General features: G+C 42.8%; 1 protein-coding gene, 2 long non-coding RNA genes and 3 pseudogenes across 6 annotated transcripts; 5 read left to right on the forward strand and 1 right to left on the reverse strand.

Annotated features, from left to right (window-relative positions):
* Positions 1-6,035: 6,035 nt before the first annotated feature.
* Positions 6,036-11,199, forward strand: LOC128930016 (uncharacterized). Its single transcript, XR_008477484.2, has 2 exons — positions 6,036-6,175; positions 9,765-11,199. It is a non-coding gene; the product is annotated as an uncharacterized LOC128930016 (long non-coding RNA).
* Positions 11,200-27,230: 16,031 nt separating this feature from the next.
* LOC100394324 (large ribosomal subunit protein eL28 pseudogene) lies at positions 27,231-28,265 on the forward strand (annotated as a pseudogene). The gene has a single exon (XR_013528411.1). The product of XR_013528411.1 is annotated as a large ribosomal subunit protein eL28 pseudogene (transcript).
* Positions 28,266-28,396: 131 nt separating this feature from the next.
* Positions 28,397-29,486, forward strand: LOC100394684 (AP-2 complex subunit mu pseudogene; annotated as a pseudogene).
* A 66,988-nt stretch (positions 29,487-96,474) lies between these two features.
* Positions 96,475-224,771, forward strand: SLC7A14 (solute carrier family 7 member 14). 2 transcript variants are annotated; one of them, XM_035278633.3, is made up of 9 exons: positions 96,475-96,710; positions 154,682-154,894; positions 155,002-155,457; positions 183,354-183,590; positions 185,486-185,703; positions 198,342-198,488; positions 201,173-201,381; positions 203,499-204,376; positions 217,281-224,771. In XM_035278633.3, exons 3-9 carry the CDS (start codon positions 155,154-155,156, stop codon positions 217,601-217,603), a joined length of 2,316 nt encoding a protein of 771 aa, XP_035134524.1. In that variant the 5' UTR covers positions 96,475-96,710; positions 154,682-154,894; positions 155,002-155,153; the 3' UTR covers positions 217,604-224,771. The 2 variants fall into 2 exon arrangements, with proteins under 2 accessions (XP_035134524.1, XP_002759434.1); XM_002759388.7 differs by lacking the exon at positions 154,682-154,894.
* On the forward strand, positions 160,624-161,779 carry LOC100405834 (farnesyl pyrophosphate synthase pseudogene; annotated as a pseudogene). The gene has a single exon (XR_619578.5). The product of XR_619578.5 is annotated as a farnesyl pyrophosphate synthase pseudogene (transcript).
* On the reverse strand, positions 211,293-217,445 carry LOC103788714 (uncharacterized). Its single transcript, XR_001907770.4, has 4 exons — positions 217,367-217,445; positions 216,009-216,176; positions 214,123-214,291; positions 211,293-213,093 (listed from the first exon to the last, which is right to left on the reverse strand). It is a non-coding gene; the product is annotated as an uncharacterized LOC103788714 (long non-coding RNA).
* Positions 224,772-246,135: the final 21,364 nt, after the last annotated feature.

The following is a 246,135-nucleotide window of genomic DNA, read 5'->3' on the forward strand; positions in this document are numbered from 1 at the left end:
CACTCATAAGTGGGAGTTGAACAATGAGAACATATGGGCACAGGGAGGGGAGCATCACACGCTGGGACCTGTTAGGGGGTAGGGGCAAGGGGAAAGGATAGCATTAGGAGAAATACCTAATGTAGATGATGGGTTGATGGGTGCGGCAAACCACCGTGGCACATGTGTACCTATGTAACAAACCTGCACCTTCTGCACATGTATCCCAGAAATTACAGTATATTAAAAAAATGGAAAGAAAATGTAGAAAACTACCTTAGCAGTTTCTATCATGTCCATAAAAATATAGAAAATTTTAGGAACCACAACTGATTAGGAACCATAACTGATGAGGTTTGATGAATAACATGCTAAAAACATACATAGATGTTTATTTCTGTAAATCTTGCTTTATAAGAATAGTGTTCTCTAATGTTCTTATACCTGTTTTCAAAATGTCATATTTTACCAGATGATAGCTGGGTAGAAAAGCAGGGTTTTTTCCCCAGTTTACTTGCCTGATATGCAGATTCTCTGATCAAAACTCAAGTACGTCAAGTGACTTCAAGTCAGGATATACAAACAGCAGGAACACTCTGCAATGGGTTTGGGAAGAGCACACTCTTAAGTAGTGGATTTGCAGACTTAAATATAAAGCGGCAAAGGGCACTCCCATCAATGTCTATTTAAGCTTGAATAATAATGTGTCAAACTTACAGTGATCAAAACATCTTAATGATTGAACTTAAAGCACTGGGGGGAAAAAACCATTCTCATTGAGCTCTGAAGGCAGTAGACATGAATAAAAGTCTTGTCAAAAATTCTTTTGGAGGCCAAATGGTGGCTTCTATGGTATTAATTGTCAGAGTTGAAATCAGTCAAATTCACCTCTGAGAAAAGTGGAATCCCCCAACACCGAAAATGATAGTGTGATTTTTTTTCCTGAGGTATGTGTAGATAATTCAAAACTGTAAGCTGGGTTTATCCTTTGGACTCTCATATCTTAAAAGAGGCTAGATCGGGCTGGGCACGGTGGCTCAAGCCTGTAATCCCAGCACTTTGGGACACCGAGGTGGGTGGATCACGAGGTCAAGAGATCAAGACCATCCTGGTCGATATGGTGAAACCCCATCTCTACTAAAAATACAAAAAATTAGCTGGGCATAGTGGCGCGTGCCTGTAATCCCAGCTACTCAGGAGGCTGAGGCAGGAGAATTACCTGAACCCAAGAGGTGGAGGTTGCGGTGAACCGAGATCGTGCCATTGCACTCCGGCCTGGGTAACAAGAGCGAAAGTCCATCTCAAAAAAAAAAAAAAAAAAGAGGCTTGATCACAAGAAAGCCATTCACTGCTCTCTTGCCTTCATGGACACTGGCCTTTAGAACCCAACCACCACGCTGTGAGGAAGCCCAAACCAGCCAGGCAGAGAGACCACACTGGGAAGCCCCATATAGATGTTCTGGCCAACTGAGCCCAGCAGAGACCCTAATCTACAGTATCCACTACCAGGCGTGTTGAGTAGAGATACCTCCAGATGATTCCAGCACCAAGCTTTTGAATCTTTCCAAGTGAGGAACCCCAGACATGTGGAACAGAAATAAGCCGTCCTTGCCATGAACTGTCTGAATGACTCAGAGACTATGAGCATTGTTTAATGATTGTTCTATCCAGCTTAGTTCTGGGCATAGCAATAGTAACTGCAAAAATATCTTTAAGTCTCCCAGACCAGAGAAGCTCTGTTATAGTATCCTGACAACAAATCTCTAGTCTTAATCCATGACAGAGGAGAAGAAAATGCCAGCCATTTGGGCTCAGAATCTAACAACTTCTTTAATATACTTTCAGTGAAGCTTATCTTCTGCTAAATGTTTTCTCTCCTTTCCCTTCTGCCAGCTCAGGACTCCACTTCCTTGGCCTCTAAGGTCCCTCCTTTCGTTTCCCAGCTTCCGGGATTTTGTTGCTGTAGTCTTCTCTTCCATTTCTTTTTCCTAAGAGTTTATGCTTTTTAAAAAACCATCTTTGATATATTAATTGAATTTGTAGAGGAAATGGAATTAAATGCACATGTTCAATTTACTGTCTCCAATTAGAATTTTACCTAGAACTTTTATATCTTTTCTGGATGTTATGACTCTGTTTTCTTTTGTTTTTTAATGAAAATCAATTACTCAAGAGTACTGGATGCAAGAAGGCTTGTGCTTCATTGAAAACAGCAACAACAACAAAAACCTTTACACCCACTATCTTTGTTCAAGTCTTTTCGTTCTTTGAGATTTGTCTAAACACATGTGAGTGTGAAAGCTCCCCCTTTCTCTAATTCCAGTCATCACCAAAGAGCTTTTGTGTATGGTCTGTGTTGCATATTCATAAGAAGTTATAAAAACACAGACTCAATTCTGAAGGAGAAGACAACTTAAAGACAGAAAAGAATGTAGAGAAAACACAAAGACTGTTAAAGAGATGCCATCATTGTAAATAATAAGTAGATTAGATGATATATTTACAGATTGAATGAGCTAAGAGTTGAGTAGGTGGTGTAGGCCATGGAGTCAAGACAGTCTGAGGTTTTTTGCTGTGGTCACAGCTGTTACCACTTAACAGGACCACTGACATGTCCCTTTTCACCCTGGATGACGGCCTTGAAGCTGCTGTTTCTGCTGTTGGACTCTTCGGCAGTGGGAGACTTTTCCTCTCCTGTTTGCTCTGCCTTCGCAGAAAAGAGAAAACACTTCTTCCTGCGGTACAACCCTCCCAACCTCTCCGCTGAGTCAGACTTTCTGTTACTTGCTGCAGGCCTGCCTCAATGTCTCCGCTGGATGGCTGCAAAGGGCTACACAGAGAAACCATTCTCCACAGTTAACCGGCACCTCCATCCCCGACTTCTAGACCTGCTAGTAGTGGACAGTCACTCTGCTATTTCCCCACCACATTCCAACTCATTCCAAACTCTACTTCTGTGCTATGTGGGAGCCTGTCTTTCTCATTCTCTTTGGGAAAAAATAATCATACACACACACACACACACACACACACACTTTTTTTGTTTCAAAAGGGTCAGGTCGCCTGAAGTAGCTTTTTATGTGATAACCCTAGCCAATGAATGATCAAGCATCCTGTGATCATGTAAAAACCATGCCTATTAATTCACAAGTGTTTACCTTAACCGATATGAGGTTGATAGTCCTTAGAAAATTGTATGTGTTCAAGTATTTAGTTTTTTAATATAAGCTTGAAATTTCTTTAAGTATAACCTTAAACTAGTGTCATTTATTTTAAAATAGTATATAAAAGCATTTTTATGTACTAAATAAATAATATATAAAAGCATTTTTAAAGTTATATGCATCTGTGAGCATCTATCTATACAAATACTTTCATGCAGGTTAGGGTATTTATTTGTTTAATCAAAAGTCTAAATAGCTTAAGGAGTATGAAAATAGTGAAAACACCAAAGAAGAAATGCTGAAGTGAGAGGCAAATGGGCTGATAACCAAAATGAAACCCAAAGACTGTGACGACAAAGAAGGAAACACATCAGAAAACAGAAAGAGTGAAATGCCAAAAAAACTAATCAAATAGAAGCATCTAGTGAAATCACTGACAAACCATAGTGAAGAAAGAAGAGTGTGATAGGAACTCTGCTGACTTTCTGTAAACTTTCACACTGGCCTCACACCACACGTCTCTTGTTTCATCTGACACGACTGCACTTCCCAGAGGCAGACAAGGCAGTTCAGTACACGTTTCACACTTTTGCAGTCACCATCGACAAATTAAAGAAGTATATTTATGAAATAGAATCTGCTTATGTCTCTAAAACCTATTTTTATTCACAGTTATATGCTAACCTCAATAATTAAAACCCCTGTAATCCCAGTATTTTGGGAGGGTGAGGTGAGTGGATCACTTGAGGCTAGGCATTTGAGACCAGCCTGGACAACATAGCAAAACCCCATCTCTATAAACAATACAAAAATTATCCAGGCATGGTGGGGCATTCCTGTAATCCCAGCTGCTCAAGAGACTGAGACACGATAATCACTTGAACCCAGGAGGCAGAGGTTGCAATGAACCGAGATCACACCACTGCACTCCAGCCTGGGTGACAGAGGAAGACTCTGTCTTAAAAATAATAACCCCATTTAATACAGTGGCTAAGAAAACTGTAATTGTACAACATTATGTTCAAATGACAAATATAAGGGAATAATTACAATTTAATGATATTTTTCTTAATACGTTTAAAATCCTTTGGTTCAAGTTTGTTACTCCAAAGAAAATGTAACTATTTTCAAGTAAACCATGACAGTTCTTCTTAAACTCTTTTCTAATTCCCATTCCTTCTTTTCAGAGGCAACCACTGTTAGGTACTTAATTCATTATATAATCAGGCCTATGTACTTCGAGTCTTTTTTACGCATTTTGATATGGATTGGCTGTGTCCCCACCCAAATCTCATCTTGAATTGTAGTTTCCCACAGCTCTGTTCTTTGCCAATTATTTGCAGGTACCTCCTTCTCATCATCTCATCTCTGTATTTCTGACTTCTCTTTTGTTTCTGCCTCATTTGTCATGTCCCCAGAATTCCCAATGAGGAATTCTACATCACCTGGGAAGATGGACTCTGCATCACCAGAAACGGGCCTAAGCAGCACAGAAATGTTAGCGCTCTCATAATGTCTCCAGCATCACCATTTAGAGCAACGTGGATAAAGGCAGTTGCTCCACACAGACTCAAGCAAATCATCCTCTGGGCCCCACCAGCTGGGGTTTATTTAGGAGGCTGGTATTCCAAACAGAAGCTCCACTCACTTCATCTCTTCTTCAGGCTTCAGAGGATGCCAGACACAGGTGGCAGACACATACCCTATGCCATGGCTGAAGTCCTGAGTAAGCTTGTTAATCAAAGGTTCTCCAGCTTCCTCTAACAACAGGGGTGTGTTGAATAAAACTCCCAGTCAACTGTTGGCTCTGCCTCCTTGAAAGGAAAGCAGTGAAACAGGAAAGGCATCCAGCCGAGATAAAAGCTAAACTAACAAATGATAGCATTTCTAAAACAAATCATTGGACTTGAATGCACTGGAATGAAATAGAAGAGGAGGGAGTGTCAGAGAAGAGCACAGGACGAACCCAGACTTCTGGTCAACAGAAGGCAGCGGGCTGACAGAAGACCTTGATATAAGATGTAGGTCTTTCTGACAGTTTTCCCAGGAAGCTGCCCTGCCTATGTTATTCTACCCTTCCTGTTTGCTTCTTATTTCCTGTCTTCTTCACAAGGTGCAGGCTGAAAGGACATGTTAGGCTGTCATTCTAGGCTGATCATTATTTTCACTGCTCTGTTTAAGAAAACAGTCTATTGGGGAGAAACACGGCGTTGTTTGAGAAGAAATAGCCTCATCATTTTAGCATGGACAAGGGGTAGTCAGAAATGATGATCCAATGTGATGATGGAAAGCTTTGGGTGGTAGAGATAGGATCGTGCCCAGGCCTTTTAGGTCACAGTCTTGCTCCTACATCAAGGTGACCTCTGAGTTGCTGTGCTGTGTAAGTATTGATAGGCCACTGGAGAGTGCAGAAGAAAACCATCCCAGTGCCTGCTTTCTTAGTACCTTCTCTGTGCCAGGCATTACGGTATCTTGGAAGGGGCATAAAGATAAGCAAGACATCCTTGTTCCCCCAGGGGCACATTATTCAGCTGAAGTAATGGAAAATCAGGAGCATGTGACTCATTTGAAGAGTGTCAGCAGGATTTGGTGACTGTCTTCCTTAAAACTCTTTTGATTTCAAGGATGAGCTTTACCTAACATTTGGTTGGGGGAGAGTACTATTGGTGCTACATCATGGAAAAATTAAGTATTGTAAAGGGCAGTAATACAGTGGAGTCTCAGGGTCAATGGAAACCGAGAACTTGAATACTACCACGAACTCGTTTTTCATCTTAAGCAACTTCATCCTTCTTTATTCTTTCCCTGTTGATTATCCTCTATTTCTCTAGTAGAGCATTCAATAGAATTCAGCTATTAGAGAAATTATTATTGTCCTTTCTTTATTCCAAGTCTAAAAGTCCTAGGAGGAATCTCATTGATCCATCTTGATTTGTGTTCCCTCTGTGATCAACCCTCAGAAGTGAAGGAGCAGCTCCATGGAAGAGCACAGACGCTCTAGCAGGAACTTCGCAGCTACTCTCTTCAACATGGTAAATCGCTATACGCTTTGCCCCCCATAGTCACTTTAAGCTTTCTGATGTTTATCTGTTTTTTTTCTGCTTTTCTCATAGTCTTATGTCCATTCAGAATTCCCTTCCCTGCCTGGCTCTTTCAAAATAATAAGCAATTTGAATGATCTGTGTGGTTTGAACCTGCTCTGTGAACACTGGCCATAGGCTCATGATGTCTATTTAGCTTAGATTCCTAGATGCCAGGCACCCTTGCCTAGACAGTGAGATTATGATGTCCATCAGTGACCATGGAGTTAGCCAGAACGCTGTTTGAAATATGGGTCTGGAGCTCAAAAGAGCATTTTGATTGAAGGCCTTGATTTCGGGGAATCACATGCCTGGGAATGACGTGGAAGTTGTGGAAGCATATATATCATTACCAAAAAGAAAATGCTGTGTGAAAAAAGAAAAGAGCCAATGAGAACATGGAGTATCTTATGTATAGGCAGAGGAGAAGAAGACTTCATGGGGGGAAAAGAGCCAGAAGATGAAGAGAAGAAGGGAATTTGATTGACTTAGAGGACTGACTTGTATTATGCTGCAGGCAACCCTTAGCTATCCAGTGGTCAGAAGTGCTCGACCTAAAAGTTCAGGATTTCTCTCCATGTTTCTAGCCCTCTATTTCACTTCTTGGTAACATTACCTTTTGAGGCTGAGAAGTCAGATAAATCCATTTCATTTTGCTTCAAACACTAACCCTGATAAAAAAAGAACTGACTGGATAGGAAAATATCTAAGGTGCAATGTAAAGGTGTTTTATTTTCTTATTTATGGATTGGTATTCATCCTCCTAACAGGGCATTACAATTTTATTTCATTTTATAGTTTCTTGGGATTCTAAGAAACAAACTAGCTTCCAAGTTTAGAAGACCAAGGTGTGTCAGATTGCTTATTATTGCCTAGAAAGGCTTTTCACTGGAGGATACCTTTTTATGTCATCCTGTGGTCCTTTTATTTACACACTTGGCATATAAACCATGGCAGGAAATGGACAACCCTACTGAGGAAAATATATGTCTTCGTTTGTAATAACATTCATTGCCTAACTGCCTTGGCCAGTTTCCATGCTTGTGAGTATATTAATATATCTAAGCTGGCCTCGCCCAGAGACTGTGAAAGGATATAACCATCAATTAACATAGATGTTGGAGGTCATAAATGATTAAGTTCTTCTTTTCTCATTAGTGTTATAAAATCTTCCTCAAGGTTTTGAAAATCATATCCTGTGGGTCAGAATTATGGTGACTTGTCAGGCAAGGTGCATGTCCTGCGATGTGTTTTTAATAAATAACTCATACCAGTTTTCTGCAAAAGCCATTCATCATCAGCTTCTAAAATTAGTAATAAAAAAATTTTCCAGTGCCTTTTAAAAATTCCTTTCTTTTTATCCATTGAACAATGAACCAATTGAATAAAATCAGAAATCCTCCAAAGAAACAACAGACATTGAGATAAATGGAAGTAACAACCATAGAAGTCGTGGCCCCACCCTGGAGTATTAGACCAAGACAACACTCTGCTGGGCACTTCAAATATTTAGTGACAGGCTGTTGGGGGAAGCAGCAAAGGAGAAAGGACTTACGGAGTGCCTACATAAATTCATTATGAGTAACATAAAAACAAGGAACAACAAACTTCGGAAGGCTGCAGGAGGCCTCTGAGGAGGAAGGCTGCTCCATGCCTCATGTTCCAGTGCAGGGTGGCCTCGGCTCTGTTACCATCAACATTGTGCTCAAGGATGTAAAACCCCTTCGTAGCACTATGACGTAGCCAGACTTGTAGGCTCCTTGTAAGGTGCGTGTTCCACCAGCTGTACATAGATAATAAGGTAAAGATAACCACGTGTTCTTGTTTTGTGAAACTCCCAAACCACCACTGTTATCAGTCTTTAGAATGACACACCAGTTCCAGCTCACTGATTCACTTCCGGCTCACTGATTCACTCCACCATCACTCCACCCCACCCTATAGATCAAAAAGATTGTAATCAATAAATAGTGTGGATGAGCAGAGCTCGGGACCTTCACTGCCTCCTCCAAAGCAATAAAGTGATGGCCCCTGGTCCTACTGTCTCTTGTAATCCATCTTTTTCTCATTCCTTTGTTGCCACCAAACTCGGGGTACCCACGGGTGATGTAAGGCTGGCTCCCTACATTCTGGTGCCCAATGTGGGGCTCATGGATCCCTGCACTCTGGCACCCAATGTGTGGGGCTCATGGATTCCCTACAACAGGGACTGTGTTAACTCCTAGCACATTTGCACTGTACTTACTTTGGTACACACTGCCAGCCTCCTACATATTCCCATTCCCATTAAAATCACATTTCCAACATACTTTCTTCTTAGACATTCCCCTCCTGATCCACTGAAGGCCCCCTTTTAAGTGTGAGGCTTCAGCTGACCAGAGGACTCCAGATGTGGCCCAGCTAAAGCGGAGGGCAGCAGCAGGACTCACACTTCCTGTGCTCTAAATATCGCATTTGTTTTCTGAACGAACTGTGTATTAAAACAACTTTTTATTATTTTGTAGATATGAACTTTTTATTATATTTTGTAGAATGAATTGTGTACACTGTCTATACTGCATTGAGAAACATCTTAAAGAACAGGAGTTTCCAGGGCTGGGATAAATTTGAAAGAAATGTTTTTCTATCTGACAAGTTATGGCCAGAGAGAAAGGGTATGAGTGAGATACCTTACCACTCTTAAAAATCAAGAGTAAGCAAGAATGGATGAAGAAATAGAAAGAACTATGGTGAAGAAATTTGAAAGCAGCATGGTATCATGAGTGAGATATGGGCAGAGATGAGTAGAAGCAAACTCAAAGTCACAAAGAGATGGGGTTCTGGAGCACCTCCTTTTCATAACAGCCAGTGCACGTGTTGGGAGTAGGAAACATGGCCTGTAAGGGTAACATGGTAAATGTTCCCAACTGTATTAATCAGGGTTCCCCAGAGAAACAGAACCACTAAGAGACAGATCATCAGATGACAGAGACAGATAGATGAGAGGGATTCATTACGGAAACTGGCTGGCATGGTTATGGAGGCCAAGAGGTCCCATGATATGCCATCAGCAAGCTGGAGAACCAGAAAAGCTGGTGGTATGACTTAGCCCAAGTCTGAAGGCCTGAGAACCAGGAGCGCTGTTGCCTGAGGGCAGGAGAAAATGAAGGTCCCACCTCAAACAAAGGGAATGAATTCACTCTTTCTCTGCCTTTTTATTCTGTTCAGGCCTTCCAACTATTGGATGGTGCCCACACTGGTGAGGGCAGAGCCTCTTTACTTATCCACTGATTCAAATGCTAAGCTTTTCTGGAAACACCCTTAGAGATACTCCCAGAAACAGTGTTTTCCCTGCTACCTGGGCATCCCTTAACCCAGTCAAGTAGACAGATAACATTAATCATCATACTGAAGAAATCAGCTGAAGTATTTACAGGCGTCCTCTTCACTGATAGTTGCCAAATACCATGATGGTTTTGATGGGCTTCATATAAAACATTTGATCCTAAGTGATCCAGTCATTAGTGTTACTCAGAAATTATGTCTGGCTTTCATTTTCTAGACATCGAACTTCACTTCCCCCTTGGAAGCTAGATTCGGCCATGTGATTAGCTGCAACTAATGTTTGTGAGTGCAAGCCTTACAAATTGATGTGCAGATTGCTACATCCCCTCCCCACTGCCAAATGATGGTGAAAGCATTTGTCAAGATGATGCCTCTTGAGTCTCCATATCTTTCTTCTGACTTGCTCTGGACATATAGTATAATTGAGCAAACTAGACCATTTTGAGAGTAAAAGGGACAACAGGCACAATTTGAAAATGTATGGTTATCCTAGGGAAACGTTATGTTAAGCCACTGAGACCTGGGGGGTGTTTTTTTCTGCAGCATAACCCAGTCTATCCTGATTGATATATCAATGCATGTATAAAAATCCTCAAGAACCCATTCGTAGAAGTGCAACAAATGACTCATGTTGCACTCTAACTGTGTGAGCTTGATAAGAAAATGGACTCTACCATCTAGGCCTAAGGTGAGTCAGCTACATTGACGCTGACAAGTGAGTAACCTGCTGGGATCCAGAGCTCTTGGCTTCCAACTGAAAGCTTTTCTTCAGATCTTTCCAAGGAAATGTTACCAAGGAGCTACATTTAGGACAAAAGCTGCTGACGTGAGAAAAGGGTTAGTATCGCCCAGAAAGACTAGCCTCAGTCTTGTGTGTGTGACCCTATCTGCTTAAGAGTATGGCATCAAGTGTTCACCGCAGAGCAGCTCGAGGCAACCTACAGCGTTTGATTTGACCAGCAGAGTACTGTAGACCAAACATGAGCTTGCATGCCTTTCGATTGAGCAAGCACTCTCAGGTTGGCCATTGCCCTCTGTTTCTTCCTGTCATTTGCTCCTGCTCTTTTCCACTTCCTCACTTCAGTTACATTACCCGCCTGGCTTCTGAAGGCGTTTGAGTTTGGAACTCTGCAGAGAAGCATTGCGCCTGAAAAGGAAAGCACAGCAGCCTGTGTGGATGGAAACAGGACACTTCACCGCTGCAGTGTTCCTTCCGTAAGTCCATAACCCCAGTCTATTCGTGAGGATAATAATCAGACAAGTCTAGATTAGGAGACATCCTGCAGGATAACTGGATAGTATTCCTAAAGCCTATCAAGGTCATGAAAAGCCAGGAAAGACCGAAGACTGTCAGAGGCTAGAAGCAAATGGAGAGACATGACAACGAAATGCATGGTAGTGTCCTGGGTCAGACACTGGAATAGTAACAGGCCGTCAACAGGAACACTGGTGAAGTCTGAAGGATGTCTGGATTCACTTAACAGTTATGTACCAACAATGGGCTCTCCGTTCTGACAAAGGTACCATGGTAATGTAAGATGTTAACAATGCAAGGAACTGGGTGAGGGGTATACAGGAACTCTCTGTTGCTTACATGTGCAACTTTTCTGGAAATCTAAAATTATTCCAAAATAAAAATTGTTTAAATCCTTGTTTGTATAGTGATGAAAAAAGGAATAAGCCCATGGAGAGCCCATTTCTTCCCTTCTCACCACATTCCAGATAGTTGAGATGCAGTCATTCTTTGCTTACATGTCTCCAGACCTGCATGGGACTCCTCTAGGTCTCCATCTTCCAAATGGAGACCATGCCACCATTATAGTCCACCTAGGCCCTTGTGGTCACCAAAAGGAGGCTGTTTACAAGCTCATGTGGACAGGGCTTGGATAGGTAAGCTAGTGTGCCTATGTGCAGGAAGCTCCTTGTGGGGTCGGATGAAGCCAGGGAATGGGAAAAGAAGGCGGGTGAGCTACCAATGGGGATCCCTAGCTGTCCCAGGTCATCACATTCTGGGGAGAACTCAGAGAAGTCCAAGAAGGCTGCAGCTGATCCTAGCCTCTCATATCTTTACACAGACATATTTACGAAAGTAGGAGACAGAACATATTAATTCATCGGTCTTTTGGCTTGATGTAAAACTTTTAGGTATCCAGACATATGGTGCGTGGGCCTCCACTGGTATCTGAGTGAGAAGACACATGGGCCAGGTGCTGTGAATCTCTCTTCACACCTGCTAGAAGCGGTGCTCAGGGCTGTTGCCCTTCACCTTGCTTTGCAATGTGTATTTCTTAGTAGAAGTTGCAGAAGCCCAATCAAACAAGCAGAATATGGCACAGCAGCCTCAGGACGGAATTCACCATCCCTCTACCAGACACTGCATCCCAGAGCAGGAGATGTCACCCAAGTAGGGATAAAGGATATCGTAGCTTTCTTTACAAAAGATCCACATGTCAAAATACATGTGGTTGGCTTTAAACACAACGAGAAAGACACAAAAGGATCACAGTTGAAGTCTTATGGGAAAAATGACCAGAATCAATGCTGAAATTTTAGCAAGGAGCAGGCATAACCTTTGTTCTACTAGAACTGGGGAAGTATGTATATGTGTGTGTTGAAGAGATGAGGACCAGTCCATTCTGAGGTCAGATCTGCCCTGCATGCCAGGCTGCTGTGCTCCACATTTCAGAATAAGGCATCAGGCCCCACCCAGGGAACAGCATCTGGGGTCACTAGTGTGGCCTTCACCACAACAGACACCCTTTAAACAAACATAAGACATAAAGTTACAGAAAGCATATATTTATAAACAATAAGTATGTAAACATACTAAAATTTAAATAAATATGCATAAATAGAATACGTATTTTATAAAAAGGAAGCCTGGAGAAGGCACACAGCTTTCCTAACACACGTATTGCCCAGGCGGGCCAGGCATTTCCAGCTGCCTCCCGTACCCCACCACTGGGGGGAGTGGGCGTCCCTGCACTTCCTGTGGTGGTGGTGGTTATTCTCTAAGATGTTTTAAAGGCCCCACTTCATCCTCTTTATCATTTCTTCCCTGCTCCTGCCCACAGAGCCTAGAGCAAGGGGAAATGGAAACAATCAGAGAAGGCATCTTTTCTCCTAACAGTAGGTTCTCACTGAGGCATCACCCACCCCCACGGATTCTGATTCAGTTGGTCTAACTAGGATATAGTCTGGGCATCAGGAGTTTCAAAGTTCTTCACATTGTTCTGCTGTTCTAACACCCCCACTCCTGGGAAGAGGTTTTCTGTTTTAGGTTCCCAAATTGCCATGCCACTGAGACTTCATTCAGGAGAAATACATCCGTGGGCATCCTTTCAGCAGCACTGGGCTAATCCATGCCGTAAATGTAGACACAATAATGGTGAGCTTGGACTTCCATAGACACATAATACTCTCCCCCATTGCTTGCTGTTAACGCCATTTTTGGCACAGATAAAAATCAATATAAAAATAGCTTACTGCGAGGGCTGGAACTTAAATACATAAATGATTACGCTATTTTTTAAAAACACAGCTTTCAGCAATAATTTGTTTCAAGACCTTAAAATGTGCTAAGGAAATATTTTTAATTGTAAAATTATGATATTTATTCTCAATAACTATGAGTCTTTTCATTTGCACAGAGGTCCTTTGCATATGAATCTGAAGGTACCTAGCCTTTGTTTCCCCCCCGCCACCGAAAGGATGTAAGGAGTCTCGAAGGGTAGACTCAGCTCCTCAGAATCCTCTTCACTCATCACTTGTCCTGAGGCCAAAGCAGGCAAAGCCCCAGGAGCAGCTCCAGAACCTCTGTGAGAGCCTCAGTCCTAATGCTGATAGCCTGGTGGCACAGACCGCCTGCTAGGCCCATGTCTCCTGCCCCCACTGAACTTTACTTTTCCTCTTTGTTAAAAGAAAGAGAAATAATCCAGAAAATAATTTGAAAAAGGAAATGAACTGTCACTGGTAATAGTCTCTGCCTCTACATGGGGAACTAAGAGAGTTAATCTAATGGGTAAAAAAAAAACAAGGGATGGGTCTGAGTGCAGTGGCTCATGCCGCTAATCCCAGCACTTTTGGAGGCCAAGATGGGAGGATCACTTGAGCTCAGGAGTTGGAAATAAGCTGGACAACATAGAAAGACCTTGTCTCTACAAATAAAAAACTTAGCTGGGCGTGGTGGCACACTGCACACCTGTGGTCCGAGCTACTCAGGAGGCTGAAGTCGGAGGATCACTTGAGTCTCTTCACCGATCACTTGTCCTGAGGCCACTGCAGGTTGAGGCTGCAATGAGCTGTGATCGTGCCGCTGCACTCTAGCCTGGGTGACAGAGTGAGACCTTGTTTCAAAAAAAGGAGGGGAGGTAGCATGGTTTGGTAACAAGGAAGAGGTTAAGCGTCATTGCAATCATAGTATAAGACCATTCAATAGGCTGTTTTTCAGTTTATAATGTCATTTGCTCTTTGACTAACTAGTGATTGAGAAACAATCATTTTCTACTTCATTGGTGATAAGTCAATATTTTTATTACAAAAAGTGACTGCTTTCTTCTTCTTTATTTTGCCTAAATGAAATTCTTAATTGATTAGCATTTAACAATGTAAAGCATTCACACAGAAGTGTTAGGAAGACATCTCTCCCTCGGCTCAGAACCATATGTGCTTAAGAGGGTGTTGCCTCAGTGTGGAAGCCGTTCTACAGCACGGGCACTTTGCTGCTGCTGTCGGATCCTGTCATGTACCTGCTGCAGACAGCCACGCAGAGTCCTCAGAAACCTCTGGAGCGGGGGAGAGATGATCATTGTCAAACACTCTACATAAATCCTCAAAACAACTCTGGAGTTTGTCCAAAAACAAAATCTCAGCAAGTTTAGTTTAAAGGTATAATTGGTGGGAACACACTGTGAGGACAGAAATAAGTATAAAAATGGATTACCCATCATTCAAACAGAATTTTTTAAAAAGATATAGTTTGGCTTTTTTTTGCCAAATGTGGGTGAAGGGGAGAAGAAAAGCAAAGCACACTGCCATGTGTGTACCTACGCAACTGTCTTGCATGCTCTGCTCATGTACCCCAAAACCTATAATCCAATAAAAAATTTAAAAAAAAAAAAAAAGATATAGTTTGGCTTTTTTAGTCATTCATGAATCAGAAACAGCGTATCTCAAGATTTAGAAAGGTGCTCCAGTGAGCTGCGCAGAAGAGGTGGCCTTCATAGGCAGAAAAGACTGATGAAAGCAAAAACAAGGAACAGAAAGCAAACTGGGCATTACAAAGCTGCTTTCCTTATAGAATTAAGACAGTGGGGACCTCCTTATTATGCTGGCTCAGATAGACTGGGTCCCTGACTGGTTGATGTGAATCTCCCATTTTTGGGAAAACAGGCTCATTTTAAAGTGCAGTTTGATTATGTGGCACCTAGCACAAGTGACTGTGCTCTGCTTTGCTGGGGCCTGAAGCAAGAGTTCAGTCCAAAACAATGGCCTCCCAAAAATGTAACAAGTTATAACTGTTTCCATTTCACAGATTGGCATATCAGGCCAGTGAACAAAGGCAGAGAGAAAAATGAAGGGCAATAAATACAACATTCTGTCAGGGAAATAGATGGGTTAGGTTTTCAACAGAGCTTTCATCTATTTTAGTTTGAATTATAACTTCTGTGGAGAGCAGTTTGGCACTACCTATCAAAATCTAACTATGCATACCCATAACACGACAATTCCACAGACTAGGATTTAGCCCACAGATACACATGCACCTACAAGATGTGCATGTCTATCATATCCATCTTAGCAGTGTTGAAATAATAAATCTTGGAAGTCTGCTATCACCGAGTGCCAATAATAGACTGGTGAAATCCATTTAAGGCACATCCCAGCCATTAAAACTGAGGTCACTCTTTGGCCCTGTGATATTTTTATTGAGCCATCAATGAGTGGCACACAGGTTTTTCCTTTTTCTCTCCTCTGAGCACAGCTGGCAATTCCAAGTGATAGGTGCTCTGATGAGAAAGGACAAGAGGCCACAGGTCCATTGATGGCAGGATCTAAACCAAGGTCTAGAGGAGTTTAGGAAGTCTTCCAGGATTAAGTTAAGTCCAGGAAGTCTTCCAGGATGTGCTTCTTAAAGGGTTTAAAACTTTATGTAGAGGCCCGAAAACTGAGTAAGAGTTAGCCAGGCAAACAGAAAAAGGCAACATATTCTAATCAATGAGAACAGGGAAGGTAAAGGCCCAGAGTTGCAAGAGAGTCACCACGTTAGAAAAACTGATTGAAATTCAGTATGGCTGGATTTATGGAGTGCAAGGAGCTGGGGTATAATGAGAGAGAATGTATCTGGAGACAAGCAGATACCAGATCATGAAAGTCACGACTCTATTCCCAATTCCTTCTTCCATTCATTCATTCATACATCTACACACTGCATCCCTCTCATCATCCACCCACCCATCTATCATCTGTCACCCAGCCAACAAAAAATATAGTAGTTCTCTGCTTATTAGGGTTACATGAAGAACCTCGATATCTTAAAGTGCAGGCTGTATCCCAGACCAGTTAAATAAGAATCTCTCGGGGTGAGACCCAGGCATCAGTATTTTTCAAATCCCCCCAAGAGATTCTCACGTGTAGCCAATAACAAGTTACCTGATACACTCTCAGGTTAGCCTTGGTCTTGCAAGTAACTGCCCTACTTTCCCTTACTGCTCTGCGTCCTGGCTTCTCAATCCCAGGCCCATGAGTTTTATAGAACCGGTCATTTAATCCAGGCCATCAGTGGTTTATAGGACACCATTGTGCAAATTAGAACAAGTACTTCTTCCTCAAGACACATTGCTTCATTCTGTTTGAAATTGTCTTCATATTGTATATTGCTTATACTAGAACAAATCCGCCCATCTGTCATAAAACTGTTGTATTCCACACACAAATCAACAATGTCTGCTATACAAATAGAGACTCGTAGGTGCAGCCTGGTGCAGTGTACAACCTGCACAACTGTACATGGTAACCCTCCTTTAGTGGAGGGAGGTATGTGGTTTCAACTCCCCAGGTATTTTATTGATCCTAAGCCACTTATTCTTTGGCTCCTTTACAGTCAGGATGCTCTATAAATAAGGAGAATGTATGTCCAAAGTTCAAATGACTACTCTTGGTGCTGAGGAAGGTTTTTGTTTTATTGATTAGTGAATTTATTTAAATAAGAAGTCCTATTAAAGGCATAAAAGTTAAATCCCAGTTTTTTTAATGAGTCATCTTTATTTTTAAAACAATTATGTTGTATAAAATTGGAACTGTTCTGGAAAATCTGAGAAGGATGCCTGCGGAACTCTAACTTCCAATCTGAAATTCTCCAACCCAATCTTCAGCCACCATGATGGGACATTTCTGCCCCAGTCTGCTCTCTTTGCCTAGAGGGTTCCTTGCAATTTGGAGGCACTGGTGACTGTGATGTTTCCAGCTGGGACATGAGAGGTGCACAGGGCACTGTCCCTGTGGGCTATCCCTCCAATGCCTCTCATGCAGAGATGGCTGCTACAGAGGGAATGACTGTGTGGTCCAGTCTCTCTGTCTCTTACTAACCCTTTTAGGGACTGCCATGTACTGTTTCCCCTTACTGCTGTGCACCTGAGTTCACTGATGGCTGAGGAGGGACAAAACTGCCAAGAGTGGCAATGGTCCCCAAAAGCACATGGAGCATTTGTCCCACAGATGATCAGGAGGAAGGGAGATGCACCTTCAGATGAGGAGGAGCCGTGTTGAGCTGGAAAACACCGCTTGTAAACTGCAGCAGGGCATCTGCATCCCACCCGTGGAAGACAGAAGAAGGACTATCAGGAAACAGTAGTGAAAGCCATCTTTGTCCCCAGGGAACTATCATACAAAGTGAGGAAACATGAGGATGTGGCCAAGCACCCATCCATCATGAAATTATCTGCCTAAATAATCTAAGGGCGCAGTGATATGAGTCATGTTCTGAAAGATACGATTCTAGTTCCAGTCCAGATGCTAAGCGGCTGTTTAATTCAGGCAAGTCCTCTCATCACCTGGTACCTCTGAGTCCATATTATGGGATGAAGGTGAACTAAGTGACCTGCAAGCTCCCTTCCAGATCCAGAGGCAGCATGGCATAGAGAGAAGAGACTCTGGAGCCAGAAAAAACACCTGGGTGTACATCACGGCTCTGCCTCCTGAGAGCTGTGTGACCTTGAACAAGTGACTCATCCTCTCTGTGCTGAAGTAAAAATGGGGATTTAAAGGTTACCTACTTCACAGAGTTGCTGAGGGGATTCAATTACATCACATGTGTAAAGTGCTTAGAAGAGAGTCTGGCACATAGAGCATGGTTGATAACTGTTCTACTAGAATGGAGACCACATGCCGGCAAGGACCTATGTCCGTTTTGATTACTGATGTGCTTATTAAAGTGTTTCATAACAGTAGCTGGCACACAGCAGGCACTCAGTAAATATTTGTTGAAAGAATGAATGAGTGAATAAACATTCTGACTCTATGCCCTCATAATTAGAGTTTGCACTGATAGTACTTCTCTATCCTCTCTCTCCTTCCATTGAGGTTTCCCACCATCATTGTTAGTATAATGTGCAGGATCTTTAGGAAGTAAGAGAGAAGAACAAAATATGTACATTTCAAAAAACACCTTAGTTGTCATGACGAATTGCATTTTCCAAAAATGATTTTAACAGTATCAACCCACATGCTCTTACAGAAGAACCTTGCTAAACCCCCACCAAAACATGTTGGGAAGCTAGACATTCCTTCTATTTGAATATGGCCAGGCCTTTGCCTGACTTGGCTAAGAGAGTATGGTGGATGTGATATTGTATGAGCTTCCAAAGCCAAGTCATAAAATGTGATACAGCTTTGGCCAGACTCTCTGTCCTGAAATACTCAACTTGGGACACTGAGCTGCCATGTGAGAAGTCCAAGGCCGCCATGCTATAGGGAAGCCCAAGCTTGCTGGCCCTCATCAGGTTACTCTTCAGCTGGACTCCTGTGTTTTCTCTTTGCATCCAGTAACTGTTAGGCTCTCCAAAAACCATGTCACATGGCTCTTTCTTGAGAGGTTTAATATTTTCCTTTTCCCATCATTTGCCACCATTTTTCTCAAGTCTCAAGATGACAGTAACTCCAACATTTTCTTTTTGTCGTTAATGTTTGACTCATTATAAGAGGGAACACCTATAAATTTTACCTCCACCCTGGTAAGCATAATAGAGATTTGATTCCGGGGGGAAAGGCATATTGATATGATGAAGGAGGTATTATTTATCATATGGCAATTCAGGGTGCATATCTGCACACTCTTCAAAGGAACCATGCCTTGGGCATTTTTAAATAATAAAGTATTCAAGGAGCTATTCACAGAAATCTCCTTACCTGATAAATTCTGGGATGGCTGCTCCTCTGGAACAGAAAGGAAGTCAAAGAGAGAACAAGCTCGTGTCAGACATAAAATGTCTCAGATACCCAAAAGAGGTTTCCAGTGTCAAGAACAGAAAGTAAAAAAGCATAACTTCAAGGTTACCGTAGGAGACAACTGAGGTCTGACTTCGCAAAAACAGCTTATGGTGTGGTGGAGAGAGCCCAGAATCTGCAGTCAGAAACCCTCATTCATATTCCAGCTCTGTCACTTAGCAGCTATATAACTTAAACGAACAATATCTCCAAGAACTAAGTTCTTTTTTTAATTTCAATACCTTTGGGGGACAGGTGGTGTTTGGTTATGTGGATGTGTTTTTTGGTGGTAATGTCTGTGTCTGAGATTTTAGTGCACCTGTCACCCAAGCAGTGTACACTGTACTCAATATGTAGTCTTTTATCCCTCAACCCCCTCCGAACCTCCCTTCTTGAGTCCCCAAATTCCATTATATCACTCTTATGCCTTTGTGTTCTCATAGCTCAGCTCCCGCTTATAAAGTGAGAACATACAATATTTGGTTTGCCATTCCTGAGTTACTTCACTTAGAATAATGGCCTCAAGCTCCATCCAGGTTGCTGCAAAAGACATTATTTCATTTAGTTTTATAGCTGAGTAGTATTCCATGGTGTATATATAACATATTTTCTTCATCCATTCATCAGCAGATCTAATATATTGTCAAATAAGATCTGCTTTTAAAAGTATGTAAAAAAAAGAATTGAGAAAAATATATTCAAATAAAAGCTTACACACAAATACTCATAGAAGCACCATTCACAACAGCCAACAGGTGGAAACAACTCAAATGTCTATCAACCAATAAATGAATTAACAAAATGTGGTATATCCATAAAATGGAATATTATTTCATTGTAAAAAGGAATTAAGTGCCGACTCATGATACAACATGGATGAACCTTGAAAACATTATGCTAAGTGAAAGAAGCCAGACATAAAGACTACATATTGTATATTTCTATGTATATAAAATGACAAGAAGAGGCAAATCCATCAAGACGGAAAGCAGATTAGTGGCTGCCAGGGACTGGGAATAGAGGAAGTGACTTCTTCATAGGCACTGGATTTGCTTTTGAAATGAAGCAAATGTTTTTGAACTAGATAGTGGTAATAAATGTACAACATTGTGAATGTCCTAAATGCCACTTGATTGTACAATTTAAAGTTGTTAAAATGGTGAATTTGTTATGTATATTTTACCACCCCAACATCCAGCACAGTTTCTAGCACTTCACTGGAGTTCACTAAATAGCATTTCTTATTTCTCTTTGGTGATCTGTTGTTAAGTTTGCCTGCTCTAATCCCAAAGATGAGCACTCAGTGCATCTCATTGCCTCACTGGCAGAGCCCAGTTTGCACCCGGAACCCTGGTGGCCAGGGGGTCTAGGAAATGTCCAACTAAAGAAGATGTCAGCAAAGAGCTGAGAAATAACACCAAGCACAGAAAGGCGCCATGTTTTTCCTGTAAGGATGACATTCCCACAGAGTGTGCTCCTAGTGCAGTTGCATTTACCCCCTGATTGCCACATATTAATATAGTCCCATCCTTAAGACTTGTGATCCTGGGTCCCATCATCAGAGATTCTTCTTCAGGAGGTCTAGCATTGGGCTTAGCACTGGAACTTTTAAAATCTCTGGAAAACTCTGCACAGCCAGGACTGAAAGCCACAGCCTAGAGAGTGGGCCAGGACAAGAATATGAGGAGAGAAATAGAGAGGAAATGCTATGTACATTCAAAACAAGCCTGGAGAACTTCCAACTTCCAACTGGAGGGAGCATGGGGAAGGAGACTGAGAATGTTTCATGGAGGATGTGGCATCTGTAGCAGAGAGGATTGGAATATGAATTCACAGGGCAAAAGCCATTCCAGGTCAAGGAAATGGCAAACCCTGGCAGTAGGAGAGCCCAGGTCTTAAGTGAGGGTCAGCAGCTTGGTGTTATGGACTAAATGTTGTGTCTCTCCAGTATTCATATGTTGAAAGACTAACCTCCAGTATGACTGTGATCAGAGCAATAAAGGAAGTAATTAAGAGCAAGTGAGGTCATAAAGGTGGGGCCCTGATTTAATGGGATTAGTGTCCTAACAAGAAGAGACACCAGAGAACTATAATAAAGGAAAGGCCATGTGAGGACACCGTGTGGCTGCCTACAAGCGGAAAACAGAGCCCTCACCAGAAACTGGCTCTTTCATCTTGGGCTTTCAGCCTCTGGAACTGTGAGAAAACAAACTTCTGCTGGTTAAGCCACCCAGTCTATGTATTTTGTTATGGCAGCTCAAGATGGCTAGAGCATAGAAGCTCAAGATGGCAGCTCAAGATGGCTAGAGCATAGAAGGTTCAGTAGATAATGGCTTCATCTGGAAGGTAGGCTGGGGCTAGATCTTCGAAGACTTTGCAGGCCAGTCTTTGGGTAGATAATATTTTAGAAGAATTGCTGTTTTCATAATGAACTTCACCTAAGAAAGGCCCAGTGTGAAGATATGCTTGTTACTTCTGGGAAAATTCTTACTTGAAAATGAGCTGCTGCCCTCAAAACATCCCTGGGAAATTTGTACTGTTAAACTCCTGAGATATGTGGGCTTCAGGTGATTTGTTCTGAAGTCCAGGCTAGGTCACCGGGTGAGCAGAGGACCTGGCTTAATTAGGAGCCTTGGGTTTTCAACAGAGCCTCCTAAGGCCCTTCTCAATATTCACTGCTCCAGCAGGGCATAGGAGTCTCATTAAACAAACAGCTTTTTCTCCTGGAGAACAATGATTGCTGAAGAACAAAGGTGAAATCAATAACTTTGTCAATAAGAGAAGAGAAGGCCAGGTGATGGGAGCTTTTCTTCATAAGCTCTGGAGAGAGGGGCCACAGTGGTTGTTTATTTCTTGTTCTCCTCCAGTGAGGAGTGATCATTACCAGAAATCCCTGGTACACCAATGGTCTGGAACACACAACAATGCCCTTAGTACAGCTCTCGCTTCCTCCACATCTGTCAGATGCTGTGTGGAGTGTTTTACACATGACCTTCATTTAACCTTCATAACAATTCCATGAGTTAAATCGCCTTATTCAGGTTGGACACAGTGGCTCATGCCCGTAATTCCAGCACTTTGAGAGACTGAGGCAGGCAGATCGCTTGAGCCCAGGAGTTCAAGATCAGCCTGGGCAACATGGCAAAACCCCGTCTCTACAAAAAATACAAATATTACCCTGGTATGGCAGTGCGTGCCTGTAGTTCGAGCCTCCTGAGGTGGGAGAATCCCTTGAGCCCAGGAGTTCAAGACTGCAGTGACTAAAGACAGCACTACTGCACTCCAGCCTGGCAGACAGAGCGAGACCCTGTCTCAAAAAACAATAACTATGAATAAATTGGCTTACTCCACTTTACAGATGAGGATATTAAAGTCCAGAGAGGAACAAATGTGTTCTTTTTTGGAAAGGAGCCATGAAAGCAAATCCAAATACAATCTCAAGGCCACCCCTACTTCAACAGATCATGTGCCCTGTCTCCCCTTCCATATGCCACTAGACTGAAAGGAAACCAGCAACAGCTTGGAACACGTGGTCCCAACCACCCCATCATAAATGGAGATTCCCACTAGAAAGTCAATACAAGGGAAGGGACAATAGAGGTCAGAGATTCAGCTTCATTTGCCTTGTGTGCAACCGTGGCATGTGTTTTTGCAAAATCTCCCCTGGTGATTCTCACATGTGCCCAAGTTAGGGACCTCTGTACTAGATTAGGCAGCCTCCCATCAATGGGTCCTAGACAAAAACTCTGCTTCATACCAGGAGTTCTGTGAATCACCTGACTTCAAGTGAAGTTCTGCCCACCAAAGATACATAACTGACAAGATGTTCAATTCAGGAGCCTTTTTTAGAGGAGAGGAAAACCCCTTGGTGGCCCAACTAGATGGAACTACCCACCTCCAGTGAGCTGAATTACCATCAAAACAAAACTCTACCCTTGGCTTTGTCACTGTGAGAAACAGCCATAAAAGAACGCTTTCAATTATTTTTTGCAGAATTGCTATTAAATGCCTTGTAGAGTGTATTGAATACTGGCATCCAAAAATGATACCTCCAAGTCCTAACCCCTGATGCCTATGAATGTGTCCTCATTTACTTAGAAATAAGTCTTTTAGAAATTTACTTGGAAATAAGGTCTTTGCAAATGGAATTAAGCTAAGATCTCAAGATGAGATCATCTTGGATTTAAGCTGGGGCCTTGATCCAATGACTGGTGTCTTTATAAGAGGAAGAAGAGGGAGTTTTGAGACAGACACAGAAGAGAAAGCTATAGGAAGATGGAGGCTGAGATGGAAGTGATGTAATCCAGGGAATGCCAAGGCTTGCCTGCAGCCAGTAGGAGCTGAGAGTCATGGAATGGAGTCTCCCCCTTACAGCCTCCATAAGGAATGAACCCTGACAACACCTTGATTTTGGACCTCTGGCCTCCAGAAATGTGAAAAACTAAATTCTGTTGTTTTAAACCACCAAATTTGCTGTACATAGTTACAGTAGCCCTAGGAAGCTGATACATCTTATACATTACATCACAGTTCATATCAAGGACTAAACAACAAAGAATTCAGTATATGGAAGTACATCGGTCTCCTGATAAACACACAAAGAGCAATAGGATTGTAACTTGACAATATTACACTTTTTAATCAAAAAAATCAGACCAAAATTAGGGCTCAAGTTCAGTGATTTCTGATCTTGAATTCTTGTCATAAATGTCTCCTTGCTTTTCTGTTCCTTCATGTTGAATTTTATTTTTAGTTTGCTTACTGTGCATTAGGTTATATTGTAAATCACCTAAAATCCCCTTTTGAACAGAGATGGCTATAAAATTATAAATAATAGCAGAGTGGCTGAAAGAATGAGCTCAAGAATCAAACTTCCTAGGTTCAAATACCAGCTCCACAACTTAGGAGCTAGATGACTGTGTGGGCACTCCTTGCCTTAGTTTCCTCAGCTGTCACATGGGAATAATATCAGTATTGTTCTGGCATTGTTCTGTTACAAAGGATTAAATCAGTTAACAAATACATGCAAAGTGCTTAGAACAATGCCTGACATCTAAAAGGTATTCATTTCACAAATGTTAGCTATTACTATTGTCTGTGTTACTGCCTTAGTTACAATGCTCTCCTGAAGCTTCATTGCCTTCAGGATGAAGTTCAAGCTCCCCACCACAGTACATAAGGCTTTCCATGATGGCTGCCTGGGGGCTGCAACACATCTCTGCCAAGGGTGTCCTAGCTGACCCTCCAGCAATGCTGACCACACCTGCACACTTAGCTTCTCTGCTAGGGATCCCCTGGCTAACGCCTACTTACCGCTCAAGGTTCAGCCCTGGGGTTACCTGCTCCTGAAACCCAAGCCTCCCCTGGATTGTGGTAGACGTTCTTCATCCCAGCTCTCTGGGTGCTCTGGGCCTGTCTCCATGTCTAATGTCCACAATCTGTTAGAAGCACTTGTGTTATGTCTCTCTTGTCTAGGATGCATCCAACTCTCTTGATTTCAGTTGTGTTTGTTGGCAATGCTTTCATTCTTTCCAAAGAATTAAAGCACAGAAGCCCTTTGGAAGATGAGCCATCAGGCTGTAGTGGCGGAGGCTCCCTGTCTGAAGTCTGTATCCTGACTTAGGGTGGCCCTGGAAGGGTCAGATAGCATCGGACCACTTAAAGCTCCAGAAGGTCCTGCAAACCACATCTGGTCTGCTAATGTTTGGGATAAAAGTTGGCTTTTCTATTAAGGCCTTTGAACCTTAAGGCCAGTGTTACACAGTTGGTTAACTGTCATTCTGCATTTAGAGTCACTGACCCCTAATTTTGAGGGAGTTAAAGAATAACAGCCTCTGGGAGAAATAGTTTCCAGATAAATGACTTTGTTTGAGAACATTTGGAAGCACGACATTAAATCCTCTGAGAGGTTTGCCCTCATGCTCTTTTTGAAGACCTCAGCTCTGGGGCTTGGGGTGTGTGTGTGTGTGTGTGTGTGTGTGTGTGTATCTGAGCATGTGCACACATGGATATGCATGGGGAAAAGAATTGGTCAGGGCCCTGTGGTATCATGGGAACATCCTCACATTAGAATCAAAGGATAACAGGTTCATGGAAGAAACCTACCCATGGACTTGGGTTTAACTGGCCTTGTGTCCTACCCAACCCAGCTCTCCAGCTTCTCTCCACAAAGTTCCAGGCCTCCTCTCCTGGGATCCTTTATTCCCACTGAAAGCAGGATACGGAGTGTGAGGGCCCCAGACCTGGGGCCTGTGCATATCCTGTGATGGGAGCCTGAGCCTGCACCGGGGAAGAAGTGGAATAGCCAGGCTGCAGATTCCCAGACAACAAGGCCCCTGTGCTCTCCAGGGCCCTCCTGAGGCTGCACCTTTTGAGACTCTCCACCATTCAAGGGGCCCTTTGTGGGTATTCAGATGAAGGAAGATCAAGAAGTCTTCAGATGCAGAAAATGAGAGGTTAGGGGAGTGGAAAGGGAGCCAGGGTGATTTCTCCTCAGGTGGGCCTGCACCAGCAGCCAGTATGGAAGCAACGTGCAGCCTGGAGTCAGGCTGGCCTGGGCTAGAGCCAGGGGTGGGAGGAGGAGGGCAACTGGGAACATGCTACATCCAAGCTAGACTGTAAAGGCCTTTGGATGGGTAGCTGGTGCCAGGCACTCTTCCCTGTAACCGCCCATAAAGGCTGGCGCAGAGCTCATTTTCTTGCGCACAGAAATCCTTGTACCATCAGCCTGTACCCCATCCCAACTCCTCCATCCCCAATCCTAGCCTTCCTGGAGTGAAGGGGTAGGAATATTGATACTCCATCCTCATCATTCATATTATTTCTGACTTATGCCTAGGGGATTACAAATCAGAGAAAATAGTAAAAGTCTTCTTGAGTTTTATTCAGGACACTGGATCCTCCTCTTCTACCTCCTCAATCCTCCTCCTCTCCCCCTTCTTCTTCTTCTTTTGGGTGAGAAAGCCAGCTATTTCTTAGGGGCAGGGAGCTCAGGAGCTCTTGGCGGGGTGGATCTGCTTCCTCTTCACCATCGCAGGCTTCTGGCTGTGTAGGATGACGCTGGCCCTGCTGATGGGCAGCCATGCACAGGGTGGGGAAATAAAACTCAATGGTACTTACATCAAGATCAGACCTGCCTTGAGCCTGAGTTGCCTCAAGCAACTGAATGCCTCTCTGGCCTTTGGGCAGGTCCCAGATCATTTACATAGAAGCTGTAGAGGCCAAAAATCAAGTGCAACCAACAGGCAAGGCATGAAGTCAGATCATGTGCAGGACAACAAGTGCCCAGTGGAACAACCATTGGCCTGAGTCGTGGTCTAGAGCTAAGATCGGACACCACCAGCAGCAAGGAGGTAGCAGCCAGTCAACCAATAGGCTCTAGGTAGTGAGGACAGAGCAGGGAACAAAAGCACAGAAACCTTCTCCTCTTGGAACCTACATTTCTCACTGAAAAGAAAAGGCTGGAGGCCCAACCCAAGTCTGAAGGGCTCACTGTGGCACAACGAGGCCCTCAGGTTCTGTCTGGGTTTGATTCCTCTTTGCCTCTTACATCTAGTGACCTTACACAAGCCATGTACTTCTCTAGACTGTTTCCTCATCTGGAAAGTGGGATTAAAAAGGCCAGCAGCCTCAGTGGGCTGCTGTGAGGATTTTGTCAGTTAAGTAAAGCATTAAGAACAGCATGTCACTCACAACAAGCACAGTAAGAATTTCTTTCCTATTGTCCTGGGCACTGCCCTTATAAAAATGCCAGGAGTGTGCAATGTTTGCACTGCAGAGCATTTTAAAGAGACCACCCAGGGCCTGCCAGCTTGTGTTCCATCAGTGGTGACAAGTTGCTGCCTGGCCTCAGACAGGTCGCTAATTGTTCTCACCCTCCAGCCTTTCCCCAGTCCTGGGGTGGTAGAGGAGCAGATGATGCTGGCTACCTCAGGAGGTCCTAGGAGGCAATCTGAGGTCACCACCAGCAGAGTCAGGACAGGTGGCTCCAGGCTTGCCCTGGAAAGAGGTGGCAAGATGGCCTGATGGCAGAATAGGCACTCACGGCTTCATCTTGCAGGGTAAGCAGGAGCCCCAGGCTATAGAGATTAGGTATGAGCCTCTGAACGTCTTGCAGGGTGGCATCTGGAGTTGTTGTGTCATGATTGACTGAAATCTGGGCTCAAGTTAAATCAAGTTTGGAAAGCCTGATGAATGAACTCCTACCATTTTAAAAATATAGTCACTTCGTTTTGATGAAGTTGGGATAGGAACAAGCAGGAAGAGGATCCAGCTCATTCCACCTCTGGCCACCTCTGCGAGAGGAGCCACCTCCACTTCTGCACATCTGCAATGGATGGTCATGCGGAACTGCTCCGGTTTCCTGATCAAGAGGAATAAGCAGACCTACAGCAACGAGCCCAGTAACTGGAAGGCCCAAAACTCCTTCTGCTACAATGGGCTGATTCGCCGCAAGACTGTGGTCGTGGAGCCGGCAGCCAATGGCAAAGATGTCCTGGTGGTCACGAAGTGGAGATCGGGCCAGTGGACACCCGCTACCTCCTACGTGTGGACCACCATCAGCAAGAATGCTTGCGCTAAGCTCAGCAGCATCAGATGCAAGACCCGCAAGAACAAGTACCCGCCCCCCGACCAGTGCATGGCTGCCCATCAGCAGGGCCAGCGCCATCCTGCACAGCCAGAAGCCTGTGATGGTGAAGAGGAAGCAGATCCACCCCACCAAGAGCTCCTGAGCCCCCTAAGAAATAGCTGGCTTTCTCACCCAAAGGAAGAAGAAGGAGGGGGAGAGGAGGAGGATCGAGGAGGAAGAAGAAGAGGAGGATCCAGGGTCCTGAATAAAACTCAAGAAGACTTCTACTATTTGCTCTGATTTGTAATCCCCTAGGTGTAAGTCAGAAATAATATGAGTGTCCCGCCACCATGAAAGCCCTTTGCAGTGTTTAGAAAATCTGCGCTGTCCAATATGGCAGCCACAAGCCACATGTGCCTACTGAGCACTTGAAAATGGCTCGTTGAGAGCCGAGGCAGCAGGCAGAAGAGCAGGGGATGGGTGGACATCTTAAAATCCAGAGAGTTGGCCAGGCCGGCAGAGCAGAGGGCCACAGACATCAGGTCTGTTCTCAGAGCATGGGCCACGGAAACTGATCTGCCTCCACGATTGGAGGCTATTCATCTACAGTCACAAGGGGGAAGTGCTCATCTCCCCAGTCTACCAAGATGACATCCAGAGGAATGGAGTGGACGCCTTTTGGAGCAATGTGATCCCTGCCTGGCAGCAGGTGCACAGCCCCGTCACCAACATTGCTCACACCAGCTTCTTCCACGTCAAGCAATCCAACATCTGGCTGGCAGCCGTCACCAAGCAGAATGTCAACGCTGCCATGGTCTTTGAATAAGATCTGTGACATGATGGCTGCCTGCTTTAGCAAGATCAGCCAGGAAAACATCAAGAAAAATTTTGTGCTCATATATGAGCTGCTGGATGAGATTCTAGACTTTGGCTACCCGCAGAATTCTGAGACAGGTGTGCTGAAAACCTTCATCACCCAGCAGGGCATCAAGAGTCAGCATCAGACAAAAGAAGAGCAGTCACAGATCACCAACCAGGTGACTGGGCAGATCGGCTGGTGGCGAGAGGGTATCAAGTATCTCCGGAATGAGCTCTTCCTGGATGTGCTGGAGAGTGTGAACCTGCTCATGTCCCCACAAGGGCAGGAGCTGAGTGCCCATGTGTCGGGCCGGATGGTGATGAAGAGCAACCTGAGTGGGATACCTGAATGCAAGTTTGGGATGAATGACAACATCGTCACTGAAAAACAGGGCAAAGGCACAGCTGATGAAACAAGCAAGAGCGGGAAGCAATCAATTGCCATTGATGACTGCACCTTCCACCAGTGTGTGCAACTCAGCAAGTTTGACTGAACGCAGCATCAGCTTTATCCTGCCAGATGGAGCGTTGGAGCATATGAGGTATCACACAACCAAGGACATCATCCTTCCCTTCCGGGTCATCCCTCCCTCTAGTGTGAGAAGTGGGATGCACCAAACTGGAGGTCAAGGTGGTCATCAAGTTCAACCGTAAACCTGCACTGCTGGCTCAGAAGACTGAGGTGAGGATCCCAATCCCCCTGAACACAAGTGGGATGCAGGTGATCTGCATGAAGGGGAAGGCCAAGTACAAGGCCAGCAAGAATGCCATCGTATGGAAGGTCAAGCGCATGGCAGGTATGAAGGAATCACAGATCAGCGCAGAGATTGAGCTTCTTCTGCCCACCAATGACAAGAAGAAATGGGCTCAACCCCCATTTCCATGAACTTTGAGGTGCCATTTGCGTCCTCTGGCCTCAACATGTGCTACTTGAAGGTGTTTTAACTGAAGCTGAACTACAGTGACCATGATGTCATCAAATGGGCGCACTACATTGGCTGCAGTGGCATTTATGAAACTCGCTGCTAGGTGCCACTAGGCAGCTAGGACACCTCCCCACCCACGCTCTTCCACAGGTCCAGGTGCCGCTCCCTCCCCACCACCACACATCAGTGTCTCCTCCCTCCTGCTTTGCTGCCTTCCCTTTGCACCAGGCCCTGAGTCTAGGTCTGGGCCAAGCACATTGCAAGTGGGACTGGTGGAGCAGTCCCTGGGCTTCCTGGGCTCCCTGGACTCCCTGGGCAAAGTGGTTCTGAGGCTCCTGCCCTCCCAGCCACCTGTCTGTCATGGCCTAGCCAGGCTCTGAGTTCTGTGACCAAAGCCAGGTGGGTTCCTTTTCCTTCCCACCCCTGTGGCCACACCTCTGGATTGGAAGGGTTGGCTGCCCCTCACTCGGAGCTCCCCCAAAGACCAGTAATGGATCCCCAGCCCTCATTTCCTACTCTGCTTTGGGATAGTGTGTGCTTCATTTTGTCCATGTGTGACTCCATCCAGTTATAAACCCAATAAATTCTGTAGAGTGAAAAAAAAAAAGAAAAGAAAATGGCTCATTTGAGATATGCTGTATGTGTACACTCTGGATTCCAAGACTTAGCATGGAAAAAACAATGTAAATATCCATTAATAATTTTTATTAATTACATATTGAAATGCTAATATTTTTATATATTGGGCCAAAATAAAATGTATTACTAAAATTAATTTCACCCATTTCTTTTTCTTTTTCTCTTGTATGTGGCTACTAGAAAATCTACATATGTGACTTTCTATTGGGTGGTGGAGTTTAAACAGAGAATGGTATTCATGGGGTCTGCTTTTCCCAGCAGTGCCAGTTGAGTCATCACTGATTTCTTCTTGCTCAAACAGCAAACAGACTGCAGTGGAGAAAACACTGAGCCAGGAGTCTGCAGGTCCAATTCATCACTCCACCTCAGCCATCAAGTTGCTGCATGGCCTGGTAAGAGCAGTGATAGCAGCAAACACTTGCACAGGTTTTTAATGTATACATTTAAACAGGCCAGGTGCTGTTCTAAACATTTGACACATGTAAATTTCTCACTAAAACTCTATGAGATGATGGGAGCCATTATTAGCTTCATTTTCCGTATGTGGACACAGAGGTGTTAAGAGGTTAAATCACAAGCCCTAAGCTCACGACCGGAAATAGGTGGAGCCAGGAGTCAAAGCCAGGCGGTCTGCTTCCAAGTTCTGCATTGTGAACCGCCTCTTACCTCAAGTAATCCATACTTGCTTGGATTTGGTTTCTTTGTCTATCAAATAAAGTTAATAATATCCGTCTGTCTACCTTGCAGGATTGTATAAGACAACACGAGTGACCACAGCCTGTGCAGATGGAAGCTGGGAGAAGCTTAGGGAAGGAAATTGGTAGAACTAGGATTCAAAGCCAGGCTGTCGGTTCCAAGGCCTATGCTGCAAACCATCTCTTACCACAAGGAATCCAAAGTCGCTTGGATTCAGTTTCTTTGTCTAAGAAGCAAGGATCAGAAGACAACATGGGTGACCACAGACTATATAGACGTCAGCTGGTAGCAGCTTAGGAGAGGAAATTACACTGAAGGAGCTTCCCATCCACAAGGCTACTAAAACCCAAGCTCGTAGCTTACAATAATGTCTTCCCGAATGCCCCCAATTGGAATTAACGTTTTCTCTTCTTATGCTTCATAACGTTCTGACACATCACAGTCCTTCACACATCTCATCTTTCAGTGCACACACACGTGTGTGTATCCGTTTCCTTCATTACTGGTCAGATTTTTCAAAGGCAGACTGTCTTACAGATCAGTGCTTTTTAACTGGAGGTTAAGATATTGCTCCCAGAGGACATTTTGTAACGTCTGGAGAAAGTTTTGGTTAACACAACTTGTGAGGTTGGAGGTATGGCGATACTAACATCTAGTGGGTAAAGATCAGGGATGCTGCTAAGCATCTGACAACACACAGAACAGCCCCTACAACAAGGATTATCTGGGCCAAAATCTCCATACTGCCAAGAGTGAGAAACCCTGTAGATCATTAGATGATCCATTATGCCTAAACATGCATGAAACAATAGGCACTCCATAAGTGACAAAAGACTGATTGATTAATTGAAAGAAAAACAAACACATATTTACCCATCTGCATGGATATAACTTCCTTTTGGCTATGCTCTACAAATATGTATCCAGTGCCCACCATATGGCAGACACATTATCAGGCTGGGGGACAGGGGAATGCAAAGTTCCAAAGCACATGAGGCCCCTGTCCTCAGAATAGGACAGTCTCCTAGGAGAGCCAGAGTAAAGCAGTGTGTCAAACATAAGTGCCCTCATTCTTGCCAGCTCTGGTCAGAAGCATCACACAGAGACTTTGTAACAACAGATGACCCAGCCAATCCTGGAGATACTCATCATTTTTTCTCAATCTTTATTTTGAAAAATGTCAAATATATAGAAAAGGTAGAATAACAGTACAATACACATATTTATATACATTAGCAACATTTAGATAGATAGACGTAGAAATATAAATACACACACAATGCTTTGGGAAATAAGATGCAGACATCATGACCTCAGCCAAATACATCAGCATGCACAGGACAGACCTACTGATTTAATCAGTCTGGAGTGAGGACTTGGCATCAGTAGTTTAAAAAATTCCCCATTTGGGTAAGGGCCAAGATGGCCAAATAGGAACAGCTCCTGTCTGCAGCTCCCAGAGAGACCAATGAAGAAGGTGGGTGATTTCTGCATTTCCAACTGAGGTACCCAGTTCATCTCACTGGAACTGGTTAGGCAGTGGGTGCAACCCACAGAGAGCTAGCAGAAGCAGGGCAGGCATTGCTGCACCAGGGAAGTGCAAGGAGCCAGGGGCCTTCCTCCCTGAGCCAAGGGAAGCCATGAGGGACAGTGCTACCTGCTCCAGGTGCTATGGTTTGCCTACAGATTTTTGCAATCTGCAGATCCAAAATTTCCTTGTGAGCCCGCACCACCACAGTCCTGAGTTTCAGGCACAAAACTTGGTACCTGTTTGGGCAGGCACCAAGCTAGCTGCAGGAGTTTTTTTTTTTTTTTCATACCCCAGTGGCACCTGGAACCTCAGTGAGACAAGAGAACTGTCCACTTACCTGGAAAGGGGCCTGAAATCAGGGAACCAAGTGGTGTCACTCAGCAGGTCCTACTCCCACCAAGCCCAGCAAACTAAGAACCACTGGCTTGAAATTCTCACTGCCAGCACAGCAGTCTGGAGTTGACCCAATCAAGCTTGATGAGGCTTTAGTATGCCGTTTTCTCCTGACAGTGCTGAGACTGGGAGGTTTGGACTGGGTGGAATTCACCACAGTGCAGCGAAGTGACTGTGGTCAGACTCCTTCTCTAGATTCCTGTCACCGGGCAGGGCGTCTCTACAGGAAATGCAGCAGCCCCAGTCAGGGGCTTACAGATAATACTCTCATCTCCCTGGGACAGAGCACTTGGAGAGAGGGGCAGCTATGGGCACTGCTTCAGCTGACTTAATCTTTCCTGTCTGCTGGCTCTGAAGAGAGTAGCTGACCCTAACAAGGAAGATTCTCCCAGCATAGTGCACCAGCTCTGCCAAGGGACAGACTGCCTTCTCAAGTGGGTCCCTGATCCCCGTGCCTCCTGACTGGGAGAGACCTCGTCACAGGGGTTGACAGACACCTTATACAGGAAAGCCCCAGCTGGCATCTGGCAGATGCTCCTCTGAAATGAAGCTTCCAGAGAAAGAAGCAGGCAACAATCTTTGCTGTTCCACAGCCTCTACTGCTGATACCCAAGTGAAGAGGGTCTAGAGCAGAACTGCAGCAGAGGGGCCTGACTGTGAGAAAAAAATTAACTAACAAACAGAAAGCAACAACAACCACCACATCAACACAAAAGATCACCACATCAACACAAAAGATCCCCACACAAAAACCCCATCCAGAGATCATCAGCCTCAAAGATCAGAGGTAGATAAATCCAGGAAGATGAGGAAAGACCAGTACAAAACTCTGAAAATTCCAAAAGCCAGAATGCCTATTCTTTTCCAAATGATGGCAACTCCTTTCCAGCAAGGGCACAAAACTCAATGGAGAATTAGATTGATGAATTGACAGACGTTAGCTTCAGAAGGTGGGTAATAACAAACTCCTCTGAGCTAAAGGAGCATGTTCTAACCCAATGCAAGGAAGCTAAGAACCTTGATAAAAGGTTACAGGAACTGCTAACTAGAATAACCAGTTCAGAGAAGAACATAAATGACCTGATGGAGCTGAGAAACACAGCGCAAGAACTTCATGAAGCATACACAAGTATCAGTAGCTGAGTTGATCAAGTGTAAGAAAGGATATCAGAGATTGAAGTCCATCTTGCTGAAACAAGGCATGCTGATGAGATTAGAGAAAAAAGAATGAAAAGGAACAAACAAAGCCTCCAGGAAGTATGGGACTATGTGAAAAGACCAAATCTACGTTTGACTGGTGTACCTGAAAGTGACAGGGAGAATGGAACCAAGTTGGAAAACATACCTCAGGTTGTCATCCAGCAGAACTTCCCCAACCTAGCAAGACAGGCCAACATTCAAATTCAGGAAATACAGAGAACAACACTAAGATACTCCATGAGAAGATCAACCCCAAGTCACATAATCATCTGATTCTCCAAGGTAGAAACGAGGAAAAATTGTTAAAGGCAGCCAGAGAAAGGTCAGGTTATCTCCAAAGGGAAGCCCATTGGACTAACATTGAATCTCTCTGCAGAAACCTTACAAGCCAGAAGAGAGTGGGGGCCAATATTCAACATTCTTAAACAAAAGAATTTTCAACCCAGAATTTCATATCCACCCAAACCAAGCTTCACAAGTGAAGGAGAAATAAAATCCTTTACAGACAAGCAAATACTGAGGGATTTTGTCACCAGCAGGCCTGCCTTACAAGACCTCCTGATGGAAGCACTAAATGTGGAAAGAAACAACTGGTACTGGCCACTGTACAAACAGCAACAGCTAAAGCAGTGCTTAGAGGGAAATTTATAGCACTACATGCCCACAAGAAAAAGTTGGAAAGACATAAAAATCGACACCCTAAGATAATAATTAAAAGAACTAGAGAAGCAAGAGCAAACAAATTCAAAAGCTAGCAGAAGACGAGAAATAACTAAGATCAGAGCAAAACGGAAGGATAGAGGCACAAAAAACCCTTCAAAAAAATCAGTGAATCCAGGAGCTGGTTTTTTGAAAAATTAGCAAAATAGACTGCTAGCCAGACTAATAAAGAAGAAAAGAGAGAAGAATCAAATATACACAATAAAAAATGATTAGGAGATATCACCACTGATCATACAAAAATACAAACTACCATCAGAGAATACTATAAACACCTCTGTGCAAAGAAGCTAGAAAATCTAGAAGAAATGAATAAATTTCTGGACACATACACTCTCTGAAGACTAAACCAGGAAGAAGTTGAATTCCTGAATAGACCAATAATGTGTTCTGAAATTGAGGCAGTAATTAATAACCTACCAACCAAAAACAGCCCAGGACCAGATAGAGTCACAGCCGAATTCTACCAGAGGTACAAAGAGAAGCTGGTACCATTTTTTCTGAAACTATTCCAAACAATAGAAAAAGAGGGACTCCTCTCTAACTCATTTTATGCGACCAGCATCATCCTGATACTAAAACCTGGCAGAGACACAACAAAAATAGAAAATTTCAGGCCAATAATCCCTGATGAACATCAATGGGAAAATCCTCACTATAATACTGGCAAACTGAATCCAGCAGTACATCAAAAAGCTTATTTACCATGATCAAGTCTGCTTCATCCCTAGGATGCAAGATTGCTTTAACATATGCAAATCAATAGATGTAATCCATCACATAAACAGACCCAATTACAAAAAACACGTGATTATCTCAATAGATGCAGAAAAGGCATTGGACAAAATTTAACATCCTTTCATACTAAAAACTCACAACAAACTAGGTATTGATGAAACGTATCTCAAAGTAATAAGAATTATTTATGACAAACTCACAGCCAATATAATACTGAATGGGCAAAAACTGGAAGTATTCCCTTTGAAAACCAGCACAAGAAAAGGACGCCTTCTCTCACCACTCCTGTTCAACATAGTATTGGAAGTTTTGGCCAGGACAATCAGGCAAGAGAAAAAAACAAAGCATATTCAAATAAAAAGAGATGAAGCCAAATGATTTCCGTGGCAGATTACATGATTCTATATTTAGAAAGTCTCATCATCTCAGCTCCAAAACTCCTTAAGCTGATAAGCAACTTCAGCAAAATCTCAGAATATAAAATCAATGCAAAAATTACAAGAATTTCTATATACCAGCAATAGACAAGCAGAGAGCCAAATTATGAATGAATTCCTATTCACAATTGCTACAAAGACAATAAAATACCTAGGAATACAACTTACAAGGGACATGAAGGACCTCTTCAAGGAGAACTACAAACCACTGCTCAAGGAAATAAGAGAGAACACAAACAGATGGAGAAACATTCCATGCTTGTGTATAAGAAGAATCAATGAAAATGGCCATATTGCCCAAAGTAATTTACAGATTCAATGCTGTTCCCATCAAGCTATCCTTGACTTTTGTTGCAGAAAGAAAAAGAACTGCTTTAAATTTCATATGGAACCAAAAAAGAACCCGTATAGCCAAGACAGTCCTAAACAGAAAGAACAAAGCTGGAGGCATCACATTACCTGACTTCAAACTACTACAAGGCTACAGTAACCAGAACACCATGGTACTGGTACCAAAACAGATATAGACCAATGGAACAGAACAGAGACCTCAGAAATATCACCACACATCTACAACCATCTGATCTTTGACATACCTAACAAAAGCAAGCAATGGGGAAAGGATTCCCTATTTAATAAATGGTGCTGGGTAAACTGGCTGGTCATATGCAGAAAACTGAAACCAGACCCCTTCCTTACACCTTATACAAAAATTAACTCAAGATGGATTAAAGACTTAAATGTAAATCCCCAAATCATAAAAATCCTAGAAGAAAACCTAGACAATGCCATTCAGGTTACAGGCACGGGCAAAGATTTCATAACTAAAGCACCAAAGGCAATGGCAACAAAAGCCAATATTGACAAATGGGATCTAATTAAACTAAAGAGCTTCTGCACAGCAAAAGAAACTATCATCAGAGTGAACAGGCAACCCACAGAATGGGAGAAAAATTATACAATCTACCCATCTGACAAAGGTCTATTATCCAAAATCTACCAGAAACTTAAACAATTTTATAAGAAAAAATAAACAACCCCTTCAAACAGTGGGTGAAGGATATGAACAGCCATTTCACAAAATAAGACATTTATTTGTCCAACAAACATATGAAAAAAAAGCTCATCACCACTGATCATTAGAGAAATGCAAATCAAAACCACAATGAGATACCAACTCATTCCAGTTAGAATGGCAATTATTAAAAAGTCAGAAAACAACAGATGCTGGTGAGGCTATAGAGAAATAGGAATGCTCTCACACTGCTGGTGGGAGGGTAAATTAGTCCAGCCATTGTGGAAGACAGTGTGGTGATTCCTCAAGGATCTAGAACCGGAAATACCATTTGACCCAGCGACCCCATTACTGAGTATATATTCAAAGAATTATAAATCATAAAGATACATGCACATGTATGTTTATGGCAGCACTATTCACAAAGACATGGAACCAACCCAAATGCCCATCAATGATAGACTAGATAAAGAAAATGTGGCACATATACACCATGGAATACTACACAGCTATAAAAAGAATGAGATCATGTCCAAAAAGCCATCAATCTCAGCAAACTAACACAGGAACAGAAAACCAAATACTGCATGTTCTCACTCATAAACAGGAGTTGAACAATGAGAACACATGAACACAGGGAGCGGAACAACACACAGTGGGGCCTGTTGGGGGATGGCAGCAGGGGGAAGGAGAACATTAATGCAAATACCTAATGTATGTGAGACTTAAAACCCAAATGACAGATTGATAGGTGCAGCACACTAACATGATACACGTATATCTATGTGACAAACCTGCACATTCTGCACATGTATCCCGGAACTTAAAGAAAAAAGAAAAATTCTCCATTTGGACACATAACCAAAGTTAAGAGCTGGGATATAGGAACTGTAGGTACAGGCCTGTATTGGGAAAGAGAAGCAGCTTTCAGGAGGAGGTAAAGCTGATGCTGGGAGCCTACACAAGCACAGCAGTGAAACTGTAGAGGGAGGAGGGAAGGACTTGAGGGGAATTTATCAAAGAGGTAATTAGAACCACTTGGTGACTGGAGCCTGGCCTGGTTCCTGGTTCCCTTTTCCCCTCTCTGGCTGGCCTGTTTCCATTTACAGGCTTACTCTCCAAGTCTCTAGAACCAAGATTGGTTAATACAAGGAGGTACTGCCCAAAATCATATCACCCTCGCTTGGTTCCCAGTTCTGGCAGAAGCACTTCTCTGTCCCCATGGGGCGGTTCAGCCCTGGAATCTAAAATTTACCCCTGCCTGCCCTTGTGCCTGTGGTTATGTCTGTATTAGTCTGTTCTCATGCTGCTAATAAAGTCATACCCAAGACTGGGGGATTTACAGAGGAAAGAGGTTTAATTGACTCACAGTTCAGTATGGCTGGGGAAACCTCAGGAAACTTACAATTATGACAGAAAGGGAAGCAAACATGTCCTTCTTCACATGGCACCAGGAAGGAGAAGTGCCATGCAAAGGGGGAAAGGCCCCCCTTATAAAACCATCAGATCTCATGAGAATTCATTATCACAAGAACAGCATGAAGGTAACTGCCCCCATGATTGAGATTAAATTACCTCCCACTGATTCCCTTCCACATGTGGACACGTGGGGATTATGGAGACTACAATTCAAGATGAGATTTGGGTGGGGACTCAGCCAACCCATATCAATGACTCAGCAACCTGCCCAGAGACACATGGGCATTCTAAGATTGGAGCCCTCATTAATCCTACTCTGTTTATTAGAGCGTCCTTAAGCTTTTGCCTGATTTCTGAATCCTGCCTCCTCCTGGGCTTACAATTCGACTTTCTATGTACTTCTGGGCCTCACATGCATACCAGCTGTGCTACCGGGGAGTGCAGGCCTTTTGCAGTGCCTTCCAGATGCCTCTTTCACCTGCTTAATGCATGTCCCACTTCCCCACCTGCCCTGGGAGCTGGGTCTGTTTGCAGGGCCCCTTCCCTCGCACTCACCACAGCCCTGGGGCACTTCCCCACTTCTGGTTTCCATCTCCTTATCTGTACACAAGTGAAAGTCTTGCTCTAGTGATCCCTATGGCCTCTTTCAAGCCAGACATCCTATGATTCCCAAATCTGATCAATGATAACAGTGAGCATCAGAGTACATGCAGAAAATCCTTACATTGGCTGTGGTTACCTTAAAACTTAGCCTAGTAGCACACACGCTTAACAATCATAGAGGGCAAAACCATCAGACAGACTTGTTTTTAGTCAACGCCAAAACAAAACCTGCATGGTTGCTTGATTGCATTGTTGAATGATCTTCCGGTAAATTTCCTATTAATGTCCTCGTACCCCCAGCAATCTAGCTAATGCTTCACTCCACTCATCTTAAGTATATTTAGCTCATTCACTTTCCTCAGTTCTGTAAATTAAAGCAAAATACCTCCATGCTCCCTCTGATTTCCATAGAGCCTGCAAAAAGCAGCTACCTTTAAAGAGGTCAAAACAGAAGAGAGATGCCACTTGAGGACAAATGAGGTCAGGCCTGGCCCTTGGACTTGGCTCTTCAAGTTCTGCTCTGTTGGCTGTGTACAGAATAAATTTTGGCTCCCATCTGGCTGTGGTGGCCTGGACACAGGTACACTGTGTTTGTGGGCAGATCACAAGGGCCAGAGCAGTCATCATTGCCAAACTCCTCACAGGCGGGAGGTTCTGAATCCCAGGGACTTCCAAGGTGGAAAGGATCTGCAGGTCATTCAGGTTACCCGTCTCTGTTACAAATAAGAAAATGAGGCCCAGGCATGTCAAGTGCCTTCTCTGAGGTTGCACATCAAATTAGTATATGCTCATCAAGGCCATCTCTTTCATTCTGTCTGACCTGGAAATTCTACTTTGTGGACTTTATGCCACAGATCTGCTCACACACAGGCCCAGTGATGTATCACTGCAGCATAGTAAAACACTGGAAGCAGCTTCAGTATGCAACAGGAGAGGACCGATGTTCAATGCAACACTAAGCACCTGTAAGGAAGAATGAGGCAGCTCTCCAGGTGCTGATATGAGAAGATCTCTGAGATACCTTAGATGAAGAACACAAAGTGCTGAGCTGTGCCTGTGGTGTGCTACTGCTTGTGAAAATGGAGAAAAAGGCTGAGAGAGTGTGTGTGTGTGTTTGTGTGTATGTTGTCTGTGTGTGTCTGTGTGTGTATGTTGTCTGTGTGTGTGTTGTCTGTGTGTGTCTGTGTGTGTATGTTGTCTGTGTGTGTGTTGTCTGTGTGTGTCTGTGTATGTTTGTGTGTGTGTTGCCTGTGTGTGTTGTCTGTGTGTGTGTATGTTGTCTGTGTGTGTATGTTGTCTGTGTGTGTTGTCTGTGTGTGTTTGTGTGTGTGTGTCTGTGTGTGTTGTCTGTGTGTGTATGTTGTCTGTGTGTGTATGTTGTCTGTGTGTACATTGTGTGTGTATGTTTGTGTGTGTACATTCTGTGTGTGTATGTTGTCTGTGTGTGTATGTTGTCTGTGTGTACATTGTCTGTCTGTGTATGTTGTCTGTGTGTATGTTGTCTCTGTGTGTGTGTTGTCTGTGTGTGTATGTTGTGTGTCGGTGTGTCTGTGTGTGTGTTGTCTGTGTGTGTGTTGTCTGTGTGTGTGTGTGTGTATGTGTGTGTGTGTGTTTGCTTATAGCAGGTAGGACTATAATCTTGTTTGCCTATAGAGAGCGGAATTGTATGGCTGGGGATGAGAGGCAGAATTTGCACTATAAAACTTTTAACTGTTGGTGCCATATTATTACTCATTCAAAAGCTTAAGTAAACACATAGACCATGTGGCAAACTGGAGTCCAGGTGGCTTGTCCAGGGTGATTCGGCTGGCTAAGTGACAGAACTGCGCGTGGGTTCAAGTTCTCCTTATTCCTGACATGCACATACAAAAAAAGTTTTCCAAAATACTTGTTAAGGTCTACAAAGAGGGAAGTGGTCAATTCAGAAGAGGGAAATGGGGGACGGGGATAGAATAGCATTAGAGTGAAGACAGAAGACAAGACAAGGGGAAGAGGGAAAGGGAGGCAGGAATGGAAGAAGAGTGGGTGGGAGCAGGAGTCTGTAGGAGGGGATGTGAATTTGCATCTCAGGGACCTTTGCAGACTCAAAATGGCTCCAGTTCAACATGCACTTGTAGCCAAGATTTGTTTGCTAAGCAGCAATAGCAAGAGAGTCAGCCCAGGCAGCAGGTGGCTGAGTGCAGCCACAAGCTCTGTAGAGGGCCATGAGCTGTCCAGGCGCATCCACCTCCCCATGCTTCACCTGTGGTGACAGCGCACCTCAACTCAAACCCCACAGAATAAGCCTCTCTGGACAGTTGTGCTCTGCCGTGTGCATGAGCCACACCACAGCCTCCCCCGAGAAATCTGCACATTCATCTCTCCAGCCTCCTGAGAGAGTGATACCCTTTGTGTACATGGCACTTTGTTTCTCCACCAGAGGTCTGATAGAACTTTCTGGGGGCGTTGACTGGACACAGCCTTGGGCTGGTGCCAGTGTGGCTCTGGGGAGGGGTCCTGCTGAGTCAGCCATTGTCTCTTTTCCATTTTCTACGTATGCCCCTTACAGTTAAGAGGACTTGTCTTCCAGAGCATCATTTCAAGTACTCTCCCTCATCAGCCCTGACCTTTTTGGAGACAGGAGAAGAGAAAGGGCTTGGGGAGTCAGGCTGCAGGCCATCTCCACCCTCTCATGATAAGGAATGGAGCTAGTTTCCTAACAGCTAAGCACAGGCCCCAGTGCTGAGACTCTACCTTCTGGATTTGGGGGTCAAGTCTTTTTTGTTGTCTTTTTCTCATCTGTTAAGCACAGAAGCAATTTTCTTTCTGGATCTGTTAGACAAACTGGTGTAAACACCATGAGAAGCTTCGAGCTCTCTCTGCCGATAGGCCAGCTTCGTGTTGCACTCAAAGTCATGTCTAAGCAAGGAGACTGATGGGTACAAGGGGAGCCCCACCAGTACTGTGGGACCATCCGGAGGTCTCACTGTGGCCTGGCTTCTAAGGGCCTGGCTGCCCGACCCCCAGCCACAACTGGGTCACAGGCTCCAAGGCACATTGTCTCCCTGGAGGAGGTTTCAAATGGCTTGCCTCAGTCAACGTATTGTGAGAAGGGGGAGGGGAAGGCATCAAAGAAAGCGTTCATCTGACATAGGAAACCGCTCTGTGCAGAGGTGACACAGTGACGCCTCAATGAACACACAAAGCATCTTTCACTAAAATCAACCAGGCGTAAAGGGGAAGCTGTGGTCTCCAGGACTCTTCTGCTCCAGGTTGGTTGGTGCTGCAGCTGTGGAGGGAAGGCAGGGGTGTGGTCTCAGCACAGCTGTAAGCCCCCTACAGGTGGGCCATGTGTGTCGGAGAGGGAGAGCTCACAACGTTGTGGGCATTGGACTTGTGCAAAACCAGCCAAATTCAGAGTCCTTTGAATATGAAAACTTGCGCTTAGTCCCACAGCTTGCCTGGCTCAAGACCAGAGAGAGGCAGTCTGGGATGTCCTACCCTGGAGCCCTCTCCAAGTCTGCACACCTTATCAAAGGCATTCTCTTTGCCACACCTCAACCTTCATTCTACATGTAGTTGCAACATCAATCTTCCTGAGGAAGAGTTCTAATCACGTTACTCACCCATTAAAAAACTATGATGACTTCCTGTTTTTCCTATAGAATGATGTGCAAATTCCTTAGTAATTAACTTGCTTAAAACTATATGAAGTAGAAAAGATATTTCCCATTTTTTTATGGCAGTGAAGCTGAGACCTGGCCCTCTGACTGAGATGGAAGGTTTCTCCATTCCTGGTAAACTGCTCTGGGAACATATGTCTATTTCAAGCTACTTTTTAAGGCAATACATGGCGCCTTTAAGCCGGGGTTTCTTCTTACATGGCAATTACCATTACATGGTAGGACAGTCATGATCATCAGTTATGGGTATCTGATCAGACACAGTTACGAGAAAGGGAATTGATTGGTGGACACTGTTCCTAGTATTTGCCATTTATACATTATAGAATCAAGAAAAAAGTGTGTGTGTGTGTGCATACTCACAAACTATACAGAGTTCTCCTCATCACTAACCATCTGTTAATGTAGTCATTGCCAACAGAAACACATAGGTCCTAGTAGAGCAGTTGTCTCTGTTATAGCAGCCGAGAAAGAGAGAAGGAGACCCCATCACTGGGCCATGGTCAGGGAATCCATGTCTAAGTCTCATCCCTGTGACTATTATATCAGCTTCTGATCATGAAAATTTTTCTAGTAAATACTGTCCTTGGAATCTCCTGTGGTGAAATTTTATTCATCAATGAGTGAGAAAGAGAAGGAAGCATTGGCTGATAATACAATGGAGAGTTAATTGTGAAATGAATGGAGAGGGTGACATCTCAGAATCTTCAAGCCATGGCCTAAGCATGTTCTTGGCTGTAAAACTAATTGTATCACCCCACAACATTCCCATATTCTGGGTTTCACTCTCTCCTACAACAAAAGCCAATCTTGCCCCATGATTTCCAAGCCTCCATTGAGACTTACATCATTAGTACCTGGTCCAATACTGGTTCTAGGAGAATGGACTAGCATTGTTGGGTTCTGCATGCTGTGACCCAACCTCGGAAGACAAATTGGTTGTGGGAAAACCCTTATTTGCCTCCATCAACCACTCATGTTATCTAGGCTCAGCCACTTTCCCCAGGAAAATCTTTCTCTCCAGTTCAGACCCACTGCTTGGATATGGCCCACAATGAACCAGCCTGGGCCTCATGGTACTCCAAGTGGTTTCATTTTCCATAGAGCTTGGTGTCCAGTTAATATCCAGGCATTTCCACATTTCACCCCATTAAAACTGAAGGCCTTCTTGTGAAGACAGGAGGAAATTATAGTCACTAAACCAAGATCAAGTAGCCGTTAGACTCCACTGCATACCAGGGGCCAGCTTGCTGATAGTCATCTTATCTGAAGTCAAACCAGGACCTTAGGTCTTTAGGAGAAGGCCCAAATCTAATTTAGCAGAGGGATAAGATGCCAACTCATCAACACAGCATCTCCAAGTCTGTTATTTCTCTACGTAGACATCTGTTACGTTTGGCTTCAACTAATGTTGTCGGTCACTTGATAGCAATGAAGTTACTCCTGAGCTCCAATACGGGACAGATTTGTGCTTCTCCATTTCCCTTTCCTTCATTACAAATGGCCTTGATTATAATTAGTGTACTCCATGGAGTGCTATTGGGTTTAGAATCTTTAATTATCTACAGTAAATATATTTCCTTTTTGCACCAAAATACTTGATAAATTGGTGTTTAGTTGAAATGTGCTGTTAGCCTCATAAATAAATAACAGTTTGCACTCCAATGGTTGACCACATTCTGGACATCTCAGAGGGAAAGCCTGGAGGAAGGAGGGTGAGAGATATCCTGGCCTCTTCCTTTGTTGCACTGACTTGGGCGGTCTGGGCTTAGTAAAGAACCTCTAATCTTGGACTTACGTTTTCTCAAAGCAAGTGGAAAAGAATAATCAGCTCTCAGTTGAGGAGCTTTGGTCTGGGCTTTTGGTCATGAGCACAATTAAAGGGTTATGCAAATTTGATGGTAATTAATTCCTGGTAGCACATTTCCATTTAGTGTCCTGCATATGTTGTGTGGTAATCAATTTGGTCTCCAAGGAAGCCCTGGCTTCTTCTTCCAATGGTGTGGGCCTTGGACTTGTGCAAAGAGAGCTTAATTGAAAGTGCTTTGGAATATAAAAACTTTTGCTCAGTCCCACAGCTTGCCTAGACCAGACAGAGGCAGTCTGGGATGTCCTACCCTGGAGCACTCTCCAAGTCTGCACACCTTATCTAAGGAGTTCTCTTTGCCACACCTCAGCCATCCATCCTACATGTAGTTGCAACATCAATCTTCCCGAAAAACAGCTCTAATCATGTTACTTACCCATCAAAAAAAACTATGATGACTTTTGTTTTTACTACAGAATGATGTGCAGATCCCTTAGTAATTAACTTGGTAATTAAAACTGTATGTAGTAGGAGAGAAATTTCCAATTTTCTTATGGCAGTGAAGCTGAGACCTGGCCCTCTGATTGCAGATGGAAGGTTTCTCCATTCCTGGTAAACTGCTCTGGGGACATGTATCTATTTGGAGCTATTTTTTTTTTTTTTTTTTTTGAGGCAGAGTCTTGCTCTTATTACCCAGGCTGGAGTGCAATGGCGCGAAATCTTGGCTCACCGCAACCTCCGCTTCCTGGGTTCAGGCAATTCTCCTGCCTCAGCCTCCTGAGTAGCTGGGATTACAGGCACGCGCCACCATGCCCAGCTAATTTTTTGTATTTTTAGTAGAGATGGGGTTTCACCATGTTGACCAGGATGGTCTCGATCTCTTGACCTCGTGATCCACCCGCCTCGCCCTCCCAAAGTGCTGGGATTACAGGCTTGAGCCACCGCGCCCATCCTGGAGCTACTTTTTAAGGCAATACATGGCACCTTTAAGCCAGGGTTTCATCTTATATGGCAATTACCATTGCGTGGTAGGACAGTCATGATCATCAATTATGGGTCTCTGATCTGACATAGTTATGAGAAAGGGAATTGATTTATTGGTGGCAACTGTTCCTAGTATTTGCCATTCATACATTGTAGAATCAAGAAAAATTGTGTGTGTGTGTGTGTGTGTGTGTGTGTGTATACGTAATCACAAACTATACAGAGCTCTCCTCATCACTTACAGTCTATTAATCAGTGGGCCCCAAAAAATACATTAGCTGCCCCATAATTTCAAACAGCGTCTGAGGACTCAGGGCTAGCAGCTGGATGGGGATCACAGTGAAGACTGGGAATGCCTATTGGGAAGGTTCTCCAACCAATGAATTCAAGGGACCAGAGGTCAAGAAAGAGCAAAGGATCAAAACTGGGCCCCCTGCTGGGAGACTGAAGTCAGGCAAAACAAGATACAAGGAAGCGGGTAAGGGCAAGCTGAGCAATTATGTGAACAGCGGCAGACAACTGAAGAAAGCTGTCCCACGGCTTGCTCCATTTCACAGTACTCAAATGTCACCTTCCCAGAACGGCCCTCCCTAGTGCTCCTGGCTAAAAGAGCAGGTTCTGAGACTCTCCATCTCAAATTTGCTTTATTGTTGTTCATAGCCCTTTTCTCTGCCTAATAAAATATTAATTTTTCATTTTCTTATGCATTTATTATTTGTAACCCACAGCAGAGTGTAAAGTCACTGTAAGTGGAGACGTTTTCTCGTTCACTCTGGTGTCCCCAGTGCCTAAGACAGCTCCTAGGACATACTAGAGTTTCAGTAGATATCTGCTGTCTGCATGATGAACTCACTTAATGCAAGGTTCTTTGAACTGGCTGCACCATAGGACATACCCTAAGTTGAGCCATGGCGACCCCCGGCCCACAGGTACACTTCTGAATGGCCTCCCCGAGCCAGAAAGTGTGAAGTAAGAAGAATGGCTAGCTCCTGCAAAGCCCAATTAACCAACCTTGCAACATTATACCATTGTTCCTGCCTCAACTGTTCCTGCCTTAACTGATAACTCGACCTTGTGACACACCCCACCCTTGCCCAGCCCTGGCAATACCCCTGGCTTGCAAAAACTGCCCTGAACTGTAACTTCTGTAACTTTCCACCGCCTACCCCAAACCTATAAATCCAACTCCTATCCCACTGCCCTCCACTGACTCTCTTTTTGGACTCAGCCTGCCCGCACCCAGGTGAATAAACAGCCATGTTGCTCACACAAAGCCTGTGTAGGGGGTCTCTTCATTCAGAGCATGCTTAATATTTAACAGATGAGGAAACTGAGGTTCAAGATGAGGACTGGCTTACAGAGGTCAGGGGAGCTGTAAACATCCTACGATGCGCAGAATCCCCCTTCAGCCCATACAACTAAGACTTAGCCCAAAATGTCCGTAGTGCCCAGCTGAGAAACACTAGGTTACAGACAGGGTGGGAGGTTGGGAATGGAAGAGGAGGGTGTGGAGAGGACGTGTGTGGCCCAGACCTTGTATGATGGGAACATTTGCACATAAGGACATGAGCAAGATCTGGTAAAGGAGGAAATTAGATGCCTGCGAACACTCCCAGTGTGTGGCCTTCTGCATGTCATGCCTAGCACTCCCTCCCCAAAGTTGTGAGAACCAAAAATGTCTTCAGACATTGGCAAGTGTTCCCTGGAGGACAAAAGTGCCCCTGGTTGAGAACTGCAGGAGTCTAGCCAAAGTCAGCTCTTCCCTCTGCTTCCTCAGAACTGCCACCTCACTGTAGGAGACCCTTCTTAAAGACTTGGCACGGCTTAACTTGCTCGCTTTCTCTCCTGCTGGGTGATGAACTGTTCATCCTGACCCCGGAGGCATTTTTCTCACACGTGGGAGTAAGGGGCATCAGGGCATCCATTTCTAAAGCATTAGATAACCTTTTAAGGAGAAATGACCTAATTCAGAGCGTAACAGAAATAAGTCAAAACTCTAGAGATAGTCTGGGTATCCCTGGCTGCCAGGAAGTTGTGACGGTATTAAGCCATCCTGCTAGATTGATTTGTAAATGATGCTAACATAGCTCTGATATTGTAAGGAAGGCGTTTGAAATAAAAGACAAACAACTCTGTTTATCACTGCTGAACATTTGATTGAAAGCTGGGAAAGGAAAGAAGCACTGAGGGCAGAAATCCAAGTGACTTGATTGGCAGTTCAGACAATAGTCCCTGAGGGGCACCCTCAGGAGCTCAGGGCTACTGTATATAGCATTTAAAGATGTTGCTGTCTGTCCATTCAAAGGAAAAAAACAATGCTTTTTGTTTGGTTCTTTCTGGTTTAAGATTCAGCACGTCATCCAGTTGGATGAATTTCATCAAAATACTTGCCCCAAATGACCTACAGTTCCATTTTGTAATATGCTACCACCCACGTCAATAGCTTAGACATTGGCTATTGATATTCTGTAATTTTCACTGACTAGCTGAAGCTCTCCCATGTACTACACTAATCCAGCTGCTTGTTACAAGTAAAAATAAAGGGAGTCATTATTACGCTGGTGGAAAACTCAGTTGCAGCTCAAAGACTAAGTAACTATAAATTACGGAAGGATTAGGAATTCATGGTTGGGTAGAACAATTATAGGTCAGCAATTTCATGTTAAATTGCTTATTGCAGGATGAGCATGGAAGGTACTGACAAGCAAAATCAATTTACCTTGAAAATAATTGGTGAGATGCAAACACCTGGAAATGGGAGATTCATTTGAAATTAATTATTACTGCTCAAATCTAGCCAGTCTCTTTCAGCAGCAAGGACTGTCTGGAGGTTTCATCTCACTGAGTGCTGCTGAAAGGATCTGTTGGATTCTGATCTAAAATCAGCTTGACTTTAGCATTATAGCGGAAAACTCATGCTGTACCAAGAGCTAAATAGTCAGGATTAGATGAGTTTCTGAGTGCACAGGGAAGAGAACTATAGGAAGGAATATGTGAACTGAACAATCAAGACAGATTTAGAGGCCTTAGCCTGGTCTAGTAACCCAGGGAACCATCAATTATTTTTTGTGGATGAGGAAATATGAATGTCTCTTCTACTCACCATAAGCAACACACCCGCAGTCACTGAAGACATAAAAATTGAACAGAGTGACACATTGCATTTTCCATGTGCAGTTCGCAGCTTCCTGCTACTGGAGAGCGTTCGGAGTACCGAGGCAGAAGTTGTGAAGTCAGTTAAGATCATCAGCAATGGCTGGCAAGGAAACATGGACAATAAAGAAGCTGGGACTCTAAACACACTGCACAGGACTGGGTCTCACAACTTTGAAGGGAGGAGGAATGAGATAGAGCAGGTGGTTTCATTACACTGAGGTCTGCTTTGTCCTTTAGATTTGGTTCTATCATCTAAGCTAAAGACAGAAATGAAATCAGGTTCTGCAGAGATGCAGCTGGCCCTGTACTACACAGCACTCCAAGTGAGCTGAAGAGGGGCAGATCTGCAGGAAAACACAACCGAAAGAACAGCTAAAAACAGCCACAAATCATCGAATGACCAGAGGGACTGTTGTCTTCAGTTTGTGGTCTTTCTGCTTCTGTAGGATCAGCCAAAGTAGTCAGTCCTTGGAGAGCAATTGGTGCCCCCTTCGTTACTGCTTCTGTGGTTGCAGCTTGGAGAGAGATGACTGGCTCAGGCTGCAGGCAAAAGCCACATCTCACAGAGGGAGCGAAGAAGAGAAAATGAATCTCTCAGTTTTTTTAACTTAGTGCTTTCAACTTAAAGTTGAGGCTCATATACAGACATTCAGCCAATGTGGCACCGGCCTAAACTCTCCCGGATATGCAATAGCAAAAGGCACCTCGGCCTCTGGGGTACACAGCTTGTTGAGCAGATTGCAGGCTGAATTTTAGGGTGCAGTCATTAAACCAACATGAATATCTCTATCAGTGTCTGTGTCGGTCATGTTCTGGAAAGAAATAGATGGAACATTGAAATTAGGGGAATTCAAGGAGAGCATACATAATAAAGGGACATTTATGAAGGTGTGGGCAGAGCATGGGATAGGGCAGTACTCCTAGGATGAAGGTCAGAGTGTTCTCTGACCGGGAAAGAGAGGATCACTAGGAGAGTGTTTTCATGGCAGGAGCTGTGACCTCCAGAAAGCCCCACAGGAGGCCATTCCACAGGGAGGAAATCAAAAGAATGAATACCCCAGCCTCACTCTGCTCCTTCCCCCCAAACTCCTCTAGGACTCCTCATAGGCTGAAGTTACCTGAGAAGCCAGAGGTCAAGGTATCCCATTGATGTGGCCTATAGGGTCAGCCCAGGGCAGAGAGTAGCAGGTTGAGGGTAGAGAGTGGGTCTGGGGGCACACATGGGAAACATCCAGCTCACAGTTCATGACAAGGCTGCCCCACTCATATTCTTCCAAATGTGTGTTGAGAACCACCTCCTTGGTGCTAGACCTTTTCTGGGGCACGTTGATGTGTCCACGAATCCCTAAGCTCAAGAAGCTTTTTTCCAGTAGGGAAAATGATCGTTCTTCGGTTTTAGTTTGGCTTCTTGCCTGTGAATCTCCTGCCAAAGAATAAATTTGCAAATCTTGGGGAATGGAACTTCTTTATTTCCAGCCATGTGGCTTCAGCTTCCACCCTAGGTGACCAGAGGGGGCTGATATTATCCTGAAACGTCCTGACAACTTGTGTTTTATGAGTGCATCCGCTTTATAAAATATTAACCAGAAAAATATTAAAGTTCACAAGCACAATAACAGGCCCGGAGGCGTAATGTGATGATACCATTTTTTATATATTTTTTCAAAACATGAAAGACATTTCTGAAAATCGAAGGGGGAAAAAAAGACAGGTGTGTCTTTGTTCTCCTTTCAATGTAAGCAGAGTGGCAGAGTGGTATATGTTTGTTTTCTGTGGACAGTGCTGATTCACCAAGGATTCAATAATTACTAATGAGTTTTCTTCACTTCTCATTTACAAATGGAATACATTAAGAAATTACTCAGCCATACCTGGTGCGGTTTTTAATTGAAACCTACCTCTCTGAATGGATGAGTGGAATTTGTAATTCTCTGCACACAGTGGCTGGCTGACCTTTTCAGCTTTAGAGGGCCTGAAATGTGGTCAACACATTTCTTTTCACATGAGCAACCCCATGCTGTCTGTTAAAATCGAGTAACCAAATTGTCTAATTTCCACAGAACTCATTTCTCTCTACGCGAGCGCTTTCACTGTTCCCCACCTCCCATCCCCACCTTCTGAGGTAGAGAAAATACAGTAGATGACACCTTTATTAGCCCAACTTCTGCCCTTTATTTTCCCCTTTAGTGTCAGACCCACAGAAAATAATAAGCAAACCACACACTGGAAAGAATTATTAGCCCAAATGCAAATAGTGAATCGTAAATATCCTCTTGTATTCAAACACCAATATAATCCCAGCGCATTGGGAGGCTGAGGCAGGTGGATCACCTAAGGAGGTGTTTGAGACCAGCCTGGCCAATGTAGTGAAACCCCATCTCTACTAGATATACAAAAATTAGCCAGGCATGACGATGCATACCTGTAATCTCAGTTACTTGGGAAGCTGAAGCAGGAGAATTGCTTGAATCTGGGAGGCAGAGGTTGCAGTGAGCCAAGATCCTGGCACTGCACTCCAGCCTGGCCTGGGCAACAGAGTGAGACTGCATCTCGAAAAAGAGAGAGAGAGAGAGAGAGAAAAGAAAGAGAGAGAAGAGAAAGAAAGAAAAAAATAAATTACAGTTACTACACAAACATGGGGGGAATGTTCACCTTTATTTACTTCCTCATTAATCCATTCATTTGTTAAATACTTATTAAGTGCCCACTGTGTGCCAAGCACCAGAGAAGATCCTGGAAATATAGATTAATAGAACACAGACCTCATCCTCAAAGGATTCCCATTTTAGCAAGAGAGGACTGTCAACAAGATCTATGGACTAGGCTGTTGTGCTTAGGGAACGATAAGCAATTTAAAAAGCTAAAACAGTTAAGGTAGGAAGAGTGAACATGGCCACAAGAGAACTTGGCCATAAATGAAACAAGAACTCAAACAACTGCCATCTTCAATGAGGAAATGAGCATATATTTTTAATGTTAATGTTTAATGTTGTAGGGCTTGTTTGGCAGCAGATATATTGAACTGAGCTGACCATGTGGCAATTTTAGTAGTAAAAACCATGACTCTCTAATTCTACTTCTGAAGTTCCATATTAAGGGTAAAATCTATCAAAAAAACTGTATGTACTAAGATGTTTAGGTATCATACAACGTTGTTATGTATAATAACAAATAATTAGAATCATCTTAAATGCCCAACAACCACAGTTTCAATAAATTATAGCACATTAATTTGTAAGATTATTCTGGATCCATTAGAAATGCTTACACTGGGACTGGCTGGACAGTGGGTGTAGCCCAAGGAGGGCAGACCAAGACAGGGCGGGGCACTGCCTCATCCGGGAAGCACAACTGGCCAGAGGACGGGGGACTTTTCCCCTCCAGCACTCAGTTCAGACACTGCGTTTCTCCCACGGCCTTTGCAACCCACAAACCAGGAGATCCCCACAAAGCTAAAGAGCGCCACGAGTTACCAGCACAGATTTGAGCAGCACCTCCGGCCAGAGCCACGGGTTGTTGGCACGGATCTGGGCAGACATTTTGACTAGCACCACGAGTGCCTGCAGGATGGAGCTACCCACTCCCCAGAAAAAGGGGGAGCAGAAAGCAGAGAGATAGGTGATACGGCTTGGCAGGTCCCACCCCCACAAAGACCAGCAAACTGAACCCCTCTCACTTGACAGTTTTGCGGCCGGCACATCAGCTCAAGCTCAACCCGGGACAATCAAGCTTAATGTGGGGGAGGGCATCTGCCCTTTTGGAGACTGTTCTAATCTCACCTGTGTAAACAAAAGCCAGAGAGGAAGCTTCCACAGCAACTGGACTGAGTCTGTGGCAGCCCAGCAGTGCCTCTGCAGGCAGGCAAGGGACAGACTGCCTCCTCAAGCGGCTCCGTGACCCCTGTATAATCAAAAAGACGCCTCATACAGGAGAGCTCTGGCTGACACCTGTCAGGTACCCTTCTGGGACGAAGCTACCAGAGTAAAGATCAGGCAGCAAACCTCCTGTTCTGCAGCTCCCCGGGTGATTCCCAGGTAAGCAAGGTCTGGAATAGACCTCCAGCAGTCCTACAGCAGAGGGGCCTGACTGTTAGAAGGAAAACTAAAAAACAAAAAGAAATAGCTTCAGCATCAAAGGATCTAGAGATAGAAATTCCATTTGACCCGGCAATACCATTACTGGGTATATACCCAAAGGATTATCAATCATTCTATTATAAAGACACATGCACACGTATGTTCATTGCAGCACTGTTTACAATAGCAAAGACCTGGAACCAATACAAATGCCCATCAGTGATAGACTCGACAAAGAAAATGTGACACACATACACCGTAGAATACTATGCAGCCATAAAAAAGGACGGGTTAATGTCCTTTGTAGGGACATGGATGAACCTGGAAACCATCGTTCTCAACAAACTGACACAAGAACAAAAAACTAAACACTGCATGTTCTCACTCATAGGTGGGTGTTGAACAATGAGAACACATGGGCACAGGGAGGGGAACATCAACTGGGGTCTGTTGTGGGGTGGGGGCCTAGGGGAGGGACAGTAGCAGGTGGGGAGGTTGGGGAGAGATAACATTGGGAGGAATGCCTGATGTAGGTGACGGGGGGATGGAGACAGCAAACCACCATGGCGTGTATATACCTATGTAATAATCCTGCAAGATCTGCACATGTACCGCAGAACTTAAAGTACGATTTAAAAAAAAGAACAAAACTAAAAGAAAGAAATGCTTATATTAACAGAAAACATGATAATGAAGTATACACTAAATAGTCATCATGTTTATGCACAGAAAAGAAAATCTAAAAGGATTTTAGATGTTAAAATGCTAACAGCGATTGTATGCATGTTATTTTTTTCTTTTTCCTATTTGCAAACATTTTTATTTTATTATTATTATTTGTAGAGTCACGGTTTCTTCATGTTGCCCAGGCTGGTCTTGAACTCCTGGCCTCAAGCAACCCTCATAACTTAGCCTCCCAAAGTACTGGGATTACAGGCATAAGCTACTGTTTCTGGACACCCAACATTTTTAATATGATTAGATTTTTAGAATAAAGTTCAACCTCGTATGAAATGAACAGTTAACCAAAAAGCTAAAATTCCACGCCATCATATCAGTACCAGTTTTCTACAGCCTTGAATTCAAGCAGCGGGAAAAGCAGTGTTGCCGATCCTGCCTCAGTTCTGGATAGCAGGTTCATCTCTTTAATCACAGTGTAATTTTGGCCTGATCTCTTATCTCTCTCTTTTCATTTTCAGAAAATAAGAGAGATACCCTGAATTCTCTCAAAAGCTCTTCCTGACTCTAAAATCTATGAATCTTGACATTCTAGGAAAAAGAGTTTTTGCCTCAATTCACTGAAATCACTCACAGTGCATTGAAACACTTCTTCACATAAATCAGGTACAAAATGTCAGATGGAGAGGAGGCATAATCAGAAAATCGTGTGTATTTGTCTCATCATTTTTCAGAAAAGATTAAACAGTGTCTTTTTCCAGTGAATTCACAACATCCTCTAGTTCTTATCCTTAAAATCGATCTTAACAGAAGAGCAAGCTTTATCCATTATTTAACACATATTTCAGTCTATTGTTGTTTGGCCATGGGGACGCAGTGCCTTAAATGTAGAATTTGGGTTTCCTATGCCCATACAAAACCTGTAACCCTAATTTACGGGCCCTCCTGCCTTTTTTATGGTCATTCACAATATAGCATGTGCTGAGCCTTTACAGATGCAGTGTCTCAAACTAAAGGTCATCCTGGGAAATAAATCTACCTAATTTCTTCAGAGCAGAAAAAAGTGCAGCATTAGTAGTGTATTTCTGGGTATATGCATGCTTGGGGGCCTGGAAATATTCGTTCCTTTTTCCAATTTGAGAGATTTTAAACATTGGCTTACTTTCTTTTCCGAAACAAACATGTCACCTCTTGGATTGAATGAGACCCGATGGGCTTCTCTTATCAAACAACCACTTAAGGTGACAGCCTACATGGTCCCAGCATGAAAAACCTTTCCCACATTTCCCCTTCTTTTCTCTGTAAGAAGATTCCTAAGGGATAGATGATATCAGAACCAGGAGAGGTAGGCAGAGAGAAACTTAAAATACCTGAAAGAAAATAATTTCTCTGTATAGTTTCTCTGACCACTGAGGGGTTATTTATTAGTAAAAACATACACTGCAAATCTTCAGAGAGCTCGACTTTCCAGCAGTTAGGGATTTACTTCTGGTCATAATTGCATTTCTCTGGGAACTTACTGACTCGGTCTTGGGCTCCTTCTTTTCCCCAACTACATACTCTCCTTGAGTCTCATCCAGTCTTCGAGCTTTGAATATGGCCAGGCTGACAATATCGACTGAGACTCCTGTTATCTCACTGCCACGTGGATAACTCCATTCGGATGTCCCACAAGGCATCTCCAACTTAAATATCCGGGAGATACCTCTTGCTTTCCTGCCCCTCACTTCTAAATGTTGAGCTTGCCTGGAAACCTGGGAGTCGTGATTGGCAGCTTGCTTTTCTCTCATTCTTCACAGTCCTTTCAGCCAGCAGGTCTAGCCTCCATACCCGTGATTAGTGTCTACTTCCACTGCCACCACCACTCAGGTTCCAGCCATGGTCCCTTCTCGTGCAGCAACACCAGTGACTTTCTAATTATTCCTTCAACTTCCATTCTTACCCTCCTCCAATCTGTCATCCATCCACACAGTGACCAAAAGTTATTTTTAAAACATGATTTGACTTCCGCCATTCTTCTGCTTAAGACTTTTACCTGGCTTTGCATTGTACCTTGAATGAAATTCAGGCTTCCGCCATGGTGTCCTGGGCCACGCATGATGAGACCCATGCGCTCCTCTCCATCTCACCCAGGCCACATTTCCTGCTGCCCCTGCACCGCAGTCATCTCAAGCACATGCCATGCCTCAGAGCCTTTGCTCCTGCTAGCCCCTATTTCTCCTGCTCTTTGTATGGCTGACTCTTTCCTCTCCAGCAAGTTTCAGTGTCAACATGACTCACTCCTACAGAGAAACATTCACTCGTTAGCTACGTAAAGAATTTCCCATCTTCATTTCTATCTGTGATAGTGCCCTGATTCTTTCTTAATACTTACTAAAAGTTGTAATTATTTTATTTATTGCTTATTTCGTTACTATGCTATACCTTGTCTGGATTGTAAACTCTAAGGGAGGAGAGGTCTTGGTTTTGTTTTCCCAATGTATGTCACATCCAGCATATAATAAGTGCTCAATATATATTTGTTGATTAAGTTAATTGATTAAAGAAGGCCATTAGTTATTTATACCTTCAGCTAGTTGTTAGAAAAAATCGACCTGATTGACCTAATCTGATTAAGGCATGCTGCTGTGCTCCTTCTACCTCTGTGCAAGCAGAGTTTCAGCTGCAGGAATAGAAGAAAAGATTTTGCAAGCTCATTCCCTTAAAGGTGTTGAAAAGTCTATTTTCTGGACAGTTTCCTGTTCATAGCATCTCCCCTAGGAACTTTGGATTTCAGAGTATAGAGAATATTAGTTATAATTTTTATAGGCAATGCTCTCCATTTTATAGTTAATTATCATGTAGCTCAATAACATGTATCATTAAATATATGTCAGATTAATTTTCTTGTAATTTTTTTTTGAGATGAAGTTTTGCTCTGTCACCCAGGCTAGAGTGCAGTGACACAGTCTCGGCTGACTGCAGTCTCTGCCTCCCAGGTTCAAGTGATTCTCTTACCTCAGCCTCCCAAATAGCAGAGACTATAAGTGCATGCCGCCACGCCTGGCTAATTTTTGTATTTCTAGTAGAGACGGGGTTTCAACATGTCGTCCAGGTTGGTCTCGAACTCCTGACCTCAGGTGATCCACCCACCTCAGCCTCCTAAAGTGCTGGGATAATAAGTGAGCCACTGCACCCGGCCTCTTATAAGTTATTATTTTTAACTGTAGCTCAGATCATACAGTTTTTCTTTTTAAAAATTAGAGAAAACAATCCAGTGACTAGGTGAACTATTATGCAAGCACATAAAGTTATTAAGTAAACATAGTAACAAATAGCAATGTTTATGATTCACTTTAAGAGACAAAAGCAGAATTGTTCTGATTTGTAATTAAAATGATTAAAGTATGTATACAAGCAAGCAATAACTAATAGGGAACAAGAAAAAACACCTTGGTTTTTTAGTGTGGTAGATTTATGTCTGTTTCTTTTTTAGTTATTTCCATTTTCTCGGTGCAATAGTAATGCACAATAAATTTAGAGCGGAACTGGGCTGTGCATATGGCTGCTGGTGTGACTGCAGTTCGTATAGTGACTGGAAGCATAGGGGTCAATCGGAGAAATTCTCACTGCAATATTCCTGCTAATTTGGACTCAAAGTTGTGCCCTCTTGTTTAATGTTTTCAGCTTCATCATCTGGTTAAATTTGTCACTCAAATATTTCTATCAAGAAGTAGCCACAAGTATAAACCTCTTTATTGGTATTTGTATTTCCTGCTTGTTCTTCCATGGAGGTGCCTGTGGAGAACAAGCAGGAAACACAAATACCAGTAAAGAGGTTTATTCTCATTATGTGAAAGTGTGTGTGTTAGGGTGGAGGAAGCAGGGAGGACCACACACTTAAAATAAGCAAACCCAAATTTACAAAGAGCAATATGTGTTTCTATGTCTCATATGGAATAATTCCCAAGATATATTCTTAACTCTCTTTAAAAAGTAGAAACGTGCATACTATGCTGTCATAATTTAAAAACAGAATAAAACAAAAAAAGAAGATCAGAGAAGGAGATGCATATTTAAAGGTGCATATATAGAGAGATTTACATAAACTATATATTTGCATTGAAATATATATATTTGCTTTTTTAGACAGTCTCACTCTGTCACCCATGCTGGAGTACAGTGGCATGATCTCAGCTCACTGCAACCTCTGCCTCCCAGGTTCAGGAGATTCTTGTGCCTCAGCCTCCCAAGTAGCTGGCACATGCCACCATACCTGGCTAAGTTTTGTATTTTTAGGAGAGACGGGGTTTTGCTGTTTTGGCCAGGCTGGTGTCGAACTCCTGGCCCCAAGTGATCTGCCTGCCAGGGCCTCTCAAAGCACGGGGATTACAGACATGACCCACAGGGCCCAGACAAAATATGTTCTATAGCTATAATATAGATGCATATACTATACACGTGTACACACACACACATCTGTTTTTAAGCAAAGCTGTATCAGGAAAGATAGAAAATACGCTGGTAATAACGGTTACTGCTAGGGAAGGAAAGAGGAAACTGGGGGAGGCTGGCACTTGACCTTTCATCATATAATCTTTTGTACTCTCTAAAACTCTCTAAAATATTTACCAGGGACATGTAATACCATTCAAACAAACGATTAAATCATTAATAAAGACAGAGAGCTATTTGCCAACAAACCAAAATAAACATACAATGAAGTGAATTACACTTAGGTGGGTGGCTCATGCCTGTAATCCCAGCACTGTGGAAGGCCGAGGTGGGTGGATAACTTGAGGTCAGGAGGTCAAGACCAGCCAGGCCAACATGGTGAGACCCCATCTCTACTAAAATACAAAAATCAGCTGGGCATGTGGTATGTGCCTATAATTGCAGCTACTCGGGAGTCTGAGGCATGAGAATTGCTTGAACTCAGGAAGCAGAAGTTGCAGTGAGCTGAGATCATGCCACTGCACTCCAGCCTGGGCGACAGAAACTCTGTCATAATAAAAAAGAAGTAAATTACATTACCTATTGTCTCATGAATAGATTTTTTTAATACATAAAAGATAAATAAATGCAACTGATATCAAGTGTGGTCTAAGTTGTGTGTTGAGCATTCTGTAAAGCATGATGGGGTAAGGATATGTTGGAGAAGTATAAAATGTCATTATCTATATTCATCGGCAAGGGCTGCCATAACAAAGATACCACACACTGGGTGGCTTCCACAGTACATTTTATTTACTCCCAGTTCTGAAAGCTAGAAGTCTGAGGTCAAGACGTTGGCAGGTTTCTCCTGAGGGCTTTCTTCTTGGCTTGTGGATGGCTGCCTTCTTATGTTTTTGTTTTGTTTTGTTTAGATGGAGTCTTGCTGTCTCCCAGGCTGGAGTGCAATGGCGCAATCTCAGGTCACTGCAACCTCCACCTCCCAGGTTGAAGCAATTCTCCTGCCTGGGACTACAGGCATGTGCCACACTCAGCTAAGGTTTTTTGTATTTTAAGTAGAGATGGGGTTTCACCATGTTGATCAGGCTGATCTCAAGCTCCTGAACTCATGTGATCTTCCGCCTCAGCTTCCTGAAGTGCTGGGATTGCAGGTGTGAGCCCCCGCGTCTGGCCATTGGCTGCCTTCTTGCTGTGTCCTCACCTAGTCTTTCCTCTGTGTGTGTGCATCCCTGGTGTTTCTCTGTGTGTGATTTCCTCTCCTTATGAAGACAGATTGGATTATGGCCAACCCCAATGGTCTCATTTTAACTCAATTGCCTCCAAAGGCCCAATCTCCAGATACAGGCACATTCTGAAGAACCAGAGGTTAGAGCTTTGTATCAGTCCCTTCTAGCACTATAAAGAAATACCTGAGACAGGGTAATTTATAAAGAAAAGAGGTTTAATAATTGCCTCACAGTTCCACAGGCTGTACAGGTAGCATAGCTGGGGAGTTCTTAGGAAACTTACAATCATGGCAAAAGGTGAACAAGAAGCAGGCACCTCTTACATGGCAGAAGCAGAAGAGAGAGAAGTGGGAGGTGCTACACACTTTTAGACAACCAAATCTCATGAGAACTCATTCATTATCATGAGAACAGCAATGGGGAAATCTGCGCCTATGATCCAATCACCTCCCAACAGGCCCCTCCTCCAACACTGGGGATTACAATTTGACATGAGATTTGGGTGGGGACACAAATCCAAACCATTTTAAGCTTCAACATACAAATTTTGGAAGGGGTATCGGGGCAAGGACACAATTCAATCCATATTATTCTTGGGGAATTTTCAGTTTAGTCAGTGAGTTAAGCCATATATTCTTGAGTCAAAAAAAAAATCCCAGCAACATTAAACGTAGCAAACCAATGTCAACGTGAATAATAATACAGAAAGTAATGAGCTGAGACGTTCTAGGGCAGTGGCAATTTCCCAGGCACAATCTCCTACTAAAAAATAAAATGAGCGCATGAGGACAAAACCACTAGTTAGTTTTTGCCATAGTCACTGTTCATAGGGCAAGGGGCCTGTCTGCTTTTGGCTTGAGAAAACAATTAGTTCAGAAAATTATAATATAGTAGACATGACACTAAAGCAATCCATTAATCAATTTGGTGAAAAATCCTATTCCTAATGCTGTTTGAAATTGTCTAGGTGAGAGGAAATTAGATTGTTTGAATGTTTTATTTGTGGCCAATTATTTTTTGAAAAGGACGGGTGAGTGGGACCTATACATATAAAAACGCTAAAATTCCTCCATCCAGAAGGAAGCATTGTAAGTCATCTCTATCAATCAGTTAATGCAGCAAATTTTGAAGTGAGAGCTCCAATGATGTGCTTGGGCCATTTGTGGGCTTGAGATAGATCAAAAAAAAGGAACCACCTTGTCCACCTCCTGAAATACTCAGTCCAACCAATTGGAGCTTCCAGCTGTTAAATGTTTTACCTATTATTTTAACACAATGACCTGTCTTATTCTTTCCCAATTTCTCCTCCTCTTCTTTTTTCCCTCATTTTTGTCCCTTTCTGTACTTCATTTTATTTGTAAAAGAACACATGATCTACAACCACACCAAAGCAACTTCCACAAAAATGATGGTGAAACCATTCTATGACCCACTCTATACAGGGGCACCTAGTAATATTCTATTTGACCTACTCCATGGGAGTTGTGAGGGCTTCATTGTCAATGTATGTGAAAGCATTTTGGAGCAGTAAAGGCCTCTTTAAATGTTGGCTATTACTACAATAGAGAACTAAGCAAAGTAAAGATTTCAAAGGAAAGTAGGGTCCATTGAAGCTGGTCAGTTGGTCAACTCTACTGTAACTGTTAGGTATCTTGAAGCTAAGAAGATGATTTTGTACCCTCTGATGGTAAAATCAGGAGCCATGTTATGACAGAAACAAATACGTGTCATGGAAAAAGGGAATTTCTATATCCTCTTGCTTTTTTGTGAACTGTTTCTAAATCAGCATTCTCTTTTAATTTTCCTAATTGTGATAGATCTGTTCTGTAGGCCTCTCAAAAAGATTAATCATAAAACAGAACAAGACGGTACACTGAATTCCAGAACACAAGAAAGATACCCAAGAAAGTCAAGTGCCAATCAGCTACTCAAGTCCTGGTTCAAAGAGAGTTTAAAAACTAAACGAAATACGGACCTAGTGACCTGCAGGTCGACTGCAACAAATCCCCTTTCCCCACATTGAGTGGCAGTCACATTGCACCCACAGAATCAAGCTGTGCTGCACTCTGCCTGACACAGCTGTAGCTGCTACATGATCACCGAAGGCCCAGCAACAGATACCAGGACTGACTCCAGCATAATTCCCCAAGTCATTGACCTAGACTGGTACTCCCCTGCAACATAAAATCCTCGGGGAAAATCTAAAGAAAGAAAGGAATTGTCAGCTCCATCTTCTCAGCTTAAATCCACAGAGGAAAAACACCATGGATCTTTATTTTTCTTTTGGAGACAGACTTTCACGCAGTAGCCCAGGCTGAGGTGCAGCAGTGCAATCTCGGCTCACTGCAACCTCCACCTCCCAGGTTCGAGCGATTTTCCTGCCTCAGTCTCCTGAGTAGCTGGAATTCCAGGTGCTCACCACCATGCCTGGCTTTTTTTTTTTTTTTAACAAAAGCCACATCAGATGACTTTTTAGATTAAATGAGCTTCTTGCACAGGTTTGTTTGCTTGTTTTTCCAACTTAACCAGTCATTCTAAATAGCAAAATTGTATTTGGCCTCAAGGTCCAGCTTGCTTTTGACTCAAAGACCATCTATCTGGTTTTGAATGAGGAGCTCTTACACCTTTCCCCTTCCTACAAGGAAATGCCCACCTCCACTCTGGGTTCAGGCACCTCCCAGTTACTCCAGACATGGGGAGGACACTAGGTCTGGAAGGCTGGCCCACTACCCACAGTCTTCGTGTTTGTCTACCAGATGGCACCAGATCCTGCTAAGCTGAGCCAGAGGGCGCATCTGGAAAGCACTCGAGATGCATGGAACTCATCACTGTCATCACTGTGCTTCTCCCTCCCCTGTTTCAGTGCTTCTAAGAAGGGAGAGGCTGACATGAAGCCCGGGGAGTCATATCTGCTGTGCAGTTCACACAAACCCAGCATTCATGGTTAGTTAGGACTCCTCCGGGCTGACTATGCTCCCTAAAACTTTCTCAAGCTCTCACTGGCATATGTAAAACGTAGTAGGAGGGAGGAGGTACCACATGCTGCACGGACAGTATTTAAAGCCCTGTGTCTTTCCCACTGGAAGCTAGTGTGTTATGAGGGGAAAGGCCTGGGCTTCGGCATCAGAATCCTGTCTTTGCCACTGTATTAATCAGCTTAGGCTAGGGCATGATGTGGTGACGAACAACCCCACATCTCAGTGGCTTGGAATCACAAAGGTTTATTTCTCACTCAGGCTGCATATCAGCTGTACATCAGCTTCATCTGTCTTCCATGTGTTCATTATCTAGAGACCCAGATTAAAGGAGCAGCCAGTATCTGGGAAATTGATTTTGTGTAACAGAAAAACAGAAACAATGAAATCATATGTTGGCTTTTAAAGTTTCTGTTTGCATCATTTCCGTTCATATTTTATGGGCCAAACATATCACATGGCCAAGTCTGACCCCAACAAAGCAGGGATGTTTAACCCTCTCCCAAGGAGAAACAGCAAATAGCTTGAGCAATAATACAACTTACTACAGCCACTTACTAATTCTGTGTCCTGTGGCAAATTACGTGACGTAACGGTGATGATGTACACCTGGAGCTGGGGACAGAATAAGCAAATAAAATACAGATTTAAAATAGAGTGTTGTGCTCCCCTGGCCAGGAAAAGCCACGAGGGACCGTGCCGGGAGGGACTGATTCCTTCCACCCGGATGTTATACTTTTCCCAGGGTCGTCACAACCCACAGACCAGGCGATTCCTTCAGGTTCCTACACCACCAGGGCCCCAGTTTAAGCACAAAACTGGGCAGCTGTTTGGGCAGACACCAAGCTAGCCGCAGGAGATTTTTTTTCACACCTCAGTGGTGCCTGGAATGCCAGAGAGACGGAACCATTCACTCCCCTGGAAAGCGGGCTGAAGCCAGGGAGCTGAGTAGTCTTGCTCAGCAGATCCCACCCCCACGGAGCCCAGCAAGCCAAGATCCACTGGCTTGAAATTCTCACTGCCTGCACAGCAGTCTGAAGTCAAACTGGGACGCTGGAGCTCGGTGGGGGAGGGGTGTCCACCATTACGAAGACTTGAGTAGGCAGCTTTTTTCTCACAGCATAAACAAAGCTGACAGGAAGTTCTAACTGGGTGTGGGACCCACCGCAGCACAGCAAAGCTGCTCCAGCCAGACTGCCTCTCTAGATTCCTTCTCTCTGGGAAGGGCATCTCTCAAAGAAAGGCAGCAGCCCCAGTCAGGGGCTTATCCATCAAACTCCCATCTCCCTAGGACAGAGCACCTGGGAGAAGGGGCGGCTGCGGGCACAACTTCAGCAGACTTAAACATTCCTGCCTGCCGACTCTGAAGAGAGAAGCGGATCTTCCAGCACAGCACTCCAGCTCTGCTAAGGGACAGACTGCCTCCTTCAGTGGGTCCCTGGTCCCCAGGCCATCTGACAGGGAGACACCTCCCATCAGGAGTCAAAAGACACCTCATACAGGAGAGCTCTGGCTGGCATCTGGCAGGTGCCCCTCTGGGACAAAGCTTCCAGAGGAAGGAACAGGCACCAATCTTAGCTGTCCTGCAGCCTCTGCTGGTGATACCCAGGCAAACAGCATATGGAGTGGACCTCCAGCAAACTCCAGCAGACATGCAGAAGAGGGGCCTGTCCGAAGGAAAACTAACAAACAGAAAGCAATAGCATCAACATCAACAAAAAGTAGCCCCATGCAAAAACTCGATCTGAAGGCCACCAATATCAAAGACCAAAAGTAGATAAATCCACAAAGATGAGGAAAAACAAGCACAAAAAGGCTGAAAATTCCAAAATCAGAATGTCTCTTCTCCTCCAAAGGATCACGACTCCTCGCCAGCAAGGGAACAAAACTAGATGGAGAATTAGTTTGACAAATTAACAGAAGTAGGCTTCAGAAGGTGGGTAATAACAAACTCCTCCGAACTAAAGAAGCATGTTCTAACTCAATGCAAGGAAGCTAAGAACCTTGATAAAAGGTTACAGGATCTGCTAACTAGAGTAACCAGTTTAGAGAAGAATATAAATGACCTGATGGAGCTGAAAAACACAGCATGAGAACTTCAAGGAGCATACATAATTATCAATAGCTGAGTTGATCAAGTGTAAGAAAGGATATCAGAGATTGAAGTCCATCTTGCTGAAACAAGGCATGCTGATGAGATTAGAGAAAAAAGAATGAAAAGGAACAAACAAAGCCTCCAGGAAGTATGGGACTATGTGAAAAGACCAAACCTATGATTGATTGGTGTACCTGAAAGTGACAGGGAGAATGGAACCAAGTAGGAAAACGCACTTCAGGGTATCATCCAGCAGAACTTCCCCAACCTAGCAAGACTGGCCAACATTCAAATTCAGAAAATACAGAGAGCACCACAAACATACGCCTCAAGAAGAGCAACTCCAACACACAGAATCTCAGGTTCACCAAGGTTGAAATGAAGGAAAAAATGTTAAGGGCAGCCAGAGAGAAAGGTCGGATTACCCACAAAGGGAAGCCCATCAGACTAACAGCAGATATCTCTGCAGAAACTCTACAAGCAAGAAGAGAGTGGGGCCTGATATGCAATCTTCTTAAAGAAAAGAATTTTTCAACCCAGAATTTCCTATCCAGCCAAACTAAACTTAATAAGTGAAGGAGAAATAAAATCCTTTTCAGACAAGCAAATGCTGAGGGATTTTGTCACCATCAGGCCTGCCTTATAAGACATCCTGAAGGAAGCATTAAATATTGAAAGGAACAACCAGTATCAGCCACTGCAAAAACATACCAAAGTGTAAAGACCATCAACACTACAAAGAAACTGCATCAACTAATGTGCAAAATAACCAGCTAGCATCATAATAACAATATTAAACTCACAAGTAACAATATTAATTTTAAATGTAAATGGGTTAAATGCCCCAATTAAAAGACACAGACTGGCAAATTGGATGAACAGTCAAGATCCATTGGAGTGCTGTATTCAGGAGACCCATCTCACATGTGAAGATAAACATAGGCTCAAAATAAAGGGATGGAGGAATATTTACCAAGCAAATAGAAAGCCAATAAAAGCAAGGGTTGTAATGCTAGTCTCTGATAAAACCTATTTTAAACAAAGATCAAAAAAGACAAAGAAGGGCATTACAAAATGTCAAAGGGATCAAAACAACAAGAAGCACTAACTATTGCAAACATATATGCACCCATATTCATAAAGCAAGTTCTTAGTGACCTAAAAAGAGAGACTCCCATACAATAATAGTGGGAGACTTTAACACCCATTGTCAATATTAGATAGATCAATGAGACAGAAATTTAACAAGGATATTCAGGAGTTGAACTCAGCTCTGGACCAAGCAGACCTAATAGACATCTACAGCACTCTCCACCCCAAATCCGCAGAATATACATTCTTCCCAGCATCGCATAGCACTTATTCTAAAATTAACCACATAATTAGAAGTACAACACTCCTCAGCAAATGTGAAAGAAAAAAATTTAATGGACAGTCTCAGACCACAATAAAATCAAATTAGAATCAGGATTAAGAAATTCACTCAAAACTGCACAACTGCATGGAAACTGGACAACCTACCCCTCAATAATTACTGGGTAAATAACAAAATTAAGACAAAAATAAGTAAGATTTTTGAAACCAATGAAAACAAAGACACAGTGTACCAGAATCTCTGGGACACAGCTAAAGCAGTGTTTAGAGGGAAGTTTATAGCACTAAATGCCCATAGGAGAAAGCAAGAAAGATCTAAGATCAATACCCTAACATCACAGTTAAAAGAACTAGAGAAGCAAGAGCAAACAAATTCAAAACCTAGCAGAAGACAAGAAATAACTAAGATCAGAGCAAAACTGAAGGAGACAGAGATACAAAAAAACTCTTCCAAAAATCCATGAATCCAGGAGCTGGTTTTTTGAAAAGACTAACAAAATAGATAGACCACTAGCAAGACTAATAAAGAAGAAAAGAAGAATCAAATAGACACAATAAAAAAGGATAAAGGGGATATCACCACTGATTCCACAGAAATACAAACTACTACGAGGGAATACTAAAAAGACCTCTACACAAATAAACCAGATAATCTAGAAGAAATGGATAAATTCCTGGACACGTACACCCTCCCAAGACTAACCTAGAAAGAAGTTGAATCCTTGAATAGACTAATAGCAAGTTCTGAAATTGAGGCAGTAATTAATAGCCTACCAACTAAAAAAAAAAAACCCAGAACCAGATGGATTCACAGACTAATTCTACCAGAGGTACAAAGAGGAGCTGATACCATTCCTTCTGAAACTATTCCAAGCAATAGAAAACTAGGGACTTCTCCCTAACTCATTTTATGATGCCAGCATCATCCTGATACAAAAACCTGGTAGAGACAGAACAAAAATAGAAAATTTCAGGCCAATATCCCTGATGAACATCAATGTGAAAATCCTCAGTAAAACACTGGCAAATCAAATCCAGCAGCACATTAAAGAGCTTATTGGGCCAGGCACAGTGGCTCAGGCTTGTAATCCCAGTGCTTTGGGATACTGAGGTGGGCAGATCACGAGGTCAGGAGATTGAGGCCATCCTGGCAAACATGGTGAAACCCTGTCTCTACTAAAAATATGAAAATTAGTTGGGCGTGGCAGTGCACACCTGTAGTTCCACCTACTCAGGAGGCTGAGGCAGGAGAATTGCTTGAACCCGGGAGGTGCAGGCTGCAGTGAGCTGAGATTACACCACTGCACTCCAGCCTGGACGATAGAGTGATACTCTGTCTCAAATAAATAAATAAAGCTTATCAAGTCAGCTTCATCCCTGGGTGCAAGACTGGTTCAACATATGCAAATCAATAAATGTAATCCATCACATAAACAGAGCCAATGACAAAAACCACATGATTATCTCAATAGATGCAGAAAAGGTTTTTGATAAAATTCAGCAGCCCTTCATACTAAAAACACACAATAAACTAGGTATTGATGGAATGTATCACAAAATAATAAGAGCTATTTATGACAAACCCATAGCCAATATCATACTGAATGGACAAAAACTGGAAGCATTCCCTTTGAAAACCAGCTCAAGACAAGGATGTCCCCTCTTCATCATTCCTATTCAACATAGTATTAGAAGTTCTGGCAAGGGCAATCAGGCAAGAGAATGAAATAATGGGTATTCAAATAGGAAGAGACGAAGTCAAATTATCTCTTAACATGATTTGCAGATAACATGATTTTATATTTAGAAAACCCCATCATCTCAGCCCCAAAACTCTTTAAGCTGATATGTAACTTCAGTAAAGTCTCAGGATATGCAAAATCAATGTGCAAAAATAGCAAGCATTCCTATACACCAAATAATAGACAAACAGAGAGACAAATCATGAGTGGAATCCCATTCACAAATGCTATAAAATGCTATTAGCATTTTATTTTATGCTAATAAAATATCTAGGAATACAACTTACAAGGGATGTGAAAGACCTCTTCAAGGAGAACTACAAACGACTGGTCAAGGAAATAACAGAGGACATAAACAAATGGAAAAATATTTCATGCTCATGGATAGGAAGAATCAATATCATAAAAGTGGCCATACTGCCCAAAGTAATTTACAGGTTCAATGCTATTTCCATCAAGTTACCATTGGCTTCCTTCACGGGATTAGAAAAAACTACTTTAAATTTCACGTGGAACCAAAAAAGAGCCCATACAGCCAATACTATCCTAAGCAAAAAGAACAAAGCTAGAAGCATCATGCTATCTGACTTCAAACTATACTACAAGGCTACAATAATAAAAAGATAATGGTACTGTACCAAAACAGATATATAGACCAATGGAACCGAACAGAGGCCTCAGAAATAACACCATACATCTACAATCATCTGATCTTTGACAAACCTGACAAAAACAAGCAACAGAGAAAGGATTCCCTATTTAATAAATGTTGGAAAAACTGGCTAGCCATATGCAGAAAACTGAAACTGTACCCTTTCCTTACACCTTATATAAAAATTAACATAAGATGGATTAAAGACTTAAACATAAGACCTAAAACCATAAAATCCCTAGAAGAAAACTTAGGCAATATCATTCAGGACATAAGCATGTGCAAAGACTTCATGACTAAAACACCAAAAGCAATTGCAACAAAAGCCAAAATTGACAAATTAGTTCTAATTAAATGAAAGAGCTTCTGCACAGCAAAAGAAACTATCATCAGAGTGAACAGGCAACCTACAGAATGGGAGAAAATGTTTGCAATCTATCCATCTGACAAAGGACTAATATCTAGAATCTACAAAGAACTTAAACAAATTAACAAGAACAAAACAAAAAAAAAAAACATCAAAAAGTGGGCAAAGGACATGCTCAAAAGAAGACATTTATGTGGTCGAAAAACAGCTCATTATTACTGGCCATTAGAGAAATGCAAATCAAAACCATAATGAGATACCATCTCAGGCCAGTTAGAATGGCGATCATTAAACAGAAAACAACAGATGCTGGAGAGGATGTGGAGAAATGGGAAAGCTTTACACTGCTGGTGGGAGTGTAAATTAGTTCAACCATTGTGGAAGACAGTGTGGCGATTCCTCAAGGATCTGGAACTAGAAATACCATTTTACAGCAATGCATTACTGGGTATATACCCAATGAATTATAAATCATTCTATTATAAAGACACATGCACACATATGTTTACTGCAGAGCTATTTACAATAGCAAAGACTTGGAACCAACCCAAACATCTATTAATGATAGACTGGATAAAGAAAACATGGCACATATACACCATGGAATGTTATGAGGTCATTAAAAAAACATTATTTCATGTCCTTTGCAGGGACATGGATGAAGCTGGAAGCCATCATTCTCAGCAAACTAACACAGGAACAGAAAACCAAACACTGCATGTTCTCACTCATAAGTGGGAATTGAACAATGAGAACATAGCACACAGGTAGGGGCACCTCACACACCAGAGTCTGTTGGAGGGTGGGTGGCAATGGGAGGGATATCCTCAGGAGAAATAGCTAACGTAGAAAACGAGTTGATAAGAGCAGCAAACCACAATGGCACAGGTATACCCATGGAACAAACCTGTACATTCTGCACCTGTATCCCAGAACTTAAAGTAGAATAGAAACAAAACATTTCAGGTTAAGGAGGCATTACAGTAACTCCTTTCTGATAATAAACATGTCTTTTCTATATATATATAAATCGAGTTTTATATAATAAGAGCTAAATAAGTTAATTCTCACCCACACATTGTATACTAGACTTATCTGTCAAAGAAATTCTCATCCCTTCAGAACTAGCTATAATGATACTCTAAGAATATACACATGTGGCAAGGTTAATTACTTCTCTTGGGAAACACTTGCATTTTAACAATGGCCTTGCATGCTGTTTTAACCGAAAGGCTTAACTCTGATAGTGGGAATTTCAGACATGGGAAGGAGTTAATCTACTTGACTGCTTGCCTCCCTGCACCTGTGGCCCTCTAAGCTTTTCAGTTTGAACCATTTAAACTTGATGTGTGGATTCAGCCCTGGGCCAGGGCCTGGCACTATTTCTCTCTCTCACTAGAAAGGATTACATAACCCTAGCACAGTCACTTGGTGACTCAGTCCCAACACAACTTCAAAAATAGTTTATGCAGTCTTTTCCTGTGATTCTTACAGGTTCCAATGTCTGAGTCTGCGTCTTGGTTCCTGAACCTGCACCAGTTTCTTCTAAAGCCTGCCTTGCTATCCCACTGGTCCCCACCTCCTATAATTCAGAGACCTCCTGCTGACCCTCAGCCTGCAATTTCTTATTTCACAAGCTTCTTACATAAATTAAACAAAGCCACAGTCTTCCCACCTGCTGGGATACTCACCCTTTGCCTCCCACAGAACCTCTCTGATACCCACTGTCCACCCATCTGGGCCACCACCTGTTGCCAGCTAATGGTACCTTCTATGTCCTTACTGATGTGTTGGCCTCAGTGAACCATATCCTGTCGGTCCTAGCACCAAGCACAGTATAGCTCAACAGCAGAAAGGCGAGAGGCATTTTGTAGAGCTGTGAAATCACTGGTACAAAAGCCGGGCCTGGCTGATATCCCATAAATAGCTCTCCCAAGCTTCAAAGCTTAAGACATTTCTTCAGATACTGGAGTCATCACAACTCTCCCTCCATAAAATCTCAACACTATCATGCCAGTGGCAGGAAACAGAGGCAACTATAAACAACAGAAGCGGGGTCCATGTCTGTGGGTTTCTGCCTCCCTTGAGACTTTGTGATGATGATACTGAGGATCTGTAAACATGTTTTCAAAAATTCCTGAAATGTTTTCTATTGCCCTAGAATTGGTAGCCAGGTATCTTTACTTTCTAACAGTGCCATCTACCGTTGCGCCATGCACTGCACCCAGAGCACGCTAAGAGCTAAAAAACGTCCATACTACTCCCAAGCTTCACACCAGCCCAGTTTACACAAGAAGGCTGGAAGTTAGGAAAGCCCGTGTGATGTGTCCTATTGCAGGGAGGTCTGTGTTCACGGTGAGAGGCTTTCCCTCTCTTTACCAGCAGGAACGACAGGCACTTTCTTCTCACACGTCATATTTAGCGTAACATTAGCTGCTGTAATCAGTGAACCCAAAACTCCATTATAGCTCAAACACAATAGTTTATTTCTCACGCAACAGTTCAAAGCAGATGTTTTAGTTCCACCAAGGCCTTTCCTCTGTAAGTGATTCAGGGATTCTGAGTTTTTTCATCATGTGGTTTTGCCATCATTTTCTGGGTCCTCATCATCCACAACCGGCTGGTGGAAGTGGCAGGAGTGCGTGGAGTGAGCACATCTGCCTCCTAAATGCTTTGACCTGGAAGTGTCCCACCTCACTTCTGCTTACAACCCGTAGGTGAGAGCCAATCATGTGGGCACACCTGGAGTCAAAGGGACTGGGAATTGTAGGCCCTGACTGGAAACCTCTTTCTAAGAGACATGGGGAAGAGAGACAGCACAAATCCTAGTGGGTATCTACCTACAACTGCCACATTACCTAGTAATATCAAGAGATGGAGAGAAGGCTTCACGGGCATCACTTGTAGAGATGAAAGTCCCTGCAAGAAGTGGAGGCTACCACTCCACCTCCGGATGGATACTTATAGAGCCACACAATCTCAATCTTCTTCTGAAATCGCAGAGAGTGGTAACAGAATTGTTAGGCTATCTAGACATATGTCCACTGAAGGGACAGAAAAGATACTTCTGAACCAAGAGACTGGTGCTTGCTTTTTTGTCTGGATATTTCTAAAGAAGAGCTAGCAGAGTGAGAAATATCAATAATATATTATACCATGTAAGAAAATGATGGCTGGGACACCTCATCCCCGTCCCCCGTGACTCTCAGAAAGTGTGGAACATACCTCAATGATTTTGATAGCATCATGCAAAGGAGCATAGCAGCCATAGCAGGAGAGAGGAGATGTAAGGTTGTCAGGGCAGCCACAAACCAGGTGAGCTAATACCCTATCGGGAGAGAAGCGTAAGAACCTGGATTGCTAGCCAGGCTGAAAAAAAGATCCAATTGTCTCTCTCTGAGGGGACCTCAGTACCAAGGGTGGTGGCAGGATGGGAAACAGAATTTGACCCCACCCTCGAGGAAACCTTGAAGACTACCTGTGTAAAACTACCCCATCAACTACCTCTGTTTGACACACCAGCATTGAACAGAACCAGATCAAAACAGAGCTTGGCCAGAGACATCTCCCTACCACATATATGTGGCCAGTTATGTAAGATGACCCCTGCCTGCACCATCCCTCCTTTCTGACTCCTAGCACCCCAGAGGATGGAGACCTAGAAGAGGAGGAAAATTAGGGGTGTGTGCATCTTCATCCTCCTCTGCTTCCAACATCCAAAGGTCACTGCTCAGGTCTGTGCTGCAGGGATAGGGTGGGGGATGAGTTTTAATAGACTTAGAAATTCAATTGGACTCATAATTAAACAAAGGCGACAAGAAAGTTGTGGAATATGCTGTTAAGAAACAGGAAATAGGGGACTTATCAGAGCATAGCATGAAATGGTAATTGGGAAAAATAAAACTGTTATACTCCACTGAGTTTAATCTCTTCAATGCGTTGTTAAACCTATTTCTGAGCCATTACCTGCAGGTATTTTCCTGATTAAGAACTAACTTTCTAATTTCAGGGGTAGAGTTAAATTCAGGCTGTTTTTTCTTTGAAGTGTGGGAGTTCATTTAGGAAAGATGGTCTGGTAAGCATAGGTAAAACCCAACCAAGCTTTAATTCTGCCTTCCAATCTCCCTTGTTCCAAAAGGGCCCCAAAAGAAGATGCGGATCCCAGCCAAGAGAAGAATAAAGTTTCTTCTCATTCCAAGCAGGATTTCACACTCACAGATGGTGAAGAGGAAATGGAGTGGTTCCAACTGTGACTTTTTAAGAAAACTAGGTATCCTTCCTCTCATTAGGGGAAAAGAGAACATGGGCATAGGTTTCAGAAGGTGCACCACAGCTGCACGGACTAATGCATCCCATTACCTTAGGATACCCTGGAGAGAGTGGTTATAGATCTGAATCTTAACAAGAAGGCAAGGCCACTTATTCACTGATTCATTATCTATTTGGCAGATACTGAACATCACAGCATGTCAGGCATTCTCTGCTTCACTGTTGGGATACATCAGTGAACAAACAGAAAATTCCACCCCAGTAGAGCTCACACTGTAGTGGGGGAGAGAAAGAATCAACAGTGGAAATGTCATATGTGTTTTTAATGAAGTGAGGGAGCAGGCCATGCAGTTATCTTGGGGAAGAGCATTCCAGACAGAGGCTCTGAGACGGGAGCTTGCCTGGATCTTCTGAGGAACGGTGAGGATCCCAGGGTGACCAGAGCAGATTTTGAGTGGAGGGATACGCAGCAGGAAATGTGGTCAGAGAAGTAAGCTGGGCTCACCTTGAGGACTCTGGCTTGTGCTCTGAATGAAACTGAGAGCCATCAGAGGGTTTTGAGCAAAGGAATAACATGATCTGAGTTACATTTAGAGAGGATTTGGGGCTGGGTCTGCTGGCTTAATCCCAGCATTTTGGGAGGCTGAGGTGGGCAGATCACTGGAAGTCAGGAGTTCAAGATTAGCCTGGACAACATGGTGAAACCCCATCTCTACCAAAAATACATAAGTTAGCCAGCTGTGGTGGTGCACACCTGTAATCGCAGCTACTCGGAAGGTTGAGGCAGGAGAATCACTTGAACCTGGGAGGCAGAGGTTGCAGTGAGCCAAGATTGTGCCAATGCACTTCAGCCTGGGCAACAGAGCAAGACATTGTTTCAAAAAAAATTAAAATTAAAAAATAAGTTAAAAATTGAAAGGACCTGGCTGGGCATGGTGGCTCACATCTGTAATCCCAGCACTATGGGAGACCAAAGCATGTGGATCACTTGAACCCAGGAGTTGGAGATCATTCTGCATAACATGACAAAATCCCATCTCTACAAAAAAAAAAAAAAAAAAAAAAAACAGCTGGCCAGGCATAGTGGCACCTTCCCATAGTCCCAGCTACTGGAGAGGCTGAGGTAGGAGGGTCACCTGAGCCCAGAATGTCAAAGCTGCAGTGAGCCGCGATCACATTGCACTCCAGCCTAGGTGACAGACTGAGTCTCTAAGAAAAAAAAATCATTCTCACTACATGAAAAACTTGAACTGAAACTCTAGGGAAGGCAAGGGCAAATGTGAAGAAACTCAGTGGGAGGCTGAAGAAATGATTCAGCTAAGAGATTGTGGAAACTTGGGCGGGAATAGTGAGAAATTGCCAGATATGGATTTTTAAATTGTAGAGCCAGTGTAGTTTTCTAATGGATTGGATGTGGGGTGTGAGAGAGAGACAGATATCATGATGTATACGATTTTTCAGTCTGACAACTGGAATATGACTTGGTCATAATGTGGGTAGGGGTGACTGCAAAGAGGCAGGCTTTAGAAGGTGTATCAGGAGGTCAGTTTTTACCATGTTAAATTTGAGACACCCAGGAAAGGATGTCGAGTTAGTAGCTGGAGATGTGAGTAGCACTCAGGAGAAAGGTTCAGACTGGAGATAAAAGTTGAGAACTTATAGGCATAGCGATGGTTTTTAAAGCCCTGAGACAAAATTAGATTACCAGGGTTGAGGGTGGAGGCTCAGTGTGGACAGAAAGGAGAACCAAGAACTGTCCAGTGGGATGCTGAAGTATTAAAAGGTTAGGGGAAAGAAGAGAAATCAACAAAGGAGATGGAGGAGGGACTACTAAAGTATAAATTCAGTGGTTTGCTGGTAATTTTATAACAATCAGTTCATCAGAAAAAAAAATCCTGATATGTAGAGATTGCAACTTGGCCACTATGGCCAATGTTAAGTTACCAGTGTGGAATCAGCTACTCATGAAGTTCTTAAAACTTTAACAGTCATCAGCCCTCCTGAGCCATATTAACTGGCTTCACCACACCACCTTTCTGACCATTACGAACAACTATACACCACAAAATTTTAAATCCCAGTTTAAATGAATAGTTTCTTACAATATATTTTAAAATGACAAAATCAACACAAGGAGAAATTTAAAAAATTTGTATAAGCCAATTACCATTCAAGAAGTTATCATTGCAATCAAAGTTCCCTCTTTCCTCCAAAAAGAATCACACCAGATGATTTTATATTATGAGTTCCGTCAGACTTTGAAGAACAGATAATTACTCTCTGATATAAGTTGTTTAAGAAGTAAAAAGGAAAAGCTGTCTGGCTGGCTTTATTAGAGTTGTATGGTCTTGGTCATAAAACTAGAAAAGGACACCATAAGATCTGAAAGTTTACAGGCCAATTTCACTTTTGAACAAAAATACAAAAGCCAAAAAAAAAGCTAACTGTCCTACTTTGATACCCCTCAAAGCAGATCCTATGATAAGGATTCATGGGCAATGATCTTATTTAGAAGATGACACAAAGAAACACCAGTGAGTGAGTGAAGAGTGAGTGGAAGGAAGGAAGCGAATGCATTTTCAAACAAGTTACCACTGTGAGTAACGTGAGTTAAATCTATTAAGTTAAACTGAAAGCTGGTGTAGAACACATGCTTCAGTGTTATTCCTCCTGAAGAACATAGGAACTGGGTCCTTTATTCTCCCAATATATCAGCCATTCGTTGATGGCTACTCCTGAGATAGAAGAAGTGTTATTTGTCTGGTACTTACAGCCTGACATGCACACAGGCGGGGGAGGCCCAGTGACCAGAGAAAATTCTTGAGGCCAAGAATCACAGATGCTCTTAGCTTGTCATGCACAGAAATGGTCCACACTAAGTCGGCATGAGTAGGACACAAATGCACCTACTACTTTAGATAACTAAATAGCATATTAAACAGAATGTTATAATGCTCAAGTAGGAATTGGAGACAGCAAACCACCTTGGCCTGTATGTACCTATGCAACAATCCTGCAGGATGCAGAATGTGCACATGTGCCCCAGAGCCCAAATACAATAAAAAATCCATAATTGTATAATGTTTATACCACATTATAGCACTACATGTAAGAACCCTCGTAAGTATCTCAGCAGACATCCAAAGGGTATTTAATAAATTGAACATCTATTAATGATTTTTTAAAGTGTTTAGGAAAAGAAGAGAGAACTCACTTGCGTTTGGAACAGGTTACATGCATAGATGGGCATTTCCTTCACTCTTCTTTGACAACATGTGAGCAGCTTCAGATGATGGTGTCAAGAGGCTATCCATCATTGCCCTGATCCTTAGTGTCGAGAAAACTTATAACGGTCGGCTGCCCTTCCTTCTAAAGACTGTCTATGATTAAAATGATGTACTCTTAAGCTAAGCAAAAGAATTAGGAAACTTCGTCACTCTTTTGCGATGTTCAGAGTATGTGCATTCTTTTCTGTACTCATAGAGTTATACTGAAAATTAAATTTTAAAAGGGTCTTTCAAAAAATACCCAGAATCTGGCCATTTCTTACCAAATGCATCACTCCCATATTGATAAAAGTGACTATCATTTCTCATTTGGCATATAATCAAAATGACCAACCAAATCAATAGTGAAAGAATGTACTATCTAGAAAATGATATGGGTTGGGGGGGAGTCAGTATATTGAGAAAATTAAGTGGACTTTCCACTTCTTACTATATATGAAAAACAGAATAAATTATATAATTCTATGTATATAAAGTTCACAAAGCAAAATTCAAAGATGTTAAAAGTAAAAATAGTTGCAGTGATGGTTTTAAAAATATGTTCACAAATTTTTAAATATTTCTTTCTTCATGAAGTAGCATCTAATTCTCCTCCTCTTGAGTGTAAACTATACTTAAAGAATGCTTCTAATAAAGACAATGAAAGTGCAACTTCAGAGCCCAGATCATAAAGAGGCACTAGAGTGCCTATCTATCTGTCTATCCATCCATCTACCTATCTACCTATCTACCTACCTATCTATCTATCTCTCTATCCCTCTCCTACCTCACCCTGGGGAAGTTAGTTACTGTGTTGTAAGCAGGCTTAGGGAAAGGCCCACATCGTGAGGCCTTCTACAATAGTGAGTGAGGAACTGAGGATTTCAGCTGACAGCACTATGAGCAAGACTTCTTAGAAGCAGATTCTCCAGTTTTTACAAAGCCTTTGGATGGCTACAGCCCTGGACAACAACTTCACTGCAATATCATGACAGATCTCAGCTCAAACCAACTAGCCAAGCTGTTCCTGGATCCCTGACACTCAGAAATTGTAAGATAATAAATATTTATTATTTTAAGTCACTACATTTGAGGTAATTTGTTATGCAGAAATGGATAACTTATATAGTTGCTAACTTCAGAGAAGAAAGGAGGAGCAAAAGAGAGACATATATTTGTAATGTCCTATTTTTTTTCGGTGGAGAAGAACATGGGCATGTTCATTTTGAGATAAATAATCAGGCTGTAGACTTATAATTTGTGCAAAATTATATATCTATATTTCAATATTAATCCAACCTGAAAATTTTGCTAAATTCAACTATGGCAGACAAAATATTTCTGTTCATTAAAAGACACTAGGCCAGACATGGTGGCTCACACTTGTAATCTTAGCTTTGAGAAGCCTCGGTAGATAGATCACTTAAGACCAGGAGCTCAAGACCAGACTGGACAACATGGCAAAAAACTATCTCTGCAAAAAAATATAAAAATTAGCCAGACTTGGTGGCATGCATGTGTAATCCCAGCTACTCGAGAGGCTAAGGTGGTACAGTCATCTGAGCCTGGGAGGTCAAGGTTGCAGTGAGCCACTGCACTACATCCTGAGCAACAGAGTGAGATCCTGTCTCAAAAACAAAAACAAGGAAGGAAGACAGAGAGAACGAAGAAGAAATAAAGAGAAGAAAGAAAGAAGAGAGAGAGAGAGAGAGAGAGGGAGGGAGGGAGGGAGGGAGGGAGGGAGGGAGGGAGGGAGGGAGGGAGGGAGGGAGGGAGGGAGGAAGGAAGACTAAAGACAAAATTAACAGATCAGTGACTTTCTAGAAGATACTTTATCATTTCCAAGACTGACAATAGGTTAAAATGTAAAATGTACAAAGAATTCTGTAATGCCAAGAAAGGCAAGGACATAGGAAAGTGGTAAAATAACAATAAAGCAATTTAGAGTAAAGGAAACACAATTAGTTAATAACTACATAAAGAAATGTTTAACACCACCAGTAACCAGAGAAACTCAAATAAAACAATAGATACCACTTTACACACATCCAACTGGCAAAAAATAGAAAACCAAACCATATCAAGTGCTAATGAGGATGTGCAAAATCAAAAATATTCTTGCACTGCTAGTAGAAATGCAAGCTAGTGCAGCCTTTTTGGAAAGCAATCAAGCCTGCAGAGCTTGTACTCTAGAACTCTGTCATTTCCTTCCTGGATACAGATCCACAGAAACTCTCATATAAATGCACAAGGAAACATGTAAATGAATATTAATTGAGCATGATTTGAAACAGTAAAGAATAAGAAGTAACCAGCAGGGGAATTCATAAGTAAAATGCAGTATACACACAAAACGGAAATTTATGCATATATCTAAGAAATAAACCAAATCTACATACTGCAGTGAAAATGAAACTCAAATAATCCTTACCTTTAAAACAAGTAATAAAGCAAGATTTCTGACCAAAAACCATTTCTGTACATTTAACTCACACACTCAAAAGTATTATCTACTTTCACTTACATACATATGTGTAAATGAACATAAAAGAGTGAAATAGGCATTCATAAAGCAGGCAAAACTGGGTGCCTCTGAGAGAATGATGACAGTCTGGTGAGATTAAGTGAAGAAGAAGGAAAGTAATGAAATAAAACAACCTGAACAAAGGAAAGATTTTCTATGAACCAATGACAATCGTGAGATGTGAATTTTGGAGAAGATACCATGAAATTAATTCTGTTTCTCAGAGTGCAAAAGAAGAAAGGGAAACCTAAAAAGAGAATAATCCATTTCTAGACTACCCTGGATAGGAAACTGGGATTCAAAGCCTTTAAGAACTCATTACCTGACAGCCTCAGCCTCCACGATATATCTGTCAGTCAGCTTCTCTCCCAGCAAGCATAAGGGAAAACAAAGCAAAAGAGAAGACGGGTCTCACCTGCAATGACACTGTACCGGCTCCTATCAACATATAATACTTTCTGATTCTCTGCCCACACATCCATCCTCAAGAGGAAAAAAAAAACCTTACTGGAAAGAGTAATATTTAGATTTAATAACTAGCATTTATGGGGCACCCACTGAAAACTGTGCCAGCACTTTCCATGTGTTCTGCCAGTATATCCTCACTACAATTTCGAAGTTAACTTCCTTACCCCATTTTATAAATTAGCAAACAAATGCTCAGAGAGTGATTGAATTTCCCCCAAACCATACAGCTAGCAAATCAATAAACTGAGCGTCCAGGTCTATCTGGCCTTCTTCTACACTATGCTAACTCCACACTGGCCTTAGAAAAAGAAACAGATACAAGCTCTTTGTCAACAAAAAAATATTGACATTATACGGCTAGGGGATACAAAGAAGCCCATGTTTAAGTAATTTTTTTTTAAGTCTGTCCCCATGACTGATGCATTTATGAAGATGGTCTTGGCCACAACCCTGCCGGCAGCTGCTGGGAAAGTGGGACCACAAGCAGCTGCTATACTGCATATTTTCAGACACCCACCCTTGCTGCCTAGCATCTGCTGCACCAGGACACAGGGATGGAGAGCACCACTACTCACTGCGCTGCCCCCACACTTGTGTGGGGAGCCTTCCTTGGAAGCAATTGTAAAATGAATTAGACTATGAAGGACTGGTGCTCTGTCTCTGTGCTTACTGCTCATCAGCATTGCCATCTCCATTTGTCAAAATGGAGCCTGCTCACCCTCTTCCCAATCTGTCCTCTAGATAAACAATTTCTTCCCTGCCCCTCATCACCAATTTTAGAAACAGTACTGTTTACAAAATCCACTCTTCCTACTCAAAAACATCTGTTTCGGCACCAAGGACAGAAACCCTCCATTTCTTGGTTGCATGAGTGAGAAAACACACCATTCTAAGAACCATACCATGTTTAAGGAAAACGTCTTCAGCTGATAAAAGGGTCTTACAAATATTGTCTGATTATTCCTGCCAAACTGACCAACCCTTGTGCTATTTTCAGGCCAGCTCATGAAATGAAAGCCATAAACATTAACGGTTGTTTTAAGCAATCCCTGATTCTCTTAAAGTGTTCCGGTAGCACCTGTCACAACGCACTGTAATTGTTTGATAACTTCTCTGCCTTCCCCATTAGATAATACGCCCCTGGAAGGCAGGGACTGCAACTTCTACTTGGTTATCTCTAGTAACTTGCATGGCACTGGGCACATAAATGCTGTATAAATGGTTGCTTAAGTAAGTGACATGTAGAGAGGACGATGAGTCTAAATAAAAAACCTAGAGGATGTATAAAGCTTCAAAACTAAAATTAAGGGCTAAATTCTACACACCACTTCCTCAATCCTCCCTTGACTTCCTCACCAACTCCAAGCCTCTCCCATTCCATTCACTTGGGTTACCATTCTAAATCAAAAGGAGAATAACAAAACTAATTTTATGTATCCAAAAATATTATCTAAGAGATAAGCATGGCTGGAGAGATGGGAAAGGAAGCTCTATGGGCCAGGAGCTAAGGAGGGATGACTCCTTTGGGAGTCAAGGTAAGTTCAACTCCCAAAGTCAAAAGAAAAATCAAAGAAAGAAACAAAGCATGCAAGAGTGCTCAGTGAAAAATGCCAGGAGATCATCCAAAGCCAAAGGGGCCACAAGCCGGCACTGAAGTCAGAGTACAGAGTACAGATTTGGAGTGGGTAAGATGAAAGCAAGAGCAAGCATAAGTAAAAGTCATTATCTTTTAACATGGAGACACGAAGGAGAGAGCAAGTCATACCCCCTTTGTGGATGCTACATAGCAAGATACTTAAAGTGAATACAAATCTTTCTTAATGTAATTTTTCCAGAATAAAATTCACAAATAACCCCTAGCATAAACACAGACAATTTCTAATCAAAGCACTTAGTCATTTTTGCTGTCACTGAGTGGCTCCAGGCACCATTGAACAGCAGTTCAAGTTTAATATGACTTAAGATATTTTAAGAACTGTTCACTTGGTTTTACAACAACACAGAAGTGCTCTGTTCCAAAATGATGCACTTTTCCATGAAAAAAGTTAATGTTGGAGAATCACATGATTCACAAGCTCTGATGCATACTGTTGCAGAGTGAAGCAATATGGAAAAGAAATTTCACTCGTGTTTTGGAAAGTCAGTTTCTTATGCATGCTCTTACTTTTCAACTACTCATCTGTAAAATGAATAAAAAGCATGGTAACTTAATTGGATCAAATTTTTACTTTATTTCATTGAAAGAGAAAAATGTATTGCATGGCCTTATGAAAGCTTTGACAGGTCATCCATCTGAGTGGACTTGACTTGCCATGCTAATACCAACCTTACTAACAAATAAACATTGATGATCAGAGAGGACCATTTGAGTATTCTGCGGCTGGTGAAACATACTTATGAGTGGCTTAGGGAATTTATAAGTTAATTTTTCTCACACATAAAGGAAGGCTTCAGGTAAGAAGTCCAGGGCTGAACTGGCAACCCTAGACTCATGAAGGACCTGGAGTCCTTCCATCTTTCTGCTCCACCATCCAGGGCTGGTAATCTCCATTCCCAAGATCACCTCCTCACCCAAAATGGCTGACTGGGCTCTAACGATCATATCCAAATTCAAGATAAAACAGGTAAAGAGCAAAAAGTCACACAGCTGTCAGCTCATCTTCTCAGAGATTTCCCAAAAGTCCTAGAGGCAAAGTAAACCAAGAAGTGCAGACTTTAGCTGGCACTTTTCTAACTAGAATGAAAAGGAGGTATTGTTACTAAGGAAAGAGAAAATTAATATCAAGTGCCTGAGTAGCTCTCATTATATGGACAAGGAAAATAAAGCTTCAGGTTGCTGTTTTGCCCAACCTCAAACCACTGGTAAGGATAGATTCCAGACAAGTGTCATGGGCATCCATTCCTTTCTCTGTCCTGTCCTCCTAACAGAACTCTGATTTTCTTCAGGTATTCACTCCTGCTGCACAGTCAAAGCTATTCCCACACCTGCCCCAAGAGGTGGTCTTGATTCGTTTAAAGGCCATCCCATCTCCCTGGCTGTAATGATCTCCAGATCAGTCTCATGAAGTCAAATGAGTCCATTGGACGCAGAAGGAGTTTTTCCATGGCTTCTGGAAGTTATTCTTTGATCTTCTGGGAAGAAATACCCAGAAGCAATATTTTAACTCCCTCAATTATCTTATTAGTAGATATGAGGTCTAATTCTCGGGCAACCCTTCACTATCACTATGTAAATGACATACGGGAAGGAGAGAAGAACTAAGAACAAAGATGAAGTAAATGGATCACGTTAACATAGCGGTGTGCCTTACCTCCGGAGGATTTGGGTTGGGTGGCTCTTGTTGTCGTCAGTTTTTCAGACACACCTGATGTGGCACTGCTCCTGCTTGGTTGCCTCCAACATCCTGCGAGCCTCCTCTTCTTTCTCTAGTGGAAGCCTTACTACCAACATCCTAAGGCCTGACAGCACTTGGAAGTGTCGTTAAAAAGGCCATGAAAGTAACAGTAAGTTTTTGTTTGAATTTAGGCTAAACTTAAGGATACTTCCATATTTCACTATTGACCATAGTGACTATAATTAAAGTGTTCTCTTTTTCTCTGCTTTCACAAAAAGCCATGTTTTCTTTCTCTGCCAGCGCCTGGTTTCATAGTAAATGTCACGGCATGTCTTGTCTACCTCAACAATCATGTCAGCTTTGCTGCTTGACACAGATCAGGCATCTTTTGACGTCCCATTGCTTAAGCCTGAATATGTTTCTCATAGTGTCTGATCTCTGGCTCCTGCAGCATGTCAGTTGTCTCTTTAAATTGTTACTTTCTTGTGCATGTTTATGGAAGCTATCTAATCAGCTGAAACTGATGCTGTTACATTTGAGAGGAGTTTGTATCATAAATACTATTGCAGCTTGAGTGAACATGCCATGGCCAAAGTCCACCAACAGGTTAACATCTGTCAGTGACTGGGATTTCAGAATTGCACACAAGCTGTCTTTACTGATGGCTGTTTACACATCCAACAACGTTTGCTGATACCAATGCTTATCATTATTGAAGTTTTAAAGCTTTTTTTCTTTTGCTGTGCCAAGTATTTTTGTGATTGATAGCTAAGTAAAGAATAGGCCTTTAGAGGATGTAAGGACATGTGTCAACAGATGGACAAATGTTGATGGGATTATTAAAGAATTTTATCCAGTTGATGGTCATTTGCTGTAACAGGACATGCATAAATAGATAATAATGTCTATAATTAAACTTGTTCATTTATGTAAAGAAGGAAGAAAGCATTCAATGTAATATTTATAAAAGAAAACAACATTATCACATTTATTCAGAATGAATCCTCTTTATATCCCAATTATCAATGTAGTTTGCTATAGTCATAACTGTCTACATAAAACTTTAATCTCAGACAAAACCATAAATTACATGTTTGGAGTTTTTTCTCTGAAGTCTGTCCTTAATCAATAGTTTTAAATAATGACTATTTTTTATAAAGGTAGAATGTCTTACCTAAGCATAAAAATAATAACATTTGGGCAGTAAATGTTAATACATTTACTAAAAGCTATTCTGTTTTCCAACTGCAGCCTTATTCAAAGCACACACTACATGTTACATATGGGGCTAGAAACATAAAATGCTAAAACCTAATGACAACTCAATAATCATGAAGTGCAACTCCCTTATTTCACAGAAAAAGAAGTTGAAGGCAGGAAAGTTAAGTGATTTGCCCAAGGTTGTGAAGATACTTAGCATTTAGAACCTACACCTAACTCTTGATCTGTGATCTTTCCATGATACTAAACCACAGGGTTGGGTAATTACCACTGTTTATAAATGATTAAAATCATCATTAAATGTAAACTTTCATTCATTTGCACAATAACTACAGCTTTTATTAGAGTACAGAGTCTACTTGGAATTCCCAGGTAGACTGACATTTCTATAATATTTCCAGGTCCGGAAACAAAGTTCTCAATTTCAACCTATAAAAATGTCTAATGATAAAGTTTATGCCATGAATACGGATTTCAAGGAATTTAAATAGAACAAAATATATTTAGTACTAAAGCTGCTTATGATTGTAAGATGAACGTTACTCAGCCCAGGTCCAATGATTCGGAGACACTTGCTCTGCCTTGAAAAATCATCTTTACAGATGCTAACACTGAACTATTAATTTATGGATTCACTGGCAAGTACAAATAAAAACAAAAATTGGCATATAAAGACCAAAATTGATTTTTCTAATTTCTAAGAATCATTAAATTTTTTTTATTTTAAAAATGAAGCATAGCTATATTTCTTAAAAGAGGCCTTATAAAATCTTACGAGGTAAAGACTACATTGATACATTAACATACTGGTAGCGAAATGGATGGCTACTTGTTTGTATTTTATATGTACATTATTCTGGTAATAGAAATCAATTTTAAACATGAAGCCAAGCATGCTAAGACACTTACAAAGGTTCAAAAATCACTGTCTGGATTTAAATATCTTAATGCCATCTCCAAATCATCTTTAAGCATATAAAGAGCTCTATTCAAAGTGTTTATGGACATATGAAGCATAAAGAAAGCTTCCAAGATAAGGTGTTCCTATTACTGTCCACTTGTTTTACTAGTTACTACAAGCAGCCAAGCAAGTTACCACTTAGAAAGCAGATACCGTGTGCCAGGCATCACTGAGCACTGTGGAGATACTACCTTATATAACCATCCCCCAGATATTATGAGATCAGGGTTATTATCCTGTTTGTCATATGAGAAACCTGAGGATCGAAGAGGTTAATGATTAGCTCAAGGTTGCATGGCAAATGGGTGTCTGTCTGTTCCAAAGCCCACACTTTTTACCTCTGGATATTCCGAGGGGAATAACTAGCACAGTGCATTACACTGCAGAGCATAATCTCGCCCCACGTGGCACTGTCCTGGGATACTGAAAATGTTTCTGAAAATAGCTCCGTTGATCACAGAGGCATCCATCTGGTCTTTCTCCAGCTATCCCAAAGTCATTGTTTCTTGTACTAAGCACCACATAACCGAAAGCCACTGCTGCTGCTTTTTTCTACAACTGGAGGTTTTTTCCTAAGCAAATCTGCTGTTCTGGGTGATTGCTCTGAAATCTCTATTCCTCATGAAATGATGCTGGCCGTGAAAAAAAAATAGTAATAACTTACATTTTCATTATAAACTAGAAAATGCTGCTAAAGTCATGATCTTTTCTTTGATCATAACAACCTTGTGAGGTAGACAGGGTAAATATTGTTTCCATATATCTGATGACAGACGCTGAGTCTCAGATGTGAGATGTGAAACTTGCCAAAGGTCACAGAGACGAGATATGGTAGACCCAAGTCTTTAGCACAGAATTCCTAATCCAATAATCCTTCTATTATCCCTAACGTCCTCCTACTGGTGGCCCACGCCTACCTGAAATCCTCTGTAGAATTAGGATAAATAGATAATATCTCAAAGAAGATAAGAAAAAGAATACGGTGATACCAGCCTACTCTGGTGGGCTTTGCTTAAAGTTGCCTCCCCCATATCCAACTCCCATTCCTTGGTAACTACCCATTTTACTCACTACTTGCATGTTTGAGAGGAAACTAATCCCAAGTCTGCCTTCAGGGGTAGACAGATTATTAATCAGCATAAGTCAAACATCTGGTTAGAGGTTTTGGTTAGGAGGGGGTATGTAACCTAACCCAGGCCAAAGAGAGTGAAAAGATGTTTGCTGGAAACTCTTTTTTTCTCTTTTTTCTTTTTTTTATGCCACTAAAATAAAAACATTTTCACGAAGACAAAATTACTTAGGACACTTAACATCACCATTAAGAGTTTTGTAGTCCAGCGAGGTGGCATATTGAAGTCAGAGGAGTTGGGAATCAGGTATGATATTTCGGCAACTAATGACAACAAGGCTGATGTCTGTTAGCTGAGGTTATTGTCTAACTCACTCCAGTTGATGGCACCTAAGAGCTAAGAAGGTGATATGCAAAGTGGTCCTATAAGAAAAAATTTATTCACTATTATTATCAGTTCTTAGGAGTGTCAAAAAGCAGGCAATACGTTTTTGTCCTTATTTACATATAACTGTAATGGGGTCAGGTAAGAATCTCTAAGCACAAGACCATGTTTATTATGCAAAATAACTTGGGGATTGGATAACTTAGGACTGCATTCTATTGAATAGTAACCTCAAGAAAAAGGATTCCATGGTCAATAAAGTTTGAAGAATGTTTTCACCTGATTAGGATCTTTTCTCCTTCTGGTAGCATGTCCCAGCAAAACTCCCACTCCATGTGTTTTATGAGATACTAACCCCACTTCACAGAACTCTGATGGGCACAGGACATAAACCAGACAATTATCATATTCCATTTCCCTGAATTTAGTGATTCCTTAAGCAATGGGCAAATGACCCCAGTCAGTCCAATGAGAGACAGCCCTGGACTTGTGCTAGAACTGTCAGAGAAGAGGTACTCTCCTTCCACTGGGGGTGTTAATCTGTTGTTTGTTTTTCTTAAGTGAGCCCAGAGCCATTTGCCACCTTAGAGGAGAGTTGACTAAGGGTGAAGCTAACTCAGAAACAAAAAAGAACTGAGAGATGAAGGCAGACACCTAAATCATTTTCTTTCTACACCTGGACCCAGCTGTGCCTGAAGTCCCTGACTTTTCCATTACATGTGCCTCCAATTTAGAGTACCATTCACAGGGAAGACTAAAAAGGACAGGTCACAGCCACATTCTCCTCGCTGCCCACTCAATTATAGACCACATCAAGACTGGCAAACTGCTGGACACCAATTACCCTCACAGCTGTGTGCACTCTTCATTCATACACAAAACCCCAGGGCCTATACCACAGAAGAGTTTCTCAGTTCTGTCAAACAACTCAACATTTTAGGTAGTTACACTTCTCCTCTCTTTTCTTTTATCTCAAAGGCTTAGCCTAGCCAACATACACATAGTAGGCTTAGCCTAGCCAACGTACACATCAGGAAATGTTTGATGTTTGTTGAACAAATGGCCACAAGGCAACTGTTGAGAATTTCTCTCTGGAGAATGCATGGGTAGATTCTACCTTTAATTTGGTTATTCAGACTTTATTTTGGCTAAGTTAGTCAACAAATGACCGAGATCTATGACCTTCCTGAACAGCATCTGCCACTAGTCAGCACCCACCAAGTGTCAGCCATAATTTTTGTTTTTAAAGTCTTTGGCTTCACACCATGTAGGATGCCTATTTAAAATAATAACAAGCGTTGGCAATGATGAGCAGACACTGGAATCTTTGGCCATTGCTGGGAGGATTGTCAAATGGTAGAGCCGGTGTGGAAAAGAATATGACAGTTTCTCAAAATACTAACCATGAAATAATCACGTGATTCAGCCATCCCACCTTTAGGCATATACCCAAAAGAATTGAAAGCAGGGTCTCAAAGAGGTATTTGTACCCCCTGTGCATAGCAGAACCATTCACAATAGCTGAAGTGTGAAAGCAACTCAAGTGCCCAACAACAGATAAATGGATTAACAAAATGTGCTATCTGCACACAATGGAATATGATTTAGTTTTAAAGGGAAGAAAATTCTGACACATGCTATAAACATGGATGAACCTTGAAAACATTATGGTGAGTAAAACAAGCCCATCGCAAAAGGACAAACACTGTATGATTGCACTCATATGAGGTGCCTAACGTAGTCAGACTCACAGAGACAGAAAGTAAAATGCTAGGTACCAGGGCTGGGAGGGAAGGGTATGGAAAGTTATTGTTCAATGGGTAGAGCTGCAGTTTGGGATGAAGTTCTAGAGATGGACAGTGGTGATGGTTGCACAGTAACGTGACTCTAGTTAATGCCACTGAATTGTATCCTTAAACATGATTAAGAAGGTAAACTTTATATGTATTTTGCCACAATAAAATTGTTTTAAAATTAAGTCTTTTAGCTTTCCTACTGAGGCTGAAATAACATGCATTTTTAAAAATGCTTTTATATTTGAATCTTTTTCCATTTGTCTACATAAGCATTTCCTCAACAAAGGTCCTAAACTAGCCCTAGCCTAATCAGGGGAGGCCTCCAGCCACAGCAATTATTTCCATATTTCACATCACTGGTGCTTATTTAGCCATCAATCCTCCAACCCATACCAGCATATACACAACATATATGATTTGAGATTCCTTAATCTTATAATTCACTTACCAGATATGAGGAAAAGACCTAATTCTCAAAGTATATTCAATGCTACTCCCTTGACTAGACACACCGCCTTTTCAAAGCTAGAGGTCCCGTCACCTTTCTGAGTAAGGCAAACATTCTATCATTGCTCTCTTTCACACTGACCCAATTTCTCTTGTTTGATGAGGATTCCCAACCAGCTGAAAGCATTAGCATGTGAGAGATGACCCAAGTTTTATGCAGAGTTCATTTAGTAAAGAATCAGGGATGGCAAATCTACTTGTAGAATTCAAAGGAGATGGGCATTTGCTTGTTAAACCAGCCATGGTCAGCACCCGTTCTGGACAAAACAATGACAGCCTTTAAGCTGTTGTGGGATGGATGAAGTCTGCCTCATTTCCCATTATAGTTTAAAGTAGTTCTGATGATACCTTAATTGATACAAATGTTCCCAACATTAAACATAGTGAATCATGAAGCAAGCGTAGGGGATTAGGGAATGGGGAGTGAGAAGGAAGCCATAGACATTGTTATTGCACTGTCATCGTCAAATCAGAAGGTGGAGATCCCAAAGTACACGCAGAGAAGCACAAGACTGGAAACAGACTTTTGGATGAAGCAAGCCATTGCAATGCTTTTGGGATGGTAAGTGAAAATGAAGCATCCTTATTTTTTACAATTGCATAATACATGAAATCAGTGCCTTCTATTTAACCACCATTTTAATAGATAAAGCCTCAATTGAATACCAATATATAAACATAGATTGAATCAAGAAAAAATTCAACGTGTCTCCTCTACAATAACACAGGGCTTGGCTGCGTGATTAAATGTGGAATCTGCAGGGTCAGACCTGGAAGACAGTGAGCTGGTGTGTGGTTCAGGACTTGGTCAAAGAGGCCAAGTCATGTTTCAAAATCCAGGAGTTTGCAAGAAACTCCTCCAAGCCACATGGGGAAGACGTCCTGGACCAAGCTGACCAAAGAGCTAGGGGCCAGATTTCAGAATGATTGGACAAGCTGAAGACAGATAGCTGCAGGGAGCAGCTGCTCAGATGGAATGACTGAATCCTCACAGCAGAACTCACTGGTTTTCACCTTCAGTCATCTTAAAAGCACTCTTGGTACCTGAAACAATAAGACTTAGGAAACCTTAATGCAAGGATGATTAAATGCTATAATATTTTGTGGAAGGAGGGGGAGTGGGGCAGCCAAGCCGTAAACTCTCCCTTCCTGGCGATTCTGGAAGGAGACACCTTGGTTGACGATTTAGGTTTTCCCCAGCTGGGACCGGGAGGAGTTAAAGACTGGAACTTAATTCCTGTCTCTAAATTGTCTCATCATTTTCATCTAATGTATTGGAACACTTTGCAGAGTCTTTGGTCTTCTTAAGCGCTTTAAGAAATGAGTAAATAGAATAAAATACTCTCATTTTCTAAAAGTCATTGAATTAAATAGGACAAAGCTTATACACAGCAGGTGAATACATATCTTTAAAAGGCTGACAATAAAATAATCACTGCTTGACACGATGGATGCTTACTCAGAGGGTAGTGATTTGCTTGCCCGTCTCATAAAGGGAATTTGCTGCAGACGTAATTGGCTCACTACCAGTATAATCCATTATGCACTTGGTGGCAATCACATAGACTGCCGAGACTGGAGCAAGCTCACAAGCCCATTAGAGTGAGCATCGTTTCTTTTCCTCCAGTTCTCTGTGCTTGTTGACGTTGTTTTGTATTCAAAGCTATTGCTGTGAGTGCTGCCTCAACAACGTGACCTTTCGTACATGCAAAGTTGGCTGAAAAGACTACTCCTTGACCTGGGGTCATTTCTTCACTGTCTCTTGTAATGAGTCATTTGCTGGTGGCAATGGCCAGAAAATGAAGTTTGCTACAACTGAGGCTCGGGAACGCCGCCAGTGGGCCCAGGGACTCCTCTATTCAGCATCAGCTGGCACTCTTCTCACTGCTGCACTGAGTATGGCCACTCACCAGAACTGCTCCCAGCCTGCCCCAAGAAACCCACGCAACCCTTGGCTGGTAGTGTTGAGTCAATGAAAGAGCTCTTTAAAGAAACCTGTTCCCATTCCCTCATTTTTGTGAAGAATAAATGGGGACTCAGCCAGGGAAGTTGCCATGGCTGAGCTCACTCAAGTAGATGTGACTATTCTTTGTGTTGTTAACAATAAGAAGATGGATATGAAGAGGACTAAAGAGGCTCAGCCATATCTTTTTATTGGATATGAGCTCCTTAGTCCGCTTCATATCCATCTTCTTATCGTTGACAACACAAAGAATAGTCATCAATATTGAACAATGATAACCAGGCACTTTATGCATATTATTTCCAAACTTCACAATTCTACAGTCAGGCATTATAATGCCCTCTCAGAGGTTGGTACACCGAGCCTCAGAAAATCTGAATGATTTGCCAAATAACACATCATTAATTCACACTTGAGTTTGAATACAAACCTAGGTCAGTTTGACTCCCTGCTCCTTCCCACCATGATCTCAGCAGTATATGGAACAATTCTAGACCCCACCACTCTCACTCAGGCTCCAGAGAAAGACTCCCCAGCACCCATGCCATCTGTGACTGTTATATCCTCCCACAGCCCAGACAGGGTAGACTTCCAAACGTCTATCCCATTCTATACTGTGAGATAGGTCTCTTAATATATTGCAAAGTTTTCCTAATGTTTATTATAGATTTTTCATTGTAGGTTTGGAAAGCATGCTTTATCATATCCTTAGATTATTTCCTTCAACCATTGCTCTTATATCAGTGTACAGAATCCTAGAGAGAGATGTTTTCATGCAGTTGAAAGGAATGGGGAGTGGAATCAACTTGCAGCATAACGGGAATTCATGTATACATCTCTCCTCCGTGGAAGACCGGCATGTCATGTAGTAGTCACTATAGAAGGTGGATGTTTCTACTTGTCTGCACATGCCTAATACAGCAAAGCCAAATCTCAGGAATTTCAATGTCGATGTGAACAAGTGGCCCATTCTCCAGGCCAGTGCTGCCTTGGACTTCCTGGGAGATTCTAAATTTACACTCTGGCATTGATCCTGATTTATTCTTTATTTTGACCTTAACACATTATATAGGCCCTCTGAGCCTCCGTTTCCTTGTATGTAAAGCAGGATAACAACAACTTGACAAGAATATTATAAGAACAAAATTATATAAATGTCTTAATACAGGGCCTAACACTTAGTAGGCCCTCAAGAAATGATAGTTTTCTTTCCTTCCCTTTTTCTCTGCCCCCTCTCCCCTGCAGTTACCTTGACCGTATTCCGTGACTGATCTATCTCTTTGATACCCCTGCTGTCACCAAGGTGACATTCTGCATTCCCTCTGCCATTTGCCCGCCTTTTTCCTGTGTTATGATGAGAACTCAGGGAGGAAAATGGACTAATGGTGGTTCATTGTCCTGGGAAACTTAGGTAAGATTAAGAGAAGAGTAATTGAGATGACAGAATCAAGGATTATTAGTGATGGGGAAAAGAAACATCTATATGGTAGAGACTTTTACGGTTTGCTTTACCTGATTCTACTCTCATTTCATGTAGAGGAATGTATGATTCCTCTTTTCTTACCCTGTGATTGCAGTGGGGTCATGTGAGCCAACCTGGACCGTGAGTTGTGGGCAATAGAGATGTGCATCATTTCCATCACAGAGCATTTAGTTGCTAGTGAAAAGTTCTTCAGCCCTGGTTTTGCCCCACAAGGTGAACTCTGAGGTGTTATGTTGAGACAAGACCTTATAAAATAGTACTGAGTGACTACATAAAGTGGAGCCCACAGTGACCGACAGTGTGTACATAATGTGAACAGTAAATAAACTTGTGTTATTTCAAGCTACTGAAAGTTTGAGTGTGTACATTACCACAGAATAACCTATTGACCATCAGAGTCCAAGCACTGACTTTCACGCTGTATCAACACAGAATAACCTATAGAATAAAGCAGTCCAAGCTTTGGCTTTCATCTTGTGGCCCCTTGAAAAGGGGTGGCTTTTTGGCCCTAGTAAGCAAGATATTTTACAGATCTTTTGGGAAGGAACACCCAGACTGGGAGACAGATCTGTAAACTGTGAGTTTTAGCTCTGGCTCATCTACCAACTAAGAGGTCCTAAGACATACCATTTCTGTATTGTTCATGACCATCACCCAAGTGTCTAGAATATGCGGAATGAATGAATCAACACTTCCACATTCCAATTGTTGGAACAAGAAAACTAACTGAGGTTAGTCAAACCTCTGAGTGCCAACTCTTCTCTTCTTTAAAATAAGAGCGAGTATCTCCTAAAATATGGAAAATATATCATCAAAGGTACTTGCTACTCAAAGATCCTTGCTACTCAAAGGGTAGTCCAAGAATCAGCAGCATCAATGTCACTGGGACTGTGCTGGAAATGTGTCCCATCCTCATCCTACTGAATCTCATTATGCATTTTTAACAAGATGATTTCTATGCACATTAGAGTTAGGGAAATACTGATTTGGACGGTACTGGGGCTCAACGTTAAGTGGCCTGTAATCGTATAGTGGCAAGGTTAGCCCTTCTCCACTTATCATTCAATCTTTTTGGTTACTTTATGGAGAAAGTCTCAGTTTGATTTCAATGCCTTTAACACCTCACTAACAGCTGCTAATTTCCCTTTTAACAAGAAAGCACGCCTTAGTTAGGTACCTGCACAGGCTAAAGTATTTTTCTTGACTATAACAGCATTGTTTTATTTTCATTGTGTTTGTTTAAATTGTTGCCTTGTATTTATGACAACTGATATCAGTTTTCTATTTAAAGTAGTGATGAAAACCTCTTTAAAATAAATTAATTTAGAAAAGTGAATGTATTTAAAGGAAAGAAATACATAATAAATGGGAAGAATTGTTTGCTTGAACGATTCCTTCCATGTCAAGGAACTCCATTGGTTTGACAATCCTGACCTGTGTCTTGTCTCCACAGTTTCACTGATTAGGCAACTTTATTTACTCTGCACGGGGTAGGGATGGGGAAAGTGCTATATTCAATTGTAAATTTAGAAATAAAATGAGCATGCTTAGGTCAGCATTCTCCTTTCTTTTGAAATTTAAATACCTAAATTTACTCATAGATAATTTGCTTATAAATTTCCAGTCCAATTGGTAGGATCCTAGCAGCAGGTCATTTGTCTAACTGATCTTTACGGTGTGCCTATGATATGCTCAGTTCTGGCTGTGTGTCTTGTTTTCTGTCTTCCTGCTGCTCAAAGGTACTGTGCTCCCTTTGGAAAGCTTCAGACCAGCCACTAGCCAGGCTATCACAGTGTCTTTGTTTTCTCAGTTTCTGATTCTGCTCAGAGGCAAGGGTCAGGGGCACTGATGAGCTTGGCGTCCTTCTAGAAGAAAGCTCAGGTACTCATTTTCATGAATCATGAGACAAAAAACGGAGAATCGTTTTTAAGGCATCTGGCCCATTCCCTCATGGCCTAACCACCATTGTTCAAGCAGGTCAGTCATGAGGGATTTTAGTGATTACCCTTTTAATGACCCTGTTTTGGCAAAAGGCCCTAGATAAGAGTGCTCTGCTGCTTCCCTGGAGAGTGATCGCTTTTGTCTCTGGGCCCCACACTTGCTTATGTTAGTTCTCTACCACTTAACTAAAGTGGTGTCCCCTTACTCTCCATTATATTGCTCTGTTGTATTTCCATCACGATACTTATCTCCACACTTGTTTATGGGCTGAACCCCTGCTCTAGATTGTAAGCTCAAGGAGAGCAGAACAACTTCTGTATTGTTCGTGGCTGTATCCTAAGTGTCTAGAATAGGTTGAGTAAATGAATCAACATTCCAATTGTTGGACCAAGAAAACAAGGATGTGTACTTTAAAGATCTAGTTAGTAGTCATTCTGTAATATCATTGTTGGACTCTGGAACTGAGATGTTCACCTGTTGTTGCTGCCGTGCATGGCTCTAAACAATTAGATTTTTGTCTACTGCATTTCGATTTCTTTGTTCATTAATGTTCTACTTACAGCTGGAAAGTGTTTGCAGTGGCTTATGATAAAGTCAACAGTCATCATCCAAAAGACAAGAACTTATAAGTAAGGGAGGACCCAAGGGAAACCTTTACAAGAAATCATTGCTAAGGTATAACTTTCTACTGCAATCTATGCAAGATCTGTTTCCTTAGCTTTCTCTTCTGCCCTTCACTGGGTAAAGTTGCCTTGGACATTTAAAACTGCTTTGAAAAATATATACATTCAGAGTCCTAGAGCAATTTCTGGTAAAACTGTCCAAAATTTTCTGATTTAGATGGTACTAGGACTCAACATTAACATTAATTTTCAGAAAATTTCAAAATTTCTGAAATTTATACTTGCCCGGGTAACTGCTCATAAAGGCATCATCAAGTTAAATGACTTCATGCTTAGTTTTCCCTTTCTCATGTTTCTTGATGACAATACAGAGGTAGGTAAGAGTCAGAAGCAGCATTTTACCTAGCCCAGACAATTTTTTCAGTGGTACATATAGAAGCATGGTTGACACTTTCTGGTCTTTTAGTCTCCCTAAATACAAAGAGGTCCAGATTGTCAATTTCCAAAGAATATTAAAGGGAAGTACACCAGGAAATAGGATTGGAATCTGCTTAAGGTTTGGGGGGTTCCAGGAGTTCCAGATTTGTGTGAGGATTTTGTTAAGTTTAGTGGCACTGGATTAGAAACACATATCATTATTCAAGCTGCTGATGAATGTCTGGAATTTGCTCCTGGCATTTGAATATTTTTTCTTGGAAATAAAAGCCATTTTGAATTACCAACTCAAGTCAATTTTACCTAGCAAAGGCAGAAAAGTCTAAACCCTGCTGTCCTGAAATATAGGCACAAATTTCTGTCAGATAGTAAATATTCATAACCATTGTAATTGTGTCTAGTATTCTAAAGATAAAAGGCCAGAGAAAATTTATCACAGTAAAGAGTGAAACAAAGAACACAGTTCTCCAATAATTACCTCCCCTGAGCTACGAGCATACATGCAGACTTAGAAAAACATACCAACATTTTAGTAACTGCCTATTCCACGACAAATCCCATCTTCCCATCTTATCACCCTCTGAATTCATTCGGACTAGAATAAACTCAGGGTTTTCCTCAGTCCATCATATTGATAGCTCATATGTGTTTACTCTTTACCTTTTACAGTGACTTCTCATGCACTATCCCATCTAAACATCACAACTCTCTTATATAGAAGGCAGACAGACATTCCTTTACCATTCTAAAGATGGGAGTCTGAGAATTTAAGTGATTTGGGAAAGATCATATGATAAGTAGCTGGCAGCGCCTGCACTAAGATTTCTGATTTTTTAACTTTACACTTTTTCTACAATGTCTCACAGCTTCTTGGTGATCCCAGGAGGTCTGACATATCCTGCAGAACTACTCAGAGGCTTAACATATGGGGACATTATCAGACCTACATGCTCATCAAAGGCAATAATGGGCTTGAAGTGAGTGGACTTAACCAAGACTGTCCTGGCAATGATCAATCAACTTTCTGGGAAGATCCCAGGGCAGACCCACAACCTAGAGCTAGATTTGAACTGCTCCACCCTAGCAAAGGAGTGTCAGTCAGCCAGTATTCTCCCCAGACACAAGCCCAGTGAATTTATTTACAAGGGTAGGGGACTTACATTTTGTTATCTCCCATGTGTTTTGAGGGCTTGGGCCAAAGTGCAAGAATTTATGTAGGCAACTTTCATCCAAATCAATCTTCTCAATGCTTGTTAAATAATTCATTCAGTGATGTGGCCAAGCATGCCTGGGTTGGTCCCATCCAGTCCCAATCCTTTTGGGACATAACTTGGCTCTGGGACACTCATCTTAAAGGAGCCAATATAAAATATAAGCCTTATCTCTCTCTTGTCTCCATTTAGTACTTGTCTAGCCTGACCACTTAGATGCCTCCTTCCATGTTTAAAAAGATGCTCTCACTGTTTTCACATACATCACATCCTTCTTGTTTTATGAAATTTATTTTAACAGAGGTGGGGGAAGAAGAATTCTTTTATATTGAGCCCCCAAATATGTGTCCAACACTAGGCTAGGCAATTCTAAGAACATGACGATTTCTCATTCTCATGACAATGCTGCAAGCTGGTTATTTCACAGACTAGAGAAGAAAAGCTAGAAAGTGAAAGGCTCCAAGGTCATACAGACTGGAATTCTAGTGGATCTTCAAATCTCTAGTTCATGATCTTTGCACCCATAAGATGTTGTGAACCCAAAGATAAGCTTAGCCTACTTGAGCTTTGGAGAAGGAGCTGGGTCTTGTCGTCTTTAGGAGGAGAGGAGAAATCAACCTCTCTCTTTTTCTTTCCAGTAGGGCTGAGGGATGTGGAAGTTTAAGAGCAACAAAGTCTCCGCAGAGGATGAGGGAAGCTTCCAGAGGGCAGGAAGGAGGTCTGGACAGCCCAGTCTAGCAGGGGCTGAGCTGCTGCAGATGCCTTCCCAACAAACAGACACTGCGGAGTCCTGCTGGTCCCTGCTTTCCCAGGGCAGAGAAATGCCCCCTATTCCCGGCCCCTCAGCCACCCTTATCTCAGCCTGAGATAAGGCACTGGAGGTCGCACCTGGAGGCTCAAGCCAGCGAGGAGCTATGAGCGGCAGACACAGGGGAGGGTGAAGGGAGGGCATGCGGGAGGTGGTCTGGTGCCAGACTTGGGCTCAATATGTAAGGGGTTGGGCAGCCCACGTGACTCCAGAGAGGCGGAGACAGGAGAGCTGGAGGGAGGACTAGCAGGCACCGGGAGGGGTTCGGGCGGTGGGGGCGCCATCTGAATAACTGAGGAGCTGTTCAGCAGCAGAGGCTGCCTCCTGCCTTCCTCTGCCGCCACCACCACCTCCCATCCCAGCTGGAGAGACAGCCCCGCGCTGTAAGTGCGGACAGCCAGCCATCAGCCTCGGCAGCCAGCCGGTCGCCTCCAGCCCCCACCCCGGTGAGTGAACGGCCCCCTTCGCCGCAGTTTGTCTCTCTCCGCGACCCCCGCGCCCCAGCGGGACCCCTGCAACTCGGATGGTCGCCTCTCCGGGATAACTCAGGGAGCCGGAGTCCCTGGGAGCGGGGGACCATGAATATGGCGCGGAGGCCGAGGGCGCCCTCCGGGAAGGGGTTCCCTGGAAGAACGGAGGAGCTGGGTCAGGCTCTTTCCAGCTCTGGCCCGGAATGAGGCCCCGACCGCCCGCGGTCTGGGGACACCGGGCTCTGCCTCGCGGGAACTGCCGGGCGGGGCGGGGGCCAGCGCGGGAGGCAGAGGGGGAGCTGCGAGCTGCGTCCGGGCAGCCCGGGTCTCTCGGCAGACGCCGGGCCCGTCCTGTCCCCCGCCTTGGCGCGCACCCTGCACGGGCAGCTCCATTCTCCGCCTCCGACTGAGCCCATGAAGCCGAGATGCTTTTCCGGCTGCAGTCCGTGGGGAGGTCGGGAGCAACGTCTGCCCTTTTACCTGGGAGCAAACTCCTCAAAGGGACTCCCGCCGAGCCCGGCGCCCAGACCAGGCCGGTGGCGCCCCGAGGGGCGTCCGTCCCCGGAGAGCGGTGACTCGCCCGGGGGCGGCAAGGAGGACGTGACGGGAGCGGTGTCCAGGGAAGGGAAGCTCCCTGCCCAGAGCCGGCAGCCCCAGCAAGGGGAGCTCTCCTGCACGGCTTCACCCCTCCATCTCCTCTCTTCCCCACCCCAATGCACACCGGCTCCCCTCGAATGCTAGAGGGCCAGGCTAGGGCAGCGTGGTAACGCGGGATGCAGCCCCCGCCCTCCTTCTCTCTCCTGTGTCACCCTGCCCCCTCCCTAAATGAGTATTTTATATTGCCATTGAAGAGTGAGCAAAGCAAAGGCTGAGAAGAGATGCCGAAAGGCTAGAGCAGCAGGGCTCGTGCCTGTTCCTGGCACTCCTCATCTCCCCACCTGTGTGAGGCTCCCTTCCTTGAGGTTTTGAGCGGAAAGACTCACAGGAATTGGCTCTGGCGAAGGGATCCTCGCCTGAGTGTCCGGGGATGTCACTGGCCCGAGTTGCCCAAGGTCCGCAGGAAGACAACCTGCCTCCCCATAGGTACAGGGTATAGGAGAGCGCCGGAGGCAAGGTAGTTCTCCGCCTGGGGCTGAGCACAGTGGATGGCGCTGTCCACGGTGCTGAAAGTTCTCGGAGGCTGGCTGCTAATACGGCCGGGGCCCGCATTCCCTTCGAGCATAAAGTGCGTTGGAACCACGTAAAGGATTCTAAGCAACCGACCTAGAAAAACAAGTAAAGGGGCTTTGCCTTTCCCGGCTTTCTGCTTCCCCGGGGCTCCGCTTGGGAAAAGGTTCCCGGCTTTTCTGGGTGGAAGAGGAGGAAGCGGGTGTCACTTCAGGATCCAGCTTTGCTAACTTCGGGAGCTTCTTCGTTCTACTTCCTCTACCTGAGCAGTGAGTCTTCCTGTCGGTAGAGTGTTGAAACGCAGCCAAGGATGCTCTTTTGATAATAAACATTTCCGTAGCCTTCAAGAATCAGAGAATTGCTAGGCTACACAAAGGGAAGGGGCTTCATGGTTATAGTTTTTTCCTCTTCTGAGAACCCTTCTTACCCCACCGCATGTTATTTACATGCTCATAAAGATCGCTAAGTAGCCCTGTGTGTTTGCTTCTTTAGCTAGTCTTTTGTGGGTAAGATGGGGGAAAGGATTGACCAAATTTGGAGAGGCCTAGTTTGTACTGAACACCTCTATCTGCTCGGTAATAATATTTCATTTAAACTTCACAATAGCTGCTAACCATTAGTATCACACAGAGAAGGAAACTGAAACTTGATTCCAGAGATTGGATTCAAAATCAGATCTGTTTAACTCAAAGTCCAAGCCATTTTCATGCCTTCATTTTGGTATTTGGCTCTGAATAGCTGTTCTTGGGGATTCTAGCAGGAGAATGACAAAGGAGGGAGGCCTGCTTTTCTCTTTCACACACTCTCCTCTCTTCCAACCCTTTTCTCTTTAATGCATTCACCCACTCACAGTCACGCACTCCCACCCTCCCAACTGCTTTTGCATGCTGCTTGAGATACCACTGTTCACACAACTTCAGCTCCAAAACTATGGAAACAAGTTAGAAAACTAAATCAGCAGGCTTTTCTAAAAGAGTAGCAGGGCTTCAGGAAGTCTGGAGAACCAGAGTTCATAGGCACTTTCATATTTAGAATTATACTATTGAATTTTAGGACTAGAATAGCTTTGAATATCATTTAGCACCATTGCTTTACAAGAAAGAAAACCATTAGTCTAAGTCACATGTTGGAAAAATTAGAACTCAGTTGACTTGATTCCAGGGCCAGGACTTTTCCGACTATATCATGGTGTCTGAAATACTCTTCCATACTGCCTTCTTTGATTACCTTTGACAAAACATCAGCATGAGTGAACTATATTAAAGAACATACCAAAAATACTAACACTTAACATACAAGCATTCCTCTTACCTTTCTTCCAGCTCCTTCGTCGTCCAGCTCTTTCCCCTCTGGTCCTACTATTCCAGTGTTGTCTAACCTAACATACCTGGGAGACATGACAAACCTTCCTCAGTAACAGTTTTCTCTGTAGCAGCAATTCACAAATGGGTATGGTCATGTGGCATTTCTTTACTTGCCCTATGTTATCTATATCTCCTCTTCTATGCCCTATTCCAAAAAAAAAAAAATCCCAAAATTGTTTACCTTAAGCAGCTGCCCATGTTCTCACAGGGACTTGGAAAAGGCCCTAATAAGACATAAGATTTTTATAGATAAAGATCATTAAAAGTGCTAATATCTGTGAAATGCTTACCATATATGAGGCACTATGCTAAGTTATTCCATCAATCATTTTACTGAATCATCACAATTCTGTCAAGTAGGTAGCTCCATTAAGGATGGTCTTAGAGTTCTAGTTCACCTTAACATACAGCAGAACCTCATGTTCTGTTCATTTCCTCTTTCTTCTCATTCCAGCTCATAGTAAAGTCTCATCTTCATTAATTAGATTTTGGTATTTAATTGATAGTTCCATCCTGCTCCAAATCATAGCATTTAGAAATTCAAATTCAATACAAATGGCACTGTTTTTCTCTCTCATCTCTTAATATTTACCAAACATATTCTCCCCATTTGTTATCCCTTATTTAAAAATTCCCATATGCCTTCTTATTGACAATGCCAATATTCTGCTCCAAACCTTTTCTAGAGCCAATTAAGGTATAATTAAATACATAACTTCTTGTAATTAAATACATAACTTCTATTGTACCTTCACTAGGTGATCTGTCAAGAATGTTATTGCTGGGCCCTGTGAACCAGAACCTTAAACTGTCTGAAACTACTCTGTCCAATATGGTAGTTCCTAGCCACATGTAGCTATTTATGTTTAAATTTTAATTAATCTCTTAAAAATTAAAAAGTTAGTCCCTCAGTCACACCAGTCATATTTCAAGTGCTCAGTAACTCTATATGGCTAATGACTACTATATTGGATAGAGCAGATATCAGAAAATTTTTATCATTTAAGAAAGTTCTCTTGTACTGCTGCTGTAGACAGTACTAAAAACACCCTCACAGCAACCAAGCACTAAGAACTTGGAAGAATTAAGGACCTACTTTTCTTTGAAGCCTCTTTCAAGAAAGGCAGAAAAAGCCACTTATGCCTAATACATCACCAGCAGCCCAAAGATACCTAGGACAATTAGGCTACCAAGGAGTGTGCACATCTTACATAAGGAGCTGGTAGCCTCTGGAATTTGCTTCCTGTGAATTCTATGTTCCTGTAAAGTAAAATATTCCATGAATGAGGTTTACTGGTTTCCTGAATTTTGACTTAGATATAATCTGAAAGTGTGTGTTTATTTTGTCTTAGTAATCATAGTATGACAAACATGGAAATAATATAAGACTTGGAGTCAGTAGCATAGGCGCCACTTACTACTTGGTGACATTATAAGACCCTCTAGAGGTCCATTTCTTCATCTGTAAAATGTTGATGAGAATCGCCATAACTATCTCAAAGGACTATGGTGAAACTCTAAGTGTAGGTATATGAAAGTACTTTATAAGGAGAATGACTGAATCTGCAGTGGTCTATTATTTTATATAGATATGGTGCGGTCAACGTACAAATAGGGTAGTTTAGGCTGAACACATTTCTGAATGATTTTAATCCTGATAAGACTGTATTTTTGCCTTTATTGTCATTTATTTCACTGAAAAGTGGAATGGTGAAGAAAAAGATTGGTTATTGAAATTTGTGGTTGGCTAGGTTCTATTAACTGGTAATAGGACTTTAGAAATAACAAGAGAGCAAGCATTATAGATATTCCTCAGTATGAGTGGGTGAGAGGGATAATTTTAAAAATATATTCTTACTAATTACAAATTGAAATGAGCTTCTATCCATTCTCATAAATCAGTCAGAACAAGAATAATTCTATTTTATGCATCGATTAAGCCAAATTAAAAGTGAAGGTCATTAACTTGACTGAATTATTGAGTTTACATTAGGGATTCTAACCTTAAATAATAAGTCTTTATTCATTCCCTAAGTTAAAATCTGTTGGGATCATTAGGAGACCCTTATGCATCTAGCTAACATTTACTCCCAAACCTGGCATGTATTATCTACTCCTGCACTTTGATCCATGTATGCTATTTATGACTCAAGTAAAAGTGCTTTTCAGATGCAGCCATACCTTCCATAATGGCTCACCATTGTGATACTTAAATACTTTTCTCTTATAACACAAAGATTAACACAGTGCTCAGACATTGGAGAAAATAAGCCTGGAAATGAAGCTATTCCATCAGGTGATTCTTCACTGTATTTATTAGGTTGTTATCATCTTGAAAACTCAATGAAATCACTTTATTTATTCATTCATTCATGAACAAAGCACCTGAGAGTCAAGCTGAGTATGACCAAGGGCGTTAGATTCTATCTCCAGTTCCAGAAATCTAGTTTACTTTTGTTAAAAATTAACAAAGTTATAGATGGTACCTTGTAAGATGCTCTGCCAGATAAGTAGTTGAGACACACACTTAGCCTCTGTTTCTGGTCAAGCGTGCTGTCCTCAAGCCTTTGTGCATGTGGAACTACATTACTGAAGGAAAAATAAGTGAAGCTGTTAACTCTGGCTTCTAGTAGATGATGCTAGCTTTAACAATAAACATATTTTGCTGGGCATCATGATTTATTCACATCATTGGACTTGTTTACTTCTTGGAAGGACCTGGATTTTGGAAAGGGGAAAATGCCTTTACCTTAGAGCTGAAAAGAGTGCTTCTCTGTCTGTAGCTTAAAGAATTTCTCTCATTGTATACCCCAAGAGATAAAGAGAACTGACAATGTAGCTTTGAAACTCATCCTTATAGCATACAATCATCCATTTAATCAATAACATAGTTGAAGAATGTCCTATATTGACACAAAAATGCTGTGATCAAGAATGTCTGGAACACATGAATGCTCAAGAAATATTTGTTGAATTCAGAACATTGTTCTGGGTTGATTCATGCCATACACTCATCTAGCCAACCCTCTCTACCAAGAATTCAGTATTCCCTATGGCATGTTCCTTTAGCAAATAAAACAGGAGGCAAACACAGTATTTCAAATCTTACCCTAATAGCCACACTTTTAGCCCTTTTGAGGGCATAAATAGTGATGGCCAAGACAGACTACTCCTGAGAATTGTGTCTTGCTTCTTCACCCAGAAAACAAAGGATACATCAGCCCAAGGCCCTTGCATTTCACTGTGATGAGGCAACTTTAGAAACTCAAAGCTTAAATGGAGTTATGTGTTCTCTTCCACTTTTACCTTAAAGAGATATTTGTCATGTCCTTGAGAAAATATGGGGTTGGCCTTCATGATAGTGGCAGGCAATTTCTGTTTTTCCTAAATTCAGAGGCAGCTTAGCTTAGAATGAAAGCATATATATTAATTAGAGGAGAACTAGCGACATCACAGTCTGATGGTTTACAGAATATTATCATTTTCTGGGAATAATAAGGCTTCCCTTTAAGAGTTTTAACTGGTGATTACCGACAAAAATGAAAGAAAAACAGTTCATTCTATTCTATAAGTCAATCAGCAAATGCCTAGAATTAACTGATTCTTCTTTGCCAAAGGCAAAATATTCCAACCCAATGAACAACAAATAATCAAGCTGGTTCTCACTGTCTCTTCTTTTTAGAATTTTTTCCATGTTTTTTAAAAAAAATCAGTAACTAAAAGACAATTGCACCCAGGTGTTTAAACATTCTGATGATGAAAATATCTTCAGAATGGAAAGGCTTAATTGTTTGTTATAGATTATACAACATACTTTTATGCAAATATTTTATAACAATCACATAACTGAACTCTCTCACTTTAGAGAGAAATTGGCGCTGGGAACAGTCACCTGAGTTAATGTCAGAGGTATATGACTTGAGTCTCCTCTCTCTCAGCCAATTATAGAATGTACTTTTTGCATTTTTTAACATCATGTATCATTTCATTAGTCATGAAAATGTGTTTAGTCGATGAGTTTAACCTCTTTCACCAAACTTCTATCAAAGATAAAAGGGAGTAGGAAAGAGGGTGTGTTTGGAGTTCAGATTATTTTCCTTTGTGAAAATAACTACTGGTGAAAGAACTACTGATCAAGGATGGTCAGCAGGTAGAAATGTCAGGGGTGGAACTAGGAGCTAGAGAAAAAGATTCAAAACCTCAGTGTCTTTGTTGCAAGAATTTGGGCAAGGATTTAACTCTTTAATCTAATCCTCAACCCTAAAAGAAGATATTTGGATTGAATAGCGTACAACATCCTGCAAGCTATAACATTCTATGGTTCGATGAAATATGACCAAGAGCTTGAACAATCCATTATTTGCCTCCTTAAGCCCAAAACATTAAACATAAATCAAGATTCATATTTTTACATTATTACTTATCAGAAGCTCTGAATTTCATGCTGGTACTTTACCTGGTAACAATAATGATAATGATAGCCAATACTTATTTACAATTACTATGACCTTATAAAGCTGGTAATATTATCATTGCCATTTTACAGATGAGAAACCCGGATATTAAAGTAGTTCAACTACCTGCCCAAATTCACACAGGTAACAAGTTTGTGCCACCATGCTTCACTGCCTCTATAAAAACCACAAATCTGAAATATAGACAACTGATAAGTGCCATTTATAGCTATCTAACATACCAGCCAGTTCTCTGGAGAATTTCTATTTTACCTCCATTTTTTACTAGAAGAGCAATCAAGATAGTGAATAGAACCTCAGGTCCGTGTATGAGAATCTATGTTGTCTTTCTGTAAGATGGCTCTTGTGCTTTTGCAATTGATGTCATTGACCAATTGTTTATGTGGTTCAGCATTGAATGTTGGTGCTCCACAGGCTGCTGCATGTGGTGAAGACCACTCTGCTGCCTCTTCCCAGAATGTGTAGCCAGCCACACCACCAGAAATAGATGGTGCTAGTGCAGGATCAATCAATCCAGCACCATCTAATGCTACAAAAGTCAGCCCACCACATCTTCAGTGCTCAGTAGTGTTTTCTAATTTCTGCCTCTAGGTTTTTGACTCAATGTAACAATCTAGACAGCTTTTACTGTAGCGAGGGAGAGCTCCCAGAGTGCCATTTCCTGGAGGTAGGCTTGGGTCAAGGTTAAGACTAAAACTCAAAATCATGTTGTGAAATTTATTTCCTTCTCATTTATCCTATGTTGACAAATCAGTCATAAATACAGTACACCACAGTACCCATTTATTTCACTGTGGAGTTCAAGGTACTAAATATGCAAATGAGCTTTTAGCTCATAATATGGTCTGTCTAGCTAGCTGAGAATGCTCTGACAGTAGCCAAATATATATGTTTATTCTTTAGCTCTAGTTTCTGGCTTATTAAACTAGCTACATACCCCATCAGCACCAAAGCCAATTACAGAATGCATAACTCTACTCCTTCCTCTGTGGTTTTCCAGATACTCTGTGGGGAGTGGGATGGCCTAGGAGTCAGAGGATCTGGTTTCCAGACTCAGCTTTGTAATGTGCTACCTGTGAGACTTGGCACAGCACCATTCATTGCTTTAAGACTGAACTTCCTTGCCTTTAAAACAGGGGCAATAGATGTTGCCCCTCACATTAGAAATAGGGCCAATGAAATGGCATTCGTTAAAGCTCCTTGTTAACCATAAAGTTTGTCCAAAGGAAAGAGATGGATTTTCCATCCTTTTAGTCCTTCCCAGTCAGAAATTACTCGCAAGTTGTTGATACCCCATCCTGAACCAGGTTGACAGCTAAATCAACGACTTTAAAGTTAAGAAGAGCTTGGATCTAAATTTGTAAATCCAGAAAATGCCACTTACAGTAGGAGAGGCCTCCTGGTTTCTTCTAAATTAATGGTTCTCAACTGGAGCAATGCCACCTCACTAAGAGGCATTTTGTATCGTCACAGACACTGAGGGAGAGGGATGTTACTACTGGCTTTTGGTGGACTGGGATCTGGAATATAAAATATCCTGCACTAGACAGAACAATGCTGCCGAATAAAAATGTCCTGCCCAAAATGCCAATAGCACTTCACCCCCACGAAAACACATTGTTCAAAGTAACGTGCCATTCCTGGTCCCTAATTCTCCAATTAATTCAGACAGAAAGTTTACTTTCCATTTCCTCCCTCAGATGAAATCCAGCCATGCTGATGTGAGGTTTGTAATGGTTCTGACCTACAGAAGCATAACCAGGTTTCCAGTAAGTTCACCAATAATTAAAACAATGGGGTCCAAGATCAGTGGTTTTAAAATTGGCCCCCAGAAGCTTCTACAAGAAGTCTTCTTCAACCTCTGCAGGGGCAAGGATTCCCAGTAGGTTAATATGCCTATAATGTGGGGCCTAGCCTAAAGGTTGGCATATTTAGGGAAACAAAATCAGTAAATCATGATTCTAAAACCACCATCTTTGCAATTTATTGAAGAAACATTATGATAAGCACTTGTTTTATGACAAGCATGGGTAGCTAGGCACTGGATATGAGACATAATCCCTGCCTCAAGTCACCAGTCATCTGAAAGTCACACAGATGTAAACCCCACTAATTATGTATGCAGCATCACACATGCTGTAACATATTATGAGGGAGCCTCCAAGGAAAGACCAGGGAACTCTTCACCTCCACCGAGGAAATTATAGTTGGACAGTATCTTGAACGGTATATAATATTTTTGAGGTGGATAAATGAGAGATAAAGCTATTTTAGAAAGGGGACCAGAATACGCAAATGCTGGAGGTGTGAACAGAAATGACATATGTGCAGACTGATGTGCCTACCTGGCTGGTGGGAGGTCATATTGGAAGGACTGAGGAAACTTGAATACAGGCAGGTGGATGTATTTATTCAGTCAGGGGCTTATCCTTTGAACAGGGCTGTTATAAGTATCTTAGGAATATCATTTGAATTCAGGGCTCATGGAGTCCCATCTTATAACTAGAGGAAATCTCAGAAATCACCCTAGCATCCTCTTTTCCCTATGGTGTTTTACAGTTGAAGTAGTTAAAACCCAGAGATATTGAGTGACTTGCCCAAAGTCAGCTGGCAAATCTGTGGCTGTATAAGAGACAGAGTCCAGTCCCTCCTCTCAGTTCATAGCATTTCGTCCTGCTCTGTGCTGCCTTTGGGAATTTTAGCCGTCATGTGAGCATAACCCAATATAACACACAAAGTGACTATTAAATATTCATGAAGCTCAGGTTTTCCATTGCTCACTATGAAGCTATACCATTGTTCCTTCATTACAAGCAGGTGATAGATAAGACCCTGAGCTGCTTCTACACGAGAGCAGTCTCTTCATAAACACAGACAGACAGTACACCAACACATGAGCATGACATCCTTTGCCTGCCACACACATCCTCCCCTGCCTCCTCGTTTCAAACTGCCAGAGATTATGGAGTCACAGCCTGAACAGAAGGCATCTTAATCTCTGGTGGTTCTGTAAATAATATACTGTTCATACTTGCATATAAATTATCACAATCTCTCTATTTTCTAGATGAAGGAGGATTCAGAAATATGAAACTGCCTGCACACAGAGCACATTAGAGATAGGATTTCAGACTCCGGAGTTTCAGCCCTCTTTGTAACAGGGTTGAATTTTTCCCTCATCTACATGCTCCTAATAATTTATCCAGGCTTATGGTCTTACATTTCACCTTATAGCCAAGTTAATCTAGTCTCTGTATTCTTAGGTTTCTGAGATCAATTATTTCTTACTTCCCTTTCTTTCAGGCCACTTTTCCTCCACTCTTCATTCAATAAGCATTTAATAGAAATCATCTACACTAATCCATTCAGTTTATGAGAATGGAAACTGAGACCCAGAGAGGTGTAGCCACTTGCCCAAGGTGACTCTGTTAAAAGTAGTTCTGTGACTGGATTCCCTGACTCCCAGTCCAGTGCTTTGCCTTCACACTAAACTGCTATTTTCCCAGGATAAATAACATGGCATTTTCCCACTCTCAGGCTCCCTTACTCCCTGCGCAACCCGCAGGATGGATAGGAATGACTGATTCCATGTGCTCTGAGGTTCATTCCAGAACCTTGTTTAGAATGCCCACAACTTATTATCCTTCATGCTGTATTGGTCCATCTATCATATTAAGAAGCTGGTTAGGAAGGAGTCTGACATACTTTCTGGTCTAGAGGATATCTGTGATCTATGCCACCACTCAGGTAGTGGTCACCTGAGGGAGAGGAGTGTTACTACAGGAAGTAACAGGAATTTACTCAGTAACAGGAAGTGTGCTCAGGAAGAAAGAGGGCAGGGTCCATGACTCCCATCATTTGAGAATGAGGCAAAGCTCACCCAAAACTTACTGTACATGGCAGGATATTAGCTTCATAATCCCAGAGACCATGCAGTTGGGCAATTAGATGGATTAAAGCAAGATTGGGAGTGGCCAAGAAAGTGAAAAAAGACAACTCCCAAACCATGTCTGCTTCAAGAGCAGCGTATTTGCCTGGATTGATCACCATGATGCATTTCATTAATTAGACAAAATCACATTGATAAAAGGTTTCTTAAACCAATTGAACTAAAATTTTCCATTTATGTCACTTCTCAGGAATCATGTTAAGACAAAACCAGATGGTATTTCAGTAAAGATTATATTGAAAAGAGAAGCAAGTAAGAGGAGAGAGAAACACCAGAACTAGCTTCTTATGTAGGGCTTTACAGGGTCACAATTGTCTCACAAGCTGATTGGACTAATTAGATACAGAAACTTGATTTTACCAGTTCTATCAAGAGTGATCCAGCTCTGAAAAATCTAGCCATGCTCCCCAGGTCCCAAGAGACTGGTTTGTTAGCTAGATGCCAATATAGCCACATATAATAGAAGATGCTTTTAAGTGTGGTCCAGGCTATTTTCTTCCTAATAGTGGGATAGTGTGAAAACCAAATGAGTGGTCAAAGATAACCTGTGAGCACAATATCGGGATTAATGGGGTTGGACAGACAGTTTGATGAAATGTGCCATTCAGGCTGCACCAGAGACAAAAGAATGCTTCCAAATTCCACCCAAGGACAACTTGCAGGTTACTAGAATTGTTGTGTCCTTCAAAAAGAGGGTCTTGTTCCCTCTGTTTCCCTAGTAGTGAAGAAACTGGCAAATTATTTTGGTAAAAGATGGAGACTAGGCCGGACATGGTGACTCATGCCTGTAATTCCAGCACTTTGAGACACCAAGGTGGGCGGATCACCTGAGGTCAGGAGTTCGAGACCAGCCTGACCAACACGGAGACACCCCCATCTCTACTAAAAAATACAGAAAAATTAGCCAGGCCTGGTGGCACATGCCTGTAATCCCAGCTACTCAGGAGGCTGAGGCAGGACAATCGCTTGAACCTGGGAGGTGGAGATTGCCATGAGCCAGGATTGTGCCATTGCACTCCGGAGATGATTGCCATGAGCCAGGATTGTGCCATTGCACTCCGGAGATGATTGCCATGAGCCAGGATGGTGTCATTGCACTCCGGAGATGATTGCCATGAGCCAGGATGGTGCCATTGCACTCCGGAGATGATTGCCATGAGCCAGGATGGTGCCATTGCACTCCGGAGATGATTGCCATGAGCCAGGATGGTGCCATTGCACTCCGGAGATGATTGCCATGAGCCAGGATGGTGCCATTGCACTCTGGAGATGATTGCCATGAGCCAGGATTGTGCCATTGCACTCCAGGTTGGGCAACAAAAGTGAAACTCTATCTCAAAAACAAACAAAAAATATTGGAGACTTCATCTAGTCTCTGTGCAGCTCCCATCTTCTCTTAGGGTGTTACTCTAGACATGTTATAATACTCAACTCATAGCCTGTCTTACTTATATCAGGGGCATCTTGTCCAAAGCCCCTAACCAAATCTTTGAACTCCTGGGCCTAATTCTCTGCTAAAGCACCAAAGATAGACCTGCGAAGTCACTCTTATTATCCATGTACTTGTATAAGATCCATTACGATTAGTCTGCTTCTAAGAAAAATGTTTAATAGTGGATGAACTATACAGATGGTGAGAATTACCATCTCAGATGGTATGGCATTTGAATCTTATATTAGTGACTATCTCGTATTGGTCTTCTTTAGAGAGTTCTGGTAGATGCCACTGATTACCCACCAATAATAAATAAACCATCTGCGTGGTTGGGTTATTTCCGCAAGAGACATATCTCTTGTATTTTGTGCTAATTCTGTTTATTTCATTTCAGAGGGCACTATGATCTGGCCTTGCTCCGAGTGTACCTGAGTTTGGTATATCCTTCTCAGTAATCTCCATGGTGGACTCTGACATTTGAAACTGTATCTGTTAGTCATTCTCACTATAGAAAACAGTCATGGGGTGACTATGACTCATCTACAAAACACTGAAGAAATAGACTCCCAAGAGGTTTTTTAAAAATCGCACAACATTGCTACCCCTAAAAAAGGCCAAACAACCATTTTGACTATTTTTATTTTCCCCTTGAGCTGACTGATTATCCTGATTCCAAGTAGGAAAAAACTATACAGACAGCTTGGGATTCATTTTAGATTCTGTCCCAGTCACAAAGACATTTGACACACTTTCTATTCCAGCATCACAATGCAGAGGAAGAAATATCTGAATGAGTAGAGACTAGCATGCCAGAAATAAATTCCTAATATAGACAACCAAAATATGCCAGTAGAGAATCTAACTATCAAAACAGAAAAAGAATTCCCTGTTTCAATACTGTCTTAGTAAATAGCCTCTGTTCTTCCTTTCTACCCCCAAGTCTATTTCAACCTACAGTTATAAATAAATACTCTGATCCCATCACAGCACATTAAGAATCTAGAGAAAACTTGTCATTTGAGTACTATGATATCATCTCTTTATACATGATTTCAATATAACAGCTTACTGAGTGCTCTTCTTAAACTCAAGAATAATTAGACAGCTATATCATAATACTTACAATAATAATAGTAATCACTCACATTTACTCATTTAATCATATAAAGGAGATATTATTATTCTCATTTTACAGATGAGGATTATAAAATTTGAATGACTGGTCCACGTTCTCACAGCAAGTGAGGGTTAGAGTCAAGATTCAAAGACCAAGCCATCCGACACCATGATCCTCACCATGTATACAATGCATCCGCAATTTAAAAATTCTCTAAGAAGCTGACCAATCCTAATGGATCTTATACAAGTGCACGGATAAGGAGAATGACTTTGCAGGTCTATCTTCATTGCCTTAGCTGAGAATTAGGCTCAGGAGTTCAAAGACTTGGTATGGGACTTTGGACAATCTTACTTTTTCTAGGACTCAGTCACTACATCTAAGAAAGAAATAATAGCTTTTTATTCATTTAGTTACTCATTAATTCATCCAACATATATACTAAAAACTGAAGCTGTAATGGGAGAAAAACAGACTAGGAAGAGTTAACAAAGATAGGAACCATTGTCTTGAGTATTGTTGCTAAAATAAAAACAATATGGAGTCCCAGCTGCCTTGGGTATGTGGAAGATCATCTTCAAGATTTGTCATTTTGGTTTAGTTTTTTTTATTAGTGAAGTGATTTGAATTTGTCTCATGTAACTGTCAAGGAAACAAAATTACAGGCCCTATGACCAACGTAATATAACTTACTGCTTACAAAAACAAAGGTCTAGATCCTCAAGGCTCCTAGGAGTGGTTTGTGAAAGACCAATTTGCCCTAAACTGTCAGCAATACACATTACCTCTCTAGACTTAAATTAATGTTCTAGAAGCTCAAGATGTATCTATATGTGCCAGGAACTCATTTCTTTCAGTGAAGGCTCAGATTGTTTGATTATCCCAAAGCAAGAACATAGTATATGAAGACTAATAAGCTGTAATTCAAGAACTGATGGCAGAATAGATATGTATTAAACAAAACAGAATGGGGGTTTTGAAAGGAAGGCAAATAATTTGAAAGGCCATTTTGTTCTGTTTAAGAGAGTTCTAAAGCTTAATCTTGCTGACGGACTGGAGTATATTAGGGAAACGCTGAGTGAGAGAATGAAAAAGAAAATTAAGTCAACAATAAAAGAAGGGGTGAGGAATAAAAAAAATCAGCTGTTGGGTACAATGCACACTACTTGGGTGATGAGTGCACTGAAAGCCCAGACTTCACCACTACACAATTTTTCCATGTAACCAAAACCAGCCAGACTCCTAAGGCTATTGTTGGGGGGAAGGGCTGGAAAAAGAGAAAAGAAATTACATTCACTTTTAAATACTTTTTATCCCTGGAAAAGTTAGGATAGAAGACATAGGGGCATTTGCTGAGCAGTACAAAGTGAAAATGTATCTCATTCCCCACGATGAAAGACTTTCCCAGTGTCCAGGCTTGGAAGTGAGACTATGATATTTACATATAAATAGTTGCCTCTTTCTCCGTTTTGAATCATTCAATTTGTTGACAATTTTCAGAAATCACTTACAAGAGATATCATCATGAAGCCATTAACTAATGGATCCCAATTGCACCAAGCCTAGAGACCTAATTTACATAAAGGAAACTATTTGGATTTTCTCTGTCTCTCTCTCTCTCTCTCTCTCTCTTCTTTTTTTGCTGGGTGGGGGACAGGGTGTCACTCTGTTGCCCAGTACAGTGGTACAATTATGGTTACTGCAACCTTGACCTAGTGGGGCTCAACAGATCCTCCCACCTCAGCCTCCCGAGTAGCTGGGACAATAGGCATGCACCACCACACCTGGCTAACTTCTGTATTTTTCTGTAGAGACAGGGTTTTGCCATGTTTCCCAGGCTGGTCTCAAACTCCTAGGCTCAGACAATCATCTGCCTTTCCCTCCCAAATTGCTGGCATGAGCCACCATGTCTGGAGTACTATTTGGGCTTTTAAGGTGATTTTCCCTCTTAAAGACAAGGAACATCAAGGCTTTCCTACCATAAGACCAAAGACAAACCAAAAAATCAAAAGGAAATGAGTCATTAGAAAATAAAATAAATTTACCAGCCTAATCTCAGCTTGTGTGCGAGGGCCAGTTTCTAATTTTAAACGTAGGACTGTATCAGTCGTAAACGAATGTCTAAGGTGTAACTGGCAGCATGACTGCATCGTATCTCTCAGAGTGGTCTATTTCAACTTTGTCTTAAATGTTAAAGCAAAAGTCTTGGCTTTGGGAGTTTGTTTTGTTTTGTTTTTCTTTTTTTTTAACTGAAGTATAAGGTGATCCTCACCAGAATTTGTTTTGGGCTCCGCTGCTTGGAGTTTTTTAGAGAAACATTTTATTATAAGCTCAGTGGCTGTAAGATGAGTGAAACTCATCTCTCCTGGACCTTGACTGCTGAACTAAGAGATTTGACTTTAAGCCACCGGCAGTGGGAGCCACCAAAGGTGATTGTGACCGGGACAGTGAAGGAAGGTTCTGACAACAGTGAGTGGGATGGATGCGGTAGGAGAGAAACAAGAAACAGAGAGAGGCTGAAAATAGTCAAGTCAGGAGATCAAACCGAAAACTGTGCATTTCATGGCTGTAGAATCAGGGCCCGTTGTTGCTATTTGTTGACTAATGTGGAACCACGTCACCAACATCTTGCTGGAGAAGAGCTCAGCTCTGACTTCAAACACTAAGGAGAAAGATGACCTCTCCTCTCCTTGGCTTTACACCTGACTCCAATCGCCCTGCTTTTACTCTCAGCTGAAAGGACTCCTCCACTTACGATAAAAGGGTTGACAGAAATGAGCAGAGGTACAGAGACAGAGAAAAACCAGATGAGTTTTGCATGCCTGGAACCAAAACAACGCTGAGGAAGGACCTGGAGGGATGGAGAGGGGCAGTGGTTTCACCACAGCCCTCCCTCGCTGTGTTAGCCTCACCTCACACAGGTCCCTTTGCTGCTCTGGACCTGAAATTCCTCCTCTATAAGAGAGAAGGGCAATCACAGATGATTGCATGGTTCCTTTAGGCTGGAAAATGTATAATATCAGTAGCATATTATTAATTTAAAGATGCATCACATGGATAATATTCAATTCAATCTAATTCCAGTATGAGCCACTCCACAAAATGCCAAAGATCTGAGGGCGTGCTTCCCTTTATTTTTCTACCTTTCATTTCTTGTTTTTTCCATTACTCTCCAATGCAGTATTTTCCCCCTCTTCCACTTGCTTTTTCATTTTCTAGTGATAGCAAAGAAGGGGCCATTCAATGGGACAAGAAGCTGAGATCATCTCTTTATCCACTGGACAAGGAGGAACCAAGGCCCAGCCAGCCAGCTCTTTCCCACACTGTTCCGCTGGTGACCCTCAACCCTACACCAGCACGAAGAGGAAGTCAAGCTCAGCCTCCCCCTGGCACTTTCTTTTTCATTCTTTTCTCCACCAAGCTGCAAGCTCTCAGATTCCATAGACGACTCTCCTCCTCACTCCCTACAGGCCCATCAAGGTGACTTGTCACTCCTTCTTCCTAGGAAAAGTATCAAAGAGGGAGACAATTTGCACAAATCTTGTTCTTGCTTACCTTGAAAATAACCACCATCGACACATGCACATGAACACATGCAGTACCCAGCCTTTTATCTGCAACTGCCTCTATTTAACTTTAGCCTGCTCAAATCCAGCAGATTAGCAGAAGCATGGCAGCCCCACTCCCAAGGAAATGACTAGACCCTGATTAGTCACCTCTCTCCTAGTCACCTTAGCTACTACTGCATTTGAGAACCATCACCTCCTTGCATTTTTCATCTCAGCTGGAGAAGAGCTCAGGCAGGGTCTCCTCTTCCTTGCTACCCTACGCTACCCCACCCCCACCAGGCCAGGGATTCCCTCTTAGGGCTTGCATGTCTCACCTCCTATGCAACTTGGTTCTCTTTCTTGTGAAACAACTGAAGTTGCCTTGAAATTTTCAGAGCAGAACGCAGAATCTACTTATCCTGGTCCTCAAAGCCTACAGAGACTAGAGATTTCCTTCTAACAATCAAGGCTTCTGTAGCTAGAACCAGATTATTTAATTTCTAGAAGTCCTAAAACAAAACAAAACAAAACAAAAACCCACTCACTTCTCAAAATAGGCCTACAGGGCCTGAATCTACATAAAGCCCAAAGTAGGAAAGACAGGCAAGACTTAGTTGCCAAACAAGTGCTAAAGAAAGTGCAAGTTACATTAAAATTAGAGGTAGCAGTTGGTCCACCCCCAACACCTAGAGTACTGACAACACTCTGTTTTAATTTGTATGCTCCAGGCACTTCATATACGTTAACACAAATTAGGGCAACAATCCAACAAGGTGGATATTATCCTCATTTTTTAGATGAAGAAATCAGTGCTTAGAAAGAATATACACTTGTAACAGGTAGGGCAAAGACTGTAACACAGACTTGTCTGACTTCAGAGACTTTGTAGAAAGCCACCTTGCCTCTGCAAAAGGATAAACTGCTCAGACATAAACTTCATGAAATAAAACCAAAATCAGTAAACTGGAGAGAGACCCCTGTGTTACGGTGCCACTGCCCCTAACTAGCAGCATGGCCCTGGGCACATCTCTCGGGTTTCAGTTTCTTTGTCTATGAAATGAGAGCGTCAGATCCAGTTATTTCTTCCAGCTCCAGCACTGGAGAGTGTGCTTTCTAGTTCCTGCGTGCCTCCTCGGCAAGCAAGGGACCAGCAGCTACAATCTAAGCCCAGCACAACAGGAAGAGCCTCTTCAGAGGCTCTGGAAATAACAGAATTATTTTCTGTTCCCCAGTGAGAAGCTCTAATTTCTATGACTGCAATTCCTCACTGGTCAGGGCTGGCTTAGGTAACATTCACTGCTGTTCAGTACCCAGCCACTCCACAACACTCTCTGAAGAGAGGATCTGTGCTCCATACTTGTCACACATGGGTTTAAAGGGGTAGTGACTCAAAAGTGAAATGGGAAGAAAAGATAAATATTACACACCCACACAGAGCTCTGACATGAAGATCCATCACTAGAACATGATAGTAAGGCTGGAATTATTTACCGATAAGGATTCATTATTTAATAAAAGAAATCACCAGGATTTCTATCAGTAGTGTGTTCACAGTTCATCAAAGACTGAATGTGGTGGAGAGAGAAATACAAAATCTAATGTACTGTGAATCAATGCTAACCAAACACAGATTAAAACCAAAGAGGGTGCATGTATTATTTAATGTGAAAATAGGATCCTCTGCAAAAATTCGCTTTACACACAATCTTTAAGACCAGTGTTCGTTGAACTGATGTGAGTGCATCATTTTTGCAGCAGGAGGCCCAGCAATATAAATCTTTGCAAATGGGCAGGTTGCACACCAGTAAGAGAGGGAGAGGGAGGTGAAGGCGACATGTGAGAGAGCAGATGTGTGCACAGAAAGGCATCACGGTGGCAAATATTGTATTGACTTTTTTAAAAATGGAAGGGTGTTGATAGAAGAGACGATGACACTTGATGCAATTCTTCAAGTTAACCAAAAAGAAGCTTCACCTAAGCCATCTAGAACATCAATAGAGCTCCTCTGGTCAGCACATTAACCATTCAAGGGACTTTTACAGGTGAGAAAATAATATTTCTTGGCCAGGCACAGTGGTACACACCTGTAATCCCAGCATCTGGGAAGTCAAGGAGGGCAGTTGACTTGAGGCCGGGAGTTTGAGACCAGCCTGGCCAACATGGCAAAGCCCCATCTCTACTAAAAATACAGAAATTAGCCAGGTGTGGTGGCACTCGCCTGTAATCCCAGCTACTCAGGATGCTGAGGCATGAGAATCACTTAAACCCAGGAGGCAGAGGTCACAGTGAGCTGATACCATGCCACTATACTGCAACCTGGGTGACAGAGCAAGGTTCTGTCTCAAAAAAACAAAAGTAATAATAATATTTCTTATTGCAAGGTTGCAGCTAAACAATGACAGGAGCATTGGGAAATCTTGTTGCTGCCTCTGTGGTTTACTATGTCCCAATTTATATATTTTTTTATTTTTTATTTCCATAGGTTTTTGGGGAACAGGTGGTATTTGAGTACATGAGTAAGTTCTTTAGTGGTGATTTGTGAGATTTTGGGGCACCCATCACCCAAGCAGTATACACTGAACCCAGTTTGTAGTCTTTTATCTCTCACCCTTTCCCCACCCACCCCACTGAGTCCCCAAAGTCCATGGAATCATTTTTATGCCTTTGCATCCCCATAGCTTAGCTCCCACTTATGAGTGAGAACATAGGATGTTTCGTTTTCCATTCCTGAATTACTTCACTTAGAATAATTGTCTCCACAAGGTCTCACCGTTCCCCAGGTTTGTGTTGAACTCTTGGGGCTCAAGCAATCTTCCCACCTCGGCCTCTTGGAGTGCTGAGATTACAGGCATGAGCCACCCCACCCCCGGCCTTCAGTGTTGAATTTTAAAAGTTCTTGATACATTCTGGATATTAGATTCTTATTAGGTATACAATTTGCCAAGTTCTTCCTCCCATTCTGTGTGTTGCCTTTTCACTTTCTTTAGGGTGTCTTTTGAAGTACGAAAGTTTTTAATTTTGAAGTCCAATTTATCTCCGTTTTCTTTGGTCGCTTGTGCTCTATGTGTTATATCTAAGAAACCATTGCCAAATCCGAAGTCACAGAAATTTTCATCTATGTTTTCTTCTAAGAGGTTTATGGTTTCAGCTTATATTTAGGTATTTGATTCATTTATGTGTAACTTTGGTGTATGTGTGAAGTAAAGGTCCAATTTCATTTTTTTCATGTGGCTATCTAGTTGTCTGAGCATGTAACTGACTTCTTAATAAATAGCTTGGTTGAAATCTGCTTGAGCAAATGAAAATAAATAATGTATTTGATTATAAAACAAAGAATAATTGTCTCCAGTCCCATCCAGGTTGCTGTGAATGCCATGAATTCATTCTTTTTTATGGCTGAGTAGTATTCCATTGTGTATATATACCACAGTTGCTTTAGCCATCTGTTGATTGGTGGGCATTTGGGCTGGTTCCACATTTTTGCAACTGGCAAATTGTGCCGCTATAAACAGGCATGTGCAAGTATGTGATACATATAATGACTCCTTTTCCTCTGGGTAGATACCCAGTAGGGGGATTGCTGGATCAAATGGTAGATCTACTTTTAGTCCTTTAAGGAATCTCCACACTGTTTCCCATAGTAGCTGTACTAGTTTACATTCCCACCAGCAGTGTAGAAGTGTTTGCTTTTCACTGCATCCATGGCAACATCTATTATATTTTTATTTTTTGATTATGGCCATTCTTGCAGGAGTGAGGTAGAATCACATTGTGGGGGTTTTATTTGCATTTCCCTGATCACTAATGATGTTGAGTATTTTTTCATATATCTGTTGGCCATTTGTATATATTTTTTTGAGAATTGTCTATTTATGTCCTTAGCTCACTTTTTGAAGGGACCGTTTGGTTTTTTTTCGTGCTAATTTGTTTGAGTTCATTGTAGATTACAGATATTAGTCCTTGCCACATGTATAGATTATGAAGATTTTTCTCCCGCTCTGTGGATTGTCTGTTTACTGTGCAGCCATGTCCCAATCTACAAACAACACATTATCAACAATACCCCATGGATAGCTTTTTAAAGCTTTTACCACTTTTCTATGTAGCATTATTTATTTAATCCTTATCATAAACCTGTAGGGTAAGCAGAGCAGATAATGCCTCATTTTGTAGACAAAGAAACTGAGGTTCCCAAAGGCAGAATGATACATCTAAAGACACACAATTTTTCTACAACAGAGTAGTCTAAAACCCTGGATTTTTGACTCCTAATCCAGTACTCTCTCCATGACACCCCAACAGGACCCGAGGCTTAAAGCACCACCAATCAAAACAGTCTAAGTGGAAAACAGCATATGTATTTTGTACGAAGACACACATACACAGCAATTACCCAGACTGGGGAGCATGTGGATCAATTGAAAAATATTTGTTGCAAGAAACTTGCTAGGTTCTATGTTAACCCTGACAAAGACTGAAACATGAGTCCTGTCCTCAGGGAACTGACAACTGTGGCTGAGGCCTAGACTGTGAAGGGACTTCAGGGCACAAAATGCATTATCAGAAGTAGTAGTCATATCAGTTTAGAACCAGAGAATGAGGAGAGGAAAGAGTCAGAAGGAAGAAGTGGAGGCAGGTTGCTGCCACTCAGGGTGAGAGGAAGAAGGAGTTATAAGACCCTGGAAAGGGTACTAATGTGGGGAAGGTGTGACTTTTTTGCTCTGTGTTATTGTAAGTTTCAGACATGGTGAAAGCGGTTATATATATGACTGAAACAATGCAATTCATAGGCTGAATTAAAATCACTCAAAGATTAATTGGAGGTAATTTTTCACTGGAAATGAAAAACTCTGTCCAGCTATGCTCAGGATTTTCTTCTGTTGTTGAGAAGAGTTGCAAATGCCAAGCCACATTTTGTTCTCACTGTTGTTTTCCACGAACCAAAACCTTGGTCCATTCCATACAGATTATGAAGAGATCTATAGAGAGGCAATGCTTATTTTTTCTGCACATCCTCACTAGCACCTAGTGTTATCAGACTTCAGAATTGCTGCTTAAATAATAAGTTTGAAGTAGCTTCAAACGGATTTAATTTGTTTCTCTCTGATGACTCATGAGGACTTTTCATATGTTTTTTGACCACATGGATTTCCTTTACTGTGAGTTGTTTGTTCCTAACTATTGCCCATTTTCTGCCATATTGTTCGCTTTTTTTCTTAGACATCTGTAGGAATTTTTAAATACATATTATTATACTCATCTTTTGTTGATTATATGCTTTGAATATTATTCTCTAGGTCTCTGGCTTTTCTTTCTTTCTCTCCTCCCCCTACTTTTTTTTTTTTTTTTTTTTGAGGCGGAGTTTCACTCTTGCTACCCAGGCTGGAGTGCAATGGCGCGATCTCAGCTCACCGCAACCTCCGCCTCCTGGGTTCAAGCAATTCTCCTGCCTCAGCTTCCTGAGTAGCTGGGATTACAGGCACACGCCACCATGCCCAGCAAATTTTTTGTATTTTTAGTAGAGACGGGGTTTCACCATGTTGACCAGGATGGTCTCGATCTGTTGACCTCGTGATCCACCTACCTCGGCCTCCCAAAGTGCTGGGATTACAGGCTTGAGCCACCGCGCCCGGCCCCCCCTACCTTTTAAGTTCAGTTTACTAATTGTGTCAAGGAGATTTACAACTAACAGACTTATCACTCTCCTGACAGAATTCTAAACTTGAGAAATGAAATTTTTCTTTCTGATGAAAATAGGTTTTCAGAAGCTTAAATTTAAAATGATAGAATTACTTGAGCAATAGACCTCCTGTGCTTTTTCTCTCCACCCTGAGAGCTAATGTAAGGTCTGCTTCAAAAGGGAATTTAACTACTCAGGAGGCTGAGGCAGGATAATGGCCTGAACCCAGGAGGCGGAGGTTGCGGTGAGCCGAGATGGAGCCATTGCTCTCCAGCCTGGGTAACAAGAGCGAAACTGCGTCTCAAAAAAGGGGGAAGGGGGGAGTTTAATTGGGATTATGCTTTAAGTCACTCATTTCTTATAAAATTATTGATGAAAAACATTTACCAAAAATAAAACAGCTATGGGATTTTCTTCGTTCAATAACACTGTGTCCTTCCCAAAACATTTGGTAAAGACAACCAAGCTAGAGAGGTGCAAAGCCTGAGCCAGTCTTCCTCACCTGCAAAAACCCATTGGACAGAGAGTGGTTTTACATGGTTGCTAACTACACAACCAAATACAAGTACACGGGACCCCACTTTCATTGTGTGAGACTAGGGTCCCACGTACTGAAACCAACTTCAGTGTAACTTCGCAAATTCAAGAGAGAGTGAAAGATAAAAAAAGAGGGAAAGAAAGAAAGTAACCAATAAACTGTATTATGTCAGTTGAATCTATTGGCTTTTTGGTTTTTTTGAACAAACGGAGTCTCGCTCTGTTGCCCAGGCTGGAGTGCAGTGGTGTGATCTCGGCTCACTGCAACCTCTGCCTTCCATGTTCAAGCGATTCTCTTGCCTCAGCCTCCCAGGTAGCTGGGACTACAGGTGCTCACCACCACTCCTGGCTAATTTTTTGTGTTATTAGTAGAGACGGGGTTTCACCACATTGCCAGGCCGGTCTCAAACTCCTGACCTCATGATCCACCCACCTTGGCCTCCCAAAGTGCTGGGATTACAGGCGTGAGCTACCTCGCCCAGCCTGGGTTATTTTTTAATTCAAGTATCAGAATTAGTACCTTTAAAAGAAAAACTATGGCATTTAATTAGAACAAGGATTAATCAATATCTCTTTCTTGAATAATGCAAATTAATGAGTGTTCAAGGGTGAAAATTAATCTGCTAGAGAAAAAGAAACTGAACAAAAAATCACATTGTGACTTGCATCTTTTACACAAAAATATTTTGTAACTAATATAATCGTAGATGTGTTAAAGTGATATTATGGATCTTTCTCCCACTTAATAAATTTTCGCTATAATGATAGTCAATTATTACTTTTATAGTAACAAAATCTTTAAGGAAAGCAGGTAGCACTATATTTCTGAAATCAAGTAGCTCTTCTGACAGAGAAATATCTTTTCTAATATTTAAAAGACAGTCACTTAAGAAATCAGTTTTAACTTAATAACAATTCACCTCTCTGAAACAGAAAAAATTACGTTTTATATTTTGTTCCCTGAAAAAAATCTAAAAGTTGACACGACCTTTTGAAACCACAAGTGTGCTTTTTAAACTTGTGCTCTGTCAGTTTAATACTGGCAATTGACAGGAACATACTAAGCAATAATTTTGTGGGGAACAAGTTTGGAAAGCCCTGTCTGGTATGGTGGGTTTTGTGAAGCAGGTTTTCATGCAGTTGGATTCCTACATAAACCTCCCACCACAGTCACTTGGCCAGGCAATTACCAGCATGAAAATAAACAGGTCACATTCTTCCGTTAAGCAGGCCCACACACACACACACAAAACTACCGATACCAGGACTAAGCCCTATTATAACAGGAAGGAACAAGCACCTCTTCTGCTTAGGTGTAAGCAGAAGCTTAACAAGCCATCTTTATACTATAACCTTACATTTAGAGCCAGCAAAAGAGACCCGTTGTTGAAATCAAACCCAGCTTTGTAATTCTCCATCCGGAATGACACCCTAGGAAAAACATCATGTTTCATTCTGTCATTTGGCATTTTTCATACGAAGTAGGTGTGTTTCCTATTTGAATTTCAGCCACGCACTCTTACTACTGAGCTACTCGCAACCACCACGGTGGTCGGAAAATAAAACTGGCTATTTTCCCAGACACCTTGGCGCACAGAACACAGCAAGTCCGAAGCAGAATGAGATTTCGAACTTGAGAATTGTGCACCTGAAAGGGAGTTTAAGTAGTTAGCCCCCTCCACCCTGCCCTTTTATTTTCTAAATTGAGAATACCAAGGTTCAGAGCAGTGCTCCCTGAAGCTGGAGTCCCGCCTGCGAGGGCTGACTGACCAGATCAACGTCCTCAGGCAGCTGTATGACCAGGGGACCCGGGAGCTGCAGTCCCAGAGCTCAGACACGCCCGTGGTGCTGTCCACGGACAACAGCCGCTCCTGGACATGGACAGTCTCATCGCTGAGGTGAAGGCGCAGGGCGAGGACATCGCCTATGGTGGCCGGGCTGAGGCTGACAGCACGCGCCAGATGGAGTATGAGGAGCTGCAGACGCAGGCTGGGAAGCCCGGGGGTGACCTGCGGCGCACAACGACTGACATCTGCGGGGTGAGCGGAGCACCAGCGGCTCCAGGCTGAGACTGAGGGCCTCAAAGGCCAGAGGGCTTCCCTGGAGGCCGCCATCGCAGATGCCGAGCAGCGTGGGGAGCTGGCCGGTAAGGATGCCAACGCCCAGCTGTCCGAGCCGGAGGCCGCCTGCAGCGGGCCCAGCAGGACACGGCGGCAGCTGCGTGAGCACCAGGAGCTCATGAACGTCAAGCTGGCCCTGGACATCGAGTGGCCGCCTACGGGAAGCTGCTGGAGGGCGAGGAGAGCCGGCTGGAGTCTGGGATGCAGAACACGGGTAGCCACAGGGAGACGACCAGCGGCTATGCAGGTGGCCTGAGCTCGGCCTCCGGGGGCCTCACAAGCCCCAGCCTCGGCTACGGCCTGGGCTCCAGCTTTGGCTCTGGCGCGGGCTCCAGCTCCTTCAGCCGCGCCAGCTCCACCAGGGCCGCGGTTCGAGACCCGTGATGGGAAGCTGGTGTCCCAGTCCTCTGACGTCCTGCCCCTCCCAGCCCGCCCCATCCTGCGGCTGCTCCAGTGCCTGGGAGGGAGGCGGCTGTGCAGGGGAGCACAGGGAACCGGAGACCCACCTGGGGCTCAGCCGTAATCCTCAGCCCAGGCGTGGGGGAGTGTATTGCTTGGTGACCCCACTTGCCCATACCTCCAGCTGCAGAACAATTCAATTGCTTTTTTTTTTTTTTTTTTTTTTTTTGGTCCAAAATAAAACCTCAGCTAGCTCTGTCCAAAATAAATAAATAAATAAATAGGGCAGGGAGCTACCACAGAATCCACTCAGTAGGAGAACTGTGCTTCCTAACCCACTTGGAAGCCACGGAAAAGAACAGAGTCTGAGAACCCTGATCTGCCCTCTGACTGATTAGGACTAAGAAATGGGTGCAAGAGAAATTCTTTGAGGGGATCAAAGAGGCCTCATGAGCACCACTTTTTTTTTTTTTTTTGAGACAGAGTTTCACTCTGTTGCCTAGGCTGAAATGCAAGGGCACAGTCTCGGCTTACTGCAACCTCCATTAGTTCAAGCAATTCTCCTGTCTCAGCCTCCCATCTAGCTAGGACCACAGACGCATACCACTATGCTCGGCTAATTTTTTGTATTTTTAGTAGACACGGGATTTCACCATATTAGCCAGCATAGTCTCCATCTCCTGACATCATGATCTGCCCACCTCGGCCTCCCAAAGTGGAGCTGGGATTGCAGGCATGAACCACCGCACCCAGCAGAGCACCACTTTTTCAATGAGACTTCCATTCATCCATTTATTATTACTTTTGTTACAAAGGTTGTGATGAGAGTGGCGGAGAGCCTGGTAGGCCATATTTCAGTGAGAATAATGTAGATCTCGAAATAATTCACCTGAAAAAACCAATGAAGTGGCTTTCTTCAGTGTGTGTGTGTCCGTCTATGGTAGGCGAAGATCAATACCTCGTTCCTCTGGATTTTCTGAGGAATGCCTAAATGGGCCCTGTGTCGAGATTCCGCTAATAAAATACACATGCAGAAAACAGGCTTATACAGCAACTCAACGTTCTCTGTGCTGACGTTGAAAAACAGTATTAGCGCCCTCCTCAAAGAATAACCCTGAATACCCAACGTTTTTGTTGTCATCCAGAGCACATGAGGCCTAACTGATTTACTGAATGTACCTTACAATGATAGCCGTGACCATTGAAAACCCTACTATCACAAGGAGCCCTGCATATATCATCCCGTTTAGCCTTCCCACTAAACCTGCAAAGTAGACATGATTAATGGTATTTACAAAAGATCTGAAATTTAGAAAGGCTAAGGTACTTGCCCAAGTTTGCACAGAGGAAATTAACGTCAAAGCTAAAGCCAAACAAAGACTTCCCACTTTGCCATGTTGCCTCCAGACAGTGAGGCCGCAGTCCTTATCCAAATTGCAGACCATTCTAAGCCCCACAGATAACAAGTTTGCCATATAAGGAATGGGCTGTGATTCCAACTATTTATGAGTATTATATCTTAGATACATGCTAGCTAAGGTCTGAAAGTACAAAAACCATAGCATCTCATTGCAAACAGGTGATATAATTCAGCACCTTCATTTTCAAAAGAAGAAACTGAGGCCCAAGAAGGTAAACTATCTTTTAGCACAATCAACATTTGTGGTGCACCCACTATGGGTGGAACTTCATGACGGTTTGCACATTTAGTAGGGGAGATAAACTATGCCAATTATTAAAGTAATGAGCAGAAGAGTTGTAAGGCACCATCTTCTAGGAATCTCTTCTAAGCAAACATCAAAGATGTTGTCAGATTTATATGCAAACAAATTTATTGTAGTATTATTTATAATAGTAAAAAGTTGATAGAAACATAAATGACTGGGCCAGGCACAGTGGCTCACATCTGTAATCCCAGCACTTTGGGAGGCCAAGGCGAACAGATCACCTGAGGTCAGGAGTTCGAGACCAGCCTGACCAGCATGATGAAACCCTGTGTCTACTAAAAATACAAAAATTAGCCGGGCATGGTACAGCATGCCTGTAATCCCAACTACTCAGGAGGCTGAGGCAAGAGAATCTCTTGAACCCAGGAGGCGAAGGTTGCAGTGAGCCAAGAGTGTGCCATTGCACTCCAGCCTGGGCAACAGAGCAAGACTCTGTCTCCAAAAAAATTTTTTTTAAAAACCATAAATGTCTAAAAATACCAACATGGATAATCACATCAATTATGTCACTATGGTCATGTGCTGTATAATGACATTCAAGTCAACAAACTACATATACAACCATGGCTCCATAAGATGATAATACTATATTTTTACTATAACTTTTCTACATTTAGATACACAAATACTTACCACTCTGTTCCCATTGCTTCCAGTATTCAGTAGCATCACATGCTCAACAGGTTTGTAGCTAGCCTAGATGTATAGTGGGCTGTACCATCGGGGTTTGTGTGAGTACACTCTATGATGTTTGCACAATGATGAAATTGTCTGTGGAAGATTTCTCAGAGCGTAGCCCCATCAGTAAGTAATGCATGACTGGATATAGTGGAACGTTGAACAGCCATTCAAATCATATTTTATAAGAATATTTTAACCATCTGAGCAAATGTTATTAATATAATGATAAGTGAAAACAGCAGGCTACAATATTGTATATACTGTTTGAGCATAATTTCAGACTATTTCAACCAAAATGTTAACAGTGGCCAATTCTAAGCAGTGGGATATGGGTGATTATTATTTTCTTCTTCACACTCCCTATATTTTCCAAATTATCCACAAAGAGCATGTATAACTTTCGTAATTAGCTAAACAAGCAATATTTTTTTACAACTGCTTGGCAACCTCTTTGTAGATTACTTTCCACTGGAGCCATCTTCAAATAAGGGACAAGTAAGGAAAGTAAGGAAAAACAGATGAGGGCAAATAACCTAAGGACATAAACTTCATTCTTTTTGCTTCAGGGCATTGTTGGAGGCTCCTGAGCAAACACAAAATAACCACAGTTGGGCTGATGACGGGGAACATCTGCCATGGGGCAGAGAATGGGGAGGAAGGGACTGAAAGCAGAGGCCAATCAGGCTGTGACTGCAGTGGTCAGGGAAGCTGTGTCTCATGAAGGCTGAAGCAGGTGAGAGAAAGGGACTGTGTCAGAGACGTCGCAAAGGCCTAGTGCTGGCTGTTTGTGGAGATGAAGGAGAAGCCACCCGCCTGGGAAAAGGAAATGCTGAACACCAGTTACAGTGTGCACTTTCAACATGGCCCCTGGGACTTTGTACTGAATAAATGAAACATAGGCATGGAGGAGAAAATGCGAATTAATAAACCTTCTACAAGAACTATTTCTCCTTAGCTTAACAAGCCAGGAGCTGCCATCTGACTCATGGTTAATTTCATTCTGGTCATTCTGAATTGCATTACTGACATCATGACTGTGCAGTGGAAGATGTAACAGAATCAATACTCTAATCACTCGTAGCCATGCGCAGCATGGTTCCTGGACAGAAAAGAGGAGCTGCCAAATGCCTCAACATTTATTGTTTTCCTCTTCTTCTTGCTCTTGCCCATTTTTTTTTTTTAGCTCTACAATTTGCAGTTTTCCCTAACAACTGACTATCAGAGTCACACCAAGGAGGGTTTAAAAATATGGACAGAAACAAAGCTGCTAGAAACATGTACATTGAAATATTCACAGTGCCATCTGTAGGCAGTGGAATTCATGGTAATGGGTATTGCTTCCTTCTATTTAGCCATGTTTCTTAAGACTCTTCCAATTAATGTGTATTAAATTTTGGAAAGAGAAAAAAGGTAATTTTAAAATGTCAAACCATGCAAAAAAAAAAGTTTTTTAACAGTGGCTGGAGCACCAGAGCTGCAACGGGAGCATTGGTGTTTATGGTTGAGTCCAGTGCCAATGTTGGCAAGCAAGTCACTTAAACATAGCAGCTGCAACCCAGACAAACCTATTCTTCCACTTGTTCTCATTTTAGAGGCCTCTGCACTATGGCTCCTTTTAGATCCTAGGGCTTCTTCATCTGTTCATGCCTCAGTTCATCCTCCACTGGACATTTCCACCATCCTTGAACATCTCACATAGGGTATTTGAGTTTTAAACTGCCTCTTTCCTTATAGACATAAAAGCTTTGCCCGATTAAAGAATTCCTACTATTTGGCAGGCTTTCTATTGTTGCAGTGATAATGACAATGTTACTGTTTTGAACTTGGAGCTTCCCTTACTCCCTAAAATTACACATACAGATTGCCTATCATCTCAGATAAGGACATATGTAGCATATAAACAAATGTTAATACATCTTTATGAGCTGCAAGGCTAATCAATGCCTTAGAAGAACTAGAACAATTAGCTTCCTAAGGTGTAAGAACACATGGCAATACTGAAGATTCACTCTTTCAACCAAAATTTACTGACCTTAATGATATGCTAGGCACTGTGCTTGGGACTGAGGTAGAGCCGGGGATGCCAAGATGAACAAGACAGGGCACTTACAGCCAGTGGCAGAAAGAGAATCCAGCTCTTGCATTTCAGAATAATAAATGCCAGAATGAAACTCTCCAAAAGACACTTTGAGGTGCTCAAGGCAGGGTACCACTAGCTGAAGAAAGGAATGGCAAGGCTCTCATAGGAGCTGATGCAGCTAGTTCCAAAGGATGGATGTGATTTTCAAAGAGCTGTAGGTATACCTGGAAGGGGGCAGTGCACGTGGAGGTCAGTAGTCTCACAGCCATAGGCTATGTGGCATGCAGGAAAAGGATTTGGAAGGTGATCAAGCTGATAAGTCATGTTGAGAAGTTTGAATTTCATATACCAGACCATAAAAAGTCATTGAAAGCTTTCAAGCAAGGAATAACCTGGACAGATTCCTATTTTAACCATGTGCGACATGGGCTAGAAAAGGCAGAGAAGAAAATAGGCAAAAGGATGCAGAAGGTAACATTAGAAAAGAGGCTTTCAATGGGGGTGGTATTGCCGCCTGAGCAGTGTTCTGGAAATGTATGAGATGTCCGGACTGTCCAGATGGTTGGGGGACACAGTGGCATTTAGTTGTCAGCGGCCAATAGTGCTAGATGTACGGCAGTGGGCAACACAGTCACACATACGGAAGAATTCCCTTGTCTCGCGTGACTTTCAAATATACCACCAGTCATACAGGTCAAAACCTGTTAATAATGATCTCTGCAGCCCAGAATATAATTCCACTTCGCATGCAAACATAAAGCACTATGTATAAATTGTATATGTGCTATAAAGATTGATATATAAATCAATGGAATAAAATTAAGAGTCCAGAAATACATCCTTACATTTTTGGGCAATTGATCTTGATGCCCATAAATGTAAGGGTGTATTTCTGGACTCTGAATTGTATTGTATTTTAAATTTTACTAAATTTGTTAATGTAAGAGTATATTTCTAGACTTTTATTTTTCTTGGTGTCAAGACAATTCAATAGGAAAAGATTAGTGTTTTCCGCAAATACTAAGTGTACTGGATACACACAGGCAAGAGAATTAAGTTGGACCCTTACCTCAGAGCTTATTCCAAATAACTCAGAATGGATTAAAGACAAAAATGTAAGAGCTAAAACAACAAAATTTCTAGAAGAAAATATAGCCAAAAGTCTTTGCAATTTTGAATTAGGCAATAAGTTTTTTAGATGGGACATCAAAACAATAAAAGGAAAAATAGATAAAGTAGATTACTTCAAAACCAAAAAACTTTTGCATTTCAAGTAAAACCTTCAAGAAAGTGAAAAAAAGCGCAGAATGGTTTATACTGCAAAGCATATATCTGAGAAGGATTTAGAATCCAGAATATGTAAAAAAACAAAACAAAACAAAACAAAACTCTTATGACTCAAAAAGAAATAACCCATCTTTAATGGGCAAAGAATTGGAATAGATATTTCTCCAAAGGCATATACAGATCGCCAATAAGTTCGTGACAGGATGCTCAAGACCATTAGTCACTAGGGATATAAAGTAAAACCACAATGAGATACAACTTCACACCCTTTAGGATGGTTGTAATTTTAAAAACATGAACAGTAACACGTATTGAGGAAGATGCAGAGAAATTGGAATCTTCATACATCGCTGGTGGGAATGCAAAATGGTGCAGCTGTCCTGAAACACAGTCTGGCAGTTCCTGCAAGTGTTAAACTCTGAGGTGCCATACGACCCAGCAATTCCACTCCCAGTATGTATCCAGGAGACTTGAAAATGAACATCCACACAAAATCTGTACACAAAAGCTCACAGCAACATTACTCATAGTATCCAAAAAGTGGAAACAATCCAAATGGTGTCAGTTGAATACTATGAATGACTGAAGAAAATATGGTGTAGCCATGTAATGGAATGTTACTCAGTCATAAAACAGAAACGAAGTTCTGATATGTGACGCAACATGGATGAACTTTGACAGCATTTTAATTAGTGAAAGAAGCCAGATACAAAAAGCCACATGTTGTATTATTGCATTTATGTGAAATGTCCAAAATAGGGAAATCCATAAAGAAAGTAGATTAATGAGGATTTCAGGTTTTCTAATTCTGGGGAAAAAAAGGAAAAGGAAAAAAAGAAAGTAGAGTAATGGTTGCCAGGAGTTGGGGGAGGAGCAACAGGGAGCAACAGCTCATGGGTATGGGATTTTTTAGGGGGTAATTTAAATGTTCTGAAATTAAATCAGTGTGATAGTTTCACAATTCTGTTAATATGCTATACTAAAAAAAAACCAAAAGTCCTTCACTTTTAAAAATTATATGTGCTGAATTTTTCAGAAAGGCAACCACTATACAAATCAAGGAAAGATGGTTAGGTGCAATGGCTCACACCTATAATCCCAGCACTTTGGGAGGCCGAGGCAGGCGGATCACCTGAGGTTGGGAGTTCAAGACCAGCCTGGCCAACATGGTGGAATCCCATCTCTACTAAAAATACAAAAATTAGCCAGGCATGGTGGTGGGTGCCTGTAATCCCAGTTACTCAGGAGGCTGAGGCAGGAGGATCACTTGAATCCAGGAGGCAGAGGTGGCAGTGAGCCAAGATCACACCATTGTACTCCAGCCTGGGTGTCAAGAGAGAAACTCTGTCTCAAAAAAAAAAAAAAAATCAAGGAAAGATGGTATTAGGTTTAGTTTGGAAGTTTACAAGAGTTGTTTACCATTTCACAAAACGATTTCACCACAAACCCTGTCAAGTAGTATTTGAATCACCAACACTCACACTTTATGGTTTATGGCTATTGAGATCACAGTGACTCTGCACCGATGCAAGTTTGAGTATTTCATTATCTTGCTCTTGAGCATTACAGCTTAAAGAGCATTTTTTACTATAAATTAATTGCCTTCTAGTTCTTCTTCATATTATAATGAGTGCACTGTATTGATTTTTCTTGAATAACATTTGTGGGTTGGTTATGTTATCTGTGAACTTAATTTCAGCATAGAAATGGGCAGAATGCCCCAGCACATTTGTAATGCAATGTGTGCTATTAAAAGGTGGCATTAAGGCTAATAGAACTGAGGACCACTGACCTATTTTCAGGTGAGTCCTTCATTACACACACACATCCAGTCACAACCGTCATTTAATTAAAGCTCAGGGTCTTCCTCTTTTTCCCTCTACACATAAAATTACAAACAGGTAAAACCACAGCAACCACAGCTTTTGGCATTCCCCTAGACTAAAGCCTTCTTCACCCATCAGACCTCTGCCCCTGGAATTATAAAGATTTTCTTGTAAAGAGTTTAAATTGCTTTCCATCTTTGCTGTCATTCAGTTTCCTCATGTGTCCATGGTTTGAGAGGTGATTTTTAGCTGATTGATCTAGGTACATTTTCTCCCCTGCTTAGGTTAAAAAATTAAAATGTGGAGGCTACCTGGGAGAACCATTGTTTATTCTCAAAGGATGCAATCTTCGTGTCACTGTGCAAGCGAAGTCTCTCTCCCCAGGGCATTGGGTAAGGCTGTTAGCATTTTTAATTTCTGAGGTCATAAATGTCACACTGGGGACATTTAAACAAACTTCCTCAGCTTGGGCTGATTTAAGAGATATAGGGAGCAGCCTGGGTTGCAGAGAGGGAATTGGTCCACCGATCAGAAGGCCAGTATCAGCCTGGTGTGGGGGTTCACACATGTAATGCCAGCACTTTGGGAGGCCGAGGCAAGCGGATGGCCAACATGGTGAAACCCAGACTCTACTAAAATACGAAAAATAGCCAGGTGTGGTGTCGCGTGCCTGTAGTCCCAGCTACTCAGGAGGCTGAGGCAGGGGAATCACTTGAACCCAGAAGGCGGAAGTTGCAGTGAACCAAGATCACACCATTGTACTCCAATCTGGTGACAGAGCATGACTCCATCTCAAAAAAAAAAAAAAAAAAAAAGGCCAGTGTCCCAGTCTGGATTCATCCTGTATTATTATTGAACCAGTCACTTTTTTTTCCCAAAATTCTCTTTTTGCATCTGTAAGAGGTGGATATTAATGCCTAAATTTCCTGCCTTACAGACTCATGATAATCAAATATGAAAATGTTTATAGTGTTTTATGTCTACTCACTTATTCATTTATATGTCCTGAGTGCCACCTACTTACCATCAGGCCCTAACTTGGTATCAGGGACACTACAGTGCCCACAACAGACACAGCTCTACCTTCATGGAACTCAGAGACCAAAAGAGACACAGGCTCTAATGAATAATGACATAATTAATTAACTTATTATATAACATGCTCCAAAGGAAAAGGGCAGAGTGCTATAATAAAAGTTTACAGTGGTGAGATAGGGTCTAAACTCATTCACAGATCAGAAGTGATGCTCAGAATGAGACCTGAGGGGTTAGTCAGAGCAGCCTAACAGGAATTGCAAAAATATGATCTAGTGATTTTCTTTAAAATACTGATTCTTGAATCTCACTCCCAGAGATGTGGATTCAGAAGCTCCATGAAAAAGCCTGAGGAGCTGTGTCTGTGCTTTTATTTTGTTAAGTTTCCCAGGTGATTCTCATGTGTAGCCAAGCATGGGAACAACTGAGCTAGGCAAAGAGAGGGGAAGAAGAAAACAGAAGAAACAGCAACTGTGAAGACCCAGAGGTGGGGCAGACCCTTACTGCTAGATGCAAGCCAACTGCAGGCCAGGTTTCTGGAAGCTTCTTAGTAGAATCTCAGGCCCCATTCTTGACCTAAGGAGGCAGAAACTGCATTTTCACAGTATTCCCAGGTGGGTTTTATTTATTTATTTATTTAAGCCACAGGCTCCACTTCCAGTGACTTTTTTTTTTTTTTTTTTAATGTCTGTTAAAATACCTAGAAGCACTGGGTAGAATTAAAAGAACCTTGAAGGAAGAGTTCTGGCATATCTGTTGTGGTACCCTTAGCTCCCAGCACACATAAGGCACTTGGTAAACATAGTTTAAATCAGATTGCACAAATGTACATTTTTATTTTGTGCCAAATCCAGAGATTACTAAGACTGATGAAAAATTAATCCTTCTTCATATGGAAATGGGCAAAGACATATTCTACTGAAGAGTGGGGAAACTGGCACAGTCTTTTGGGAGGGCAGTCTGGCAAAGGGCACCGGAACATAAAACATGCATGTCCATTAACTTGGTAACTCCCCTCCAAGGAGATTAGCCTAAGGAATTACACAGATGTGTCTGCAAAATATATGTCCACGGCAGCATTGCTCACGAAAAAAAATTTAAAATAGCTTCAATTTCCATTAAAAGGCAATTAAACCATTGTTGTACATAAAATGAACAATCCTGCAGCTTTTGAAAATGACATCAATGACGTATACTGTCTTGGATTTGAGGTATTACTGATTCATTAGGTTTTGTAAAGGTCATAAAAATATCTCAGTTTTGTGATATATATTTCTTCCATGTCCTTCACCTCTTACACATTTGCTACCCCTGAAAGAGTAAGACTAACCCCTCCGCTTCCTCCTCCTCCTCAGCCTACTCAACATGAGGAGTATGAAGATGAAGACATTTATGATGATCCACTTCCACTGAATAGAATATATATTTTCTATTTCTTATTTTCTTCATAATTATATTATTTTCTCTAGCTTATTTTATTGTAAGAATACAGTATATAATACATATGCAAAATATGTGTTGACCATTTATGGTATTGGCAAGGCTTCTGGTCAACAGTAGGCTATGAGTAGTTAAGTTTTTGGAGGGTCCAAAGTTACATGCAGATTTTAGGCTGCACAGGGGTCGGCACCCCTAGCCCCCAGTGGTGTTCAAGGGTCAGCTGTACTTACAATTGGTATTTTTTTTGCTTATAGGAGATAAAAAATATTTTCATATTCATAAAAGAAAACAAAACCCTCCACTTCAGAAAGTGGAAACTACTCTATTTGTCTCATAGAATCTGCAGGACACAGTGAAGAGAATGAAAAGGAAGAGAGAGGAAGAGGAGAAAAAGGAAGAGAAAGAGAAGGGGGATGGTGTCTTGACAGTCTTATATCTCCATCCAGGTAGACCCAGCCCTGGCTGCACATTAGAATCACCTGAGAAGGCTTCTGACATCTCTGATGCCGGGTTCCCATCAAGCCAATTCAATTTAAATCTCTTGGAAATGTGGCTGGACATTATTATTTCTAATAGCTCCCTGGGTGATTCTAATGTGTATCCAGGCTATGAACCCTTGGCCTGACAGACCAAGGACACCTGTCCATCATCTACCTGCATGTGACGTTCAGGGTGCCAGAGGTCTCACCAAAAATACCAATTCAAGTGCAGCCTGTAGAAAAAATAAATAACTGGAGGCATGAAAGACTGATCAAATCACCTTCTAAGCCAACCTGTTCATCAGTATGAAGGGCCTCCCCTCAATTGCTCTGAAAGTCAGAGCACAGAGAGCCAGCATGGGTTGATGTCGGGGTTACTTTAGGAGGCAGCTTGGAGGTCTGACTATTCGGGAGCAGGAAGAATTTCCATATAAAAGCACAATGCTAGGTTTCACATCTTGAGAAATTATAAAATGTCGTCTTATCTCTCCTTCTCTGGTTATACCACCATATGAACTTGTTCCCTCTAAACAAGTCAGTGGAAATTGAAACACTATATCAAAGTTCTGGATTCTTTAAGTACCAGCAGGTTGACAATACTGTCATAGGTAAATCACCATTTGAGACCCACCAAGTCCAGGGTGTGTCTCAGGGAATTGGAAGCATCAAGGAGATCTCCACACAAATGCCCTTTTTCTGCATATCTTCACTATACTAAAAATGTCCCCTCAGTCATTTCTCAACCTGCTTTCCATCAGACTCTAATTTCCAGGTCACTGGAAATCCTGGAGTCCTCCTCTCCACCAGGTAACATTAGATTCTGTCTGCTTCCGTCTGCGAACTGAGTGAGTCTTCTTCTCCAGCTGAGACGTGATTGCCATTTGTGATTAGATGGGCAGCTTGCTAGCGGACAAAGTCACAGAATTTCTTCTCTTCTAATGCCAAAAAGGATTGCCTTGGTGCTTTGAGCCTGGTGGACCAGTATTTCAATTTGGTTTTTGGTTAGATACAGTTGTGTTTTTCCTCTGTTCATGTCCAGTGGTTAAAGTACGATTTCCTGCTCAGATAAGTCCTAAGTCATTAAAGGATGGCAGAGGAAGGCAACCCCGTGAAATGTTAACAGCTGTCAGAGGCTGCTGGCCACAAGGCACTGTGCTTAGCTTATTACGAGTTAACATAAAGTTGATTTATTCAAAACTGTGCTTAGGAAAACCATAAATAAGTATTTATCTTTTCTTTAATAATAATATCAGCTCATATGAACTTAATCGAAAAGTTTTCTTGGCAGGAGAAGATTTACAAATTAAATAGCAAAGATTGAGGTGGCTACAACTTTAGGACTTTTAGCCAAAGGCAGTTTTGTTTATATGGCATATATTTTGTTACCACTGATGGGAGAACTGGGGTATGGTGGAGGGAAGAATAATCAGGAAGAAAGAGACAGCAAAGAGTGGTTTGGGATAAGCCCTTAAGGATGTTAGGAATGAGTACACACTTGATACCAACTTAAGCTGTCCCAGTTTGGCCAATTAAACTCTACAGGGACATCCCACATCACCCACACGTGTAGCACAATGTTCATCACCAAGCGCTGTTCTACTGTTGCTACATTAATAATAGAGGAAGGGAAAAAGACTCTGGACAAGGGTAAAGGAGGAAAGATAGGCTTTCAGATCCTATTTGGAAAAAGATGAAGAGCCAAGAGTAGATTGCAGAGGGGTTGGAGGAGGCGTTCACTGCTGGTGACCAGAGCATGTGGCCACGGAATCTGGCATCCTGGCTCTTCTGGTGCTAGTTTCGGAGCCTTGGATAAATTCCCCAGCTGGCCTGACAAGCCAATGTCCTCTTCTGTTAAGGATACCACCCCTTTCAGGTGTTGTTTCTCAAATTGTTAAGTGCAGACTCTGCAACTATGCTGAACAGTATAATAGCCACTGGCCACATGACTATTTAAATTCAAATTAATTAAAATTAAAATTAAATTTAAAATTCAGTTCTTCAGTTGCACTAGACACATTTCAAGTATTCAATAGCCACATGTAGCTAGTTGCCACTGCATTAAACAGCACAGAAAGTATTTTCATCGTCACAGAAAGCAGGCCAGTCTCTAGAGCTGCTCGGAATAGAGCATGCCAGCTCTGACAGCAGCTGTCACTTTTGACAAATGTCTTAACTGCTCTTGGTCTCAATTTCCTCATCTTCACCTTGGGAGTGGTTAAAAATAGTACCTCTCTCACAGGGCTCTTGTTAGACTATACAGACAGCCCTAGCTTACAATGGTTCTACTTAATGACATTTCCACTTTTATAATGCAGACAAGATACACATTCAGTAGAAACCACACTCCTCCCACAATGCTGGGAAGTGGCTGTGAACCACAGCTCCCAGTCACGTATTTTCAACTTGGGATATTTTAAACTTATAGTGGGTTTATCAGGTACCCTATCATACGTCAAGAACTGCATATAAATCGGTTAAAATTATGGCAGGTACATAGTAAGCACATATAAGTGACACTGTTATTTAGGTGAGGATTATCTAGATTTTTTTAAGCACTGTGATTTGCATTTCAGATATATAGCCATTTAATCTCTCAGTTTTCAGCTTCCCAAAAAAGGCTCTTCTCTTTTGTGTGTGTCTATTTTACCCCCATTCTGTGTACATCAGAATGATAACAAGAGTTCAGAAAAATAAGGAGGCTGTTTCAGTCCTGTAACGTGTACCAAGAGGAGTTCACCTTTTTATTTGAAGAGTTCTCACTAAATTAATAGAATGGGGACTCTGGCCAGACCCAAACCACAGGCAGGGAGGCTTTACCAACTCTTGCCTATGACACTTGCCTGTGACGTACAAATTAAGCATGCTCAGTACTAGGCTCTGAATGTGGAGACCTATTTATTAAAATACTCTTCAGGCGTCAAAATAGAAAATGCAGTTTACAACAAGAGCAGTTTTTTTCTTGTTGCCCAGGCTGGAGTGTAATGGCACAATCTCAGCTCACTGCAACCTCTGCCTCCCAGGTTCAAGCAATTCTCCTGCCTCAGCCTCCCAAGTAGCTGGGATTACAGGCATTCGCCACCACGCCTTGCTAATTTTGTCTTTTTAGTAGAGACGGGGTTTCTCCATGTTGGTCTAGCTGGTCTTGAACTCCCAATCTCAGGTGATCTGCCTCGGCCTCCTCAAGTGCTGAGATTAAGGCCGTGAGCCACCACACTCAGCCGAGACTACACTTCTTAAAGAAAGAGGGGCCATGACCTCATGGATCTCTTTAACACAGAGCACAATAAAATGGGCTCTCCTTGGGCTAATTCGAGACACCAAGCATCTTGGCCCTCTCTTCCAGAGGAGGCAAAAAAGAATGGCAGCAGATCCAGCAGCCTGGCTTGGTGCAGGGATTTTATGTCATCAACCTGAGCTTCAGATCTCAGAGAGAGGAACTGTCTCAGACAGGTCAACCCGCACGTGACTCAAAGAACAACGAAGACCCAACAGTCCAGATAGACCTGAAAGTTTGTAAACCATCTAACCTCTACGTTGAGGAATATTTTTATTCCTATTCAGGTTTGTCAAGCAGAATTTCCCATTTCCTTTTCAGATCGAACTAAAAGGCCATTTTGAGAGCCTCTTTTCCGCTTCTAGATCACCCTTTCAGCAAAGACATTCCAGGCATCATGGCAAAATGGTTTCTTGATGTTGACTCACACTGACCTCTGTATACTCACATCTAAATATCACTCTGTGGTTTCATCTAGTAACAGACACCATATTAAGGACTGAAAATGTAGCAGAATTAAAAATCTTCAGAAGGAGATGTCCTTCTGAAGGTCTTTTAAAATCGAAGGAAAAGTCAGAATAGCTTATTCTTAAAAGAGTGATAGGAGGTCACAGACAACGTTGCACATGGACATGCACACACAGCCCTCAGCTTTTACTGCTGTGAGACGACATTCAGATCTCTTTGAGAAGCAGGAATGCTGCTGAGTGCTTGTGATTGGCCAAGTGAGAGAGATGAAGGCTTGAAATGTGTTCACTGGATTTAGCAAAATGGAAGCTGTTGATGAGCTCAGCAAAAGGAGTTGTGGCAGGGGACATGTTCCTGCAAGGGCAAGTTGTGGTGGCAGGGGCAGCATGGGGAAGGCCAATGGCTGACAAGCTGTGAGAGATTGGACACAGTCCAGGGGAGAGTAGCTATACAGTATACTCTCCCTCGAGATGGCCGGGGCCTCACCTGTGCTGCAGGAGGCCTCTGTGGCGTAACCCCTGAGAAGCCCCCATTCACTGAGAAGACCAAGGGGAAGCAGTGCTTTGCTGCAGGGGCCCCAGGTACCTCCAGAGTAGGGAAGCAGGGTTCTGTTGCTGTGAGTGGCCAAGGACAACAGACAAGATTCTAGATCAAACTATTTAAATTCAAATTAATTAAAATTCAATGTAAATTTAAAATAGTGTGGCCTGGTGCTGGTGGACGTTTTTACTTGTTAGTTTTATGAGACGGACCTGTTGAGGATAATTAGAATTCTTAGGAGAGTCCACGAAATTAACAGAATTAGTTGCCTCTGGGACAGTCAATGAGAAGAGAAAGAAAACCAAGCTATTAAAACCCAACGTCACGGAACCGAGGTCTTTGCTTCCATCTTTCAAGTAAGAATGTTGGCTTGAGCTTTGTGTAGCAAGCGGGGGAATCTTGCCTCTTGGCTCCTGGTGATTTGATTGTGCTGTTTTAAAGCTGGTTCCGCAACCAGGTAGGAGCTTTTGCTAGGCCTGAAAATTGTATTTCCGAAGTGAAAAGAAAGCTAATGGTAATGTTAATTCAGTGGCGGGTACAGACCCTAGAACAGTTCCCCGTAACGGAGATGCGTGGAAACGTAACTACAAAAACCGAGGCTATTTCTGCATGGTCAGGAACAGGGGCGTGCATGCTATTCTGGGAGCTTCTGTGTTTCCTTTTGTTTTTTAGTTACATAATTCTCTTCTGATTTTAAAGGAATACATCCTGACCACAGAAAAGATAAAAATATTAGGTTGGTGCAGGAGTAATTGTGGCTTTTTGCAATTTTAAAAGAAGAAAAATCAGAATAGCTTGATGTTGACTCATATTGTCAATTTGAAAAAATTGCAAAACCTAATGCACCAACCTAATAGATATCATTCCTAATCCCACCACTCAGATTCTCCATTTTTAACATGTTACCGTACTGCCTTTAAAAGAGAATGAAATTAAACCATACCCTTCATTGCTGTAGTTGTTTTCATTCATCTGAGTAACTCCTAATGTCATTACATGTTACTTTTTCAGAGACAGGGTCTTGCTCTATCACCCAGGCTGAAGTACAGTGGTGTAAATCACAGCTCACTGCAGCCTCAAACTCCGGGGCTCAAGCAATCCTCCTGCCTTAGTCGTCTAAGTAGCTAGGACTACAGGTGTGCCACCATGCCACCTTATTTGTTTTTTCTTTTGGTAGAGATGGGGTCTGGTCTTGAACTCCTGGCCTCAAGTGATCCTCCAACCTTGGCCTCCCAAAGTGCTGGGATTACAGGCGTGAACCACTGCATTTGGCCAATAAGTATTCTTTTTAAACAATATTTTAGCAATTGCTTAATATTTTATTCTTTGAGTTCCTCATAATTCATTTAACTGTGTCACCATATTGAGAAATGTACATTGTCTCCAACCTTTTTACCACTGTAAATAATATTGCAATTAATGCCTTTGAAATCAAGCTTTTTCTGCACCTGATTATTTCCTCATGATGTAGCTACTTTCAAAAAACATTTATATCAGTGTATAGTCCCACTATCACAGTGTGGATGTATCATTTCTTTGATGTCTCATTAGCAATGATTATTTTTATTTTTTAACCTTCCCATGTTAATAAGTGAAAATATCTCCTTTTCTTGGCATTTCCTTGAATATTAGTGATAATGGATATATTTTTACATATTATTGAATATTTTATTTGCATAAACAATTGTTCCTTACCTTGCTCTGTGAGGAATACATTCAAACTAAGGAGCTTGCAGTCTGGAAAAATTTTAACTCAGCAATTTAGAAGCAAGCAGTAATCAGTTGAATAGCTTGTAGCCTGGAAATTCATTTAAAAAGTCACCAAACAACATCTGGCATTCTTTTGTGAGCAAGGGCTGTTAGCATTGAAAAATGTTCTCCTAGCTTTCAGATTTCCTAATGGAAAGACATAATGATAGGAAAGTAACCTGCCTCCGGAGAAGAATTCTCTGGACCGTGGATCCAAAATGCGCCCTGAGGGACTGTGCAGCAGCATCCTCAAAGGACACACCAGAAGCTAGAAACGGACAGTGCACTCCTGGGCAATGCAAATCTCTATCTTTCTAAAAACGTTTTACTTTCCCAGACTGTCAAAGGAAAAAAGTATTTTCCTTCCAGATTAAAAAACAAAGAAGAAGCAGCAAACTAAAAATTAAAAATATAGCTTTTATGTTGATCCTCTATGATTTATGAGGTTTCCACTGCTCTGATTGGGTAAAAGACTGAGGTCTCCAAGGAGCTACATGGAACCTCTACATCGATAAGTATAGTTCTAAGCCTAACTAAATTTTAATATTTTTTTAATATTTTATTGCATTTTAGGTTCTGGGGTACATGTGAAGAACATGCAGGATTGTTGCATAGGTACATGCATGGCAATGTGGTTTGCTGCCTTCCTCCCCATCACCTATATCTGGCATTTCTCCCCATGTTATCCCTCCCCAACTCCCCACCCCCCACTGTCCCTCCCCTAGTTCCCCCCCGACAGACTGCAGTGTGTGATGCTCCCCTCCCTGTGTCCATGTGTTCTCATTGTTCAACACCCCCCTATGAGTGAGAACATGCGGTGTTTGATTTTCTGTTCTTGTGTCAGTTTGCTGAGAATGATGGTTTCCAGGTTCATTCATGTCCCTACAAAGGACACGACAAACTCATCGTTTCTTATGGTAGTCCTCCCTTATTCACAATTGTGCTTCCCATGGTTTCAGTTATGCATAGTCATCTGAGGTCCAAAAATATGAAATGGAAAATTCCAGAAACAAACAACTCAGAAGTTTTAAATTGCATGCTGCTCTGAGTAGCATGATGAAATCTCACACCATCCCACTCGGTCCCACCCAGGACATGAATCGTTCCTTTGTCCAGGGTATCCACATTATGGACTACCACACTCCCCTCAGTTCCTTGGTGGCCATCTCAGTTATCAGATAGACTGTACATCGTATCCCAGGGCTTGTGTTCAAGTCACCCTTATTTTACCTAATACTTGCTCCAAAGCACAATGTTAGTGATGCTGAAATATTGTTATAGTTATTCTATTTTATTATTAGTTATTGTTGTTAATCTCTTACTGTGCCTAATCTATTAACTAAACTTTCCCATAGGTACATACATATAGGAGAAAACAGTATAGATAAGAGTCAGTACTATACACAGTTTCAAGCATCTGCTGTGGGTCTTGGAATTTAGCCCCTGCAGATAAGGGGGGAAATATTATATGCTATGGTAGATTTTAAATTTGTGTTTCCCTTAACTTCATGAGTATAAAAGCATTTTTAAATAGAGATAATTTATCTATAATTAGATATAATTATTTTTAGATAATATACTTTTCCAAAAAAATTTGTAGAGACATGCAATGAAAGGAGAGTTTTCTCATTTGCAAAATCTGGGACTTGGACCAGATGATGTCCAAGGTTTTGTGTTCTGTAATTTTATGCACAGAGTAGTGAACAAAGTCATCTTACATTTAAATAGATGTCTCAAGATAGCAGGAATTATTACCAACTACTATTGTAAATGATATCTTTTTAAAAAGAAACACTTGTGCCCAAGACTCTTCTAGGTATTGTAGAGGAACCATTTATTCTACAAATATTTGTTGACTACCTACTGTGCACAAGTACCTGCTCTAGTCACTGAGGATTCAGCAAAGAATGAGACAGACAAAATTCCTACCTTCAAGGAGTCTGCAGTCCACAGGGAAGAGACAGACTCAAAAATATAAACAAATAAATGTCAAATCAAGATAAATTACTCAAACCTAAATGAGTAATAAGTGGATAAATGGATATATAGATGATAAACAGAGATGATAGATGATAGGTAGATGGGTAGATAGATGATAGATAGATGACTGATAGATACACAAATAGATAGATATGTAGATAGATGCACAGATAGATACATAGACAGATAATGAGGGAAAGAGAAACCAGGGCAACTTTTAGCTCAAGTGGTCCTGCAGGACCTCTCCCTGCAGAGATGGTGTTTCAGCTGAGACTGGAAGCATGAAAAGCAAGTCATGCAAAGACCTGGGGCAAAAGATTTCAGATAGAGGAAACAAGTGCAAAGTCCCTGCGACAACGGAGAGCTTGATGTACTTCAAGAACAGAAAGGAAGTCAGTAGTGGCTGAACCAAGAAGGAGGATGGTAGGAGATGAACTTGGAGATGAAGTAGATACCAGATTATGTAGGGTCCTGGAGGACATTGTAACGACCTTGGATTTCATTTCACTTGCAATATAAAATCATAGGAGGGCTTTAAGAAGAGATCCTAGCTCTCAAGTGTTTAACAAGCTGCACAAGGCAATTGATGAATACATGTTGAGTTGAGGGTCCCATAGGAAATCAGAGAAGAAGAGGCTCACATGATTAACACACTTTTAATGACAGATGGAGTATAGCTGAGTCCCAAAGGAACATGGAAGTGTGGATAGCTTCAGAGAAAAACGTGAGGGAAACAGGAAGAGAAGCTAAGACGTGGGAATCAGTATAGTCAGGCGGGAGACCTGCTTGCCTCACGTTGGACTGTCACTCACTTCATGTCCATATCCCAGGCCAGCCTGAGAGCTCCTGGAGGGCAGGAACTATCTCTTTCTTCTTTCTACCTCTACATTTTGCACACACAGTGCAGACATTAACTAGGTGCTCCATATTTATAGAAATTCACTGCAGATGGTGTATATTGAGAACAGTAAAGCCAAGAGTAGAGTGAGGCTGGGTGTGTTGGAGTCAGGCTTTGTTGAAAACTGAAAATTCATGGAGCATTTGTAATAATCTGTATCGACGAAATTAAAGTTCTACTTGTCCATTTATTGTTGTATCACATGAAACAGCAGTTCTTGACATTTAGAAGGGTCTAGCTGGGATTATCTGACTTAAAAAGCAGATTCTTTCAATAATAGAAATTTCCTTTGGGTGCAATGAAATAAATCTCAAAGAAACAGGTGGCCAGCCCCCACAAGAGCAAAATCTAAAGTGCAAGAGAAGCCTAGTTCTGGGTTAAGATACAGAGAATAGAGAAAACAAAAGTCATTTCAAATATGAGCTCCAAACCCAGTGGCACAAAGTCAGTTATCCGAATTGCACTTATTGACTTGGGAGGAAGTATCTCATATGGACAATTCTATTTAGCATGTCCAGAGTGAGTAGCGGCAGGGATGCATCCAGCTAAAGATTTTCCTGCACAACCCTGGGGAAGCCAACGCATTAATACTAATGTGAACAAATTCATTTAGGAGACTCCTGCCAGAACTGGGCTTCACCAGGTCAGGCTGAGGAAATTCCCATTGAGGCCACAACACTAGGAAGACTTTCAAGATTAGGTCATCTTTCTTCCCTCAGATCCTGCAAGGAAAAAATATGTTTAGAAGGACCACAACCATATAGCCAACTAGGCAAATGCCTAATTCTCTTCTGGAGATTATCCCAAGCCTGGGATAATATTATATGCAGAAAATATAGGCTTCTCCATTCATCTTCTTAAATGAACCAGTAGGGAAAGCACTGGCTTGGAAGCCAGGAGACCTGCCATCACTTGGGTATGGACTTGGATAAGCCACTTCAGGGCTCAGGCTCTGAAGATGCTCCTCTGAAAGCTGCTGGGTGAATGACTCTATCGTGAATATTCTTGACAGAAAGTAGGTACACGTAGTTTGGGTTAAGTTTTTGTTTAATCAGGGACAGAATTTTTGCAAAAGCATATAAATGCTCAGCTGAGTGTTTTCAGGAAAAGAGAGATGGCAGTTTGCCACAGAGTACAGAAATATGAAGAGAGACATGTCTAAGATAAGAGTGGCCCTTAGAAGATGGAATAATGTTCCCCAGAGAGGTCCATGTTCTAATCTTCAGAATTTGTGACTATGACAAAGGGGACTCTGCAGAGGTGATTAAGTTAAGGATCTTGAGATGAGGAGATTATCCTGGATTAGACAGTAGACCTGATATAATTACAAGGATCCTTATAAGAGGGAAGGAGGGGGTCAGAGAGGAGAAAAGATACTATGCTTCTGGTTTTAAAGAAGGAAAGGACCACAAGTCAAGGAATGCAGGTGACCTCTAAATTCTAGAAGCTGGAAAAGGCAAGGAAATAGATTGTCCTCTGGGACTTCCAGAAGGTACACAGCCCTGCAGAACTCAGAGCTATAAAATATCAAATCTGTTGTTTTTGGCCACTAAATTTGTAGCTGTTTGTTACAGCAGCCAGAGAAACCTAATACAGGAAGGAGTTCTGTGAGATATGTGATAGCATTTCTCTATTTTGTCAAAAAGTCTTCAGGAAAGCCTCCTTTTCCTTCAGTATCTTAGGAGTCCAGTTAGTGTTCTGTCTTGGGTGTAAGGACAGGCTGAGATGGGCATCCAGCCAGAGTGGGTTCAAATTTAGTGGCCAGAAACAACAGATTTGATATTTTATAGCTCTGAGTTCTGCAGGGCTATGTACCTTCTGGAAGTCCGGAGGACAATCTATTTCCTTGCCTTTTCCAGCTTCTAGAATTTAGAGGTCACCTGCATTCCTTGACTTGTGGTCCTTTCCTTCTTATAAATAAATAAATCTTATAAATAAATAAAAGAGAAGCATATTATCTTTTCTCCTTTCTGACTCCCTCCTTCCCTCTTATAAGGGGGAATTGTCTTCTAAGGGCTCAGATTACACATGGTATGAAGGTACCAGGCTGGATGATCTCAAATACAAATATTTTATAATTGTCTTATTTCAGAATGGCCTCTACAATCACATTTGGGGTGAGGAGACCAGAATTTTTGTGCAAAAAGCCACCTTACACATCTCTCATGAGTACCCTTTGCAACCTATAGTATCACTTAAAAAGTCCTTGTCATCATTTTCTAAATGAGAAAATAAAAACCTTAGAAAGCTGTGGCTTACTCAAGTCTCACCCATACCTCGTCCTATAGGACTGGGACAAAACCTCAGGTCTCCTGATTCACGAGTATAGAGTATTCACACTACACCCATGGTATGATAGCGTGCTCTCACTTTTCACAGCATTAATTTTGAAAATCTGCATGTATTTAGAAATGGCTTGTGGACTCATCATACTTCCCAAGAACTTTTATATGCAGTTAAACCCCAAGTAACTGGAAGGCTTGGGAATTATGTCCTAACTAATTAACTTTTCTGGCTAACCAAATGTGAACCAGAAAAAAAAATTGTTATATTAGTCTTCCATTCAAAGGTTTTCTAAATTGTAATGGTTCACTCTTCTTCTTTGGTAAGCAAAGCACTGCAAACAGCTTTTGATCTCCTTCTGCTAATTACCAAGTCTCTTACGGTGTCTTAGCGATATTTGGGGCATTGGTCACATTTTCGATGCCTGTACTTATAGGTTGCTTCGTAGTTTCCACATTGCATCCACAAGCATCATCTCATTAAATCCTCATGACAGCTTTACAAGGTAACTATTATTTCTCCTGCATTTCAGATAATAAAACTGCTGCTCAGGGATTTTAAGATACATATCCAAGGTCACACAGCAGAGTCAAAGTCCAGACCTCAGTGTTCTGACTTCACACGTAGTATCTCTGTATGAATGACTTCCAGAATCTCTGTATGATTCACACGGCAGGTATGATTGACTTCCAGAATCTCTCACAGCCGTGGAATATGCCCATGTATCAGTCAGGAGCCAGCAGGAAGCACATGGCACACTCAAGTCTGGTATTTTGAGGAAAGTTAATGAAAATAACTACTAATATATTTCGGAAAGATGAGGGCAGTGGGTAGAGAAATCATGAGGCAAAATACAGTTCCAAGGGCTATAAACATGAGTACCACCCTCTGCCTGAAATGACAGGGGGTGAGTTATCAGAACCAGAGATAGGGCTAGATAGAGAGGGCCACCTGGCAGGAGCCACAGCCAACCCACAGTGACCTGGCAAGGGGAAGCTAGGGATAAACACCTGGGCTGCCTCTCTTCCATCCTCCTGATCCCCTGCTGGTGCCTCCCATTGACCAATCCAACCAGAGGGCAAGGGAGCCTGTCAGCTCCCAGGACACAGCCAGTGGGCTGCTGGGTGGATCTGGAAGGAGGAGCAGAGGACACTTGCATTCCCTGAAGCTGCCTTGTGCCAAAATTCCTGATATTCTGTGTAATTTCTTTTGTGGATACAACAGCTACCACTGAACTAAGCACACACTAGGAACTCATTAAATACTTTTTCAATGATTAATACAAATTTTTAAATATTTTATGGTGGCATAGAAGGATTAACTGGTTTTTGGTATTATTTGTCCCTTCTAACAGAGGTTTCCCAGTAATTTCTGATTAATGAAGAGTTTTTGGTTTCCTGAACTCTGGTCTTGTTAATATTATCATATATACAATGAATAACACATAACACCAATCAGAGACCTGAGACTCTGACCTGGGAGACCCTGATCCATGGGAGAAAGGTGGAAGGTGATGTCAGACTGTGGCCATACATGCAAGGATACCTGGCCCCAAGCAAAGACCTGAGGCCCCAGACCTGAGGGCCACGGGAAAGGAGCAGAGAAGGTGATGTCAGACTGTGATGCCCTCTCGACTGGGGGGCATTGAAGGAGAAACGTGGTATCTCAACACGCAGTCACTGATCCCTGAACAAGCTTCTCCAAGTAGATGCTCTTGAGAGTGTCTTCACCACAGTTTCCCACAAATATATACACGATAGTATTTGCAACCCAGAAGCATTGACAAACAGGGGAGCAGAATGGGAAACTTTTTGTAAGTAGAAATATTGCCCCAGACCAGGTAAAGATCGAGTGAAAAACCTATTTTCATAAGGTTTTTTTAAAAAAAAAAGTATATTATTTCAAGCAAACAAAATTAAATGAGTTTCTCTTTATTTTGTTCTGCTTGGTGTTGGAAGCAGAGGGATTTTTGTTTATTTACAGGCAATCGTTATTTATACCTTTAAGAATTAATTGTGGAAGCGCAGGAATGAACACATCAGAGTCTTTAAGTTTATACCTCAGATGTACAGATATCTGCCCATTTCAGAGAAAGCAGCCTCAGAAGAAAAATGGAGTTGCTTTGCCTAGTGCATAGTAAGCGATCAGCAGTATATCATCAAAACCGTTTACATCCTCCTTTATGTGAAAAATGCACAACTTCACCCTGTGTCGTGTGACTCACCTGCCTTCTTTGGGAGGAGGACACTTCTCACCCCACTAACTTTGGGCTTGGTCATATGACTTATATTTGTCAATGGAAAGTCAATGGAACTGCCAGTTCCCAGCAAAAGCAGTAGAGACATTTCACATTTTCACCAGTTCCTTGTTCCTGGCCTGTGCCATGAAAGAGCAGTATACGTCAGACAGGGATTGCTCCTTCAGCCTGAATCCCGGCACAAGCAGCTGTGCGGAGTAGACCCCAGTCCAGATTAGGGAAAAGATCTGAAGCCGATCTACTGTCTGGAGAAGAGCCACAGCAAGAGACAAACATCACCATTGTAATATATTAAAATTTGGGGGGGCCGGGCATGGTGTCTCATGCCTGTAATACCAGCACTTTGGGAGGCTGAGATGGGCGGATCACCTGAGGTCGAGAGTTTGAGACCAGCCTGATCAACATGGAGAAACTCCACCTCTACTAAAAATACAAAATTAGCCGGTTGTGGTGGCACATGTCTGTAATCCCAGCTACTCGGGAGGCTGAGGCAGGAGAATCACTTGAACCCGGGAGGTGGTGGTTGCAGTGAGCCAAGATTGAGCCATTGTACTCCAGCCTGGGCAACAAGAACAAAACTCCATCTCAAAAATTAATTAATTAATTAATTAATTAATTAAAATAAAATTTGAAGTGTTTACTACAGCAAAAGCTGATTAATATACTCAGTAACTTTTTAGAAACAAAAAAAAAAAACAACAACAAGCTTTGAAAAGGAAGCTTAATTGGTGCAACCTTATTTACATAGCTAAAATATGCAGTCGTTGTAGATTCACACTCCCCTTTAAAGACATTCCAAGTAAAACAAGGTTGTCTGTGTCTGAGACTCCACATGCAATATAAACAGGCTAGCACATTGTTAAATAATCTGGTAGGTGATCAAAAAATATTTGAAGTGGGCTTGATCAAACACTTAGCAAAGACACAACTGAAAAAAATAGCAATCTGAAAATCGGGAACCCTGGTTTTAAAGCCAACCATACATCTGAGTGAATTTGTCAGGCACCAGAATTGCATGATTTAAGAGGCACATGTTTATGCACACGTGTGTGTGTGCACACATGCGCGCGCGCACACACACACGCACAGCCAGATGAATCAAAAACATCTCTCTTACCACTCTGTTAAGGTCCAAAAATGTCAACCATGATAAGCTGCAGCCTATTCAAGAAGTACAAATCAAAATGAGATTGATTCAGAAGCTGTAACATGTGAGGCACTATTGATCGCAGAAGAAATTGAAGATGTTTAGTCTAGGAAAGATAAGACTTCAAGATGTATGCTAGTTGCTGTCAAAAACTTGAAGACGTATCCCATAAACAGATTAACTCTAACCTGTATAGATACAAAGAGCAAAACAGCAGACAACAGAAGAGAGTTACTGGGACATACATCTCAGTTCAGTTTACTAGGGTGTTCTGTCTGGGCTGAGCAGACCCTGAGATTAAGACGCATCTGGCCTGCACCTGGCCACGTAGTATAAAGTCACAGAGGCCGACATACGAGCACATCCCCAGTTGCGGTGCAAACACAGAGCCATTTGCGGTGAGCTTGGAAGGAGTAGAAGAGCAACAGAAGCAAGGGCTTCAGGAGAGGATCCACCATCAAAACTTATGCTAGCTGAGTGAGCCAGAGTAAGCCACATGATAGAAGTCAGAAGAGGAGCATGTTTTCAGGGATAGGGTGGTAACTGTAGGTGAACCTACCATGTTCTAGCCATCCCAAAGATATGCGTGCATCTTGGGGGGAAAAGTCAAAGGCAGAGAAGAATGAGAGAAGGTATAGCATCCAAAGGCCTAAGAAAGTCTGCTGAGGGGCCCCTTTAGACAAAGGAAAACAGGAAAGAGGAAAGCCATACTCTACAAGTTTGAGAAAGGTAAACAAGAATCCCTTGGAATGGAAGTACCAGGGTGTACAGTCGGCAGCCAGGAGAAACACAGGGGCTGGTCAACAGAAAAAAGTCCTGATTAAGCACTTGGCATCAAGTCAAGGGCCCTCTGAGAGCTGCCTAAGGAGGTGGAGGTGGTGGGAAGGGTGTCAGCAGTAGGAAACAAAACACACACAGACACACAGACCCACACACACACACACACACACACACCGGTCAGGGGCCATAGCAGGGTGATCCCAAGCTAACACTCCCACAGCATGCACTATATGCCAGGCACAGTACTAAAAGCTCCACATGTGTTAGCTCTTCCACTCTTCACCACAGCCCTGTGAGCTAGTTACCACTGTGATCCTATTTTATAGATGGCAAAACTGACGCACAGTGAGGCTTTGCCCAAGGTCACTTAGTTAGTAAAGACAGAGCATCATTCAATTTGTATTTATTTATTTATTTATTTGAGACGGAGTTTCACACTTGTTACCCAGGCTGGAGTGCAATGGCGCAATCTCGGCTCACTGCAACCTCCGCCTCCTGAGTAGCTGGGATTACAGGCATGCGCCACCATGCGCAGCTAATTTTTTGTATTTTTAGTAGAGACGGGGTTTCCCCATGTTGACCAGGATGGTCTCAGTCTCTTGACCTCATAATCCACCCACCTCAGCCTCCCAAAGTGCTGGGATTATAGGCGTGAGCCATCGCGCCCGGCCACACAGAGCCAGCATTTGAATGCAGGGAACCTGACTCCTGAGTTATGTCCTTAATCCGGACCCAGGAGCTCAGCCCAGAGGAAGAAAAGCAGGGAGGTGGTGAGAGGGTTGGCCAAGACCCAGATACAGGAGTGGGCAGAGACCTCAGAAGGGTCCTCAGATCCCACAGTCACCAGATGGGGCTCAGAAAACCAGGCAACGTTTACTCTGACTACAGCCTCATTTTTCCTGAGGACATCAATTGTAAAACTTTTGTAGCAATCCTAACTGTCCCACCATGTGAAAGGGTTGCCTCTATCAGCCGATGTTCCCTGCTGTCCAGATGTTCCAGAAAAAGCTGGACAGCTACTCGTCGTGCGTATCATGAGGGGAGTTTTGTATTCCCTTAGCTTGTTTGCAAAATCAGGCAGGAATGATTTTTGACTGTTTACCGTTTTGTTAGAACTCATTTCCTTCCTCTCTTCACCTCCAAAGGCAGGCTCTAACCTAATTTGATAATCCTACTCATTCAGTGAACTACAGAACTGTAATTATTTGCATCCTGAAACAAACCTGCTTTTACCATCATTATCCTTGGAGTCCACTGAACCCTCAAGCATGCCAGCAAGCCCCACAGTGATGACTCTCTTCTCCCAGAGGCCCTGTAATAAGCCTTCCTTAGTTATAGCTGTGAATTATTTTGAGAAACCTGAATTAAAGTGCTAGAGAAAACACAACACACATTTATTGTTCATCTTGGAAAAACAACAGCAATGAGCTTCCAAAACTATCTTTGATTAACATAATCCGGGGGTACTGAATATGGATATTGTTAATAGTCACCTAGAAGCATGTTTTCTTTTGTACATTCTGTTCTCTCCAGTAAATTTCCTACCAAGAAAGGAAATGCCCCCAACTCCCCGTTTGCATCAATAAAGCAAGCCCTCGGGAATTGTGCGAAGGGAATGGGAGACCAGGAGGGCATTCTTGCCACCCTCGACCTTTGCTTTTGGTTGATTCTCCACATTTTCAATACAGTTTCTAATTACCAGGAATATGAAGTGCAAAGAGAAGCCATCACCTTCACAACAAGGCTGGTTTGTGAGTTTCTGATGAAGGCTGAACAGGACGAGTATCCCAGGGGATATCTGCAGATAGCGCTGCATCCACAGTCAATGCCTGCCCAGGAGAGCAGTTAAGAGGCCCCACGACCTGCCCAGGGAAGAAAACAGGAAGTACTGCCAGACAAGTGGCCTCCTGTGGAAAATGGCAATACCTGGTTTTCCACATGGAGCACTTGTCATTATGACAGGCCTACAGACAGGCCATACTTCAGATAAGTTACTGTTGAATTTCTGGGGTGGGGCACAGGCCCCAGCAGTTCTGAAAGATCCTCGGGTAATTCCAGTGTGAGGCCAAGATAGCCACCGCCCAGGGGTCTCAATACGGGAAACCGATTCACCACAGCTGGCATGAAGCCCACCTGCATTTACCGTAGCCACAACCTGCCACGGGGCCACTCTCCTTGATTCCAACAGCGCAGGATTTGGGAGGCTCTCCTCTAGCCGGCTGACAGTTCTTCCCCTTCCTGTACAGTGTCCTGTGCGTCAGCACTGCCCTGGCTGCAGAGTCCCACTGCTTGTAGATCTCCGCTTACTTGTCGGCCACGCCCTGCAGCAGGTCCACAGCCCTCGCCTTTTCACATCCATCCCGAGTTGTCTTAAAGGGTCCCAGGCCCAAAATTCTGCCACAGTTACAATGAGCTTTGAGAAATGTGAGTCCTCTCACATCGCTCACCTGAATAAAGCCCCTCCAGGGGCTTCTCACTGCGCTGAATATAAAAATCACACCCCTTTTATCTTGACTGACCAGCCCCTTGGCAGTCTGACCTCTGTGCAGCTCAAGCAAGAGAGCCCCGCAGAGCCCCTGGCCAAGTTCTGGCTCTGCTGACTTTGGGCAAGTGACTGCCCCTCTCCTGGCCTCCTTTGCCTCATCTGTAAAGACAGATATGTTGTGAGGATTACATTAGTCGACAGGACACTCAAATCCTCCCCCTTACCCCATACCAGTCTCACTTAGACCCCAGCAGATGCAACACCCACTCGACCCCTTTGAACCACGATGTAAGGAGTACTTCCCTGACACCTGGCACAACTGGCTCCTTTGCACCACTCAGGAACCGATGTCATGTCCACGGAGAACTTCCCACCCCTTCCTCACCCCATTTTATTTCCTCCAAGCCTGTACTAGTTTGCTAGGGATGCCATAACAAAGTACTACGTTGGTGCAAAAGTAATTGCAGTTTACGTCCATTACTTTTGTGCCAACCTAATACCACAGTCTAGGTGGCTAAAGCGATGGAATTGTATTGTCTCACCATTCTGGAGTCTAGAAATCCACGATCAAGGTGTCAGCGGGGCTGGCTTCTGCCTCTTATCTCACTTCTGGTGGTTTCACGGCAATCTGAGGCACCCTTCACTTACAGAGGCACCGCTTTGTGTCTGCTCTCCCTGTGTGTGTGACTGTGACTGTTGTGCACAGATTTCCTCCTTTCAACAAGGACAGCAGTTGTATGGTCTAAGGTCTCATTCTACTTTAGTATGACCTCCCCACAACTAACTACACCTGTAATTATATTATTTCCATATAAGGTCACATTCTGAGGTGTGGCAGCCAGGACTCCAACATTCTAATTTGGGGGGACATGATTCAGCCCCATAACACAGCCTTTATCCCTCTCTGAAATGCACTGGTTTTATTTGTGAACCTGTCTGTTGCCTCCTCCCTCCTCACGAAACATCGGCTCCATTAAAGCAGGACCCTGACTGCCTCATTTACTGTAGCAAATGCTCCGTAAGGCTGGGCTGACACAGAGAAGATGCTTTGTATTGTTTCTTGAATGGATGAAGTAAAGCTAAAGCAACAGGCCAATTTTCTGAATAAGAATACCGAAGCGGCCGGGCACGGTGGCTCACGCCTGTAATCCCAGCACTTTGGGAGGCCGAGGAGGGTGGATCACGAGATCAAGAGATTGAGACCATCCCGGTCAACATGGTGAAACCCCGTCTCTACTAAAAATACAAAAAATTAGCTGGGCATGGTGGCGCGTGCCTGTAATCCCAGCTACTCTGGAGGCTGAGGCAGGAGAATTGCCTGAACCCAGGAGGCGGAGGTTGCGGTGAGCCGAGATCGCGCCATTGCACTCCAGCCTGGGTAACAAGAGCGAAACTCCGTCTCAAAAAGAAAAAAAGAACACTGAAGCTACAATAGTGAAGCTACTATTCAGCTATTAAAAATGATGTTTCCATAACTATTGATGTGGGAAAACATTCTTACATACTGTTAAGCAAAACAAGAAAGTTTCAAGTCAGCATAAATGGTATAATAACATTTACAAAACACACACATACATATATATGTCCATTCAAATAGGTGTGTAGTTACAGAGAAAAGGGTCTGAAAGAATATAAGGTTGTAGCTAGCTGGGTAATATTTTATTTACTCATGTGGTTTTTTGTTGTTTATATTGTCTGACTTTTCTGCAATAGATATGCTATGTTTCTGTAATAAGGAAAATAATAAAAGCCAAGCTGTTCAGGGAAAAACGAAAACAAAAACCCTCTCACTTGCAATGTGATCTGAGCATCCGTTATCTCTTATCCGAGGCTGCAAGCTCCATGAGAGCAGGGACCATGTCTTGGTATCTCTAAGCCTCAAACCATGTTTGGCACATAACAGATGTTCTTTATATGCAGACTGAGTGGAAGTAAATAGATATGTGGATTCATTTCCCCACAAGGCCTCAGCCAAAGCAGTTGTTCTAGCTAGCAACCTTCCTGGTAAACATATGGTCTATTTTCTTACAAATGCGAAAATCTTTAGAAGAAGAAAGAGGAGAGGAGGAAGGGGATATGGAAGGGAGGAATGCAGACGCTCTAGCCTGTTAAGTATCTCTGGCATGTTACCCAGCTATAGTGATATCTAAGGTGTTGTCAAGAATAAAAGCAGAGCATGAAGCAATACCGTCAAAGCCAGGAAAAAGTTAGACCAGAAAGGCTGTCACCCAACCCTGCGAACCAAACAGCCACGTTTCACCCGGTTCTTCTAATTAGTGTTTGAAAAGCCTTGAGGAGCAGACAAGTGCTGCATTAAGTGCTTAGTATTCATTAGCAATATGAGTAAATTAGGTAGGCAGGTACTTAGTGATTATGGAAACGTCCTCAGCTTGTCAGTACGGTATTTGGAATCCATGTCTGGCTATACTTCAAAAATTCTATACATTTATGAGTTTTCTAAATTTTATATAATTTTTATACATTTTCTCCAGCTTCTAGCTTCCAAAGAAAGTAGCTTCATATAATTGCACTTTCTAATTTACTAAACTTTAGAAATAACCTAACGCTGTACTTCTCAACACCCAACACCCGTTTTTATAATAAATATTTTTTCATACCTCCTTTTAGTATCCTGAAGTGAGATTATTGATAATCTACTTATATACAACGTATTTTACCATGTAAATACCCAGGCATATCCAAATGCAGATGTCAGATGCTTGCACTACGTGAAAAATCACCACATACGTGCCAGTTCCAGATGGCAGGCTGTTCCAGAGTGTGGCATGAGACATGCCATACCATGAGCGGCATTCCCATGAGGCCTTGGTTTTCTGAAAAGGTGAACAACTCCTCTGAAGTTCCAAATTAAAGACATTATCATCTTCCTTTGATTTATTCTATAGTTGTATTCCTGGAAAGTTCAATTTACTTGAATATTAAGACTATCCAAAATATCCTATGAGTTTATATGTAAAAGAGAGTGAGGTTCCAGGCTCAGATCATCGTTGCCAGGATTTTCAGCTATAGGAATGTCAAGCAAAACATCTGAAAGTTGTGTGACAATGTCCTACACATTTCACATCTCAGAGTCCCCCCAGATGCCAGGAGTACTTCCTGCCACTCCAATGTTTGAGAGTAAAACAAAAATCCCAAAACATTTTTTATTTCATTTGAGAGCCAACTGCCAAAATAACCCAGGAAGTGGCATGGCCCCTCTTGAGATTCATGGATCTAATTTTACATCCTTATGTAAAAAAAAAAAATGTAGATATCAGGCCAGAACAGTTACTCATGCCTGTAATCCCAGTACCTTGGGAGGCCAAGGCAGGTGGATCACCAGAGGTCAAGGAGTTTGAGACTAGCCTAACCAACATGGAGAAACCCTGTCTCTACTAAAAATACAAAGTTAGCCAGGTGTGGTGGTGCATGCCTGTAGTCCCAGCTACTCAGGAGGCTGAGGCAGGAGAATTGCTTGAACCCAGGAGGCGGAGGTTGTGATGAGCTGAGATAGCGCTATTGCACTCCAGCCTAGGCAACAAGAGCAAAACTCTGTCTCAAAAAAAAAAAAAATGTAGATATCATGTCCCCTCCTAATATGCCCAAGAATCATAGACCAAGTATTGGCAGAGTCAAGTAAGAGGTAGTTAGAGTTGAGATGGATGAGCACTTTCCATATGCCAGGCACAGTCTTAAACTCCTGATGGATGTCACTCATCTAATTTTCACATCGACACTAGGAAAGAGACTGCATTGCTCCATTGGACAGCTGAGACTGAAACACAGGCTTGGCTCACCCAAGACCGCAGAGCAATAAGTGGTAGAGCCCTAACTCAGACCATCCTCATCAGGATGACTGCACAACACAGTGCACCTGCCAACTGTCCTTGAGGGCTGGCGAGAAGAGCAAGGAGAGTGGAACCATGGAACCCTTCTGTGTGATGAGCACACAGGTATACCAATTCTACCAGTTCAGGACACTAACCTCCAACCATTCCTCCACGTCAAAGTTTGTTTCTTACTCAGTCTTATCTTCTGCTTTCTTGTGTTTTTCCTGCAGACATTCATGCCCAGGAGAAGGCTGCATTGGGTCCCTCTGGACCTTTCCTAAAAGGGAGATCCCTGTTCACTAGATGAGTTCCAGAACCATCCACTAAGGCTTTGTAGCCCCCTTTCATCAGCTGACCTTCACTGCAACCCCTATCGCTCAAGATGAGTGGCTTCCTTGCCTCGCTGGACCCCCGGCGGGTTCAGTGGGGGGCTGCCTGGTATGCAGTGCACTCCAGAATCCTACGCACCAAACCAGTGGAGTCCATGCTAGAGGGAACTGGGACCACCACAGCACATGGAACCAAGCTAGCCCAGGTGCTCACCACAGTGGACCTCATCTCTCTTGGCGTTGGCAGCTGTGTGGGCACTGGCATGTATGTAGTCTCTGGCCTGGTGGCCAAGGAAATGGCAGGACCTGGTGTCATTGTGTCCTTCATCATTGCAGCCGTGGCATCCATATTATCAGGTAAGTGTCGCCATGCGAGGAAGTACTGTGGAAAGTGTGCCTACCGGCCTGGTCACTGCTCCTCCCCCTTCAAGCATTTAGTGGTGAGATGGATGAAGTGGCAGAAAAGTGGATCATCATGTTCTTTTTTGCCTTGACTGCCAGGGAGGTTAGGACCAGGGTTTGGCTCGATTATAGTGGCTTTCTTTTTCTTTATTTCTTTATTTTTGGAGATGAGGTCTTGCTCTGTCACCCAGGCTGGAGTGCAGTGGCACAGTCTCGGCTCACTGCAACCTCTATTTCCTGGATTCAAGCAATTCTTCTGCCTCAGCCTCTCAAGTAGCTGGAATTATAGGCACCTGCCATCACAGCTGGCTAATTTTTGTATTTTTAGTAGAGATGAGGTTTCACCATGTTGACCAGGCTGGTCTTGAACGCCTGACCTCATAATCTGCCCACCTTGGCCTGCCAAAGTGCTGAGACTACAGGCGTGAGCCACTACACATGGCCTATTTTTTCAATACAGAGAATTATTTCTGTTCTCATACATCTCCCAGCTTCTCAGTCCCCATCATGTTTTAATGGCTCTGTTTTTATTTTAACTCTCCTTTTCAACAGAAGATAGGTCAATCCTCTTGGGGAAGAGGGGAAGGATACAGCTAAGATATAAATAATAAAGATAGGCAGAACAGCAAAATGACAAGTCAATAAATCTGATACGATTGGGATCTGACAAACCTCAAAATGGCATTGTGTCCCCCAAGGAGAAGGGAGCCAAGCCAGGAGACTTAAAGCCCTTGTGAGAATCACAATGCACCATCTGCCACAAACACCTCCACAGATTTATATTCCGCAGAGACAGGCCCACTAGCAGCTCCTTGTCTCCCCTTGAGAAAGATTCATAAAACTCATTTTTTAAAATAAGATGCCAGGACTTACATACCGATACATTGCAAAAATGGCTCTGGCTCTCCTATTGCCTTTCCTCTTCCTTCCTCTTCTCTTCAGTTGCAATCTACAGTATCTTCCCAGAATTGCTGGAGTAGGCTGATGGACAACTTGAGAAAGAAAAACCTCCTGCTTCTTGATGATTGCATTCCAAAAGCACAAGGCTTTTCTGGGTTTTAGGGTAGCAGATCATGTGGACCAACCCAGGTACTGACAGGGAATGCCTTGGTCTCTTTGAACATTTCAGGAGAAGTAGGAATTCTAACTTCTATTGGGAATTCTGTGTACCAATGCATGCCATCGTAAGAAAAGCACTATATTATTAATATCATACATATAGATTAAATAGTCTTCATGTAGGACACAAAGATAAACTATAAACACACAATCAGAAAGTGTGAGGACTGTATTTAATGTCTCTTTAATCTGATGAGGAAAATAAGCTGAGTTTATTAACCTCCTGCCATGTCTTCTCTTTCCTGTTGATTTTACCATTTATTCCCTTCTCCTTAAGTCACCCTCTTATGAGCATGAATATCCTAATAGTTGAGGTTTCTTCAGAATAGAGGGGTTTTCTCTCTTATAGATGAAAATAAATTATTCACATAGATGAACTTTAGGAATACTTGCAGTTCTATTTATGTGATAGAAATTATCTCCAAACTTTTTTGACAAAGCAATTGACTCACCATGAGTTTCTAGGTCTAAACGTGTTATGTGGAACAGAATGTTAATAGTAGAACAAAATGCAGCCATATAACCAGAGGGTTCTATAGAAGGCACAGAGCCGACGCCTGAGGTTAATGAAGACCACACAGTTTTCTCAAGATCTCATCCTATTTTGACCCAGGCTCCCAGACCACAGTGATTTTTGTGAGTGAAGTACTTGTGTGGTATTCTTCACAGGATACATTACACCCGGAAACCAGAGCCTGTCCTCTGCCCCACCACAGTGCTCAGGGCCAATGTGTAATCTAGACTTTTCCACTGCTCACATGGAGAGCCTGAGATTGGCCCAGACTGTCTTATGCCGGAGCAGCTCACACCACTGCCAAGAGCATTGATTGTGCATACCTGTTTCCAGCTTTACACTCGGTGACGTCATGTTGTTAACTTGGAATCAGCCATGGTGGAACTATGTGTTTGTTGTTTTTACTGTTGCTCAGAGTCAGTTGTTAAGCCTTTACCAGCACATCACTAGCCCACCTCCACTGAAGACCCTGGTCCTGCCCAGGAACTGAGGCCTTCACCACAGCACCAAGCACAAGAAGAAAAAACCCTACCCCTCCCCAAAACAGGACTCCCCCTCTCCACATATGGCCCCATCCATAACATTTCTCTATACTTTATGACTGACTCATCTAACCATTGAGGCCATTTAGAATCCTCCTAGAGTCCCTAGCCTGGGCCTGGACAAAAATATTATAACGTGTGCCAATGTTCACATATTTACAGCAGGTTTATTCAAGCAGGCCCCTCCCTATGTGATTGTTGGTCACTAAACTGAAGGAAGTGCCCCTCAGCGCCTTCCTTCTACTTTCATATCGTCATCCCCACGTCGCCTCACCTTTGACAAAACTTCCCACTGCCTCTCCATTCCACAATAATCAAACTCCCCACTCCCCTATATTTTCATCCTTTCTAATACATGCTCCTTTTCTCCTTCTGGGTTTTTTTTTTTTTTTTTTTTTGGAGACTGAGTTTTGCTCTTGTTACCCAGGCTGGAGTGCAATGGCGCGATCTCAGCTCACCACAACCTCCGCCTCCTGGGTTCAGGCAATTCTCCTGCCTCAGCCTCCCGAGTAGCTGGGATTACAGGCACGCGCCACCATGCCCAGCTAATTTTTTGTATTTTTAGTAGAGACAGGGTTTCACCGTGTTGACCAGGATGGTCTTGATCTCTTGACCTCATGATCCATCCTCCTCGGCCTCCCAAAGTGCCGGGATTACAGGCTTGAGCCACCGCGCCCGGCCTCTCCTTCTGGTCTTAATTAAAACCTGGCTCACCTGAGGGTGAGTCCAGTCTCCACAATTGTGCATTTATCTTCAGCAATAATTGCTGCTTAGTTGCAAGAATGAAGTAAAGAGAAAATTGGGATTAACTTAGATTTAGCTTTTTCCAAGCAGAGGGAGAAAAAAGTAATGGGGTTAAGGGTATTTTCAAAGGAAGAGTAAACTGTGCTGACTCACATAATCTGGGCCGAATACCAAGGGAAGTGAAGACACAAGAGTGACGACTCATGAAAAGTGGTAGAATCGGTAGAAACTGGAGGTGTCAATGAGGTCAAGATATCATTGCAATTAAAATGCTGGGACAGAGAGATGGAAAGCTAGGAAGTGATAGAGTGAGATGTTTGAGATATAGATTTCAGAAGTAGTATAGCAATCAATAACATTCAGTTTAGACTTGAAACCTGGCTCAGCCATTGACTAGCTGTGAGACCTTGAGCAAGTTCCATAATTTCTCTGAACTTCAGTTTCTCCACTTTAAAAACAATAATACCTACCTCACAGGGTTGCTGTCAAGACTAAAGACAATACATGTTAATTGCCTGGTACATTGCCAAGCACATAGCTCTAAATACGTAGTTAGTATTATTTTGTGCCAAACTCTGAATCAGGTGCTTTCCAGAGAGTGTGACCCTCAAAACTCTTCATCAGCCGGACAATCCAAGATGGCCAACCACTAACAGCTCAGGATTGTAGCTCCCAGTGAAAGCTCAGAGAACGAGATGACACCACAATTTTAGACGAATTTTTGTCACTCACCGATTAGCCAATTCCCAGCGGAGGAGCCCCACGGGTCACCAGCGCGACTCTTGTGGCCGCCGCAGTGGTTTTGCCGGCGTCTCGGCGCAGCTGCTCTTCATGCAGAGCACACGGAACTGCTTCCCCTACTGACCGGAGTTTGGAGCTCTGGGAAGTCAGAGCCGCTTGTTGCAGACTCAAGAGGGAAGCCAGACCAGAGATTCCCGGGCAGAAGAGCACCATCAGTCTTATCGCCTCTATTTAGGCCGCCACAGTGGGTGGCTAGGATCCCAGCACTGGGAATCAATAAGTCAGACTTCGACTCAGAAACCTAATTAGAAAGGTGGTTCATCTACCATGAAGGGGAAAAAACAGCCTAAGAAGGCCGAGTGTACTCGAAATCAGAACCCATCAGCAACGGAACAAGCCCTGATGGAAAAGGACTCATCAGCAATGGAACAAGCCCTGATGGAAAAGGACTCATCAGCAACCGAACAAGCCCTGATGGAAAAGGACTCATCAGCAATGGAACAAGCCCTGATGGAAAAGGACTCATCAGCAACCGAACAAGCCCTGATGGAAAAGGACTCATCAGTAACGGAACAAGCCCTGATGGAAAAGGACTGTGTTCCATTATCTGAAGTAGGCTTTAAAAGGTGGATGATAAGAAACTTCTGGGAGTTAAAGGAACTTGTTCTAACCCAATGTAAAAAAACTAAGAACTTGGAAAAAAGGTTAGATGAAATGTTGAAAAGAATAGACAATATAGAGAGGAATACAAATGAACTTATGGAGTTGAAAAATACAACACGAGAACTTAGTGAAATATGTACAAGCTTAAACAGCTGAATGGATCAAGCAGAAGAAAGGGTATCAGAGTTCGAAGACCAACTTAATGAAACAAAACGACAAGACAAGAATAGAGAAAAAAGGATAAAAAGGAATGAGCAAAGTCTCCAAGCAATATGGGACTGTGTGAAAAGACCTAATATACTTTTAGGCTTGATTGGTGTACCTGAATGTGACGGAGAGAATGAATTCAAGCTGGAAAATACTCTCCAGGACATTATCCAGGAAAATTTTCCTAATTTAGCAAAGCAGGACACTATTCAACCCCAGGCAATACAGAGAACACCACAAAGATATTCCTCAAGAAGACCAACCCCAAGGCACATAATCGTTAGATTCACCAAGATCGAAACGAAGGAGAAAATATTAAGGGCAGCCAGAGAGAAAGATCAAGTTACCCATAAAGGTAAGCCTATTAGGCTTACAGCAGATCTCTCAACGGAAACCCTACAAGCTAGAAGAGAGTGGGGGCCAATATTCAATATATTTAATCAACAGAACTTTCAGCCCAGAATTTCATATCCTGCCAATTTAAGCTTTACATTTGAAGGAAAAATAAAATCTTTTAGGAACAAGCAAGTACTCAGAGATTTTATTACCACCAGGCCTGCTTTACAAGAACTTCTAAAAGAAGCATTATACACCGAGCAGGAACCCGCAACCAGGAACAGAGCCCTTTGCTCCTCCCTCAGAATGAATGGAGACCAGAAATCAGATGTTTATGCCCAAGAAAAGCAGGATTTCGTTCAGCACTTCTCCCAGATCGTTAGGGTGCTGACTGAGGATGAGATGGGGCACCCAGAGACAGGAGATGCTATTGCCCGGCTCAAGGAGGTCCTGGAGTACAACGCCATTGGAGGCAAGTATCACCGGGGTCTGACGGTGCTAGTAGCGTTCCGGGAGCTGGCGGAGCCAAGGAAACAGGATGCTGATAGTCTCCAGCGGGCCCTGACGGTGGGCTGGTGTGTGGAACTGCTGCAAGCTTTCTTCCTGGTGACAGATGACATCATGGATTCATCCCTCACCCGCCGGGGACAGATCTGCTGGTATCAGAAGCCAGGTGTGGGTCTGGATGCCATCAATGACGCTGTCCTTCTGGAAGCGTGTGTCTACCGCCTGCTGAAGCTCTACTGCCGGGAGCAGCCCTATTACCTGAACCTGATCGAGCTCTTCCTGCAGAGTTCCTATCAGACTGAGATTGGGCAGACCCTGGACCTCATCACAGCCCCTCAGGACAATGTGGATCTCGACAGATTCACTGAAAAGAGGTACAAATCCATTGTCAAGTACAAGACGGCTTTCTACTCCTTCTACCTTCCTGTAGCTGCAGCCATGTACATGGCAGGAATTGATGGCGAGAAGGAGCATGCCAATGCCAAGAAGATCCTGCTGGAGATGGGAGAGTTCTTTCAGATTCAGGATGATTACCTTGACCTCTTTGGGGACCCCAGTGTGACTGGCAAAGTTGGCACTGACATCCAGGACAACAAATGCAGCTGGCTCGTGGTCCAGTGTCTGCAACGGTCCACTCCGGAACAGCGCCAGATCCTGAAGGAAAATTACGGGCAGAAGGAGGCTGAGAAGGTGGCCAGAGTGAAGGCATTATATGAGGAGCTGGATCTGCCGGCTGTGTTCTCGAAGTATGAGGAAGACAGTTACAACCACATTATGGCTCTGATTGAACAGTACGCAGCGCCCCTGCCCCCAGCTATCTTTCTGGGGCTTGCGCGCAAAATCTACAAGCGGAAAAAGTGACCTAGAGACTGCAAGGGCGGAGAGGAGGCTCTCAATAAATAAATTATTGTGTAAAAAAAAAAAAAAAAAAAAAAAAAAAAAAAAAAAAAAAAAAGAAGCATTATACACAGAAAGGAACAACCAGTATGACCCTTTCTAAAAATACACCAAAAAGTAAAGAGCATTAACATAAAGAAGAATTTTTATCAACGAAAGGACAAAATAGCCAGTTAATATCAAATGGCAGCAACCCTAAATTTAAATCGACCAAATCTCCCAATCAAAAGATACAGATAAAATCTAATGGTATATCTAAAGATATACATAGACTCAAAATAAAGGGTTGGAAAAAAAAATGTACCAACCAAATGGAGAGCAAAAATAAATAAATAAAAAGCAGGAGTTGCAATTTTCACATTTGACAAAATAGATTTCAAAGCTACAAGGATACAAGGGTAAAAGGATTAATGTAATAATAAGAGATCTTAACACCCAGATACATAAGACCCATAATGAGATTTAGATTCAATGAGACAGAAAATTGATAACGATATCCGGGACTGGAACTAAGATCCAGAACAAATAAACTCAATAGAGCTCTCCATTTTAAACACAAAATATACATTATCCACAAAATCTAACGATATATCTAAAGATATACAAAGACTCAAAACAAGGGGATGGAAAAAAACTCACCAACCAAATGGAGAGCAAAAATAAATAAATAAAAAGCAGGAGTTGCAATTCTCACACTTAATAAAATAGATTTCAAAGCTACAAGGATGCAAGGGTAAAAGGATTAATGTAACAATAAGAGATCTTAACACCCAGATACATAAGACACATATGAGATTTAGATTCAACGAGACAACAAATTGATAACGATATCCAGGACTTGAACTCAGAGCCAGAACAAATAAACACAATAGAGGTCTCCATTTTAAACACATAAAATATGCATTAACCACTTTAAACACTCAAAATATTGATTGGCCATTATTGAAACCCATTCTAGGAATGAAGTAATATTCCTTTTTCCCTCTTTTTCTTTTTTTCCCCTTCTTTTTCTCTTTTTCCAAAAAAAAACAAAAAACAAAAAAACAATACCCAGTTGATATAATTTACACATGTATCATTCACTCATTCATGAAACACACACTAAAAAAAAAAAAAAAAGAAAAAAAAAACTCTTCATCACTTTAAAGTACGTTTTATCTCCAATTTCACATCTGTGGAAAATATGTAAGCCGAAGTTGAAATGACGGAACCCAGATTCATATCTCTAGATAGGCTGAGAGATAATGCCAACAATATCTCTCAACCCTGGATAGGAGTTTAAATCACTTGGAAACTTTTTTTCTATAATAATGAAAAATGGATTTTGGAGTTCAGTTTTATTGAGTTATAATTACATATCATAAAATGCATCCTTTTAATTTACATTTCTACTAGCTTTGATAAAAACAAATAGTCACATAAGCTTCATCGCAATCAAGATGCAGAAGAGCTCCACACCCCCAAAATAATTTTGTCATGCTGCCTCTTTGTAGCTAATCCCTCCTCCCACTCCTAGCCCCTGGCAACCACTGATTTGTTTTCAGTCCCTATCGTTTTGCCTTTTCCAGAACATGACGTAAATAGAATCATTCCGTATGTAACTTTTAAGCTTGCTTTCTTTCACTTAGTAGGATGCATTTGAAATTCATTCATGTCGTGTGTACCAGAAGGTCGTTCCATTTTCTAGCTGAGTAGTATCCCATTGTACAGATATACCACCATTCGTTTATTCTTTTACTAGTCGAAGGACAACTGGATTGTTTCCAGTCTGTCACCAATATAAATAAACTCACTGTAAATATCTACAGGTGGGTTTTTATATAAAGACAAGTTGTGGTTTCTCAGGTAAATACTTAGGAGTGAAGTTGTTAGTTTGCATGACATGTGAATGCTCAACTTTACAATAAACAGTGAGCGTTTTTCCAAAGTAGCTATTATTTTTGACTCACACAGGTATATGCGCAAGTTCCTTGCCAGCACTCAGAATGGCCAAGTGTTGTTTTTTGTGGTTGTTTTGTTTGTTTGTTTGCCATTTTAAAACGTATATAGCAATATTTAAATGTGGTTTTAATTTGCGTTACTCTAATTACTGATGATGTTGGACATCTTTCTGTGGGTTTGTCATCCATGTGCTCTCCTTGGTAAAGTAAATCTTTTGCCTTTTTTTTTTTTTTTTTGACATGGAGTCTCACTCTGTCACCCAACCTGATCTCGGCTCACTGCAACCTCCACCTCCCGGGTTCAAGCAATTCTTCTGCTTAAGCCTCCCAAGTAGCTGGGACTACAGGCATGTGCTATGACGCCCAGCTAATTTTTGTATTTTTAGTAGAGACAGGGTTTTGCCATATTGGCTGGGCTCGTTTCGAACTCCTGACTCATGATCCACGTATCTCGGTCTCCCAAAGTGCTGGGATTATAGGTATAAGCTACCACGCCTGGCCCTTTTGCCCATTTTTTAATCGGGTTTTTTTATTTTCTTATTAACTTTTAAGCATTCTTTATATATTCTGGAGAAAGTCCTATACTAGTTATGTATTTTTGCAAATACTTTTTCCAGTTTGTGGCTTGTCTTTCCATTTCTGTTTATTTCTTTTTAAAAATACTGATGCCCAGGCACCACCTCCAGAGTTTCTAATTCCGTTGGCCCAGGGATTGAAATTTTTTAAAGTTCCCCAAGGAATTCTAATTCTAATTACTTTTGCATCAACATAATAAAACTATTTGGACAGCACAATTTTAAAAGAGTTTTCTGGCCTTGTATAGCACCATTCTCCATGCTATGCAAACCAGCTTATAACATGAAACAAATCTGACTCAGAGAGCCATCTATTTTCTTTCCAATTTGTCAAGCTGGGAGGTTATAGCAACTTGTCAAGCTCCTCCCACTACTCCCGCCCCAACGTTATAATTGCCCACTGCCCTGTCACAGGTGGAAGAAAACTTATCAGAGGAAGCAGCTTGTGCTTTGTCCAAAAGGTCTTATCTACTCTTCAATAGCTCAGGAGGCCACAAGCAGACCCCATAGCTATGCCAAACCTAAAAACCCTTTTGTGTATTGCAGATTGTATAAACTAGATGGAGGAAATGGGTTTTTTCTTAGTGGTTCCCACCTACAGCTTTTTGAAGAGACCAAAGGGTGGAGGCAGGATGGTGTACAGAGGTCTCTAACATAGTTGGCTACGGATGAAACAAAGCGAAGCCATCATGCCGGTGACATCTGGCCATTCAAAGCCCCGAGAGGGTCTTAGGAACTTGAGTAGTGGAAGAGAGGCAGCTGTAACTTTCTTTCTCAACTTACATCCAGTTCTCTTTTAACATTACTAACATTGTTCTTCCAACAGGATACAGCTCTGAATGACTCCTAAGCTCATACACTTTCTATAGTAACCCTTCGAGCTCATTTCTCAAATGTTTTTGGTAAGGATTCAACAACAGTATGAATATACAGCATCAGTTCTTTCCCTGGTACACAATACTTACAATTTTTGTCGCCTACTCATAAGAAATGTGTGGCAAAAGATAAGGTTCAGTAAAAATGTATTGGGTTCCCCCCATGTATCAGTCCTGGGGCAGTACCAAAAATAGGCAAGAAATTGCCTCTCATCTATTTCTAAAGGACCCATTGCCATTGGGTCCCACTGCTTATTGATGGAGATGAATGCCAAACCTAATAAGTAACTATGGCAATAATAGTCGTAACAATGTAATAGTCTTAGTGGCAACTACCATTTATTATCCACTTTGTACCAAAAGAGTTCTAAGTGCTTAACACATTATTTTACTGCATATTACAGATGAGAAAACAGAGGATTCTGAAAGGTTTGGTAATTTGCTTAAGGCTCCTGCTTAAGAGGTGACAGCATAAGGAATGGATAGAAGCCGTCTGACTCCAGAGCTCACTTGGTGATTATTCTGCTACTCTGCTACTGTATTAGCAGATTACATTAGATTCTATTGCAGGCAACAGAACACCAAAATAAGAGATAATTTCATTTCTGTCCTGTGTACAAGGAACCTGGAGAGAGGCTGCTGTTGTGGCCTCTCAGACATGGAGACACAGGCCCCTTTATATTTCTGCTGTACCAGACATTTGTCTTCCATGGCAAGGTGACTCAAGACCCAAGGTGGCTTCTGAAGCTCCAGTCAGTATGTCTGAGTTCCAGAAGGCAGGAAGAAAAATAGGAAGTTGAGGCAGGTGATTCCTTACCTTTCTGTCCTCTGTTTGTTTTGTTTTTAAGACAGAGTCTCACTCTGTTGCTGAGGCTGGAGTGCAGTGGCACAATCTTGGCTCACTGCAATCTCTGCCTCCCGAGCTCAAGCGACTCTCCTGCCTCGGCCTCATGAGTGGCTGGGATTACAGGTGCATGCCGCCATGCCTGGCTAATTTTTGTATTTTTAGTAGAGACGGGGTTTTGCCATGTTGCCCAGGCTGGTCTCAAACTCTTGACTTCAGGTGATCTGCCTACCTCGGCCTCCCAAACTGTTGGAATTATAGGCGTGAGCCTCCGCACCTGGCCTCTTTCTGTCCTCTTTTTAAGAATCTTTCTTGCAAGTCCTTCCCCATTTCTCCCATTGACATTGGCCAAAACTTGGACATCTGGCCACAGCCAGTGAGGCTGACAAGTATATTCTTCTAACTGGGTATATTGCCAACCCCAGAAGTACAGAATTCTGTTGATAAGAAAGAAAAGAAAAACGGGCTGTCACTGCCAAATCTATAATGGATGCAAAACCCTGAAGCCTTCTAGTTTGCTGAGGTCAATTTGTTCTGCAATATTTAAATAAAATTGGTTCTGATTCCCAATTTACAATGAGAAAATCTAAAGTCCCCCTCAGTAAATCTAGGGAGTTGTGAAGCTTATTTTCTCTTCACTCTTCTGGCTCTAAGTCTCTGCTTCTTCAGAGTCTCCGTTCCCCTTTGCATTTTACCTCCTACCTGCTGTCCCCTTTCTTTATCATCATTATCAAACTCATCTCCCCAAAGCATCAGTAATGCGAGATTGTGTGTGCCGTAGACTTTATGGAAAGTTTGGACCACAGATGGGAGATATAGTCAATCCGAGCAAACAGCTCGCACTTGAATAGAAGACACTCCAGGCCGGGCGCAGTGGCTCACGCCTGTAATCCCAGCACTTAGGGAGGCCAAGGCGGGTGGATCACGAGGTCAAGAGATCGAGACCATCCTGGTCAACATGGTGAAACCCATCTCTACTAAAAATACAAAAAATTAGCTGGGCATGGTGGCGCATGCCTGTAATCCCAGCTACTCGGGATGCTGAGGTGGGAGATTTGCCTGAACCCAGGAGGTGGAGGCTGCGGTGAGCTGAAATCACGCCATTGCACTCCAGCCTGGGTAACAAGAGTGAAACTCCATCTCAAAAAAAAAAAAAGACACTCCAGTTCTCTCTGCCTTTAGAAAACATCCAACAATCCTCTCTTGTTGGCACCAGCTTTTAGCCCCATGGATAGGCAGCCTTTCTCCCACAACCTCACCTTCTACTCCGCTCATTGTCAAGCCCTAAACTCTGTCCATATCTTAAAACTGTCCATATCCTAAAACTCTGTCCATGTCTTACCAAGCAGGTATTTCTTCGTCACCCTCCAAGTTCATCCTCACCATTCTCCAAAGAATATTTTTCCCCAACCAAAATAATCCACCGAGATAATTCACTAAACAAAGAAAATTCTCAAAGGAGGGATGGGGGGGCCATGCCGGGAAGGTTAGGTATCATTCGGTAGACATTGAGAAGTTCAGTGACATGACCCGATATTTACTTTAGTAATACAGTGGAAAGAAGATAGAGGTGGGGAAGTTGTCATGGGCATATTGTATAAAACTTGCAGGAGAAATGAAGCCCTAATCCCTGAAAGGTCAAAAGGAAGCTTAGGAGGAAGTGAATTTGGGCATGAGTAGATGAAGGACAAGGAGGGAGAGCAAGAAAGGCTCTTTCTAGCCAAGGAAAGACAAATAATAGAGAAACTATTGAATTAATGTCATTAAAATAATAGATTTTACAACACAGTTCTGGTGACAGAAAGTGAAAATAGAAACAGAAAACTCTGCAAAAAGACCACCACAGAACACCATGAGGGGGCTAAAACTCGTCTGCGTGTATCACACGGCAGAAGGGGCTTTCGTGTAGCACCTCCTTTCCATCCTCACCAATCCTGTGGAGGGAGGGGTGACTTTAGTTCTGCTCTACAGGTGAGGAGCCAGAGCCAGAGACTAAAGGAACTTCCCGAACATCCCACAACTATTTAGTGCCATGCCAAAACTCCAATCTGTGAACGTGAACGCCAAAGCTCATGCTCTGCCACTTCAGCAAGCTATCTCTGAGGTCTTTGAAGCCAGAAAATCTTTCTCATTAGATGTGAATTAATAAATTGTGATCAGTTCCCATCAATTGGGTCTAAAAGGCAATGAAGGGTCACCACACTGAGCAGTATTTTTCTCAACACCCTTAGTTTATGATTTGGCGTTAGGGTTTATAATTTGTATTTCCTGCCATCCTCATTTGATCTTTGGCACCTTGTGATCCATCATCAGGCAATCTCATGGTAATGGAATCCCTGGGGAGGAGGTAAGAGAGCAGAGCCCTGTTAAGCAGATGTCTCCCCACAGGTTCCCAACCAACTCCTTGGCTGGTTCTCTCAAAGCCCAAACGTAGCATCCCCATTTCAGTGTTCACCTTGGGTTTGGTTCTCATGACCAAAGAAAGATTTCTTTAAAAACTCAGTCTATGTAGATAGTCTGACAAATTCCCTTGTATTATCTTTCAGAACAATAAACAATTTTCCCTCCCCAAATTGAAGACAGCCTTGAGAGGTGAAACAGAAGGGTTGGTCCTTTGCAACTCCTCTGTGATCTAGGATTAGTCATCCATTCCACAACTTGCATTTGTTTGTTTCCCCGAAACACCTCTGGAAACTGCTCTCAACCACAATGAGGAGTGGAAGAGGCAGAATATTGAGATGATGGGAAGGAAATGCAAAGATGAACAAATGCATGCTAGTCCTCAAACCTCTGGAAGAGCAGTTCTCGCAAATGTCCAAATACACAGCCATGTCAAAATCAGAATGATGATGCAGCTACTCCTGATGCTCATAAAGTCTCTAAGATATAACTTAGCAAGCACATGGTAAATGTTAGTGCATATTATTGTTACTAGGCAAATACTGTGCACCGGGCACTATGCATACATTATCTCATTTAATCCTCTCACTCTTCCTCCCATGTGGATATTAATGTCCCCATTCTATGACTCATCATAAAACTAAACTTGAGGAGTTTTGCTGTGCCTCACACTACCTGAAAACCATTTGCACAATCCCAACAAACCCTACAAAATAAATGCCATTATTATACTCATTTTGCAGATAACAAAACTGAGGCTCAGAGAGATTAGGTGACTTGTCCAGAGCCACAAGGTGATCGGTGGCAAAGGCTGGGTCTAAATATGATTCAGCCTGATTCTAGAGACCATGACCCCCAAAACTGCTTCATACAGGCACAAACTTCTAAGTGTATTATTTATTTATTTGCGTTTGAGATAGGGTTTCACTATGTTCTCCAGGCTGGAGTGCAGTGGCATGATCATGGCTCACTGCAGCTTCAAACTCCTGGGCTCAAGCAACGCTCCCACCTCAGCCTCCTCAGTAGCTGAGACTGTAGGTGTACATCACCACACCCAACTAATTTTCTTTCTCTTTCTTTCTTTCATTCTCTCTTTCTTTTTTTTTTTTTTTTTTTTTGTAGAGACAGGTGGTGCTGCAATGTTACCCACACTGGTCTCAAACTCCTGGCCTCAAGCTATCCTTCTGCCTCAGCCTCGCAAAGTGCTGGGATTACAAATGTGAGCCACCGTGCCCGGCCCGGCCCTAAATTTAAAAACTCACCAAAAGAGAATCAAATGAATCCAGGAACCCTCACTTTTATTGGGGTTTCAAAAGACCCTGTACCTTACCCTATTGATTAGCAGAGCACTTTTCTAGACCAAAATTTCTCTAAACCAGGTCATGAGAATGACTTGTAAGCTCAGCATCTTTCTGTAACCTGTCAGCAGTGAGGAGAAAGGTATTGTAAAGTTCATGTGACTCTTCTACACAGGGATCGATTGACAGCACTGTAGGAAGGATGTCAGTTACCAATTCAGAGAAGGTGAGCACGTTTTAATAGAAATTTGCAAGTTTTCAAACTGCTGATGGTAATAACGAGTTTCCTCCAGCAAAGCCAGGAAAACCTGGGCTTTTTTACATCTTCTGCAGCACCGAGTAGCATGGACGGTGCACACCACGAGCACCTAGCATGGTGTGGGAGGGACTGACCACCTTCTCTGGCCCCAGCATAGTAGGAGATGCTGCAGAACACGGAAAATAACTCTGAAACAAAGGGCTTCACATCAATATGAAGAAACAAGACACAGGTGAAATAATTGTGAGTGCTGCAAGAGAGGATCAGGCCTAGGTCAGAAGTCAGAACACCTGAGGTCTAATTCGATCTCTCAGCCTCAGCAGCTCAGAGCCCTCAGGTAAGTTGTTCACAACATGTGAACAACTTGGTTTCAGAGGAGGAAACCAAGAACCATCTAGGTCTTGGTTTCCTCCTCTGAAAAAATGAAGAGTTTGAATTGGATTGCCTGTCACATGAGTTTTCATGAAAAAGAATCCAGGGAGGGAAAAGATTTGTAAAGAAGGGCCTATTGTCTCAGCTCCCCCCCACACACATCCCAATCCCAACGAGCCTCTGGGAGCCAGGTGCAATTAGTTTCTGCAGCTAAACTGCCTCAGTTCAAGTCCTGTTTTGCCATTTTATCCTTGCGTGAGTTGGGAAATACACTTAACCCTAGAGCTTCCCAAACAGGTTGCTGAAAGTTAGAGGTGTACCATGTGCCAAGATATAGATCCTTCAGCTATAGGACACCTGGAAAATGACACAGGCCCCAGGCTAGTGAGCAGGCTTGCCTTTTTATACATTACCTCCTTTTGTATACATATAAATATCTTTTTTTTTTTTGAGACAGAGTTTCGCTCTTGTTGCCCAGGCTGGAGTGCAATAGCATGATCTCGGCTCACTGTAGCCTCTGCCTCCCAGGTTCCAGCGATTCCAGCCTCCCGGGTTCCTCACTCCTGCCTCAGCCTCCCAGGTAGCTGGGATTACAGGCACCCGCCACCATACCCTAATTTTTATATTTTTAGTAGAGACAGGGTTTCGCCATGTTGGTCAGGCTGGTCTAGAACTCCTGATCTCAGACAATCTGCCTGCCTCGGCCTCCCAACATGCTGGTATTACAGACGTGAGCAACTGCACCCGGACCAAGTGTCATTTTCTAGGTGGGTTATGTGATGTGGTAAAGGGTGAGAAGTCTTGATAACCTGTGGAGATCTTGGATTCATCATCTGCAAATGGAAATTATAATTGTTTCTGCATTATAACCGTCTTGTGAAGATTAAGATTTTGTATGTAAAGTGCTTAGTATGCCCATGCACATAGTAAATGCTCAGTAATATTTGTGTTATTATCAACACCACCAAGACTATTGGCCAGATTTCAACCTAACAAGGCTAGGTTCTTAATGCAAATGAGTAGTCCTGGTTCCAATGCTGAAGCGCCTCAGTCCACCCCCAGCAAAAAGACTGATAGACTTGCCTCCTACTCACTGTCCTCCAGATGAACCTGCTCAAGCAGCATGCTTTTGACTCTGAAGGTGTATGCCCCAGAGGAATTCTCTTCTCTACAGGAACAGCCTCCTTTAACAAGGCTGTGCCTTAAAACACACTGATAGGTTGTGCCTCAAAACAACAAGTAAATAAACATGGATAATAATTACAAACAGTGACAAGTGCTATAAAGGAAAACAAAAGAGGTATCGTGACAAAGTACTTTTTCTGAAGAAGTAGATTTAAGCAGCCTCAACTTTGTGCACTGAAACAGATGCTAGAGATGCAGAGATAAGTAAGGCATGGTACCTGCCGACAGTCATGGGATAAACACCTGAGACGGGAATGTTGATGGAAACTCATGAAGAGGAGTTACGCCAAGCACCAGCGCTTGCCCTCAGAGGTCTGCACAGGCAGACTTTCTAAGTGGAGTCTAACTGGCTGACCACAGCAGTTCAGGAGCTTTGCCTGTCCCGGACCATCTACTTTGAACACTCTGGCCTGCTCCTCACGTTGCTAGTGCACAGAGGCTGGTGACAAGGAGCCATGGGCACCCCAGGGAATCAAAGAGCTCCTAGCACTTGCCCTGGCAAGGAAGTGAGATCACCAAAGCAAAGGGGTGCAAGGAGAGAAAAGAACTTAAGGGAGAACTTTGTTAAGTGACTGCACACAGATGAAGATGGATAAATAAGAAGCCACGATGGAGAAAGGAGAGAAGTGCACAGAAGAAAGGGAGTGAAACCGAAGGAAGAACAGATTCTCACACAAGGGAACAGAAGGGAATGAGTGTTTGCATCACAAGCTGCAGGGACACTGATAAAAGGCCATTCTGTTGACAGCTTGTGGGTTAGAGATGGCAATTTCTGGAGTGCAGTGAAGGCAAACACCACAATGCAAAGGTGGCGTTAGCATGGAGGAGAACAAACAGCAAGCAAGACAATGGATCTTTTCTTTAACAACCCAAGGAACGCATTTGCCCTGGACACAACCTGCGCCTGTGTTTCATTAAGAGTCATGCGTATGTATGTGAAAAGCAATTTTTTGCTGGCATGCATCACAAACACTTTATATACTATTCCTCACCACTGGTCACCCTCACAGATCTAACCCTAAAACGTCCCTTGCAAAGTAATTGAAAACATATATATATAATGTATACATGTACATATATATTTGCATATCCACATATTGGCTCACATATATCTGTAGATCTTACTAACTCTTTAGACATTTCCTACTTGGGATAAATTCCATAATAGCCCTCGACTGTATAAAAAGTTTGTTTATAAATGCCCTAGCTTATAATTTCTTAGACTTTAAAAAAAAAAAACAATATAATGAATTTCTCTTATATATGAAGCATAGATGCAAACACCCGCTCCTTTGAAAACACTTCTAAGACTATTTTAATTAGGAGAGTGCTTATGAGGCAGAATACTATAAACTCAGCCAAGAACATTTGCTGTTTTCCTTGGTGGGAAAGCCTCTTTCAAGAAGCCCCCCCAGTGTATCCAAGAAAGTCACTGTTCCATTCATTGGAGTTCTCTTGTTCAAAATTTAGCTCAAAGGGCACCATTGCTGTTGCATTCAGTAGAGGCTACTTAGCTGGAAACAATCTATCAGGATGATGTAGGTGGGACTCTTAGGAAGAACGGTAACCCCATCTTTGTCAGCTGTGCACAGAAGACACTGTGGCCAGTTTACCCAGCGCATGCCAGCCTTCCATCCTCATCCACCAGCAGGTGGCAACACTCACGCCATAAAATGCAAATTGTATATGTGTACCCTATAGAAAGCCAAATTCGCCTAGAGTTCTGAGGGGTGGGGGAGTAGAAAAGGGGAGTGGAGAAGGAAGGAGGTGAAAGTGTTAGAAGTTTGTATCACAGGATCGGGGAGAACTGGAAGTAGGTGCTGTAAGCAAATCCCCATCACCAAAAGATTCTCTCCCGCAAGCCTCCTAAGTCCGGAGTCTCTGGCCCCATTCTTCCCTTCCCTGTGTTCCCTCCAGGTTCTGCTTTAGAAGTGGGTTGAGCACACCTAGGGCTTGGTCTAGAATCAACATGATTTCTAATCTTCCTACAAACTCTGAGACTCTAAAACCATCAGCCAACGATACTTGCTTCCAACCTCTTTTATCCCACTCTGAGGCAAAGGCTCCTGTGTAAATATTCCACAGGCTACTGCTAGGTAAAGCTCTCTGGGATTCCTCTTCCTCATCAATGAATAACAGCCCTAGCTCCCCCTGAAGGCGTGCCTACCATATGTCAAGAACTGTGACACGTGTCTTCTGATGACCCAGAACAACCTGCATAGTAGGCACCACCAGCACCATTTTCCAGGGAGGGAAACCAGGTCAGTGAATTGGGCCACCTGCTCCAGACCATAGCTAGCAATCATTTTATTTGTCCTTTATTAAGCACCTACTGTGTGCCAGGCACTGGGCAAAGTGATCTGTGTGCAACATCTTACTTCATTGTCATACCCACTCTGGGTCTCTCTCCAGAGGCTGGGTGAGTTCTATGACACCTCACTCCCTCTCCTAAAACAAAAAGGGGCTGCAGAAGCTGGCATCAGCATTCTCACAGGTTGTCTGAGCATCACGTGTGGAACCATGTACAATGAGCCTAGCATGGGTAGATGCCGAGAAAACATGTGCCTTTTGTAGCGACCTTGTCCTTCCTAGGTGGCCTTCGATGATAATCTGAAGCCACCCACATAAAAATGTGAGGAGGAGAGAAAAAGGCAGTTCGAGCCCATCTGCCACTTCAGCACTGAAGAAGGACCAATCTGGGCCAGAAGATTGGCTGGGGCACAGATAACCCTGTGGGTTCTTTAGTTGAAAGTAACCACATGAGCATTATCATCACCATCATCATCAATTACCATCATCATCATCATCTGATAAAGCAGTCAAGTAAAATAATGTACATTGATGCTTATTAACAATTATGACCAGACAAGATAATGCTGGAATTCCTCATATTATCGAAACTGTACCTTCAATTGCCTCCAAAATATTTTCATAGAGGGAGAGCTAGAGAAGAGAGTAAACAGACAGGTTGGTTACATTCTTTTTTTGTTTGTTTTGTTTTTGAGACAGAGTCTTACTCTGTCGCCGAGGCTAGGGTGCAGTGGCTTGATCTTGACTCACTACAACCACCGCCTCCTGGGTTCAAGTGATTCTCCTGCCTCAGCCTCCTGATAGCTGCTATTACAGGTGCCTGTCACCTCACCTGGCTAATTTGTGTATTTTTAGTAGAGATGGGGTTTCACCATGTAGGCCAGTCTGGTCTCGAACTCCTGACCTCAGGTGATCTGCCTGCCTCAGCCTCCCAAAGTGCTGGGATTACAGGCGTGAGCCCCCACACCCTGTAGGTTGGTTACATTGAATCAACAAATTATTAAACTTCCTTGAACTGTTTTGGGGGTCACTTCTCTGACTTTAAGGACAACTATTTCTTACCTGTTTATATGTTGATATATTGATGCTGTGGCTTGGGGGACTTCAGTGTCCTCTATTCCCTACCCACCTTTCACTGGAGCCCTGTCAAGTTCAATAACTAATGGTGTCATACAGCCCCTGATTAATGATGCTGCCTGTCCCCTAAGCACAGGTGGTTACTGTCCACCTGGGGCCTGCTTGGGCAGAGAAATCATGAGTCTCTTCTTAGACACAAAGAAGCATAGGCATTCCCAGACAAACTGCTTTTCCTCCAGACACGTTTGTGAAAATTGCCTGGGTTTCCCTGACCAGTGATGGAGTGACTGAGATTGCTCAAGGAGAAGAGACAGTAGCAGTGAGGCTGAGGGGACAGAGCACCTGACCAATCACTCCCTGAAGAAGAAACCCACCGTTTTCTTGGCTAACCAAGGGCATCAGGAAGAGCACGTCAGTGCAGGTTCACTGGGTCCAGCCGCATATCATGGGGCCTGGACAGTGCTTCTCAGGACCCAGCAACCTGCGTCTCAAGAGAGCAATGACGGGGACACCACGTTACTCACCATACGGAACTCGGCGTCATGGGGAAAAGAAACATTTCTGAGAGAATTCACACTTCCTTTCTCTCTGAGGTCCTGTGATTTCTCCTCATACCCCACTCCCATCTCCATTTAGGCAGGATTAGCCACCATAGCTACATATACAGCATGTCTTAGCCCCACTGTGGCTTTAGAAAAGGAACAGAGATGTTTTAAGAAAATGAGGTCGGGCATGGTGGCTCACGCCTGTAATCCCAGCACTTTGGGAGGCTGAGGCGGGCAGATCATGAGGTCAGGAGTTCCAGACCAGCCTGGCCAACATAGTGAAACCCCATCTCTACTAAAAGTACAAAAGTTAGCCTGGCGTGGAGGCACAAGCCTGTAATCCTAACTACTCAGGAGGCTGAGGCAGGAGCATTGCCTGAACCTGGGAGGCAGAGGTTGCAGTGAGCTGGGATGGCGCCACTGCACTCCAGCCTGCGTGAAAGAGTGAGACTCCATCTCAGAAAAAAAAAAAAGAAATAAATAAAAGCAAGAAGATGAGTAATAACTCTCAGCAAAATGCTATATTTGGTGAGGACTTTCTTAAAGACACGTTTGGGTCTAAGTGGTGAATTTCACCAGTGTAGCCCAACAGCTGATTCCATCCTGTGTCTGGGAGATGGCAGATAGTTGGCCCTTGGGAAGAATGACTTCGTGGATGAGAAATCACTGACCTCATTTGCTACATCAGCCCACCCCAACCTTCCTACCTACCTACTGTGAAGTATAAGATACAGTATAGGCAAAACGCCTAATAGGGCCTGATATCAGTGGCCTGTGTCCCCCCTGCCCAAGCCAACCTGACTCAACTCTCCAGCTGTCGCTGATCCCAGAGGCCTGAATGAAACTGTAAAGTTGGCAGATTTTTTTCTTGGACACCTGCCTCTACTCCCTCTATTTCTTGATGGCTTCTTTCCCCTTGGACGGTGCTTCTGGTTGGTTGGTTTTCTGGTGTGTTTCCTCCATGACACCATAAGGCCCACAGAAAGGAGACTGTATTCTTCCTGTTCACCTTTGAAGCCTTAAAAGATGATATAGATGCATGAGATAATACCTTATCAGTGCATTGAATAAATGAACGCGTGACTTGAAAAGCTCCTGAGGCTGGGTATCAGGAGACCTCAGTTCTAGCCCAAACTCTGCCATTAATTGAATACAGAGCTTCAGGTTTGGGGCTCAGCCGCATTTTATTTATTTTATTAAAAAAAGAGCAACCCTGACGAGCAACTGACACTCCTTCCCATACCCATGCTCAGTCCTGGGGGTCCACAAAGGAGGGTCAGGGGCTTTGGGGAGGTATGGGGTGAAGGAGACCTTAAGCAGACCAGCCTCAGTTCTCCTCCTCCCTCAGATGGAGCCACCCGCTTTCACCTATTTATGTACTGGGTTCTCAAATAAGACTGTGAAAACAAAAAGAGTTCTACAACTAAGAAAGAACTTTAAACTACACAAGTAGATGAACTGCAGTCCTTTTCAGGTAGTCCACCGGACTATTAAAAAGGCCCCACTCCCTCAATCATGTGATCTCAGTCCACCTCTGCAGGCTCATCTTCCACAATTTCCAAAGCAGCATGCATGTGTCAGCCCAACTACACCTTTTCATCTGCCTGAAACCACACCTTCCCCTATTTTTTTTCTCACTGGCGAAGCCCAGCTCCCCCCTCCAAGAAGTAGCTCAAAAGGCTCCCTCCCCCAATCTCCCTGCTTCCACCACAACCAAAGAACCATGTTCCCTGAGAGCCACGCTCACCACACTGGGCTCCAAGAACACCTCATAAATGCTCAATAGTATGAAATGCTGGCCGTATGGAATCAGCTGTTTATTTATTTATTTATTTATTTATTTATTGAGACAGAGTTTCGCTCTTGTTACCCAGGCTGGAGTGCAATGGTGCGATCTCGGCTCACCGCAATCTCCGCCTTCTGGGTTCAAGCAATTCTCCTGCCTCAGCTTCCCGAGTAGCTGGGACTACAGGCGCGCACCACCATTCCCAGCTAATTTTTGTATTTTTATTAGAGATGGGATTTCACCTTGTTGACCAGGATGGTCTCGATCTCTTGACCTGGTGATCCACCCGCCTCGGCCTCCCAAAGTGCTGGGATTATAGGCGTGAGCCGCCGATTAAACTCTTTCCGGATTGAAATATAGATGCCTCAAGGTCAGGAAATCTGTCTTACCATTTGTGTCTCTGTCATTCATTGCAGTGCCTCATTTAGTAGCCACTTAACAATGTGTGTGGAACAAAGGAAGGAAATTAGAAAGTCAAAAGGTATTTAGGAAAGTGTTAAAATAACTGAGAAGTAGGTTAGGGAATAGTCAAAGTAAGGTAAACCACATGTTAATGGAAAAATCTGTCTGAGTAATCAGCATTCAAGTGTGAATAACCCCTAGATTTAATCCTTCCAGGTAAAAGTACTCTTATTTAAAAGTACTTATTTACCTAATGGCTCACTTTGGTGGAATGCAGAGGGAAATCTATTCTTAAGTGGAGAAGCCCTTCTCAACTTATGACCAGGCAAGATAATAATTGAATTCATGATATTAGAGAAACTGTACCTCCAGTAACTTCACCTTTATGTGGAAGAGCTTCTCCACTTAAAAAATAGATTTCCTCCTTTTGCCTACTCACAGCTGGGTCTTTCTCCTTTACCAGTTTAGGAAGAAGTTTGCCTCCTGGTTCTAAGAGGTCAACAGGGAATCCCGGGGAGAAGCATGTCATGACTACCTTTGCTATTGGGTTGTGCTATGTTAAGCATCATTTGGAAAGGTCAACGTTGTATGCAGCCTGTCTGAAAGAACTAAACCTATGGCTGGATCTTTATTCTAACTTGAAAAAAAAATTCACATTGAAAAGGACCATATATTTCTGAACCCCAAATCACACATCATCTGAGATACACAAAAGAAGATTAACAGGGAATATTGCAAATTAAGACTCTCCTGATACCTTGTCCCAACCCACTTTTCAATGTGGAAGTCCTCTCCAAGCCCAGCTGATTTTTAGGCTGACAAATTGTCAATTCAACCACAAGTCGTTCTGCATATAGAAATATAAAACACTAGAAATCGGACAAAATATAAATAGGAATATGTTTACGATAGACTTACATGGCGGGTAATTGAAAAGGTATCAGACTTGCAGGCTTATTACCTCTAGTCCTGCTGAAATAAATCCTTTATATTTCTCCAGGACTTAGATTTCCCAACTCTGACCAAGGGAAAATTTCCATCATGTGGTCTGCAGCTTGCGGTCACTCAGCGATGGCTGCCTGCACCTAAACTCTGGATTTCATATTGATTCTCTCTAGCTATATTAATAAGTACTTTTGAAATCAATATGCTTCTCCCTCTAATCACTTGGTGGATAACCACAAAATGCAAAATCACTTTGATAATAGCATAAGGCAAATATGATTAGAAAGGTGACTCGGGCAAAATTTTTTAATGGATTCACCAAATTAAGATTATTTATACATTGATCTCTTTTTTTTTTTTTTTTTTTTTTGAGACAGAGTCTTGCTCTGTTGCCCCCGCTGGAGGGCAATGGCACAATCTCGGCTCACTGCAACCTCCACCTCCCAAGTTCCAGTGATTCTCCTGCCCCAGCCTCCAGAGTAACTGGGACTACAGGCGTCTGCCACCATACTCAGCTAATTTTTTTTTTTTTTTTTTTGCATTTTTAGTAGAGATGGGGTTTCATCATGTTGGCCAGGCTAAGCTCGAACTCTTGACCTCAGGTGATCCACCCACCTCAGTCTCCAAAGTGCTGGGATTACAGGCATGAGCCACCACGCCTGGCTGTTGATCTCTCATTTAAAACAGTGATTATCTACCCTAGTACACCCAAATTCATTTTTGGTAATAAATACTTTATAATGCTGCCTCTACTATTCTGGATGAAAACTGGAGATGGTTACCTTCCTACACACTTAATTTTTTAAAAAATGAATAGACCTTGAGTATGAAAGATAAATCAAAAAAGTTATTTTGAATAAAACAATATTTATTTCAACATGAATGCTGGGCATGCATACATTAGGAGACCCAACGGAGTCGTCAGGTGTTTGCGGTCACTTATAGAACCTCTGTGAGTACAGCTGCCACAAATGCAGACTCACATAGGTCTGTTATTTGATGCTCAAAGACCATAAATAACATTGTTGTTGATGTTGGTCCTCCAGAATGATGATCAACTCGGTTAATTCCAAACCGAACAAATGACAACTGTCTCTCAATTCGCCCAGCTGTTGCCGTCCTAGAAAACTCAATGTCTAAAAACCATGCCAAAAAATTTACTTTGTGTGCATGTGTAGAAGGGAGATAAATTCAAGTTCAAAAATTACAAACAGGTTTGTACTTAAATGAATGCCACTGGAGCCATCAGCAGTCATATGTGATACAAGGCAGAGCTTCAATCCGTGAGTCAGTCACATTGCAGAATGACGAATACCCCAGGCGTCTGTCCACTTAATGCCACAAGTGCCCACAATCATTGTGAGAACCGTAGACACACCCACATATTTCCAAAATTCCCCTAGGAGTCAACGCCACCTCCATTAAGAACCATTGGTTCATATGGTATTTTCTTCAGTTTCCCCCACTAACTAGATGGTTAAGAGTTGGCTTTAGCTGTGAAATCAAAGAAAGATGCATCAGAAGGGGCCCTAAAGTGAATTTAGTTGGCCACCTCATTACATCCATAGGGGGGTAAGTAACTCGCCCCTGGACACTCACTACTCTAGGACCCTAGATAATCTGGGATAAAAACCAATGTTTCACCAGGCACAGTGCTTCACGCTGTAATCCCAGCACTTTGGGAGGCTGAGGCAGGTGGATCACTTGAGGTCAGGAGTTCGAGACCTGCCTGGCCAAATGGTAAAATCCCATCTCTACTAAAAATGCATAAATTAGCCAGTCATGGAGGCACATGCCTGTAATCCCAGTTACTTAGGAGACTGAAGCAGGAGAATGGCTTGAAACCAGGAGGCGGAGGTTGCAGTGACCTGAGATCACACTACTGCACTCCAGCCTGGGCAGCAGAGTGAGACTCTGTTAAAAATAATAATAATAATAATAATCCCTTTCCATGCTTTTAATTTCTTATTGAAATTAGAAAGATACTCTTGAATGTGTTTCTCTTACTTACCAGATATTTCAAAATAGTTGAATGAATGAGAACATTTTTCTCAGGACATTTGAGGCTGTAAACATTCAATTCTCACCAGTAAGCTTAAATGCCAGGCTAGATGCTCTCTAGTGCCCACCATAAGTCTGAATTTTTCCATACAAACAAATCAGAAAAATTTTTAAATATTATAAGATATTTTACAGTGTGTCCAAAACAATGATTTCTTGGAGCAGAAATTGTCTAATATGGTTAGTGGCCGATTGATTTTTTCCCACTGTTCTCCACAAACCATAGTCATCAGTAACCCAGCAAGGCCTTGGGAAATGGCTAAGATTCCAAATGCTCCTTATACCATGCACGGCCAGGGCCTTTTTCTCTGATTCAGACATCAATGGACTGGTCCGTTCACAAGACCTAATAAAGACTTGGCCATCTGCTAATTACCCTTGGCAAGTGTATTCTGGTGGCGAAATGGGTATTTTAAAATTTCATTTGTCAGATCGAATGGTCAGGTGGCAAAGTTGGGTGATGAGAATAAGCTCATAGAACATAGGGATTACTGGATAATGCTGCGGGTCTGATGCCAACACGGGGAAGTGAGTTGCTCACTTCCTTCCTCACACGGCACTAAAAGAGCAACCAAATCTGTATGTGCAGACTCAGCTCCCGAGAACCCTGAAAACACACAGCATCCAAGAAAATAGCATCAGGTTCTCGTATTTAGTGCATGCACACTCTATACTTTCCCCGTGGAAGAGCTCTTAGGCCTTTCTTCAAAGACCATTTCCTCTTAATTTTAGACTCACTCTAACAATTTAAATAGCAGGTGTTGGAAGCAGCAATTTAGAAAAGAGATAGTCTGACTGCTCCAGGTAAGCACTGTGATAGCAACAGGAAGTACAGCTGACAGTCTAACATCAAGGAAAGAGAGGAAAAGCTGTATTTACAAAGTAAGGGGAGGAGGACTGATAGAGCAACTCAAAATAAATAACAGCCCGGGCCGTTAATGTAGAGACAAACAGCTTCACTGTCCCTGAGAGCATCTCCATGGCACCAGACGATATAGTAACTGATGTAAAAGAAAAGCTAAGTTGTGCTCAATAGATTTTGCAGCAAAAAATTTACAAAATTCAACGTAACAGATGGAATCCTAGAGTGTCAGAGTTAGGAGATCGTTAATAGAAGCTTTGGTATAATACTTTTATTTCAGAAACAAGGACGCTGAATCTATAGGGATGGAATAGAAACAGGAGCCCAGCATAACTGGTCCAGTGCTTCTTCCATGTAGACATCCTGACAACTGAAGCAGCCGACGGGGAGGAAGAGACAGTACATTCCATGGAATCCTTTGTCGTGCCGTTGCTTTTGACCTCTCTGTTTTTGCTTCTTTGCATTCATTTCGCCCCCTTCCAAAGGAGAAGAAACCTGCTTTCTTTATTCACAAAAGAGTGAACTATTGTTCCCTGGTTTGTGATGAGAGAACCTCAGGGCTGACCCTTAACAAAATTGGGACTGAAGGTAAAGTTGACTTTGAGCTCCCTCCTACATCCCCCTACATCCCACCCCCGGGTATGTTTCCTCCCGCTGTCCTCGGACTGTCCTCCAACTTCTTGCCCCACCCACTGGCCCACACCCAGAATTCTCAGCACAAAATTGGAAATTCTCCCAACTCCCAGAAGTTTGGTGTGTTTTCACCTCTTTTTAATTTATTCTCTAATTACATTAAAGAATAAGGCAATAGTCCAGTGCCTTTCAGGTACAAGTGACCACATGCATTACCGGGGGAGCTGGTTAAAATGCAGCATCCTGGTTCCTATCTCCTGAAATGAAGATTCAATAGATGATTGTGGTGAAAGTGGGCCCTGAACCCACTTTGGAAAACACATGGCTCTGCTTACTTAGCTAGCCTCGTCGCCTTCTAATACCTCGTTGTACACTCCCCCTCCACCCAAATACTTGATACAGTCTCTCTCTGCCATGTCTTTGCCTCATGTTCCACCTTCCTCATCCAGTTAATCCCTACATATGCCTCAAAATCCTCTGAGTACATGTCTCACATCTCTACTCCAGTTGTTATACATTTTTACATTGTCAAGCTTACACAGTGCCCAAGCCTACAATGGGCACTAATGGCCTCTGTCCCCTTGAGGGCAGGGGCATATGCCACTTGTCTCTTTTATCTTCAGTGCTTCACACCCTGCCATGCACATGACAGGTCTCTAAAAGTGTTTATTAAATTATCTTTTGTCCATGTGCTAAATTTCCTTGTTAGTAATTTACTTATATTTTCATCTTTTATCTATCTACTAGATATAGTACAGCATTTTCACAGATTGCTCAAAGTATCACTCTCAAATGAGGAGTACCTTCTATAACATGTAGAAACCAAAAGAGAAGTCGTCTGTGCATAATATAACCCCGGCGCCATAAAGGGTGGGGATCATAGTGAATTGGGCCCAGGTTCACACAGGCTGTCTGACACCTAAGGAACATGACAGAGACACACACAAGTGGAATTTTTTCTAAATAAAGATTAGTTTCCAACAGTTCAGTAAAATTAGTTCTGATTGCCTTGCTAGGCATTCAGGTTCACATTTTTCAGAAGTGAGGCTGGAAGAGATCAGAGTCGGCTTTGAATCTATTCATGTACATAAAATTTTGTGTATTTGTTCTGAGATCCTAGAGAGCCTTAACATGTTCTACCCAAGACTGTTAGCCACAGGATGTCACCTCATCTCCTGAAGTCCACCATCTGTGTATGTTTGTCCCTTGCAGGGGTCTGCTATGCAGAGTTTGGAGTTCGAGTCCCCAAGACCACAGGATCTGCCTACACCTACAGCTATGTCACTGTTGGGGAATTTGTGGCATTTTTCATTGGCTGGAACCTGATCCTGGAGTACCTGATTGGCACTGCGGCTGGAGCCAGTGCTCTGAGCAGCATGTTCGACTCACTGGCCAACCACACCATCAGCCGCTGGATGGTAAACAGCGTGGGAACCCTCAATGGCCTGGGTGAGACTGCCACATCCTCCTACCCTCAACATTCGAACTTACCGAGCCACAGATGAGTTCCCCTTTCAGAAAGCAATTTGACAAAATGTATCAAAGCCTTAAATACATCTCTTTTTTTGCAAAGTAATTCTATGATTCTATCCATCCTTAAAAAATAATTCTAATGTCCATCGAAGCATTATACAAAAAGATGCTCATCACAGCCTCCTTTACAATAACTAAAAGCTAGAGACAGCCTAAATATTCTACAATGGGGCAAAGGACTAAATAAATTGCAGACAAATATTATATAGCTGGCAGTTAAAAGGATGATTAGGAAAACTTGTAATAACATAGATTATGTTTTAATGTGATATCATACATCAAAGATACAAACCATACATCCACATGTCAATAGCTATATAAAAATAAAACAAATGCAGGAAAAAAAGAATTTTAAGCAATTTCTCTAGTGGTTTCATCAGATTTTTTTCCAAATTTCAAATGAAAAAAAAATTAAGGAACAAAATGGATTCCAGCCTGGAAGAGGTCAGGAAGGGGTAATATAACAGCGAATGCTAAACCATCAGAAGCTCATGTAACAAATACCATGAGACCTCAGGCTCTATCCATCATTTGCCACCCACTCTTCATCTTTTTTTTTTTTTTTTGAGACAGTCTTGCTCTGTCGTCCAGGCTGGAGTGCAATGGTGTGATCTTGGCTCACTGCAACCTCCACCTCCCAGGTTCAAGCAATTCTCCTGCCTCAGACTCCTGAGTAGCAGAGATTACAGGTGTGCACCACCATACCCAGCTAATTTTTGTATTTTTAGTAGAGAAAGGGTTTCACCATGTTGGTCAGGCTGGTCTTGAACCCCTGACCCTGTGATCTGCCCACCTCAACCTCCCAAAGTGCTGAGATTACAGGCGTAAGCCACCGTGCCTGGCCACCCTCCAACTTGCCTGATAAACTCATATTTAAGGAAAGCTAAACAATAGTTGAGGAAGCTCTGGAGTCTTGCTTCAGAGGAATGATTCTGTGGCTGTGTCAAGTCATCTGACTTCAGTGTTCCTATCTCAGAAGAACTGACAAAGATGCTGAGCACCTAGGTACCATGACAAAATAAAAATATAAAGAACAAACCTGGTCAGTGTACTGATGGCATAGAATTTTAGGTCTAAAAGAGTCCTCCAAAATCAGGTCATTCATGTCCTTTGCTTTACAAATGAGGTCCAGAGAGATGAGGCAACCTTGCCCAAGGCCACAAATCTGGCTACCGGCAAAAGTACAGCTGAAATTCAGCACCCCTGACAGCTGAGGCAATGCCTTTTCCTCTCTATAGAGGGCAGGACTCCACTGGCCATTGGGCAAAACCAAGCAGGCAGGGCATGGTTATTTTTTTCTCTACAACCACATATACACAAAAGAACAGAAAACCCCTCTTGCCCTCGTTTTCAAAGATGCACATTCTTAAACTTGCTGATAAAGAAAAGGTTTGGGAATGGGATGGAAATTTTACAGACTGTAAAGTTAACCATAATGAAGATAAAAACAATTTTCAAATAACATGTTAGACCTAAATATACACCCCAAATATCCCAGGACAGTTCCTACCTCAAATATTCTGTGCCATGGTTCCATAGGCACTGTTGTAATTGTCACACCACATAGCCCAAGTTTTGGTCCAGGATATCAGGTCATCTTACCTGTCTACCAAATACTGCTCATTTGCAAATAGACACTTGTATCTGCTTGTGGATGTGTAGGTGCGTGCACACACACACACACACACACTTCCCTTAACAGACTTACTGCCCTTCTTAGAGGTGAGTGCGGATGCACTGGGGTAGGAACAGGAGTTTGCACGTCCCTTTCTTCCTCCTAGACAATGTCAGATCATGTCTTTCCTCTCTAGGGAAAGGTGAAGAATCATACCCAGACCTTCTGGCTCTGTTGATCGCAGTCATCGTGACCATCATTGTTGCTCTTGGGGTGAAGAATTCCATAGGCTTCAACAATGTCCTCAACGTGCTGAACCTGGCAGTGTGGGTGTTCATCATGATCGCAGGCCTCTTCTTCATCAATGGAAAATACTGGGCGGAGGGCCAGTTCTTGCCCCACGGCTGGTCAGGGGTAAGTTTATTCCAAACACCTGGTGTGCCTGTCATATACACTCTGCCTTCTACCCTGCAGCCATGCTCTGTAATTACCATAGCACCCTCTTTACCACCTTTTGATCTGAATTGAGTTGGAATATCCTGAAGAAGTGGTTATTATTTTTTTATTTGTTTCACCAGCACTTGTTAAGATCCTATTTTATACAAATAACAATAATAGATTCAATGTTTTGGCCACCTGCAATTGCCTAAAATTGTGCTAAGTAGCTTTGCATATACTAACTCATCTAATTAGCCTGATAACCTTGTGAGGAAGATATTTACATTCTGGTCTTAAAGACGGATAATACTCCCATTCAGAGAGTTCAAATGGCTCACTGTTGAACACACAGTGCCAGTGGCAGAATCCAGTCAGCCAGGGCTGCCTGACTCCAAAGTCTGCATAAGAACAGCTCAGTTCTATAGAATCATTTCTACAATCTCCTAAGAGAGAGCAACATGAACATAAATAGACAAGGCAATAAAGGAGGCCAGGGAAAGGGGACAGTGGGGAAGGGATGAGTTTTGCCTGGGTATGAAACTAGGAAAATAAGAGTTTTTAATTCCAGTGTAAGCATCTGACTCTAGGAGGAGAGTCCCACTGGGGTCTGAGGACCGCTGAGCTGGCCTCATGGAGGGCTGTGCTATAAATCCCATTCCAAAGGCATAGTTCATGACAGACGGGTCTACCTGGTGTGGTCTAGCGGTTAGCCAGAGGGTGGGCCGGACCAAAAGGACATTTTCAGATCTCATTCCATGATCTGGCTAGTGTGGTTTATGCTAGAGCAAAATAGGAAGGTCAGAGAGGCAAATTCTTTGTCCTGACAAGTGGCTCTCAGTTGTGCCTGGTTTCTTTCTCTAGGATGACTAAAAATACTTACGTTGTGGATTTACTGCTGAAATTCACTAGCGCATCTTTTTTTCATGGTAGAACCTAAATCAGAGAATTCTGAGCTGTCAGCGACCTCAGAGGTTGCCTGGTTCTATCCATTCATTGAACAGATGAACACCCTAAGGTGGAGAGGGGTGAGTCTGCCTGGGACTGACGGCAGAAAGCAAGCGCAGGATTCCGCCCACTTTGCTTTTGTAGCATTTGCTTAGACTGCTTTTTCTCCAGCACGTCCAGGGATCAGAAATGTTTCTTGGAGAACACTCAAACCACTTCTGTTTATTCTGAACCATGCTATGCCATTCAATGCAGAGAAATCAGCAAAGAAGCAATTTAAGCCAAGATTCCTAGTCTTCTGCTTATCTGTAAGAACTCAACAGAACTACAAAGGTCATTCCTTCTCTTTGAAATGAATAAATACTGAAACTGTTTAAACCCAAAAGAGGAGACAAAGAAACACTGTTGGCCCCATTCTGGATCCCCAAATCTTTATTATCTTATGATACAAACTGTTCCTTTCCCATCGTATAAGAGAAACAATAAATTACAAGAGTGAAAAGAAGGAATGTTTTCCTGTAATTCTATTGTTTTGTTTGTTTGTTTTTGTTTTGTTTTGTTTTGTTTTTTCAGAGCTGAGGTTTTATTTTGGACCAAAAAAAAAAAAAAATCAATTGTTTTGCAGCTGGAGGTATGGGCAAAGGGGGTCCCCAAGCGATAAACTCTCCACGCCTGGGCTGAGGGCTACGGCTGAGCCTCAGGTGGGTCTCCGGTTCCCTGTGCTCCCCTGCACAGCCGCCTCCCTCCCAGGCTCTGGGGCAGCCGCTTCCCATCACGGGTCTCGAACCACGGCCCTGGTGGAGCTGGCGCGGCTGAAGGAGCTGCCCGCGCCAGAGCCAAAGCTGGAGCCCAGGCCGTAGCCGAGGCCGGGGCTTGTGAGGCCCCCGGAGGCCGAGCTCAGGCCACCTGCATAGCCGCTGGTCGTCTCCGTGTGGCTACCCGTGTTCTGCATCCCAGACTCCAGCCGGCTCTCCTCGCCCTCCAGCAGCTTCCCGTAGGCGGCCACTCGATGTCCAGGACCAGCTTGACGTTCATGAGCTCCTGGTGCTCACGCAGCTGCCGCCGTGTCCTGCTGGGCCCGCTGCAGGCGGCCTCCGGCTCGGACAGCTGGGCGTTGGCATCCTTACCGGCCAGCTCCCCACGCTGCTCGGCATCTGCGATGGCGGCCTCCAGGGAAGCCCTCTGGCCTTTGAGGCCCTCAGTCTCAGCCTGGAGCCGCTGGTGCTCCGCTCACCCCGCAGATCTCAGTCGCTGTGCGCCGCAGGTCACCCCCGGGCTTCCCAGCCTGCGTCTGCAGCTCCTCATACTCCATCTGGCGCGTGCTGTCAGCCTCAGCCCGGCCACCATAGGCGATGTCCTCGCCCTGCGCCTTCACCTCAGCGATGAGACTGTCCATGTCCAGGAGCGGCTGTTGTCCGTGGACAGCACCACGGGCGTGTCTGAGCTCTGGGACTGCAGCTCCCGGGTCCCCTGGTCATACAGCTGCCTGAGGACGTTGATCTGGTCAGTCAGCCCTCGCAGGCGGGACTCCAGCTTCATCCACATCCTTCTTGATGAGGGCAGATTCATTCTCCATCTCTGTATGCTTATTGATCTCATCCTCATACTTGTTCTTGAAGTCCTCCACCAGCGCCTGCATATTGCCAAGCTCCGCCTCCAGCTTCTCCTGGTCCAGAGTCTCCAGCTGCCACCTAAGGTTGTTGATGTAGCTCTCAAACATGTCCATGTTGCTCTGAACCATCTTCTGCTGCGGCAGGAGGCTCCACTTGGTCTCCAGCATCTTGTTCTGCTGCTCCAGGAACCATATCTTGGGGATGAAGGAGCAAACTTGTTGTTGAGAGTCCCGATCTGCTCCCTCTCCTGGGTGCACACGGCCTGGATGTTGGGGTCCATCTCCTGGTTAAGGGGGTTTAGCAGGCTCTGGTTGACCATGACAGCAGTGATGCCTCCCATGAAGCTGGGCATCCCATGACGCAAGCCACCCTGGGAACTGCTGCTTTCCCACTCTGGAGAAGCTCGAGGAACTGATGCGGGCACTAGGCCCACTGGTGTAGGAGAGGCTGCTGAAGGCCCACGGGACAGAGGTGGACACCTCACAGGACTCTGGGTCACCCTGATGAACATGGTGGAGGCAGGAGTGGAGGCAGGAGTGGAGGCAGGAGTGGAGGCAGGAGTGGAGGCAGGCAGGCTGAACCAGCCAGAGATTCCAGAAGGAGCAGAGAAGCTGCTTCTTAGTCCTCAGTTTTATTTTCACTGTAGCAGGAAAATGTTCTCACCATTTTCTTAACAATATAAGAAATTATTAGGTCATGGACTTACTGTAAGACTTTGGCCATCAATGAATTTCTGTGCTTTCAGTTTTTCCCATCTATGAAGTGGCAAAATTAATTGCACCACATGTTTGCAAAAAACAGCAAAATCTTGGATGTTTTTATGTGCAGCTTGTTATGGTTGGCAAAAGTTAAAACTACACGAGGGGCCAGGTGTGGTGACTCACATCTGTAATCTCAGCACCTTGGGAGGCTGAGGTGGACAGAGCACTAGGTCAAAAGTTCAAGACCAGCCTGGCCAATATGGTGAAACCCCATCTCTACTAAAAATACAAAAACTAGCTGGGCGTGATGGCGTGCACCTGTAGTCCCAACTACTTGGGAGGCTGAGGCAGGAGAATCACTTGAACCCAGGAGGTTGAGATTGCAGTGAGCCAAGATTGCACCACTGCACTCCAGCCTGGGCAACAGAGGGAGACTCTGCCTCAAAAACCTACAAGAGGAAGGAGCTAGTATTTATTGACTACCTGTTGGGTGCCAGTCATTGTATTCCATGAATAGCACCTCACTCTCACAACAAAACTTTAAAGCAGGTGCTGCTATCCCTAACTTAAAAGTGGAGAGTCCTCATGGCGGCTGGGAAACTGACCTGACCTCACTTAGCTAGTCAACTCCAGGGCTGTGGTTCCTGTCCAGATCTGTGTGACTCCAAAGCCCTTTCTACCAATAGAGTACCTTGTGTATTATGGTCATTCTCTCTGAGCCTTCTTTAGTAAGTAGTAAGGTAATACATCTCGCAGGTTATATTTCCTTTAAACTTTCATGAAGGCTTAGAATCTTGGAGGAACATTAAGAGATAGTCGTCTCTTTTCTTATCTTCAGATAGAATATGATTCAACCGACCCAGGCTGAATACATATTGTTTATGAAGACATCCTGTCAATGCAGTTCTAAAACTCTTCTTAATTACTTGGTCGATATTTAATTTTCAAAATCCTCCTATTAGTTCACCCATACTGCATACACTCTAGTGTAGGCCCCACTTAAAGACTGGAAAGAGTTAATATCCTCTATATAATGTTCTGAAGAAGACGGAGGCACATTGTAGCATTCCTTTATCCTTTCCATGGTCTCCCTTTCCTTCTCAGGGGCACTACAGCCTTCCTCAGTTAGGAGCCTGCCTCATCAAGGAAGAAGCTAATCAAGGCAACCTTGGGGTACCTACTTATATATCCTGGGTTCTCACTAGCTTTCCTAAGAGATCAGAAGTCAGGCGTAAGAAGGAAATGAAGGATGCTTTTCCTAACGTTCAACATTCCTTTGTGACAAACTCCTTCATGTACAATTTTAATCCTCACAGAAGCGCTACAAAATAAGTACAGAGATTTTCACTTTTATGTGCAAGTAAGTGAAGCTTAGAAAAGTTAAAGTCACAGACTTAGATGGTAAGTAATAGAGCTGAAATTCGATCCCACTTCTGGATGGGCCAAAGTACTTATTTACCCCACTGCCTCCTGGGTTTGGGGCCATGGAACTGGTTAACTTTTGTTTGCACTGCTGTTCACTGTCCTCATTTCAGTCCATGCCTACTACCTTGAGTAGTTTTGTCGTTGGCCAAGAAAAAAGTTTGGCTGGGATTTTGAATGTTTTGCTGCAATTCCATTATCCCTCAAGGAAACTCAGGGATGATGTATATCCTGGTACATGTGCCTAAAAGTATCATCTGAGAACAAAGAACAGCCCAATGTGAAGATGGTGCTGATTCATCCGCTCTGTGCTCTGCCTGGCCTTGGATTTCTACGTAGTATATTTCCTTCCTAGGGAATGGACCTGGACTTGTTATTTCTCAACTTGAGTTTCAGGTCACTTTTCCAAAGTCCTGCAAAGTCACTCTGAATTTAGATCCTATTTTTTAAGGTCTGACACTGTCTCGTGAGCCTGTCATACATCAAGGTAATACGCACATTCCTCACTCTGTTACCTACCAATTGTCTACAAAAGTGTGTTGCCTAGTTGACAGATACATGAACTTCTCCACTCCTTAGAAAAACCCTTACCTCTACCCCTGACTAGGGGAATAGTGCAGAGGTCCAACCCACTTTATTCTTTAATTGCTTTAGGTAGGATGGAATGGGGGAAAACATTGTGTAAAAGATTATTTATAAGAATAGCATTAGGGAGGCCGAGGCGGGTAGATCACAAGGTCAAGAGATCGAGACCATCCTGGTCAACATGATGAAACCCTGTCTGTACTGAAAATACAAAAAATTAGCTGGGCATGGTGGCGCATGCCTGTAATCCCAGCTACTCAGGAGGCTGAGGCAGGAGAATTGCCTGAACCCAGGAGGCGGAGGTTGCAGTGAGCCGAGATCATGCCATTGCACTCCAGCCTGGGTAACAAGAGCGAAACTCCGTCTCAAAAAAAAAAAAAAAAAAAAAAAAAAAAAAAAAAAAATAGCATTACATGACTTTCCACACAATTCTCAAGGACTTTGAAAGAGTTAATGAACAATCCATTCTCTAACCATGGACCCCTCATAAACCTACTCTCTCCCCTGCTCCAGACACTTCCTTCCAAAGAAAATAGTTTAAGGAATGGTTTACTCACTTACAGGTTCTGGGTCAAATGCTTCTTTGGTCTTGAAGAGTTTAAGAACAACAAACATTTTTCCCTATATCAAATAACTCCGGCCTTCAGCTGAACCCCTGCTTCCATCTGCAATTCTTCAGCCCTTGAACATGGTTGGATGTGTGTTCCCTTCATGTTATTTGTTCTTGATACTATCTTATGGTTTTTCTTTAAGTAAATAAGACACTCTACCAGCACAAATAACTCTCAGGAAAATGGTCCATAGCAATCATTTGTGGGGAACTCTGACAGCCTCCAAACAAAGGGAAAGTTGTTTTTCATGTTCTCCACATCTGAATCCGTTTGTAGGAACCTATCAGCACATTCCACTGTCACTGAGGACAGGCTGCTAATCGAGCTGGGGCATGAGGGTGGTAGAAAATGCCATGAAAAGATGGCATTTTGTCTTGTTGCCTAGAGAGGGAATAATATAAAGGTGTCTAATTATCTCCCAGGCATCCGGCAGACTGGCCGAGGCAGAATGTGTGAAGGCTGCCTCATCTGAATGCCTCTCAAAGCGCAGGGGGCCAGTTTTTAGGGACCCCATACACTGAGTAGCAGGCCACTAATGGCATTGCTTTTGACAACTCATTAAGCAGAAAGCCTCCAGCAACAGAGGCATGAGCTGCTTCCCCACAACGCCACTCAAGCGGGATGAACTCTGTTCTGGATCAGCTGGCTGAGTTTTTACAGCAGGTTTACTTCGAACGACAATCTCAGCTATATCATCAAATTAAAAGGTCAATATTTTTTTTCTGAGACAGAGCCTTACTCTGTCACCCAAGTGAAGTGCAGTGGCGGGATCACAGCTCACTGTGGCCTCAACCTCCCGGGTTCAAGCAATCTTCCCACCTCAGCCTCCCAAGTAACTGGAACTACAGGTGCACACAACCACACCCAGCCAATTTTTTTCAATACTATTTTTTAATTTTGCAAAATATTAAAGCAAAGAGGATAACATACCAATAAACCCACAAATACACATACACACATTCACACATTTCACCCATCAATCTTATTCACAGATGCTCACCCCTAGGTACTGCACACATGCTTTTATGTATGGAAGTCTATCCTCACTATCAACACCAGTGGTCAGATCTGAGATCTGGACAAAATGATGTGGAAACCAGTTTCAGTGGTAATTTGGGTAGAGACACCCATACACGGTTTCATTTCATGAGTCTTTCTATCTACCAATCAGGGACCATTTGCTTGCAGGGAAGAAAAGCTCATTCAAACTAATTCAAGTGAAAAGATGACCCTTTTTGCTAATTTTATTATCTTCAATAACCTGTTTATTTCGTCGGTGTCTTGTTAGGCCAAGTTCGGTTTGACCTTGGTAGGTATGCTGGTCTTTCTTCTCCATCTGCCTCCACTCCCCAGGCCTATTCTCCACCCTTCATGCCCTGTTTCTGCTCCGGGTCGCTTCTTGCTGGTTGCTTCCTGTCGAATTTAGCCAATGGAAAATATTATCAGATCAGAAGGTGAGAAGAAAGCAAGGCCAGAGCCTTTCTTCCTTGCTGCCTCCCCACCTTGGCACCACACAGGCTGTGCCTCCACAAAGGCAGCTCCTTCGAGAAATCTCTGCCCCATATCTCCCGCTCCCGCCAGACTCCAGGACACCATTCCATCCCCTACTCTCAGGATTCAGATGACAACTTCTTCCTGTTGCTAGTCTCTGATGCCTCAACATCCCCATTCAGCTCTCTTAACCCTGCCTAAATGCTGCCTATAGTTCCGCACTGAAATTATTTTGTTTGAATCGTCTGAGTTATTAATGAATTCTCTTAACTGCCTAATGTGGTAGAACCTCTGCATGCCCTGCCTTTGATCTGTCCAGTCTTTCTTCAACTGTACTGACTTTCTAGTTCTACATATGCAAACGCTGGCTAAGGGACATCCTCTTGGCAAGTGTACTTCCTGTCTTCCCTACTTGATCATAGTTAACCTTCTGATAGCTAATCATTATCAGTAACTGCCATCTCTTCTTTCGTTCATTTAGAGGAAAGTAGCATTTGTGTTTTATGAATAATATAGATGCTTATCAACCTTGTTCAGTTTGGCACCATAGTCAAGTCTGCGTTTGGAATCTTGCAGTATCCTCTAGGCTCAGTCTCCGTAAAATCAAGCTGGGTCCTTTCTGCTCATGACTGTGTCCCCATCACCAAGCACAGTGCCTGGCACATGGTAGCATGTAGTATACACAAGTCAAGTTCTAACAGGAGCAAGGGGAGAGAGTAGAAGGAGGAGAGAAGAAGAAAGAGGAAGAGTTTGTCCCCTTGGGTGTCAACTGCTCTAGAAAACTTAGAACTGTAATAATAATACTGGTGGTAAGAGCTAATATTTTTTTAGCGCCTACCATATTCTAGGACTGCAGTATATTATCTCATTTTATCCTTGTAACAACACTATGAGCTAAGTGCTATTTTTATCTCCATGTATGTAAGAATGAAACTTCGGCTCCAAGAGGTTAAGAACTTATTCTAGATCACCAGGCTAGTATGTGGCAGAATCAAGCTAGGCCTGACAGTTCTGCAAAGTCGATGCTCCACACCAGAGCCAATTGCACCCACGTGCATGGCTCTAGGATTTCCGCTGAAGCCTGCAGCGGACATTGCATCTACTCCAACTGCCGGTACGTCACATTTTTTAAGGTGTCCTCCGCATCTTCCACTGAGTCTTCTGCTCTTCAAGTTAAACATCCCCAGGTCCCCAGTTCTTCCTTGCATGGCATGGTTCACAAATCTCTCACCCTTTTCTAAGATTGCTTTACCCAAATTGGTTGTTGTGCCAGGTCACTAAATGATTTACAAGAGGAGTGTATATGTGCGTGTATATGTGTGTATATGTGTTTGCATGTGTATGTGTGTATGCATGGGTGTGTATGTGTATGCATGATTGTGTGTATATAGATATGTGTCTGTGTGTGTAGAAGGGAAGAATAAATGTTAAAGGAAGACAAAGCAGGACCTGTTTCCTGTCTGTTTGCTTTTTATTTTTGTGGGCACTTAGTAGGTATATATTTATGGGGTACATGAGATGTTTTGATACAGGCATGCACTGGGAAATAGGCACATCATGGGGAATGGGGTGTCCAGCCCTCAAGCATTTATCCTTTGAGTTACACATAATCCAATTACACTCTTTATTTTAAAACGTGCAATTATTATTGACTCTAGTCACCTCGTTGTGTTATCTAATAGTAGGTCTTACTCATTCCTTCTACTTTTTTTGTACCCATTAACGATCCTCACCTCCCCTCACCAGCTCCCAGCTATCCTTCCCAGCCTCTGTGTCCATGAGTTCAATTGTTTCTATTTTTAGATCCCACAAATAAGTGAGAACATGCAATGTTTGTGTTTCCATGCCTGGCTTATTTTGCTTAACATAATGACCTTCAGTTCCATCCATATTGTCGGAAATGACTGGATCTCATTCCTTTTTATGGCTGCATAGTACTCAATTGTGTCTATGTCCCCTATTTTTTTTTAATCATTCATCTGTTGATGGACACCTAGGTTGCTTCCAAATCTTAGCTATTGTAAACCGTGCTGCAGCAAACGTAGGAATAGATTTCTCTTCAACATGCCGATTTCCTTTCTTTTGGGTGTATACCCAGCAGTGGGATTGCTGAATCATATGGTAGCTCTATTTTTAGTTTTTTGAGGAATCTCTAAACTGTTCTCCATAGAGGTTGTACTGACTTACATTCCCAAGAGCAGTGTACAAAGGTTCCCTTTTCTCCGCATCCTTGCCAGCATTATTATTGCCTGTCTTTTGGATATAAACCATTTTAAGTGAGGTAAGATAATATCTGATTGTAGTTTTGATTGTCATCTACCTGATGATCAGTGATATTGAGCATCTTTTCATATGCCTGTTTGCTCTCTGTATGTCTTCTTTTGAAAAATGTCTACTCAAATCCTTTTCCCAATTTTAGATCAGATTATTAGATTTTTTTCCTAGAAAGTTGTTTGAGGCCCTTGTATATTCTGATTATGAATCCCTTGTCAGATGGGCAGCTTACAAACATTTTCTCCCATTCTGTGGGTCATCGCTCCACTTCGTTAATTGTATCCTTGGCCGTGCAGAAGCTTTTTCACTTGATGTGATCCCATGTGTCCATTTTTGCTTTGGTTGCCTGTGCTTGTGGGGTATTGCTCAAGAAATTTTTGCCCAGACCAATGTTTTGGAGGTTTTCCAAACATCTTTCCCAACATCCCCTAGGGGTAGTCTCACAGCCTCCGATTGCAGTTGAAAACATCGGATGAAAACAAAATACTAAAAGGTGAATGTGTTCCCTAAGTCGTAGAGATAGCCAACATATCAATTTTCTTATAACCCCATTTGTTTCAACAAAGGACTTGAATATGTCAAATAACTCTGTTTTTATTGGGTTGCCTGTGCTTATGGGGTATTGCTCAAGAAATATTTGCCCAGACCAATGTCTTGAAGATTTTCCTCAATGTTTTCTTGTAGTAGTTTCATAGTTTGAGACTTAGATTTAAGTCTTCAATCCATTTTCGTTTGATTCTTGTGTATGATGAGAGATGGGGGTCTAGTTTCAGTCTCTGCATATGGTTATCCAGTCTTCCCAGCACTATTTATTGAACAGACTGTCTTTACCCCAGTGTATGTTTTTGGCACCTTTGTCAAAAGTGAAGGACCGGTCTTAAAATGAGGCTTTTCTTGATCAGGACCACTTAGTGAGCCTGCAGTCTGGCACTCGTTCATCCTTGAAGACCAGTAATATTTCCTAGATAAGTGAATACAAGCACATTCCCAAGACTTGAATGTCCATGTATGATGAAGTGAGATCTGTTTTCTCTCCTTGTCTGGAGGCCAAAGACATTTTCCATACCCTTGTACGAAAAATTTTGCTGCAGGGAAAGCAGGAGCTCTCTTCTCTTCTGGAAGGTAGCCATCTAGAGATGAAATCACTTACATTTGAGAAGTTCTTTCTACCTGATGTATTAGAATAGACCAGGAGTTCTTAAATTTTCTTGTGCCATGGACCACCTGGATGTCCAATGAAACCTATGGATCCTTTATGAGAATTGTGTTTTTAAATGAATAACCTAATTACATAGGAATTCAAAGGAAATCAATTATATTGAAATGTAGAAAATAAGTATTTTTAAATTGTAATCCAGTAACAATGTGCTTCTCTATTAGGGATTTATATGTTAATATATATGTCTAGTAACTATCATATAAAGTAGTAATAAGCATAAGTGCTATTTCAAGATCTCTGTAACAACTCTCATATGAAATGAAAATATCTTATTGCTCTTAGTGACACAGGCACAGGTATTGTTAGTTTGCCACCTACATTCGTAACTGAAAGAAATGCTAATTCAACTAGAAGGTAGTGAAAAAACATATGCAATTCTTTCCCAGCAAAATTCATAGATGCCCTGAATTCCATGGCCCACAGGATAAGAACCCCCAGAATAGAGGGTTGAAACATTAGAATCCTAGCTGAGAGAAACTGTAGGAAACACCAGCTCATTTTACAGATGAGCAAAGTTTGCTTCTGAAGGTTTAAGAAGATCTTGGATGTTGTGATGTACCTTATAGGTTCTAGTATTTCATATTTTGTCTTACTGAGAAGTCAGTGGGGGAAAGTAAGAGTGAAAATTTTGGACAATTGTCGGCTTGGAACAATTTGATTTTCATCATTTCTAAACTGAATGTGGAGAAAAGAAAAATAAAATGGTCCTGTGTACAATGGGTCTCACCTCCCGAACCCCTGGCCAGGGCTTGCATTTTTTTCCCTCACCCCATACACGCAGGTCCAAAAACATCTCTCACCTTCTAAAAGGACGTCCCTAAGCATTCAAAGAGGCACTCTGTTACTTAAAGCTAACAGTGAAAAATACCATGGTGGGGAACCTGCACTTAAACTTCAATAGATCCTTTCAAAGAAAGTAGCCACTTCTTCAATGGAAGGTTGTCCCTTACATCTTGACATATATAATAAATTCCCAAACACTCCTGGAGCCACGTGGGCTCCTGGCAGACAAACCGTCAGCAGATGTAACTGGATACCGCCCCCCAGCTTTACTCTGACCTCCTGCCTCGTGCCCAACTAAGTCATTCAAGCCCCCAAAAGGAGCAAAAAATAAACTGTCTTTACTCTGTCTTCCCACTGAAGACAACAGAGTATCTGAAGATCTGAAAATATTTTATATCGTTTCAGATCTGGAAGTTACCACGGGGCTGATCTATCGGGGTTACTAACGGTAGTTCGGGTGGGATAATTCTTCCTTATGCAGAAGTATCTGAATCCCCCGCACCAGGTGCCAGAAGCACCCACACTGTCACCCTCAATGACAGTCAAAAGTATCTGCCCACCTTTCCAAACATCCCCTAAAAGTAGTCTTACAGCCTATGATTGCAAAAGGTTGGAAACGTCGGATGAAATCAAAGTACAGAAAGGTGAGTTCCCTAAGACATAAAGATAGTCAATATATTCATTTATTTATAACCTCATTTCCACAAAGGACTTGAACGTGTTGAATAACTCTGTTTTTATTTGGCATAATTCTTCTTATCTCTATCTACACATCATAAGAGAACTGCCCACAGCCACACAGCTAGAAAGTAGAGGAGATCAGAACTTGTGCGTTTAGCATGCGTTCCACCATGTTACTCCCTCAGCCACTCAGTCCTGTCTGCAGGGCACTGGGCAATTGCAGATTCCACATTTCAGGCCTGGTGCCACCCTGACCTTCTGAGCCTGACAAATGCCGTCATCCACACAGGTGCTGCAGGGAGCAGCGACATGCTTCTACGCTTTCATTGGCTTCGACATCATCGCCACCACTGGAGAGGAAGCCAAGAATCCCAACACATCCATCCCTTATGCCATCACCGCCTCCCTGGTCATCTGCCTGACAGCCTATGTGTCTGTAAGTACCAAATGCTTGTGTGACCCTCCTCACCATGTGACTCTGGCACCGAGCTCCCTTCTCTGTCAGGAAGGAGTCTTCTCCTGTGTCTTCTTGGTGTCTGTGTGCCTGTGTCTTTTGCTGCCATAGCCCCATTCCCCACTCCCCATGACAAGAAAAAAATTAGGACTCCAGACTGAAGAAGAGGAGAAGCCCCAGACCTTCACTTCAGCCTTGGCCTTCACTCCCACCCCTCCATCCGCACAAGCTCTTCGAGTCTGCTGCCGCCCCAGGGGCTGGTGTGCAGGGAATGGGCTGCCATCCAAGGAGCTCAGGTCATAGGCTGGCAGTAACGGGTGGGTGTGCGAGCAAAGGCATTGTGGGCCTCTGTGCACATTCCTCAATGCTCTTCTGTCTTCGGGGAGTTTCCCGGCAGCAAAGAGGCGAGGCTCCCTGCACAGCGGAGAGAGAGACTACATTGTCCTCTACAGACTCTCTTCCCCTTAAATCTGGGGAGGAAAGTGCCATTTCTTTCCGGCTGTTGCTCCCACTTTCTACACCAGCTCAAATTCACCTTTGGGTTTCCCTACCCTAGGGGAAGCCCAGAACAAAGAGTTCAGCCTTGTCTTCTTCAGGATCACGCCCCCCGAGACATCCTCATACTTTGACATTTGCTTTCTCAGATCCCACCCCAGAATTTCTATCACAGAAATAGCCCAGCTGCATCCAACATCTCCCTCCTGCTCCTGGCAATCAAGAGGGAGAGAATCAGCTCCCAGGCCAATGAGTATATGGTTCCACAAACATTCTCAGTTCCTGAGGGGTCCCCTCACTTGGGTCACCACAATTAGGAAAGAGCCAGCAGCGGTGGCGGAGCCGGAGGTGCTGCCACTGATCAGCCCTGCTGTTTCTCTTTCCCAAAAAGACATCTTTAGCAACTAGCTAGAAAGCCAGACCTAGTGAACATTAAGGCAAGCTGCAAAACAGGATTGTTCTAGAAGACAGAGGAAAACACAGAGCAAACTTGGGGGTGGTTTACAGACATTCAGTTGACTACCCAGAGGTTCTATGGGTGCCTCAATTATCACCTCCCCCTATACACACACATGCAAGTGGCTTCATCCTGTCCAGACCCCGATGATCCCTGTGGGCAGAATGTTGAAGGAGAAGTCATGGGGTGGGAGAAACAGCAAGGACACTCTGTGTTTCTCTTTCTACTCCTCCTTCATTCCTGCCCTTCCTCCAGGGGTGGGTCCCTTACAACACACACAATAAACTCAGTCATCACAGTGCCTCCCTTAGAATCGACCACAGAGTACTTCTACGCATCCACCAACTTTTTACCCATCCTGATCTAACTTAGGAGCCTCAATCCCACTCTCCTCCAGCCCACCTTGTCCCATCCCCAAAGGGGATATTGCAAGTGGTTATGTTACTAGGAAACATTCTCTTTCATATTGCTCAGGCCTTAAACACTCCCTAGGAGCTGTTTGGTCTTGTACTGGTCAGCAGGCAGCCCCTTCACCACCATGAGAAAAACGAGGTTACTGGGCTGTGATGGGACATCATGTCCTTCCCAGTGACCCTTGGCTCTGCTGGAAGACCTTGGCTCCAGAGGAATAGGCAAAAAATGGCCTACATGTGACCACCCTCTTTCCTTCAGGCTTTGAATTCCTTTCTTGATGCCAAGTGGGGGAGCCCCATATCTGGCCAAATGACTTGTGGCTCCATTGCTGATGGCCAATTCTGAAGGCAGGGGTGTTAGTCAGATCAATAATATGTGAAGGGAGCAGATTCTGGGAGCATCCAATCAAGTGCTTATCACCTCCTCCAGGCACACGTGTGCCAATGGCTTTGTCCTCTCCATCCCTGATTTCTCCCCATAGGCAGAGTGTTGATGGAGGGGTGGTGGGATAGAGGGAACAGCAAAGACACTCTGCTCTTTATTTCCCCTTCTGCTTCTCCCTCGTGTCTCCCTCTTCCCTGGGGGTGGACCCTGGCAGCACACACATTAATAATTCCTGATTAAGCAAAGCCACTATTGTCAGCCAGTCATACAGTCAGTAGGACTTGACTCTGTCCTGAGCTGTAATTTGTTTGTTGACCTGCCTGGCTCCTAGGACTAAGCTAGAGAAAGGAAATAGAAATATGAGTTCTCCTCTGGGTCCCAACATTAATAGGCCATAGACCTCTTAAGCACTTACCTTTGGAGATTTTATCTCTGGTGTTTCACAGTGAAAGGGAGCACAGATAAGACCCTGTAGTACAAGAAAGTGTAAGAGAAATGAGAGCCTGGCCCAGGTGGGCAGGATGCCCCTGGTCCCTGCCAGGTCCTGGCTGCAGCTCCTTCCTTCTGGAAATACCTGCTCTCCACTGAACTGTCAGCATAGATAGCTCTGCTTTCATGGGGCGAAATACCTGCCAACTTACTCCTTAGATATCAAGAGTAACCAGATATCTTACCAGAGATAAGATAGAGAGTTTCTGGCCCAGTCCACTAAATTCACATGTGGGGAGAAGATATTGAGAAAGGCCTAGAAGCCAGATGACTGGTCTACAGTAAAGGCACATGTCAGCAAGTGGAGGATCCAAACTGCCATGCTAGCCTCTGCCTCCAGGGGTGGGGCTCTTTCCTCTCCCATAGTGCCTCCATCCACGCTGTTCTTCGCCTGTACCTCCAGCCCCGTCTTCTTTTGTTTTAACAGGTGAGCATGATCTTAACTCTGATGGTGCCATATTATGCCATTGACACGGAATCCCCACTCATGGAGATGTTTGTGGCTCATGGGTTCTATGCGGCAAAATTCGTAGTGGCCATTGGGTCGGTTGCAGGACTGACAGTCAGCTTGCTGGGCTCCCTCTTCCCGATGCCAAGGGTCATTTATGCCATGGCTGGTGATGGGCTCCTTTTCAGGTAAGGGCTACGCTCCATGAAATTTGTCCTGCTCTGCCACGCCTATCCAGGGAGAATGTCTACATACTGTCAGCCTGACTGTAATTTTGATGTCAGTGCCTTTCACCTGGACTGTGGACCTTGTCATATATCCTGGAGAAAAGTCTGAGTGAACAGAGCTCAGGCCCTGAAGCAGCCCCTTAGTTTAACTCTGGGGTCCCTTAATCCAGCGCAAGCTGATGTGTATCCCCCACTTCCCTCCTCCCTCCTGTTGACATTTTGTGAAGATGTGTGAAGATGATGGGCACCAAACTGTTGTACTGGGTGACTTCCAGAAGGAAGAACCCATCCCAGGGACATCTTAGGCCTGCCCTCATATTGAGAGCTGGCAACTGCCCCTCTCTCCACAACCCCTCTGAAATTGAAAGAAAATCAACAAAGAGTACATCGGACCCTCTGAACAATTCCTAACAATAGCGACAACACCAGCTGCCATTCATTGCACATTTGTGTATCCTCGGTGCTGTGTATACAGTATTCCACTTAGTCCTCACTATAACTCCATTTTGCAGACAAAAAAGTCTACTAGGACTCAGAGCGGTTAAAATAAAAAATGCCACAAATCCCTCAGCTACTGAGTGGCAGGTCAGGATTTGATCCCAGAACATCCAACTCCAAAAACCAGACTTTTAACCACACCATTATACTGGCAGTTCTTGCCCCTTACATTGGCCATGAAGTGGCCTATCTGCCCATGGTACAAAAAAGATGTGGCCTCATCTCTTTGTTTCCAGCCTGAGGGGCCTGCTGAGAAGGCATTCTTCAAGTGCACAAAGCAAGGAGTAAACTGTGGAGGCCAAGGAGCTCTCAGGTGTGCAGAGGGGGCTGGTTCAGGGACTCTGTCTCTGCAGCCATCATCTTCCGACTCATTTCCCCTGCAAACCCTCTGAAGCCATCGCCAGATCAGAGCTGATGTGTTTAGGTTGCTGAAGAGATCAAGAAGGGCCTAGGGTGATGGAGGTGTGGCAACTTCACACATCCAAAAGATTTTTCTGCTGTCAAAGAAACTAAGAGGAAAGATACTTAGGCTTTAAGCACATTTCCAGGTTGTGTGAATCATAAAGATATGGGACCAGGAGGAGAGAGGAGGGGAAAGGGAGCCTACTGTATGTGCCATTCTGTCGCTCTTGTTGTTCCCTTCTTCGGCAGTCACTAGCTGGACTTGAGCCTGTATCTATGAGCACAATTTCTCAATTACTGTGCTATTTTGCCAACTAAACCCATGAACTTTCATTATAGGTGGTGTCTCAAGCTTTGGCATAAATAAGAATCCTCTGGAGGTCTTTTAAAGCAATTTGCTAGGCCTCACCCCCGCTATGATTCCGGTATAAAAGGTCTTGGGTGAAACCTGAGAATATACATTTCTTACAAACTCCATGAGGATGCTAAAATGCTAACTGACAGGTCAGGAGAGCCCCCAGGCACATGCATGACTTCCTCCAACCATAACTTCCTCACGCAGAGCTTGGGCTTCAATCGAGATCACTGAAAGACAGACCTCCTAGGTTCAATCAACTGTTCCCATTACATAATGATTAGGAACTTTACTAAAGAAGTTTGCCTTGAAATCAAAGAATTAGGCTGGGCGCGGTGGCTCACGCCTGTAATCCCAGCACTTTGGGAGGCTGAGGTGGGCCGATCATGAGGTCAGGAGTTTGAAACCAGCCTGGCCAGCATGGTGAAACTCCGTCTCTACTAACAATGCAATAATTAGCCAGGCGTGGTGGTGTGCCTGTAATCCGAGCTACTCAGGAAGCTGAGGCAGGAGAATCGCTTGAACCAGGGAGACAGAGATTGCATTGAGCTGAGATTATGCCACTGCACTCCAGCCTGAGCAACAGAATGAGACTCTATCTCACCAAAAAAAAAAAAATCAAAGAATTAAAGTAAATTCTCTTTTAATTATATTCCAAATCCTGGGGTAGGAATAGCAGCTGAATTTAAAGTAGTGAATGCAGAAGTAAATTGGGGCAGCAAGACCAGGAGGAGTTGATCCCACCAGCCTATTAACAGTTTAGCTCCCTGGAATCGGTCACTGTAGCCCACCATTAAACCCTCTGCTTGCACCGCCCCTCCAGGTTCCTGGCTCATGTCAGCTCCTACACAGAGACGCCGGTGGTAGCCTGCATCGTGTCGGGGTTCCTGGCAGCGCTCCTCGCGCTGTTGGTCAGCTTGAGAGACCTGATAGAAATGATGTCCATCGGCACGCTCCTGGCCTACACCTTGGTCTCTGTCTGTGTCTTGCTCCTTCGATACCAACCCGAGAGTGACATTGATGGTTTTGTCAAGTTCTTGTCTGAGGAGCACACCAAGAAGAAGGAGAGCATTCTGGCTGACAGTGAGAAGGACGCTTGTTCTCCTGTGAGTGAAGGGGATGAGTTTTCTGGCCCGGCCACCAATACATGTGGGGCCAAGAATTTACCATCCTTGGGAGACAATGAAATGCTCATAGGGAAATCAGACAAGTCAACCTACAACGTCAACCACCCCAATTACGGCACCGTGGACATGACCACAGGCATAGAAGCTGATGAATCTGAAAATATTTATCTCATCAAGTTAAAGAAGCTGATCGGGCCTCATTATTACACCATGAGAATCCGGCTGGGCCTTCCAGGCAAAATGGACCGGCCCACAGCAGCGACGGGGCACACGGTGACCATCTGCGTGCTCCTGCTCTTCATCCTCATGTTCATCTTCTGCTCCTTCATCATCTTTGGTTCTGACTACATCTCAGAGCAGAGCTGGTGGGCCATCCTTCTGGTTGTTCTGATGGTGCTGCTGATCAGCACCCTGGTGTTCGTGATCCTGCAGCAGCCAGAGAACCCCAAGAAGCTGCCCTACATGGCCCCTTGCCTCCCCTTTGTGCCTGCCTTTGCCATGCTGGTGAACATCTATCTCATGCTAAAGCTCTCCACCATCACATGGATCCGGTTTGCGGTCTGGTGCTTTGTGGGTAAGCAACTTCCTTTGGAGCCTTGAGAGTTCTCTTTTAAGGTCTTAAGCATGCTTATCCGAAAATTACCTCCTAGCTGAACTAAGCAACTCCACTCAGAGAGAAATCTTGCTGGTTCTATGGACCCTTGTGTTCTGCATGAGAGTCAATCAATCCAGTTGTTCCCTTTCTGCCTGTAATGGTCTTAGTCATTGGTTCTGGAAAAATGATGTTGATTAATCCCTCACTTTACTGAATTACTGAAAGTTCTTTCTATATTAGGATACTTAATGCCAGAAAAAGCCCACTTAAAATGAATCCACATTTTTAAGGGGACAAAAATAGCATAGCATAATTGGGGTGGGGACATTTGGTTGGAATTTTTATCATAGAAACTAAGAATTGTAAAATGAAAAATATGAAAAGTTATCTTAGATTTCACAAAATTAAATTAAAATAGCAATTATGCTCTAATTTTTAAATGAACAAAGTGTGAATTAAGTGTGGATATTTTGGCATCATTTTTCTGAAAAAATTGAATCATGGCATCATTTAACATCTCTCACTTCATACTGACTTTTGTAAAAGATTCAAAAGTTCTTCATTTCTCCCAAGGTCCTTTCTTCATTTTTTGACATCCTGAGCATTCACTTGGGAAGTAGGCATCATGCCAGCATCCTTATTGATTTTCTCTCTCCTGCTATTAGTAACTAATATGACTCTCTTAGGTCCTCAATGACCCACAGTTTTGGGTGTGAATTCAAATTGTTCTCTAAACTCACTTTCATGGACTTCAAGAAGTCCTGTGCCTTTTCCAAGATTTCTAATTTTACTTTGTGATCTGTTTTATGGTATTTGTAGTACATGTTTATCATCTAGGACAATCTCTGATGCCCATGATCTGGCGAGGGATTGATGGTAGTAATAACTTGAGAAGTTTAAGGGAAGATTCATTTTAAGGTTCCTGAGTCACTATTTGTGTGTCCCCTATACAACTTAGTAACCCTGGGGTCTCTGATAACAAATTCTTAGCTAAAGAGAATCCTTAGAAGCTTTGGGGAACAGAAGATTAACCCCTGCCTAAAGGAGAGGCAAGACAAACACACATGAGTCATTTAGCCCAAGCAAGGCCAAAGAGACTCATTCATTCATTCATTCATTCATTCATTTTCCAAGATGGAGTCTTGCTCTGTCACCCAGGCTGGGTTGCAATGGCTTGATCATGGCTCACTGCAACTTCCACCTCCTGGGTTCTAGCAATTCTCCTGCCTCAGCCTCCCGAGTATCTGGGTCTACAGGCAAGCAACACCACGCCCAGCTAATTTTTGTATTTTTAGTAGAGATGAGGTTTCACCATGTTGGCCAGGCTGGTCTTGAACTTCTGGCCTCAAATGATCTGCCTTCCTTTGCCTCCCAAAGTGCTGGGATTACAGGCATGAGCCACAGTTCCTGGCAAGCAGATCACCTGAGTTTAGGAGTTCTAGACTGGCCTAGCCAACATGGCAAAACCCTATCTCTACTAAAAATACAAAAATTAGCCAGGCATGGTGGCTCTTGCCTGTAATCCCAGCTACTTGGGAGGCTGAGACAGGAGAATCGCTTGAACCCAGGAGGTGGAGGTTGCAGTGAGCTAAGAGCACACCACCACACTCCAGCCTGGGAGACAGAGCAAGACTCCATTTCAAAAAAAAAAATGTGTTTTAATTTTTAATTTAAAAAAAATTTTTTAATAAAATCTCTTATCTCTAAACAGTTTTCTACTGGAACATGTAGCTAGCCAATGCAAAGACTCTACTCTGGATAGAAGTGATGGAAGTGGGTAGAAATATTTTAGTCATATATTTGTCAGATTAATAAAGACACAGACACAAATACACATAGACTTATTTATTCATAGACTATTAAAGCTGAAAAGGGCCTTCAGTGTCTAGTACAATACTACCCACAGTGTGGTGCCCATTCCATTGATAATATTTTCAGCTGGTATTAGAAAGCATATGAATGAGCTTTTAAAAATATTGTATAGTTATTACACATTTTCACCTGTGTTAGAAAAACCACACATACATATGAAATCTGGTGATTTCACAAATACTTGCAAAGAAACTATAGATGATGTTTTTAATTTAAATTGTGAGTCATATTAAAGAAAAAACCATGAGTTCTATAGTACATGTACCGTATGATTCATAGGAGTAGTAATAATTAGCACTTATGCAAACTTATCACATATCAGCCATGATTCTGTGGGCTTCCCTTACTTAATCCTCACAACAGTCTCTATTTTACAGATGAGGAAACTGAGGCACTTGCCAGTGGTCACATAGCTAGAATATAGAAGAGCCAAGATTAGAACTCAGGGAGTGTGGAGCCAGAGGCCATGGTTATAGCCTAAATTGTCATATACTAAACATGTGGTATAGAAGTAACTGGAGTTGGAGAAATACTGATATAGTCCACCTCCCTCCTACTTCTCCCTCTCTCTATTTTATGGATGAGTAAACTGAACCTCCAAGAAGTTAAATAACATGCTCAAATTCAACAGGAAGTTATTCAAAGAGCTATTACTAGAATTTGGTATACCCATGCTCAAATGTGGGGCTCCTACTACTCCGCCACGGTGCCTCTGAGCAGACTCATTTCATAGAACATTTGGTAGAGCCCAACACATAACATCAGGACTGGCCTCATGGGCATACAGCTGTGCACAGGGTCCCATGCTTGGTTTAATGCTCTGCTGCTGCCATCTTGAATTCTTAATAAATTCTGAACAAGAGGCCCCAATGTTTTCATTTTGCGTTGAAAACCCTATAGCCAGTTCTGCAGAATATTTATGGCTCCTGAAGCACCAGAGGCATTTTGCAAAAGCAGTCAGGTGGGAGGGGCCCTTTCCTTTGGAGTCAAACAGCATCAACTTCAAATCACAGCTCGGCCCTCTTTTGTCTTGTGACTTTGGGAAATTTACTTAACTTCGTTGGGCCTCAGTTTACTCATCTGTAAAAATGCAGATAATTCTATCAGCCTTGACCTGGTTACTCTTTGGGACTTAAATGAGAAAATGTTCGGAAAAGCAATAAGAAACATGTATTTAATGCCTTTCTTTTAAAAATCTAAAACGATTCATTGTCCACAAGAATGGACAGACTGGCTATCATATGCCAAAGCACGATGTGAGCCTTCAGCGACTCAGACTGCCCTTCCAGCTATCAGGCAGAGAAAAACTCCCTGAGCATCTTTTGTAATCTTGCTGATAGCACAAACTCCCTCCAGAAACTGCTACTCACTGACTCAGAAGAATGCCACCCTGCAGAGTGGGGCTGACCAGCCAGAGGGCATAGGTGTCTGCAGTTCAGCCAGCACCGAATGATTCCAATATACAGCCTGCAAATCACTTTTGGGAAGGACTGCTAGCATTTGTGGGCACCTGCTGCTAACTGCTTTAGTATCATGATTTTTGAAGGCAGCTATTTAACTTAGTTTCACCCAGAACAAAGATGCTCAACTCCAGCTACACATCAGTATCACCCTGGGTTGCTTCTGAAACATTCTAAGCCCAGACTCCCTCAACAGAGATTTTCTGATTCAATTGGCCTGGTGGCCAAGTGTTGAGGAATTTTTTCAGTTCCCTAGGTAATTTTAATAGGCAGCCAAGTTGACAATTATCTAGATCAATGGTCCTCAAAGTGTAACCCCAGAGCAGCAGCATCAATGTCATTGGGGAACTAGTTAGAAATGTGATTTTGAGGCTGAGCATGGTGGCTCACGCCTGTAATCCCAGCACTTTGGAAGACCAAGGCAGGTTGGATCAACTGAGGTCAAGAGTTCGAGACCAGCCTGGCCAACATGGTGAAATCCTATCTCTACCTAAAGTACAAAAGTTAGCCAGGCATAGTGGTGGGCGCCTGTAATCCCAGCTACTCAGGAGGCCGATGCAGGAGAATCTCTTAAACCTGGGAGGTGGAGGTTACAGTAAAGCAAGATCATGCCACTGCACTCCAGCCTGGGCAACAGAGCAAGACTCCATCTCAAAAAAAAAAAAAAAGGAAAAAGAAATGTGATTTCGAACTCCACCCCAGGTCTACTGATTCAGAATCTCTGAAAGCAATTTAGGGTATAACAAGTCCTCCAGCTGACTCAAATGTTTGTCACTGCTCTAAGGGGAGAAGAGGGGAGAAATTATCAGGCAGGGCAGATAATTTAAATTACAAAGACTTGTTTTGCAAAAACAATTTTTGCATATATAAGCTATATCCAACCCACAACCCCGAATTGGCTATAAAATCCTTAATGGTCTTATAACCCAAATATCTCACCTCTGAATTTCTGAGCCTCCAAGATACCAGATTTTTCTTAATCTCTCTATATACAGTGTAACTTTCCTGGGGAGAACAGTAGAGGTATTTTTAAATAGAGCTTCTTATGAAACTGAAGATTTACATGATTAGGCTGAGTCATAATGTGATAATCATCTTAGGCGCATTTTTTATCCAAGCTTTTCTAAATGAATCTTAATTACGGCATTTTTGTAACAATGTTTTGCTAAGCTTTTGACCTTCAGAAGAGCACAACTCAGAGCATAAAATGAGGCACAAGCCCCAGCAAGATTATCCAGCACATGTTTCTTTTCCTTCAGACAAGAAAAGGAATACAAACAGCAAATGTGTATTAAACCCAAAAAAGTGAGCACACAGCAGCCTTCATTTTCCTTTTAACTGATGCCGTTTTGTGAAGGAAGCTCTCAAGGGGTTGGGCAGAGTCTCAGGGAACATGGAACTAGCAGGTGCTCAGTGAGAATCCTGCATGCTGCTTATTTTCCAAGGCATCTCTCAGGGCTGCTGTGCCCTGTGGGTTTTTATTATAAAGGAATCTCCTGTTAGAGTAGCTTGCCCTGACCATGGGAGTCGCCATGTTGTCATGCAGGAATTTTTTCAGTCTCTCTGAGGAAAACAAATTCTGGTCTATAGATTTAGAGGACAGGACTTGTGATACAGACAATGGACCTCATGAATCCTATCTCAAAACAGAAATGTTCCAAAGAGAAGACACACCTTATGATCTATACCTGAGCAATTATCTGAAATCCAACTGGAAATTGACCCAAAGCAGCCATGTGATAAAGAGAAAAGGAGGGAAGGAAAAAGCAATGAGTTGGGACCTGATAACTAAATTATTGATGACGTATCCCATAAATAAGCTTGAAATTCTCCTTGGAGGCAGAGGAAAAAACAACTGGCTCTTCCAATGTCAAAATCATGCTCAGATGAGCAAGAATAATCCTGAAGGCTAGGATGAGGTGACATCAGGGCTGCTGGGATTCCAACGAGGGAGTGTGAAGGTGGAGTGTGGAAGGGAATCATGCAACCGTGAGGCTATCTGCTGGCAGAGGTCCCCTGCGGGACATAGAGGGGGCAGAGCACTCACAGGGCTCTGCAACCAGTGACAACTCCTGTGAACCCAATGAAGACGGAAAGGGCACTTGCAGAGGTGCAGGACACTGGAGCTGGCATGGGCAGCTTACCTGGAACAGAATTCAAGTTACAACAGGGGGGCTGCTTGCCTTCTTCCCCTCAACGTTGTGTTTGTGAGTCCATGCCCACTGTTGCTTGTAGTTTTAGCTTGTTCATTCTGGTTGCCGTCTAGTCTCCCACTGTGTTAATATACCACAGTTTATTGGTTCTAGTGTCCAGGGACATTTGGGTTGTTTCTAGTTTAAGGCTGTTACAAACAGAGCTGCTGTGAACTTTTTTTTTTTTTTTTTGAGAGTCTTGTTCTGTCACCCAGGCTGGAGTGCAGTTGTGTAATCTCAGCTCACTGCAACCTCCACCTCCTGGGTTCAAGTGATTCTCCTGCCTCAGTCTCCTAAGTAGCTGGGATTACAAGCGGCCGTCACCACGCCAGGCTAATTTTTGTATTTTTAGTAGAGATGGGGTTTCACCATATTACTCAGGCTTGTCTCGAACTCCCAATCTCATGGTCTGCCTGCCTCAGCCTCCGAAAGTGTTGGGATTACAGGCATGAGCCACCGTGCCTGGCTGAACATTCTTCTACATGCTTTTGGTGGACACATGGACACATATCTCTTGGGTTTCTGTTGAGTTAGGAATAGAATTGCTGGCTCAGACTACTAGGTTTTCTTCATATTCTTTAACAAGATTGCATTATTTCTCATGGCTGTTATATACCTCAAATAAAACAAGTGTCCCCAACGCCATTTTGCAGATGGGAAACTGAGACATAAAGTAGCATGAGTTCCCATTAGATCAGCTGCAGGATCATGGAGAGAATCTCCCCACAACTTCATGCTAAGCCTGCTCTTCCTGGCCACACCATATTAAACAAGCCCTGCTGTTATAGACAACAGGCTCATGGTGGTATTTTTAAAAATTATCAGCAATAGTGGGAGTTGGTGGGGATTGAGGTGGGTGGGAAGGATACCTTCTCATTACCATCCCATCTCCCTTTCTGCATTGGCAAATGTCTGTTCTGGAAAGTTGACCCCAGAGTAGTGAAAATAAAAAGCCCTCTGGGCATAACAAATTGCCTCAGCTATCTGCAGTAGGCAGGGCTTCCTGCTGGAAAGTGCACCCTAGGAAGAGGCAGCTCCACCCTGCCTGAGGTCAGGTGGCCCACCTCCCTTGGCCCTGAGCGTGGAGCCACATGGAGAGGACAGGGCGTTCCCAGGACTCAGGAGATCAGGGACCTGGTCTGCAACCTAAGTGTGTGCCCTTAGAGTTGGAAATCTGCTGTTATTGTTTGTGTTACCTGGTCTCTTCAGAGCTGTGCTTTTGTTCTAGGATTTTTCCTGTATGATCAAGACCCCCCTTTCACAGCCCTCTTACTTGTAGGTTTGGGATAATTTGCTTAATTTGCACAAGATGGATAAGCACAGGTGGGTGAGCAGGTGTATCAGCTGCTGATGCCAAGGTACCCTAGTATCTGAAGGCAAGTTTAGCTTTTCTTTTTTTTTTTTTTTTGAGATGGATTCTTGCTCTTTCGCCCAGGCTAGAGTGAGTGTAGTGATGCAATCCCAGCTCACTGCATCCTCCGACTCCTGGGTTCAAGCCTACTGAGCTGCTGGGCTTACAGGTGCGTGCCCCCACACTCAGCTAATTTTTGTATTTTCAGTAGAGATAGGGTTTCTCCATGTTGATCAAGCTTGTCTCAAACTCCTGACCTCGCGATCTGCCCACCTAGGCCTCCCAAAGGCTTAGCATTTCTAAACCTCCCCTGGAGGCACCTGAGTGGGACAGGAATAGCCCTCGGGTTAGAATTAAGAAATATGAGTCCCAGTGCTATTTCAGTCACTGATCTATCATGCAGTTCTTAACTTCCCTGGAATGATGGATGAGAAAGTGCTTTTTTTTTTTAAATAAAGTACGTTACAACCACAAAGTGTTTAATATCATAGAGAAAGCCCATTCCATTGCTAAAGGCCTGATTCTTCACCTTGTCTAGTCTGAACTTCTCATAGGCACGTTTTCCACAGGGGAACTTCTGTCTAGCAAAGAAGGCAAAGCCTCCCTTTGAATGTTTCCCTTCACTGCAAACAGACTTTCACAGGACTAATCACCATTACCTTTGACCAGGGCAGGCATGCAGCTCACGTGCCCCAATCCAACCATGTCTGTTGTTAAAATATTAAAACACTATTTTTTTTTTGTTAGAGACGGAGTCTTACTCTGTCGCCCAGGCTGGAGTGCAATCAGCTCACTGCAACCTCTGACTCCTGAGTTCAAGCAATTCTTCTGTCTCAGCCTCCCAGGTAGCTGGGATCACAGGTGCCTGCTGTCATTACTGGCTAATTTTTGTTTTTTTTAGTAGAAACAAGATTTTACCATATTGGCCAGGCTGGTCTCAAACTCCTGACCTCAGGTGATCCACCTGCCTCGACCTCCCAAAGTCCTGGGATTACAGGTGTGAACCATCACACCCAGCCAGAATATTGAAACATTGCTAACTAGTCACTTTCCTACCAATGCCAGGCACCCTCACCATGACCCGTCAACTAAAAACATAATAAAATTCCAGCTCCGCAGAGGAGCCGCCAGGACCCTGCTGCAGCACGAAGGCAAGACCTTCTCATGTTTACCATCACGCCTGCGCTCGTTCCTTACCCTAAGATGTCTAACTGCAAAGCAATGGTTCTAAGTTATCTGCTTTTAAGGTAAAGCAGAATTAAATATCCAAATAGAATAAATAGTATTGTTTATGAATTTGCCATCTTATTCTTGAGGCTTGGTTTCAAATGACTTCTGGCTTATGGCAAAATCAAATCCACTCTCAAAAAGTATAAGATTGCCATCTGTAAGAAGTTACAAAGGAATATGATGCCATTCCCAGCAACCCTCTTAGTTATCAGTGCCCAGAAACTACTTCAAGCAATGATGGCATCATGGGAATACGTGTGTAGCCTCATAAGGTGAAGAGGTTTCCCCACACATGTAATGACTTAGATACATTTTAATACTGCTGGATATCAGAAAAAAATAAGAAATAATTATTAATTTTAGGTGTGATTATACTGTTTTTTAGAGCTACGTACTCAAATATTCACAAATCAAACCTATGATGAAAGGGGTTTGTTCCAAACCAATCTGTAGAGAAGGGGCCAGGGGAGGGAATGTGAGGGAGCGGGTGATGAGTACATGGGATTCACGATCCTATTCAATCCACTTCTGTACATGTTCTTCACAATAAAACGTTAAGCCAAATCATTTTCCATCCCTGGTAGATGGGAGCTGTAAGAGAGAGAGAATCGCCCTGGATTAGGGCATGGGGAGACCTGGGAGGATTCACTGTCTGCCTGCTCGCTGTGTGACTGTGGACTACCTTTATGTTTTCTGTGCCCACTGTCTTGTCATCCTGTCTATGAAGTGTGCAATGCACACACACACACACACACACACACACACACACACCCCTTCCAGACAGGTTAAAGGGAGTCTAAACAAAACAAGATACTGTTTGTGTAGCATTTTGAGCTCCTTGGGAGAAAGGTACAACATCAATGATGTATCATTACCCTAACCCAGCACACACAGGTGTTTTGTGAAGTTTAGTTTAGATGATTCAGGATTCCCAGAAACCCCACAGATTTTTGAGAAATGACCTCATGCTTCATTCTCTCAGCCAACCGAGAAAAAAGAAGCAGGAACAAAACACCCTGCTTCTTGCTTCCACACAGGAGGCGTGGGGCAGCTCTGTTTACTCCTCCGACACAAAGCCCTTGTTTATGTGCAACAGATGGTAGTAGTTTCTCTTCTCTTCTCTCTCTCTCCCTCCCTCTCTTCATCTGTTCCCTTCTGTTTCTTTGTCCCCCTCCATTTTCCCTTTTCTCCAGTCCTTCTCAGCCTCACACCACTTTTCCTGAATTGACTCAAGGGCCAGCAAGAAATATACATACACAGATTGCCAAGTCGTAGAGGAATGGCTTTGTGTCTACTATTTATTCTATCCGGCTGCCCGCACACAGTCACCTCTTGTTTCACAGTATCATATTTGAAATGTGTTTTTGAAGACAGAGTGACACACCTTTGAAACTGCAGGGGGTTCAGGGCAAACATGAAAAGTCTCATAAATATGTATGTGGCAAGTTTCATGGGTTTCCTTCACAAAGTGTAAAGTAACCACAGTCAATGTGTGTGAGTGTGCACATGCGTGCACACACACACACGCACGCGCACACACACGTGCACGCACAGACACACACACGTTTTCCTTCTAGGCCTGGCTACTCCCAAAGCATAAATGTAAACCTAACCTCTTACCACATATTTACTGCAGTAAGCATCATCTACAAACCAGCCTGGGGGAGGGGAAGGGAGCTGTGAAGGACCAGACATGCAGGAGACTTCTCTCCTTTCATAGAAAAAGCTGATTCCTCTCCTTCTCAGATCCAGTAAGTCACTCATTCTCTCCCAGCTTCTGTTTCTTCTTCTGTAAAATGAAGGTTTTAGAATGCATAGGTGATGTACACAGTCTTTTTCAGCTCTAAATTTCTATGATTCAAAGTTTTTAGAGAATTCCCATAATATGAATCTACCTGTCACCCAAATACCTGTGGGTGCAGGGACAGGTCTGTTGGAATCAACAAACCAGTGATGAGTGATGTAAAACCAGTGACTGAGCAATGACCTGTGTCGTGGCAGAGGAGAGAACGTCAGAGCAAAGGGAAAAGAAAAAGATGGTATTCAGTTCAGTTGGGAAATGACTCATCTATAAGTCAAGTCAGAGAAGGGCATCAGAAAGGAAAGAATTGCCATAATAGATACCAAGCAAGAGTAGCAGGCAATATTTGGCATCTGCCTGTATGTCTAGAAGAAAAGATGGCAGAATAGCAAAGGTGTGCAAAAGGAGGTGTGCACAGGTCCTGCCTGGCTCAGGTCCTGCTTGGTCACCTGAAATGCATCCTCAGATCCCAAACATGCTTCGGACAGTGACATTCTCAAGAACAGGCACTCTGGCACTCTTAGAAGAGTCCTTAATGTGATGCCCTGTTCTACAGAAGGATAATAACGATCCCCCATGGCCACCCCGCACCAGACAAGAAAGAGTAAATACTCATGGTTTAAAAAGATGAAATGACTGTTTGAGAACTAATAGCTACATCTGCAAATGATTAACTCCAGGATATATTACGAATTAGGAGTATAAATCTCTGCTTACTTTGGCTCCTGAAAAGTTGATTTAACTGGGGAGTGTGTGAGTGGGTGGGGACAAAGTCATTTGAGACACGGAGGAAGAAATCCAAGCTTAAAAAGACACACTTCAAATTCAGAAGAGAGCAAGATTTCCCAAGCACCACAACAGCAAAGCAGGCTTGATCTGTGGTTCTAAGCAAACCAGCCCAGCAGATGCCTGCAGGGTTAATAAGTCAAAGAGACTGATGCTACTCAGAGGATGTTAGGGCCCGGGAAGGAGGCTGCATACTGTGTGGACCCCAGAGCCTAGGCCATCGTATGGCCTGAGTGGCAGTGGAACACAGGCATCAGCCACACTGCATTATCTCAGGGATACACTGACCATTGGAATCGCCTGTGGAGCTTTAAAAACATACCTATGTGGGCCGGGCGCGGTGGCTTACGCCTATAATCCCAGCACTTTGGGAGGCAGAGGCGGGTGGATCACGAGGTCAAGAGATCGAGACCATCCTGGTCAACAAGGTGAAACCCCGTCTCTACTAAAAATACAAAAATTAGCTGGGCATGGTGGGGTGTGCCTGTAATCCCAGCTACTCGGGAGGCTGAGGCAGGGGAATTGCTTGAACCCAGGAGGCGGAGGTTGCGGTGAGCCGAGATCGTGCCATTGCACTCCAGTCTGGGTAACAACAGCGAAACTCCGTCTCAAAACAAAAAAAAAAATACCTATGCTTCGGTTATACTGAAGACTAATTACATTGGAATCTCCAGGATGGGGCTTGGGTATCAGAGTGGTTCAAAAAACACCCCAGGTGACTTTCAAGTGCAGCCAGCCAGGGTTGAGAACCACCAGTTACCTCGTTTCATCCTCAAGCACTCCCATGTTAAGAGGGTTGCTATACCTCTCGTGGTTTTACAGAGAATGCTAAGGAACAGAGAGGCTAAGTAATGGGGACCAGGGTTACACAGCTAATACTGATGAAGGAAGGATTCGAACCCAGAGCCCAAACACTTACCTATCATGGTCTATGGACTCCAAGGTTCTCAGACTTCCAGGCCCTGAGCCTTCACAGTCTATTCAAGATAGAAAATGGGACTCGGGCCAGGCGTGGTAGCCCATGCCTGCAGATCACTTGAGTCCAAGAGCTTGAGACCAGCCTGGGGAACATGGTGAAGCCTCATCTCTACAAAAATACAAAAATTAACTGGGTGTGGTGGCATGCGCCTGTGATCACAGCTACTGAAGAGGCTAAGGCAGGAGAATCTGCCTGGGCTTGAGCCCAGGAGGCAGAAGTTGCAATAAGCCAAGATCACACCGCTGCACTCCAGCCTGGACAACAGAGTGAGACCCCGTCTCAAAAAAAAAAAAAAGAAAGAAAATAGGGACTCATAAATGAGTTTTATGTGTTTTTTTGATCATAGAAATGAAACACTAGCTCATATTAATGCTACATATTAGCGAGGGAGGCAAGTTTCTTTCCTTGGGTTGAAATGACATCAACACAGAGGTTACACTAGACATTTCCTGCTCATCAGTTCTCAGTTATTCATTCCACAAACATTAAGTACCAATTTTCTGCAGAGTCTATAAAATAGAAACAACCCTGTGCAGATAATCACACAACAGATGTTCTAAGGGCCATAACAGTGGCATGCACTAGACACCCTGAAAGCACACAGAAGAAAGCAGGCAGCATGGAGTGGCCGTGATATATTACGCCTTTGGTGAGTATAAAATGGCAATGCAAATCACAGGGTAATATACGCGTGCTGCCTAGAAGTGAAACAAGAGATGGAGTCCCTAAGCGGAGGCAGGGAATGATAAAATCTTATGAGAAGGTTGGGAATATACTGTTGCTGATCCATAAATACTTAACCCAGGGTAGAAAAATGCAAATTCCTAGCTGACAGCTACATGAGTGTAATGAGCTGGATGTCAGCAGGGGAGGTGGGGACTGAGGTGGCCTAGAGAGCCTGTATCCTGTATAAAGAGGCAGCTAGTTCTCACCACCAGGCAAAAATCACCATGTAGAAATGTGGATGCAGTGTTAGACCTTTTGATTTTTTAGGAAAATCTGTAAATATGGGTTACTTAATGCAGGATCTCTCAATTTTTAAATGGCATCTAATTCAAGTCTTTTCAAAACACCACGTAAACCAAAGAAAATACATTACCCACCCCCTCAACCACCTAGCTTTGATTTCATCATTGAAGGTGATCTCTCTGGTAGTTCCAGGATCTCAAAGCAACTGCTTATTCACCTGTACCCTTACCCCTCGCCCCACAGGTCTGCTCATTTATTTTGGATATGGCATCTGGAACAGCACCCTGGAAATCAGCGCCCGAGAAGAGGCCCTGCACCAAAGCACTTACCAGCGCTACGACGTGGATGACCCCTTCTCGGTGGAAGAGGGTTTCTCCTACGCCACAGAGGGCGAGAGCCAGGAGGACTGGGGCGGGCCCACCGAAGACAAAGGCTTCTATTACCAACAGATGCCAGATGAGAAGGCAAACGGCCGGACAAGTAGCAAAGCGAAGAGCAAAAGTAAACACAAACAGAACTCGGAGGTCCTGATTGCAAATGATGAGTTAGATTATTCTCCAGAGTAGGAGAAACACACAAGTGGGTAGAAATGGTCATGACTGATTTTCAGTAACTTAACCTGTGGGCTAGAAGGTGAAAACTTTTTTGGCTCTCATTTCACAAATCCAGCCTTCCCCAAATTCAATCCCTAGTCATAGCCTGTCATTTGCTACTTTTGCTCTTCAGGGTAGTTCTGTTGAAGGGCTTAACCTGCGTCCCCTAACTGGACGCTTGTTAAAAAAAAAATGCTAAACAAGAGGCTACATGAAATTTCATCTTAGGTGCAACCATCAGAGCTGATGGTAGCAAATGTTTCCTGGGCCTTTGCTTTGCTGGTTGAATCTTTTTGCTTCTTATTGAGATCCCAAGAAGCAAGGAGCAAACTTCTTGGACCCAACTGAGGCTGCAGCTCCTCCTGGAGATATGCCCAAGCAGAGGCTGTGGGCACAAGGCAGAATTTCAGTCACCTGAGACGGGGACAAAGCTCTGCTCTTGGCATGTCAGCCTGCACGCTGCTCCCCCAGGTCAGGGTGGGTAGGTGGACATTGGCACTTCCTGAGCAAGCAACATTTTATCCTGCAATCTCACCCAAAATTAATTCATGGAGAAGACATATGCTTTTTTTTATTCACCAACATTCTCACAGCTTCCAAACTATAATTTTAGGATCCAGCAAAGGTCAGGGACTCTGAGACCATTTTCCCAAAGGTTTCAGATTCACCATAAAGCAGTCATGTAGACCGGGTAATATGGTAAGAAGCACCGTCAAAGCTCTACTTAAATGCCCAGAAGAAAATTAAACAACCATCTCTTGCAGGGAAGGCCGGAAGGGCATTGGCAGAAATTAACTCTCTGTCATGGATTCTCTTATACCAGATTCCAGCTCCTGGTGATAGGATGAAAGAGGACAAAGAGGAGCATGATTTCATGGCACTAATATGCCTTAAAGAAGTAGGTTGTTTGTTTTATAATCAGATAAAAATCTGCACAAGGTGAAGTGACCCAGCCACTGAGATCACATTGCACATTCTCTTTCATATTTCTTAAATTATGAATTCTGTAGTTTTTTGAGATGTGCAATCATTTGATTGGTGAGTGCTACTCTGGAAACAAAGCATGCTGAAGTACAGCTACTTAGGTAGCTGCATTCCATGAGATCACATTTCACTTCTGAACCTTATTCCTTGGGGGGAGCTCACTTTCAGAGGTGTGTTTTTTTTCCTGTTATTTCCCAGATTAGTTTCACTTAAACCCAGAGAAATACCTACCTGGTAAGATGTAAATGTGGGTCATAAAAGGGGTTATTAAAAGAATTTTCTCAGAAACAGAATAGATGAGAGAATTTGCAAAGAAAAAAACCTACATGGGCTATAATATAAATTCTACTCTTGGATTGCAAGGATTCCATGGCTGCACTGAGATGTGTACAAATGTATGTGAAGGCACGATTCAAATTAAGCTATTCTAAAATTAACCAAGCTATATTAAAATTAATCAAGCTATTAATAGAATCTTCATGAGAATTTCCTGGAAGAGGGACAAAAGAAGAAATTCATTCCCTTTCTCTCCTGGATGTATCAGTATGCCAAAAGTTTTCCAGAACATAATTCCCTAACATTCAAGTCTATTCTCTCTTAAAGGCTGAGGCTTATGTCATCTTGGCATGCTTTAGGATTACGGCAAGGAGATAAAAGTCCATTTTTCATTCAACTCACACTGGTTGAGAATACACCAAATGCTAAGTGATGGGAATGAATAGAGGCATGACATCTGCCCTTGGGGACTACAGTCCATGGATGGACAGCACTGGAGCCTGGTAAATGCAGATGAAACAGCAAATCTGACAAGTCTCCAGACTGATGCACTGGGTTTTAACATACATATAAAGATCAATTGAAACCAGTTTTTTTAAACTATGCTTTAAATAAATTCCATATCATAATCGTAGCCAATGTATACCATTACACTACAATAACTGCAATTTTCTAGATATTTTTTATTCTTCTGTAGTAATTGTTTAGAAATCTGGTTTCCTGAGGTCATTTTGTCATTTTAATGTCATGCTTGACAATGGTGTGTTTTCTCTTCCCTAGAGTTAACCATAAAGACCCAGTGCCTAGTTGTGAAATACATCATTGGGAATTAATTATAAACTAATTATCGGTCATCGTTTGAAAACAAAGTTTTGAACTGGCTATAGGACTCAACAAATCTGCTTGGTTTAAATACAATCTGTTAAGCTTGATACACAGGTAGATGAGGTCTCTATTCTCATCAAATACGAGAACAGAGAAATAGGAGTGCAAAACAGCAAAATCTTAGCGTAGGTGAAAGAGCTTCCTTCTACTAGTGAGGTTTAAGTATTGAAGTAACAGTAACCTGGTGGCAGATGTACGCAGTTTCTATAGGACGGGAATGGGAAACGCGTGCTTTGGTTAACACCATTGCTATTGATCTCATGCAGATTCTATGAACCACCTCATTTCAGCAGCCAGTTTTCCCAAATAGTATATTTGTGTATTTTAAGCTTAGCTCTCCTTGTTTTTCTCAAGTTGGTAGGTCACCTCCCTGACAACCTTAGTTTAAGAAAAAAAAAAGTCGCTATAATAGAAAAGGTTTTTTCAGGCACAGACATGTTTGTCCACAGGTTTACCAGCTTCGATGGAACAGTCCCAGATTTCACAATGCAGTTTTCAAATACCATCAATCATTAGAATAACAATATTACTATTTTCCTAACAGGTTTCTTAACGATGCATTTTTGGGACTACATTAAAAGTAAGATCACCCTGTAATTATCTCAGAAACCTCGTTCCTTGAATGGAATCCAAGGAAGACCTACATTTTATTGAATTCTGTATAGAAAAAGCTCTCCGAGTGAGATTTCAATGGGTGGATTTGTGGTTTGGAGCCAATTACTTGATTTTTTCAGATTTTATTCTGCTTATTTATTGGTACTCTGCTTCATTTCAAAAGGATTTGAGGCAGCTGTTTTATATATATATATAAATGGGATATATATATATTACAAAACAAAAATTAAGTGAGGAACTCAGGGCAAATAAAAACAGAAACAGAAATGATAACACAGAACTAGATGTGTATTTAGTGCATAAATGCAGAACTCTGATATGCTCTACTAAATTTGCCAATGAGGGGCACCATGAAAAATAATAGAACTTATGGTCATGACAAGAAGATGTATTTCTACGTGATAAGAACAAATTTTTCCCCATGTGGGCAGAGGCTTGAAATAGCATAGATCATTCAAATCCACAGATAAGCTCAAACCCAGATTTTGCTAGCTACATGTGTCTGGCAGATAGTGGGTTTTCAAGAAATATCTGATGTTTAAAAGAATGAATGAATTGGAGGAAAATGAAATATTTATTCAACGATTATTTGTGAAGTGCCCATTATGTACTGTGGCAGATATTGATCCCATGATAAGTCAGATAAAAAAAATCCAGCTCTTAAGAAATAGGGGAAATAGAGCTAGGTCTGGTGGCATGTGCCTGTGATCCCAGACACTTGACAGACTGAGGCAAGAGGATCACTGGAGCCCAGGAGTTCAAGGCTGCAGTGAGCTATGATCATGCCACTGTACTCCAGCCTGGGTAACAGAAGAATACCCTGTCTCTTAAAAGGAAAAATAAAATGGGGAAAATGGGATATATAAATATAGTGAAAGCGTCAGGTGAGATGAGGGAGTTGTAATGTGCAGTGAGGGTTCAAATACGAAGAAGTCCTTCTTCTTCTGGAAAGGCCATAAAGAATGTCACATTAGTGTTGGGACTTGTGAAATGGGCAGAATTTTACCACGTAGCAATGAGAGAAAGACATGCCAAGCAGAGGATCAGCATGAATAGGCCTCTACTAGCTTGCTGTCCTCTAAGAATTTGTGCTGTGCCTCCATCAAGGGAAAGCAAGGAGCTAGTTTGCCTGAGTACATGATTTATGCATGACTTACACATGCAATCATAAGAAATAATGCTGGGAAGGCAGGTGAGGGCTCACGCACAGAGAGACTTGAATGTCACACTGAGCTGGCTGGCTCTCCTCAGGTGGGAAATAATTGGGGAACTGATGAAGGTATGAATCCGGAAGGCTGAACTTTAAGAAAGCTGCTGAGACATAGCTTCCTCGCCTCCGCAAGGAGCTAAGAAACCACATTTACACTCCAAGTTGATTTAACAAATCAAAGGGAAAAATATCTGTACTTTGAGTCCTGTGTCTGCATTCATCATTAACCTATGAGAAATACAGTTGTTTAATATGTGGACAGGCAACACAATTTACAGCCACTTTAAAGTTTTCAACAATAGATTTCAACAACCAAACCTAACAACGTTTCATATCTATCTAATAGAAACCGTAAAACCTCAGCGCCAGGCTTTACTGAGCTTGAGTGTAAGGCTGCTTTTTTTTTTTTTTTTGAGACAGAGTCTCACTCTGTTGCCCAGGCTGGAGTGCAGTGGCACGATCTTGGGTGACTGCAACCTCCACTTCCAGGTTCAAGAGATTCTCCTGCCTCAGCCTCTAGAGCAGCTGGGATTACAGGCGTGTGCCAGCTCTACTTATTAGCAATGAACTAGTAGCTAATCAAATGCCTACATAATGGTCATGATGAGTCTGTTTAAATAAATGGTGGGTGGAAGGGAGTTGTTTGATTTAACAATCTATCCTTCTTCAGAATCTATAGGTCAGCCAGAATATAAAACTAGTAATTATTGGAAGACAAAACAGAAACTCCTTCAAAGAAATCTCTCTCCTCTGTTCTGCTGAAAAGGGCTGGTAAACCTGACATTCTTTCTTTCGTCAGAAGGCAAATCCAACATTTGTTGGAAGTCTGCCTTACAAGGAACCTCTGCTTGTCTGCAGCATAAACGGAAGCTATACCAGTTTGAAAATCCACATAGAAAACTGGAGAAAATTGCTGTCCCCTTTCACACTAAGTTTTACCAGGGGCCCAAGATATCAGAGGAAAGTCCACAGAGGGCCAGCCACAGGTTTACCTAATTATGAATCTCAGATTAGAACATCTTATTGTGTGGAAAAGTCAGAAATCATGAAATGTGTCTGGGGCCAGAGCGGGGGTCCGCTTATGGAGTCTACGCAGCAGGTAGGGTTCACTCTTGGGGTTTAAGCCTCAGGTCAGTGAGCAATGCAGAGGTGGCCCTAACTTCCTATGCGGGAAAGGGAGGAGAGCCAAGGAAACACACTCCAGAGGTCGCCACGAGGACAGTGCGGCAGAGCTCGATTTTCATGCCATTTGGAATGAGACTTGTGAAGGAAGACGTTTCTATCCAAAGTTTTCACAGAGCCTTTGTTTCCCCCGTACCTGTGTAACTGAGGACCCATCTGTCTGCAAAGACTTCTGGAGATCCTGAAAGAGAGGCACCAGCAAGTAATCAGTGGTGACCTGGCCATAAAAAAGTATTTGAAATTAAACAGTGAGCAAGTGTAGAAACAGCATCCCAAACCTCGGCCCCACCGCAAGCAGGAACCAGAAAGCTGAAGTTTCACCAAGGAGTTTACTTCGTATTTCTCACTGGGAGTGGGGATGGGTCGCAAAAAGCCCCTTTCATGTACATAATTGTTGGTCCTATGTCCTTATTTTATTTTCTCTAAGACTTTTAGAAGAAAGACTGTTTTAATTTTTTATTTGTTCTCCTTTGAAATGCTTTCCTCCTCTTGCTCTGCTCGAGTAATGATGCATGCATCATTCTGAAACACCTGGACAGTCGCCTTTTGCCAAAATTACTTCTCTAAGAAAATCGAATGTTCTTCTTTGGGGGACTTAGATCCCACAGGGGATGATGGAAGTTTTGTAGCCCATCAAAGGTGAATATGTGTTCCACAGCATCAACTAAAACAGTGCACGACATCGTTGAACTGTGTTCTGCACACACGGAATCACAAAATCCCTACAGGACTTTCACAGACAGCTTTGGGCGTACGGTCTTCTGACAGCAGGTAGTCCTAACGTCCTGCTCTTTGGGGCATTTAGTAGATGCTGGTACACATAAAGACAGACAATGGCTTATTAGAACCAGGAAATGGGGCGGCCTGGATTTTTATGGTAGGGACTCACTCTGTGCTTTTCTTATTTGTTTTTTTCTATTAAGTTTTCTTAATAGAATGGTAAAACTGATGGTAACATTGGCTCAAGGGAATTGTGAGTCACGTGAATTTCGCCTGCAGTGCAGACTTTGAAGGACTGTGTTCATTCTGACTTGGGGATAAAGAGAATGTTCCATGCACATCTATTGATTAGTCTTGGCAGTTGCTGATACACTTGTCTCATTCGCACTCCCAAAGGCGAGGATTTACACTGGAAATCATAAACCCCCACTTTCCAAAGCAAAGATACTGTTAATGTTACGACGGTGTATAAATACCTCAACTGTCTGGGCTGAGAGAAGGGGCTGCAGGTTTTTTTTTTTTTTGAGACGGAGTTTCGCTCTTGTTACCCAGGCTGGAGTGCAATGGCGCAATCTCGGCTCACTGCAACCTCCGCCCCCTGGGTTCAGGCAATTCTCCTGCCTCAGCCTCCTGAGTAGCTGGGATTACAGGCACGCGCCACCATGCCCAGCTAATTTTTTGTAATTTTTAGTAGAGACGGGGTTTCACCATGTTGACCAGGATGGTCTCGATCTCTTGACCTCGTGATCCACCCGCCTCGGCCTCCCAAAGTGCTGGGATTACAGGCTTGAGGGGCTGCAGGTTTTTAAGAGAACAGCTTTAGTCCCCATTCCATGTAGTCACACCATCTGATGCCAGGACTCCACATTCCAGCTTTTCTCACTGTGTTAAAGAAACGTTACTGTTTAATTCATATCCAAAGTTATAAATACAGCTTGTAAATTTTACTAACTTGTTTCTTTTTTGTTTGGTCCTTGAGAAGTACAACTTGCATTTGCAGATGGTAATTTCTAGTGTTGTTCTCTGCTGTTTTTTTTGGTATGAAATTGCTGTATTTGTTAATGTTTGTTGGTTTTGTGGTTTTTAATTCCCCTTGATGTGCTGTACAATGTAATGTATCATGAAGAAAGAAATAATATGCAGATGTATTATGAGATGTGTTTTATTTTCAAATGTGTGGTGTTGACAATATATTGATTTATCAAGATACTAAGGGAAAATTCTAAATTTAACGAAATGTGTATATTTTAATAAATGCATAAAGCTTTATTGTGTGCCTTTAAATTTAAAAATGGGTTTATAAAGAAAGTCAGAAACAAAAGTGTCTTACTATAAAATATCCATAGCGATGTAAAGCTTTTACACAAGAGACTACCAAAAAAAGAAAGAAAGAAAGGAAAAAGGAGCCTTCCCATATTTTGTTAACCTTAACCAATACCTACCTGAAGTCTGTTACTTTTTTTCCATTCTTAAATGGAGATGAATAAGTGAATTTTGCCTTAAGTGTGTCAATTGTCCTTTGTAGAAAAGCCAGATAAATGAGCTCATTTTGAATTGCATTATTGTGGAAAAATTCATTTTCAGAATAAAAATTTTTTTAAACCACAGCTAATCGACTAATAAAATTTAAATTTGAAGAAAGTCAGTGCCATCCTACCTCTTTAAATTTACTTTATTTCCATGAGAAGAACATAAAAGTTCCACTTTAGTGGGCTCTCAGGAGAACCTGAAGTGGTGCTGTCTCCCTCTCACCATGTTCTTCTAACAAGGGTACAGGACTCTGTCTGGGGCCCTCCTCACTATACTTCCTCATTAATTACCCCACTCCTGGCCGGGTGTGGTGGCTCACTCCTGTAATCCCAGCACCCTGGGAGGCCAGGGCAGGCAGATCACAAGGTCAGAAGTTCAAGACCAGCCTGGCCAACATGGGGAGACCCCTTATCTACTAAAAATACAAAAATTAGCTGAGTGTGGTGGCAGGCACCTGTAGTCCCAGCTACTCAGGAGGCTGAGTCAGGAGAATAGCTTGAACCCAGGAGGCAAAGGTTGTAGTGAGCCGAGATCATACCACTGCACTCCAGCTTGGGTGACAGAGCGAGACTTTGCCTCAAGAAAAAAAAATTACTCACTCCTTGTATACTCCTACTCAAGCCACAGCCCCCCACACCTTCTGCACCATCTTACATCTAATACAGAACATTCAGTTCATTGCCCCTCATTTGTTTTAAAGACAAATTAGAAGAACGGTACCTGCCTACAGTCCCAAACCAAATAACCATAGCATTGATGGTGGCTTAATTTATCTTACTTGTTGATGGTATAGGTGGCAACACCTGGAGAAAAAGTAGAGAGTGTAGCAGGGTCACACATTTTCCATGTCACATGGGATGCAAAGAAACTGTCATATCGTTATTTCCTGTAACTCAGTGATCTCCCCTGCAAAGCTCCATCTGCCTGGATAGTAAGGGAGGAAAAACAAGCCTTACATATGTTAGTGTTTTATATAATAATGTGTTATGTAAAACACTATAGCAGTTTCATGGCTGGGCGCCATGGCTCACACCAGTAACCCTAACACTTTGGGAAGCTGAGGAGGGTGGATCACTTGAGGTCAGGAGTTTGAGACCAGCTTTGCTAACATGGTGAAACCCCATCTCTAAAAATACAAAAATTAGGCGGGCATGGTGGCACACACCTATAATCCCAGCTACTTGGGAGGCTGAGGCAGGAGAGTCACTTGAGCCTAGGAAGTGGAGGTTTCAGTGAGGCAAGATCACAGCACTACACTCCAGCCTGAGCAAGAGAGCAAGACTCCATCTCAAAAAAAAAACAACAACAACAAAAAACCAGAGCTACTATTCAACCCAGCAATCCCATTACTGGGTATATACCCAAACAAAAATTATCATTCTACCTTCTACCAAAAAGACACATGAACTTGTATGCCCATCACTGCACTATTCACAATAGCACAGACATGGAATCAACTCAGGTGCCCATCAGTGGTAGATTGGATAAAGAAACTGTGGTACAGATATACCATGGAATACTATGCAGCCATGAAAAAGAGTGAAATCATGTTCTTTGTGGCAATATGGATACAGCTGGAGGCCATAATCTTAAATAAATTAACACATGAAGAGGAAAACAAATACCATATGTTCTCACTTATAAGTGGGAGCTAAACTCTGAACACTCATGGATATAAATATGGGAACAATGGACACTGGACTACTTGGGGGTGGGAAAGAACTACCTATTGAGTGCTATGCTCACTACCTGGGTGATGGAATCCATACTCCAAACCACAGCATCATGCAATATCCGCATATAACAAAACTGCACACGGACCCCTGTACCTAAAATAAAAGTTGAAATTTTAAAAAATAATAAATACTCCATTCGAAATTTAGGAGATCTTCATAAGCCAAACATTGCCACATTTAAATTGACAGCTCTTCCACATTTTATTTCCAGCTATCAACAGTTCCCTGACAGGCAAAGAGAGTCTTTCTGTGCCAAATTCTCTTTCTCTTCATTCCCCACCTGAGGATAGGTCCTTCCATTCTCTCAACAGCCTCAATCAAATCCAGGGCAGAAAAAAACACCTAGCTCTAAGGCTCCAAGAGAAAACCATGTGCTCCCATTTCTACAACCTAAAAATCGCAACTTTTCAAGCTTTTATTACATCTATGTGGAGCCTGATGCTTACCCATCAGAGCCATGGAGAGTGTTTTCAGCAAGGAATGAGCCCTTATCTCTATGAGATAAGCATTGCAGCAGGCTTTCCTTCAGAGAGGGGAAATAAGAATGATTTGTGACTCTAATTAACTTCAAACACAGCAACAGGAATGCAATTTGGAACTTAATCCAAAGAGGAAATAGTCCATCCCAATTCAATTCTGGTGGCTGGAGGACTGATTTAATTTCCTTCCTCGTGGAGACACTCTTCACAGGGTCTGGTGGGGAGGAGCAAGGGGTTTCCTGGCAATGGGATTTCCCCGTTTTAGGAAGCTCTATTTCCAAAGCAGCCCCTTTCATGTACTGGGATTGAGTTTAAGATGTGGATACAATGTCCTTGGCTTCCTCACTTGCCATGTCAATCTTGTAAGAGAAGGTGGAGATTGGATTAACCAACGTTGGTGGAAAGGGCAGGGAAAAATGTCCTCCAAGGATACTTCCATAGCAAGCGGTGAGCCTTGACGAGCAGCAGAGGGAAGCACCTCTGCGCTATCTGCTCTCTGATGCCAGAAATTTCTCCACTGGAAACAAAGTCTGGCCTTCCTCAGTAAGGAGATCTTTAAGTTCCTTCACAGTTGACTCCCCCTGGAAGTAGGAACACGGCGGTCTTGATTCACCCACATTGAGATGTGAATGACTGACATCATCAGTTCCTTCTGAGAAAACAGTTTTCAAAAGCCATGAGAAAATACCCTGAGGTTCCTGGGTGCCTGAGAGGGGATTGAGGGGACTCGGGTACAGAAGGAAGAGGCCAGGTTCCCAAAGACACACTTGGCCCCGTTCACTTGCCAACTTTTCCCCGAGATAGTTCTAAATATAGCAAGGGCTGGAAAGCACCATAAACCTACCCCGAAGTGAAGCCCCCGAGGACCACTCTGAGGGGAGAGTTGGCTGAGGAGTGCAAAGGGGCTCAGACTTAGAAAGAGAGGCTCAGATCTCCATTGCTGTCTGTGCCCATGCAGGCAAGCCAGAAGAGCAGTGAACGTTGCCTCCCGCTTCCTGCTGCACGCTGGCACATAGCGCAGAGCCTGGGACACATGAGGCACTCAATAAATATTTCCCGAAGGAGTGAATACATAGAAGTTAAGTTTTCCAGCCAGGAGCAGTGGCTTATGCCCGTAATCCCAGCATTTTGGGAGGCTAAGGTGGGCGGATCACCTGAGGTCAGGAGTTTGATACCAGCCTGGCCAACATGGTGAAACTCTGTCTCTACTAAAAATACAAAAACTAGCCAGGGATGGTGTCAGGTGCCTGTAGTCCCAGCTGCTCAGGAGACTGAGACAGAAAAATTGCTTGAACCCAGGAGGCAGAGGTTGCAGTGATCTAGGATTGCGCCACCACACTCCAGCCTGGGGTGACAAGAGCAAAACTCTGTCTCAAAAAAAAAACAGTTAAGTTTTCCTTCATTATCCAGAGACCCTCACCATGCTCCTGCCAAAGCAGAGATCAATTTCAATCACTCTGTTTAAATATTCAACAGTTCTATCTGAAAGATTTCAGATCCTTTGAATCACTTTTAGAAAATGGACCTAATAAAATAAGTCACTGGATTTATTTATCTATAACTACAGGGGGAAAAAGTATCAAAAAAAATTTGAAATCGACTTAATGCCCCAAACTAGAAATTGTTTAAATTAATTATGGTGTAACTATAAAATTCAATACTGTATAGCTATCTAAAAACAAGTTTTCACCGGGTGCGGTGGCTCACGCCTATAATCCCAGCACTTTGGGAGGCCAAGGCTGGTGGATCACAAGGTCAAAAGATCAAGACCATCCTGGTCAACATGGTGAAACCCCGTCTCTACTAAAAATACAAAAATTAACTGAGCATGGTGGCGCATGCCTGTAGTCCCAGCCACTTGGGAGGCTGAGGCAGGAGAATTGCTTGAACCCAGGAGGCGGAGGTTGCGGTGAGCCGAGATCGCGCCATTGCCCTCCAGCCTGGGTAACAAGAGCGAAACTCTGTCTCAAAATAAATAAACAAACAAACAAATAAAAACAAGTTTTCAAAAAATGCTTAACGACACAAGGAATCGTAATTATGTTAAATTTTAAAAGTAGGATGCAAAGTGTATATTTAGCATGTATTTAGTTTTGAATAAGATGTGTACTTTGTATAGCATAGAAAAATATTTGGAAGAAGATTATATAAAGTGTTCACTATTGTTACCTCTAAAAATTCTGATTTGGGTGGTTTTGCATTTTCTTTTTTATATTTTTTTGTTTTTTCTAGATGTTCTTCAAAGTCTATTTTACTTTTCTAATCAGAAATAAAAATAATCTTTATTTCTTATGACATAAGGGTCTTTTCAAACATTTGTTACATTCTCACTGGCAAACCAAGAAGGTGTCCTGGCAGCTCTTTCCAAACAACGACACAAATAATAGAAGCTACTCTCTTAAGGCCACACCTTACACAGGCCACTCTCTCTACATGGGATATTTAGATTTAGGTGGCTTACATTCCATCAGCAGAAGGAATTCATACTCAGAGTTCACTGGCTTGGATGTTTGGCCTCCATGTATATTGGTTTGGTTTGGTTTTATTCGGAATGTAAGTATGATTCATCATTTCAGACATATAAATTCTCAATTAGGGGCCAGGCGTGGTGGCTCACGTCTGTAATCCTAGCACTTTGGTAGGCCAAGGCGAGTGGATCATGAGATCAAGAGATCGAGACCATCCTAGCTAACATGGTGAAACCCCGTCTCTACTAAAAATACAAAAATAAGCTGGGCATAGTGGTGCATGCCTGTAGTCCCAGCTACTAGGGAGGCTGAGGCAGGGAGAACTGCTTAACCTGGGAGGTAGAGGTTGCAGTGAGCTGAGATTGCACCACTGCACTCCAGCCTAGCAACAGAGCAAGACTCCATCTCAAAGAAAAAAAAAAAAATCTCAATTAGGAAAAAAAGTGTGTTGGGGATTCTAGAAATATGGTCACTTTAATGATAGCACGGAATGCCATATCTGTAGGTCAGCCTTGAATTTTGATTCACTGATATCTCTGAAGAATGCCACAACACACCGCGACAACATAAACCCCAAATGCACATACTGCTAAGGACTGAATACTAGTGTGAATTTGTTCCAGATGGTAAAGATTTCCAGAAAATTACAGTTTTAAAGGACAAAGGCACACATTTGTGTATTTCATTGTAAATATTCAGCTTAATTGCTCCCGCAACTTTGGGGATACCGCTTGCCATAATGGCCAATAATTATTTGTTAAATTAGATTGAACAGAATTTCATCCACCTCTGCCAAAAATGTAATTATTTCTAAAATGTATATATGCTTCATGATTTGTGAATGAAATATATTCTTCACTAAGGTCATTCCTCCACTTAAAATCTTCAGTGGCTTCCCACTACCAACAGAGCAGAGCCCCTCACAGCCCACTCTGCACACAGCTCTCCGGCTCAGGTCTGCCCCTCCCCCAGGCGTCCTATATCCTGACCGATTCCTCAGAGTTTCTGAGCACACGCTCTTTCCTTGTGTCTTCTTGAATGTCCTTGGCCCGTTTCTTGCTTCAGCATACTCCCATTTATCTTTCAAGTTCTTCTCAAAAGTATCTCCTCTCTTTGACTTTCTGGAATTTGGTCTCTGTCTCCCCTTCCTCCCTCACAAGTTCCCATAGCATTCTTTTTCATGTACGTAGCACTTTACATGTTGAATACAGTTATTGGTTTATATGTCTCTCTCTCTCTCTCTTCCCCTGTGGATCAGTAACCTCCAAAAAGATAGAAAAAGAAAATATTAACTCTTTTGTTGTTCTAAAATGTTTTTAATCTCAGGATTAAGAAAAATTAAGCCTCTGGCCAAGCAGAGTGGCTTAACCCTGTAATTCCAGCACTTTGGGAGGCCAAGCCGGGAGGATCACCCGAGGCCGGAAGTTCGAGACCAGCCTGACCAACATGAAACCCCATCTCTACTAATAATACAAAATTAGCTGGATGTGGTGGCGCATGCACAGCTACTCGGGAGGCTGAAGTAGGAGAATCACTTGAACCCAGGAGGTGGAGGTTGTGGTGAGCCGGGATCGCAGCATTGCACTCCAGCCTGGGCAACAAGAGCAAAACTCCACCTCAAAAAACAAAAACAAAAAAAATGGAGCCAGGTGCGGTGGCTCACGCCTGTAATCCTAGCACTTTAGGAGGCCAAGGCGGGTGAATCACGAGGTCAAGAGATCGAGACCATCCTGGTCAACATGGTGAAACCCCGTCTCTACTAAAAATACAAAAAATTAGCTGGGCATGGTGGCGCATGCCTGTAATCCCAGCAACTCAGGAGGCTGAGGCAGGAGAATTGCCTGAACCCAGGAGGCAGAGGTTGCGGTGAGCCGAGATTGCGCCATTACACTCCAGCCTGGGTAACAAGAGCGAAACTCCGTCTCAAAAAAAAAGGAAAGAAAAGTAAAAAAGAAAAATTAAGCCTCATATTTAATATGTAAGGCCTAATTTGTATCATATTGTATTGTATCATGGCATTTACTGTGGATTTAGATGCAGTGACATTTTCATCAGAGCATCTTTCCATGGTATGATGACCACGAACGTCATCAGGTGCTACCGAGGAGAGGATCCTCATCAACGAGGAGTGGGCAGTGACACCCTCACTCTTCATTTGAGGTATGATAGTAGATTATAAATGCCCATTTAAGTAGATGCTTACATTGCGTTACCTGCTTCTTTAAAACTAACCCCATAAAGAAAAAAAAAAAAAAACTTAGTCTTCCTTGACTTGCATAGGTACAATTAAAAAAAAAACCTAATCATTTTAAAAAGATTCTTGCAAAGATACCATAAAATAACCATTGCAGCAAAAACAGTGAAGCCAAAAGTACAAAAGTTTGCCAGGTAACAAGAATTTTAAAACAAAATAAGTTTGAACACAGTGGCTCATGCCTGTAATCCTAGCACTTTTGGAAGGCCAAGGCAGGTAGATCACCTGAGTTCAGGAGTTCGAGACCAGCCTGGCCAACATGGTGAAACGCCATCCCTATTAAAAATACAAAAACTAGCCAGATGTGGTGGCTGGCAGCTGTAATCTCAGCTACTCGGGAGGCTGAGGCAGAATCGCTTGAACCCAGGAGGCGGAGCTTGCAGTGTGCCAAGATCACACCACTGCACTTCAGCCTGGGCAACAGAGCAAGACTCCATCTCAAAAAAATAAATAGGCCAGGTGCGGTGGCTCACACCTGTAATCCCAGCACTTTGGGAGGCCAAGGCAGGCAGATCACCTTAGGTGAGGAGTTCGAGACCAGCCTGACCAACATGGAGAAACCCTGTCTCTACTAAAAATACAAAATTAGCCAATGTGGTGGTGCATGCCTGTAATCCCAGCTACTTGGGAGGCTGAGGCAAGAGAATCACTTGAACCTGGGAGGCAATTACGGTGAGCCAAGATCTCACCATTGCATTTCAGCCTGGGCAACAAGAGCAAAACTCTGTCTTAAAAAGAAAAAAAAAGGAAGAAGAAATAAATAAACAAAATAAAAATAAACACTGTTTGCCGGGCGCGGTGGCTCAAGCCTGTAATCCCAGCACTTTGGGAGGCCGAGGCGGGTGGACCACGAGGTTAAAAGATCGAGACCATCTTGGTCAACCTGGTGAAACCCAGTCTCTACTAAAAATACAAAAAATTAGCTGGGCATGGCGGCGTGTGCCTGTAATCCCAGCTACTCAAGAGGCTGAGGCAGGAGAATTGCCTGAACCCAGGAGGCGGAGATTGCGGTGAGCCGAGATCTCGCCATTGCACTCCAGCCTGGGTAACAAGAGCGAAAACTCCATCTCAAAAAAATTAAATTAAATTAAAATAAACACTGTTAATCTGTGATTTTATGAGAAATAATCTTTGAATTTATGATAAAGCAATTGCTTTTCAAATGAAATTAGTTCTATGGAGAGAGCATTTTGAACAAAGATATTTGGACACATATATTATCTTATTAATGAAAATAATATGTGTCATCTATAAAAATATTCCATCATATATACAGAAAACTTAGAATTTTTAAACCTCGTTAAGTAATCTTACAGATCAAGAGTCTTCTTGGGTTTTCAAGCCGTTATATAGAAATACAAAATTGCAGCCAGGCGCAGTGACTCACACCCGTAATCCTAGCACGTTGAGAGGCCAAGGCAGGCAGATCATCTGGGGTCAGGAGTTTGAGATCAGCCTAGCCAACATGGTGAAACCCTGTCTCTACTAAAAATACAAAAAGTAGCTGGGCATGGTTGCACATGCCTGTAATCCCAGCCGTCTGGGAGGCTAAAGCAGGAGAATTGCTGGAAGCCAGGAGGTGGAGGCTGCAGTGAGCCAACATCGTACCATTGCACTCCATCCTGGCGACAGAGCAAGACTTTGTCTGAAAAAGAAAAGCAAAAACAAAATTGCAACACATTCTGATTATCTTGCAAGAACAAGTGAAAGGCATGAAGGAAAATGGAGAAACTACTGCCAAATTTCAATATAAATATTTGCAAAATTTTTAATACAAATCTTTGCATTATACCCTTTGACACAGGGTATAATGATGTGATTATCTATTTCTGCTGTGTGATTCTATGTATGAGATAACTTTTTTTGCAGCCACTGAAACCAAGTAATAAAGTTAACTGAGCTAAGACTCAGACTTTTGACTATTTTTTTCAAGACTTTAGCTTCTGCTTCATGATTTTGAATGTTTTTATCCCAAATATTAAACAATAAAGTCGGTTCAAACATTATTAGTAACAGAAAAAAAGTTTGTACCATTAATAAATGATATAGAATAAAATTAAAGTGTTATTTCATTTTTCCTATTCTTTAACTTTTTGTGAACATTTTATGCTGTACATGATACATTACTACAATTGCACATCTATATGAACATCTTAAATAAACATATATATGTACATTTATCACCAGCAGAGATAGTTGAAAGAAGTTTGCAGAATGAGAATCTTTTTATAAGATCTAATAGCATAGATCTAAAAAATGACATGAGTCCAAAAATAGAATGTGAAGGAAGATGCAAAAAAGCTGGGACTGGGGAGGCATGGAGAGAAAAAAAACTGTTGGGAGGCGTGGTCTGTTTATTTTATAATAATCAAAGGGAGAGAAACTCTCTGTAAAAATTTTGGTGGCCTAAAATTTAAGCTACACCACTGGTTAAATGACAAAAATGTGGAATTATCTATCCATATAAGAAAGCATATTAGAGAAGAATTAGATCTTGAAGTTTGGTGGCATTTTCTAGCAAACTCTCAAGATCTGATCATTAAAAACTAAACTCATTTGACAGAACAAAGGCACATTCTAGTATCTTTCCTAAGAACACACTGATTTGAATTCATGAATATGATGAATTCTACTAAGTTTCTAAAAAAACACCCAACTGATTATTGAAAAAAAACACACAGATGGAAATTAGAGGCATTTTTATCACTTATCATTATATAACGATTTAGTGCTTTGGAAATGAGATTGAAACATGTTTTGTTTTCTTCTCACATGTTCTTTGGAAACTTTCCTTTCCACTTAACAGGTTGGAAGGTGGATGCATGTGAAGCTAATCCACGTAGTGCTGTACCCATATCTTCAGTTGCCTACAAAACATTTTACCTAAATTCTTCAGCAAAACTCGAATCTTAACAACTGCCCTTTTCAGATGCTGGAATACACTGAATGACCTAAAGAGATGAGGAGAGCAAATTTGGTGGCAACCAAATGAACTATTGATGGGACAAAGGGACCGGAGACAATCTGAGGACAAATAAAACGAAAAACAACTTTTCACCACGGGGTGTAAACATATGGAAGTTGTTAACTCCGAGTGACCGTGCGAGCTGAAACGTTCTGGGGTTCAAGGAGGGTTCAGAGGCATTCGTGGAGAGAAACTCTCTAACAGGCTACGAAACGAAAGTTGGATTTGCTCTGGAGACAATGCCAGGCTTTGAAGGTGGCCTTCCAGGAGGACACTTACCCTAGCCTTCTCCCCATCAGGAGCACAGCAGCTACCCTGGCCTGACACAGTGCGAGATTCCTTTGTCCTTATCATGACATCAGAAATAAATTCCAAATCCTAATACACAGAGGGAGTCTTTGATGGCCTCCCAGCCTCAGCCTGGCCCAGCACCCTCCCTTGGAGGGAAAGTACAGGACTGAAATCACAATCCTGGCTCTCTTTCTTTTCCATCCTGGAGCCAATTTTTTAACAAAACCAAGGCTCTGTCTTTCCTCTAGGGATCTTCCAGGATCGAAAGTAGCTTAGACAGACCTCTTGATCTAGTGTGTGCTCTTATTTTATTTTCAAGTTTAAGCCAAAACTGGTTAACTTCAAAAGGGCTATGTGAAAAATCCTAACACTGTTTTCCTGAAGAGATCTTATTGAATGATTGATATTTTGAGGGTTTCCCAGCCCAATGATTTATTTGCTGAAAACAGAGCATACCCACCCATGTGGGCATTTTGTTTGGCAACCAAATCTACAATCTGAGCTCTGTCCATTCCCTCGCCTCGGCAACTCTGGGACTTGCCAGCAAGTGCTGCCCCTCCCACCCTTGGAACCGCATCTACCAGAGAGCATCTGTGTGTGTCTTCACTTTACGCATACATCCCTCTCATTAAATAGGACCTCAAAACCTGCAAAGAGAGTTTATTTCCTTCCTTAGCTAATGCCCGTTCTTTCCTGAAAATCTGTTTGTGAAGTTGTAGAGAATATGAGTCTACATTTCCTCTTTCCAGAGATACAAATATCCAAGAGCCCTTATACCATAGAGAAGCTTGAGTTCCCCTTATTTTCCAGTTGACTGCAGATAAAGGATCCTTTTCTAAGAAAATCTGTTTTGAAGACCAACAGGTTCGGAATTCAACCCTACCCCTAAACTAACATTTTTAACTGGGAAAGTATTTGTGTTAAGCAATCTTTTTTTTTTTTTTTGAGATGGAGTCTTACTCTGTGGCCCAGGGTGGAAAGCAGTAGCACAATCTTAGCTCAGTGCAACCTCCGCCTCCCCAGTTCAAGCAATCGTCCTGCCTCTGCCTCCTGAGTAGCTGTTATCACAGGTTGTGCCACCATGCCCAGCTATTTTTTTTTTTTTTTTGCAATGGAGTCTCACTCTGTCACCCAGGCTGGAGTACAGTAGTGCAATCTTGGCTCACTGCAACCTCTGCCTCCTGGGTTGGAGGATTCTCCTGCCTCAGCCTCCTGAGTAGCAGGGATTACAGGTGTGCACCACCACACCCGGCTAATTATTGTATTTCTAGTAGATATGGAATTTCACCATGTTGGCCAGGCTGGTCTTGAACTCCTGACCTCTGGTGATCCACTCACTTCAGCTCCCAGGATGCTGGAATTACAGGTGTAAGCCACTGCACCTGGCCTGCATTTTTTTTTTAAGTAGAGATGGGTTTTCACCACATTGGCCAGGCTGGTCTTGAACTCCTGACCTTAGGTGATCCACCCTCGTTGGCTTCCCAAAATGGTGGGATTACAGGTGCGAGCCACCATGCCCAGCTCTTTTTTTTTTTTTTTTTTGAGACAGTCTGGCTCTGTAACCCAGGCTGGAGTGCAGTGGCACAATCTCGGCTCACTGCAACCTCCGCCTCCCAAGTTCAAGTGATTCTCCTGCCTCGGGTTTCCAAGTAGCTAGAATTACAGTCATCCACCACGCCTGGCTAATTTTTTTGTATTTTTAGTAGAGATGGGGTTTTACTATGTTGATCAGGCTGGTCTTGAACTCCTGCCCTCAAGTGATCCACCTGCCTCAACTTCCCAAAGTACTGGAATTACAGGCATGAGTCACTATACTTGGCCTAAGAAACCTTACTTATAGTAAGTCCAAAACTACTGTCCTTTTATTAAAATGGCTTTTTTTTTTTTTTTTTTTTTGACAGAGTCTCATTCTGTCACCCTGGCTGGAGTGCAGTGGTGTCATCAGAGCTGCAGCCTCGACCTCCCAGGCTCGGGCACTCCTCCCACCTCAGACTCCCGGGTAGGTGAGACTACATGTGTGCACCAACACACCAGGCTAATTTTTGTAGAGACAAGGTTTCCTCATGTTGCCCAGGCTAGTCTCGAACTCCTGGGCTCAAGAAATTCTCCCACCTGAGCCTCCCAAAGTGCTGGGATTACAGGCATAAGCCACTGCATCTGGTCTTTATTCTACTTTCTTAGAGAATAAGTTCCACTTGAAGGCTAGAGTAGTGGTTAATACCTCAGGCTTTACATCCAGACTGCAACATTTATAATCCTGGCTGTGGAACCTTAGGCAATTTACTTAACCTCTCCATGCCTCTGTTTTCTCACCTATAAAATGGGTATGTTAACAGCCCCTAACTCATAGGACTGTTGTAGGAATTAAGTGAATAAATATATGTATGTTGTATTGTTATTGTTTGAAGTAAAATTGCTTCTCTTTAACATCCTATGAGAAAAATGTATATTTTTTACATTCTCATCTCACTGTATTTTATTAAACATAATTTAGTTTCATTCCATAAACTGTAAGTATACCGCAGTAGAAAGAGACCTGGCCTTAACATTAGAAGACATGGGTTCAAATCTTGACCTTAATACTTACTAGCTCTGTGATCTAGGCTCATTACCTCATCTCCCTGAAGCCCAGTCTCTTAACATGGAAAAAGGAGCTGGCATCTTCCTTATAGAATTGTTAGAAAGTGTGGCTTAGGCTACAAGTTTCCCCCAAAATCTACTGTCTTAATCTTACAGACTTAATCAAAATTTTATCTAGGCTTCCAGCCTGCTAGAATAAAGGCTAGGACCAGCCTCATGGACATGCAACCTGAGTGATCAAAGGCAGCAAGGGCAGAAGGACCCAGCACTTGGTTTAAGCCTCTGCTGTCAACATCTTGAAATGCTTAATAATTTGGTAGAGCGGCTCACGCCTGTAATCCCAGCATTTTGGGAGGCCGAGGCAGGTGGATCACGAGGTCAGGAGTTCAAGACCAGCCTGACCAACCTGGTGAAACCCTGTCTTTACTAAAAATACAAAAATTAGCTAGGCATGGTGGTGCACGCCTGTAATTCCAGCTAGTCTGGAGGCTGAAGCAGGAGAATCACTTGAACCCAGGAGGCGGAGGTTGCAGCGAGCCAAGATCACACCATTGCACTCCAGCTTGGGCGACAGAGCGAGACTCTGTCTCAAATAAAACAATAATAATTTGGTCATTGAACAGGTGTTTTTTAAGTGAAGTCTGATGGGACAATGGAGCATTCAAGGAAGCAGAGAAAATATGTGTAACATATGCATGAGGATCGTTGCTTCAATTCTCCAATTTGCTCTTCTAAACTGTACTGGCCATGCATTTTATGTACATCCCAGTGCCAACTGAGTCAGCTATGTTTTGCTGCACTCGACACAGTAGAAGCTGAGCTCTGACACCTGGAGAGTTTTTTAATTATTCTGACAAGCAAAAGAGTGATGCCTTCAACCAAGTTCCAGCTCTAAGAAGAAACAGCATGCTCCTCCGCAGGTCTCAGCAGGACATCCCACAGAAGCCTGAAGAAGGCACTTCTCTGCCAGTATCTCACTGTTTTTGCTCATAATTAAGTCAATAAACTTTAGGAAGTTCAGGAATTGGCTGACTTTCCACACCCACAAAAAAGGTACAAGCTGGGTGTAAGACATAGTTTAAGCCAATATGCATTTATGCATCAAATATTTTTTAACCTCTTATCTTTAAATCTGTGCAATGATGTGCATCTGTTGGTATTTTATTTTCCCCTCTCTGCCAGGGCCAGGCATGGTGGCTTCTGCCAGTAATCCCAGCACTTGGGACCAAGGGGCAGATGGGCAGATCACTTGGGAAGGAGGAGATGGGCAGATCACTTGGGGAGGGGGAGATGGGCAGATCACTTGAGGCCCGGAGTTTGAGACCAGCCTGGCCAACGTGGCAAAAACCTCATCTCTACTAAAAACATAAAAATTAACTGGGTGTGGTGGCGCACCCCTGTAATCCCAGTTACTCAGGAGGTTGAGCTCGAGAACTGCTTGAGCCCAGGAGGCGGAGGTTGCACTGAACCACCACCTCGCCACTGCACTGCAGCCTGGGTAACAGAGTGAGACCCTGTCTCAAAAAAAAAATGTTTTTTTAATCAGTTGGGGTGTAACTTTTTAAAGTAGATTATAGATGACAATAATAAGAAACTAATACCATTATTATTCATGACACGCCTGACTTTCCCACTAGACTCCGAGTTATTTGAGTCTGGTGCTGTCTCTGTGCTTCCGTTTTATATCTGGTGGCTAATGCATGGCTGGCACATAGCAAGTGCTCATTAAATGTTTGCTTGATTAGTTAACTAATTAACAAATAATTGAATAAATAAATAATATAATTTTAACGGACACTCACAAAACTCATTTTAAGATGATCAAAGGTTTAAGAGTTTGTGAATTTTTAAATAATATGAAAGTTTCAAGTCTTAATAAAATATCGATAAGCTCTAAGGAAGCCCAGATGTGAAAACACAGCACAGCCATGAATTATGTATCTAGCATCATATCCTGAAGGCCTGCTTATTCAGAATTCTGTTCTGCTTCTGAACAGAAGGCAGAATGAGGGGAGATTTGTAATTAATGAAAGCTTTTTAGATTTACTGAAAATATAAACAGTTTTAGGGAAAGAGTTTAAAATTTACAATAATTAATTCTCCAGGATATTGTTCCTATAAAGAGTCGCTTGTTTAGTGATGATAGATTCTCTCCCAAAGACCGTCTTGAAGAGATTATGGGCAATGGACAGGGAGGAGACAACGAGAATGATTGACTCATACTTTGGGATATTGGTGAGTGTAATAGACATGTGTTACTTTGGATCCTTTCAGCATCCATGTCCCCTAAGTATCTTAATTTCTTTGTGGAAACCCTCCTGTTTTTCACCCCCACCAACCTCCCAGGAAATATGTGTATATGGAGCATAAGACCTAGGCCTGGCCCAATTTCCCTAGCTGCATACAGTGATTGGCTCAGGGGCAGGCACATGACTTCTCTAAGCCAATCAGACGCTACCTTCTGGTATTTTAATTTTAAACTGAGTGATGAAGACCGAACACAGCTGGGGTTCCTTCATCCTAGCAACAGAACCCTTGCAGAACTGTCTACTTCCCACTTGCCCTTCTCTGAGTTTGGTTTTTCTGGAAAACTAACTTCTCTGCCCCCAAAACCCTGTTTTCCAAACTCCCTCCTCCACCAAAAAAAAAAATCCCACTTTTGTTTCATCTATCCAGAGTCTATTTCTCTTGCTCATAATCAAAGATCCTTATGTAAATATTTCTAATAAAGGCCAAGTAGGTTTCTGAAGGGCCTTGCATGCCAAGCTAAGGCAGTTGCATTTTATGCAGCAGGCAAAGGGAGATTCAAAGGATGACAAGCCAGGAAAGCACCTCGGTATTGAGATCTCGGTATTGACATAGGGGAAGCTAGACACGAAGGAGGAAAAGCAGGACCCATCCAGGAAGGAGATGATGCAGTGCCAGCAAGAATGGAGAAGGGAGTAAGGTCCAGAGCGCACAATCAAGGCAGCATCAATGGGAAAGGAGGTCGTTCCGAACCAAGGTCTGGCTTGGGTTCCAGGGAGCAAGCAGAGGAAGAGAAGTAGAGTCATCCTTGAACCTGAGCGGCAGAATTGTAGGACCTTCTGCGTGCCACCCAAAGCATGACCAGTTCCAACAGGGAAGGCAGATTTGGGAATCAGTTTTGAATCGATGTCCTAAGCAAGCCCAGAACTCATTTGTGAAGTATTTACTGGCAGGCACTCAGAGAGTAGCCCCACCCTTCCCCATGAGGTCTGAGCAGCCAGATTTTGAGGCTCCCTAATCCTTGATCTGTTCCTGTCATATTCAGGCTTAACTATGCATGTGCTCTGAACGTCATTGCCTGCCCTCTGTCTATATTTCCCAGGCTCCCCTGCCCTCTGATTGGGTAGGTCAACCAAAGAGAGGCACTGGCACATGACTGGAGGGCAGAAGAAGGGGAGAAACCATGGTATTTTTTTCCTCTTTAGCTCTGCTTTGGGTGGTGCATTTAACAGGGGCTGAGTCACCTCCCTGCTCCCAGATCCTACCAGTGGCCCTTCCCTCTGTGGTCTCAGCCCTCACGAGGCAGTCCCACCATGGCCCCAGCTCCCCCTAGGTGGCCCTAGCCTCTGGGTTCTAGTCATAGCCTCCTCCCATTGCCTCTTCATCCCGTTAGTGGCTTCCAGCTATTGCCAAACTCTGATTTACTTCCATCATCCCGCTTGACTTCTCTGCTGTTCCAATATCTCCAACCAATTCCCTGTATTAAATTCCCTCTGAAATCCTAAGGTGGTTGCTTTTTTCCTGAACTTTGCTTTAGCCAGCTAGGGACTTGAGGTGTGAGGTGAGCAGAGGTGTGGTGGAGGTCGTGAGGAAGGGTCTGTGGGTTTAAGTTAGGATGAACGTCAGTGATGAAACCTCACCCTTATTCCTTGCATGAATTTGCAAGCAGCAGCCCACATATGAGATCTCCTCAGGCTTGAGATCTAAGCCAGTTGGTTCAGGAAGCCATCTACCCACGTGGACTTTTTTGATTGAAAGTGACAGTGACTCACTTCATACTTGCTTTTGACAAAAAACCATGTCACTGGCTCCAGAGTCATCTAGAATGAGACACCTCAACGTTGTTGGGCTCGCTACTCTCCACCTCTCATTTCTCCTTCCTCTCCTTTCCTACAGATAAGCTTCCTCACAAGGCTTGCAGACACTATGGATATTGAAAGCTCTTCTAAATGGAGAACAACGGTGTCCTCTCACAACTTCAGTTTGAAAAGTTCCAAGACAGAACCTTGACTGGCCCGACTTGGGTCACACATGTGTCTTCTGGACCTAATGTTCTGGAAAAGAAAGAAGTTCATGGCCCCATTCAGAACATACGGCTGGTGAAAGAAAAGGTGAAATGCCCAGAGGAAGAGGGGTAAATGGACTTGGATATTGTAGGAATGTGTCTACAACTAAAGTCTCTGCCACATCAGAATTCTTGTGGTTGCAATTGACAGAACCCAATTAGGAAAAGTAAAGGAATCAGTGGGGGTATTGGTTTATGTAACCAAAGGGCTTTTATGAAGCTGGCCTCAGAAACTATGAAATCAGGCCCTCCATATATCATAAAATTCTGTGTTCTTTGGCCTCCACTTCTCTCTGCATTTTGGCCTCATTTTCCCAGACTCACTTTTCCCACACAGCTGGAATGACAGCTGCTGAGAGCTTCTAGACTCCCATCTTTCTGGTTTTGCTCTCAGAGGAATGTGCTCTGACCCACAGCTCCAATAAAGAATGGGCTCTGGCTGGTCCAGTTTGGATGAAAAGCTGCCTTCCTGGGCCAATCCCAGTGATCTCAGGGCAGTGCAGTACTGTGATTGGCCCGGCCTGAATTAGGCACTCACCCCTAGACCAGAAGGACAAGCCAAATAAAATAAAGGCAGCTCTCACTCTGATGGAATAGCTAGTTCAAAGAAGGAGTGGCTCCCCGAAACTGCAGCCCCTTCCTTTTAGAGCCTTAGGTAATAGGAAATGACACCCTAACAACACACCCTTTACCTTTCTGGTTTCCAGTTTCTTCATATGACTTGTACTTCTGCAATGGTCTGTTCCAATGCCCATATTCATTGAACTTTTCTCAATGGTTCTCAAACTTTAGAGAGTACCTCAATCACCTGGAGAGTCATGTCAAATGCAGATTCCCAGGATCCAACCCAACTCCATTAGTCTGGAGTAGGACCCGTGAATCTCCATTTTACTGAATGAGTAATATGCTGATGATCCCATATCATGCTTTAGAAACAATGAATGAAATGACTCAAGATCCTTGCTTAGACACCCCATGACTGAGGCAAATCTGAGCTCTGCTCTGGTTTGAGAAAGGCCATGGTGAGGGAGGAGGGGTTTGTCATAACCCAGAATTGAAGGGAAGAGCTGCACCCCCAGGTCCACCCTGTGGACTGAGATGAATGAGTGGTGTTTCCTAACTGTGTGAGGGGAGGGCTCTGCTTGCTCAAGGCTCTGCTTTGCTTACTAAACCAAAAGAACAGCCTAAGGCCCTCCACTGCCCTGTGGTGCACAGGCTCTCACCCCCTACAGTCCTGGGCCTCTCACACCTCTAGAAGCTCTCCTTGGTGTGCATTTTCCCCGACCTTTTGTTGAGAAAGTAATAAGCAAAACCAGACAGCAAATGAACACAGGATTAATGTCTAGAAGGCTTGGGAAAAGAGAAAGCGATTCATTTTTACCCTGCTTTGTTTTGGTGTCAGTAGATTATGTTTGGGATACTACGCTGGGAACAAACAAAAACAATGCTTCAGCCTACAATTCTCCCAGAGCTTCCCACCCTAACCAGGGGCTGTTGGAATTCGAGTGTCCCACACACAAAGTCTCCTGAAGACTAACACTCCATTCTCTGTAGACATTGCTCAGCTAAAGGAGGACTGCAATATAGGGCAGGCAGGCCAGGCACAGTGGCTCACGTCTGTAATCCCAGCACTTTGGGAAGCTGAGGCAGGTGGACCATCAGAGGTCAGGAGTTCAAGATCAGCCCGGGCAACATAGTGAAACCCCGACTCTACTGAAAATACAAAACTTAGCCAGGTGTGGTTGTGGGTGCCTGTAGGTGCCAGTAATCCCTGCTACTCGTGAGGCTGAGGCAGGAGAATCTCTTGAACCTGGGAGGCAGAGGTTGCAGTGAGCTGAGATTGTGACATTGCACTCCAGCCTGGGTGACAAGAGCAAAACTCCATCTGAAGAAAAAAAAAAAAGGCCAGGTGTGGTGGCTCACGCTTGTAATCCCAGCACTGTGGGAGGCAGAGGTGGGCAGATCACAAGGTCAGGAGTTTGAGACCAGCCTGACCAACATAGTAAAATCCTGTCTCTACTAAAAATACAAAAATGAGTCGGGCATGTGGTGTGTGGCTGTAGTCCCAGCTACTCAGGAGGCTGAAGCAGGAGAATGGCTTGAACCCGGGAGGCAGAGGTTGCAGTGAGCCAAGATCATACCATTGTACTTCAGCCTGGGCGACAGAGAGAGACTCTCAAAAAAAAAAAAAAAAACCCTCTCTCTCTCTCTATGGTAGAGCTTCAGTCCCCCAGCCTCCCATTTGCACACATTTTCTCCCAGCAAGAATACTTTTGAAATGTTTGAATTAGCCATTTATTAAAAGTGTTTGCTTATATAACTCCCTATCAACAAAACTGAAAACATTAAATATTTCAAATAATTTTAAAAGAACAGCATATTAAATTGATATACTACATTCTATTATTACTGCTGGAGAAACTAGGCATCCTTCTAAAAAAAAAAAAAACCTGTTTTTAAAACGCTACATGGAATATATGATTCAGCAACTACTTTCTAAGAATTTATCTTAAAAAGATAATCATGCACATGTGCAAAAATTTCCTTATACATAGGTTCATGGCAAAATTACTTAGAAGAGGGGGCCACGGTGGCTCAGGCCAGTTGTCCTGGCGCTTGAGGGGGCGAGGCCATGAGTTCAAGGCCAATCTGAGCTACGTTACATGCTCTCATTGATTGAAAGAAAAAAAAATTTTTTTTAATTACTTAGAAGAAATTTAAAAGAAACCAAAATAACTAAGGTATTCTTAGGAAGAGTAGATGATGGTATATCCAAACAATAGAATATTATGCAGATAGTAAAGATCTTCTCATAGAAAAACCACTTAATGACGTAAGAAAATGTATGTTTTTTTTTTTTTAAAGCAGGGACAAAATTATACGTAGAGCATGTTAGAGTTTTTGTTTTAAAATAAAATGATGGCTAAACACATATACAAAAGAAATTAATGATGAAATGATGGCTAATTTTTTATTTAATTTTTATTTTTCCACAGTTCAAATTTTCTATAATGAATATATATTACTCAATAGTTGTGTGATGTAAGCCAGTTTGAAAATGTCTCTTTAATTTCCTTACCTGTAAGATGAAAATATCAATAGCCCCTAATTCATAAGGGCTGCTGTGAGATTTAAGTGTGTCAATATATTTAAAATACTAGGACTGTGTCTGGCAAAGAATACGCTTTCAGTAAACGTGAGTCATTCTATTATTATTACTACTGCAATCAGAAAAAAAATGACCTTTAAAAAGTAAATTTGGCCGGGCGCGGTGGCTCACGCCTGTAATCCCAGCACTTTGGGAGGCCGAGGTGGGTAGATCACAAGGTCAAGAGATCGAGACCATCCTGGCCAACATGGTGAAACCCCGTCTCTACTAAAAATACAAAAATTAGCTGGGCGTGGTGGCGCGTGCCTCTGGTCCCAGCTACTCAGGAGGCTGAGGCAGGAGAATCGCTTGAACCCAGGAGGCGGAGGTTGCAGTGGGCCGAGATCACACCACTGCACTCCAGCCTAGCAACAGAGCAAGACTCTGTCTCAAAAAAAAAAAGAAAGAAAAAAAAAAACTAAATCTGCCAGGAAACTTCTAGAAGCTAGATTAGTGACACCAACAAGTATTTGAGTTCAAAAGAGGACAGGATGGTCCCACACACCAACCTGGTAGCATAATTTGAAACATAAGCCAGTTGTACTGACTGCTCTCTAAGCCTAGGAACCAGGCTAAAAGGTAAGGAAGCATCCCTTTCTTTGCCAGCCACCAGGACCCTCAGACTCAGGACAAGGGGACCAGTGCACACACAGCTGCAAGAGACTGCAGCTAGCACAGCTCTTTTCCCTCAGTCACCCCTTGTCCTCCCAGTTCTCCCCATCTTCCCTCATTGAAACTTGTTCTCAGGGAGAGGAGGAATAGAGCCATTCTGAGTTACAGCGACAAGGACTGATATAGCTTAATGTACAGTTCTCCAAGAGCTGAGCAGTGGTGGGCTGGTAATCGTTTAGCTACAGGCTGGAAGGTGGA

Source organism: Callithrix jacchus, chromosome 17 (assembly GCF_049354715.1).
Source record: "Callithrix jacchus isolate 240 chromosome 17, calJac240_pri, whole genome shotgun sequence".
NCBI lineage: Eukaryota > Metazoa > Chordata > Mammalia > Primates > Cebidae > Callithrix > Callithrix jacchus.

What these genes read in the sequence shown, in the direction of transcription:
- SLC7A14 (XM_035278633.3), top strand. Translation starts at nt 155,154, where the DNA reads ATGAGTGGCTTCCTTGCCTCGCTGGACCCCCGGCGGGTTCAGTGGGGG. An exon ending in CGTGGCATCCATATTATCAG is followed by an intron (nt 155,458 to 183,353) that starts GTAAGTGTCGCC and finishes TGTCCCTTGCAG; the next exon opens with GGGTCTGCTATGCAGAGTTT. An exon ending in TGCCCCACGGCTGGTCAGGG is followed by an intron (nt 185,704 to 198,341) that starts GTAAGTTTATTC and finishes TCATCCACACAG; the next exon opens with GTGCTGCAGGGAGCAGCGAC.